Source organism: Lithobates pipiens, unplaced genomic scaffold, assembly GCF_037356315.1.
Source record: "Lithobates pipiens isolate NorthernLeopardFrog02 unplaced genomic scaffold, aLitPip1_a1.2 Scaffold_1, whole genome shotgun sequence".
Taxonomy (NCBI): Eukaryota; Metazoa; Chordata; class Amphibia; order Anura; family Ranidae; genus Lithobates; species Lithobates pipiens.
This window is the reverse complement of record NW_027507685.1, coordinates 252410803-252664743: the sequence shown is the minus strand read 5'-3', so window position 1 is coordinate 252664743 and position 253941 is coordinate 252410803. Positions and strand designations below refer to the sequence as shown.

The 253941-nt window shown below is 47.0% G+C and overlaps 3 protein-coding genes and 1 long non-coding RNA gene across 37 annotated transcripts in view; 3 read left to right on the top strand and 1 right to left on the bottom strand.

The window, feature by feature from the left end:
• Positions 1-14892: 14892 nt before the first annotated feature.
• Positions 14893-138248, bottom strand: LOC143986708 (uncharacterized). 16 transcript variants are annotated; one of them, XM_077485118.1, is made up of 11 exons: positions 138102-138248; positions 131633-131732; positions 114825-114953; positions 108997-109095; positions 89804-89972; positions 83544-83643; positions 62563-62691; positions 56974-57073; positions 39248-39416; positions 24367-24466; positions 14893-15644 (listed from the first exon to the last, which is right to left on the bottom strand). In XM_077485118.1, the coding sequence occupies exon 11, from the start codon at positions 15499-15501 to the stop codon at positions 14968-14970; it is 534 nt and encodes a 177-aa protein (XP_077341244.1). In that variant the 5' UTR covers positions 15502-15644; positions 24367-24466; positions 39248-39416; positions 56974-57073; positions 62563-62691; positions 83544-83643; positions 89804-89972; positions 108997-109095; positions 114825-114953; positions 131633-131732; positions 138102-138248; the 3' UTR covers positions 14893-14967. The 16 variants fall into 16 exon arrangements, 15 of the variants coding, with proteins under 15 accessions (XP_077341244.1, XP_077341264.1, XP_077341253.1 ...); XM_077485138.1 differs by lacking the exon at positions 138102-138248 and adding an exon at positions 134515-134580 and having other exon boundaries at positions 114825-114993; XM_077485127.1 differs by lacking the exon at positions 138102-138248 and adding an exon at positions 134515-134580.
• LOC143986784 (uncharacterized) lies at positions 48237-76542 on the top strand. 2 transcript variants are annotated; one of them, XM_077485190.1, is made up of 3 exons: positions 48237-48421; positions 48799-48927; positions 75989-76542. In XM_077485190.1, exons 1-3 carry the CDS (start codon positions 48299-48301, stop codon positions 76172-76174), a joined length of 438 nt encoding a protein of 145 aa, XP_077341316.1. In that variant the 5' UTR covers positions 48237-48298; the 3' UTR covers positions 76175-76542. The 2 variants fall into 2 exon arrangements, with proteins under 2 accessions (XP_077341316.1, XP_077341324.1); XM_077485198.1 differs by lacking the exons at positions 48237-48421; positions 48799-48927 and adding exons at positions 74790-74974; positions 75352-75480.
• Positions 111538-112908, top strand: LOC143986706 (uncharacterized). The gene is made up of 2 exons (XR_013276565.1): positions 111538-111645; positions 112571-112908. It is a non-coding gene; the product is annotated as an uncharacterized LOC143986706 (long non-coding RNA).
• A 72642-nt stretch (positions 138249-210890) lies between the features above and the next one.
• Positions 210891-253941, top strand: part of POF1B (POF1B actin binding protein) — a 173003-nt gene continuing 129952 nt past the window's right edge. For 10 of the 18 annotated variants that reach the window (XM_077485099.1, XM_077485087.1, XM_077485069.1 and 7 more), the window contains exons 1-2: positions 210891-210985; positions 218152-218387. In XM_077485099.1, coding sequence (XP_077341225.1) covers positions 218190-218387 — 198 coding nt within the window. In that variant the 5' untranslated portion in view covers positions 210891-210985; positions 218152-218189. Of the gene's footprint in view, positions 210986-218151; positions 218388-225999; positions 226024-232681; positions 232977-237668; positions 237804-253941 lie in introns of those variants that run through there. The other 8 variants (XM_077485102.1, XM_077485098.1, XM_077485109.1 and 5 more) reach the window with 5 other exon arrangements.

Sequence of the window (253941 nt, the reverse complement as noted above, 5' to 3'; positions counted from 1 at the left end):
TACGGGTATGCCGTCCCTTCAGAGTGCATTGCACCGTTGACATTATCGGCTGTATGTCTCCTAAACCAGTGATGGCGAACCTTGGCACCCCAGATGTTTTGGAACTACATTTCCCATGATGCTCTGGCACTCTGCAGTGTAGTTGAGCATCATGGGAAATGTAGTTCCAAAACATCTGGGGTGCCAAGGTTCGCCATCACTGTCCTAAACCATGCAAGATTCAGACATAATCACTGATTCCTACCTACCTTATGATAAGTTTACCTGTATAAATAAAAATAAATAAATACATTTTAAAAAAGGGGGTTTACTTCCACTTTACAAAAATAAAATTGTAAAAAACATAAAATAAATAAAACAAAACAATAAAAAAACTACTGACACCGTCCACTACTCTACTCTACTGACACCGTCCACTACTCTACTCTACTGACACCGTCCACTACTCTACTCTACTGACACCGTCCACTACTCTACCCTACTGACACCGTCCACTACTCTACCCTACTGACACCGTCCACTACTCTACCCTACTGACACCGTCCACTACTCTACTCTACTGACACCGTCCACTACTCTACTCTACTGACACCGTCCACTACTCTACTCTACTGACACCGTCCACTACTCTACTCTACTGACACCGTCCACTACTCTACTCTACTGACACCGTCCACTACTCTACTCTACTGACACCGTCCACTACTCTACTCTACTGACACCGTCCACTACTCTACTCTACTGACACCGTCCACTACTCTACTCTACTGACACCGTCCACTACTCTACTCTACTGACACCGTCCACTACTCTACTCTACTGACACCGTCCACTACTCTACTCTACTGACACCGTCCACTACTCTACTCTACTGACACCGTCCACTACTCTACCCTACTGACACCGTCCACTACTCTACTCTACTGACACCGTCCACTACTCTACCCTACTGACACCGTCCACTACTCTACCCTACTGACAAAGTTCACTGCCCAATTGACACTAATGACTGACTCCATCCACTATACTAATGACACCGGTCTACTGACACCGTCCTCTGCTCTACTGACACCGTCCACTCCTCTACTGACACCGTCCTCTGCTCTACTGACACCATCCTCTGCTCTACTGACACCGTCCTCTGCTCTACTGACACCATCCACTGCCCTACTGACACCATCCTCTGCCCTCCTGACACCGTCCACTCCTCTACTGACAACGTCCTCTGCTCTACTGAAACCGTCCTCTGCTCTACTGACAACGTCCTCTGCTCTACTGACAACGTCCTCTGCTCTACTGACAACGTCCTCTGCTCTACTGGCACCGTCCTCTGCTCTACTGGCACCGTCCACTACTCTACTGACACTGTCCACTGCCCTTCTGACACCGTCCACTGCCCTACTGACACCGTCCTCTGCTCTACTGACACCGTCCTCTGCTCTACTGACACCGTCCTCTGCTCTACTGACACCGTCCTCTGCTCTACTGACACCGTCCACTGCCCTTCTAACACCATCCACTGCCCTACTGACACCGTCCTCTGCCCTCCTGACACCATCCACTGCTCTACTGACACCGTCCTCTGCCCTACTGACACCATCCTCTGCCCTACTGACACCATCCTCAGCCCTACTGACACTGTCCACTGTTCTACTGACACCGTCCTCTGCTCTACTGACACCGTCCACTGCTCTACTGACACCGTCCTCTGCCCTACTGACACTGTCCACTACTCTACTGACACCGTCCTCAGCCCTACTGACACCGTCCACTCCTCTACTGACAATGTCCTCTGCTCTACTGACAACGTCCTCTGCTCTACTGACACAGTCCTCTGCTCTACTGACACTGTCCACTGCCCTTCTGACACCATCCACTGCCCTACTGACACCATCCTCTGCCCTACTGACACCATCCTCTGCTCTACTGACACCGTACTCTGCTCTTCTGACACCGTCCACTGCCCTACTGACACCGTCCTCTGCCCTCCTGACACCATCCACTGCTCTACTGACACCATCTTCTGCCCTACTGACACCGTCCTCTGCCCTACTGACACCGTCCTCTGCCCTACTGACACCGTCCACTGCTCTACTGACACCGTCCTCTGCTTTACTGACACCGTCCTCTGTTCTACTGACACCGTCCTCTGTTCTACTGACACCATCCACTCCTCTACTGACAACGTCCTCTGCTCTACTGACATCGTCCACTGCTCTACTGACACCGTCCACTGCTCTACTGACACCGTCCACTCCTCTACTGACACCGTGCTCTGCTCTACTGACACCGTCCACTCCTCTACTGACACCGTCCTCTGCTCTACTGACACCGTCCTCTGCTCTACTGACACCGTCCTCTGCTCTACTGACACCATCCACTGCCCTTCTAACACCATCCACTGCCCTTCTAACACCGTCCTCTGCCCTCCTGACACCATCCACTGCTCTACTGACACCATCCACTGCCATACTGACACCGTCCTCAGCCCTACTGACACCGTCCTCAGCCCTACTGACACCGTCCACTGTTCTACTGACACCGTCCTCTGCTCTACTGACACCGTCCACTGCTCTACTGACACCGTCCACTGCCCTTCTGACACCATCCACTGCCCTACGACACCGTCCTCTGCCCTACTGACACTGTCCTCTGCCCTACTGACACCGTCCTCTGCTCTACTGACACCGTCCTCTGCTCTACTGACACCGTCCTCTGCTCTACTGACACTGTCCACTGCCCTACTGACACTGTCCTCTGCTCTACTGACACTGTCCACTGCTCTACTGACACCGTCCTCTGCTCTACTGACACCATCCACTGCCCTACTGACACCTTCCTCTGTCCTGACACCGTCCACTGCCCTACTGACACCATCCACTGCTCTACTGACACCGTCCTCTGCTCTACTGACACCATCCTCTGCTCTACTGACACCGTCCTCTGCCCTACTGACACCGTCCTCTGCCCTACTGACACCATCCACTGCCCTACTGACACCGTCCTCTGCTCTACTGACACCATCCACTGCCCTACTGACACCTTCCTCTGTCCTTCTGACACCGTCCACTGCCCTACTGACACCGTCCTCTGCCCTACTGACACCGTCCTCTGCTATACTGACACTGTCCTCTGCCCTACTGACACCGTCCTCTGCCCTACTGACACCGTCCACTGCTCTACTGACACCATCCACTCCTCTACTGCCCATGTGTGTTTGAGCTTTTGGGTGCACACCCTAATGCAGTAGGATGTGCACACCTATGCCCCAATGAATGATAAAAGTATAGAATGTCCCCTCACCCCCCTTCTCTGGACTACATGTCCCATGATTCCAAGTGCCATGCCCCGTCTGGTCCTCTTTGGTATCCTTTTGCTCGTTTGTAGTCTATCTGCTGGGAGTGTGCACATAGGGATAGCTTTCTTTTACCACTTCAATACCGGGCACTTACACCCCCTTCCTGCCCAGGCCAATTTTCAGCTTTCAGCGCTCTCACACTTTGAATGAAAACTGCTCGGTCATGCAACATTCATCCCACATGAAATTTTTATTATTTTGTTCACACACTTTTTGTCATATGTTTTTGGAAAATTAAGAAATTATATTAACTGGTGTGGCGGTCATCAGGTACACTGACTAGTGACAGTCCAAAAAAATATATAATATTATAATACATTCATAATTTTTTTGTATTTTTTTTTTTACCCATTTTACTTTTTTTTTTTTTTAACACACTATGTCCAGAACAATATAATGTTACCATAGTAATATTGTACTACTCTTGGGAAGTGATCAGAATTTCTTTTTCTTTTTCTTTTTACACAATATGTTTGCATACTGTATGCAAGCAACGAATTTCATTGCTATAAGCAAGCATTTTACTGAATGAAAGTGCTTAATTCAGGTTCTTTTGTTTTGATTAGCTGTGATTGGCCAGAGCTAATCACATGGTGCAGATGGGCTGTGATCAGCCCTGTTTGTACCATGTGATCACACTGACCAATCATAGCTAGAAACACAATTGCATACAAGGGATGACTTGAAAGGGACTCTAACCATTGTTTACAACTGTCATGTGACCTGCTATGATTGGTTACAGCAGTCGCATGGTACTGGCAGCGGGCCGATACACTGATCTGTCATAAGCTGTGGATGCAGCCGGTGACTAGAAATGGGCCGAACACCCCCCTGTTCAGTTTGCAGCAGAACTCCCGAAGAGGGAATATGTTCTAACCTGAACAGCGAAAACCATTGAAGTCTATGAGAGCCGAAAATGTCCATTTATTTTGAAGGCGTATATGCAAGTAATTTGCCATAAAAGGGGTATGGGGATCTGGGTACTGTCCTGGGGACATAAACACACACACATATATATATATATATATATATATATATATATATATTTTTTTTAAACAATCGTTTTTTCAGGAACAATGATGATTAACGTGCAACAATACAAATTAAAAATGTGTTAAAAATAGTGCCTGGGGGGTCCCCTTAACCACTTCAGCTCCGGACCAATAAACACCTTAAGGACCAGAGGTCTTTTTGCAATTTCGCACTGCGCTGCTTTAACTGGTAATTGCGCGGTCATGCAATATTGCACCCAAACGAAATTTGCGTCCTTTTCTTCCCACAAATAGAGCTTTCTTTTGATGGTATTTGATTGCCTCTGCGATTTTTTTTTTTTGCGATATAAATGGAAAAAGAGCGAAAATTTTGAAAAAAAAAAGATATTTTCTTCTTTTTGTTATAAGAAAATTCGAATAAACTAAATTGTGCCTATAAAGTGGTGCATCTGTAGCATGCATATAACATGCTACAGCAAAAATGACATTTCTAAAGAAAAAGAAAACAATTTAAATTACATTTAAAATGACTCGCAGTTACAATTGCTGGCACCCGGCTATTGAAGAAAGAAAAAAAAAACATTCCATGGGGTCCCCCCAAAATCCAAACCAGACCCTTATCAGTCCCGTCAGGTCAGGAAAGGGGAGGGGATAAGCGAGGTGGCCTGATATGGTTCAGGAAGGGGGACCCCATGTTTTTTTTCTTAATTCTGTCATAAGGTTCCCCTTAACCACTTCAATACACTGCTTTATATATACACACACTACACTGACTGCACTATATACTCTGAACTGTATTATTTATACTATACTACATAGTTAGATAGTATGTGAGGTTGAAAAAAGACACAAGTCCAACCTATGTGTGTGATTATATGTCAGTATTACATTGTATATCCCTGTATGTTGCGGTCGTTCAGGTGCTTATCTAACAGTTTTTTGAAACTATCGATGCCCCCCGCTGAGACCACCGCCTGTGGAAGGGAATTCCACATCCTTGCCGCTCTTACAATAAAGAACCCTCTACATAGTTTAAGATTAAACCTCTTTTCTTCATAATTTAATGAGTGGCCACGAGTCTTGTTAAACTCCTTTCCACAGAAAAGTTTTCTCCCTATTGTGGGGTCACCAGTACGGTATTTGTATATTGAAATCATATCCCCTCTCAAGCGTCTCTTCTCCAGAGAGAATAAGTTCAGAGCTCCCAACCTTTCCTCATTACTAATATCCTCCAGTCCCTTTATTATCTTTGTTGCCCTTCGTTTTAGTCGCTCCATTTCCAGTACCTCCTTCCTGAGGACTGGTGCCCAGAACTGGACAGTATACTCCAGGTGCGGCCGGACCAGAGTCTTGTAGAGCGGGAGAATTATCATTTTATCTCTGGAGTTGATCCCGTTTTAATGCCAAGATTCTGTTTGCTTTGTTAGCAGCAGCTTAGCATTGCTGAGCCTATCATCTACTAGGACCCCCAGGTCCTTCTCCATCCTAGATTCCCCCAGAGGTTCTCCCCCCAGTGTATAGATTGCATACTGACTGCACTACTTTTTTTTACAGACACTTTTTTTTTTAAATTCAGCTCTAAATGGGGAAACCTATTGACAGCTCAGGACTCATCGGTTGTTAAGGATGCGGCGGCTGGCTTCCTGGGCCCGCTCCTTACCAACCAGCTTACACTGCACCCTGCAGAATGACCTGTGCCCCTGCAAATTCAGGTGTTCAGCAAACGGCTGAACAGGCAGATGTTCTGCCGAAACTCATGCTTGGGCCGAACCGGTCACTCATCCCTAATGGTGACAGATTGCGTCGCTGCATGGCCCGATTCGGGAGGACATCGACAAAAGGTTCCCGCCGGCGTCAACCGGTCAGTTAATTAAATAATGAATTGAATTAAAACCTTCATGTACAGGACATTATACCTATAGTGGAGCCAGAGGAAGGCAAAAAAAAAACCCTGGCAGTATGGTCATATTTGCTCTACCTGGGGGAAAAAAAAATCCTTTCTGGTCCACCAAGGCAATTGGATAGTCCCTGGATCAACAATCTCTGATTTTCCCCTTAACATTCTAACCAGGCCTTTAAGTGTTTAGCCTGGGGGTGGCCACAACAAGCCACATATCTTCTTACATTGGTAAGCACATGATTAGATTGGCTTCAAAAAAGGTTGGGGGTCAGGGGGGACAGAGCACTGCACCCCGACCCCACCCACGTGTGACATTAGTGAATCAACATTCGCTATTATCTTCCTGCTTCTCCTTCCGACCAATCAGGACAGGAAGCGGGTCTTAAAACACCAGTTGTCACTGATTGGTGGGGTACCTTGCAAGGAGGGCAGCAAGCAGCAAAAGTTGGAGTCCTCCACTTCACGCAAAAACGACCCTTGAAATTTAAAGATCGGGTCACGTGCACTTTATGTTTTTTTGTTTTTAATTTTTTGTTTGGCTTTACCCTTCAGTGACCACAATGGATAAAGCCAGTGTTTTGTAGGTGAGGGAAGGAATATAACTGCATTGTATGTAACGGCTAGTTTTGTCCACAATGCACTGCAGCTTGGTGCTGTCAGTAATGAAGCATTGGTTGCTGCTGTACACTGTAGAAAATCTTTTTTTTCTGTTTTAAAGGGGTTGTAAAGGTAAATGTTTTTTCACCTTAATGCATTCTATGCATTAAGGTGAAAAAACATCTGACAGTGCCTGCGCCCCTAGCCCCCCCGTTTTACTTACCTGACCCCTCAAAAGTACCACGCTCGTCCCCCAACGTCCTTTCCACCGTTCAGCCTGGCCGCTGATTGGCTGGAGAGGATGGATGGAAAGCAGCGCAGCCATTGGCTCGCGCTGCTGTCAATCACATCCACTGACGCGGATCGCCGGGGGGCGGGGCCGTGTGATACAGCGATTGGCTATAGCCGCCGGCAGTATAACGGGAGCACGCCCACAGATGCTTCTCACCATGCGAGGGAGCTCGCATGAATGTGAGAAGTACCTGCGGGAGGAAGCAGAGACAGCCGCCGAGGGACCCCAGAAGAGCAGGTTCGGGGCCACTCTGTGCAAAACGAGCTGCACAGTGGAGGTAAGTACAACATGTTTGTTATTTGAAAAAAAAATAAAAAATCACTTTACAATCCCTTTAATATTAGATGGAATTCCATAAGGTCCTCCATTATATGGAGCATTGATGCCCCCTTGTGGAAACAGTGAAGAAATAAGCACAAAATTATAGACAGAGCAAAGGCTGTAAAAAGAAATACATTATACAAATAAATGTTACATAAGAAAAAAAAAATAATCTTGTCACTTTGTTTCATCAGCAACCTTGCAAACATCAGAATCAGAGAACATATGCTTGACACATTGCAAGAGTATATATATATATATATATATATATATATGTAGCGCCGGTCCTCCTGATGAGTACCCGCTATGTCTGTAAATTTTGTTTTTGCCCAAAACTATAGTTAAAGTGGTTGTAAACCCTTACAAACCACTCTGACCTACAGGTAAGCCTAGATTAAGGCTTACCTGTAGGTCCAAGAAATATCTCCTAAACCTATATGGTTTAGGAGATATTTGCCCGAAAACAGCGGAGGCGCACTGAGCGCGGCATTCTCAACGACGAAGCTGCCGTGCGTGTCGGCTCCCGTGCGCATGCGCGGGAGTGACGTCATCGCGGCTTCGCCGAATGACAGCAGCGGAGCTGCGAGACCCCACCAAGAAGATGGATGCGGCGGACTACAGGGGACAGCGGTGACTTCACTGGCTCCTGTGTCAGGTAAGTGACACATAATGGATTACTATGCGATGCGATGCATAGTAGTCCATTATGCTTTGCCTTTGCAGGGAATGAAAGAGGAAGTAAACTCATCAGGGTTTACTTCCTCTTTAAGTTTTGGGGTTAATTGTGCTAAATTATGCTTTGGCATCAGTTTGGCTGGGCTGTATTGAGGGTCTGCCTGGTCATAGGTGGGGTTTGCACCTGTGAGAGGCATTAGAACGCAGTCTGGTTGGACGCATTGGGTACCAATCTCTCTCTCGGAGCCAATCAGTGGGCGTTTGTTTCGCTGTGTATTACGGGAAAGGGTACTTAAGGTGCTGAAGTCACGTGGTTCTGGGTTCCGGTCCCAAAGTTGTTGCTGACTCCATGGTCCTGACCAGCCCCCAAAGGCCCTCATGGCCCGGGGTGCGGATCCATCCATTTCCGAGCCTCGGAACTGGCTAGTTCGAGGCGCAGTAACTGGAAGGAGGATTCTAAGGTGCTCCGGTGCCATCTCGGGTTTGCAGAGGCCCAGCAACTCTACACGCAACCAGGGGAGGACTCTTCAGTAAGAGGGCCACACACGAGGCTGGCTGCTCGGTAAGAGCCTGGAAGCTGAGCTGCTATGGATATCGATTGAATCCACAATTCTTACGGTATCGACGGACCGGCTGCAAGATACTGGTACAGTAAGAAAAGTTCCTACCTCTATCCTTCCGTTTGCAACTAAGTTTTTCAACCAAGTCTGAGAGAGAGACTTTGCAAAGCTAGAATCACTTGTTGGCTGCTAGATCCAAGCTCAAGGATTTATCCAACAGTTAAAGAATCCAGTTGCGAGTGGCTATTCCCTGGATTGTGTACAGAAAGACTTTTATTGAAGTCAGCAGTTCCAAGCACCTGAGCTAAACTTTACCCTGATACCCTCTATTCCCAACAAAGACACTGAGTTTGTTCAACCGGTTTATGCAAATACAAATCCTAGAAAGGAACTCAAGTGTCGATCTCTACAGTTACTGGGTCATCAACCCTGGGAACCCCTAGACAAGAATAACGAGTGATGAGCCGGTGGAGGTAATCGGTAAGCCCAGAAAAATTCAGCCGCTCCTTCGGGGATCGTTAAAAAGTTAATTTCAGTATTTAAATTCAAAAAGCAAAACTCATATTATGTAGATTCATTACACACAAAGTGATCTATTTCGAGCATTTCTTTCTTTTAAGTTTTGATGATTTGTGGCTCACAGCTAGTGAAAACTAAAAAATTCAGTATCTCAGAAAATTAGAATATTACATAAGACCAAAAAAAAAAAAAAAGGATTTTTAATACAGAAATGTTGGCTCAGTGAAAAGTCTGTCCATGTACAGTATAGTATGCACTCAATACTTGGTCGGGGCTCCTTTTGCATGAATTACGGCATCAATGCGGCGTGGCATGGAGGTGATCAGCCTGTGGCACTGATGAGGTGTTATAGAAGTCCAGGTTGCTTTGATAGCGGCCTTCAGATCATCTGCCTTGTTGGGTCTGGTGTCTCTCATCTTCCTCTTGACAATACCCCACAGATTCTCTATGGGGGTTTAGGTCGGGCGAGTTTGCTGGCCAATCAAGCACAGTGATACCATGATCATGTGACCAGGTTTCGGTAGTTTTGGCAGTGTGGGCAGGTGCTGATAACTGAAATCTGCATCTTCATAAAGCAGAGGGAAGCATGAAGTGCTCTAGAATTTCCTGGTAGAGGGCTGCGCTGACTTTGGACTTGATAAAACACAGAGGACCAACACCAGCGGATGACACGACTCCCCAAATCATCACTGACTGTGGAAACGTCACACTGGACCTCATGCAACATGGATTCCGTGCCTCTCCGCTCTTCCTCCAGACTCCGGGACCTTCATTTCCAAATGAAATGCAAAATCTAATTTCATCCGAAAAAAGAGGACTTTGGACCACTGAGCAACAGTCCTGTCCTTTTTCTCCTCAGTCTAGGTAAGACGCTTCTGACGTCTCTGGTTCAGGAGTGACTTGACACAAGGAATGTGACAGTTGTAGCCCATGTCCTGGATACGTCTGTGTGTGGTGACTCTTGAATCACTGACACCGGCCATAGTCCACTCCTTGTAAATCTCCCCTAAATACTTGAATGGCCTTTCCTTCACAAACCTCTCAAGGCTGTGGTTATCCCTGTTGCTTGTGCACCTTTTTTCTACCACATTTTCCTTCCACTCAACTTTACATTAATATGCTTGGATACAGCACTCTGTGAACAGCCAACTTCTTTAGCAATTACCTTTTGCGACTTACACTCCTTGTGGAGGGTGTCAATGATTGTATTCAGGACAACTGTCAAGCCAGCAGTCTTTCCCATGATTGTGTAACCTACTGAACCAGACTAAGAGACCATTTAACCTCTTCCCGACTGCCGCATATAGATTTACCCCCACAATATACTCCGCACCCCTCTCATGTCATACTACCCACCATACACTCCACATCCCTCTCATGTCATACTACCCCCCCACCATACACCCCCCCCACCATACACTCCGCACCCCTCTCATGTACATACTACCCCCACCATACACTCCACACCCCTCTCATGTCATAACACCCCTTGCCATACACTCCACACCCCTCTCATGTCATACTACCCCCCACCATACACTCCACACCCCTCTCATGTCATACTACCCCCACCATACACTCCACACCCCTCTCATGTCATACTACCCCACCTCCATACACTCCACACCCCTCTCATGTCATACTACACCCACCATACACTCCGCACCCCTCTCATGTCACACTACCCCACCTCCATACACTCCACACCCCTCTCATGTCATACTACCCCCCCCCCACCATACACTCCACACCCCTCTCATGTAATACTACCCCCCCACCATACACTCCATACCCCTCTGTCATACTACCCCCCACTATACACTCCGCACCCCTCTCATGTCATACTACCCCCCACCATACACTCCGCACCCCTCTCATGTCATAATACCCCTTGCCATACACTCCACACCCCTCTCATGTCATACTACCCCACCTCCATACCCCTCTCATGTCACATTACCCCCACCATACACTCCACATCCCTCTCATGTCATACTACCCCCCACCATACACTTCACACCCCTCTCATGTCATACAACCCCCCACCATACACTCCGCACCCCTCTCATGTCATACTACCTCCCCACCATACACTCCGCACCCCTCTCATATCATACTACCCCCCACCATACACTCTGCACCCCTCTCATGTCATACTACCCCCCCACCATACACTCCACACCCCTCTCATGTCATACAACCCCCCCACCATACACTCCGCACCCCTCTCATATCATACTACCCCCCACCATACACTCCACACCCCTCTCATGTCATACTATCCCCCACCATACACTCCGCACCCTTCTCATGTCATACTACCCACCTCCATACACTTCGCACCCCTTTGATGTCATACTACCCCCCCACCATACACTCCACACCCCTCTCATGTCATACTACCTCCCCACCATACACTCCACACCCCTCTCATGTCATACTACCTCCCCGCCATACACTCCACACCCCTCTCATGTACATACTACCCTCCACCATACACTCTGCACCCCTCTCATGCCATACTACCCACCTCCATACACTCCGCAACCTCTCATGTACATACTATTCACCCCCATACACTCCGCACCCCTCTCATGTACATACATCCCATCACTATACACTAAGCACCCTTCTCATGTTATACTACCCCCACCATACACTCCGCACCCCTCTCATGTACATACTACCCAACTCCATAGACTCCGCACCCCTGTTATGTATATACTACTCCCACATACACTCTGCACCCCTCTCATGTACATACTACCCACCCCCATACAGTCCACACCCCTCTTATGTACATACTACCGCCACATACACTCTGCACCCCTCTAATGTACATACTACCCACTGTCATACCCTCCCCTTTTCTCTCCTATACCATTCTACAGTGCCATAATAGCATCATGGGCAAAGTAATGCACTGGGGCCCCTACTAGGGAGGTGGTGACCTGTGGCATATAGTGACCATGGCTCAATTATGCTACATATTGGGCATGGCTTTTTAGTCTGATTAGAAATTTTATTTTGATTATTAATTAATTTTTTATTATTATTTAACCTTTTTTTGGTGAGAGTTTTTTGGCTTCTTTGGTGAGACCCCTGAAGTCTCACTTTTTAGACCAAGAAAGGGACTGAGGAAACACATTCCCAAACCCCTTTCTCTGCAGCCTCAGCTGCAATGCAGATGAATGAACAGGAGACAGCGGCTCCTCTCCATTCATAAACCGAAGCACAGTAAACACAGTCATGGCATATTTACCAGCCCCTTTTCCTGAAGATCTCCCACAGCAGTCAGTGGGAGAGAAGAGGAGGGAAGCCAGCAGCGCTGTCGGGGGACATATAGTTATTTTTTATTGCTTGAATTATTTTTCTCATTATGGACGTGACTGGGGCGTCATGTCTAAGTTTTGGCTAAGGCCTCACAAAGTCTAGAGCCGCCTCTGTTTGCATAGTTCTGGTGAAGTGATCTCCTGCCCTACAGTACATGTATAGTTCTAATGAAGTGATCCCCTGCCTTACAGTATGTGCATAGTTCTGGTGGAGTGATCTCTTGCCAAACAATATATGCATATTTCTAGTGAAGTGATCTCCTGCCCTATAGTACATGCATAGTTCTGGTGGAGTGATCTCCTGCCCTACAGTACATACATAGTTCTGGGGGAGTGATCTCCTGCCTACAGTACATGCATAGTTCTGGTGGAGTGATCTCCTGCCAAGCAGTACATGCATAGTTCTGGGGGAGTGATCTCATGCTCTACAGTACATGCATAGTTCTGGTGGAGTGATCTCATGCCCTACAGTACATGCATAGTTCTGGTGGAGTGATCTCCTGCCCTATAGTACATGCATAGTTCTGGTGGAGTGATCTCATGCCCTACAGTACATGCATAGTTCTGGTGGAGTGATCTCCTGCCCTATAGTACATGCATAGCTCTGGTGGAGTGATCTCATGCCCTACAGTACATGCATAGTTCTGGTGGAGTGATCTCCTGCCCTACAGTACATGCATAGTTCTGGTGGAGTGATCTCATGCCCTACAGTACATGCATAGTTCTGGTGGAGTGATCTCCTGCCCTACAATACATGCATAGTTCTGGTGAAGTGATCTCCTGCCCTACAGTACATGCATAGTTCTGGGGGAGTGATCTCATGCCCTACAGTATGTGCATATTTCCTGGAGAAGTGATCTCCTGCCCTACAGTACATGTATAGTTCTAATGAAGTGATCCCCTGCCTTACAGTATGTGCATAGTTCTGGTGGAGTGATCTTTTGCCAAACAATATATGTATATTTCTAGTGAAGTGATCCCCTGCCCTATAGTATGTGCATAGTTCTGGTGAAGGGGTCTCTTGCCTTACAATATATGCATAGTTCAGTGAGTGACATAGGAGGGTGGCTCTTAGCCCACGTACACACGGTAGGAGATTTTGCCAACCAAATCCGTCGGATTTAGTCCGACGGATTGTGTCCGAAACTGTTGCATACACATGGTCGGGCCAAGTTGGCGAAAAATCCGATCTTTCAGAACGTGATGACGTAATTTCGTTACGATGGGACTACATTCAGGGTAGTAGCCAATAGCTTTCATGTAGGAATTTGATCTGAGCATGCGTGGCACTTGGTCCGATCAAAATGCCCTACATCAAAGCTATTGGCTACTAGTCCCATCCTAATGAAATTACGTCATCACGTTCTGAAAGATCGGATTTTTCGACAACTTAGTCCGACCGTGTGTATGCAACAGTTTCGGACAAGTTCCGACGGACAAAATCCGACGGATTTGGTTGTCGAAATCTCCGACCGTGTGTATAGGGGCTTAGTGTCAAAGTCAATAATAAAGAACTTGCTTACTTCGACTAAATCCAGAGAATAGCCATTCACAGCTGGATGTTCACTCAAGTTGGACAGTCCCTCTCTCACAAGGCCTAGCAGCCAACAAGGTGCTAAAATCAGGAATAAGTCTATTCCACAGATATTATTGTAGAACATGTAGGAAACTAGTGACATCCGCATCTTAAGTACCCTCACCCAGAAAGCACAGCAAGAGTGACACTCCCACTGGGCTGGCTCCGAGAGAAAGTAACCTTAAAGCACCCAACCAGACTGGTTCCATGCCTGCCAGAAGAGACAGTGCCCCCTGTGGCCAGGCTGAACACCCTATAGTCCAGTCAGACTGATGCTGAGGTCCAAATTTGGAAAAATTATACCCAAACCAAACTGCAGTTCAGGGGTAACATTAAATTTCAAAAACATAGCGCGTGCTTTTCAGGAGCCGGTGCTACATATATAAACAATCTCAGGCTTTCATTTACTTCCGCTGGGCCAGATGTGGTATCATAACATCGCGCCCGGGCCTCTGAGGGTCATAGAGACTGCCGGGGACCATCTGGCCCTTGGTTCTCTATATGGCTAACTTCAGGCACTGGCGGATTCCTTCCTATGTGTTCGGCGAGACGGTAGAAGCACAGGAGGGCAGCGGGAGGGGGGAACATCCCCTCCCACCTGTAAGAACGATCAAGCAGCTGAACAGTGTGAATGGTGTGATTTCCTGCAATAGTTTGTGTCTCTGCCCCTCCCACAATGGGGAGATTTCCTGCAGGAAGATCGCTCCCCTGGATAGATAAGTACAAGAATCAGACTTGGGATAACACTATAGTGTACATGACAAAAACCAAAGATTTGGGAGAAGCTTTATAACATTATTTCTACAATTTGTTTTCTTAGGTGAAGTTTTACCCTCTCCTGTCATTTATCCTTTGAACAGACTCCATTGTACATTGAAGGGATGGGAGGCCAACATCACCTTCCCATAGGCCCCTTCTCCAAGTTTTCTATGGATGGTAAAATCTTGCAACATAACCTCTGTCTCCTCCTCTGTGCTGGATGAGTCCAATGAAATTGTCTCATGGACCATGTTGTCAGGCATTGGAGAATCTAAAGATTTCTCTTCTCTGTCCTCGTCCTCACTGGATGGGATCCCTTCTCTGTCCTCGTCCTCACTGGATGGGATCCCTTCTCTGTCCTCGTCCTCCCTGGATGGGATCCCTTCTCTGTCCTTGTCCTCACTGGATGGGATCCCTTCTCTGTCCTCATTCTCACTGGATGGGATCCATTCTCTGTCCTTATCCTCACTGGATGGGATCCCTTCTCTGTCCTCGTCCTCCCTGGATGGGATCCCTTCTCTGTCCTTGTCCTCACTGGATGGGATCCCTTCTCTGTCCTCATTCTCACTGGATGGGATCCCTTCTCTGTCCTCATCCTTGGTGGATGGGATCACTTCCATTTCCTCATCCTTTATGGTTTCATCCTGCGGCGTTGGCCCAGCCTGTGTGGTGATTGAAGCCACTGGGGTTTCGTCACTCTCACTGAAGGATGAAACCACTGGAGTCGGCTCTGTTTTGTCGGTGGTTGGGTCATTGTTTGCTTCTGCAGAGAATAAAAAAAAAAAATATTATTTATTTTCCTGGTATTTACACATCATTTATTGATGTTATACCGAATGACATATAGAATGGTTGTAAACCTCAGACATGAAATATGTGCAATAATTTAGTTTATAATTGGGCTGTCTGTCAGGTCTGTGCATCTCCTTCACACCTGATACCTGTCACTTCACACCTGTCACCTTCAAATCGGATTGGCTGCCCAATGGTCAACTGAAGAGTCGGTCAACTAACAAATGCTGCTGCTAATTGCAAGTCATTGTCTCAGTATTTCCTATCCTGCTACAGGAAGGATCCCAATGGAGAGATTTCCCTTCATTATCTGTTCTGTATACACAGCAAGACTTGGGAAGAAATATTTCAGTACCCTCCTAGACCGTTGTCACCGAGAGCCGTGTCCCCATCAGAAGATTTCCCCTCTATTCCTGTCCTGCTGGATCTTCCATCACTTTCCCTCCTGGTGTCATTGGTGATCATATAGAGAGGATGAATCTCCCTAAAGCCCCGTACACACGAGAGGACTTATGTCCGACAGACTTCCGAAGGAGTTCTGCCGGAGTTCTGCCGGAGTTCCGACAGAGTTCTGACGGACTTTCCGAATGAGCGGACTTGGCCACACACAATCACACTAAACTCCGACGGATTCGAACGTGATGACGTACGACTGGACTCGAGTAAGGAAGTTCATAGCCAGTAGCCAATAGCTGCCCTAGCGTCGGTTTTAGTCCGTCGGAATAGCATACACACGAGCAAATTTTTCGAAGGGACCGGGTCCGGCAGAGTTCCGGCGGAAAAATTTGAAGCATGTTCCATATTCTAAAGTCCGTCAGACTTTGGCAAATCAAAAGTCCGTTGCAGCCCACACACGATCGAATAGTCTGACGGAATCAGTCCGTCGGACTTTGGATGTTGAAAAGTCCACTCGTGTGTACGCGGCATAATGGAGACCTGACAGGGCTTCTAACACTTCCCTTCTCTATGCAGTGACTAGGTGTATATAGCAGTGACCTCAGTGTATATATGTGGGTAGGGATGAGCTTCGTGTTCGAGTCGAACGTACGTTCAACTCGAACATTGGCTGTTCGGCGAATTCCGAACGTTTGGGCCGTTCGCGTCAAAATTCGAGTGACGCGCGCGCGGACCACAATGCACTGCGGTGGCGCAGTGCATTGCTGCCCCATGATTGGCCAAGCATGCACTGTGACCCCGCATGCTTGGCCAATCGAAGCGCCGGCAGCGAGGAGAGCCATCATAACTCAGGCTGTGTAGTGCACGCCCCACACTATATAAGTCCGCCTTTGAGGCGGCCTCGTGTAGTGTGTTATTTAGCATCTGAAGCAGTGGGTGTTCTGTGTACCTTCAACACAGTACACACCATTTTTTAAAATAAAAATTAAAGCGCCCATGTCCCCATGTGCTCGCATGTGCCACACATGTGAGGTATCGCCGAGAATGTTAGAGCGAGAGCAATAATTCTAGTCCTAGACCTCCTCTGCAACTCAAAACATGTAACCAGTAAAAAAAAAATTAAAGCGTCGCCTATGGGGATTTTTTAAGTAGCGACGTTTGGCGCCATTCCACGGGCATGTGCAATTTTGAAGAGTGACATGTTTGATATCTATTTACTCAGCATAACTTCATCTTTCACTTTATGCAAACATTGGGCTAACAAGTGGTTAATAATAGAGCTTGCAGTCAGTAGTGTTAGGAGATAGTGCGTGCTGTCTGCGTGCTCTGTACCCAGTACATACCGCTATAATATAGGGCAGGCCCCTACTTTCAAACATCCAACTTACAAACATCTCCTACTTGCAAACGCAAGGAGACAGCAGCGAGTGAGATGGAAAAAGATGGACGACAAAACAAATTATACAGGGGTGATAACCCTTCCCTATGTTTTCCAAAAAGCTTAAAGATAGTTTTTTTGACTGGAGCTACACTTTAAAAATGTACCGGTTGAAAATGACAAACAGATTCAACTTAACACAACAAACCTACACAGTCCCTGTCTTGTTTGCACCGCCTGTATACTGCTGTTCTGAGTATATAGGGCCTGGGGGCCACACGCATTTCCTTTTTTTAATATGGGTACGGGGTTCCCCTTAATATGCGTACAAGACCCAAATAGGCTGGTAATGGGCAGGGAGGGCTACCCATGCCATGTTTCTCAATGATTTTCAACCATATTGCAGGAACCAGATATAACATTAAAACCGCAAGCAGTTTTAAATGGTGTTATTTCCGTTTAATGTCATTTTGTGCAGGGACTGTTCTAAACACGGGAAACACGTGGCACTTCACAGGCATACTACAGACACCCCCCAGGCACCATATTTAAAGGAATATTTCACTTTTTTTTTTCACTTTAATCGTCATTAAAATCAGTGCTCCCGCCAAAACGGCAGTTTTTAAAACTTTTTTTTGCAGTGACCCATGTCCCCTGAGGCAGGAGGCAGGTCCCCAAACCCTTTTTAGGACACTATCTTGCATATTAGCCGTTAAAATTAGCACTTTCCAATTCGAACGTTCGAGTCCCATAGACTTCAATGGGGTTCTAACGTTCGTACCGAACGCGGGGGTCGTTCGCAAGTTCTGGTGCGAACCGAACCGGGGGGTGTTCGGCTCATCCCTATATGTGGGTGACATCAATTCTGTTACTCTACAATGCTTGCATTATTTTGTCTATTACAATACTTACCAATGACATCTTTTGTGAATATTGGTTGAGGAATGGACTGAAGTCTGTGTTCAGCTTCCTCCTCCACCTGCCCATTTGCCCTCCCCTCACCCCTTGGAGGGGTGGTATCCTCAGGTTGGCGGTCCTCTGTTGATCCCATCCACCGAGGACGAGGACAGAGAAGAGAAATCTTTAGGTTCTCCAATGCCTGACAACACAGTCCATGAGACAATTTCATTGGACTCATCCAGCACAGAGGAGGAGACAGAGGTTGTGTTGGAAGATTTTACCATCCATAGAAAACTTGGAGAAGGGGCCTATGGGAAGGTGATGTTGGCCTCCCATCCCTTCCATGAAGAGAAGGTGGCCATAAAGATGATTGAACTGGGATTAGGTGACTCCATGGATGACAATACAGAGTGCGCCATACTGGAACACTGCGATAGCCATCCATATATAACTCATCTGTATGCAAAATTCCAAACAGAGGTAAGTCTTTTTTATCCTATTCCTGTACTTCACCCCCTGCCTTCCTATATTCCTCCACAAAGTGAAATCTTACTTGTCTCTAATGTAACCTTTATCTCTTATTTTCACACAGACCTGCTAGAGGCTTCAGCTCCATTTTCCAACAACATGATAAGGCAAGTCCAATGACAGGGTTGTGATGGAGTCGGGGGTGGCTGACCACTGAGAACAGGCAGTGACACCCCCAGGCCCCTCCCACTGAGCCCCGTCCATCCACACCCCTATGTACTATAGGGGGAAGTCTCTTCATCTTTACCTTTTATTGGTCTGTGATGATTCTGAATGCTAATTCATATTTTTCTTTCTCCTTCAGATGCCTCACTGCCGAGATCATTTGTGGCCTGCAATACCTCCATGCTTGTGGGATCGTCCATAGGTAAGTATTAAGTTAGCTGACTAACAATCCCCCCTTGGCTTCTGGTTTTATTGAATCAGGAAGACTTCCCACCAGACTTCCCAGTTGCGCTATCTCCTTCCATCGGCTGTAGAAGTCTCCCTGCTCATGCCATATAAAATCCAGCAAGAGGAGTGAGACCTCCTCATGAATATAGCAGGTGGGCGGAGCTAGGAACTCCTCTTTCTAAATGGCCTTTTGGATTGTGGGCCTTGATGTTGGGGTCCTGTCTCTACATTCTTAGCAATATAAAGGGGAATGAACTGGACACTCTAAACTGATGATTCAGGGATTATCCGATTGCCTTATGGGGTCAGGAAGGAATTTTTCCCCCTTTGGAGATAATATGACCAAGGGGGGTTTTCGCCTTCCTCTAAATCATCATAAGGTTTAGGGTTCTGAAGAGGCTTCATCTCCGAGGAGTCAGAGATGAATAGATCCATAGATAGAAAGATATTCAATAAATAAAAATTTAATTATATATCTTGCTTATCTCTTATATCAGGATGTAGGGAGGATAAAGAATAAAACCATCAATAAGGAGGAGGAGATCTTCTCCTCTGTAGTCAACTTCTTAGCTGCCCGACCATAACCCCCAACATTGGTATTAGTGGGGACAGTAATTGCCCCGGCACGAGTGATTAATTGCTGCAATAATAACCCCCAACATTGGTGTCAGTGGCTGCAATCAGAGGAAGTTTGACTTACCTGTAATTTCCATATTTTAGAGCAATAGTCTCCAAACTTCGTCCCAAGGGCCAGATGTGGCCCTTTGCTTGCCTTTATCCGTCCCGCTGACACCAACTATGGGGCACTATTCCTTCTACTGATACAAGTCACTATTACTGTCACTCACACCAATAATGGGGCTCCATTCCTCCCACTGACACCAATGATGAGGCACTATTCCTCCCACTGACACCAATGATAGGGCACTATTCCTCCCACTGACACCAATGACGGGGCACTATTCCTCCCACTGACACCAATGATGGGGCACTATTCCTCCCACTGACACCAATGATGGGGCATTACTTCTCCCACTGATACCAATGATGGGGCACTATTCCTCCCACTGACACAAATGATGGGGCACTACTTCTCCCACTGATACCAATGATGGGGCACTATTCCTCCCACTGACACAAATGATGGGGCACTACTTCTCCCATCGATACCAATGATGGGGGCACTATTGCTCCCACTGATACCAATGATGGGGCACTATTCCTCCCACTGACACCAATGATGGGGCACTACTTCTCCCACTGACACCAATGATGGGGCACTATTCCTCCCACTGACACCAATGATGGGGCATTGGTTACATCCATTGACACAGGACATTTTCTACTTCCATTGGGAAAAGTCCGGCCCACCTAAAGTCTGAAGAACACCAAACTGGCCCTTTGTTAGGAAAGATTGGAGACCCCTGTCTTAGAGCATTGTTTGCCAAACTTTTGCATGTCCTCTGCATTCCTCTTGTCACCATTTGTCTCAGGAAAGTGCCTAGAGCTGAGAAAAGTGGACATCCCCTTCCTAGGTATGTTGTTGGGGGAAGTGTGAGGGCCCCAAGCCTGACTACTAGGGATGCACCGAAATTTTCGGCCGCCGAAACATATCGGCCGAAAATGCCCTTTTCGGCAATTTGTCAAAAAGAAAAAAAAACAGACGATAATTGAGCCCGGAAATGGGGCGAGGCCTGGGTGGGGGCAGAGCACTGTCTCCGCCCCTGGTGATTCCCATCATGGGGGGTGTATAGCGCAGGAGAGCCGCCTCCCCCGCCTGGTTGAATAGAGCGCCAGGAACATCCCAGCTTTAATTTCAATAGCTGTGTGTCCGTCGCGTGCCGTCACATACAGCCCCTCCCCCTTGTCCGGGGGAACTTTGATAGACAGATCACCTGTCCCAGGATTGGACGGGTGATCTGTCTATCAAAGTGCCCGGACAAGGGGGAGGGGCTGTATGTGACAGCGCACGACGGGGAACACACAGCTATTGAAAGTAAAGTTGTGATGTTCCCAGCACTCTAGGGATGCACCGAATGGGTTTTTTGGTGCCGAAACCGATACCGAAAATGAAAAATACACTAGGCCGAAAACCGAAACCGATACCGAAACAGCACCGATACCGAAAATGACTGTTTTTAAAAAATATTTTTATACAGGAGGTGGCCAGAGACTGGGGACATGGTACAGGAGGTGGTCAGAGACTGGGGACATGGTACAGGAGGTGGTCAGAGACTGGGGACATGGTACAGGAGGTGGTCAGAGACTGGGGACATGGTACAGGAGGTGGTCAGAGACTGGGGACATGGTACAGGAGGTGGTCAGAGACTGGGGACATGGTACAGGAGGTGGTCAGAGACTGGGGACACGGTACGGGAGGTGGTCAGAGACTGGGGACACGGTACAGGAGGTGGTCAGAGACTGGGGACACGGTACAGGAGATGGTCAGAGACAGAGGACGTGGTACAGGAGGCATCCCCCATTGCAGGCCAGTGTCCCCCATTGCAGGCCAGTGTCCCCTATTGCATCCAGTGTGTCCCCTTGTGTCCCCTTTTGCATCCAGTGTGTCCCCTTTTGCATCCAGTGTGTCCCCTTGTGTCCCCTTTTGCATCCAGTGTGTCCCCTTGTGTCCCCTTTTGCATCCAGTGTGTCCCTTTGTGTCCCCTTTTGCATCCAATGTGTCCCTTTGTGTCCCCTTTTGCATCCAGTGTGTCCCCTTGTGTCCCCTTTTGCATCCAGCGTGTCCCCTTTTGCAGTCAGTGTGTCCCCTTTTGCGGTCAGTGTGTCCTCTTTTGCGGTCAGTGTGTCCCCTTTTGCGGCCAGTGTGTCCCCTTTTGCGGCCAGTGTGTCCCCTTTTGCGGCCAGTGTGTCCCCTTTTGCGGCCAGTGTGTCCCCTTTTGCGGCCAGTGTGTCCCCTTTTGCGGCCAGCGTGTCCCCTTTTGCGGCCAGTGTGTCCCCTTTTGCGGCCAGCGTGTCCCCTTTTGCGGCCAGCGTGTCCCCTTTTGCGGCCAGCGTGTCCCCTTTTGCGGCCAGCGTGTCCCCTTGTGTCCAGCGTGTCCCCTTGTGTCCAGCGTGTCCCCTTTTGTTGTAGCCAGCCTGTGTGTCCCCTTTTGTTGCAGCCAGCCTGTGTGTCCCCCTTTGCAGCCAGCCTGTGTGTCCCCCTTTGCAGCCAGCCTGTGTGTCCCCCCTTGTTGCAGCCAGCCTGTGTGTCCCCTTTTGTTGCAGCCAGCCTGTGTGTCCCCTTTTGTTGCAGCCAGCCTGTGTAGGGAAGAGAGCCGCCTCCGCCGCTTGTTGGATCACAGCGCCGGGAACATCACAGCTTTCATTTCAATTGCTGTGTGTTCCCGGCCGCGCGCCGTCACACGCAGCCCCTCCCCCTTGTCCGGGCACTTAGATAGACAGATCATCCGCAGGATTGGACGGATGATCTGTCTATCAAAGTGCCCGGACAAGGGGGAGGGGCTGCGTGTGACGGCGCGCGGCCGGGAACACACAGCAATTGAAATGAAAGCTGTGATGTTCCCGGCGCTGTGATCCAACAAGCGGCGGAGGTGGCTCTCCTGCGCTTCACACCCCCCATGATGGGCGTCACCAGGGCGGGGGCGAGTATAGTTCCACTTTAAGTGGTTCAAGGGTGTGAGGGGGTGGGGCCAGGTCAGGGCTCCGTGTCTGAATGGATACATTTTTTGATGGGTGGGGCTCCAGGGGGGATCCCAGGAGGAGGCCCAAGGTAAATTGGGCATAAGAGAACAGCCTGTTAAACTAAAGGACTTTAAATCTAAACTTACTGTTATTATTTGTTACAATGTATCATGTCAAAGTTTATATTCATAGGACCATGAATCCCAGTCCACAAAAATAAAATATTATAATGATATAACACAGGGGTGCCAAACTCAATTTAATTTTCACGCTGCATGAGTAGTATGGTTGCCCTCAAAGGGTGATACATACAGAGTTCAGGGTTAACCATGCAGCCTCACCCGTGTCCATCACTGCAGCCTCACCCGTGTCCATCACTGCAGCCTCACCCGTGTCCATCACTGCAGCCTCCCCCGTGTCCATCACTGCAGCCTCACCCGTGTCCATCACTGCAGCCTCCCCCGTGTCCATCACTGCAGCCTCACCCGTGTCCATCACTGCAGCCTCACCCGTGTCCATCACTGCAGCCTCACCCGTGCTGAGGGGGCGGACGGATCATCATAGCAGAAGATAGCGTTGAGGAAGAGGAGAGCTGTATTGATCACAGAGCGGGGTTTGCCCGCCGAAACAGCTTACATTAGAATTGCAGTCTGTGGGCCGTCACATACAGCCCCGCCCTCCTGACCCCTCACCTGTGACAGACAGAACAGCAGTCCAATGCCAGGGCACGTTCTGTAAGTCACAGGTGAGGGGTCAGGGGGGCGGGGCTGTGTGTGACTTCAATTCTAATGTAAGCTGTAACATGGGGCAAACCCCGCTCTGTGATCAATGCCGGCTCTCCTCTTCCTCTATGATGATCCGGCCGCCCCCTCTCTTCCTCCACGCTCTCTTCCTCTGGGAGAACGGCTCCCATTCATCCCCGCATGTCGGCGGTGCTCGCACCCCTGCTCCTAGGCAGCCCAGCTCCTCGCCAGCCCTCATTTTCCACTTGCAAAATGCGAATGGAAAATTTGAGGGCTGTGTTTAGTACGGCTTCAGGCTGGGTTCATTACATCGTATGTAATTCACACAGGAATCGCACCGCATTTCTGTGCGAATCACAAGTCATTATGTGCAGTGAGATTGGAGCCCATCATTTCAAACGGCTCAAATCGCACTGCATCAGCATGAAAAAGGTGCTGGCACCCTTTGTTTTCCTGCACTGGAATCGGGTCGCATGGCACATGTATCCATGCGATCCAATTTTAGCAAATGCACCGCTTTCTGCGACCTGCTTTTGGGGCGTCGTTAAGTTTTAATTGACACCCGCAGCAGATGGCATGAACACAGTGTGATTGCTATGCGGAAAATACAATGATTCCTGTGCGTTTCCCAAATCGCATCCATGTAAACCCAGCATTAGGGTGGACTTTTCCCCCCATCCAGCGCCACATACTGATATGATCCTTTTACTTACAATTACTGGTATTTCGAGTGTTGTCACCCCGGGATCATGGATGTATCCTGAGAACTTCCTGTCACATGTTCCAGAAGTAAAAATGGCCGCAGTGATACAACTGAAGAGGAAAAGAAAAACAAACAATTACTAATCACTTCTACAGAGACCTTTTGTTGTCTTACACTATATTACCAAAAGTATTGGAACGCCTGCCTTTACACACACATGAAAAAAATAAAAAATAAAAGGGATACTGAAAAAAAAAAAAAAAAATGTTCTAAGCATCACCTATGGAGATTTCTAAGCAGCATCATTTTTCTTCATTCCACAAAACATGTGCAATTTTAAAGTGCGACATGTTAGGTATCTATTTACTCGGCATAAAGTCCTCTTTTATATTTTACCAAAAAACTGGGTTATATATTGTGGGGTTTATCGTTCATTAAATATTGATGCAACATAACAAAAAAATTGCAACACCCACCATTTTATTCTCTAGGGCCTCTGCTTTAAAAAATACACATAATGTTTCTAAGTAATTTCCTAGCAAAACAATGATGATTTGTGTCAGACACTTGTGGCCCCGGAGAACCCAACTGATGCTCAGTGATGTCCAAGCCACATATAAGATCCGAGCCCTGAAGGAGGAGATCTTTTAGCCAGGGATGAAGTCCTGGGGAAAAAAGTGTGGGAACTCCCACCCAAGATCCACTCCCCCACCAAAAAAAAATAAAAAATGATACGCTCATATGCATATATATATTTCACATAAAATACAGTGACTGCAAATGTGACATGCTACAGGAGATGACCAGACTGCGAATGCAACTACAGGAGATGACCAGACTGCGAATGCGACATAGTACAGGAGATGACCAGACTGCGACTACAGGAGATGACCAGACTGCGAATGCGACTACAGGAGATGACCAGACTGCGACTACAGGAGATGACCAGACTGCGAATGCGACTACAGGAGATGACCAGAGACTGCGGATGCGACATAGTACAGGAGATGACCAGACTGCGAATGCAACTACAGGAGATGACCAGACTGCGAATGCAACTACAGGAGATGACCAGACTGCGAATGCAACTACAGGAGATGACCAGACTGCGAATGCGACATAGTACAGGAGATGACCAGACTGCGACTACAGGAGATGACCAGACTGCGAATGCGACTACAGGAGATGACCAGACTGCGAATGCGACTACAGGAGATGACCAGACTGCGACTACAGGAGATGACCAGACTGCGAATGCGACTACAGGAGATGACCAGAGACTGCGGATGCGACATAGTACAGGAGATGACCAGACTGCGAATGCGACTACAGGAGAGGACTAGACTGCAAATGCGACATAGTACAAGAGATGACCAGACTGCGACTACAGGAGATGACCAGACTGCGAATGCGACTACAGGAGATGACCAGACTGCGAATGCGACTACAGGAGATGACTAGACTGCAAATGCGACATAGTACAGGAGATGACCAGACTGCGACTACAGGAGATGACCAGACTGCGAATGCGACTACAGGAGATGACCAGACTGCGAATGCGACATAGTACAGGAGATGACCAGACTGCGAATGCGACATAGTACAGGAGATGACCAGACTGCGACTACAGGAGATGACCAGACTGCGAATGCGACTACAGGAGATGACCAGACTGCGAATGCAACTACAGGAGATGACCAGACTGCGAATGCGACTACAGGAGATGACCAGACTGCGAATGCGACATAGTACAGGAGATGACCAGACTGCGACTACAGGAGATGACCAGACTGCGAATGCGACTACAGGAGATGACCAGACTGCGACTACAGGAGATGACCAGACTGCGACTACAGGAGATGACCAGACTGCGAATGCGACTACAGGAGATGACCAGAGACTGCGGATGCGACATAGTACAGGAGATGACCAGACTGCGAATGCGACTACAGGAGAGGACTAGACTGCAAATGCGACATAGTACAAGAGATGACCAGACTGCGACTACAGGAGATGACCAGACTGCGAATGCGACTACAGGAGATGACCAGACTGCGAATGCGACTACAGGAGATGACTAGACTGCAAATGCGACATAGTACAGGAGATGACCAGACTGCGACTACAGGAGATGACCAGACTGCGAATGCGACTACAGGAGATGACCAGACTGCGAATGCGACATAGTACAGGAGATGACCAGACTGCGACTACAGGAGATGACCAGACTGCGAATGCGACTACAGGAGATGACCAGAGACTGCGGATGCGACATAGTACAGGAGATGACCAGACTGCGAATGCGACTACAGGAGAGGACTAGACTGCAAATGCGACATAGTACAAGAGATGACCAGACTGCGACTACAGGAGATGACCAGACTGCGAATGCGACTACAGGAGATGACCAGACTGCGAATGCGACTACAGGAGATGACTAGACTGCAAATGCGACATAGTACAGGAGATGACCAGACTGCGACTACAGGAGATGACCAGACTGCGAATGCGACTACAGGAGATGACCAGACTGCGAATGCGACATAGTACAGGAGATGACCAGACTGCGACTACAGGAGATGACCAGACTGCGAATGCGACTACAGGAGATGACCAGACTGCGAATGCAACTACAGGAGATGACCAGACTGCGAATGCGACTACAGGAGATGACCAGACTGCGAATGCGACATAGTACAGGAGATGACCAGACTGCGACTACAGGAGATGACCAGACTGCGAATGCGACTACAGGAGATGACCAGACTGCGACTACAGGAGATGACCAGACTGCGAATGCGACTACAGGAGATGACCAGAGACTGCGGATGCGACATAGTACAGGAGATGACCAGACTGCGAATGCGACTACAGGAGAGGACTAGACTGCAAATGCGACATAGTACAAGAGATGACCAGACTGCGACTACAGGAGATGACCAGACTGCGAATGCGACTACAGGAGATGACCAGACTGCGAATGCGACTACAGGAGATGACTAGACTGCAAATGCGACATAGTACAGGAGATGACCAGACTGCGACTACAGGAGATGACCAGACTGCGAATGCGACTACAGGAGATGACCAGACTGCGAATGCGACATAGTACAGGAGATGACCAGACTGCGACTACAGGAGATGACCAGACTGCGAATGCGACTACAGGAGATGACCAGACTGCGAATGCGACTACAGGAGATGACCAGACTGCGAATGCGACTACAGGAGATGACCAGACTGCGAATGCGACTACAGGAGATGACCAGACTGCGAATGCGACTACAGGAGATGACTAGACTGCGAATGCGACATAGTACAGGAGATGACCAGACTGCGACTACAGGAGATGACCAGACTGCGAATGCGACTACAGGAGATGACCAGACTGCGAATGCGACTACAGGAGATGACCAGACTGCGAATGCGACTACAGGAGATGACCAGACTGCGAATGCGACTACAGGAGATGACCAGAGACTGCGGATGCGACATAGTACTGGAGATGACCAGACTGCGAATGCGACTACAGGAGATGACCAGACTGCGAATGCGACTACAGGAGAGGACTAGACTGCAAATGCGACATAGTACAGGAGATGACCAGACTGCGAATGCGACATAGTACAAGAGATGACCAGACTGCGACTACAGGAGATGACCAGACTGCGAATGCGACTACAGGAGATGACAAGACTGGGAATGCGACTACAGGAGATGACTAGACTGCAAATGCGACATAGTACAGGAGATGACCAGACTGCGACTACAGGAGATGACCAGACTGCGAATGCGACTACAGGAGATGACCAGAGACTGCGAATGCGACTACAGGAGATGACCAGAGACTGCAAATGCGACATAGTACAGGAGATGACCAGACTGCGACTACAGGAGATGACCAGACTGTGAATGTGACTACAGGAGATGACCAGACTGCAAATGCAACATAGTACAAGAGATGACCAGACTGCGAATGTGACTACAGGAGATGACCAGACTGCGAATGCGACTACAGGAGATGACCAGACTGCGAATGCGACTACAGGAGATGACCAGAGACTGCGAATGCGACATAGTACAGGAGATGACCAGACTGCAAATGCGACATAGTACAGGAGATGACCAGACTGCGAATGTGACTACAGGAGATGACCAGACTGCGAATGTGACTACAGGAGTTGACCAGACTGCGAATGTGACTACAGGAGATGACCAGACTGCGAATGTGACTACAGGAGATGACCAGACTGCGAATGCGACTACAGGAGATGACCAGACTGCGAATGCGACTACAGGAGATGACCAGACTGCGAATGCGACTACAGGAGATGACCAGACTGCGAATGCGACATAGTACAGGAGATGACCAGACTGTGAATGCGACATAGTACAGGAGATGACCAGACTGCGAATGCGACTACAGGAGATGACCAGAGACTGCGAATGCCACATAGTACAGGAGATGACCAGAGACTGCGAATGCGACATAGTACAGGAGAAACCCAGACTGCGAATGCGACATAGTACAGGAGATGACCAGACTGCGAATGCGACTACAGGAGATGACTAGACTGCAAATGCGACATAGTACAAGAGATGACCAGACTGCGACTACAGGAGATGACCAGACTGCGAATGCGACTACAGGAGATGACCAGACTGTGAATGCGACTATAGGAGTTGACCAGACTGCGAATGCGACTACAGGAGATGACCAGACTGCGAATGCGACTACAGGAGATGACCAGACTGCAAATGTGACATAGTACAGGAGATGACCAGACTGCGAATGCGACTACAGGAGATGACCAGACTGCGAATGCGACTACAGGAGATGACCAGAGACTGCGAATGCGACATAGTACAGGAGATGACCAGACTGCGAATGCGACTACAGGAGATGACCAGACTGCGAATGCGACATAGTACAGGAGATGACCAGACTGCGAATGCGACATAGTACAGGAGATGACCAGACTGCGAATGCGACTACAGGAGATGACCAGACTGCGAATGCGACTACAGGAGATGACCAGAGACTGCGAATGCCACATAGTGAGATGACCAGAGACTGCGAATGCCACATAGTACAGATGACCAGACTGCGAATGCGACTACAGGAGATGACCAGACTGCGAATGCGACTACAGGAGATGACCAGAGACTGCGAATGCCACATAGTACAGATGACCAGACTGCGAATGCGACTACAGGAGATGACCAGACTGCGAATGCGACTACAGGAGATGACCAGACTGCGAATGCGACTACAGGAGATGACCAGAGACTGCGAATGCGACATAGTACAGAAGATGACCATACTGCGAATGCGACTACAGGAGATGACCAGACTGCGAATGCGACATAGTACAGGAGATGACCAGACTGCGAATGCGACATAGTACAGGAGATGACCAGACTGCGAATGCGACTACAGGAGATGACCAGACTGCGAATGCGACTACAGGAGATGACCAGAGACTGCGAATGCGACATAGTACAGGAGATGACCAGACTGCGAATGCGACATAGTACAAGAGATGACTAGACTGCGAATGCGACATAGTACAGGAGATGACCAGACTGCGACTACAGGAGATGACCAGACTGCGAATGCGACTACAGGAGATGACCAGACTGCGAATGCGACTACAGGAGATGACCAGAGACTGCGAATGCGACATAGTACAGGAGATGACCAGACTGCGAATGCGACATAGTACAAGAGATGACTAGACTGCGAATGCGACATAGTACAGGAGATGACCAGACTGCGACTACAGGAGATGACCAGACTGCGAATGCGACTACAGGAGATGACCAGACTGCGAATGCGACTACAGGAGATGACCAGACTGCGAATGCGACTACAGGAGATGACCAGAGACTGCGGATGCGACATAGTACTGGAGATGACCAGACTGCGAATGCGACTACAGGAGATGACCAGACTGCGAATGCGACTACAGGAGAGGACTAGACTGCAAATGCGACATAGTACAGGAGATGACCAGACTGCGAATGCGACATAGTACAAGAGATGACCAGACTGCGACTACAGGAGATGACCAGACTGCGAATGCGACTACAGGAGATGACAAGACTGGGAATGCGACTACAGGAGATGACTAGACTGCAAATGCGACATAGTACAGGAGATGACCAGACTGCGACTACAGGAGATGACCAGACTGCGAATGCGACTACAGGAGATGACCAGAGACTGCGAATGCGACTACAGGAGATGACCAGAGACTGCAAATGCGACATAGTACAGGAGATGACCAGACTGCGACTACAGGAGATGACCAGACTGTGAATGTGACTACAGGAGATGACCAGACTGCAAATGCAACATAGTACAAGAGATGACCAGACTGCGAATGTGACTACAGGAGATGACCAGACTGCGAATGCGACTACAGGAGATGACCAGACTGCGAATGCGACTACAGGAGATGACCAGAGACTGCGAATGCGACATAGTACAGGAGATGACCAGACTGCGAATGTGACTACAGGAGATGACCAGACTGCGAATGTGACTACAGGAGTTGACCAGACTGCGAATGTGACTACAGGAGATGACCAGACTGCGAATGTGACTACAGGAGATGACCAGACTGCGAATGCGACTACAGGAGATGACCAGACTGCGAATGCGACTACAGGAGATGACCAGACTGCGAATGCGACTACAGGAGATGACCAGACTGCGAATGCGACATAGTACAGGAGATGACCAGACTGTGAATGCGACATAGTACAGGAGATGACCAGACTGCGAATGCGACTACAGGAGATGACCAGAGACTGCGAATGCCACATAGTACAGGAGATGACCAGAGACTGCGAATGCGACATAGTACAGGAGAAACCCAGACTGCGAATGCGACATAGTACAGGAGATGACCAGACTGCGAATGCGACTACAGGAGATGACTAGACTGCAAATGCGACATAGTACAGGAGATGACCAGACTGCGAATGCGACATAGTACAAGAGACCAGACTGCGACTACAGGAGATGACCAGACTGCGAATGCGACTACAGGAGATGACCAGACTGTGAATGCGACTATAGGAGTTGACCAGACTGCGAATGCGACTACAGGAGATGACCAGACTGCGAATGCGACTACAGGAGATGACCAGACTGCGAATGCGACTACAGGAGATGACCAGACTGCAAATGTGACATAGTACAGGAGATGACAAGACTGCGAATGCGACTACAGGAGATGACCAGACTGCGAATGCGACTACAGGAGATGACCAGAGACTGCGAATGCGACATAGTACAGGAGATGACCAGACTGCGAATGCGACTACAGGAGATGACCAGACTGCGAATGCGACATAGTACAGGAGATGACCAGACTGCGAATGCGACATAGTACAGGAGATGACCAGACTGCGAATGCGACTACAGGAGATGACCAGACTGCGAATGCGACTACAGGAGATGACCAGACTGCGAATGCGACTACAGGAGATGACCAGACTGCGAATGCGACTACAGGAGATGACCAGACTGCGAATGCGACATAGTACAGAAGATGACCATACTGCGAATGCGACTACAGGAGATGACCAGACTGCGAATGCGACATAGTACAGGAGATGACCAGACTGCGAATGCGACATAGTACAGGAGATGACCAGACTGCGAATGCGACTACAGGAGATGACCAGACTGCGAATGCGACTACAGGAGATGACCAGAGACTGCGAATGCGACATAGTACAGGAGATGACCAGACTGCGAATGCGACTTAGTACAAGAGATGACCAGACTGCGAATGCGACATAGTACAAGAGATGACCAGACTGCGACTACAGGAGATGACCAGACTGCGAATGCGACATAGTACAAGAGATGACCAGACTGCGACTACAGGAGATGACCAGACTGCGAATGCGACATAGTACAAGAGATGACCAGACTGCGACTACAGGAGATGACCAGACTGCGAATGCGACTACAGGAGATGACCAGACTGTGAATGCAACATACTACAGAAGATGACCAAGTAGCCAGTTTTAAAATTTTAAACCTGTCCTCAGCCCCTTTTATAGCACCCTTCTTCACATTCCTTTCCTCACCCCCTTTATGGTACCCCCTTTACATTCCTGTCCTCACCCCCTTTGTAGAACCCCCCTTCACATTCCTGCCCTGCCTCCCTTTTATATCACCCCTCCTCATTCCTTTCAGTTTCTGATACTTTCCCCCTCCCTCCTTCATAACAGTGCCCTCTTCCCTCTTCCCTGTCTTACCTTACACAGGACACAGCAGATGACATCGGAGGCACAGAGCTGACATCGGAAGTGCAGCAAAGGGATGGACAGAGGGCGGGACCTGCCCCAGGTAACTGATTGGTTGATAGATTGCAGAGCTGTTCTATTAACCAATCAGTTAACTGGGCCAGCCCCTGCCCTCCGTGCATCACTGTGCTGCTCTTCCGATGTCAGCTCTGTGAAGACACCACAGCTAGCAGGCTGTGCTAGAGCCTCGGGCGGCTCTGGTCCTGCAAAGGGAACGGCGTTCCTGCTGTGAAAAAAGTGCAGGGACGCCGTTCCCACAGGACTCGAGCCCTGCTTTCAGCCCCCAAAACGCATTGGTTGCCCATCTTGTCTTGTTATGGGTGAACAATAACGTGAAAAGATTTGGGGCTCTTGGACTTTTGGTCCGGCGCCTCGATTAGACTTCTTCTACGTGGACCTTAAAGAGGAAGTAAACCCTGATGGGTTTACTTCCTCTTTCATTCCCTGCAAAGGCAAAGCATAATGGACTACTATGCATCGCATCACATCGCATCGCATAGTAGCCCATTATGTGTCACTTACCTGACACAGGAGCCAGCGAAGTCACCGCTGTCCCCTGTAGTCCGGCACATCCATCTTCTCGTGGGGTCTCGCAGCTCCGCCGCTGTCATTCGGCGAAGCCGCGACAACGTCACTCCCGCGCATGCGCACGGGAGATGACACGCGCGGCAGCTCCATTGTTGGAAATGCTGCGCTCAGTGCGCCTGCACGCCGCTGTCTATGGCGCATGCGCCGTAGACAGAGGTGCCTGTCTTCGGGCAAATATCTCCTAAACCATGTAGGTTTAGGAGATATTTCTTGGACCTACAGGTAAGCCTTAATCTAGGCTTACCTGTAGGTCAAAGTGGTTTGTAAGGGTTTACAACCACTTTAAACTCTGGGTGACCTATTTATGGGGTGCTCAGTTCTTGCTGAGAGCGGTCCTCACCGGAGCCATGGTGTTCTGGATGGATCCGGATCACCTCCAACCATCATCAGCTACTGATTGGTGGAATCTAGTGAATGGTAATCATAGGACAGGACTGAGGGGGCACTCACACCAAGACGACGGATGGCGATGTGTTATGTTGGCAACGCAGCACTATAGAGGGAAAATCAGACATGCGCAATTTCCGGTGAGGAAGTGCACAGCGGGTGCGATCCCTCATTGGGCTGCCACTGACAGCGACTGGCACTGCGAGACATAAATGTGTTCCTGCGATGTGTGAGCGACTCCCATAGAAGGTGCACCATGGGAAAGAACAACCAACCCACCATGATCCCACCATTCAGGTCCTCAACTGATTGAGACCCTCAAAATACCAAAACCTGATAGAGACCCCCATAATAATAGAACCCGATAGAGACCCCCATAATAATAGAACCTGATAGAGACCCTCATAATAACAGAACCTGACGGAGACCCCCATAATAATGGACTCTGGGGGGATCTCTGCCCGTTCTATAGTATTGTTCTTGTTCTGTATGGATGGAGATGTCTTCTCCTCAGAAGGTGTCCCCAAGACAGGAAGTGAGGTGAAATCTCCTCAGAGGAGTACAGAATATAAACACAGGAATGTCCGGTGATAAGGACCACCATGACAAGTCCATACAGATCTCCCCCCCCCCCCCAGAAAAAAGCCTGAGAGCCCACCAAGCGCCCCTCACTGAGCACAGAGCACAACACCCAGCATCCCAGAAACGAGCAGAGCACCGTCCTGTACTGCGTGTCCATGGTGACCAAAATAATCCATACCGGAAGTGACGTTTGGTCGCGGCCATCTTGGTACACCCCACACTTGTATGCATTAAGCCTATATTCAGAAGGCGGCAAGCGGACATCTTTATACACCCACCGAAGTCTTACACTTCACAAATATTTTTTCATATAATCTGATTTTATATAGTGATATACAAGATTTAGAAATCCATGAAATTGTTTTGAAGTAATTTTTTTAAGAAGTGACAAACCCACTGATCTGACAAAACACCGCTGCTTTTAAAAACCTCAAAACAATGACAGGGATTTCTAAATCCTGTATATCAGGGGTCATCAACCCTGTCCTCAGGGCCCACTAACAGGCAAGGTTTGCAAGATAACTGAAATACATCCCAGGTGATATCATTTGCTGCTCAGTGATTGCAGTATTCTAGTCTGTATCTTCCCCCAAGGTAATACATACAACCTGGTCTGTTAGTGGGCCCAGAGGACAGGGTTGATGACCACTGCTGTATATCACTATATATGATCAGATTATTTGTAACAATAATAGTGAAATGTAAGACTGCGGTGGGTGTATAAAGATGTCCGCTCGCCGCCTTCTGACTGTAGGATGACTGCATACAAATGTTGGGTGTAGTAACTAGTAAGATGGGAGTGACTTCCGGGTAAGGGGGAGAGAGATGCTACCCTGCGCAGCGGTGATGTACCGAGAGGGGGAGGAGCTCAGAGGAAAGACCAGTGTTCTGCCATATAGTGTCCGGCCATCATATAGTGTCCGCCCCGTACTGCGCATGTGCAGTACGGAGCAAACGAAGCTTCGGAAAATCTCTGAAGCTGAACGGCGCCTGCACCGTGAGTGGAGATGGTAGCCCCACCATCCAAGCGGACATAGGGCTTTGAATATTAGAGGGCTCCTCGCGGGCGAGCTCGCCACGCTTCGGGCTCGGCCTCGCTGCCCTCGGCTCTTTTATATTCCTACTCTATGTCCACTTGGATGGTGGGGATAGAACCTGGTCTCACGGCGCAGGCGCCGTTCATCCTCTGCAATTTTCGGAATCTGTGGCTGTGTACTGCGCATGTACACAGCGGACACTATCGGATGGGGGACCTTATATGATAGCACACCTTAAAGAGACCGGACAGCGGACACCGGGGGAAGATGGAGGACACCGGGCGTGACGTGTGAGGGGAACTCCCTACACCCCTCCCCCATCACCGGGACCTTTATACACCCCAACATCTGCACCAGGGGACCCCTCCCCCATCACCTCCAAATACACCCCACCTTCTCACTTCCTGCCCTGGTGACACCCCCACCCTCTCACTTCCTGTCCCGGTGACACCCCACCCTCTCACGTCCTGTCCCGGTGACACCCCCACCCTCTCACTTCCTGCCCCGGTGACACCCCCATCCTCTCACTTCCTGTCCCGGTGACAAATCCCACCCTCTCACTTCCTGCCCCGGTGACACTCCCACCCTCTCACTTCCTGTCCTGGTGACAAATCCCACCCTCTCACTTCCTGTCCCGGTGACACCCCCACCCTCTCACTTCCTGTCCCGGTGACCCCCCTGCCCTCTCACTTCCTGTCCCGGTGACCCCCCGCCCTCTCACCTTTTATCGTTAATAAGCCATCCTTGATCTCCAGTCTGTGCCTTTGCCTAGTCTGAGATTTCCTCAGTCTGCTGCAGGCAGGAGGAATTTAAACTTCTTATCATGGTGACAAAACAGATGTCATAGGGACAGGAAAATCTCCCCGGGGGGTCACAGACAGGACCCAATCAGAATTTAACTCTTCATACCCCTCCCCCCCCCCCCCCAAACTGAAATAAATACAATAGATCTGGATATAAAATCGATGGCACTTGTAATATGTGGAAGTGATTTCCTTCTCCTGGACATTCCCGGCACTCCCGGTAACTCTTTCCTCTGCGTCTCTCAGCTGGGCTCGTGGCCGGTGGTGGAAATTCCTGACCTGATCAGCGAAGGATTAATCAAACATAAGGACAATTGATGAGATTTCTGCCAATGAAGACCCAGAAGCAAACGGTCAGCCAATCGCTTTCCTGGTACAAGATGCGGGTGCCACTAACCAGCCAATCACCTCCCTGATAGGAGGCCTGGGGACCACCAACCAGCCAATCACGTCGTTGCTACAAGACCCAGGAGGCCAGCAGTCAGCTCCGACTTCAGAATCTGTTATTTATTTATCATATTTGTACCTAAAACTGCTCCACCAATCATCTTCTATTCTGTATAATAAACCTTCTGTTCTGCTCACCTGGTCTGTCTGCTGTGCTGTCATTACATCGGGGGAGTTTTGGGCAGATTTTGGTTCATATATCTCGCTCGTGCAGGAGCAGAGCAGAGCCATTTCTAGATGCTTGGCTGTGGGTGAGAAGTTTGGGGTTTGGAGGCGACACCAGAAATCTCATCAGATTACATAGACTGGCGAAAGCCAACTTTAGCCAAATCTTTATGGACAGAGCAGGGAAAGGGTTGAAGTGACAGGAAGTGAGAGGAAATGTTTCCGATGGGGACACAGACAGGAGCAAAAACACATATTTAGTGTTTTGTTCAATCGGTGTGTTCCCTGGAGTTCCCTGATAGGTGGTGGGAGGAGACTGTTGTCCATAGAAACCAACCAGATTTACAGCTTCATTAGAGAAGTGCAGCCCACGGTCTGACCCCTGACCCCTGTGCATAGATGAGATCCTATGTGACCCCTGACCCCTGTGCATAGATGAGATCCTATGTGACCCCTGACCCCTGTGCATAGATGAGATCCTATGTGACCCCTTTGCATAGATGAGAGATACTATGTGACCCCTGACCCTCCTATATATTGATGAATAATCTTGTGTGAACCCTGGCATGACCCCTCTGAATATAGATCAGTGACCTCTGACCCCTCTGTATATAGATCAGTGACCTCTGACCCCTCTGTATATAGATCAGGGATCTCTGACTGCTCTATATAGATCAGAGATCAAGAAATCAATGTTACTCCTCCTGTACCAGTGACCCCTTTGTCTATAGGTCAGTCAACCCCTTGTATATAGGTCAGTCGCCCCTCTGTATATAGGTCAGTCGCCCCTCTGTATATAGGTCAGTCGCCCCTCTGTATATAGGTCAGTCGCCCCTCTGTATATAGGTCAGTCGCCCCTTTGTATATAGGTCAGTCACCCCTTTGTATATAGGTCAGTCGCCCCTTTGTATATAGGTCAGTCGCCCCTTTGTATATAGGTCAGTCGCCCCTCTGTATATAGGTCAGTCATCCCTCTGTATATAGGTCAGTCATCCCTCTGTATATAGGTCAGTCATCCCTCTGTATATAGGTCAGTCAGTCGCCCCTCTGTATATAGCTCAGTCGCCCCTCTGTATATAGGTCAGTCGCCCCTCTGTATATAGGTCAGTCGCCCCTCTGTATATAGGTCAGTCGCCCCTCTGTATATAGGTCAGTGACCCCTTTGTATATAGGTCAGCGACCCCTCTGTATATAGGTCAGTGACCCCTCTGTATATAGGTCAGTGACCCCTCTGTATATAGGTCAGTGACCCCTCTGTATATAGGTCAGTGACCCCTCTGTATATAGGTCAGTGACCCCTTTGTATATAGGTCAGCGACCCCTCTGTATATAGGTCATAGAAAATACAAGTTATGACCCGGCACACCCATAGTGACATGTCTCCATCCCTGTTTTATACATAGAAGCAAAAATAGCAAAGGTTCTGGGACATTAATTGAGGCTTGTCACCTAAATCAATAATAATAATCATACATAGAGTACATGTAGTTGTATATTTATGAAGACAGTCATGATTAGACATTCCATGATCATACATGATTGCAGTTTCAGATGATAATAAAATGAGATAAAAACAGATGAGAGCCGACAAATAGGAAATTCATAATAAATGGAATAAATTCACATTAAATTGATAATAGTAGGCAGATTATAATGAATAAAATATCTTGGCATTCTAGGGCTTAACGCATTTCGTGGATCAAGTCCACTTCATCAGAAGCCTGATGCTAGGTAAAATCTAAAAATGTAAATATGAAAAATTAATAATAACTCCTTGTCAGGGGGGAAAAAAAATGGAATACTTACAAGTCGGCTCAAGAAAAACCAGCATGTAAATGTGGAATGGGGATGTGCAACGAATGTCTGACCCGGGGCTGAAGCAGGAGAACCCGTCCAGGCCAAGGGAAGCATTCAAAGAACAGGCCAGGTTTCCAAGGTGCAGCCCACATAGTGTAGGGGAAAATGAAGGCACATCTGTCCTACATGGATTTATACAAAATATGTATATACAGTATCTCACAAAAGTCAGTACACCCCTCACATTTTTGTAAATATTTTATTCTATCTTCTCATGTGACAACACTGAAGAAATGACGCTTTGCTACAATGTAAAGTATGTATACTCCCCCTGTGTTGCTTCCTATGGAGGACCCAGTTTTCTCCCACAGTCCATAACATAAACAGACTGGCAGGTTAACTGACTTTTAACCAAATTGCCCCTACAGTGCCTGGATTACACCAACAGTGACATAAGAGGTCCTTGGTGTGCCGGCACAAGCGGAAGCTGCACTTCATAGAATCTGGCTTTATTGAACTAGTAAATTGGTAAAGCTAAAATTAATATTAGTAGAAATATGGTGTTGTGTCGCCATCTAGTGGAGGAAGAATAAAACATGTAATAAACCATGGGTATATATGTGAGGGGAGGGGAGATTGCTGTATATGTGAGGTGAGATTGGTAAATATGTGGGGGAGGGATTGGTGAGTTGAAAGGAACCCTCCCCTGAGGTCCTGTTTCTGATTGGTAGAGATGCAGTAAGCGGGGGCGGAGTACCTGCTTCCTGTACGGGTGCTTGTACTTGCTGAGAGTGACTTGCAGGCTCTGTTGTCTCCAGATCAGGATCTCTTTAGCATGTTGGGCCCCGGAGTCCACAGTCAGGGTGTGTCTGCTGTACGATGGAGTCTGCTCAAAGGATAAATGACAGGAGAGGGTAAAACTTCACCTAAGAAAACAAATTGTAGAAATAATGTTATAAAGCTTCTCCCAAAACTTTGGTTTTTGTCATGTACATTATAGTGTTATCCCAAGTCTGATTCTTGTACTTATCTATCCAGGGGAGCGATCTTCCTGCAGGAATTCCCAGCTCCGGACAAATGCTGCAGGAAATCTCCCCATTGTGGGAGGGGCAGAGACACAAACTACTGCAGAAAATCTCCCCATTGTGGGAGGGGCAGAGACACAAACTACTACAGGAAATCTCCCCATTGTGGGAGGGGCAGGGACACAAACTACTGCAGGAAATCTCCCCATTGTGGGAGGGGCAGAGACACAAACTACTGCAGGAAATCTCCCCATTGTGGGAGGGGCAGAGACACAAACTACTACAGGAAATCTCCCCATTGTGGGAGGGGCAGAGACACAAACTACTGCAGGAAATCTCCCCATTGTGGGAGGGGCAGAGACACAAACTACTGCAGGAAAGCCCCCCATTGTGGGAGGGGCAGAGACACAAACTACTACAGGAAATCTCCTCATTGTGGGAGGGGCAGAGACACAAACTACTGCAGGAAATCACACCATTCACATTCACACTGTTCAGCTGCTTGATCGTTCTTACAGGTGCTTCTAGCGGCTCGCCGAACACATAGGAAGGAACCCGCCGGTGCCTGAAGTTAGCCATAGAGAGAACCAAATGCCAGATGGTCCCCGGCAGTCTCTATGACCCTCAGAGGCCCGGGCACGACGTTATGATGTCACATCTGGGCCGACGGAAGTAAATGAAAGCCTGAGATTTTTTATATATATATATATAGCGCCGGCTCCTGAAGAGCACGAGCTATGTTTTTAAAATGTAATGTTACACCTGAACTGCAGTTTGGTTTGGGTAAAATTATTCCAAATTTGGACCTCAGCATCAGTCTGACTGGACTATAGGGTGTTCAGCCTGACCATAGGGGGCACCGTCTCTTCTGGCAGGCATGGAACCACAGTCTGGTTGGGTGCTTTAAGGTTACTTTCTCTCGGAGCCCACCCAGTGGGAGTGTCACTCTTGCTGTGCTTTCTGGGCGAGGGTACTTAAGATGTGGATGTCACGTGGTTTGGGGTTTCCGGTCCAGAAGTACGTTCTGACTCCATGGTCCTGATCCTCCTGACCAGCCCCCTGGGAAGGCTATGGCCTGGGGTGCAGATCCACCCGACTTTACACCTCAGGGCTGGCTATCCCAAGGCAAGGAAACTAAAGAAAGGATTCCGGGGTGGTCCGGTGCCGTCTCCGGTAGTTGTGGAGGCCCGGCAACTTCGTAGCTATCCAGGGGAGGACTCTTCAGAAGAAGGCCACGTACGGGTTGGCTTCTTAGCAAGAGCCTGGTGAGCCTGAGGGACCTAAGTGAAACCAACCTCGTGGGTATCAACAAACCGGCTGAAAGATCCAGGTATCACACGAGTGTTCTACAAGTCCTAGTTTCCTACATGTTCTACAATAACGTCTGTGGCAGAGACTTATTCCTGATTTAAGCACCTTGTTGGCTGCTAGGTCTTGTGAGAGAGGGACTGTCCAACTTGAGTGACCATCCAGCTGTGAATGGCTATTCTCTGGATTTAGTTGAAGTAAGCAAGTTCTTTATTATTGACTTTGACACTAAGAGTACCTGAACTTTCTTCCTAACCCTCTGATCCTATACTAAGAGACTGTTCGTTAACAACGTTTTTGCAAATAAAAATCCCTTTAAGTGGATCTGTCATCGGTCTCTAAAGTTTCTGGGCCATCTACCACGGGAACCCCCTAGACACAAATCGAGGTGAAGAAGGTAACGGTAAGCCCAATCAAACCAGCAGCTCCTTTGGGGGTTAGTGCTACATATATTTTTTTGATCTCAGGCTTTCCAGCCCAGAGGAGAGATGTGAGGTCTTACAGACTCCACATCTCTCCATAAAGAGGACCTGTCATGTCTTATTCCCATTACAAGGGATGTTTACATTCCTTGTAATAAAAATAAAAGTGATAAAAAAATTAAATTAACAATAAAATAAAATGAAAGCGCCCCCGGCCCGCTTGCTCGCATGCAGAAGCGAATGCATACCTGGGTCGCGTCCGCATATGTAAACGAGGTTTAAACCACATATGTGAGGTATCCTGGCAAACTTTATAACAAGAACAATAATTCTAGCACAAGACCTCCTCTGTACCTCTAAAAACGTAAACTGTAACAAAAAATTTAAAGAGTCGCTTATGGAGATTTTTAACTACCAAAGTTCTGCGTGATTCCACGAGTGTGTGCAATTTTAAAGCGTGACATGTTAGGTATTTATTTACTGGGCATAACATCATCTTTCACATTATACTAAAAAATTGGGCTAACTTTAATGAAAAAAAAAAAACATTAAAGTGTATTTGTTTCCCCAAAAATTGCGTTTGAAAGACCACTGCGCAAATACTGTGTGACATAAAATATTGCAACGATCGCCATTTTATTCTCTAGGGTCTATGCTAAAATATATATATATATATATATATATATATATATATATATATATATATATATATATATATATATATATATATATATATATATAAAATGTTTGGGGGTTTGAAGAATTTTTCTAGCAAAAAATATAGATTATATCTTGTAAGCAACAAATCTCCCCAAAAAAAAAAAAAAAAGCTTAGGCATGAAAATGTTAAAGCGGGAGTCCGCGTTTTTTTTTTTTTTAAAAGCCAGCAGCTACAAATACTGCAGCTGCTGACTTTTAAAATAGTGACACTTACCTGTCCAGCGCGCCCGCGATGTCGGCACCCGAAGCTGATCTGTAGATCGTCTCTTGGGTGCTGCCGCCGCCATCTTGGGTATAGGAATCAGGAAACGGAGCCTTTCGGCTTCATTTCCCGGTTCCCTACTGCGCATGCGCGAGCCGCGCTGCGCAATAAGGACGGTCCCCGCTGCCTCTGGGATCTGTGTGTTTTCCCAGCAGGCAGCGGGGCACTTGCAGAAAGGGGCGGGCACTTGTGGAAAGGGGCGTAATATACGCCCCTTTCTGCAGAGAGCTATCCCGGAAGTGGGTGCAGATACCTGTACTGTACAGGTATCTGCACCCCCCTCCCCCCTGAAAGGTGCCAATTGTGGCGCCGGAGGGGGGGAGGGTTCCGATGAGCGGACGGTCCACTTTAGGGTGGACCTCCACTTTAAATAATAAAAAAAAAAAGCGTCAGTTATTTTTTTGAAAACAGCCAGCAGATTTGAAAGGTCACTGAGCTGAAAACAGAACAGCTCATGCTGATGTAACAACTTTGTGAATTGAGTCTACAGACATGAATAAAATGATTTTATTATAGACTGGAGGTATTAAACATGAAAGAAATCCGATTTAAATAAATCACAAAATGTCTGCATTTATTTTTATTAGGGGGGGGGGGAAGTTGTTTACCAGTTGGGATGGACCTCATTTGCACATCGTCATGGCAACACACCAACTGATACCAGACAAGGCACACAGCAGTTGGCAGAGTCATGTGACCTCATTTGCATATGGTTGTCACGGTGACAGAATCTCATATAAACCAGCTCCCCGGCTGTTGGAGCTCAGACAGAGTCTTGTGTCGGAAGGAGAAGGAGGCGATTCTGTATTCTCTGCATTGTTGCTCATTATTATAGAATGATGCGGCTTTTTGGGAGAAATAAAATGTATCAGTTGCAGGATTCCCTGAAAACCATCACAGAGGAATCTGTTTTATTACGGAAAGTGGGACCTTTAATTGAGGGTCACCCACCTACCACCCAGCCTATTATACCTACCCCCCAGAAGGGTGGGTGTTGGGCAATTAGACAGCTATTGAAGAAGAGGAAGGGAAGATACAATGTGATGAATCCTCTGATCACCAACAAAGAGGACAATATTGTACTTCTCAGTGTAAACCCCATAACAGAGGACCGCCAACCTGAGGATACCACCCCTCCAAGGGGTGAGGGGAGGGCAAATGGGCGGGGGGAGGAGGAAGCTGAACACGGACTTCAGCCCATTCCTCAACCAAAATTCACAAAAGATGATGTCATTGGTAAGTATTGTAATAGTCAAAATAAAAAATAAAAAAAATAATGCAAACACTGTAGAGTAACAGAATTGATGTCACCCACATATATACTATATACACTGAGGTCACTGCTATATACACCTAGAAGAGTCACTGCATAGAGAAGGGAAGTGTTAGAAGCCCTGTCAGGTCCCCATTAGGGAGATCCATCCTCTTTATATGACCACCAATGACACCAGGAGGGAAAGTGATGGAAGATCCAGCAGGACAGGAATAGAGGGGAAATCTTCTGATGGGGACACGGCTCTCGGTGACAACGGTCTAGGAGGGGACTGAAATATTTCTTCCCAAGTCTTGCTGTGTATACAGAACAGATAATGAAGGGAAATCTCTCCATTGGGATCCTTCCTGTAGCAGGATAGGAAATGCTGAGACAATGACTTGCAATTAGCAGCAGCATTTGTTAGTTGACCGACTCTTCAGTTGACCATTGGGCAGCCAATCAGATTTGAAGGTGACAGGTGTGAAGTGACAGGTATCCGGTGTGAAGGAGATGCACAGACCTGATAGACAGCCCAATTATAAACTAAATTATTGCACATGGCCGGCTGACAGAGCGGCTGCCCCCATCACCGCCATTCCCATCATTGTCACTGAGAGTACTAATGTTGACTGGGCTTGTTCTGGGCTCTGTATGGGGGCTGCACTCAGTACTTTGGATAGAAACAAGTACACAGTATAGAAGGATGTACTTTGTTCATATTTCATGTCTGAGGTTTACAACCATTCTATACGTCATTCGGTATAACATCAATAAATGATGTGTAAATACCAGGAATAGGAATAATCGTTTTTTTTTTATTCTCCGCAGAATCAAACAATGACCCAACCACCGACAAAACAGAGCCGACTCCAGTGGTTTCATCCTTCAGTGAGAGTGACGAAACCCCAGTGGCTTCAATCACCACACAGGCTGGGCCAACGCCACAGGATGAAACCACAAAGGACGAGGACAGAGAAGGGATCCCATCCAGTGAGGATGAGGACAGAGAAGCGATCTCATCCAGTGAGGACGAGGACAGAGAAGGGATCTCATCCAGTGAGGACGAGGAAAAAGAAGGGATCCCATCCAGTGAGGACGAGGAAAAAGAAGGGATCTCATCCAGTGAGGACGAGGAAAATGAACTGATCTCATCCAGTGAGGACGAGGAAAAAGAAGGGATCTCATCCAGTGAGGACGAGGAAAATGAAGTGATCTCATCCAGTGAGGACGAGGAAAAAGAAGGGATCTCATCCAGTGAGGACGAGGAAAAAGATGGGATCTCATCCAGTGAGGACGAGGAAAATGAAGTGATCTCATCCAGTGAGGACGAGGAAAAAGAAGGGATCTCATCCAGTGGGGACGAGAAAAAAGAAGGGATCCCATCCAGTGAGGACGAGGAAAAAGAAGGGATCCCATCCAGTGAGGACGAGGAAAAAGAAGGGATCTCATCCAGTGAGGACGAGGAAAAAGAAGGGATCTCATCCAGTGAGGACGAGGAAAAAGAAGGTATCTCATCCAGTGAGGACGAGGACAGAGAAGAGATCCCACCCAGTGAGGACGAGGACAGAGAAGAGAAATCTTTAGGTACTCCAATGCCCGACAACACGGTCCATGAGACAATTTCATTGGACTCATCCAGCACAGAGGAGGAGACAGAGGTTGTGTTGGAAGATTTTACCATCCACAGAAAACTTGGAGAAGGGGCCTATGGGAAGGTGATGTTGGCCTCCCATCCCTTCCATGAAGAGAAGGTGGCCATAAAGATGATTGAACTGGGATTAGGTGACTCCATGGATGACAATACAGAGTGCACCATACTGGAACACTGCGATAGCCATCCATATATCACTCATCTGTATGCAAAATTCCAAACAGAGGTAAGTCTTTTTTATCTCCCTCATCCTATTCCTGTACTTCACCCCCTGCCTTCCTATATTCCTCCACAAAGTGAAATCTTACTTGTCTCTAATGTAACCTTTATCTCTTATTTTCACACAGACTCATCTGTTCTTTGTTATGGAATTCATGAGTGGAGGGACTCTAAAGGAACTGCTGGAGGCTTCAGCTCCACTTTCCAACAACATGATAAGGTAAGTCCAATGACAGGGTTGTGATGGAGTCGGGGGTGGCTGACCACTGAGAACAGGCAGTGACACCCCCAGGCCCCTCCCACTGAGCCCCGTCCATCCACACCCCTATGTACTATGGGGGAAGTCTCTTCATCTTTACCTTTTATTGGTCTGTGATGATTCTGAATGCTAATTCATATTTTTCTTTCTCCTTCAGATGCCTCACTGCCGAGATCATTTGTGGCCTGCAATACCTCCATGCTTGTGGGATCGTCCATAGGTAAGTATTAAGTTAGCTGACTAACAATCCCCCCTTGGCTTCTGGTTTTATTGAATCAGGAAGACTTCCCACCAGACTTCCCAGTTGCGCTGTCTCCTTCCATCGGCTGTAGAAGTCTCCCTGCTCATGCCATAATAAAATCCAGCAAGAGGAGTGAGACCTCCTCATGAATATAGCAGGTGGGCGGAGCTGGGAACTCCGGGACAGAGATCTTCCTGTAGGCAGATATAAGAGAAGCCAATGTCCACCCATCAATCTTCATTCTTCTTTGTATCTTTTCTTTCTTTATTATAATGTGGGATATGCAGAGCTAACGGTTCACTTCTTTTCTTCACAGAGATCTCAAACCCGCAAACATTCTGCTGGACAGCGACGGACACATCAAGATCGGTGATTTTGGTCTCGCAATGATCGGAGTCACTGAGAATGTTAGGATTGAAGGATATGCGGGTACACCCGGTTACATTGCCCCAGAGGTAAGGTTCCCGATATTAGACTGAATTGTAATATTTACTACGGAATGCAGAGAAGAGATTAACCACTTCCCGACCAGCGCACGACGATGTACGTCGACAGAATGGCACGGGCAGGCATATTGGCGTACAGGTACGTCCAATATTCGATGCCGCCCTGCCATCGGGAGCGCGCCGCCGGCAGCGCGCTCCCGCGCTGGTTGGGACCCCCGTGAGTCCGGTCGCGGGACCCACGGACTCGATCGCCGCGGGCATCCCCGCGATCGTCTCACGGAGCGTCCGAATGGAGGAAATACTGTAAAAACAACATTTCTCCATTCTGCCTAGCAACTAGTGACGCTGATCTCTGCTCCATGTGATTGGAGCAGAGATCAATGTACACTAAATGAAAGGCCAACCCCCCCACAGTTAGTAACACACCCCTAGGAACACTTAACCCCTACACTGCCACCCACTGGTTAACCCCTTCACTGCTAGTGTCATTTACACAGGAATCAGTGCATTTATATAGCAGTGATTACTGTATAAATGACAATGGTCCCAAAAATGTGTCAAAAATGTCCGATGGGTCCCCCACAATGTCGCAGTCAAAATAAAAATCGCAGATCGCCGCCATTACTAGTAAAAAAAAAAAAATAATAAAAAATTATTATTAAAAATGCTATAAAACTATCCCTATTTTGTAAACGCTATAACTTTTGCGCAAACCAATCAATAATCGCTTATTGCGATTTTTTTTACCAAAAATATGTAGAAGAATACGTATCGGCCTAAACTGAGGGAAAAAAATGTTTTTTCATATATTTTTGGGGGATATTTATTATAACAAAAAGTAAAAAATAATGCGTTTTTTTCAAATATTGTCGCTCTATTTTTGTTTATAGCGCAAAAAATAAAAATCGCAGAGGTGATCAAATACCACCAAAAGAAAGCTCTATTTGTGGGAAAAAAAGGACGTCAATTTTGTTTGGGAGCCACGTCGCACGACCGCGCAATTGTCAGTTAAAGCGACGCAGTGCCGAATCGCAAAAAGTGGTCTGGTCTTTGACCAGCAAAATGGTTCGGTCTGCAAGTAGTTAAGGGGCTCCCCTTTCATCAAGGCCACATTCCCATGATGGGCATTTTGAATTTTGACCTCCAAATACCCAGGTGTGAATGACAAATCGCACAATGTACATTTCAGATGCCATTTATTTGAATCCCACCTAAAAATGCGGTGCGGTTCTGCCGCGATTGTCACGTGATCAACTGCGCTGCAATTGTGGTAAACGCATTGCGTGAAGCACGCTGCCTAAAACAAGTTCCTGAACTTTTTTTTTTTTTTGTCGACAACCTTCACGCAATCTGCAGCTCCAAATGCCAATGTATGAATGCAGACTAAATGGATAGGGTTAGACCCTCTCTCAGGTTTTTATTGGTGTCCTCATTAGGGAAGTCACACTCTTTATGTGTACTGGTGACCATTCTTAGTGAGAAAGAAAATACAGCAGGATGCAAAATGTTACAGCTGTCCCCAGAACAGGAATAGAGGAAAGTCTTCCAATGGTGACACCTGTTTGGGGACAAGATCCTAAGAGTAGAGTTTCTCTCACTTTGGGAGAATTCCTTTGACTTCCTCTTGAATCCCGGGGACAGGAAGTAAAGGGAAATTCCCCCAATGGCACACAGACAGCAAAAATAAACTGGCAGGGGTCTCAACCCTTTCCGTACTCTATCCAAAACGTAGAAGACAAAAGTTTTGACTATATATAAATGCTAAGCCCCACCTCCAACATTCACAAGCTCCGCCTTAGTTTCATGTATTTTCAGCACAATTTTAGGACTCCTGGGAGGCTTCATACATCACATATGTCAGCATGGAGTCCCGTCTATCCTTTGCCTGGCCTAGGAATGTTCTCATCCTTTTTTCTCTCCTTATGTTTCTACAGGTCATAAAAAGGGAACCATACCACAACACAGCGGACTATTACTCCTTGGGAGTGATAGTGAATGAGATGTACACTAGTGTGTATCAGATCAGACAGATCAAGAAACTCCAGAGCACCGCGTCAGGCCGTCCCAAGAACCGAGTTCATCCAACTGACAGGGATGTTCACCTCGAGGATCTCATAAGTATGGTGAGTATACACAGCTTTACCTTTTCTTTACAGACAAGACCCTTTCCAGGTTATACAGACCTTGTTAGGAGGTCAGAACACACCACTGTACATTCTTCCCACCACACATTCATGTGGCTCATAGCAATACTTTTATCACACTGACTGCTTAGTGGAAGGATCTGCCTTTACTTCTATTCACCCTGAGCATGTACTATACCAGGTACCATGCTACAACCCCATCCAATCATAACACAGTGGTGGGTTCACAAGCAAAATCAAGGAAGCTGAAATACGTCACTGTCAGAATCAAAGATTTACAATAGGGAGTTCTATTGGTCACATATGGTTGTTGTTCTCACTGTGTTTCTTATCATATTTCTTTCTTTTTTTTACAGCTCTTATGTGAAGACCAGGAAACACGGGCATACAAGGTCCGGGACATCAGACGGCACCCATTTTTCAAGACTATTGACTGGGATGAGATGGAGAAAGGAAACTCACCCACAGCATTTACACCACAGCCGGTAAGTATATGAATAATGGAGGGGTCCGTGTATATTGGGGGAGGGGAGATTATTCAGCAGCATCTAAGACGTGTTTTTTTTGTACAGAATTCTCACATTTGTGATTTTGTGATCACCGCACAATCACATGGTCTGGGGACTTGTCTGAAGAAATTCTGTTGATTATTGGTGATAATTATTATGTATGTGTCAGGTACACAGCTTATTCCCACCAGAAACACACTTCCTGTCCTGGGCGACAGCACAGAGTCACTGTATCTATCTATATATCTATATATCTATCTATATATATATATATATATATATATATATATATATATATATATATATATATATATATACACGTCAAGGATGTGTTAATGCAGTGCAGTGCTTCTTCTGATCACTAGAGGGAGCTAGGGTTGAAGGATTCCTCTTGGGGCATTTGCTGCACCTCGGGGGGGTTGGGCTCACTAAGCTTTGTCACCATTTACTGTATCAATCTGGAACACTAACGAATGTCATTTTCTCCTTCCAGAGCCTCAAACAAATGGAAGATTTGAACATGAATATGGAGGAATTTCTGGTCAATGAAGGAGTGATTCCGAAAAAACACAAAGACGTTCCCCGCATCAACAAAGAACTCGTTGAAAAATGGGGGCTCCAGGATTGGTTTCCCTGCAACAGAGACTCGGAAAGCTCCACCGAAGACACCGAGGATTGAAGAAATCAAACAGATCCACACACCCAGACAATACAGGGAGGAGTCTAAATGGCATGGCTTGAACTATACTCCCGTCCCCTCACACCCCCCGCCGCCCTCAAAATCTTCACCTCTCTGTCTTCTAGGTTCCAGATCTTCAGTGGCAGTAGTGGTGGGGGTGGTGGTGCTGTGGGGGGTATCAGTGGCGGGGTGGTGTTGCTGTGGGTGGTATCAGTGCAGTAGTGTGGGTGGTATCAGTGCAGTAGTGTGGGTGGTGTGGGGGATCAGTGCAGTAGTGTGGGTGGTGTGGGGGATCAGTGCAGTAGTGGGGGTGGTGTGGGGGATCAGTGCAGTAGTGTGGGTGGTGTGGGGGATCAGTGCAGTAGTGGGGGGTGGTGTGGGGGATCAGTGCAGTAGTGGGGGTGGTGTGGGGGATCAGTGCAGTAGTGGGGGTGGTGTGCGGAATCAGTGCAGTAGTGGGGGTGGTGTGGGGGATCAGTGCAGTAGTGGGGGTGGTGTGGGGGATCAGTGCAGTAGTGGGGGTGGTGTGGGGGTATCAGTGCAGTAGTGGGGGTGGTGTGGGGGTATCAGTGCAGTAGTGGGGGTGGTGTGGGGGTGTGGGGATCAGTGGCAGTGTTGATATTGAGGGATGGGTGCCACTCACTTGCAGATCACTCTGTCCCCCTTCCTTGCTGGGTCTTGCTTGGATGAGCAGTAGCACTGAGCAGAGGGGATGGGCGGGGCCTGTGAGTGCAGGCAGGGCCAAAGAAGATGGGCGGAGCGGGCGGGGACTGTGCCCGTGAGTTCAGGCAGAGAGTATGGGTGGAGAGGATGGGCGAAGTGGGCGGGGACTGTGCCCCTAAGTGTGGGATGAGAGGATGGGTGGAGAGGATGGGCGGAGCCTTGCAGTGTGTCCGTCAATGCGCTCGGTAAGGATGGGCGGATCGGCAGGAGAGGATGGGCGGAGCCTTGCAGTGTGCCCGTCAATGCGCTCGGTAAGGATGGGCGGATCGGCAGGAGAGGATGGGAGGAGCCTTGCAGTATGCCCGTCAATGCGCTCGGTAAGGATGGGCGGATCGGCAGGAGAGGATGGGCGGAGCGTACTCCCCGTGAATGACTGTACACCGTGAGTGTACTGTACTTTCTCCCAGGCAGCGGCGGGCCCCCCTACAGTGGCGGAACCAGAGGGCCCAGTCGCCAATGCGACTGGTGCGACCCTGGTAATTCCGCCACTGGGGGGCACCAAGCCTGACTACATAGCTAGGAAGGAGACAGGAACTCTCCGGAGACAAGTGGTGGTGAGAGGAATGTCTCTGGAAAGTTCTGAGGCTGCGCTCAGTCTGACCTCATGACTAGTCAATAAAGATGGCTGAAGATCTGGAACCTAGAAGACAGAGAAGTGAAGATTTCAAGGGTGGCCGGGGTGTGAGCCGAGGCACGCCATTTAGACTCCTCCCCCATAGCCCGCTCCTCCTCCACATTTCCTGCCCATTGTATGTGCGGCAGTGACTTTGGGAGTGATTGGGATTGGTTGCTCCCTGGAGGGGTGGAGTTTGAGATCAGACCTCTTTCTAAATGGCCTTTTGGATTGTGGGCCTTGATGTTGGGGTCCTGTCTCTACATTCTTAGCAATATAAAGGGGAATGAACTGGACACTCTAAACTGATGATTCAGGGATTATCCGATCGCCTTATGGGGTCAGGAAGGAATTTTTTCCCCCTTTGGAGAGAATATGACCAAGGGGGGTTTTCGCCTTCCTCTGAATCATCATAAGGTTTAGGGTTCTGAAGAGGCTTCATCTCCGAGGAGTCAGAGATGAATAGATCGACAGATAGAAAGATATTCGATAAATAAAAATGTAATTATATATCTTGCTTGTCTCTTATATCAGGATGTAGGGAGGATAAAGAATAAAACCATCAATAAGGAGGAGGAGATCTTCTCCTCTGTAGTCAAGCTTCTTAGCTGCCCGACCATAACCCCCAACATTGGTATTAGTGGGGACAGTAATTGCCCCGACACGAGTGATCAATTGCAGCAATAATAACCCCCAACATTGGTGTCAGTGGCTGCAATCAGAGGAAGTTTGACTTACCTGTAATTTCCATATTTTAGAGCAATAGTCTCCAAACTTCGGCCCAAGGGCCAGATGTGGCCCTTTGCTTGCCTTTATCCGGCCCTTGGGGCTCCATTCCTCCCGCTGACACCAACTATGGGGCACTATTCCTTCTACTGATACAAGTCACTATTACTCTCACTGACACCAAAAATGGGGCTCCATTCCTCCCACTGACACCAATGATGAGGCACTATTCCTCCCACTGACACCAATGAGGGGACACTAATCCTCCCACTGACACCAATGAGGGGACACTAATCCTCCCACTGACACCAATGAGGGGACACTAATCCTCCCACTGACACCAATGATGAGGTACCATTCCTCCCACTGACACCAATGACGGGGCACTATTCCTCCCACTGACACCAATGATGGGGCACTATTCCTCCCACTGACACCAATGATGGGGCACTATTCCTCCCACTGATAACAATGATGGGGCACTATTCCTCCCACTGACACCAATGATGGGGCACTATTCCTCCCACTGACACCAATGATGAGGTACCATTCCTCCCACTGACACCAATGATGAGGTACCATTCCTCCCACTGACACCAATGACGGGGCACTATTCCTCCCACTGACACCAATGATGGGGCACTATTCCTCCCACTGATAACAATGATGGGGCACTATTCCTCCCACTGATAACAATGATGGGGCACCATTCCTCCCACTGACACCAATGATGAGGTACCATTCCTCCCACTGACACCAATGATGGGGCACCATTCCTCCCACTGACACCAATGATGGGGCACTATTCCTCCCACTGACACCAATGATGGGGCACTATTCCTCCCACTGACACCAATGATGAGGTACAATTCCTCCCACTGACACCAATGACGGGGCACTATTCCTCCCACTGACACCAATGATGGGTCACTATTCCTCCCACTGATAACAATGATGGGGCACTATTCCTCCCACTGATAACAATGATGGGGCACTATTCCTCCCACTGACACCAATGATGGGGCATTACTTCTCCCACTGATACCAATGATGGGGCACTATTCCTCCCACTGACACCAATGATGGGGCACTACTTCTCCCATCGATAACAATGATGGGGGCACTATTGCTCCCACTGATACCAATGATGGGGCACTATTCCTCCCACTGACACTAATGATGGGGCACTACTTCTCCCACTGATACCAATGATGGGGCACTATTCCTCCCACTGACACCAATGATGAGGCACTATTCCTCACACTGACACCAATGATGAGGCACTATTCCTCACACTGACACCAATGATGAGGCACTATTCCTCACACTGACACCAATGATGAGGCACTATTCCTCACACTGACACCAATGATGAGGCACTATTCCTCCCACTGACACCAATGATGAGGTACCATTCCTCCCACTGACACCAATGACGGGGCACTATTCCTCCCACTGACACCAATGATGGGGCACTATTCCTCCCACTGATAACAATGATGGGGCACCATTCCTCCCACTGACACCAATGATGGGGCACTATTCCTCCCACTGACACCAATGATGGGGCACTATTCCTCCCACTGACACTAATGATGAGGTACCATTCCTCCCACTGACACCAATGACGGGGCACTATTCCTCCCACTGACACCAATGATGGGGCACTATTCCTCCCACTGATAACAATGATGGGGCACTATTCCTCCCACTGATAACAATGATGGGGCACCATTCCTCCCACTGACACCAATGACGGGGCACTATTCCTCCCACTGACACCAATGATGGGGCACTATTCCTCCCACTGATAACAATGATGGGGCACTATTCCTCCCACTGATAACAATGATGGGGCACTATTCCTCCCACTGACACCAATGATGGGGCACTATTCCTCCCACTGACACCAATGATGGGGCACTATTCCTCCCACTGATAACAATGATGGGGCACTATTCCTCCCACTGATAACAATGATGGGGGCACTACTTCTCCCACTGATACCAATGATGGGGCACTATTCCTCCCACTGACACCAATGATGAGGCACTATTCCTCACACTGACACCAATGATGAGGCACTATTCCTCCCACTGACACCAATGATGGGGCATTGGTTACATCCATTGACACAGGACATTTTCTACTTCCATTGGGAAAAGCTTGTTAGGAAAGATTGGAGACCCCTGTCTTAGAGCATTGTTTGCCAAACTTTTGCATGTCCTCTGCATTCCTCTTGTCACCATTTGTCTCAGGAAAGTGCCTAGAGCTGAGAAAAGTGGACATCCCCTTCCTAGGTATGTTGTTGGGGGAAGTGTGAGGGCCCCAAGCCTGACTACTAGGGATGCACCGAAATTTTCGGCCGCCGAAACATATCGGCCGAAAATGCCCTTTTTGGCAATTTGTCAAAAGGAAAAAATGGCCGATAATTGAGCCAGGAAATGGGGCGAGGCCTGGTGATTCCCATAATGGGGGGTGTATAGCGCAGGAGAGCCGCCTCCGCTGCCTGGTTGAATACAGCGCCGGGAATATCCCAGCTTTAATTTCAATAGCTGTGTGTTCCCCGTCGTGCGCCGTCACATACAGCCCCTCCCCCTTGTCCAGGGGAACTTTGATAGACAGATCACCTGTCCCAGGATTGGACGGGTGATCTGTCTATCAAAGTGCCCGGACAAGGGGGAGGGGCTCTATGTGACGGCACGCGACGGACACACAGCTATTGAAATTAAAGGTGGGATGTTCCCGGCGCTCTATTCAACCAGGCGGGGGAAGTGGCTCTCCTCTCTTCCCTGCACTTAGGACAACCCTGGCTGCACTGGGGACAACACTGGCTGCAGTTATCTCTTATCATGCCCGCAGTCTCTGACCATCTCCTGTACCATGTCCCCAGTCTCTGACCATCTCCTGTATAAAACTATTTTTTAAAAACAGTAATTTTTGGTATCGGTTAGTTTCGGTATCGGTTTCGGTTTTCGGCCTAGTGTATTTTTCATTTTCGGTATCGGTTTCGGCACCAAAAAACCCATTCGGTGCACCCCTACTGACTACATAACTAGGAAGGAGACAGTAAATCTCTGTAGACAAGCAACGGCAAGAGGAATGCAGAAGGAGAGGGTGCATGTCTCCTGCATTCCTCTTATCATTGTTTGTCTCAGGAAAGTACTGAGGCTGCGCTCAGTCTGGCATCACGACTAATCAATCAAGATTGCTGAAGATCTGGAACCTAGAAGACAGTGAAGTGAAGATTTCAAGGGAGGCCGGGGGGTGAGGGGAGACGAGTATAGTTCCACTTTAAGTGGTTTAAGGCATGCCATTTGGACTCCTCCCCCATAGCCCGCTCCTCCTCCACATTTCCTGCCCATTGTATGTGCGGCAGTGACTTTGGGAGTGATTGGGATTGGTTGCTCCCTGGAGGGGTGGAGTTTGGGGTCAGACCTCTTTCTAAATGGCCTTTTCGAGGGTGGCGGTGGTGTGAGGGGAGGCAAGTATAGTTCCACTTTAAGTGGTTCAAGGGTGTGAGGGGGCGGGGCCAGGCCTGGGCTCCGTGTCTGATTGGATACAATTTTTGATGGGTGGGGCTCCAGGGGGGATCCCAGGAGGAGGCCCAAGGTAAATTGGGCATAAGAGAACAGCCTGTTAAACTAAAGGACTTTAAATCTAAACTTACTGTTATTATTTGTTACAATGTTATTTGGTAGATCTGTATCATATATAGCCCAAAAAATTACAACCAACTCTATGGATTCAACGCCCCCCCCCACCCACCCCCATCCCCAATGTCAAAGATTATATTCATAGGACCATGAATCCCAGTCCACAAAAATAAAATATTAATGATATAACACAGGGGAGCCAAATGTGTATAAGTAGAACAAAACTCTGGATAGCCGCACTCCGGGTTGAGTAAAAATTAGGTGCCTTTATTTCTTCAAATGCAAGTGCAAAACTCCATTGAACAACACATCACAGCAAAAGGGGAACAAAAAAGATTTTTGAACAAGGTTTCCGACGCGTTTCACGCTACAAACAGCGCTTACTCATAGGGGTGCCAAACTCAATTTCATTTTCACGCTGCATCAGTAGTATGGTTGCCCTCAAAGGGTGATACATACAGAGTTCAAGGTTAACCATGCAGCCTCACCCGTGTCCATCATTGCAGCCTCACCCGTGTCCATCATTGCAGCCTCACCCGTGTCCATCATTGCAGCCTCACCCGTGTCCATCACTGCAGCCTCACCCGTGTCCATCACTGCAGCCTCACCCGTGTCCATCATTGCAGCCTCACCCGTGTCCATCATTGCAGCCTCACCCGTGTCCATCACTGCAGCCTCACCCGTGTCCATCATTGCAGCCTCACCCGTGCATAGCAATAGAGAGCGTTGAGGAAGAGGAGAGCCGCCTTGATCACAGAGCGGGGTTTGCCCGCCGAAACAGCTTACATTAAAATTGCAGTCTGTGGGCCGTCACACACAGCCCCGCCCTCCTGAACCCTCACCTCTGACAGACAGAACGCCGGTCCAATGCCAGGGCACGTTCTGTAAGTCACAGGTGAGGGGTCAGGGGGGCAGGGCTGTGTGTGACAGCGTGGACTGCAATTCTAATGTAAGCTGTAACATGGGGCAAACCCCGCATTGTGATCAATGCCGGCTCTCCTCTTCCTCTATGATGATCCGGCCGCCCCCTCTCTTCCTCCACGCTCTCTTCCTCTGGGAGAACGGCTCCCATTCATCCCCGCATGTCGGCGGTGCTCGCACCCCTGCTCCTAGGCAGCCCAGCTCCTCGCCAGCCCTCATTTTCCACTTGCAAAATGCGAGTGGAAAATTTGAGGGCTGGCTTTAGTACGGCTTCAGGCTGGGTTCATTACATCGTATGTAATTCACACAGGAATCGCACCGCATTTCTGTGCGAATCACAAGTCATTATGTGCAGTGAGATTGGAGCCCATCATTTCAAACGGCTCAAATCGCACTGCATCAGCACGAAAAAGGTGATGGCACTCTTTGTTTTCCTGCACTGGAATCGGATCGCATGGGAGTTTGTTTCCATGCGATCCAATTTTAGCAAATACACCTCTTTCCGCGACCTGCTTTTGGGGCGTCGTTAAGTTATAATTGACACCCGCAGCAGATGGCATGAACACAGTGCGATTGCTATGCGGAAAATACAATGATTCCTGTGCGTTTCCCAAATCACATCCATGTAAACCCAGCATTAGGGTGGACTTTTCCCCCCATCCAGCGCCACATACTGATATGATACATTGTTTCCTTTTACTTACAATTACTGGTATTTCGAGTGTTGTCACCCCGGGATCATGGATGTATCCTGAGAACTTCCTGTCACATGTTCCAGAAGTAAAAATGGCCGCTGTGATACGACTGAAGAGGAAAAGAAAAACAAACAATTACTAATCACTTCTACAGAGGCCTTTTGTTGTCTTACACTATATTACCAAAAGTATTGGAACGCCTGCCTTTACACACACATGAAAAAAATTAAATAAAGGGATACTGTAAAAAAAAAGTAAGTAGCCCCCATCCCCCCGTGCTCACATGCAGAAGCGAACGCATACGTAAGCGGTGTTCACACCACACATGTGAGAGCAATAATTCTATCGCTAGACCTCCTCTGTAACTCCAAACTGGTAACCAGTAAAATGTTCTAAGCATCACCTATGGAGATTTCTAAGCAGCATTGTTTTTCTTCATTTCACAAAACATGTGCAATTTTAAAGTGCGACATGTTAGGTATCTATTTACTCGGCATAAAGTCCTCTTTTATATTTTACCAAAAAACTGGGTTATATATTGTGGGGCTTATCGTTCATTAAATATCGATGCAACATAACAAAAAAATTATAACACCCACCATTTTATTCTCTAGGGCCTCTGCTTTAAAAAATACACATGATGTTTCTAAGTAATTTTCTAGCAAAACAATGATGATTTGTGTCAGACACTTGTGGCCCCGGAGAACCCAGCTGATGCTCAGTGATGTCCAAGCCACATATAAGATCCGAGCCCTGAAGGAGGAGAACTTTTAGCCCCTGAAACGCATTGGCTGGCCATCTTGTCTTGTTATGGGTGAACAATAACGTGAAAAGATTTGGGGCTCTTGGACTTTTGGTCCGGCGCCTCGATTAGACTTCTTCTACGTGGATCTTAAACTCTGGGTGACCTATTTATGGGGTGCTCAGTTCTTGCTGAGAGCGGTCCTCACCGGAGCCATGGTGTTCTGGATGGATCCGGATCACCTCCATCAATCATCAGCTACTGATTGGTGGAATCTGGTGAATGGTAATCATAGGACAGGACTGAGGGGGCACTCACACCAAGACGACGAATGGTGATGTGTTATGTTGGCAACGCAGCACTATAGAGGGAAAATCAGACATGAGCAATTTCCGGTGAGGAAGTGCACAGCGGGTGCGATCCCTCATTGGGCTGCCACTGACAGCGACTGGCACCGCGAGACATAAATGTGTTCCTGCGATGTGTGAGCGACTCCCATAGAAGGTGCACCATGGGAAAGATCAACCAACCCACCATGATCCCACCATTCAGGTCCACAACTGATTGAGACACTCAAAATACCAAAACCTGATTGAGACCCTCATAATAATAGAACCCGATATAGACCCCCATAATAATAGAGCCCAATAGAGACCCCCATAATAATAGAGCCCGATATAGACCCCCATAATAATAGAGCCCGATATAGAATCCCATAATAATAGAACCTGATATAGACCCCCATAATAATAAAACCTGATAGAGACCCCCATAATAATAGAACCCGATATAGACCCCCATAATAATAGAACCTGATAGAGACCCCCATAATAATAGAACCCGATATAGACCCCCATAATAATAAAACTGATAGAGACCCCCATAATAATAGAGCCCGATATAGACCCCCATAATAATAGAACCTGATAGAGACCCTCAAAATAGAACCTGATAGAGACCCTCATAATAATAGAACCCGATAGAGACGCCCATAATAATAGAACCCGATATAGACCCCCATAATAATAGAGCCCGATAGAGACCCCCATAATAATAGAACCCGATAGAGACCCCCATAATAATAGAACCCGATAGAGACCCCCATAATAATAGAGCCCGATATAGACCCCCATAATAATAGAGCCCGATAGAGACCCCCATAATAATAGAGCCAGATATAGACTCCCATAATAATAGAACCCGATAGAGACCCCCATAATAATAAAACCTGACAGAGACACCCATAATAATAGACTCTGGGGGAGACCTCAGCCCGTTCTATAGTATTGTTCTTGTTCTGTATGGATGGAGATGTCTTCTCCTCAGAAGGTGTCCCCAGGACAGGAAGTGAGGTGAAATCTCCTCAGAGGAGTACAGAATATAAACACAGGAATGTCCGGGGATGAGGACCACCATGACAAGTCCATACAGATCTACCCCCTCCCCCCAGAAAAAAAGCCTGAGAGCCCACCAAGCGCCCCTCACCGAGTACAGAGCACAACACCCAGCAGCCCCGAAACGAGCCGTGCACCGTCCTGTACTGCGTGTCCATGGTGACCGAAATAATCCGTACCGGAAGTGACGTTTGGTCGCGGCCATCTTGGTACACCCCACACTCGTATGCATTAAGCCTATATTCAGAAGGCAGCAAGCGGACATCTTTATACACCCACCGAAGTCTTACACTTCACAAATATTTTTGCATATAATCAGATTTTATATAGTGATATACAAGATTTAGAAATCCATGAAATTGTTTTGAAGTAATTTTTTTAAGCAGTGACAAACCCGCTGATCAGACAAAACACTGCTGCTTTTAAAAACCTCAAAACAATGACAGGGATTTCTAAATCCTGTATATCACTATATATGATCAGATTATTTGTAACAATAATAGTGAAATGTAAGACTGCGGTGGGTGTATAAAGATGTCCGCTCGCCGCCTTCTGACTGTAGGATGACTGCATACAAATGTTGGGTGTAGTAACTAGTAAGATGGGCGTGACTTCCGGGTAAGGGGGAGAGAGATGCTACCCTGCGCAGGGGGAGGAGCTCCAAAGAAAGACCGGTGTTCTGTCATATAGTGTCCGGCCATCATATAGTGTCCGCCCCGTACTGCGCATGCGCAGTACGGAGCAGACGAAGCTTTGGAAAATCTCCGAAGCTGAACGGCGCCTGCGCCGTGAGTGGAGGTGGTAGCCCCACCATCCAAGCGGACATAGAGCTTTTAATATAAGAGGGCTCCTCGCGGGCGAGCTCGCCACGCTTCGGGCTCAGCGCTCGGCTCTATTATATTCCTAAGAAAAAGTACTGCGCTAAAGAATCACACAAAAAACAAATCTAGATCCCTAGAAGCTGCGATTAATACGATGTGATACACACCTATAAATCATATAAATCAGGAATTTTAACCGCGCTCTCACTAATAGTAAATCTAAATAAAAAAAATTAAATTAACACCTAAAACCCCCAAAAAAAATTATAAGAAAAAAAAAAAGAAAGACATATAAACAAAAAATATATATACACATCATAAATAATCAAAAATTGTAGTGCCAAAATACAAATAAGTGAATAAATTAAATTATACTCTATGATTTCAAATTCATACAATAATAAAGTGCACAAAATTTGTGTGAAGGAAAATAAGGTGCTCAAAAATTGCGTATAAGCAACGGTTCCTCATAAAGATGTGATCATGAGCATACAGTAATAAAGTGCACAGAATTTGTGTAAACAATCACAGATATTATAAATAGAGTGCTCAAAAATTACATATAAGCAACAGTTCCTCATAAAGATATAATTATGGGCCTGACAGTCCAATAAACGAAAATGTTTCTTACAAAGAAATCCTGTGCAGGTGCAAAAAAAAGAGGGTTTCCTTCACCAACACCGTGCTGATAAATAGTAAAAATGCGCGCTTACCAAATCTCAAAATCAGAAAGGCATTTGTATGCAGTCATCTGGCAGCACAGTGGTTCAACCGCGTGAAAACGAGTTGATGCTCCGGTGTGATGACCCCTAAGATTTCTGATAACAAATGCCTTTCTGATTTTGAGATTTGGTAAGCGCGCATTCTTACTATATAGGTCAGTCACCCCTTTGTATATAGGTCAGTCACCCCTCTGTATATAGGTCAGTCACCCCTCTGTATATAGGTCAGTCACCCCTCTGTATATAGGTCAGTCACCCCTTTGTATATAGGTCAGTCACCCCTCTGTATATAGGTCAGTCACCCCTCTGTATATAGGTCAGTCACCCCTCTGTATATAGGTCAGTCACCCCTCTGTATATAGGTCAGTCACCCCTCTGTATATAGGTCAGTCACCCCTCTGTATATAGGTCAGTCACCCCTCTGTATATAGGTCAGTCACCCCTTTGTATATAGGTCAGTCACCCCTCTGTATATAGGTCAGTCACCCCTCTGTATATAGGTCAGTGACCCCTTTGTATATAGGTCAGTGACCCCTTTGTATATAGGTCAGTGACCCCTCTGTATATAGGTCAGTGACCCCTCTGTATATAGGTCAGTCACCCCTCTGTATATAGGTCAGTGACCCCTTTGTATATAGGTCAGCGACCCCTCTGTATATAGGTCAGTGACCCCTTTGTATATAGGTCAGCGACCCCTCTGTATATAGGTCAGCGACCCCTCTGTATATAGGTCATAGAAAATACAAGTTGTGACCCGGCACACCCATAGTGACATGTCTCCATCCCTGTTTTATACATAGAAACAAAAATAGCAAAGGTTCTGGGACATTAATTGAGGCTTGTCACCTAAATCAATAATAATAATCATACATAGAGTACATGTAGTTGTATATTCATGAAGACAGTCATGATTAGACATTCCATGATCATACATGATTGCAGTTTCAGATGATAATAAAATGAGATAAAAACAGATAAGAGCCGACAAATAGGAAATTCATAATAAATGGAATAAATTCACATTAAATTGATAATAGTAGGCAGATTATAATGAATAAAATATCTTGGCATTCTAGGGCTTAACGCGTTTCGTGGATCAAGTCCACTTCATCAGAAGCTTGATGCTAGGTAAAATCTAAAGATGTAAATATGAAAAATTAATAATAACTCCTTGTCAGGGGGGAAAAAAAATGGAATACTTACAAGTCGGCTCAAGAAAAACCAGCATGTAAATGTGGAATGAGGATGTGCAACGAATGTCTGACCCGGGGCTGAAGCAGGAGAACCCGTCCAGGCCAAGGGAAGCATTTAAAGAGCAGGCCAGGTTTCCAAGGTGCAGTCCACATAGTGTAGGGGAAAATGAAGGCACATCTATCCTACATGGATCTATAAAAAATATGTATATACAGTATCTCACAAAAGTAAGTACACCCCTCACATTTTTGTAAATATTTTATTCTATCTTCTCATGTGACAACACTGAAGAAATGACACTTGTCTACAATGTAAAGTATGTATTCTCCCCCTGTGCTTGCTTCCTATGGAGGACCCAGTTTTCTCCCACAGTCCATAACAAACACACTGGCAGGTTAACTGACTTCTAACCAAATTGCCCCTACAGTGCCTGGATTACACCAACAGTGACATGAGAGGTCTAAGGTCCTTGGTGTGCTGGCACAGGCGGAAGCTGCACTTCATAGAATCTGGCTTTATTGAACTGGTAAATTGGTAAAGCTGGATCTAGTGGAGGAAGAATAAAACATGTAATAAACCATGGGTATATATGTGAGGGGAGGGGAGATTGCTGTATATGTGAGGTGAGATTGGTAAATATGTGGGGGGATTGGCGAGTTGAAAGGAACCCTCCCTTGAAGTCCTGTTTCTGATTGGTAGAGATGCAGTAAGCGGGGGCAGAGTACCTGCTTCCTGTACGGGTGCTTGTACTTGCTGAGAGTGGCTTGCAGGCTCTGTTGTCTCCAGATCAGGATCTCTTTAGCATGTTGGGCCCCGGAGTCCACAGTCAGGGGGTGTCTGCTGTACGATGGAGTCTGCTCAAAGGATAAATGACAGGAGAGGGTAAAACTTCACCTAAGAAAACAAATTGTAGAAATAATGTTATAAAGCTTCTCCCAAAACTTTGGTTTTTGTCATGTACACTATAGTGTTATCCCAAGTCTGATTCTTGTACTTATCTATCCAGGGGAGCGATCTTCCTGCAGGAATTCCCAGCTCCGGACAAATGCTGCAGGAAATCTCCCCATTGTGGGAGGGGCAGAGACACAAACTACTGCAGAAAATCCCCCCATTGTGGGAGGGGCAGAGACACAAACTACTGCAGGAAATCTCCCCATTGTGGGAGGGGCAGAGACACAAACTACTGTAGGAAATCTCCCCATTGTGGGAGGGGCAGAGACAGAAACTACTGCAGGAAATCTCCCCATTGTGGGAGGGGCAGAGACACAAACTACTGCAGGAAATCTCCCCATTGTGGGAGGGGCAGAGACACAAACTACTGCAGGAAATCTCCCCATTGTGGGAGTGGCAAAGACACAAACTACTGCAGGAAATCTCCCCATTGTGGGAGGGGCAGAGACACAAACTACTGCAGGAAATCTCCCCATTGTGGGAGGGGCAGAGACACAAACTACTGCAGGAAATCTCCCCATTGTGGGAGGGGCAGAGACACAAACTACTGCAGGAAATCTCCCCATTGTGGGAGTGGCAAAGACACAAACTACTGCAGGAAATCTCCCCATTGTGGGAGGGGCAGAGACACAAACTACTGCAGGAAATCTCCCCATTGTGGGAGGGGCAGAGACACAAACTACTGCAGGAAATCTCCCCATTGTGGGAGGGGCAGAGACACAAACTACTGCAGGAAATCTCCCCATTGTGGGAGTGGCAAAGACACAAACTACTGCAGGAAATCTCCCCATTGTGGGAGGGGCAGAGACACAAACTACTGCAGGAAATCTCCCCATTGTGGGAGGGGCAGAGACACAAACTACTGCAGGAAATCTCCCCATTGTGGGAGGGGCAGAGACACAAACTACTGCAGGAAATCTCCCCATTGTGGGAGGGGCAGAGACACAAACTACTACAGGAAATCTCCCCATTGTGGGAGGGGCAGAGACACAAACTACTGCAGAAAATCTCCCTACTGTGGGAGGGGCAGAGACACAAACTACTGCAGGAAATCTCCCCATTGTGGGAGGGGCAGAGACACAAACTACTGCAGGAAATCTCCCCATTGTGGGAGGGGCAGAGACACAAACTACTGCAGGAAATCTCCCCATTGTGGGAGGGGCAGAGACACAAATTACTGCAGGAAATCACACCATTCACATTCACACTGTTCAGCTGCTTGATCGTTCTTACAGGTGGGAGGGGATGTACCCCCCTCCCTCTGCCCTCCTGTGCTTCTAGCGGCTCGCCGAACACATAGGAAGGAACCCGCCGGTGCCTGAAGTTAGCCATAGAGAGAACCAAGGGCCAGGTGGTCCCCGGCAGTCTCTATGACCCTCAGAGGCCCGGGCACGACGTTATGATGTCACATCTGGGCCGACGGAAGTAAATGAAAGCCTGAGATTTTTTATATATATATATAGCGCCGGCTCCTGAAGAGCATGAGCTATGTTTTTAAAATGTAATGTTACACCTGAACTGCAGTTTGGTTTGGGTAAAATTATACTATAGGGACTATAGGGTGTTCAGCCTGACCATAGGGGGCACCGTCTCTTCTGGCAGGCATGGAACCACAGTCTAGTTGGGTGCTTTAAGGTTACTTTCTCTCGGAGCCCGCCCAGTGGGAGGGTCACTCTTGCTGTGCTTTCTGGGCGAGGGTACTTAAGATGTGGATGTCACGTGGTTCGGGGTTTCCGGTCCAGAAGTACGTTCTGACTCCATGGTCCTGGTCCTCCTGACCAGCCCCCAGGAAGGCTATGGCCTGGGGTGCGGATCCACCCCACTTTACACCTCAGGTCTGGCTATCCCGAGGCAAGGAAACTAAAGAAAGGATTCCGAGGTGGTCCGGTGCCGTCTCTGGTAGTTGGAGAGGCCCAGCAACTTCGTAGCTATCCAGGGGAGGACTCTTCAGAAGAAGGCCACGTACGGGTTGGCTTCTTAGCAAGAGCCTGGTGAGGCTGAGGGACCTAAGTGAAACCAACCTCGTGGGTATCAACAAACCGGCTGAAAGATCCAGGTATCACACGAGTGTTCTACAAGTCCTAGTTTCCTACATGTTCTACAATAACGTCTGTGGCAGAGACTTATTCCTGATTTAAGCACCTTGTTGGCTGCTCGGCCTTGTGAGAGAGGGACTATCCAACTTGAGTGAACATCCAGCTGTGAATGGCTATTCTCTGGATTTAGTTGAAGTAAGCAAGTTCTTTATTATTGACTTTGACACTAAGAGTACCTGAACTTTCTTCCTAATCCTCCGATCCTATACTAAGAGACTGTTCGTTAACAAAGTTTTTGCAAAGAAAAATCCCTTTAAGCGGATCTGTCGTCAGTCTCTAAAGTTTCTGGGCCATCTACCACGGGAACCCCCTAGACACAAATCGAGGTGAAGAAGGTAACGGTAAGCCCAATCAAACCAGCAGCTCCTTCGGGGGTTAGTGCTACATATATTTTTTTGATCTCAGGCTTTCCAGCCTAGAGGAGAGATGTGAGGTCTTATAGACTCCACATCTCTCCATAAAGAGGACCTGTCATGCCCTATTCCCATTACAAGGGATGTTTACATTCCTTGTAATAAAAATAAAAGTGATAAAAAAATTAAATTAACAATAAAATAAAATGAAAGCGCCCCCGGCCCGCTTGCTCGCATGCAGAAGCGAATGCATACCTGGGTCGCGTCCGCATACGTAAACGAGGTTTAAACCCCACATGTGAGGTATCCTGGCAAACTTTATAACAAGAACAATAATTCTAGCCCAAGACCTCCTCTGTTCCTCTAAAAATGTAAACTGTAACAAAAAATTTAAAGAGTCGCTTATGGAGATTTTTAACTACCAAAGTTCTGCGTGATTCCACGAGTGTGTGCAATTTTAAAGCGTGACATGTTAGGTATTTATTTACTGGGCATAACATCATCTTTCACATTATACTAAAAAATTGGGCTAACTTTAATGAAAAAAAAAAAAACATTAACCACTTTCAGACCGGACCAATTTGCTGGTCAAAGACCAGACCACTTTTTGCGATTCGGCACTGCGTCGCTTTAACTAACAATTGTGCGGTCGTGCGACGTGGCTCCCAAACAAAATTGATGTCCTTTTTTTCCCACAAATAGAGCTTTCTTTTGGTGGTATTTTATCACCCCTGCGGTTTTTATTTTTTGCGCTATAAACAAAAATAGAGCGACAATTTTGAAAAAAACACATTATTTTTTACTTTTTGTTATAATAAATATCCCCCAAAAATATATAAAAAAACATTTTTTTCCCTCAATTTAGGCCGATACGTATTCTTCTACATATTTTTGGTAAAAAAAAGTCGCAATAAGCGATTATTGATTGGTTTGCGCAAAAGTTATAGCGTTTACAAAATAGGGATACTTTTATGGCATTTTTATTAATAATTTTTTATTATTTTTTTTTTTTACTAGTAATGGCGGCGATCTGCGATTTTTATTGTGACTGCGACATTGTCGGGGACCCATCGGACATTTTTGACACATTTTTGGGACCATTGTCATTTATACAGTAATCACTGCAATATAAATGCAGTGATTCCTGTGTAAATGACACTGGCAGTGAAAGGGTTAACCAGTGGGTGGCAGTGTAGGGGTTAAGTGTTCCTAGGGGTGTGTTACTAACTGTGCGGGGGTTGGGCTTTCATTTAGTGTACACTGATCTCTGCTCCAATCACATGGAGCAGAGATCAGCGTCACTAGTTGCTAGGCAGAATGGAAAAATTTTGTTTACACGACATTTCCTCCATTCGGCCGCTCCGTGAGACGATCGCGGGGATGCCCGCTGCGATCGAGTCCGCGGGTCCCGCGACCGGACTCACGGGGGTCCCGACCAGCGCGGGAGCGCGCCGCCGGCGGCGCGCTCCCGATGGCAGGGCGGCATCGAATATTGGACGTACCTGTACGCCAATATGCCTGCCCGTGCCATTCTGTCGACGTACATCGTCGTGCGCTGGTCGGGAAGTGGTTAAAGTGTATTTGTTTCCCCAAAAATTGCGTTTGAAAGACCACTGCGCAAATACTGTGTGACATAAAATATTGCAACGATCGCCATTTTATTCTCTAGGGTCTATGCTAAAAAATATATATATAATGTTTGGGGGTTTGAAGAATTTTTCTAGCAAAAAATATAGATTATATCTTGTAAGCAACAAATCTCCCAAAAAAAAAAAAGCTTAGGCATGAAAATGTTAAAGCGGGAGTCCGCCGGGACTCCGCGTTTTTTTTTTTTTTTTAAAGCCAGCAGCTACAAATACTGCAGCTGCTGACTTTTAAAATAGTGACACTTACCTGTCCAGCGCGCCCGCGATGTCGGCACCCGAAGCCGATCTGTGGATCGTCTCTCGGGTGCTGCCGCCGCCATCTTGGGTATAGGAATCAGGAAACGGAGCCTTTCGGCTTCATTTCCCGGTTCCCTACTGCGCATGCGCGAATCGCGCTGCGCAATAAGGACGGTCCCCGCTGCCTCTGGGATCTGTGTGTTTTCCCAGCAGGCAGCGGGGCACTTGCGGAAAGGGGCGGGCACTTGTGGAAAGGGGCGTAATATACGCCCCTTTCCGCAGAGAGCTGTCCCGGAAGTGGGTGCAGATACCTGTACTGTACAGGTATCTGCACCCCCCTCCCCCCTGAAAGGTGCCAATTGTGGCGCCGGAGGGGGGGAGGGTTCCGATGAGCGGACGGTCCACTTTAGGGTGGACCTCCGCTTTAAATTTAAAAAAAAAAAAAAAAAGCGTCAGTTATTTTTTTGAAAACAGCCAGCAGATTTGAAAGGTCACTGAGCTGAAAACAGAACAGCTCATGCTGATGTAACAACTTTGTGAATTGAGTCTACAGACATGAATAAAATGATTTTATTATAGACTGGAGGTATTAAACATGAAAGAAATCCGATTTAAATAAATCACAAAATGTCTGCATTTATTTTTATTAGGGGGGGAAAAAAAGTTGTTTACCAGTTGGGATGGACCTCATTTGCACATCGTCATGGCAACACACCAACTGATACCAGACAAGGCACACAGCAGTTGGCAGAGTCATGTGACCTCATTTGCATATGGTTGTCACGGTGACAGAACCTCATATAAACCAGCTCCCCGGCAGTTGGAGCTCAGACAGAGTCTTGTGTCGGAAGGAGAAGGAGGCGATTCTGTATTCTCTGCATTGTTGCTCATTATTATAGAATGATGCGGCTTTTTGGGAGAAATAAAATGTATCAGTTGCAGGATTCCCTGAAAACCATCACAGAGGAATCTGTTTTATTACGGAAAGTGGGACCTTTAATTGAGGGTCACCCACCTACCACCCAGCCTATAATACCTACCCCCCAGAAGGGTGGGTGTTGGGCAATTAGACAGCTATTGAAGAAGAGGAAGGGAAGATACAATGTGATGAATCCTCTGATCACCAACAAAGAGGACAATATTGTACTTCTCAGTGTAAACCCCATAACAGAGGACCGCCAACCTGAGGATACCACCCCTCCAAGGGGTGAGGGGAGGGCAAATGGGCGGGGGGAGGAGGAAGCTGGACACGGACTTCAGCCCATTCCTCAACCAAAATTCACAAAAGATGATGTCATTGGTAAGTATTGTAATAGTCAAAATAAAAAATAAAAAAAATAATGCAAACACTGTAGAGTAACAGAATTGATGTCACCCACATATATACTACAGTGGTGTGAAAAAGTGTTTGCCCCCTTCCTCATTTCCTGTTCCTTTGCATGTTTGTCACACTTAAGTGTTTCGGAACATCAAACCAATTTAAACAATAGTCAAGGACAACACAAGTAAACACAAAATGCAATTTGTAAATGAAGGTGTTTATTATTAAAGGTGAAAAAAAATCCAAACCATCATGGCCCTGTGTGAAAAAGTGATTGCCCCCTAAACCTAATAACTGGTTGGGCCACCCTTAGCAGCAACAACTGCAACCAAGCGTTTGCGATAACGTGCAATGAGGCTTTTACAGCGTCCTGAAGGAATTTTGGCCCACTCATCTTTGCAGAATTGTCCTAATTCTGTTACATTAGAGGGTTTTCGAGCATGAACGGCCTTTTTAAGGTCATACCACAACATCTCAATAGGATTCAGGTCAGGACTTTGGCTAGGCCACTCCAAAGTCTTCATTTTGTTTTTCTTCAGCCATTCGGTGGTGGACTTGCTGGTGTGTTTAGGATCATTGTCCTGCTGCAGAACCCAAGTTCGTTTCAGCTTGAGTACACGAACAGATGGTCGGACATTCTCCTTCAGGATCTCTTGGTAGACAGCAGAATTCATAGTTCTTTTTATCACGGCAAGTCTTCCAGGTCCTGAAGCAGCAAAACAGCCCCAGACCATAACACTACCACCACCATATTTTACTGTTGGTATAATGTTCTTTTTCTGAAATGCAGTGTTCCTTCTACGCCAGATATACTTGGACACACACCTTCCAAAGAGTTCCACTTTTGTCTCATCGGTCCACAGAATGTTGTCCCAAAAGTCTTGGGGATCATCAAGATGTGTTGTGGAGAAATTGAGACGAGCTTTGATGTTCTTTTTGCTCAGCAGTGGTTTTCTCCTTGGAACTCTGCCATGTAGGCCATTTTTGCCCAGTCTTTTCCTGATGGTGGAGGCATGAACGCTGACCTTAACTGAGGCAAGTGAGGCCTGCAGTTCCTTGGACGTTGTTGTGGGGTCTTTTGTGACCTCTTGGATGAGTCGTCGCTGCGCTCTTGGGGTAATTTTGGGCGGCCGGCCACTCCTGGGAAGGTTCACCACTGTTCCATGTCTTCGCCATTTGTGGATAATGGCTCTCACTGTGGTTCGCTGGATTCCCAAAGCTTTGGAAATGGCTTTATAACCCTTTCCAGACTGATAGATCTCAATTACTTTCTTTCTCAATTGTTTCTGAATTTCTTTGGGTCTCGGCATGATGTGTAGCTTTTAAGGATCTTCTGGTGGACCTTACTGTGTCAAGCAGCTCCTATTTAAGTGATGCCTTGATTGTGAACAGGTGTGGCAACAATCAGGCCTGGGTGTGGCTAGAGAAATTGAACTCAGGTGTGGACAACCACAGTTATTGTATGTTTTAACAAGGGGGGCAATCACTTTTTCACACAGGGCCATGATGGTTTGGATTTTTTTTCACCTTTAATAATAAACACCTTCATTTACAAATTGCATTTTGTGTTTACTTGTGTTGTCCTTGACTATTGTTTAAATTGGTTTGATGTTCCGAAACACTTAAGTGTGACAAACATGCAAAGGAACAGGAAATGAGGAAGGGGGCAAACACTTTTTCACACCACTGTATATACACTGAGGTCACTGCTATATACACCTAGAAGAGTCACTGCATAGAGAAGGGAAGTGTTAGAAGCCCTGTCAGGTCCCCATTAGGGAGATCCATCCTCTTTATATGACCACCAATGACACCAGGAGGGAAAGTGATGGAAGATCCAGCAGGACAGGAATAGAGGGGAAATCTTCTGATGGGGACACGGCTCTCGGTGACAACGGTCTAGGAGGGGACTGAAATATTTCTTCCCAAGTCTTGCTGTGTACACAGAACAGATAATGAAGGGAAATCTCTCCATTGGGATCCTTCCTGTAGCAGGATAGGAAATGCTGAGACAATGACTTGCAATTAGCAGCAGCATTTGTTAGTTGACCGACTCTTCAGTTGACCATTGGGCAGCCAATCAGATTTGAAGGTGACAGGTGTGAAGTGACAGGTATCCGGTGTGAAGGAGATGCACAGACCTGATAGACAGCCCAATTATAAACTAAATTATTGCACATGCCCGGCTGACAGAGCGGCTGCCCCCATCACCGCCATTCCCATCATTGTCACTGAGAGTACTAATGTTGACTGGGCTTGTTCTGGGCTCTGTATGGGGGCTGCACTCAGTACTTTGGATAGAAACAAGTACACAGTATAGAAGGATGTACTTTGTTCATATTTCATGTCTGAGGTTTACAACCATTCTATACGTCATTCGGTATAACATCAATAAATGATGTGTAAATACCAGGAATAGGAATAATCGTTTTTTTTTTATTCTCCGCAGAATCAAACAATGACCCAACCACCGACAAAACAGAGCCGACTCCAGTGGTTTCATCCTTCAGTGAGAGTGACGAAACCCCAGTGGCTTCAATCACCACACAGGCTGGGCCAACGCCACAGGATGAAACCACAAAGGACGAGGACAGAGAAGGGATCCCATCCAGTGAGGATGAGGAAAAAGAAGGGATCTCATCCAGTGAGGACGAGGAAAATGAAGTGATCTCATCCAGTGAGGACGAGGAAAATGAAATGATCTCATCCAGTGAGGACGAGGAAAATGAAGTGATCTCATCCAGTGAGGACGAGGAAAAAGAAGGGATCTCATCCAGTGAGGACGAGGAAAAAGAAGGGATCTCATCCAGTGAGGACGAGGAAAAAGATGGGATCTCATCCAGTGAGGACGAGGAAAATGAAGTGATCTCATCCAGTGAGGACGAGGAAAAAGAAGGGATCTCATCCAGTGGGGACGAGGAAAAAGAAGGGATCCCATCCAGTGAGGACGAGGAAAAAGAAGGGATCCCATCCAGTGAGGATGAGGAAAAAGAAGGGATCTCATCCAGTGAGGACGAGGAAAAAGAAGGTATCTCATCCAGTGAGGACGAGGAAAAAGAAGGGATCCCATCCAGTGAGGACGAGGAAAAAGAAGGGATCTCATCCAGTGAGGACGAGGACAGAGAAGAGATCCCACCCAGTGAGGACGAGGACAGAGAAGAGAAATCTTTAGGTTCTCCAATGCTGGACAACACGGTCCATGAGACAATTTCATTGGACTCATCCAGCACAGAGGAGGAGACAGAGGTTGTGTTGGAAGATTTTACCATCCACAGAAAACTTGGAGAAGGGGCCTATGGGAAGGTGATGTTGGCCTCCCATCCCTTCCATGAAGAGAAGGTGGCCATAAAGATGATTGAACTGGGATTAGGTGACTCCATGGATGACAATACAGAGTGCACCATACTGGAACACTGCGATAGCCATCCCTATATAACTCATCTGTATGCAAAATTCCAAACAGAGGTAAGTCTTTTTTATCTCCCTCATCCTATTCCTGTACTTCACCCCCTGCCTTCCTATATTCCTCCACAAAGTGAAATCTTACTTGTCTCTAATGTAACCTTTATCTCTTATTTTCACACAGACTCATCTGTTCTTTGTTATGGAATTCATGAGTGGCGGGACTCTAAAGGAACTGCTGGAGGCTTCAGCTCCACTTTCCAACAACATGATAAGGTAAGTGCAGTGACAGGGTTGTGATGGAGTCGGGGGTGGCTGACCACTGAGAACAGGAAGTGACACCCCCAGGCCCCTCCCACTGAGCCCCGTCCATCCACACCACTATGTACTATAGGGGGAAGTCTCTTCATCTTTACCTTTTATAGGTCTGTGATGATTCTGAATGCTAATTCATATTTTTCTTTCTCCTTCAGATGCCTCACTGCCGAGTTAATTTGTGGCCTGCAATACCTCCATGCTTGTGGGATCGTCCATAGGTAAGTATTAAATTAGCTGACTAACAATCCCCCCTTGGCTTCTGGTTTTATTGAATCAGGAAGACTTCCCACCAGACTTCCCAGTTGCGCTGTCTCCTTCCATCGGCTGTAGAAGTCTCCCTGCTCATGCCATATAAAATCCAGCAAGAGGAGTGAGACCTCCTCATGAATATAGCAGGTGGGCGGAGCTGGGAACTCCGGGACAGAGATCTTCCTGTAGGCAGATATAAGAGAAGCCAATGTCCACCCATCAATCTTCATTCTTCTTTGTATCTTTTCTTTCTTTATTATAATGTGGGATATGCAGAGCTAACGGTTCACTTCTTTTCTTCACAGAGATCTCAAACCCGCAAACATTCTGCTGGACAGCGACGGTCACATCAAGATCGGCGATTTTGGTCTCGCAATGATCGGAGTCACTGAGAATGTTAGGATCGAAGGATATGCGGGTACACCCGGCTACATTGCCCCAGAGGTAAGATTCCCGATATTAGACTGAATTGTAATATTTACTACGGAATGCAGAGAAGAGATTAACCACTTCCCGACCAGCGCACGACGATGTACGTCGACAGAATGGCACGGGCAGGCATATTGGCGTACAGGTACGTCCAATATTCGATGCCGTCCTGCCATCGGGAGCGCGCCGCCTGCAGCGCGCTCCCGCGCTGGTCGGGACCCCCGTGAGTCCGGTCGCGGGACCCGCGGACTCGATCACCGCAGGCATCCCCGCGATCGTCTCACAGAGCGCCCGAAAGGAGGAAATACTGTATAAACAACATTTCTCCATTCTGCCTAGCAACTAGTGACGCTGATCTCTGCTCCATGTGATTGGAGCAGAGATCAGTGTACACTAAATGAAAGCCCAACCCCCCCACAGTTAGTAACACACCCCTAGGAACACTTAACCCCTACACTGCCACCCACTGGTTAACCCCTTCACTGCCAGTGTCATTTACACAGGAATCACTGCATTTATATAGCAGTGATTACTGTATAAATGACAATGGTCCCAAAAATGTGTCAAAAATGTCCGATGGGTCCCCCAAAATGTTGCAGTCAAAATAAAAATCGCAGATCGCCGCCATTACTAGTAAAAAAAATAAAATAATAAAAAATTATTAATAAAAATGCTATAAAACGATCCCCTATTTTGTAAACGCTATAACTTTTGCGCAAACCAATCAATAATCACTTATTGCGATTTTTTTTACCAAAAATATGTAGAAGAATACGTATCGGCCTAAACTGAGGGAAAAAAATGTTTTTTTATATATTTTTGGGGGATATTTATTATAACAAAAAGTAAAAAATAATGCGTTTTTTTCAAAATTGTCGCTGTATTTTTGTTTATAGCGCAAAAAATTTAAATCGCAGAGGTGATCAAATACCACCAAAAGAAAGCTCTATTTGTGGGAAAAAAAAAGGACGTCAATTTTGTTTGGGAGCCACGTCGCACGACCGCGCAATTGTCAGTTAAAGCGATGCAGTGCCGAATCGCAAAAAGTGGTCTGGTCTTTGACCAGCAAAATGGTCCGGTCTGCAAGTAGTTAAGGGGCTCCCCTTTCATCAAGGCCACATTCCCATGATGGGCATTTTGAATTTTGACCTCCAAATACCCAGGTGTGAATGACAAATCGCACAATGTACATTTCAGATGCCATTTATATGAATCCCACCTAAAAATGCGGTGCGGTTCTGCCGCAACTGTCACGTGATCAACTGCGCTGCAATTGTGGTAAACGCATCGCGTGAAGCACGCTGCATAAAAGAAGTTCCTGAACTTTTTTTTTTTTTTTGTCGACAACCTTCACGCAATCTGCAGCTCCAAATGCCAATGTATGAATGCAGACTAAATGGATAGGGTTAGACCCTCTCTCAGGTTTTTATTGGTGTCCTCATTAGGGAAGAAGTCACACTCTTTATGTGTACTGGTGACCATTCTTAGTGAGAAAGAAAATACAGCAGGATGCAAAATGTTACAGCTGTCCCCAGAACAGGAATAGAGGAAAGTCTTCCAATGGTGACACCTGTTTGGGGACAAGATCCTAAGAGTAGAGTTTCTCTCACTTTGGGAGAATTCCTTTGACTTCCTCTTGAATCCCGGGGACAGGAAGTAAAGGGAAATTCCCCCAATGGCACACAGACAGCAAAAATAAACTGGCAGGGGTCTCAACCCTTTCCGTACTCTATCCAAAACGTAGAAGACAAAAGTTTTGACTATATATAAATGCTAAGCCCCACCTCCAACATTCACAAGCTCCGCCTTAGTTTCATGTATTTTCAGTACAATTTTAGGACTCCTGGGAGGCTTCATACATCACATATGTCAGCATGGAGTCCCGTCTATCCTTTGCCTGGCCTAGGAATGTTCTCATCCTTTTTTCTCTCCTTATGTTTCTACAGGTCATAAAAAGGGAACCATACCACAACACAGCGGACTATTACTCCTTGGGAGTGATAGTGAATGAGATGTACACTAGTGTGTATCAGCTCAAACAGATCAAGAAACTCCAGAGCACCGCATCAGGCCGTCCCAAGAACCGAGTTCATCCAACTGACAGGGATGTTCACCTCGAGGATCTCATAAGTATGGTGAGTATACACAGCTTTACCTTCTCTTTACAGACAAGACCCTTTCCAGGTTATACAGACCTTGTTAGGAGGTCAGAACACACCACTGTACATTCTTCCCACCACACATTCATGTGGCTCATAGCAATACTTTTATCACACTGACTGCTTAGTGGAAGGATCTGCCTTTACTTCTATTCACCCTGAGCATGTACTATACCAGGTACCATGCTACAACCCCATCCAATCATAACACAGTGGTGGGTTCACAAGCAAAATCAAGGAAGCTAAAATACGTCACTGTCAGAATCAAAGATTTACAATAGGGAGTTCTATTGGTCACATATGGTTGTTGTTCTCACTGTGTTTCTTATCATATTTCTTTCTTTTTTTTACAGCTCTTATGTGAAGACCAGGAAACACGGGCATACAAGGTCCGGGACATCAGACGGCACCCATTTTTTAAGACCATTGACTGGGACGAGGTGGAGAAAGGAAACTCACCTGCAGCATTTACACCACAGCCGGTAAGTATATGAATAATGGAGGGGTCCATGTATATTGGGGGAGGGGAGATTATTCAGCAGCATCTAAGACGTGTTTTTTTGTACAGAATTCTCACATTTGTGATTTTGTGATCACCGCACAATCACATGGTCTGGGGACTTGTCTGAAGGAATTCTGTTGATTATTGGTGATAATTATTATGTATGTGTCAGGTACACAGCTTAATCCCACCAGAAACACACTTCCTGTCCTGGGCGACAGCACAGAGTCACTGTATATATATATACACATATATATATCTATATATATCTATATATCTATATATCTATATATCTATATATCTATATATACACACGTCAAGGATGTGTTAATGCAGTGCAGTGCTTCTTCTGATCACTAGAGGGAGCTAGGGTTGAAGGATTCTTCTTGGGGTATTTGCTGCACCTCGGGGGGGTTGGGCTCACTAAGCTTTGTCACCATTTACTGTATCAATCTGGAACACTAACGAATGTAATTTTCTCCTTCCAGATTCTCCAACAAATGGAAGATTTGAACATGAATATGGAGGAATTTCTGGTCAATGAAGGAGTGATTCTGAAAAAACACAAAGACGTTTCCCGAATCAATGAAGAACTCATTGAAAAATGGGGGCTCCAGGATTGGTTTCCCTGCAACAGAGACTCGGAAAGCTCCACCGAAGACACCGAGGATTGAAGAAATCAAACAGATCCACACACCCAGACAATACGGGGAGGAGTCTAAATGGCATGGCTTGAACTATACTCCCGTCCCCTCACACCCCCCGCCGCCCTCAAAATCTTCACCTCTCCGTCTTCTAGGTTCCAGATCTTCAGCCATCTTGATAGACTAACCATGTGTTTAGACTGAGCGCACCCTCTACGCCTGCAGCCGCCTGACAACATAGCTAGACAGGCACAAGAGGAATGCAGAAGGAATGGGGGGGCATTCCCTCTGCATTGCTCATGTCACCATTTATCTCAGGAAAGTGCGTAGAGCTGGGAAAAGTGGACATCTCCTTCCTAAGCATGTTGTTTGGGGGAATTGTGGGGGCACCAGTGGCGTAACTAGAACCTTCAGGGCCCCGGTGCAAAAAATGATGGAGGGCCCCCCTGACCTCCGGGCCAGGGCCCTTCCCACTGATCTCAGGGGCAGCAGGACCTGGATAGAAGGGGGAACAATGCAGTAGTGTGGGTGGTGTGGGGGATCAGTGCAGTAGTGGGGGTGGTGTGGGGGATCAGTGCAGTAGTGGGGGTGGTGTGGGGGATCAGTGCAGTAGTGGGGGTGGTGTGGGGGATCAGTGCAGTAGTGGGGGTGGTGTGGGGGTATCAGTGCAGTAGTGGGGGTGGTGTGGGGGTATCAGTGCAGTAGTGGGGGTGGTGTGGGGGTATCAGTGCAGTAGTGGGGGTGGTGTGGGGGTATCAGTGCAGTAGTGGGGGTGGTGTGGGGGTGTGGGGATCAGTGGCAGTGTTGATATTGAGGGATGGGTGCCACTCACTTGCAGATCACTCTGTCCCCCTTCCTTGCTGGGTCTTGCTTGGATGAGCAGTAGCACTGAGCAGAGGGGATGGGCGGGGCCTGTGAGTGCAGGCAGGGCCAAAGAAGATGGGCGGAGCGGGCGGGGACTGTGCCCGTGAGTTCAGGCAGAGAGTATGGGTGGAGAGGATGGGCGAAGTGGGCGGGGACTGTGCCCCTAAGTGTGGGATGAGAGGATGGGTGGAGAGGATGGGCGGAGCCTTGCAGTGTGTCCGTCAATGCGCTCGGTAAGGATGGGCGGATCGGCAGGAGAGGATGGGCGGAGCCTTGCAGTGTGCCCGTCAATGCGCTCGGTAAGGATGGGCGGATCGGCAGGAGAGGATGGGAGGAGCCTTGCAGTATGCCCGTCAATGCGCTCGGTAAGGATGGGCGGATCAGCAGGAGAGGATGGGCGGAGCGTACTCCCCGTGAATGACTGTACACCGTGAGTGTACTGTACTTTCTCCCAGGCAGCGGCGGGCCCCCCTACAGTGGCGGAACCAGAGGGCCCAGTCGCCAATGCGACTGGTGCGACCCTGGTAATTCCGCCACTGGGGGGCACCAAGCCTGACTACATAGCTAGGAAGGAGACAGGAACTCTCCGGAGACAAGTGGTGGTGAGAGGAATGTCTCTGGAAAGTTCTGAGGCTGCACTCAGTCTGACCTCATGACTAGTCAATAAAGATGGCTGAAGATCTGGAACCTAGAAGACGGTGAAGTGAAGATTTCAAGGGTGGCCGGGGTGTGAGCCGAGGCACGCCATTTAGACTCCTCCCCCATAGCCCGCTCCTCCTCCACATTTCCTGCCCATTGTATGTGCGGCAGTGACTTTGGGAGTGATTGGGATTGGTTGCTCCCTGGAGGGGTGGAGTTTGAGATCAGACCTCTTTCTAAATGGCCTTTTGGATTGTGGGCCTTGATGTTGGGGTCCTGTCTCTACATTCTTAGCAATATAAAGGGGAATGAACTGGACACTCTAAACTGATGATTCAGGGATTATCCGATCGCCTTATGGGGTCAGGAAGGAATTTTTTCCCCCTTTGGAGATAATATGACCAAGGGGGGTTTTCGCCTTCCTCTGAATCATCATAAGGTTTAGGGTTCTGAAGAGGCTTCATCTCCGAGGAGTCAGAGATGAATAGATCGACAGATAGAAAGATATTCGATAAATAAAAATTTAATTATATATCTTGCTTGTCTCTTATATCAGGATGTAGGGAGGATAAAGAATAAAACCATCAATTAGGAGGAGGAGATCTTCTCCTCTGTAGTCAAGCTTCTTAGCTGCCCGACCATAACCCCCAACATTGGTATTAGTGGGGACAGTAATTGCCCCGACACGAGTGATCAATTGCAGCAATAATAACCCCCAACATTGGTGTCAGTGGCTGCAATCAGAGGAAGTTTGACTTGCCTGTAATTTCCATATTTTAGAGCAATAGTCTCCAAACTTCGGCCCAAGGGCCAGATGTGGCCCTTTGCTTGCCTTTATCCGGCCCTTGGGGCTCCATTCCTCCCGCTGACACCAACTATGGGGCACTATTCCTTCTACTGATACAAGTCACTATTACTCTCACTGACACCAAAAATGGGGCTCCATTCCTCCCACTGACACCAATGATGAGGCACTATTCCTCCCACTGACACCAATGAGGGGACACTAATCCTCCCACTGACACCAATGAGGGGACACTAATCCTCCCACTGACACCAATGAGGGGACACTAATCCTCCCACTGACACCAATGATGAGGTACCATTCCTCCCACTGACACCAATGAGGGGACACTAATCCTCCCACTGACACCAATGAGGGGACACTATTCCTCCCACTGACACCAATGAGGGGACACTATTCCTCCCACTGATAACAATGATGGGGCACCATTCCTCCCACTGACACCAATGATGAGGTACCATTCCTCCCACTGATACCAATGATGGGGCACTATTCCTCCCACTGACACCAATGATGGGGCACTATTCCTCCCACTGACACCAATGATGAGGCACTATTCCTCCCACTGACACCAATGAGGGGACACTAATCCTCCCACTGACACCAATGAGGGGACACTAATCCTCCCACTGACACCAATGAGGGGACACTAATCCTCCCACTGACACCAATGATGAGGTACCATTCCTCCCACTGACACCAATGATGGGGCACTATTCCTCCCACTGACACCAATGATGAGGTACCATTCCTCCCACTGACACCAATGACGGGGCACCATTCCTCCCACTGACACCAATGATGGGGCACTATTCCTCCCACTGATAACAATGATGGGGCACCATTCCTCCCACTGACACCAATGATGGGGCACTATTCCTCCCACTGACACCAATGATGGGGCACTATTCCTCCCACTGACACTAATGATGAGGTACCATTCCTCCCACTGACACCAATGACGGGGCACTATTCCTCCCACTGACACCAATGATGGGGCACTATTCCTCCCACTGATAACAATGATGGGGCACTATTCCTCCCACTGATAACAATGATGGGGCACCATTCCTCCCACTGACACCAATGACGGGGCACTATTCCTCCCACTGACACCAATGATGGGGCACTATTCCTCCCACTGATAACAATGATGGGGCACTATTCCTCCCACTGATAACAATGATGGGGCACTATTCCTCCCACTGACACCAATGATGGGGCACTATTCCTCCCACTGACACCAATGGTGGGGCACTATTCCTCCCACTGATAACAATGATGGGGCACTATTCCTCCCACTGATAACAATGATGGGGGCACTATTGCTCCCACTGATACCAATGATGGGGCACTATTCCTCCCACTGACACTAATGATGGGGCACTACTTCTCCCACTGATACCAATGATGGGGCACTATTCCTCCCACTGACACCAATGATGAGGCACTATTCCTCACACTGACACCAATGATGAGGCACTATTCCTCCCACTGACACCAATGATGGGGCACTATTCCTCCCACTGACACCAATGATGGGGCATTGGTTACATCCATTGACACAGGACATTTTCTACTTCCATTGGGAAAAGTCCGGCCCACCTAAAGTCTGAAGAACACCAAACTTGTTAGGAAAGATTGGAGACCCCTGTCTTAGAGCATTGTTTGCCAAACTTTTGCATGTCCTCTGCATTCCTCTTGTCACCATTTGTCTCAGGAAAGTGCCTAGAGCTGAGAAAAGTGGACATCCCCTTCCTAGGTATGTTGTTGGGGGAAGTGTGAGGGCCCCGAGCCTGACTACTAGGGATGCACCGAAATTTTCGGCCGCCGAAACATATCGGCCGAAAATGCCCTTTTTGGCAATTTGTCAAAAGGAAAAAATGGCCGATAATTGAGCCAGGAAATGGGGCGAGGCCTGGTGATTCCCATCATGGGGGGTGTATAGCGCAGGAGAGCCGCCTCCGCTGCCTGGTTGAATACAGCGCCGGGAATATCCCAGCTTTAATTTCAATAGCTGTGTGTTCCCCGTCGTGCGCCGTCACATACAGCCCCTCCCCCTTGTCCAGGGGAACTTTGATAGACAGATCACCTGTCCCAGGATTGGACGGGTGATCTGTCTATCAAAGTGCCCGGACAAGGGGGAGGGGCTCTATGTGACGGCACGCGACGGACACACAGCTATTGAAATTAAAGGTGGGATGTTCCCGGCGCTCTATTCAACCAGGCGGCGGAGGCGGCTCTCCTCTCTTTCCTGCACTTAGGACAACCCTGGCTGCACTGGGGACAACACTGGCTGCAGTTATCTCTTTTATCATGCCCGCAGTCTCTGACCATCTCCTGTACCATGTCCCCAGTCTCTGACCATCTCCTGTACCATGTCCCCAGTCTCTGACCATCTCCTGTATCAAACTATTTTTTAAAAATAGTAATTTTTGGTATCGGTTAGTTTCGGTATCGGTTTTCGGCCTAGTGTATTTTTCATTTTCGGTATCGGTTTCGGCACCAAAAAACCCATTCGGTGCACCCCTACTGACTACATAACTAGGAAGGAGACAGTAAATCTCTGTAGACAAGCAACGGCAAGAGGAATGCAGAAGGAGAGGGGGCATGTCTCCTGCATTCCTCTTATCATTGTTTGTCTCAGGAAAGTACTGAGGCTGCGCTCAGTCTGGCATCACGAATAGTCAATCAAGATTGCTGAAGATCTGGAACCTAGAAGACAGTGAAGTGAAGATTCCAAGGGAGGCCGGGGGGTGAGGGGAGGCGAGTATAGTTCCACTTTAAGTGGTTTAAGGCATGCCATTTGGACTCCTCCCCCATAGCCCGCTCCTCCTCCACATTTCCTGCCCATTGTATGTGCGGCAGTGACTTTGGGAGTGATTGGGATTGGTTGCTCCCTGGAGGGGTGGAGTTTGGGGTCAGACCTCTTTCTAAATGGCCTTTTCGAGGGTGGCGGTGGTGTGAGGGGAGGCGAGTATAGTTCCACTTTAAGTGGTTCAAGGGTGTGAGGGGGGCGGGGCCAGGCCTGGGCTCCGTGTCTGATTGGATACAATTTTTGATGGGTGGGGCTCCAGGGGGGATCCCAGGAGGAGGCCCAAGGTAAATTGGGCATAAGAGAACAGCCTGTTAAACTAAAGGACTTTAAATCTAAACTTACTGTTATTATTTGTTACAATGTTATTTGGTAGATCTGTATCATATATAGCCCAAAAAATTACAACCAACTCTATGGATTCAACACCCCACCCCCCCCCCCCCCCCCATCCCCAAAGTAATGTCAAAGATTATATTCATAGGACCATGAATCCCAGTCCACAAAAATAAAATATTAATGATATAACACAGGGGTGCCAAATGTGTAGAAGTAGAACAAAACTCTGGATAGCCGCACTCCGGGTTGAGTAAACATTAGGTGCCTTTATTTCTTCAAATGCAAGTGCAAAACTCCATTGAACAACACATCACAGCAAAAGGGGAACAAAAAAGATTTTTGAACAAGGTTTCCGACGCGTTTCACGCTACAAACAGCGCTTACTCATAGGGGTGCCAAACTCAATTTCATTTTCACGCTGCATCAGTAGTATGGTTGCCCTCAAAGGGTGATACATACAGAGTTCAAGGTTAACCATGCAGCCTCACCCGTGTCCATTATTGCAGCCTCACCTGTATCCATCATTGCAGCCTCACCCGTGTCCATCACTGCAGCCTCACCCGTGTCCATCACTGCAGCCTCACCCGTGTCCATCACTGCAGCCTCACCCGTGTCCATCACTGCAGCCTCACCCGTGTCCATCACTGCAGCCTCACCCGTGTCCATCACTGCAGCCTCACCCGTGTCCATCACTGCAGCCTCACCCGTGTCCATCACTGCAGCCTCACCCGTGTCCATCACTGCAGCCTCACCCGTGTCCATCACTGCAGCCTCACCCGTGTCCATCACTGCAGCCTCACCCGTGTCCATCACTGCAGCCTCACCCGTGTCCATCACTGCAGCCTCACCCGTGTCCATCACTGCAGCCTCACCCGTGTCCATCACTGCAGCCTCACCCGTGTCCATCATTGCAGCCTCACCCGTGTCCATCATTGCAGCTTCACCCGTGTCCATCATTGCAGCTTCACCCGTGTCCATCATTGCAGCCTCACCCGTGTCCATCATTGCAGCCTCACCCGTGCATAGCAATAGAGAGCGTTGAGGAAGAGGAGAGCCGCCTTGATCACAGAGCGGGGTTTGACCACCGAAACAGCTTACATTAAAATTGCAGTCTGTGGGCCGTCACACACAGCCCCGCCCTCCTGAACCCTCACCTCTGACTGACAGAACGCCGGTCCAATGCCAGGGCACGTTCTGTAAGTCACAGGTGAGGGGTCAGGAGGGCAGGGCTGTGTGTGACAGCGTGGACTGCAATTCTAATGTAAGCTGTAACATGAGGCAAACCCCGCATTGTGATCAATGCCGGCTCTCCTCTTCCTCTATGATGATCCGGCCGCCCCCTCTCTTCCTCCACACTCTCTTCCTCTGGGAGAACGGCTCCCATTCATCCCCGCATGTCGGTGGTGCTCGCACCCCTGCTCCTAGGCAGCCCAGCTCCTCGCCAGCCCTCATTTTCCACTCACAAAATGCGAGTGGAAAATTTGAGGGCTGGGTTTAGTACGGCTTCAGGTTGGGTTCATTACATCGTATGTAATTCACACAGGAATCGCATCGCATTTCTGTGCGAATCACAAGTCATTATGTGCAGTGAGATTGGAGCCCATCATTTCAAATGGCTCAAATCGCACTGCATCAGAACGAAAAAGGTGTTGGCACTCTTTGTTTTCCTGCACTGGAATCGGATCGCATGGGAGTTTGTATCCACGCGATCCAATTTTAGCAAATACACCTCTTTCTGCGACCTGCTTTTGGGGCATCGTTAAGTTATAATTGACACCCGCAGCAGATGGCATGAACACAGTGCGATTGTTATGCGGAAAATGCAATGATTCCTGTGCGTTTCCCAAATCACATCCATGTAAACCCAGCATTAGGGTGGACTTTTCCCCCCATCCAGCGCCACATACTGATATGATACATTGTTTCCTTTTACTTACAATTACTGGTATTTCGAATGTTGTCACCCCGGGATCATGGATGTATCCTGAGAACTTCCTGTCACATGTTCCAGAAGTAAAAATGGCCGCTGTGATACAACTGAAGAGGAAAAGAAAAACAAACAATTACTAATCACTTCTACAGAGGCCTTTTGTTGTCTTACACTATATTACCAAAAGTATTGGAACGCCTGCCTTTACACACACATGAAAAAAATTAAATAAAGGGATACTGTAAAAAAAAAAGTAAGGTGCCCCCATCCCCCCGTGCTCACATGCAGAAGCGAACGCATACGTAAGCGGTGTTCACACCACACATGTGAGAGCAATAATTCTATCGCTAGACCTCCTCTGTAACTCCAAACTGGTAACCAGTAAAAATGTTCTAAGCATCACCTATGGAGATTTCTAAGCAGCATCATTTTTCTTCATTCCACAAAACATGTGCAATTTTAAAGTGCGACATGTTAGTTATCTATTTACTCGGCATAAAGTCCTCTTTTATATTTTACCAAAAAACTGGGTTATATATTGTGGGGCTTATCGTCCATTAAATATCGATGCAACATAACAAAAAAATTATAACACCCACCATTTTATTCTCTAGGGCCTCTGCTTTAAAAAATACACATAATGTTTCTAAGTAATTTTCTAGCAAAACAATGATGATTTGTGTCAGACACTTGTGGCCCCGGAGAACCCAGCTGATGCTCAGTGATGTCCAAGCCACATATAAGATCCGAGCCCTGAAGGAGGAGAACTTTTAGCCCCTGAAACGCATTGGCTGGCCATCTTGTCTTGTTATGGGTGAACAATAACGTGAAAAGATTTGGGGCTCTTGGACTTTTGGTCCGGCGCCTCGATTAGACTTCTTCTACGTGGATCTTAAACTCTGGGTGACCTATTTATGGGGTGCTCAGTTCTTGCTGAGAGCGGTCCTCACCGGAGCCATGGTGTTCTGGATGGATCCGGATCACCTCCATCAATCATCAGCTACTGATTGGTGGAATCTGGTGAATGGTAATCATAGGACAGGACTGAGGGGGCACTCACACCAAGACGATGGATGGTGATGTGTTATGTTGGCAACGCAGCACCATAGACAGAAAATCAGACATGCGCAATTTCCGGTGAGGAAGTGCACAGCGGGTGCGATCCCTCATTGGGCTGCCACTGACAGCGACTGGCACTGCGAGACATAAATGTGTTCCTGCGATGTGTGAGCGACTCCCATAGAAGGTGCACCATGGGAAAGATCAACCAACCCACCATGATCCCACCATTCAGGTCCACAACTGATTGAGACCCTCAAAATACCAAAACCTGATAGAGACCCCCATAATAATAGAACCTGATAGAGACCCCCATAATAATAGAACCTGATATAGACCCCCATAATAATAGAACCTGATAGAGACCCCCATAATAATAGAACCTGATAGAGACCCCCATAATAATAGAGCCCAATAGAGACCCCCATAATAATAGAGCCCGATATAGACCCCCATAATAATAGAGCCCGATATAGACCCCCATAATAATAGAACCTGATAGAGACCCCCATAATAATAGAACCCGATATAGACCCCCATAATAATAGAACCTGATAGAGACCCCCATAATAATAGAACCCGATAGAGACCCCCATAATAATAGAACCCGATAGAGACCCCCATAATAATAAAACTGATAGAGACCCCCATAATAATAGAACCCGATAGAGACCCCCATAATAATAGAGCCCGATATAGACCCCCATAATAATAGAGCCCGACATAGACCCCCATAATAATAGAGCCCGATATAGACCCCCATAATAATAGAACCTGATAGAGACCCTCAAAATAATAGAACCTGATAGAGACCCTCATAATAATAGAACCCGATAGAGACCCCCATAATAATAGAACCCGATAGAGACCCCCATAATAATAGAACCCGATAGAGACGCCCATAATAATAAATCTGATAGAGACCCCCATAATAATAGAGCCCGATAGAGACCCCCATAATAATAGAACCCGATATAGACCCCCATAATAATAAATCTGATAGAGACCCCCATAATAATAGAGCCCGATAGAGACCCCCATAATAATAGAACCCGATAGAGACCCCCATAATAATAGAACCCGATATAGACCCCCATAATAATAAATCTGATAGAGACCCCCATAATAATAGAGCCCGATAGAGACCCCCATAATAATAGAACCCGATAGAGACCCCCATAATAATAGAGCCCGATATAGACCCCCATAATAATAGAACCCGATAGAGACCCCCATAATAATAGAGCCCGATATAGACCCCCATAATAATAGAACCCGATATAGACCCCCATAATAATAGAGCCCGATATAGACCCCATAATAATAGAACCCGATATAGACCCCCATAATAATAGAGCCTGATAGAGACCCCCATAATAATAAAACCTGACAGAGACACCCATAATAATAGACTCTGGGGGAGACCTCAGCCCGTTCTATAGTATTGTTCTTGTTCTGTATGGATGGAGATGTCTTCTCCTCAGAAGGTGTCCCCAGGACAGGAACTGAGGTGAAATCTCCTCAGAGGAGTACAGAATATAAACACAGGAATGTCCGGGGATGAGGACCACCATGACAAGTCCATACAGATCTACCCCCTCCCCCCAGAAAAAAAGGCTGAGAGCCCACCAAGCGCCCCTCACTGAGCACAGAGCACAACACCCAGCATCCCCGAAACGAGCCGTGCACCGTCCTGTACTGCGTGTCCATGGTGACCGAAATAATCCGTACCGGAAGTGACGTTTGGTCGCGGCCATCTTGGTACACCCCACACTCGTATGCATTAAGCCTATATTCAGAAGGCAGCAAGCGGACATCTTTATACACCCACCGAAGTCTTACACTTCACAAATATTTTTGCATATAATCTGATTTTATATAGTGATATACAAGATTTAGAAATCCATGAAATTGTTTTGAAGTAATTTTTTTAAGCAGTGACAAACCCACTGATCAGACAAAACACTGCTGCTTTTAAAAACCTCAAAACAATGACAGGGATTTCTAAATCCTGTATATCATTATATATGATCAGATTATTTGTAACAATAATAGTGAAATGTAAGACTGCGGTGGGTGTATAAAGATGTCCGCTCGCCGCCTTCTGACTGTAGGATGACTGCATACAAATGTTGGGTGTAGTAACTAGTAAGATGGGCGTGACTTCCGGGTAAGGGGGAGAGAGATGCTACCCTGCGCAGGGGGAGGAGCTCCAAAGAAAGACCGGTGTTCTGTCATATAGTGTCCGGCCATCATATAGTGTCCGCCCCGTACTGCGCATGCGCAGTACGGAGCAGACGAAGCTTTGGAAAATCTCCGAAGCTGAACGGCGCCTGCGCCGTGAGTGGAGGTGGTAGCCCCACCATCCAAGCGGACATAGAGCTTTTAATATAAGAGGGCTCCTCGCGGGCGAGCTCGCCACGCTTCGGGCTCAGCGCTCGGCTCTATTATATTCCTAAGAAAAAGTACTGCGCTAAAGAATCACACAAAAAACAAATCTAGATCCCTAGAAGCTGCGATTAATACGATGTGATACACACCTATAAATCATATAAATCAGGAATTTTAACCGCGCTCTCACTAATAGTAAATCTAAATAAAAAAAATTAAATTAACACCTAAAACCCCCAAAAAAAATTATAAGAAAAAAAAAAAGAAAGACATATAAACAAAAAATATATATACACATCATAAATAATCAAAAATTGTAGTGCCAAAATACAAATAAGTGAATAAATTAAATTATACTCTATGATTTCAAATTCATACAATAATAAAGTGCACAAAATTTGTGTGAAGGAAAATAAGGTGCTCAAAAATTGCGTATAAGCAACGGTTCCTCATAAAGATGTGATCATGAGCATACAGTAATAAAGTGCACAGAATTTGTGTAAACAATCACAGATATTATAAATAGAGTGCTCAAAAATTACATATAAGCAACAGTTTCTCATAAAGATATAATTATGGGCCTGACAGTCCAATAAACGAAAATGTTTCTTACAAAGAAATCCTGTGCAGGTGCAAAAAAAAGAGGGTTTCCTTCACCAACACCGTGCTGATAAATAGTAAAAATGCGCGCTTACCAAATCTCAAAATCAGAAAGGCATTTGTATGCAGTCATCTGGCAGCACAGTGGTTCAACCGCGTGAAAACGAGTTGATGCTCCGGTGTGATGACCCCTAAGATTTCTGATAACAAATGCCTTTCTGATTTTGAGATTTGGTAAGCACGCATTTTTACTATTTATCAGCACGGTGTTGGTGAAGGAAACCCTCTTTTTTCTTACTATATAGGTCAGTCACCCCTTTGTATATAGGTCAGTCACCCCTCTGTATATAGGTCAGTCACCCCTCTGTATATAGGTCAGTGACCCCTTTGTATATAGGTCAGTCACCCCTTTGTATATAGGTCAGTCACCCCTCTGTATATAGGTCAGTGACCCCTTTGTATATAGGTCAGTCATCCCTTTGTATATAGGTCAGTCACCCCTCTGTATATAGGTCAGTCACCCCTCTGTATATAGGTCAGTCACCCCTCTGTATATAGGTCAGCGACCCCTCTGTATATAGGTCAGTCACCCCTTTGTATATAGGTCAGTCACCCCTCTGTATATAGGTCAGTCACCCCTCTGTATATAGGTCAGTCACCCCTCTGTATATAGGTCAGTCACCCCTCTGTATATAGGTCAGCAACCCCTCTGTATATAGGTCAGTGACCCCTTTGTATATAGGTCAGCGACCCCTCTGTATATAGGTCAGTGACCCCTCTCTATATAGGTCAGTGACCCCTCTCTATATAGGTCAGCGACCCCTTTGTATATAGGTCAGCGACCCCTCTGTATATAGGTCAGTGACCCCTCTGTATATAGGTCAGCGACCCCTCTGTATATTGGCCAGCGACCCCTCTGTATATTGGCCAGCGACCCCTCTGTATATAGGTCAGCGACCCCTCTGTATATAGGTCAGTGACCCCTCTGTATATAGGTCATAGAAAATACAAGTTGTGACCCGGCACACCCATAGTGACATGTCTCCATCCCTGTTTTATACATAGAAGCAAAAATAGCAAAGGTTCTGGGACATTAATTGAGGCTTGTCACCTAAATCAATAATAATAATCATACATAGAGTACATGTAGTTATATATTTATGAAGACAGTCATGATTAGACATTCCATGATCATACATGATTGCAGTTTCAGATGATAATAAAATGAGATAAAAACAGATAAGAGCCGACAAATAGGAAATTCATAATAAATGGAATAAATTCACATTAAATTGATAATAGTAGGCAGATTATAATGAATAAAATATCTTGGCATTCTAGGGCTTAACGCGTTTCGTGGATCAAGTCCACTTCATCAGAAGCCTGATGCTAGGTAAAATCTAAAGATGTAAATATGAAAAATTAATAATAACTCCTTGTCAGGGGGAAAAAAAATGGAATACTTACAAGTCGGCTCAAGAAAAACCAGCATGTAAATGTGGAATGGGGATGTGCAACGAATGTCTGACCCGGGGCTGAAGCAGGAGAACCCGTCCAGGCCAAGGGAAGCATTTAAAGAGCAGGCCAGGTTTCCAAGGTGCAGTCCACATAGTGTAGGGGAAAATGAAGGCACATCTATCCTACATGGATCTATAAAAAATATGTATATACAGTATCTCACAAAAGTAAGTACACCCCTCACATTTTTGTAAATATTTTATTCTATCTTCTCATGTGACAACACTGAAGAAATTACACTTTGCTACAATGTAAAGTATGTATTCTCCCCCTGTGTTGCTTCCTATGGAGGACCCAGTTTTCTCCCACAGTCCATAACAAACACACTGGCAGGTTAACTGACTTCTAACCAAATTGCCCCTACAGTGCCTGGATTACACCAACAGTGACATGAGAGGTCTAAGGTCCTTGGTGTGCTGGCACAGGCGGAAGCTGCACTTCATAGAATCTGGCTTTATTGAACTGGTAAATTGGTAAAGCTAAAATGAATATAAGTATAAATATGGTGTTGTGTCGCCATCTAGTGGAGGAAGAATAAAACATGTAATAAACCATGGGTATATATGTGAGGGGAGGGGAGATTGCTGTATATGTGAGGTGAGATTGGTAAATATGTGGGGGGATTGGTGAGTTGAAAGGAACCCTCCCCTGAGGTCCTGTTTCTGATTGGTAGAGATGCAGTAAGCGGGGGCGGAGTACCTGCTTCCTGTACGGGTGCTTGTACTTGCTGAGAGTGGCTTGCAGGCTCTGTTGTCTCCAGATCAGGATCTCTTTAGCTTGTTGGGCCCCGGAGTCCGCAGTCAGGGTGTGTCTGCTGTACGATGGAGTCTGCTCAAAGGATAAATGACAGGAGAGGGTAAAACTTCACCTAAGAAAACAAATTGTAGAAATAATGTTATAAAGCTTCTCCCAAAACTTTGGTTTTTGTCATGTACATTATAGTGTTATCCCAAGCCTGATTCTTGTACTTATCTATCCAGGGGAGCGATCTTCCTGCAGGAATTCCCAGCTCCGGACAAATGCTGCAGGAAATCTCCCCATTGTGGGAGGGGCAGAGACACAAACTACTGCAGAAAATCTCCCCATTGTGGGAGGGGCAGAGACACAAACTACTGCAGGAAATCTCATCATTGTGGGAGGGGCAGAGACACAAACTACTGCAGGAAATCCCCCCATTGTGGGAGGGGCAGAGACACAAACTACTGCAGGAAATCCCCCCATTGTGGGAGGGGCAGAGACACAAACTACTACAGGAAATCTCCCCATTGTGGGAGGGGCAGAGACACAAACTACTGCAGGAAATCTCATTGTGGGAGGGGCAGAGACACAAACTACTGCAGGAAATCTCACCATTGTGGGAGGGGCAGAGACACAAACTACTGCAGGAAATCTCCCCATTGTGGGAGGGGCAGAGACACGAACTACTGCAGGAAATCTCCCTAATGTGGGAGGGGCAGAGACACAAACTACTGCAGGAAATCTCCCCATTGTGGGAGGGGCAGAGACACAAACTACTGCTGGAAATCTCCCCATTGTGGGAGGGGCAGAGACACAAACTACTGCAGGAAATCTCCCCATTGTGGGAGGGGCAGAGACACAAACTACTGCAGGAAATCTCCCCATTGTGGGAGGGGCAGAGACACAAATTACTGCAGGAAATCACACCATTCACATTCACACTGTTCAGCTGCTTGATCATTCTTACAGGTGGGAGGGGATGTACCCCCCTCCCTCTGCCCTCCTGTGCTTCTAGCGGCTCGCCGAACACATAGGAAGGAACCCGCCGGTGCCTGAAGTTAGCCATAGAGAGAACCAAGGGCCAGGTGGTCCCCGGCAGTCTCTATGACCCTCAGAGGCCCGGTCACGACGTTATGATGTCACATCTGGGCCGACGGAAGTAAATGAAAGCCTGAGATTTTTTATATATATATATATATATATATATAGCGCCGGCTCCTGAAGAGCACGAGCTATGTTTTTAAAATGTAATGTTACATCTGAACTGCAGTTTGGTTTGGGTAAAATTATTCCAAATTTGGACCTCAGCATCAGTCTGACTGGACTATAGGGTGTTCAGCCTGGCCATAGGGGGCACCGTCACTTCTGGCAGGCATGGAACCACAGTCTGGTTGGGTGCTTTAAGGTTACTTTCTCTCGGAGCCCGCCCAGTGGGAGGGTCACTCTTGCTGTGCTTTCTGGGCGAGGGTACTTAAAGCGGGATTCCACCCTAAAGTGGAACCTCCGCTGATCGGATCCCTCCCCCCCTCCGGTGTCACAATTGACACCTTTCAGGGGGGAGGGGGGTGGAGATACCTGTCAAAGACAGGTATTTTCACCCACTTCCGGGCATAGACTCCCGTGGGAGTCTACGCCATTTCCTGCCCTGCCGCGCTGTCTGCTGGGACACACACGGGTCCCAGTGACAGCGCGGAGATTTCCTATTGCGCGGCTCGCGCATGCGCAGTAGGGGACCGGGAAGTGAAGCCGATTCGCTTCACTTCCTGATTCCCTCACCTAGAATGGTGACGGCAGCAGCCGAGACCCGAGCGATCGATCGGCCTCGGCATCGCTGGACCCCGGGACAGGTGAGTGTCCATTTATTAAAAGTCAGCAGCTGTAGTATTTATAGCTGCTGGCTTTTAATATTTTTTTTTTGGTGGAATCCCTCTTTAAGATGTGGATGTCACGTGGTTCGGGGTTCCAGTCCAGAAGTACGTTCTGACTCCATGGTCCTGATCCTCCTGACCAGCCCCCAGGAAGGCTATGGCCTGGGGTTGCGGATCCACCCGACTTTACACCTCAGGGCTGGCTAGCCCGAGGCAAGGAAACTAAAGAAAGGATTCCGAGGTGGTCCGGTGCCGTCTCCGGTAGTTTCGAGAGGCCCGGCAACTTTGTAGCTATCCAGGGAAGGACTCTTCAGAAGAAGGCCACGTACGGGTTGGCTTCTTAGCAAGAGCCTGGTGAGGCTGAGTGACCTAAGTGAATCCAACCTCGTGGGTATCAACAAACCGGCTGAAAGATCCAGGTATCACAGAAGTGTTCTACAAGTCCTAGTTTCCTACATGTTCTACAATAACGTCTGTGGCAGAGACTTATTCCTGATTTAAGCACCTTGTTGGCTGCTAGGCCTTGTGAGAGAGGGACTGTCCAACCTGAGTGAACATCCAGCTGTGAATGGCTATTCTCTGGATTTAGTTGAAGTAAGCAAGTTCTTTATTATTGACTTTGACACTAAGAGTACCTGAACTTTCTTCCTAACCCTCCGATCCTATACTAAGAGACTGTTCGTTAACAAAGTTTTTGCAAATAAAAATCCCTTTAAGCGGATCTGTCGTCAGTCTCTAAAGTTTCTGGGCCATCTACCACGGTAACCCCCTAGACACAAATCGAGGTGAAGAAGGTAACGGTAAGCCCAATCAAACCAGCAGCTCCTTCGGGGGTTAGTGCTACATATATATTTTTGATCTCAGGCTTTCCAGCCTAGAGGAGAGATGTGAGGTCTTATAGACTCCACATCTCTCCATAAAGAGGACCTGTCATGCCCTATTCCCATTACAAGGGATGTTTACATTCCTTGTAATAAAAATAAAAGTGATAAAAAAATTAAATTAACAATAAAATAAAATGAAAGCGCCCCCGGCCCGCTTGCTCGCATGCAGAAGCGAATGCATACCTGGGTCGCGTCTGCATACGTAAACGACGTTTAAACCACACATGTGAGGTATCCTGGCAAACTTTATAACAAGAACAATAATTCTAGCCCAAGACCTCCTCTGTTCCTCTAAAAATGTAAACTGTAACAAAAAATTTAAAGAATCGCTTATGGAGATTTTTAACTACCAAAGTTCTGCGTGATTCCACGAGTGTGTGCAATTTTAAAGCGTGACATGTTAGGTATTTATTTACTGGGCATAACATCATCTTTCACATTATACTAAAAAATTGGGCTAACTTTAATGAAAAAAAAAAAAAAAACATTAACCACTTTCAGACCGGACCAATTTGCCGTCCTTTTTTTCCCACAAAAAGAGCTTTCTTTTGGTGGTATTTGATCACCCCTGCGGTTTTTTTTTTTTGCGCTATAAACAAAAATAGAGCGACAATTTTGAAAAAAACGCATTATTTTTTACTTTTTGTTATAATAAATATCCCCCAAAAATATATAAAAAAACATTTTTTTCCTTCAATTTAGGCCGATACGTATTCTTCTACATATTTTTGGTAAAAAAAATCGCAATAAGCGATTATTGATTGGTTTGCGCAAAAGTTATAGCGTTTACAAAATAGGGATAGTTTTATAGCATTTTTATTAATAATTTTTTATTATTTTTTTTTTTACTAGTAATGGCAGCGATCTGCGATTTTTTATTGTGACTGCGACATTGTCGGGGACCCATCGGACATTTTTGACACATTTTTGGGACCATTGTCATTTATACAGTAATCACTGCTATATAAATGCAGTGATTCCTGTGTAAATGACACTGGCAGTGAAAGGGTTAACCAGTGGGTGGCAGTGTAGGGGTTAAGTGTTCCTAGGGGTGTGTTACTAACTGTGGGGGGGGGTTGGGCTTTCATTTAGTGTACACTGATCTCTGCTCCAATCACATGGAGCAGAGATCAGCGTCACTAGTTGCTAGGCAGAATGGAAAAATGTTGTTTACACGACATTTCCTCCATTCGGCCGCTCCGTGAGACGATCGCGGGGATGCCCGCGGCGATCGAGTCCGCGGGTCCCGCGACCGGACTCACGGGGGTCCTGACCAGCGCGGGAGCGCGCCGCCGGCGGCGCGCTCCCGATGGCAGGGCGGCATCGAATATTGGATGTACCTGTACGCCAATATGCCTGCCCGTGCCATTCTGTCGACGTACATCGTCGTGCGCTGGTCGGGAAGTGGTTAAAGTGTATTTGTTTCCCCAAAAATTGCGTTTGAAAGACCACTGCGCAAATACTGTGTGACATAAAATATTGCAACGATCGCCATTTTATTCTCTAGGGTCTATGCTAAAAAATATATATATATATAATGTTTGGGGGTTTGAAGAATTTTTCTAGCAAAAAATATAGATTATATCTTGTAAGCAACAAATCTCCCAAAAAAAAAAAAAAAGCTTAGGCATGAAAATGTTAAGGCGGGAGTCCGCCGGGACTCCGCGTTTTTTAAAAAAAAAAAAGCCAGCAGCTACAAATACTGCAGCTGCTGACTTTTAAAATAGTGACACTTACCTGTCCAGCGCGCCCGCGATGTCGGCACCCGAAGCCGATCTGTAGATCGTCTCTCGGGTGCTGCCGCCGCCATCTTGGGTATAGGAATCAGGAAACGGAGCCTTTCGGCTTCATTTCCCGGTTCCCTACTGCGCATGCGCGAGCCGCGCTGCGCAATAAGGACGGTCCCCGCTGCCTCTGGGATCTGTGTGTTTTCCCAGCAGGCAGCGGGGCACTTGCGGAAAGGGGCGGGCACTTGTGGAAAGGGGCGTAATATACGCCCCTTTCTGCAGAGAGCTATCCCGGAAGTGGGTGCAGAATACCTGTACTGTACAGGTATCTGCACCCCCCTCCCCCCTGAAAGGTGCCAATTGTGGCGCCGGAGGGGGGAGGGTTCCGATGAGCGGACGGTCCACTTTAGGGTGGACCTCCGCTTTAAATTAAAAAAAAAAAAAAAAAAAAAAAAAAAAAGCGTCAGTTATTTTTTTGAAAACAGCCAGCAGATTTGAAAGGTCACTGAGCTGAAAACAGAACAGCTCAACTTTGTGAATTGAGTCTACAGACATGAATAAAATGATTTTATTATAGACTGGAGGTATTAAACATGAAAGAAATCCGATTTAAATAAATCACAAAATGTCTGCATTTATTTTTATTAGGGGGGAAAAAAAAGTTGCTTACCAGTTGGGATGGACCTCATTTGCACATCGTCATGGCAACACACCAACTGATACCAGACAAGGCACACAGCAGTTGGCAGAGTCATGTGACCTCATTTGCATATGGTTGTCACGGTGACAGAACCTCATAAACCAGCTCCCCGGCAGTTGGAGCTCAGACAGAGTCTTGTGTCGGAAGGAGAAGGAGGCGATTCTGTATTCTCTGCATTGTTGCTCATTATTATAGAATGATGCGGCTTTTTGGGAGAAATAAAATGTATCAGTTGCAGGATTCCCTGAAAACCATCACAGAGGAATCTGTTTTATTACGGAAAGTGGGACCTTTAATTGAGGGTCACCCACCTACCACCCAGCCTATTATACCTACCCCCCAGAAGGGTGGGTGTTGGGCAATTAGACAGCTATTGAAGAAGAGGAAGGGAAGATACAATGTGATGAATCCTCTGATCACCAACAAAGAGGACAATATTGTACTTCTCAGCGTAAACCCCATAACAGAGGACCGCCAACCTGAGGATACCACCCCTCCAAGGGGTGAGGGGAGGGCAAATGGGCGGGGGGAGGAGGAAGCTGGACACAGACTTCAGCCCATTCCTCAACCAAAATTCACAAAAGATGATGTCATTGGTAAGTATTGTAATAGTCAAAATAAATAATAAAAAAAATAATGCAAACACTGTAGAGTAACAGAATTGATGTCACCCACATATATACTATATACACTGAGGTCACTGCTATATACACCTAGAAGAGTCACTGCATAGAGAAGGGAAGTGTTAGAAGCCCTGTCAGGTCCCCATTAGGGAGATCCATCCTCTTTATATGACCACCAATGACACCAGGAGGGAAAGTGATGGAAGATCCAGCAGGACAGGAATAGAGGGGAAATCTTCTGATGGGGACACGGCTCTCGGTGACAACGGTCTAGGAGGGGACTGAAATATTTCTTCCCAAGTCTTGCTGTGTATACAGAACAGATAATGAAGGGAAATCTCTCCATTGGGATCCTTCCTGTAGCAGGATAGGAAATACTGAGACAATGACTTGCAATTAGCAGCAGCATTTGTTAGTTGACCGACTCTTCAGTTGACCATTGGGCAGCCAATCAGATTTGAAGGTGACAGGTGTGAAGTGACAGGTATCCGGTGTGAAGGAGATGCACAGACCTGACAGACAGCCCAATTATAAACTAAATTATTGCACATGCCCGGCTGACAGAGCGGCTGCCCCCATCACCGCCATTCCCATCATTGTCACTGAGAGTACTAATGTTGACTGGGCTTGTTCTGGGCTCTGTATGGGGGCTGCACTCAGTACTTTGGATAGAAACAAGTACACAGTATAGAAGGATGTACTTTGTTCATATTTCATGTCTGAGGTTTACAACCATTCTATACGTCATTCGGTATAACATCAATAAATGATGTGTAAATACCAGGAATAGGAATAATCGTTTTTTTTTTATTCTCCGCAGAATCAAACAATGACCCAACCACCGACAAAACAGAGCCGACTCCAGTGGTTTCATCCTTCAGTGAGAGTGACGAAACCCCAGTGGCTTCAATCTCCACACAGGCTGGGCCAACGCCACAGGATGAAACCACAAAGGACGAGGACAGAGAATGGATCCCATCCAGGGAGGACGAGGACAGAGAAGCGATCCCATCCAGTGAGGACGAGGACAGAGAAGGGATCCCATCCAGTGAGGATGAGGACAGAGAAGCGATCCCATCCAGTGAGGACGAGGAAAATGAAGTGATCTCATCCAGTGAGGACGAGGAAAATGAAGTGATCTCATCCAGTGAGGACGAGGAAAAAGAAGGGATCTCATCCAGTGGGGACGAGGAAAAAGAAGGGATCCCATCCAGTGAGGACGAGGACAGAGAAGGGATCCCATCCAGTGAGGATGAGGACAGAGAAGCGATCTCATCCAGTGAGGACGAGGAAAATGAAGTGATCTCATCCAGTGAGGACGAGGAAAATGAAGTGATCTCATCCAGTGAGGACGAGGAAAAAGAAGGGATCTCATCCAGTGAGGACGAGGAAAAAGAAGGGATCCCATCCAGTGAGGACGAGGAAAAAGAAGGGATCTCATCCAGTGAGGACGAGGAAAAAGAAGGGATCTCATCCAGTGAGGACGAGGAAAAAGAAGGTATCTCATCCAGTGAGGACGAGGAAAAAGAAGGTATCTCATCCAGTGAGGACGAGGACAGAGAAGAGATCCCACCCAGTGAGGACGAGGACAGAGAAGAGAAATCTTTAGGTTCTCCAATGCTGGACAACACGGTCCATGAGACAATTTCATTGGACTCATCCAGCACAGAGGAGGAGACAGAGGTTGTGTTGGAAGATTTTACCATCCACAGAAAACTTGGAGAAGGGGCCTATGGGAAGGTGATGTTGGCCTCCCATCCCTTCCATGAAGAGAAGGTGGCCATAAAGATGATTGAACTGGGATTAGGTGACTCCATGGATGACAATACAGAGTGCACCATACTGGAACACTGCGATAGCCATCCCTATATCACTCATCTGTATGCAAAATTCCAAACAGAGGTAAGTCTTTTTTATCTCCCAGGTTTTTTATCCTATTCCTGTACTTCACCCCCTGCCTTCCTATATTCCTCCACAAAGTGAAATCTTACTTGTCTCTAATGTAACCTTTATCTCTTATTTTCACACAGACTCATCTGTTCTTTGTTATGGAATTCATGAGTGGCGGGACTCTAAAGGAACTGCTGGAGGCTTCAGCTCCATTTTCCAACAACATGATAAGGTAAGTGCAGTGACAGGGTTGTGATGGAGTCGGGGGTGGCTGACCACTGAGAACAGGAAGTGACACCCCCAGGCCCCTCCCACTGAGCCCCGTCCATCCACACCCCTATGTACTATAGGGGGAAGTCTCTTCATCTTTACCTTTTATAGGTCTGTGATGATTCTGAATGCTAATTCATATTTTTCTTTCTCCTTCAGATGCCTCACTGCCGAGATCATTTGTGGCCTGCAATACCTCCATGCTTGTGGGATCGTCCATAGGTAAGTATTAAATTAGCTGACTAACAATCCCCCCTTGGCTTCTGGTTTTATTGAATCAGGAAGACTTCCCACCAGACTTCCCAGTTGCGCTGTCTCCTTCCATCGGCTGTAGAAGTCTCCCTGCTCATGCCATAATAAAATCCAGCAAGAGGAGTGAGACCTCCTCATGAATATAGCAGGTGGGCGGAGCTGGGAACTCCGGGACAGAGATCTTCCTGTAGGCAGATATAAGAGAAGCCAATGTCCACCCATCAATCTTCATTCTTCTTTGTATCTTTTCTTTCTTTATTATAATGTGGGATATGCAGAGCTAACGGTTCACTTCTTTTCTTCACAGAGATCTCAAACCCGCAAACATTCTGCTGGACAGCGACGGTCACATCAAGATCGGTGATTTTGGTCTCGCAATGATCGGAGTCACTGAGAATGTTAGGATCGAAGGATACGCGGGTACACCCGGTTACATTGCCCCAGAGGTAAGATTCCCGATATTAGACTGAATTGTAAAATTTACTACGGAATGCAGAGAAGAGATTAACCACTTCCCGACCAGCGCATGACGATGTACGTCGACAGAATGGCACGGGCAGGCATATTGGCGTACAGGCACGTCCAATATTCGATGCCGCCCTGCCATCGGGAGCGCGCCGCCGGCAGCGCGCTCCCGCGCTGGTCGGGACCCCCGTGAGTCCGGTCGCGGGACCCACGGACTCGATCGCCGCGGGCATCCCCGCGATCGTCTCACGGAGCGGCCGAATGGAGGAAATGCTGTATAAACAACATTTCTCCATTCTGCCTAGCAACTAGTGACGCTGATCTCTGCTCCATGTGATTGGAGCAGAGATCAGTGTACACTAAATGAAAGCCCAACCCCCCCACAGTTAGTAACACACCCCTAGGAACACTTAACCCCTACACTGCCACCCACTGGTTAACCCCTTCACTGCCGGTGTCATTTACACAGGAATCAGTGCATTTATATAGCAGTGATTACTGTATAAATGACAATGGTCCCAAAAATGTGTCAAAAATGTCCGATGGGTCCCCCACAATGTCGCAGTCAAAATAAAAATCGCAGATCGCCGCCATTACTAGTAAAAAAAAAAAATAATAAAAAATTATTATTAAAAATGCTATAAAACTATCCCTATTTTGTAAACGCTATAACTTTTGCGCAAACCAATAATCGCTTATTGCGATTTTTTTTACCAAAAATATGCAGAAGAATACGTATCGGCCTAAACTGAGGGAAAAAAATGTTTTTTCATATATTTTTGGGGGATATTTATTATAACAAAAAGTAAAAAATAATGTGTTTTTTTCAAAATTGTCGCTCTATTTTTGTTTATAGCGCAAAAAATAAAAATCGCAGAGGTGATCAAATACCACCAAAAGAAAGCTCTATTTGTGGGAAAAAAAGGACGTCAATTTTGTTTGGGAGCCACGTCGCACGACCGCGCAATTGTCAGTTAAAGCGACGCAGTGCCGAATCGCAAAAAGTGGTCTGGTCTTTGACCAGCAAAATGGTCCGGTCTGCAAGTAGTTAAGGGGCTCCCCTTTCATCAAGGCCACATTCCCATGATGGGCATTTTGAATTTTGACCTCCAAATACCCAGGTGTGAATGACAAATCGCACAATGTACATTTCAGATGCCATTTATTTGAATCCCACCTAAAAATGCGGTGCGGTTCTGCCGCAACTGTCACGTGATCAACTGCGCTGCAATTGTGGTAAACGCATTGCGTGAAGCACGCTGCCTAAAACAAGTTCCTGAACTTTTTTTTTTTTTTGTCGACAACCTTCACGCAATCTGCAGCTCCAAATGCCAATGTATGAATGCAGACTAAATGGATAGGGTTAGACCCTCTCTCAGGTTTTTATTGGTGTCCTCATTAGGGAAGTCACACTCTTTATGTGTACTGGTGACCATTCTTAGTGAGAAAGAAAATACAGCAGGATGCAAAATGTTACAGCTGTCCCCAGAACAGGAATAGAGGAAAGTCTTCCAATGGTGACACCTGTTTGGGGACAAGATCCTAAGAGTAGAGTTTCTCTCACTTTGGGAGAATTCCTTTGACTTCCTCTTGAATCCCGGGGACAGGAAGTAAAGGGAAATTCCCCCAATGGCACACAGACAGCAAAAATAAACTGGCAGGGGTCTCAACCCTTTCCGTACTCTATCCAAAACGTAGAAGACAAAAGTTTTGACTATATATAAATGCTAAGCCCCACCTCCAACATTCACAAGCTCCGCCTTAGTTTCATGTATTTTCAGCACAATTTTAGGACTCCTGGGAGGCTTCATACATCACATATGTCAGCATGGAGTCCCGTCTATCCTTTGCCTGGCCTAGGAATGTTCTCATCCTTTTTTCTCTCCTTATGTTTCTACAGGTCATAAAAAGGGAACCATACCACAACACAGCGGACTATTACTCCTTGGGAGTGATAGTGAATGAGATGTACACTAGTGTGTATCAGATCAGACAGATCAAGAAACTCCAGAGCACCGCGTCAGGCCGTCCCAAGAACCGAGTTCATCCAACTGACAGGGATGTTCACCTCGAGGATCTCATAAGTATGGTGAGTATACACGGCTTTACCTTCTCTTTACAGACAAGACCCTTTCCAGGTTATACAGACCTTGTTAGGAGGTCAGAACACACCACTGTACATTCTTCCCACCACACATTCATGTGGCTCATAGCAATACTTTTATCACACTGACTACTTAGTGGAAGGATCTGCCTTTACTTCTATTCACCCTGAGCATGTACTATACCAGGTACCATGCTACAACCCCATCCAATCATAACACAGTGGTGGGTTCACAAGCAAAATCAAGGAAGCTGAAATACGTCACTGTCAGAATCAAAGATTTACAATAGGGAGTTCTATTGGTCACATATGGTTGTTGTTCTCACTGTGTTTCTTATCATATTTCTTTCTTTTTTTTACAGCTCTTATGTGAAGACCAGGAAACACGGGCATACAAGGTCCGGGACATCAGGCGGCACCCATTTTTTAAGACCATTGACTGGGACGAGGTGGAGAAAGGAAACTCACCTGCAGCATTTACACCACAGCCGGTAAGTATATGAATAATGGAGGGGGTCCGTGTATATTGGGGGAGGGGAGATTATTCAGCAGCATCTAAGACGTGTTTTTTTTGTACAGAATTCTCACATTTGTGATTTTGTGATCACCGCACAATCACATGGTCTGGGGACTTGTCTGAAGGAATTCTGTTAATTATTGGTGATAATTATTATGTATGTGTCAGGTACACAGCTTAATCCCACCAGAAACACACTTCCTGTCCTGGGCGACAGCACAGAGTCACTGTATCTATATATACACACGTCAAGGATGTGTTAATGCAGTGCAGTGCTTCTTCTGATCACTAGAGGGAGCTAGGGTTGAAGGATTCCTCTTGGGGCATTTGCTGCACCTCGGGGGGGGTTGGGCTCACTAAGCTTTGTCACCATTTACTGTATCAATCTGGAACACTAACGAATGTAATTTTCTCCTTCCAGAGTCTCAAACAAATGGAAGATTTGAACCTGAATATGGAGGAATTTCTGGTCAATGAAGGAGTGATTCTGAAAAAACACAAAGACGTTTCCCGAATCAATGAAGAACTCATTGAAAAATGGGGGCTCCAGGATTGGTTTCCCTGCAACAGAGACTCGGAAAGCTCCACCGAAGACACCGAGGATTGAAGAAATCAAACAGATCCACACACCCAGACAATACAGGGAGGAGTCTAAATGGCATGGCTTGAACTATACTCCCGTCCCCTCACACCCCCCGCCGCCCTCAAAATCTTCACCTCTCCGTCTTCTAGGTTCCAGATCTTCAGCCATCTTGATAGACTAACCATGTGTTTAGACTGAGCGCACCCTCTACGCCTGCAGCCGCCTGACAACATAGCTAGACAGGCACAAGAGGAATGCAGAAGGAATGGGGGGGCATTCCCTCTGCATTGCTCATGTCACCATTTATCTCAGGAAAGTGCGTAGAGCTGGGAAAAGTGGACATCTCCTTCCTAAGCATGTTGTTTGGGGGAATTGTGGGGGCACCAGTGGCGTAACTAGAACCTTCAGGGCCCCGGTGCAAAAAATGATGGAGGGCCCCCCTGACCTCCGGGCCAGGGCCCTTCCCACTGATCTCAGGGGCAGCAGGACCTGGATAGAAGGGGGAACAATGCAGTAGTGGGGGTGGTGTGGGGGATCAGTGCAGTAGTGGGGGTGGTGTGGGGGATCAGTGCAGTAGTGGGGGTGGTGTGGGGGTATCAGTGCAGTAGTGGGGGTGGTGTGGGGGTATCAGTGCAGTAGTGGGGGTGGTGTGGGGGATCAGTGCAGTAGTGGGGGTGGTGTGGGGGTATCAGTGCAGTAGTGGGGGTGGTGTGGGGGTATCAGTGCAGTAGTGGGGGTGGTGTGGGGGTATCAGTGCAGTAGTGGGGGTGGTGTGGGGGTGTGGGGATCAGTGGCAGTGTTGATATTGAGGGATGGGTGCCACTCACTTGCAGATCACTCTGTCCCCCTTCCTTGCTGGGTCTTGCTTGGATGAGCAGTAGCACTGAGCAGAGGGGATGGGCGGGGCCTGTGAGTGCAGGCAGGGCCAAAGAAGATGGGCGGAGCAGGCGGGGACTGTGCCCGTGAGTTCAGGCAGAGAGTATGGGTGGAGAGGATGGGCGAAGTGGGCGGGGACTGTGCCCCTAAGTGTGGGATGAGAGGATGGGTGGAGAGGATGGGCGGAGCCTTGCAGTGTGTCCGTCAATGCGCTCGGTAAGGATGGGCGGATCGGCAGGAGAGGATGGGCGGAGCCTTGCAGTGTGCCCGTCAATGCGCTCGGTAAGGATGGGCGGATCGGCAGGAGAGGATGGGCGGAGCCTTGCAGTGTGCCCGTCAATGCGCTCGGTAAGGATGGGCGGATCGGCAGGAGAGGATGGGAGGAGCCTTGCAGTATGCCCGTCAATGCGCTCGGTAAGGATGGGCGGATCAGCAGGAGAGGATGGGCGGAGCGTACTCCCCGTGAATGACTGTACACCGTGAGTGTACTGTACTTTCTCCCAGGCAGCGGCGGGCCCCCCTACAGTGGCGGAACCAGAGGGCCCAGTCGCCAATGCGACTGGTGCGACCCTGGTAATTCCGCCACTGGGGGGCACCAAGCCTGACTACATAGCTAGGAAGGAGACAGGAACTCTCCGGAGACAAGTGGTGGTGAGAGGAATGTCTCTGGAAAGTTCTGAGGCTGCGCTCAGTCTGACCTCATGACTAGTCAATAAAGATGGCTGAAGATCTGGAACCTAGAAGACGGTGAAGTGAAGATTTCAAGGGTGGCCGGGGTGTGAGCCGAGGCACGCCATTTAGACTCCTCCCCCATAGCCCGCTCCTCCTCCACATTTCCTGCCCATTGTATGTACGGCAGTGACTTTGGGAGTGATTGGGATTGGTTGCTCCCTGGAGGGGTGGAGTTTGAGATCAGACCTCTTTCTAAATGGCCTTTTGGATTGTGGGCCTTGATGTTGGGGTCCTGTCTCTACATTCTTAGCAATATAAAGGGGAATGAACTGGACACTCTAAACTGATGATTCAGGGATTATCCGATCGCCTTATGGGGTCAGGAAGGAATTTTTTCCCCCTTTGGAGAGAATATGACCAAGGGGGGTTTTCGCCTTCCTCTGAATCATCATAAGGTTTAGGGTTCTGAAGAGGCTTCATCTCCGAGGAGTCAGAGATGAATAGATCGACAGATAGAAAGATATTCGATAAATAAAAATTGAATTATATATCTTGCTTGTCTCTTATATCAGGATGTAGGGAGGATAAAGAATAAAACCATCAATTAGGAGGAGGAGATCTTCTCCTCTGTAGTCAAGCTTCTTAGCTGCCTGACCATAACCCCCAACATTGGTATTAGTGGGGACAGTAATTGCCCCGACACGAGTGATCAATTGCAGCAATAATAACCCCCAACATTGGTGTCAGTGGCTGCAATCAGAGGAAGTTTGACTTACCTGTAATTTCCATATTTTAGAGCAATAGTCTCCAAACTTCGGCCCAAGAGCCAGATGTGGCCCTTTGCTTGCCTTTATCCGGCCCTTGGGGCTCCATTCCTCCCGCTGACACCAACTATGGGGCACTATTCCTTCTACTGATACAAGTCACTATTACTCTCACTGACACCAAAAATGGGGCTCCATTCCTCCCACTGACACCAATGATGAGGCACTATTCCTCCCACTGACACCAATGAGGGGACACTAATCCTCCCACTGACACCAATGAGGGGACACTAATCCTCCCACTGACACCAATGAGGGGACACTAATCCTCCCACTGACACCAATGAGGGGACACTAATCCTCCCACTGACACCAATGATGAGGTACCATTCCTCCCACTGATACCAATGATGGGGCACTATTCCTCCCACTGACACCAATGATGGGGCACTATTCCTCCCACTGACACCAATGATGAGGTACCATTCCTCCCACTGACACCAATGATGGGGCACTATTCCTCCCACTGACACCAATGATGAGGCACTATTCCTCCCACTGACACCAATGAGGGGACACTAATCCTCCCACTGACACCAATGAGGGGACACTAATCCTCCCACTGACACCAATGAGGGGACACTAATCCTCCCACTGACACCAATGATGAGGTACCATTCCTCCCACTGACACCAATGATGGGGCACTATTCCTCCCACTGACACCAATGATGAGGTACCATTCCTCCCACTGACACCAATGATGGGGCACTATTCCTCCCACTGACACCAATGATGGGGCACTATTCCTCCCACTGATAACAATGATGGGGCACTATTCCTCCCACTGATAACAATGATGGGGCACCATTCCTCCCACTGACACCAATGATGGGGCACTATTCCTCCCACTGACACCAATGATGGGGCACTATTCCTCCCACTGACACCAATGATGAGGTACCATTCCTCCCACTGACACCAATGACGGGGCACTATTCCTCCCACTGACACCAATGATGGGACACTATTCCTCCCACTGATAACAATGATGGGGCACTATTCCTCCCACTGATAACAATGATGGGGCACTATTCCTCCCACTGACACCAATGATGGGGCACTATTCCTCCCACTGACACCAATGATGGGGCACTATTCCTCCCACTGATAACAATGATGGGGCACTATTCCTCCCACTGATAACAATGATGGGGGCACTATTGCTCCCACTGATACCAATGATGGGGCACTATTCCTCCCACTGACACTAATGATGGGGCACTACTTCTCCCACTGATACCAATGATGGGGCACTATTCCTCCCACTGACACCAATGATGAGGCACTATTCCTCACACTGACACCAATGATGAGGCACTATTCCTCCCACTGACACCAATGATGGGGCATTGGTTACATCCATTGACACAGGACATTTTCTACTTCCATTGGGAAAAGTCCGGCCCACCTAAAGTCTGAAGAACACCAAACTTGTTGGGAAAGATTGGAGACCCCTGTCTTAGAGCATTGTTTGCCAAACTTTTGCATGTCCTCTGCATTCCTCTTGTCACCATTTGTCTCAGGAAAGTGCCTAGAGCTGAGAAAAGTGGACATCCCCTTCCTAGGTATGTTGTTGGGGGAAGTGTGAGGGCCCCAAGCCTGACTACTAGGGATGCACCGAAATTTTCGGCCGCCGAAACATATCGGCCGAAAATGCCCTTTTTGGCAATTTGTCAAAAGGAAAAAATGGCCGATAATTGAGCCAGGAAATGGGGCGAGGCCTGGTGATTCCCATCATGGGGGGTGTATAGCGCAGGAGAGCCGCCTCCGCTGCCTGGTTGAATAGAGCGCCGGGAACATCCCAGCTTTAATTTCAATAGCTGTGTGTTCCCCGTCGTGCGCCGTCACATACAGCCCCTCCCCCTTGTCCAGGGGAACTTTGATAGACAGATCACCTGTCCCAGGATTGGACGGGTGATCTGTCTATCAAAGTGCCCGGACAAGGGGGAGGGGCTGTATGTGACGGCGCACGACGGGGAACACACAGCTATTGAAATTAAAGCTGGGATATTCCCGGCGCTGTATTCAACCAGGCAGCGGAGGCGGCTCTCCTCTCTTTCCTGCACTTAGGACAACCCTGGCTGCACTGGGGACAACACTGGCTGCAGTTATCTCTTTTATCATGCCCGCAGTCTCTGACCATCTCCTGTACCATGTCCCCAGTCTCTGACCATCTCCTGTACCATGTCCCCAGTCTCTGACCATCTCCTGTATCAAACTATTTTTTTTAAATAGTAATTTTTGGTATCGGTTAGTTTCGGTATCGGTTTCGGTTTACGGCCTAGTGTATTTTTCATTTTCGGTATCGGTTTCGGCACCAAAAAACCCATTCGGTGCATCCCTACTGACTACATAACTAGGAAGGAGACAGTAAATCTCTGTAGACAAGCAACGGCAAGAGGAATGCAGAAGGAGAGGGTGCATGTCTCCTGCATTCCTCTTATCATTGTTTGTCTTAGGAAAGTACTGAGGCTGCGCTCAGTCTGGCATCACGACTAGTCAATCAAGATTGCTGAAGATCTGGAACCTAGAAGACAGTGAAGTGAAGATTCCAAGGGAGGCCGGGGGGTGAGGGGAGGCGAGTATAGTTCCACTTTAAGTGGTTTAAGGCATGCCATTTGGACTCCTCCCCCATAGCCCGCTCCTCCTCCACATTTTCTGCCCATTGTATGTGCAGCAGTGACTTTGGGAGTGATTGGGATTGGTTGCTCCCTGGAGGGGTGGAGTTTGGGGTCAGACCTCTTTCTAAATGGCCTTTTCGAGGGTGGCGGTGGTGTGAGGGGAGGCGAGTATAGTTCCACTTTAAGTGGTTCAAGGGTGTGAGGGGGCGGGGCCAGGCCTGGGCTCCGTGTCTGATTGGATACAATTTTTGATGGGTGGGGCTCCAGGGGGGATCCCAGGAGGAGGCCCAAGGTAAATTGGGCATAAGAGAACAGCCTGTTAAACTAAAGGACTTTAAATCTAAAATTACTGTTATTATTTGTTACAATGTTATTTGGTAGATCTGTATCATATATAGCCCAAAAAATTACAACCAACTCTATGGATTCAACACCCCCCCCCCCCCCCCATCCCCAAAGTAATGTCAAAGATTATATTCATAGGACCATGAATCCCAGTCCACAAAAATAAAATATTAATGATATAACACAGGGGTGCCAAATGTGTAGAAGTAGAACAAAACTCTGGATAGCCGCACTCCGGGTTGAGTAAACATTAGGTGCCTTTATTTCTTCAAATGCAAGTGCAAAACTCCATTGAACAACACATCACAGCAAAAAGGGGAACAAAAAAGATTTTTCAACAAGGTTTCCGACGCGTTTCACGCTACAAACAGCGCTTACTCATAGGGGTGCCAAACTCAATTTCATTTTCACGCTGCATCAGTAGTATGGTTGCCCTCAAAGGGTGATACATACAGAGTTCAAGGTTAACCATGCAGCCTCACCCGTGTCCATCATTGAAGCCTCACCCGTGTCCATCATTGCAGCCTCATCCTTGTCCATCATTGCAGCCTCACCCGTGTCCATCACTGCAGCCTCACCCGTGTCCATCACTGCAGCCTCACCCGTGTCCATCACTGCAGCCTCACCCGTGTCCATCACTGCAGCCTCACCCGTGTCCATCACTGCAGCCTCACCCGTGTCCATCACTGCAGCCTCACCCGTGTCCATCACTGCAGCCTCACCCGTGTCCATCACTGCAGCCTCACCCGTGTCCATCACTGCAGCCTCACCCGTGTCCATCACTGCAGCCTCACCCGTGTCCATCACTGCAGCCTCACCCGTGTCCATCACTGCAGCCTCACCCGTGTCCATCATTGCAGCCTCACCCGTGTCCATCAGTGCAGCCTCACCCGTGTCCATCAGTGCAGCCTCACCCGTGTCCATCATTGCAGCCTCACCCGTGTCCATCATTGCAGCTTCACCCGTGTCCATCATTGCAGCCTCACCCGTGTCCATCATTGCAGCCTCACCCGTGCATAGCAATAGAGAGCGTTGAGGAAGAGGAGAGCCGCCTTGATCACAGAGCGGGGTTTGCCCGCCGAAACAGCTTACATTAAAATTGCAGTCTGTGGGCCGTCACACACAGCCCCGCCCTCCTGAACCCTCACCTCTGACAGACAGAACGCCGGTCCAATGCCAGGGCACGTTCTGTAAGTCACAGGTGAGGGGTCAGGAGGGCAGGGCTTTGTGTGACAGCGTGGACTTCAATTCTAATGTAAGCTGCAACATGGGGCAAACCCCGCATTGTGATCAGTGCCGGCTCTCCTCTTCCTCTATGATGATCCGGCCGCCCCCTCTCTTCCTCCACGCTCTCTTCCTCTGGGAGAACGGCTCCCATTCATCACCGCATGTCGGCGGTGCTCGCACCCCTGCTCCTAGGCAGCCCAGCTCCTCGCCAGCCCTCATTTTCCACTTGCAAAATGCGAGTGGAAAATTTGAGGGCTGGGTTTAATAGGGCTTCAGGCTGGGTTCATTACATCGTATGTAATTCACACAGGAATCGCACCGCATTTCTGTGCGAATCACAAGTCATTATGTGCAGTGAGATTGGAGCCCATCATTTCAAACGGTTCAAATCGCACTGCATCAGCATGAAAAAGGTGTTGGCAATCTTTGTTTTCCTGCACTGGAATCGGATCGCATGGGAGTTTGTATCCATGCGATCCGATTTTAGCAAATGCACCGCTTTCTGCGACCTGCTTTTGGGGCGTCATTAAGTTATAATTGACACCCGCAGCAGATGGCATGAACACAGCGCGATTGCTATGCGGAAAATGCAATGATTCCTGTGCGTTTCCCAAATCACATCCATGTAAACCCAGCATTAGGGTGGACTTTTCCCCCCATCCAGCGCCACATACTGATATGATACATTGTTTCCTTTTACTTACAATTACTGGTATTTCGAGTGTTGTCACCCGGGATCATGGATGTATCCTGAGAACTTCCTGTCACATGTTCCAGAAGTAAAAATGGCCGCTGTGATACGACTGAAGAGGAAAAGAAAAACAAACAATTACTAATCACTTCTACAGAGGCCTTTTGTTGTCTTACACTATATTACCAAAAGTATTGGGACGCCTGCCTTTACACACACACATGAAAAAAATTAAATAAAGGGATACTGTAAAAAAAAAAGTAAGTAGCCCCCATCCCCCCGTGCTCACATGCAGAAGCGAACGCATACGTAAGCGGTGTTCACACCACACATGTGAGAGCAATAATTCTATCGCTAGACCTCCTCTGTAACTCCAAACTGGTAACCAGTAAAATGTTCTAAGCATCACCTATGGAGATTTCTAAGCAGCATCATTTTTCTTCATTCCACAAAACATGTGCAATTTTAAAGTGCGACATGTTAGGTATCTATTTACTCAGCATAAAGTCCTCTTTTATATTTTACCAAAAAACTGGGTTATATATTGTGGGGCTTATCGTTCATTAAATATCGATGCAACATAACAGAAAAATTATAACACCCACCATTTTATTCGCTAGGGCCTCTGCTTTAAAAAATACACATAATGTTTCTAAGTAATTTTCTAGCAAAACAATGATGATTTGTGTCAGACACTTGTGGCCCCGGAGAACCCAGCTGATGCTCAGTGATGTCCAAGCCACATATAAGATCCGAGCCCTGAAGGAGGAGATCTTTTAGCCCCTTTTAGCCCATCTTGTCTTGTTATGGGTGAACAATAACGTGAAAAGATTTGGGGCTCTTGGACTTTTGGTCCGGCGCCTCGATTAGACTTCTTCTACGTGGATCTTAAACTCTGGGTGACCTATTTATGGGGTGCTCAGTTCTTGCTGAGAGCGGTCCTCAGCGGAGCCATGGTGTTCTGGATGGATCCGGATCACCTCCATCAATCATCAGCTACTGATTGGTGGAATCTGGTGAATGGTAATAATAGGACAGGACTGAGGGGGCACTCACACCAAGACGATGGATGGTGATCTGTTATGTTGGCAACGCAGCACTATAGAGGGAAAATCAGACATGCGCAATTTCCGGTGAGGAAGTGCACAGCGGGTGCGATCCCTCATTGGGCTGCCACTGACAGCGACTGGCACTGCGAGACATAAATGTGTTCCTGCGATGTGTGAGCGACTCCCATAGAAGGTGCACCATGGGAAAGATCAACCAACCCACCATGATCCCACCATTCAGGTCCACAACTGATTGAGACCCTCAAAATACCAAAACCTGATAGAGACCCCCATAATAATAGAACCTGATATAGACCCCCATAATAATAGAACCTGATATAGACCCCCATAATAATAGAACCTGATATAGACCCCCATAATAATAGAACCTGATATAGACCCCCATAATAATAGAACCTGATATAGACCCCCATAATAATAAAACTGATAGAGACCCCCATAATAATAGAGCCCGATAGAGACCCCCATAATAATAGAGACCCCCATAATAATAAAACTGATAGAGACCCCCATAATAATAGAGCCCGATATAGACCCCCATAATAATAGAGACCCCCATAATAATAAAACTGATAGAGACCCCCATAATAATAGAACCCGATAGAGACCCCCATAATAATAGAGCCCGATATAGACCCCATAACGATAGAGACCCCCATAATAATAGAACCCGATATAGACCCCATAATAATAAAACTGATAGAGACCCCATAATAGACTCTGGGGGGATCTCGGCCCGTTCTGTAGTATTGTTCTTATTCTCTATGGATGGAGATGTCTTCTCCTCAGAAGGTGTCCCCAGGACAGGAAGTGAGGTGAAATCTCCTCAGAGGAGTACAGGATATAAACACAGGAATGTCCGGGGATGAGGACCACCATGACAAGTCCATACAGATCATCCCCCTCCCCCCAGAATAAAGCCTGAGAGCCCACCAAGCGCCCCTCACCGAGTACAGAGCAGAGGGCGGACTACAACTCCCAGAATCCCCGGAACGAGCCGTGCACCTGTACTGCGTCTCCATGGTGACCGAAATAATCCATACCAGAAGTAAAGATTTGTTGTGGCCATCTTGGTACGTATGCAGTAAGCCTATATCCAGAAGGCGGCAAGCGGACATCTTTATACACCCACCGAAGTCTTACACTTCACAAATATTTTTGCATATAATCGGATTTTATATAGTGATATACAAGATTTAGAAATCCATGAAATTGTTTTGAAGTAATTTTTTTAAGCAGTGACAAACCCGCTGATCAGACAAAACACCGCTACTTTTAAAAACCTCAAAACAATGACATGGATTTCTAAATCCTGTATATCACTATATATGATCAGATTATTTGTAACAATAATAGTGAAATGTAAGACTTCGGTGGGTGTATAAAGATGTCCGCTCGCCACCTTCTGACTGTAGGATGACTGCATACAAATGTTGGGTGTAGTAACTAGTAAGATGGGCGTGACTTCCGGGTAAGGGGGAGAGAGATGCTACCCTGCGCAGCGGTGATGTACCGACAGGGGGAGGAGCTCCGAGGAAAGACCGGAGAGAGAGCGGACACCGGGGGAAGATGGAGTACACCGGGCGTGACATGTGAGGGGAACTCCCTACACCCCTCCCCCATCACGGGGACCTTTATACACCCCAACATCTGCACCAAGGGACCCCTCCCCCATCACTGACACCAGTTAATACCCCTCCCCCATCACCTCCTGTCCCGGTGACACCCCCACCCTCTCACTTCCTGCCCCAGTGACACCCCCACCCTCTCACTTCCTGTCCTAGTGACACCCTCTCACTTCCTATCCCGGTGACATATCCCACCCTCTCACTTCCTGTCCCGGTGACACATCCCACCCTCTCACTTCCTGTCCCGGTGACACCCCACCCTCTCACTTCCTGTCCCGGTGACACCCCACCCTCTCACTTCCTGTCCCGGTGACACTCTCACCCTCTCACTTCCTGTCCCTGTGACAAATCCCACCCTCTCACTTCCTGTCTCAGTGACACCCCACCCTCTCACTTCCTGCCCCGGTGACACCCCCACCCTCTCACTTCCTGCCCCGGTGACACCCCCACCCTCTCACTTCCTGTCCCGGGGACATCCCCACCCTCTCACTTCCTGTCCCGGTGACCCCCCTGCCCTCTCACTTCATGTCCAGGTAACACCCCCACCCTCTCACCTTTTATCGTTAATAAGCCATCCTTGATCTCCAGTTTGTGCCTTTGCCTAGTCGGAGATTTCCTCAGTCTGCTGCAGGCAGGAGGAATTTAAACTTCTTATCATGGTGACAAAACAGATGTCATAGGGACAGGAAGTGAGGGAAAATCTCCAGGGGGGGTCACAGACAGGACCCAATCAGAATTTAACTCTTCTTACCCCTCCCCTCCCCCCCAAACTGAAATAAATACAATAGATCTGGATATAAAATCGATGGCACTTGTAATATGTGGAAGTGATTTCCTTCTCCTGGACATTCCCGGCACTCCCGGTAACTCTTTCCTCTCCGTCTCTCAGCTGGGCTCGTGGCCGGTGGTGGAAATTCCTGACCTGATCAGCGAAGGATTAATCAAACATAAGGACAATTGATGAGATTTCTGCCAATGAAGACCCAGAAGCAAACGGTCAGCCGATCGCTTTCCTGGTACAAGTTGCGGGTGCCACTAACCAGCCAATCACCTCCCTGATAGGAGGCCTGGGGACCACCAACCAGCCAATCACGTCGTTGCTACAAGACCCAGGAGGCCAGCAGCCAGCTCCGACTTCAGAATCTGTTATTTATTTATCATATTTGTAGCTAAAACTGCTCCACCAATCATCTGCTATTCTGTGTAATAAACCTTCTGTTCTGCTCACCTGGTCTGTCTGCTGTGCTGTCATTACATCGGGGGAGTTTTGGGCAGATTTTGGTTCATATATCTCGCTCGTGCAGGAGCAGAGCAGAGCCATTTCTAGATGCTTGGCTGTGGGTGAGAAGTTTGGGGTTTGGAGGTGACACCAGAAATCTCATCAGATTACATAGACTGGCAAAAGACAACTTTAGCCTAATCTTTATGGACAGAGCAGGGAAAGGGTTGAATTGACAGGAAGTGAAAGGAAATGTTTCCAATGGGGACACAGCCAGGAGCAAAAACACATTTTTAGTGTTTTTTCAATCGGTGTGTTCCCTGGAGTTCCCTGATAGGTGGTGGGAGGAGACTGTTTTCCACAGAAACCAACCAGATTTACAGCTTCATTAGAGAAGTGCAGCCCACGGTCTGACCACCCCTTTGCATAGATGAGATCCTATGTGACCCCTGACCCTCCTATATATTGATGAATAATCCTGTGTGAACCCTGGCATGACCCCCCTGTATATAGATCAGTGACCTCTGTCTCCTCTGTATATAGGTCAGTAACCTCTGACCCGTCTGTATATGGATCAGGGACCTCTGACTGCTCTATATAGATCAGAGAACAAGAAATCAATGTTACTCCTCCTGTACCAGTGACCCCTCTGTATATAGGTCAGTCACCCCTCTGTATATAGGTCAGTCACCCCTCTGTATATAGGTCAGTCACCCCTCTGTATATAGGTCAGTGACTCCTTTGTATACAAGTCAGTGACCCCTCTGTATAGAGGTCAGTGACCCCTCTGTATAGAGGTCAGTGACCCCTCTGTATAGAGGTCAGTGACCCCTCTGTATAGAGGTCAGTGACCCCTCTGTATATAGGTCAGTCACCCCTCTGTATATAGGTCAGTCACCCCTCTGTATATAGGTCAGTCACCCCTCTGTATATAGGTCAGTCACCCCTCTGTATAGAGGTCAGTGACCTCTCTGTATATAGGTCAGTCACCCCTCTGTATATAGGTCAGTGACCCCTCTGTATATAGGTCAGTGACCCCTCTGTATATAGGTCAGTGACCCCTCTGTATATAGGTCAGTGACTCCTCTGTATATAGGTCAGTGACCCCTTTGTATATAGGTCAGCGACCCCTCTGTATATAGGTCAGTGACCCCTCTGTATATAGGTCAGTGACCCCTCTGTATATAGGTCAGTGACCCCTCTGTATAGAGGTCAGTCACCCCTCTGTATATAGGTCATAGAAAATACAAGTTGTGACCCGGCACACCCATAGTGACATGTCGCCATCCCTGTTTTATACATAGAAGCAAAAATAGCAAAGGTTCTGGGACATTAATTGAGGCTTGTCACCTAAATCAATAATAATAATCATACATAGAGTACATGTAGTTATATATTTATGAAGACAGTCATGATTAGACATTCCATGATCATACATGATTGCAGTTTCCGATGATAATAAAATGAGATAAAAACAGATAAGAGCCGACAAATAGGAAATTCATAATAAATGAAATAAATTCACATTAAATTGATAATAGTAGGCAGATTATAATGAATAAAATATCTTTGCATTCTAGGGCTTAACGCGTTTCGTGGATACAGTCCACTTCATCAGAAGCTTGATGCTAGGTAAAATCTAGAGGTGTAAGGTCCTTGGTGTGCCGGCACAGGCAGAAGCTGCACTTCATAGAATCTGGCTTTATTGAACTGGTAAATCGATAAAGCTAAAATGAATATAAGTATAAATATGGTGTTGTGTCGCCATCTAGTGGAGGAAAAATAAAACATGTAATAAACCATGGGTATATATGTGAGGGAGGTGAGATTGGTAAATATGTGGGGGGATTGGTGAGTTGAAAGGAACCCTCCCCTGAGGTCCTGTTTCTGATTGGTAGAGATACAGTAAGCGGGGGCGGAGTACCTGCTTCCTGTACGGGTGCTTGTACTTGCTGAGAGTGACTTGCAGGCTCTGTTGTCTCCAGATCAGGATCTCTTTAGCTTGTTGGGCCCCGGAGTCCGCAGTCAGGGTGTGTCTGCTGAACGATGGAGTCTGTTCAAAGGATAAATGACAGGAGAGGGTAAAACTTCACCTAAGAAAACAAATTGTAGAAATAATGTTATAAAGCTTCTCCGAAAACTTTGGTTTTTGTCATGTACACTATAGTGTTATCCCAAGTCTGATTCTTGTACTTATCTATCCAGGGGAGCGATCTTCCTGCAGGAATTCCCAGCTCCGGACAAATGCTGCAGGAAATCTCCCCATTGTGGGAGGGGCAGAGACACAAACTACTGCAGAAAATCTCCCCATTGTGGGAGGGGCAGAGACACAAACTACTACAGGAAATCTCCCCATTGTGGGAGGGGCAGAGACACAAACTACTGCAGGAAATCCCCCCATTGTGGGAGGGGAAGAGACACAAACTACTACAGGAAATCTCCCCATTGTGGGAGGGGCAGAGACACAAACTACTGCAGGAAATCACACCATTCACATTCACACTGTTCAGCTGCTTGATCGTTCTTATAGGTGGGAAGGGATGTACCCCCCTCCCTCTGCCCTCCTGTGCTTCTAGCGGCTCGCCGAACACATAGGAAGGAACCCGCCGGTGCCTGAAGTTAGCCATAGAGAGAACCAAGGGCCAGATGGTCCCCGGCAGTCTCTATGACCCTCAGAGGCCCGGGCACGACGTTATGATGTCACATCTGGGCCGACGGAAGTAAATGAAAGCCTGAGATTGTTTATATATATATATATATAGCGCAGGCTCCTGAAGAGCACGAGCTATGTTTTTAAAATGTAATGTTACACCTGAACTGCAGTTTGGTTTGAGTAAAATTATTCCAAATTTGGACCTCAGCATCAGTCTGACTGGACTATAGGGTGTTCAGCCTGACCATAGGGGGCACCGTCTCTTCTGGCAGGCATGGAACCACAGTCTGGTTGGGTGCTTTAAGGTTACTTTCTCTCGGAGCCCACCCAGTGGGAGGGTCACTCTTGCTGTGCTTTCTGGGCAAGGGTACTTAAGATGTGGATGTCACGTGGTTCGGGGTTCCAGTCCAGAAGTACATTCTGACTCCATGGTCCTGATCCTCCTGACCAGCCCCCAGGAAGGCTATGGCCTGGGGTGCGGATCCACCCGACTTTACACCTCAGGGCTGGCTATCCCGAGGCAAGGAAACTAAAGAAAGGATTCCGAGGTGGTCCGGTGCCGTCTCCGGTAGTTGTGGAGGCCCGGCAACTTCGTAGCTATCCAGGGGAGGACTCTTCAGAAGAAGGCCACGTACGTGTTGGCTTCTTAGCAAGAGCCTGGTGAGCCTGAGGGACCTAAGTGAAACCAACCTCGTGGGTATCAACAAACCGGCTGAAAGATCCAGGTATCACACAAGTGTTCTACAAGTCCTAGTTTCCTACATGTTCTACAATAATGTCTGTGGCAAAGACTTATTCCTGATTTAAGCACCTTGTTGGCTGCTAGGCCTTGTGAGAGAGGGACTGTCCAACCTGAGTGACCATCCAGCTGTGAATGGCTATTCTCTGGATTTAGTTGAAGTAAGCAAGTTCTTTATTATTGACTTTGACACTAAGAGTACCTGAACTTTCTTCCTAACCCTCCGATCCTATACTAAGAGACTGTTCGTTAACTACGTTTTTGCAAATAAAAATCCCTTTAAGCGGATCTGTCAGTCTCTAAAGTTTCTGGGCCATCTACCACGGGAACCCCCTAGACACAAATCGAGGTGAAGAAGGTAACGGTAAGCCGAATCAAACCAGCAGCTCCTTCGGGGGTTAGTGCTACATATATTTTTTTGATCTCAGGCTTTCCAGCCTAGAGGAGAGATGTGAGGTCTTATAGACTCCACATCTCTCCATAAAGAGGACCTGTCATGCCCTATTCCCATTACAAGGGATGTTTACATTCCTTGTAATAAAAATAAAAGTGATAAAAAAATTAAATTAACAATAAAATAAAATGAAAGCGCCCCCGGCCCGCTTGCTCGCATGCAGAAGCGAATGCATACCTGGGTCGCGTCCGCATATGTAAACGAGGTTTAAACCACACATGTGAGGTATCCTGGCAAACTTTATAACAAGAACAATAATTCTAGCCCAAGACCTCCTCTGTACCTCTAAAAACGTAAACTGTAACAAAAAATTTAAAGAGTCGCTTATGGAGATTTTTAACTACCAAAGTTCTGCGTGATTCCACGAGTGTGTGCAATTTTAAAGCGTGACATGTTAGGTATTTATTTACTGGGCATAACATCATCTTTCACATTATACTAAAAAATTGGGCTAACTTTAATGAAAAAAAAAAAACATTAAAGTGTATTTGTTTCCCCAAAAATTGCGTTTGAAAGACCACTGCGCAAATACTGTGTGACATAAAATATTGCAACGATCGCCATTTTATTCTCTAGGGTCTATGCTAAAAAATATATATATATAATGTTTGGGGGTATGAAGAATTTTTCTAGCAAAAAATATAGATTATATCTTGTAAGCAACAAATCTCCCATGCATGAAAATGTTAAAGCGGGAGTCCGCCGGGAATCCGCGTTTTTTTTTTTTAAAAGCCAGCAGCTACAAATATTGCAGCTGCTGACTTTTAAAATAGTGACACTTACCTGTCCAGCGCGCCCGCGATGTCGGCACCCGAAGCCGATCTGTAGATCGTCTCTCGGGTGCTGCCGCCGCCATCTTGGGTATAGGAATCAGGAAACGGAGCCTTTCGGCTTCATTTCCCGGTTCCCTACTGCGCATGCGCGAGCCGCGCTGCGCAATAAGGACGGTCCCCGCTGCCTCTGGGATCTGTGTGTTTTCCCAGCAGGCAGCGGGGCACTTGCGGAAAGGGGCGGGCACTTGTGGAAAGGGGCGTAATATACGCCCCTTTCTGCAGAGAGCTATCCCGGAAGTGGGTGCAGAATACCTGTACTGTACAGGTATCTGCACCCCCCTCCCCCCTGAAAGGTGCCAATTGTGGCGCCGGAGGGGGGGAGGGTTCCGATGAGCGGACGGTCCACTTTAGGGTGGACCTCCGCTTTAAATTAAAAAAAAAAAAAAAAAGCGTCAGTTATTTTTTTGAAAACAGCCAGCAGATTTGAAAGGTCACTGAGCTGAAAACAGAACAGCTCATGCTGATGTAACAACTTTGTGAATTGAGTCTACAGACATGAATAAAATGATTTTATTATAGACTGGAGGTATTAAACATGAAAGAAATCCGATTTAAATAAATCACAAAATGTCTGCATTTATTTTTATTAGGGGGGAAAAAAAAGTTGTTTACCAGTTGGGATGGACCTCATTTGCACATCGTCATGGCAACACACCAACTGATACCAGACAAGGCACACAGCAGTTGGCATTGTCATGTGACCTCATTTGCATATGGTTGTCACGGTGACAGAACCTCATATAAACCAGCTCCCGGCAGTTGGAGCTCAGACAGAGTCTTGTGTCGGAAGGAGAAGGAGGCGATTCTGTATTCTCTGCATTGTTGCTCATTATTATAGAATGATGCGGCTTTTTGGGAGAAATAAAATGTATCAGTTGCAGGATTCCCTGAAAACCATCACAGAGGAATCTGTTTTATTACGGAAAGTGGGACCTTTAATTGAGGGTCACCCACCTACCACCCAGCCTATTATACCTACCCCCCAGAAGGGTGGGTGTTGGGCAATTAGACAGCTATTGAAGAAGAGGAAGGGAAGATACAATGTGATGAATCCTCTGATCACCAACAAAGAGGACAATATTGTACTTCTCAGTGTAAACCCCATAACAGAGGACCGCCAACCTGAGGATACCACCCCTCCAAGGGGTGAGGGGAGGGCAAATGGGCGGGGGGAGGAGGAAGCTGAACACAGACTTCAGCCCATTCCTCAACCAAAATTCACAAAAGATGATGTCATTGGTAAGTATTGTAATAGTCAAAATAAAAAATAAAAAAAATAATGCAAACACTGTAGAGTAACAGAATTGATGTCACCCACATATATACTATATACACTGAGGTCACTGCTATATACACCTAGAAGAGTCACTGCGTAGAGAAGGGAAGTGTTAGAAGCCCTGTCAGGTCCCCATTAGGGAGATCCATCCTCTTTATATGACCACCAATGACACCAGGAGGGAAAGTGATGGAAGATCCAGCAGGACAGGAATAGAGGGGAAATCTTCTGATGGGGACACGGCTCTCGGTGACAACGGTCTAGGAGGGGACTGAAATATTTCTTCCCAAGTCTTGCTGTGTATACAGAACAGATAATGAAGGGAAATCTCTCCATTGGGATCCTTCCTGTAGCAGGATAGGAAATACTGAGACAATGACTTGCAATTAGCAGCAGCATTTGTTAGTTGACCGACTCTTCAGTTGACCATTGGGCAGCCAATCAGATTTGAAGGTGACAGGTGTGAAGTGACAGGTATCCGGTGTGAAGGAGATGCACAGACCTGATAGACAGCCCAATTATAAACTAAATTATTGCACATGGCAGGCTGACAGAGCGGCTGCCCCCATCACCGCCATTCCCATCATTGTCACTGAGAGTACTAATGTTGACTGGGCTTGTTCTGGGCTCTGTATGGGGGCTGCACTCAGTACTTTGGATAGAAACAAGTACACAGTATAGAAGGATGTACTTTGTTCATATTTCATGTCTGAGGTTTACAACCATTCTATACGTCATTCGGTATAACATCAATAAATGATGTGTAAATACCAGGAATAGGAATAATCGTTTTTTTTTTATTCTCCGCAGAATCAAACAATGACCCAACCACCGACAAAACAGAGCCGACTCCAGTGGTTTCATCCTTCAGTGAGAGTGACGAAACCCCAGTGGCTTCAATCACCACACAGGCTGGGCCAACGCCACAGGATGAAACCACAAAGGACGAGGACAGAGAAGCGATCCCATCCAGTGAGGATGAGGACAGAGAAGCGATCCCATCCAGTGAGGATGAGGAAAAAGAAGTGATCTCATCCAGTGAGGACGAGGAAAATGAAGTGATCTCATCCAGTGAGGACGAGGAAAATGAAGTGATCTCATCTAGTGTGGACGAGGAAAATGATGTCATCTCATCCAGTGAGGACGAGGAAAAAGAAGGGATCTCATCCAGTGAGGACGAGGAAAATGAAGTGATCTCATCCAGTGAGGACGAGGAAAAAGAAGGGATCTCATCCAGTGGGGACGAGGAAAAAGAAGGGATCCCATCCAGTGAGGACGAGGAAAAAGAAGGGATCCCATCCAGTGAGGACGAGGAAAAAGAAGGGATCTCATCCAGTGAGGACGAGGAAAAAGAAGGGATCTCATCCAGTGAGGACGAGGACAGAGAAGAGATCCCACCCAGTGAGGACGAGGACAGAGAAGAGAAATCTTTAGGTTCTCCAATGCTGGACAACACGGTCCATGAGACAATTTCATTGGACTCATCCAGCACAGAGGAGGAGACAGAGGTTGTGTTGGAAGATTTTACCATCCACAGAAAACTTGGAGAAGGGGCCTATGGGAAGGTGATGTTGGCCTCTCATCCCTTCCATGAAGAGAAGGTGGCCATAAAGATGATTGAACTGGGATTAGGTGACTCCATGGATGACAATACAGAGTGCACCATACTGGAACACTGCGATAGCCATCCCTATATAACTCATCTGTATGCAAAATTCCAAACAGAGGTAAGTCTTTTTTATCTCCCTCATCCTATTTCTGTACTTCACCCCCTGCCTTCCTATATTCCTCCACAAAGTGAAATCTTACTTGTCTCTAATGTAACCTTTATCTCTTATTTTCACACAGACTCATCTGTTCTTTGTTATGGAATTCATGAGTGGCGGGACTCTAAAGGAACTGCTGGAGGCTTCAGCTCCACTTTCCAACAACATGATAAGGTAAGTGCAGTGACAGGGTTGTGATGGAGTCGGGGGTGGCTGACCACTGAGAACAGGCAGCGACACCCCCAGGCCCCTCCCACTGAGCCCCGTCCATCCACACCCCTATGTACTATAGGGGGAAGTCTCTTCATCTTTACCTTTTATAGGTCTGTGATGATTCTGAATGCTAATTCATATTTTTCTTTCTCCTTCAGATGCCTCACTGCCGAGATCATTTGTGGCCTGCAATACCTCCATGCTTGTGGGATCGTCCATAGGTAAGTATTAAGTTAGCTGACTAACAATCCCCCTTGGCTTCTGGTTTTATTGAATCAGGAAGACTTCCCACCAGACTTCCCAGTTGCGCTGTCTCCTTCCATCGGCTGTAGAAGTCTCCCTGCTCATGCCATATAAAATCCAGCAAGAGGAGTGAGACCTCCTCATGAATATAGCAGGTGGGCGGAGCTGGGAACTCCGGGACAGAGATCTTCCTGTAGGCAGATATAAGAGAAGCCAATGTCCACCCATCAATCTTCATTCTTCTTTGTATCTTTTCTTTCTTTATTATAATGTGGGATATGCAGAGCTAACGGTTCACTTCTTTTCTTCACAGAGATCTCAAACCCGCAAACATTCTGCTGGACAGCGACGGTCACATCAAGATCGGTGATTTTGGTCTCGCAATGATCGGAGTCACTGAGAATGTTAGGATTGAAGGATATGCGGGTACACCCGGTTACATTGCCCCAGAGGTAAGATTCCCGATATTAGACTGAATTGTAATATTTACTATGGAATGCAGAGAAGAGATTAACCACTTCCCGACCAGCGCATGACGATGTACGTCGACAGAATGGCACGGGCAGGCATATTGGCGTACAGGTACGTCCAATATTCGATGCCGTCCTGCCATCGGGAGCGCGCCGCCTGCAGCGCGCTCCCGCGCTGGTCGGGACCCCCGTGAGTCCGGTCGCGGGACCCGCGGACTCGATCACCGCAGGCATCCCCGCGATCGTCTCACAGAGCGCCCGAAAGGAGGAAATACTGTATAAACAACATTTCTCCATTCTGCCTAGCAACTAGTGACGCTGATCTCTGCTCCATGTGATTGGAGCAGAGATCAGTGTACACTAAATGAAAGCCCAACCCCCCCACAGTTAGTAACACACCCCTAGGAACACTTAACCCCTACACTGCCACCCACTGGTTAACCCCTTCACTGCCAGTGTCATTTACACAGGAATCACTGCATTTATATAGCAGTGATTACTGTATAAATGACAATGGTCCCAAAAATGTGTCAAAAATGTCCGATGGGTCCCCCAAAATGTTGCAGTCAAAATAAAAATCGCAGATCGCCGCCATTACTAGTAAAAAAAATAAAATAATAAAAAATTATTAATAAAAATGCTATAAAACGATCCCCTATTTTGTAAACGCTATAACTTTTGCGCAAACCAATCAATAATCGCTTATTGCGATTTTTTTTACCAAAAATATGTAGAAGAATACGTATCGGCCTAAACTGAGGGAAAAAAATGTTTTTTTATATATTTTTGGGGGATATTTATTATAACAAAAAGTAAAAAATAATGCGTTTTTTTCAAAATTGTCGCTCTATTTTTGTTTATAGCGCAAAAAATTTAAATCACAGAGGTGATCAAATACCACCAAAAGAAAGCTCTATTTGTGGGAAAAAAAAAGGACGTCAATTTTGTTTGGGAGCCACGTCGCACGACCGCGCAATTGTCAGTTAAAGCGATGCAGTGCCGAATCGCAAAAAGTGGTCTGGTCTTTGACCAGCAAAATGGTCCGGTCTGCAAGTAGTTAAGGGGCTCCCCTTTCATCAAGGCCACATTCCCATGATGGGCATTTTGAATTTTGACCTCCAAATACCCAGGTGTGAATGACAAATCGCACAATGTACATTTCAGATGCCATTTATATGAATCCCACCTAAAAATGCGGTGCGGTTCTGCCGCAACTGTCACGTGATCAACTGCGCTGCAATTGTGGTAAACGCATTGCGTGAAGCACGCTGCATAAAAGAAGTTCCTGAACTTTTTTTTTTTTTTTTGTCGACAACCTTCACGCAATCTGCAGCTCCAAATGCCAATGTATGAATGCAGACTAAATGGATAGGGTTAGACCCTCTCTCAGGTTTTTATTGGTGTCCTCATTAGGGAAGTCACACTCTTTATGTGTACTGGTGACCATTCTTAGTGAGAAAGAAAATACAGCAGGATGCAAAATGTTACAGCTGTCCCCAGAACAGGAATAGAGGAAAGTCTTCCAATGGTGACACCTGTTTGGGGACAAGATCCTAAGAGTAGAGTTTCTCTCACTTTGGGAGAATTCCTTTGACTTCCTCTTGAATCCCGGGGCCAGGAAGTAAAAGGAAATTCCCCCAATGGCACACAGACAGCAAAAATAAACTGGCAGGGGTCTCAACCCTTTCCGTACTCTATCCAAAACGTAGAAGACAAAAGTTTTGACTATATATAAATGCTAAGCCCCACCTCCAACATTCACAAGCTCCGCCTTAGTTTGATGTATTTTCAGCACAATTTTAGGACTCCTGGGAGGCTTCATACATCACATATGTCAGCATGGAGTCCCGTCTATCCTTTGCCTGGCCTAGGAATGTTCTCATCCTTTTTTCTCTCCTTATGTTTCTACAGGTCATAAAAAGGGAACCATACCACAACACAGCGGACTATTACTCCTTGGGAGTGATAGTGAATGAGATGTACACTAGTGTGTATCAGCTCAGACAGATCAAGAAACTCCAGAGCACCGCGTCAGGCCGTCCCAAGAACCAAGTTCATCCAACTGACAGGGATGTTCACCTCGAGGATCTCATAAGTATGGTGAGTATACACAGCTTTACCTTCTCTTTACAGACAAGACCCTTTCCAGGTTATACAGACCTTGTTAGGAGGTCAGAACACACCACTGTACATTCTTCCCACCACACATTCATGTGGCTCATAGCAATACTTTTATCACACTGACTGCTTAGTGGAAGGATCTGCCTTTACTTCTATTCACCCTGAGCATGTACTATACCAGGTACCATGCTACAACCCCATCCAATCATAACACAGTGGCGGGTTCACAAGCAAAATCAAGGAAGCTGAAATACGTCACTGTCAGAATCAAAGATTTACAATAGGGAGTTCTATTGGTCACATATGGTTGTTGTTCTCACTGTGTTTCTTATCATATTTCTTTCTTTTTTTTACAGCTCTTATGTGAAGACCAGGAAACACGGGCATACAAGGTCCGGGACATCAGACGGCACCCATTTTTTAAGACCATTGACTGGGACGAGGTGGAGAAAGGAAACTCACCTGCAGCATTTACACCACAGCCGGTAAGTATATGAATAATGGAGGGGTCCGTGTATATTGGGGGAGGGGAGATTATTCAGCAGCATCTAAGACGTGTTTTTTTTGTACAGAATTCTCACATTTGTGATTTTGTGATCGCCGCACAATCACATGGTCTGGGGACTTGTCTGAAGGAATTCTGTTGATTATTGGTGATAATTATTATGTATGTGTCAGGTACACAGCTTATTCCCACCAGAAACACAATTCCTGTCCTGGGCGACAGCACAGAGTCACTGTATCTATCTATCTATCTCTATATATATATATATATATATACACGTCAAGGATGTGTTAATGCAGTGCAGTGCTTCTTCTGATCACTAGAGGGAGCTAGGGTTGAAGGATTCCTCTTGGGGCATTTGCTGCACCTCGGGGGGGTTGGGCTCACTAAGCTTTGTCACCATTTACTGTATCAATCTGGAACACTAACGAATGTAATTTTCTCCTTCCAGAGTCTCAAACAAATGGAAGATTTGAACATGAATATGGAGGAATTTCTGGTCAATGAAGGAGTGATTCTGAAAAAACACAAAGACGTTCCCCGAATCAATGAAGAACTCATTGAAAAATGGGGGCTCCAGGATTGGTTTCCCTGCAACAGAGACTCGGAAAGCTCCACCGAAGACACCGAGGATTGAAGAAATCAAACAGATCCACACACCCAGACAATACAGGGAGGAGTCTAAATGGCATGGCTTGAACTATACTCCCGTCCCCTCACACCCCCCGCCGCCCTCAAAATCTTCACCTCTCCGTCTTCTAGGTTCCAGATCTTCAGCCATCTTGATAGACTAACCATGTGTTTAGACTGAGCGCACCCTCTACGCCTGCAGCCGCCTGACAACATAGCTAGACAGGCACAAGAGGAATGCAGAAGGAATGGGGGGGCATTCCCTCTGCATTGCTCATGTCACCATTTATCTCAGGAAAGTGCGTAGAGCTGGGAAAAGTGGACATCTCCTTCCTAAGCATGTTGTTTGGGGGAATTGTGGGGGCACCAGTGGCGTAACTAGAACCTTCAGGGCCCCGGTGCAAAAAATGATGGAGGGCCCCCCTGACCTCCGGGCCAGGGCCCTTCCCACTGATCTCAGGGGCAGCAGGACCTGGATAGAAGGGGGAACAATGCAGTAGTGGGGGTGGTGTGGGGGATCAGTGCAGTAGTGGGGGGTGGTGTGGGGGATCAGTGCAGTAGTGGGGGTGGTGTGGGGGATCAGTGCAGTAGTGGGGGTGGTGTGCGGAATCAGTGCAGTAGTGGGGGTGGTGTGGGGGATCAGTGCAGTAGTGGGGGTGGTGTGGGGGTATCAGTGCAGTAGTGGGGGTGGTGTGGGGGTATCAGTGCAGTAGTGGGGGTGGTGTGGGGGTATCAGTGCAGTAGTGGGGGTGGTGTGGGGGTGTGGGGATCAGTGGCAGTGTTGATATTGAGGGATGGGTGCCACTCACTTGCAGATCACTCTGTCCCCCTTCCTTGCTGGGTCTTGCTTGGATGAGCAGTAGCACTGAGCAGAGGGGATGGGCGGGGCCTGTGAGTGCAGGCAGGGCCAAAGAAGATGGGCGGAGCGGGCGGGGACTGTGCCCGTGAGTTCAGGCAGAGAGTATGGGTGGAGAGGATGGGCGAAGTGGGCGGGGACTGTGCCCCTAAGTGTGGGATGAGAGGATGGGTGGAGAGGATGGGCGGAGCCTTGCAGTGTGTCCGTCAATGCGCTCGGTAAGGATGGGCGGATCGGCAGGAGAGGATGGGCGGAGCCTTGCAGTGTGCCCGTCAATGCGCTCGGTAAGGATGGGCGGATCGGCAGGAGAGGATGGGAGGAGCCTTGCAGTATGCCCGTCAATGCGCTCGGTAAGGATGGGCGGATCGGCAGCAGAGGATGGGCGGAGCGTACTCCCCGTGAATGACTGTACACCGTGAGTGTACTGTACTTTCTCCCAGGCAGCGGCGGGCCCCCCTACAGTGGCGGAACCAGAGGGCCCAGTCGCCAATGCGACTGGTGCGACCCTGGTAATTCCGCCACTGGGGGGCACCAAGCCTGACTACATAGCTAGGAAGGAGACAGGAACTCTCCGGAGACAAGTGGTGGTGAGAGGAATGTCTCTGGAAAGTTCTGAGGCTGCGCTCAGTCTGACCTCATGACTAGTCAATAAAGATGGCTGAAGATCTGGAACCTAGAAGACGGTGAAGTGAAGATTTCAAGGGTGGCCGGGGTGTGAGCCGAGGCACGCCATTTAGACTCCTCCCCCATAGCCCGCTCCTCCTCCACATTTCCTGCCCATTGTATGTGCGGCAGTGACTTTGGGAGTGATTGGGATTGGTTGCTCCCTGGAGGGGTGGAGTTTGAGATCAGACCTCTTTCTAAATGGCCTTTTGGATTGTGGGCCTTGATGTTGGGGTCCTGTCTCTACATTCTTAGCAATATAAAGGGGAATGAACTGGACACTCTAAACTGATGATTCAGGGATTATCCGATCGCCTTATGGGGTCAGGAAGGAATTTTTTCCCCCTTTGGAGAGAATATGACCAAGGGGGGTTTTCGCCTTCCTCTGAATCATCATAAGGTTTAGGGTTCTGAAGAGGCTTCATCTCCGAGGAGTCAGAGATGAATAGATCGACAGATAGAAAGATATTCGATAAATAAAAATGTAATTATATATCTTGCTTGTCTCTTATATCAGGATGTAGGGAGGATAAAGAATAAAACCATCAATAAGGAGGAGGAGATCTTCTCCTCTGTAGTCAAGCTTCTTAGCTGCCCGACCATAACCCCCAACATTGGTATTAGTGGGGACAGTAATTGCCCCGACACGAGTGATCAATTGCAGCAATAATAACCCCCAACATTGGTGTCAGTGGCTGCAATCAGAGGAAGTTTGACTTACCTGTAATTTCCATATTTTAGAGCAATAGTCTCCAAACTTCGGCCCAAGGGCCAGATGTGGCCCTTTGCTTGCCTTTATCCGGCCCTTGGGGCACTATTCCTCCCGCTGACACCAACTATGGGGCGCTATTCCTTCTACTGATACAAGTCACTATTACTCTCACTGACACCAAAAATGGGGCTCCATTCCTCCCACTGACACCAATGATGAGGCACTATTCCTCCCACTGACACCAATGAGGGGACACTAATCCTCCCACTGACACCAATGATGAGGTACCATTCCTCCCACTGACACCAATGATGGGGCACTATTCCTCCCACTGACACCAATGAGGGGACACTAATCCTCCCACTGACACCAATGAGGGGACACTAATCCTCCCACTGACACCAATGATGAGGTACCATTCCTCCCACTGACACCAATGATGGGGCACTATTCCTCCCACTGACACCAATGATGGGGCACTATTCCTCCCACTGACACCAATGATGGGGCACTATTCCTCCCACTGACACCAATGATGAGGTACCATTCCTCCCACTGACACCAATGACGGGGCACTATTCCTCCCACTGACACCAATGATGGGGCACTATTCCTCCCACTGATAACAATGATGGGGCACTATTCCTCCCACTGATAACAATGATGGGGCACCATTCCTCCCACTGACACCAATGATGGGGCACCATTCCTCCCACTGACACCAATGATGGGGCACTATTCCTCCCACTGACACCAATGATGGGGCACTATTCCTCCCACTGACACCAATGATGGGGCACTATTCCTCCCACTGACACCAATGATGAGGTACCATTCCTCCCACTGACACCAATGACGGGGCACTATTCCTCCCACTGACACCAATGATGGGGCACTATTCCTCCCACTGATAACAATGATGGGGCACTATTCCTCCCACTGATAACAATGATGGGGCACTATTCCTCCCACTGACACCAATGATGGGGCATTACTTCTCCCACTGATACCAATGATGGGGCACTATTCCTCCCACTGACACCAATGATGGGGCACTACTTCTCCCATCGATAACAATGATGGGGGCACTATTGCTCCCACTGATACCAATGATGGGGCACTATTCCTCCCACTGACACTAATGATGGGGCACTACTTCTCCCACTGATACCAATGATGGGGCACTATTCCTCCCACTGACACCAATGATGAGGCACTATTCCTCACACTGACACCAATGATGAGGCACTATTCCTCCCACTGACACCAATGATGGGGCATTGGTTACATCCATTGACACAGGACATTTTCTACTTCCATTGGGAAAAGTCCGGCCCACCTAAAGTCTGAAGAACACCAAACTTGTTAGGAAAGATTGGAGACCCCTGTCTTAGAGCATTGTTTGCCAAACTTTTGCATGTCCTCTGCATTCCTCTTGTCACCATTTGTCTCAGGAAAGTGCCTAGAGCTGAGAAAAGTGGACATCCCCTTCCTAGGTATGTTGTTGGGGGAAGTGTGAGGGCCCCAAGCCTGACTACTAGGGATGCACCGAAATTTTCGGCCGCCGAAACATATCGGCCGAAAATGCCCTTTTTGGCAATTTGTCAAAAGGAAAAAATGGCCGATAATTGAGCCAGGAAATGGGGCGAGGCCTGGTGATTCCCATCATGGGGGGTGTATAGCGCAGGAGAGCCACCTCCGCTGCCTGGTTGAATACAGCGCCGGGAATATCCCAGCTTTAATTTCAATAGCTGTGTGTTCCCCGTCGTGCGCCGTCACATACAGCCCCTCCCCCTTGTCCAGGGGAACTTTGATAGACAGATCACCTGTCCCAGGATTGGACGGGTGATCTGTCTATCAAAGTGCCCGGACAAGGGGGAGGGGCTCTATGTGACGGCACGCGACGGACACACAGCTATTGAAATTAAAGGTGGGATGTTCCCGGCGCTCTATTCAACCAGGCGGCGGAAGTGGCTCTCCTCTCTTCCCTGCACTTAGGACAACCCTGGCTGCACTGGGGACAACACTGGCTGCAGTTATTTCTTTTATCATGCCCGCAGTCTCTGACCATCTCCTGTACCATGTCCCCAGTCTCTGACCATCTCCTGTATAAAACTATTTTTTAAAAACAGTAATTTTTGGTATCGGTTAGTTTCAGTATCGGTTTCGGTTTTCGGCCTAGTGTATTTTTCATTTTCGGTATCAGTTTCGGCACCAAAAAACCCATTCGGTGCATCCCTACTGACTACATAACTAGGAAGGAGACAGTAAATCTCTGTAGACAAGCAACGGCAAGAGGAATGCAGAAGGAGAGGGGGCATGTCTCCTGCATTCCTCTTATCATTGTTTGTCTCAGGAAAGTACTGAGGCTGCGCTCAGTCTGGCATCACGACTAGTCAATCAAGATTGCTGAAGATCTGGAACCTAGAAGACAGTGAAGTGAAGATTTCAAGGGAGGCCGGGGGGTGAGGGGAGGCGAGTATAGTTCCACTTTAAGTGGTTTAAGGCATGCCATTTGGACTCCTCCCCCATAGCCCGCTCCTCCTCCACATTTCCTGCCCATTGTATGTGCGGCAGTGACTTTGGGAGTGATTGGGATTGGTTGCTCCCTGGAGGGGTGGAGTTTGGGGTCAGACCTCTTTCTAAATGGCCTTTTCGAGGGTGGCGGTGGTGTGAGGGGAGGCGAGTATAGTTCCACTTTAAGTGGTTCAAGGGTGTGAGGGGGCGGGGCCAGGCCTGGGCTCCGTGTCTGATTGGATACAATTTTTGATGGGTGGGGCTCCAGGGGGGATCCCAGGAGGAGGCCCAAGGTAAATTGGGCATAAGAGAACAGCCTGTTAAACTAAAGGACTTTAAATCTAAAATTACTGTTATTATTTGTTACAATGTTATTTGGTAGATCTGTATCATATATAGCCCAAAAAATTACAACCAACTCTATGGATTCAACACCCCACCCCCCCCCCCATCCCCAAAGTAATGTCAAAGATTATATTCATAGGACCATGAATCCCAGTCCACAAAAATAAAATATTAATGATATAACACAGGGGTGCCAAATGTGTAGAAGTAGAACAAAACTCTGGATAGCCGCACTCCGGGTTGAGTAAAAATTAGGTGCCTTTATTTCTTCAAATGCAAGTGCAAAACTCCATTGAACAACACATCACAGCAAAAGGGGAACAAAAAAGATTTTTGAACAAGGTTTCCGACGCGTTTCACGCTACAAACAGCGCTTACTCATAGGGGTGCCAAACTCAATTTCATTTTCACGCTGCATCAGTAGTATGGTTGCCCTCAAAGGGTGATACATACAGAGTTCAGGGTTAACCATGCAGCCTCACCCGTGTCCATCATTGCAGCCTCACCCGTGTCCATCATCGCAGCCTCACCCGTGTCCATCATCGCAGCCTCACCCGTGTCCATCATCGCAGCCTCACCCGTGTCCATCATCGCAGCCTCACCCGTGTCCATCATTGCAGCCTCACCCGTGTCCATCATTGCAGCCTCACCCGTGTCCATCAGTGCAGCCTCACCCGTGTCCATCATTGCAGCCTCACCCGTGTCCATCATTGCAGCCTCACCCGTGTCCATCATTGCAGCCTCACCCGTGTCCATCATTGCAGCTTCACCCGTGTCCATCATTGCAGCCTCACCCGTGTCCATCATTGCAGCCTCACCCGTGCATAGCAATAGAGAGCGTTGAGGAAGAGGAGAGCCGCCTTGATCACAGAGCGGGGTTTGCCCGCCGAAACAGCTTACATTAAAATTGCAGTCTGTGGGCCGTCACACACAGCCCCGCCCTCCTGAACCCTCACCTCTGACAGACAGAACGCCGGTCCAATGCCAGGGCACGTTCTGTAAGTCACAGGTGAGGGGTCAGGGGGGCAGGGCTGTGTGTGACAGCGTGGACTGCAATTCTAATGTAAGCTGTAACATGGGGCAAACCCCGCATTGTGATCAATGCCGGCTCTCCTCTTCCTCTATGATGATCCGGCCGCCCCCTCTCTTCCTCCACGCTCTCTTCCTCTGGGAGAACGGCTCCCATTCATCCCCGCATGTCGGCGGTGCTCGCACCCCTGCTCCTAGGCAGCCCAGCTCCTCGCCAGCCCTCATTTTCCACTCACAAAATGCGAGTGGAAAATTTGAGGGCTTGGTTTAGTACGGCTTCAGGCTGGGTTCATTACATCGTATGTAATTCACACAGGAATCGCACCGCATTTCTGTGCGAATCACAAGTCATTATGTGCAGTGAGATTGGAGCCCATCATTTCAAACGGCTCAAATCGCACAGCATCAGCACGAAAAAGGTGCTGGCACTCTTTGTTTTCCTGCACTGGAATCGAATCGCATGGGAGTTTGTATCCATGCGATCCGATTTTAGCAAATGCACCTCTTTCTGCGACCTGCTTTTGGGGCGTCAAGATTTAATTGACACCCGCAGCAGATGGCATGAACACAGTGCGATTGCTATGCGGAAAATGCAATGATTCCTGTGCGTTTCCCAAATCGCATCCATGTAAACCCAGCATTAGGGTGGACTTTTCCCCCCATCCAGCGCCACATACTGATATGATACATTCTTTCCTTTTACTTACAATTACTGGTATTTCGAGTGTTGTCACCCCGGGATCATGGATGTATCCTGAGAACTTCCTGTCACATGTTCCAGAAGTAAAAATGGCCGCTGTGATACAACTGAAGAGGAAAAGAAAAACAAACAATTACTAATCACTTCTACAGAGGCCTTTTGTTGTCTTACACTATATTACCAAAAGTATTGGGACGCCTGCCTGTACACACACATGAAAAAAAATAAAAATAAAGGGATACTGTTAAAAAAAAAAAAAAAATAAAAAAAGTAAGGTGCCCCCATCCCCCCGTGCTCACATGCAGAAGTGAACGCATACGTAAGCGGTGTTCACACCACACATGTGAGAGCAATAATTCTATCACTAGACCTCCTCTGTAACTCCAAACTGGTAACCAGTAAAAATGTTCTAAGCATCACCTATGGAGATTTCTAAGCAGCATCATTTTTCTTCATTCCACAAAACATGTGCAATTTTAAAGTGCGACATGTTAGGTATCTATTTACTCGGCATAAAGTCCTCTTTTATATTTTACTAAAAAACTGGGTTATATATTGTGGGGCTTATCGTTCATTAAATATCGATGCAACATAACAAAAAAATTGCAACACCCACCATTTTATTCTCTAGGGCCTCTGCTTTAAAAAATACACATAATGTTTCTAAGTAATTTTCTAGCAAAACAATGATGATTTGTGTCAGACACTTGTGGCCCCGGAGAAGCCAGCTGATGCTCAGTGATGTCCAAGCCACATATAAGATCCAAGCCCTGAAGGAGGAGATCTTTTAGCCCCTGAAACGCATTTGTTGCCCATCTTGTCTTGTTATGGGTGAACAATAACGTGAAAAGATTTGGGGCTCTTGGACTTTTGGTCCGGCGCCTCGATTAGACTTCTTCTACGTGGATCTTAAACTCTGGGTGACCTATTTATGGGGTCCTCAGTTCTTGCTGAGAGCGGTCCTCACCGGAGCCATGGTGTTCTGGATGGATCCGGATCACCTCCATCAATCATCAGCTACTGATTGGTGGAATCTGGTGAATGGTAATCATAGGACAGGACTGAGGGGGCACTCACACCAAGACGATGGATGGTGATGTGTTATGTTGGCAACGCAGCACTATAGAGGGAAAATCAGACATGCGCAATTTCCGGTGAGGAAATGCACAGCGGGTGCGATCCCTCATTGGGCTGCCACTGACAGCGACTGGCACTGCGAGACATAAATGTGTTCCTGCGATGTGTGAGCGACTCCCATAGAAGGTGCACCATGGGAAAGATCAACCGACCCACCATGATCCCACCATTCAGGTCCACAACTGATTGAGACCCTCAAAATACCAAAACCTGATAGAGACCCCCATAATAATAGAACCTGATATAGACCCCCATAATAATAAAACCTGATATAGACCCCCATAATAATAAAACCTGATATAGACCCCCATAATAATAGAACCTGATAGAGACCCCCATAATAATAAAACCTGATATAGACCCCCATAATAATAGAACCTGATAGAGACCCCCATAATAATAAAACCTGATATAGACCCCCATAATAATAGAGCCTGATATAGACCCCCATAATAATAGAACCTGATATAGACCCCCATAATAATAAAACTGATAGAGACCCCCATAATAATAGAGCCTGATATAGACCCCCATAATAATAGAGCCCAATAGAGACCCCCATAATAATAGAACCTGATAGAGACCCTCAAAATAATAGAACCTGATAGAGACCCTCATAATAATAGAACCCGATAGAGACCCCCATAATAATAGAACCCGATAGAGACGCCCATAATAATAGAACCCGATATAGACCCCCATAATAATAGAACCTGATAGAGACCCCCATAATAATAGAGCCCGATATAGACTCCCATAATAATAGAACCTGATATAGACCCCCATAATAATAAAACCTGATAGAGACCCCCATAATAATAGAACCCGATATAGACCCCCATAATAATAGAACCTGACAGAGACCCCCATAATAATAGAGCCCGATATAGACTCCCATAATAATAGAACCTGATATAGACCCCCATAATAATAGAACCCGATATAGACCCCCATAATAATAGAACCTGATAGAGACCCCCATAATAATAGAACCTGATAGAGACCCCCATAATAATAGAACCCGATATAGACCCCCATAATAATAAAACTGATAGAGACCCCCATAATAATAGAACCCGATAGAGACCCCTATAATAATAGAGCCCGATATAGACCCCCATAATAATAGAACCTGATAGAGACCCTCAAAATAATAGAACCTGATAGAGACCCCCATAATAATAGAACCCGATAGAGACGCCCATAATAATAGAACCCGATATAGACCCCCATAATAATAAATCTGATAGAGACCCCCATAATAATAGAGCCCGATAGAGACCCCCATAATAATAGAACCCGATAGAGACCCCCATAATAATAGAACCCGATAGAGACCCCCATAATAATAGAGCCCGATAGAGACCCCCATAATAATAGAGCCCGATAGAGACCCCCATAATAATAGAACCTGATATAGACCCCCATAATAATAGAGTCCGATAGAGACCCTCATAATAATAGAACCCGATATAGACCCCCATAATAATAAAACCTGACAGAGACACCCATAATAATAGACTCTGGGGGAGACCTCAGCCCGTTCTATAGTATTGTTCTTGTTCTCTATGGATGGAGATGTCTTCTCCTCAGAAGGTGTCCCCAGGACAGGAAGTGAGGTGAAATCTCCTCAGAGGAGTACAGAATATAAACACAGGAATGTCCGGGGATGAGGACCACCATGACAAGTCCATACAGATCTACCCCCTCCCCCCAGAAAAAAAGCCTGAGAGCCCACCAAGCGCCCCTCACTGAGCACAGAGCACAACACCCAGCATCCCCGAAACGAGCCGTGCACCGTCCTGTAGTGTACTGCGTGTCCATGGTGACCGAAATAATCCGTACCGGAAGTGACGTTTGGTCGCGGCCATCTTGGTACACCCCACACTCGTATGCATTAAGCCTACATTCAGAAGGCAGCAAGCGGACATCTTTATACACCCACCGAAGTCTTACACTTCACAAATATTTTTGCATATAATCAGATTTTATATAGTGATATACAAGATTTAGAAATCCATGAAATTGTTTTGAAGTAATTTTTTTAAGCAGTGACAAACCCACTGATCTGACAAAACACTGCTGCTTTTAAAAACCTCAAAACAATGACATGGATTTCTAAATCCTGTATATCACTATATATGATCAGATTATTTGTAACAATAATAGTGAAATGTAAGACTGCGGTGGGTGTATAAAGATGTCCGCTCGCCGCCTTCTGACTGTAGGATGACTGCATACAAATGTTGGGTGTAGTAACTAGTAAGATGGGCGTGACTTCCGGGTAAGGGGGAGAGAGATGCTACCCTGCGCAGGGGGAGGAGCTCCAAAGAAAGACCGGTGTTCTGTCATATAGTGTCCGGCCATCATATAGTGTCAGCCCCGTACTGCGCATGCGCAGTACGGAGCAGACGAAGCTTTGGAAAATCTCCGAAGCTGAACGGCGCCTGCACCGTGAGTGGAGGTGGTAGCCCCACCATCCAAGCGGACATATGGCTTTGAATATAAGAGGGCTCCTCGCGGGCGAGCTCGCCACGCTTCGGGCTCAGCGCTCGGCTCTATTATATTCCTAAGAAAAAGTACTGCGCTAAAGAATCACACAAAAAACAAATCTAGATCCCTAGAAGCTGCGATTAATACGATGTGATACACACCTATAAATCATATAAATCAGGAATTTTAACCGCGCTCTCACTAATAGTAAATCTATATAAAAAAAAATTAAATTAACACCTAAAACCCCAAAAGAAAATTGTAAGAAAAAAAAAAAAAAGAAAGACATAAAAAACAAAAAATATATATACACATCATAAATAATCAAAAATTGTAGTGCCAAAATACAAATAAGTGAATAAATTAAATTATACTCTATGATTTCAAATTCATACAATAATAAAGTGCACAAAATTTGTGTAAACGAAAATAAGGTGCTCAAAAATTGCGTATAAGCAACGGTTCCTCATAAAGATGTGATCATGAGCATACAGAAATAAAGTGCACAGAATTTGTGTAAACAATCACAGATATTATAAATAGAGTGCTCAAAAATTACATATAAGCAACAGTTCCTCATAAAGATATAATCATGGGCCTGACAGTCCAATAAACGAAAATGTTTCTTACAAAGAAATCCTGTGCAGGTGCAAAAAAAAAGAGGGTTTCCTTCACCAACACCGTGCTGATAAATAGTAAAAATGCGCGCTTACCAAATCTCAAAATCAGAAAGGCATTTGTTATCAGAAATCTTAGGGGTCATCACACCGGAGCATCAACTCGTTTTCACGCGGTTGAACCACTGTGCTGCCAGATGACTGCAGCACAGTGATTCAACCGCGTGAAAACGAGTTGATGCTCCGGTGTGGTGACCCCTAAGATTTCTGATAACAAATGCCTTTCTGATTTTGAGATTTGGTAAGCGCGCATTCTTACTATATAGGTCAGTAACCCATTTGTATATAGGTCAGTCACCCCTTTGTATATAGGTCAGTCACCCCTCTGTATATAGGTCAGTGACCCCTCTGTATATAGGTCAGTGACCCCTTTGTATATAGGTCAGAGACCCCTCTGTATATAGGTCAGGGACCCCTCTGTATATGGGTCAGAGACCCCTTTGTATATAGGTCAGAGACCCCTCTGTATATAGGTCAGTGACTCCTCTGTATATAGGTCAGTCACCCCTCTGTATATAGGTCAGTGACCCCTTTGTATATAGGTCAGTGACCCCTCTGTATATAGGTCAGTGACCCCTCTGTATATAGGTCAGTGACCCCTTTGTATATAGGTCAGCGACCCCTCTGTATATAGGTCAGCGACCCCTCTGTATATAGGTCAGTGACCCCTTTGTATATAGGTCAGCGACCCCTCTGTATATAGGTCAGTGACCCCTCTGTATATAGGTCAGTGACCCCTCTCTATATAGGTCAGTGACCCCTCTCTATATAGGTCAGTGACCCCTCTGTATATAGGTCAGCGACCCCTCTGTATATAGGTCAGCGACCCCTCTGTATATAGGTCAGTGACCCCTCTCTATATTGGCCAGTGACCCCTCTGTATATAGGTCAGCGACCCCTCTGTATATAGGTCAGCGACCCCTCTGTATATAGGTCAGCGACCCCTCTGTATATAAGTCAGTGACCCCTCTGTATATAGGTCATAGAAAATACAAGTTGTGACCCGGCACACCCATAGTGACATGTCTCCATCCCTGTTTTATACATAGAAGCAAAAATAGCAAAGGTTCTGGGACATTAATTGAGGCTTGTCACCTAAATCAATAATAATAATCATACATAGAGTACATGTAGTTGTATATTTATGAAGACAGTCATGATTAGACATTCCATGATCATACATGATTGCAGTTTCAGATGATAATAAAATGAGATAAAAACAGATAAGAGCCGACAAATAGGAAATTCATAATAAATGGAATAAATTCACATTAAATTGATAATAGTAGGCAGATTCTAATGAATAAAATATCTTGGCATTCTAGGGCTTAACGCGTTTCGTGGATCAAGTCCACTTCATCAGAAGCCTGATGCTAGGTAAAATCTAAAGATGTAAATATGAAAAATTAATAATAACTCCTTGTCAGGGGGAAAAAAATGGAATACTTACAAGTCGGCTCAAGAAAAACCAGCATGTAAATGTGGAATGAGGATGTGCAACGAATGTCTGACCCGAGGCTGAAGCAGGAGAACCCGTCCAGGCCAAGGGAAGCATTCAAAGAGCAGGCCAGGTTTCCAAGGTGCAGTCCACATAGTGTAGGGGAAAATGAAGGCACATCTATCCTACATGGATCTATAAAAAATATGTATATACAGTATCTCACAAAAGTAAGTACACCCCTCACATTTTTGTAAATATTTTATTCTATCTTCTCATGTGACAACACTGAAGAAATGACACTTTGCTACAATGTAAAGTATGTATTCTCCCCCTGTGCTTGCTTCCTATGGAGGACCCAGTTTTCTCCCACAGTCCATAACAAACACACTGGCAGGTTAACTGACTTCTAACCAAATTGCCCCTACAGTGCCTGGATTACACCAACAGTGACATGAGAGGTGTAAGGTCCTTGGTGTGCTGGCACAGGCGGAAGCTGCACTTCATAGAATCTGGCTTTATTGAACTGGTAAATTGGTAAAGCTGGATCTAGTGGAGGAAGAATAAAACATGTAATAAACCATGGGTATATATGTGAGGGGAGGGGAGATTGCTGTATATGTGAGGTGAGATTGGTAAATATGTGGGGGAGGGATTGGCGAGTTGAAAGGAACCCTCCCCTGAGGTCCTGTTTCTGATTGGTAGAGATGCAGTAAGCGGGGGCGGAGTACCTGCTTCCTGTACGGGTGCTTGTACTTGCTGAGAGTGGCTTGCAGGCTCTGTTGTCTCCAGATCAGGATCTCTTTAGCATGTTGGGCCCCGGAGTCCGCAGTCAGGGGGTGTCTGCTGAACGATGGAGTCTGCTGAAAGGATAAATGACAGGAGAGGGTAAAACTTCACCTAAGAAAACAAATTGTAGAAATAATGTTATAAAGCTTCTCCCAAAACTTTGGGTTTTGTCATGTACACTATAGTGTTATCCCAAGTCTGATTCTTGTACTTATCTATCCAGGGGAGCGATCTTCCTGCAGGAATTCCCAGCTCCGGACAAATGCTGCAGAAAATCTCCCCATTGTGGGAGGGGCAGAGACACAAACTACTACAGGAAAACTCCCTATTGTGGGAGGGGCAGAGACACAAACTACTACAGGAAATCTCCCCATTGTGGGAGGGGCAGAGACACAAACTACTGCAGAAAATCTCCCCATTGTGGGAGGGGCAGAGACACAAACTACTGCAGGAAATCCCCCCATTGTGGGAGGGGCAGAGACACAAACTACTGCAGGAAATCCCCCCATTGTGGGAGGGGCAGAGACACAAACTACTGCAGGAAATCACACCATTCACATTCACACTGTTCAGCTGCTTGATCGTTCTTACAGGTGGGAGGGGCAGAGACACAAACTACTACAGGAAATCTCCCCATTGTGGGAGGGGCAGAGACACAAACTACTGCAGAAAATCTCCCCATTGTGGGAGGGGCAGAGACACAAACTACTGCAGGAAATCCCCCCATTGTGGGAGGGGCAGAGACACAAACTACTGCAGGAAATCTCCCCATTGTGGGAGGGGCAGAGACACAAACTACTGCAGGAATTCTCCCCATTGTGGGAGGGGCAGAGACACAAACTACTGCAGGAAATCACACCATTCACATTCACACTGTTCCGCTGCTTGATCGTTCTTACAGGTGGGAGGGGATGTACCCCCCTCCCGATGCCCTCCTGTGCTTCTACTGTCTCGTCGAACACATAGGAAGGAATCCGCCGGTGTCTGAAGTTAGCCATAGAGAGAACCAAGGGCCAGATGGTCCCCGGCAGTCTCTATGACCCTCAGAGGCCCGGGCACGACGTTATGATGTCACATCTGGGCCGACGGACGTAAATGAAAGCCTGAGATTTTTTATATATATATAGTGCCAGCTCCTGAAGAGCACGAGCTATGTTTTTAAAATGTAATGTTACACCTGAACTGCAGTTTGGTTTGGGTACAATTATTCCAAACTTGGACCTCAGCATCAGTCTGACTGGACTATAGGGTGTTCAGCCTGGCCATAGGGGGCACCGTCTCTTCTGGCAGGCATGGAACCACAGTCTGGTTGGGTGCTTTAAGGTTACTTTCTCTCGGAGCCGGCCCAGTGGGAGGGTCACTCTTGCTGTGCTTTCTGGGCGAGGGTACTTAAGATGTGGATGTCACGTGGTTTGGGGTTCCAGTCCAGAAGTACGTTCGGACTCCATGGTCCTGGTCCTCCTGACCAGCCCCCAGGAAGGCTATGGCCTGGGGTGCGGATCCACCCGACTTTACACCTCAGGGCTGGCTAGCCCGAGGCAAGGAAACTAAAGAAAGGATTCCGAGGTGGTCCGGTGCCGTCTCCGGTAGTTGTGGAGGCCCAGCAACTTCGAAGCTATCCAGGGGAGGACTCTTCAGAAGAAGGCCACGTACGGGTTGCCTTCTTAGCAAGAGCCTGGTGGGGCTGAGTGACCTAAGTGAATCCAACCTCGTGGGTATCAACAAACCGGCTGAAAGATCCAGGTATCACACAAGTGTTCTACAAGTCCTAGTTTCCTACATGTTCTACAATAACGTCTGTGGCAGAGACTTATTCCTGATTTAAGCACCTTGTTGGCTGCTAGGCCTTGTGAGAGAGGGACTATCCAACTTGAGTGAACATCCAGCTGTGAATGGCTATTCTCTGGATTTAGTCGAAGTAAGCAAGTTCTTTATTATTTGACTTTGACACTAAGGCCGCGTACACACGGGCGGATTGTCTGGCCAACTAAGTTCGTCAGACAATCCGACAGACAGTCCGTTCAAAATTTGCATGAACGGACTTGACCACACACGATGAGCAGACAGTCCGCTGAAAGCGTGCGCGATGACGTGTACAGCACGTACGACGGGACTAGAAAAACGACGTCCTATACACTGCAATGCAACCTTCGGCCGTGAAAATCCTTTTTGAGCATGCGCCATACTTAGTCCGTCCAACTTGCCTACACACAAGTGGACTGTCCGCTGAAACCAAGTTTGGACGGACAAAACCAAGTTTGAACGGACAAAATTTCGGAAATTCCGTAAGACTTTGTTCGTCAGGCAGTCCGCTGAAAAAGTCCGCTGAAGCCCACACACGAGCGGATTGTCCGCTGAAACACGGTTCAGCGGACTAAGTTGGACAGACAATCCGCCCATGTGTGCGCGGCCTAAGAGTACCTGAACTTTCTTCCTAACCCTCTGATCCTATACTAAGAGACTGTTCGTTTACTATGTTTTTGCAAATAAAAATCCCTTTAAGCGGATCTGTCGTCAGTCTCTAAAGTTTCTGCGCCATCTACCACGGGAACCCCCTAGACACAAATCGAGGTGAAGAAGGTAACGGTAAGCCCAATCAAACCAGCAGCTCCTTTGGGGGTTAGTGCTACATATATTTTTTTGATCTCAGGCTTTCCAGCCCAAAGGAGAGATGTGAGGTCTTACAGACTCCACATCTCTCCATAAAGAGGACCTGTCATGCCCTATTCCCATTACAAGGGATGTTTACATTCCATGTAATAAAAATAAAAAGTGATCAAATTTTTTTTTACAATAAAATAAAATGAAAGCGCCCCCGGCCCGCTTGCTCCCATGCAGAAGCGAATGCATACCTGGGTCGCGTCCGCATATGTAAACAACGTTCAAACCACACATGTGAGATATCCTGGCAAACATTACAACAAGAACAATAATTCTAGCCCAAGACCTCCTCTGTACCTCTAAACATGTAAACTGTAAAAAAATTGAAAGAGTCGTCTATGAAGATTTTTAACTACCAATCTTTTGCGTGATTGCACGAGTGTGTGTGCAATTTTAAAGTGTGACATGTTAGGTATTTATTTACTTGGCATAACATCATCTTTCACATTATACTAAAAAATTGGGCTAACTTTAATGTTTTCTTTTTTTTTTTTTATTCATGAAACTGTCTTTTTTCCCCAAAAAAATTGTGTTTGAAAGACCACTGCACAAATACTGTGTGACATAAAATATTTATTCTCTAGGGTCTTTGCTAAAAAAAAAAAAAAAAAAAGTATATATATATATATATATATATATATATATATATATATATATATATATATAATGTTTGGGGGCTTGAAGTAATTTTCTAGCAAAAAATACAGATTATAACTTGTAAGCAACAAAATGTCAGAAAAAAAAGCTTAGGCATGAAAGGGTTAAATAAATTAAGGCTTACCTTACCTTAAGGCTTACCTGTAGGTCCAAGAAATATCTCCTAAACCTACACGGTTTAGGAGATATTTGGCGAAAGACAGGCACCGCTGTCTACGGCGCATGCGCCGTAGACAGCGGCGCGCAGGCTCACTGAGCGCGCCGCTGCTAACAGCGATATGCCGCGAGTGGCGGCTCCTATGCGCATGCATGGGAGTGACGTCATCGCGGCTTCGCCAAATGACAACGGCGGAGCAGCGAGACCCACCGAGAAGATGGAGGCTCCGGACTACAGGGAACAGCGGTGACTTCGCTGGCTCCTGTGTCAGGTAAGTGACACATAATAGACTACTTTACTTTTGCAGGGAATCAAAGAGGAAGTAAACTCATCAGGGTTTACTTCCTCTTTAAGACGCTGTCGGCTGACATCACCATTGTGATCAAAAATGCTGACAGAGGTGGCTCTGTAGTTGTTTTAGATTCAGATACATATAAAAATGAAGCTCTACACCAGTTGTCTGACACTTATCAAAAACGTACAGGTGATCCCACCTCTTCTTTTAAGAAAATCTTGTCATCTCTTTTGGACGGAGCAGTCCGTGTTGGCATTTTTTTTCTGTAAAAGAAAAAGAGCTATTTATTCCTGAGTGTCCCATTATGCCTGTATTTCACCATTTACCTAAGGTCCACAAGGGGTTAGATCCCCTGGTGGGGAGACCTATAGTAGCCGGCATAGGTTCACTTAACGAGCGTCTGAGACTGGTTGGATGGACAACTGCAACCCCTTGTGTGTAACCTGCCGGCAAGAAGACCCCCCCCCCCCAAGACGGAAGAAGACCCTCGGAGCTGTGCCATAAATTATTTTTAACCCTTGTGTGTTGTGTTTTATTTACATTTTTTTCGCAGGTGGGGGCCGGTAAGGGGGCCCCCTTATTAAAGGGGGCTCCCGGATTCCGATAAGCCCCCTGCCCGCAGACCCCGACAACCAACGGCCAGGGTTGTCGGGAAGAGACCCTTGTCCTCATCAACATGGGGACAAGGTGCTTTAGGGTGGGGGGGCCACGCGGCCCCCCTTCCCCAAAGCACCCCCCATGTTGAGGGCACGCAGCCTGGTACGGCTCAGGAGAGGGGGGGCTCGCTCGTCCCCACCCCCTTTCCTGACTGGGTAGCGTGCTCGGATAAGGGTCTGATATGGACGGTTTTTTTTCGGCGTAGGGCTTTCCCTTTAAGTCCATACCAGGTGACAGGGCCAGCAACGTATCAATCTCGCCGCCGAAGGCGGCGACATTGACTTCCTTCGCTAGTCCCGGCTAACTGGAGGCGCGCTCAAAATGAACGGACTTTCCGGCGGTTTGTCCGCCAGTCTTTGCAGCACGCCTGAGGGTTTTCGAGAAGAAGGCGACCAATATGAGCAAAATATTTAAAGACAGAGGGTATCCAGTAAAACAGCAAGCAACAGAATTGTACAAAATTAATGGCATGAAAGGAAGCCATCCATTGTTTACAACTGTCATATGATCTGCTGTGATTGGTCACAGCAGATCACATGGTACTGGCAGCAGGCCGGTGCAGTGATCTGTCATTGGCAGTGTCTGGTATACACCACCGCTGAAAGATCGCACCAGCCGAGTGGCAGCAAGCAAGCCGCTTGCTGTGGAGACACTCAGGCGTGCTCGCTCCCAAGTCGGCTCTATGTGTCTGCTCCCTTCTCACTGCCGTGACTGACAGCAATGGCTCCCTCTGCTGTCTCTGAGCCAATGAGGAAGAAGAGAGCCAGGAGAGCCACTGCTCTCGTACACATCGCTGGATCAAGATGGGGTTCAGGTAAGCATTGTCTCCATCAGGGTCCCCTCTTACATCAATCTACCCATCAGAGTGCCTCCTTACATCAACTGTTCCTATCAGAGTGCCTCCTTACATCAACTGTTCCTATCAGAGTGCCTCATGGATCAGTGGATGCACTCCTAAACCCCTGGGGGGCACAGCCCACAACAGCACCCCCCTAGACCCCGTCTGACTCCTGAATATCATGTTTATGCAGTTTCCACCCATTCATGACCGGGGTACTTTAGTAAAGGCAAAAGATTTTTTATCCTAATGCATTCTATGCATTAAGATAAAAAAAACTTCTGTGTGTAGCAGCCTCCCCAGCACCCCCCAATTACCTACCTGAGCTCCTTCTCTCTCCAGCAATGTCCAGGCTTATTGATGGAGGTGGGGGGGTGCATTGATGGAGGTGGGTGGGGGGAAGACCCATTGATGGAGGTGGGGGGAGGCTTATTGATGGAGGTGGGGGGACCCATTGATGGAGGTGGGGGGAGGCTAATTGATGGAGGTGGGTGGGGGATAGACCCATTGATGAAGGTGGGTGGGGGAAGACCCATTGATGGAGGTGGGGGGAGGCTCATTGATGGAGGTGGGGGGGACCCATTAATGGAGGTGGGGGGAGACCCATTGATGGAGGTGGGTGGGGGAAGACCCATTGATGGAGGTGGGTGGGGGAAGACCCATTGATGGAGGTGGGTGGGGGAAGACCCATTGATGGAGGTGAGTGGGGGAAGACCCATTGATGGAGGTGGGGGAGGCTCATTGATGGAAGTGGAGGGGACCCATTAATGGAGGTGGGGGGAGGCTCATTGATGGAGGTGGGTGGGGGAAGACTCATTGATGGAGGTGGGTGGGGGAAGACTCATTGATGGAGGTGGGTGGGGGAAGACTCATTGATGGAGGTGGGTGGGGGAAGACTCATTGATGGAGGTGGGTGGGGGAAGACTCATTGATGGAGGTGAGTGGGGGAAGACCCATTGATGGAGGTGGGGGAGGGGAGGCTCATTGATGGAAGTGGAGGGGACCCATTAATGGAGGTGGGGGGAGGCTCATTGATGGAGGTGGGTGGGGGAAGACTCATTGATGGAGGTGGGTGGGGGAAGACTCATTGATGGAGGTGGGTGGGGGAAGACTCATTGATGGAGGTGGGTGGGGGAAGACTCATTGATGGAGGTGGGTGGGGGAAGACTCATTGATGGAGGTGGGTGGGGGAAGACTCATTGATGGAGGTGGGTGGGGGAAGACTCATTGTTGGAGGTGGGTGGGGGAAGACTCATTGTTGGAGGTGGGTGGGGGAAGACTCATTGTTGGAGGTGGGTGGGGGCAGACACATTGATGGAGGTGAGGAGGGAAGACTGACCTGTATATTCTGTTCCAATAGAAGAGCTGCTGGAGCTCAAATTGGTGAAAAAGAATGCTGGTTCTGATAGAAAGGTGTCAGAACACACAGAGCATCGCAGTTTGTTGTGTATGGGGCTGGATAGCCGCAGACTGGCTGTGGTGTCCACAGCCAAAAGCCTCTACAATGGGCATGTGAGCATCAGAACTGGACCACAGGGCAATGGAAGAAGGTGGCCTGGTCTGATGAATGCAGGAATGGTTTGAGGAACACAACGATTTTGAGGTGTTGACTTGGCTTCCACATTTTCCAGATCTCAATCCATTCGAGCATCTGTGGGATGTGTGGCAAAAACAAGTCCGAGCCACGGAGTCCCCACCTCCCAACTTATAGGACTTGGTGCCAGATACCACAGCATACCTTCAGAGATCTCGTGGGGCCCTGGACTGGTCAGGGCTGTTTTGACAGCAAAAGGGGGACCTACTCAATATTAGGTGGGTGGTTATCAGGATATGGGCTGATCAGTGTATGTGGCAAGGCTCCGTGGAAAATCCAAGCACTTACAACAGTATACCACTATGGGAAAATGGGAAACTCAATGACAGAGAATCCAAATTGCTCAGGATGGTCTTCTAGATATTCCGCCCCCCCCCCCCCATATTCACCATATCACATCAACTAGGTGGCATCATCCGTGGGTGCAGGGGAAAACCGGCTGCACCTGACCAGTTTTGCTGATCCTGGATGGCTGTGTCACAGGAAGGTTAGGTTGGGGTTGTTTATTCCCTGCCCCCCCCCCCCCCACACACACACACATACACGAAATATGCCACCTAGGTAATAAGATATGGTGGATTTAAAGTGTGGAATATCTACAAATAAAACACTATAGTAAAAAGAAAGAAAACGAAACCCTCCTATCACCTACTGCCAAAGAAGTGGCCATCTTAGCTTCTAACCGACCTTCAGATGCCATGGAGATGACAACAGACATTTGTTGGCTTGACAGTTTACTCTAGAGCACAAGCAACTGTGCCAGTTATCAATCACCATATGTCTTAAGCCCAAGTTCACACCGGGCCGATTTGGCATGCAAATTGACATGTCAAATCACATGCCAAATCTATTGCCGGTGTCCTATCATATAGATTCTCCCATCGGATAGTGTCCGCTGTGTACTGCGCATGCGCAGTACACAGCACACACAGATTCCGAAAATACCCGAAGCTGAACGGCGCCTGCGCCGTAAATCCAGGTTCTAGCCCCACCATCCAAGTGGACATAGAGTAGGAATATAAAAGAGCCGAGTGCAGCGAGGTCGAGCCCGAAGCGTGGCGAGCGAAGCGAGCCCGCGAGGGGCCCTCTAATTTTGCCAGCCCTATGTCCGCTTGGATGGTGGGGCTACCACATCCACTCACGGCGCAGTTGGCGTTCATCTTCGGAGATTTTCCGAAGCTTCTTCTGCTCCGTACTGCGCAAGCGCTGCGCATGCGCAGTACGGGGCGGACTGTATATGATGGCAGGACACTATATGCCAGAACACCGGCAATGGCACCGTCCGATTTAGTGCGACTCCACACCAATTCCCAAAAATTGTTCCTGTATTACTTCTGGCGACTTCGGGGCGTGATTTGAACAGACATTTGTGTATGAACCTGCACAGATGTCTGTCAAATCGCCCCCCCCCCCCCGAAGTCGCACTGCATTGCCGGTTTGAAAACGTGTGAGTTCAGCTGAAGTTCTGCCCTCAATGTGAACCTGGGCGAAAGGCTGTATCACACCAGAATGTGGTGCAGGAAAGGGCAGTTCTGTGACATTGCAGGCACCATGATTTCCATGCGATTTGGTGCAGAGCTTCCTTTTTAAAAATGATGCACGTGCTACTTTTTCCACATCCCGATAAGATTTGCACCTCAAAAATCGCACCGCATGGGAGCGTGCGGGAATCGCAACAGAAATGTGGCACGAGTTCCTGTGCGATCCCGGTGTGAACCAGCTCTAACTGTAGCTACTTTGGGAAAGTTAAATGGATGGGTTAAGGTCGGGTTCACACTGACGCGAAACATAACATCGTATGTAATTCGCACAGGAATCGCACTGCATTTCTGTGCGAATCACAAGTGATTATGTGCAGTGAGATTGGAGCCCATCATTTCAAATGGCTCAAATCGCACTGCATCAGCACGAAAAAGGTGCTGGCACCCTTTCCTCCCCCCCCCCCCCCCCCCCGCACTGGAATCGGGTCGCATGGGAGTTTGTACTCATGCGATCCGATTTTAGCAAACAAACTACTTTCTGCGGGGCATCATTGAGCTTTAATTGCCACCTGCAGCAGATGGCATGAACACAGTGCGGACTTTGTACAAACTTTCCCGTGGATTTTTGTACAAAGGGTGTCGGCCGTGAACTTGTATTGCATACACACGGCAGGACTTTTTCAGCCAACTTTCACCAAATCATGTAGTTTTTCTGCTGTTTACCGCCACCTTTGGTCAAATTATGTATTGTTGTCTGATCTTTTGCATTGGTTCTGAGCATGCGTGTTTGTACTTTGTACAAAAGTGCAATGGTTTTCTGTACACACGATCGGACTTTGCTCCATCGGACTTTTGTTGCTGGAAAGTTTGCCCGTTCTCACAGCCAACAAAAGTCTGATGAAAACCGTAAAAGTTTGTCCGATGTTGCCTTAAAACAGCTAATTTGCATGTTTGTTGTCTAAAAGTCAGATCGTATGGGCCTTTAGTCCGTAGGGTTCAATATTGAGTTGGTCCCACCCTTTGCAGCTATAACAGCTTTAACTCCTCTGGGAAGGCCGTCCACAAGGTTTAGGAGTGTGTCTATGGGAATGTTTGACCATTCTTCCAGAAGCGCATTTGTGAGGTCAGGCACTGATGGTGGACGAGAAGGTCTGGCTTGCAGTCTCTGCTCTAATTCAGCCCAAAGGTGTTCTATTGGGGTTGAGGTCAGGCCAGTCAAGTTCTTCCACCCAAAACTCACTCATCCCTGTCTTTATGGACCTTGCTTACCTAATGTGTGAATCTCTGAAGCTCCTACAGAGTTACCATGGGCATCTTGGCTGCTTCTTTGATGAATGCTCTCCTTGCCCGGCCAGTCAGTTTAAGTGGACGGCCATGTCTTGGTAGGTTTGCAGTTGTGCCATACGGGCCTGGTGCAAGGATTTTTGACACGCTATGCCTCATTTTGCCGCTCCTGGCTCCACCGCTGACTCCATCCCCTTTCCCCTGCCCATGTACACCCCATCTTTTTAATGAAGCGCCCATCAAATGAAGCATCACCATCACCCATCAATGCAGCCTCACCAGCGCCCATCAATGCAGCCGACCAGCACCCATCAATGCAGCCTACCAACGCCCATCAATGCAGCCTACTAATGCCCATCAATGCAGCCTGCCAACGCCTATCAATTCAGCCTACCAACGCCCATCAATGCAGCCTACCAACGCCCATCAATTCAGCCCGCCAACGCCCATCAATGCAGCCAACCAATGCTCATCAATGCAGCCTACCAACGCCCATCAATGTAGCCTACCAACGCCCATCAATGCAGCCAACCAATGCTCATCAATGCAGCCTGCCAATGCCTATCAATTCAGCCTACCAACGCCCATCAATGCAGCCTACCAACGCCCATCAATTCAGCCCGCCAAAGCCCATCAATGCAGCCAACCAATGCTCATCAATGCAGCCTACCAACGCCCATCAATGTAGCCTACCAACGCCCATCAATGCAGCCAACCAATGCTCATCAATGCAGCCTGCCAATGCCTATCAATTCAGCCTACCAACGCCCATCAATGCAGCCTACCAACGCCCATCAATTCAGCCCGCCAAAGCCCATCAATGCAGCCAACCAATGCTCATCAATGCAGCCTACCAACGCCCATCAATGTAGCCTACCAACGCCCATCAATGCAGCCAACCAATGCTCATCAATGCAGCCTGCCAATGCCTATCAATTCAGCCTACCAACGCCCATCAATGCAGCCTACCAATGCTCATCAATGCAGCCTACCAGTGCCCATAAATGAATGTTTGCTTGCTTCCATTCATTCGGGAGTCGGGCCACAGACACAGTCCTCCTCCGCTGCTGCACCTCTGACACTATGTGCAAAGGTGGCTGCCTGCTGATGCTTGCTGCAGAGAGAGAAGAGAGTAGGAACACCATTGGCCCGGTGCCCCCAGGCAGAAGTGCGCCCTAGGTGGCTGCCTAGTTTGCCTAGTGGTAGCACCGGCCCTGGTGCCATACTCTTTCCATTTTCCGATGATGGATTGAACACAGCTCTGTGAGATGTTCAAAGCTCGGGATATTTATAACCTAACCCTGCTTTAAATTTCTCCACAACTTTATCCCTGACCTGTCTGATGTGTTCCTTGGCCTTCATGATGCTGTTTGTTCACTAAGGTTCTCAAACAAACCTCTGAGGGCTTCACAGAACAGCTGTATTTATACTGAGATTAAATTACACACAGGTGGACTCTATTTACTAATCCGGTGACTTCTGAAGGCAATTGGTTCCACTAGATTTTAGTTAGGGGTATCAGAGTAAAGGGGGCTGAATACAAATGCCCCTCACACTTTTCACATATTTATTTGTAAAAAAAAATGAAAATCACTTATCATTTTCCTTCCACTTCACAATTATGTGCCACTTTGTGTTGGTCTATCACACACAATCCCAATAAAATACATTTCCAATTTTGGTTGTAACGTGACAAAAATGTAGAAAATTTCAAGGGGTATGAATACTTTTTCAAAGCACTGTGATATAAGGTGACATATTGCGGGGCTCAAATTTCAAGTCCTGAGCTACTAGCTAGAGCCACAAGAGTATCTCGCCACAAGGTGCCCCACCCAACCCCTACGCTGCCCCTCCCCTAATTCTGCCCCTAAACACGCCCTCATACGTTATCTTGGGAAATTACACTGTTAATTTTTTTTATGCATAATTACGTTACAAAAATAAATATTAACAATATTAACATAAAGCATATCAGTACAGCTTCATCAATGCCCATCCATGCAGCCTTATCAGTATCCATCAGTGCAACCTCATCAGTGCAGCTTATTAGTGCAGCCCCATCAATTCAACATATAATTGCTGCCTTATCAGTGCCCATCAATGGAGCCTCATCTGTTTGCGAGCTTTATTCTAATCTTTAGAAGAGGCTACCTTCTGGAACGACAGCCATGCAGACCAATTTGATGCAGTGTGCGGCGTATGGTCTGAGCACTGACAGGCTGACCCCCCACCCCTTCAACTTCTGCAGCAATGCTGGCAGCACTCATACATCTATTTCCCAAAGACAACCTCTGGATATGACGCTGAGCACGTGACCTCAACTTCTTTGGTGGACCATGACGAGGCCTGTTCTGAGTGGAACCTGTCCTGTTATACAGCTGTATGGTCTTGCTGCAGCTCAGTTTTAGGGTCTTGGCAATCTTCTTATAGCCTAGGCCATCTTTATGTAGAACAACAATTCTTTTTTTTCAGATCCTCAGAGAGTTCTTTGCCATGAGGTGCCATGTTGAACTTCCAGTGACCAGTATGAGAGAGTGAGAGCGATAACACCAAATTTAACACACCTGCTCCCCATTCACACCTGAGACCTTGTAACACTAATAAATCACATGACACCGGGGAGAAAAAATGGCTAATTGGGCCCAATTTGGACATTTTCACTTAGGGGTGTACTCACTTTTGTTGCCAGCAGTTTAGACATTAATGTGTTGAGTTATTTTGTACACTGTTATACAAGCTGTACACTCACTACTTTACATTGTAGACAAGTGCCATCTCTTCAGTGTTGTCACATGAAAAGATAGAAGAAAAGATTTACAGAAATGTGAGGGGTGTACTTACTTTTGTGAGATATTGTATGCACACACACACACTTTATATTACAATTTATATTTATTTATTATATTTGAAATTCTATATATATTTATGTTTTTTTTTTACATGCACACACACCTGTATACTGTGTGTGTGTGTGTGTGTGTATATATACATATATATACATATTTATATATATATATATATATATATATATATATATATATATATAGCACCCTTGTCCCTCGAATAGGGCTACAGGTAAATTTAGTTGTGCTGGATGGTAGCCAGCCTTGCTAATTTGTAGTGTTAAGTGATTACATGACTTCTGTTATTTCAATTTTACGTTGTGGCTTCTCCCTTCTGTCAGTAGGTGGTGCTGTTGCCTTTGATATTAGAGTGATGAGTCACAGTGAAATTCAGCTTATGATAAACACACTTTCTCAGCCAATCATATTTGCGGCTAAGCATGCTGGGAGAGGTTATTTAATGTAATGAAGTCAGGTGATCAGGCAGTGTGTTCTCACCCGGGGCTACGGCCTGGGTGGTTGGTGTATGTAGAGTTCCTGGCTGCTAGGCCTCGAAGCCTGGGACCTATCCAGGTGGCTTCCGGCTGCTAGGCCTGACCGAGGCCTATCAGGGTGTTCAAGTTTATGCAGAGTAAAGCCTGACAAAGATCCGGTGAGGATTCTAGAGGGATGGAGTTCTAAGGAAGCACCAGAGAGAGGACCCTTCATGAGCTGGAGGCTGCGAAGTGGCTGGGACGACTTCAGAGGGAAATCATCCCAAGGGAATCAGAGCAGGAAGCCGGAAGCCGTGAGTAGAGATCTGTTACTAGAGGAGACAACCTGCCCTACAGAGTACCATAGTTGCCCACATTGTAAAAAAAATTATAGGGACACTTTTTTGTCTGTGGGTGGAGTCTTATTATAATTAGGGGCGGGGCATTCGGTTTGTAGGTGTTACGTAGTGGGGAAAATAAAAATGTGGCACGCCGCGGTGAAAATGGGCATGTTCAAAGCTTAATATTTTGTGCGGCTTAAAGGGGCGTGACTCAAAGGAGGTGGGGTTAGAGTCTGACAAACGAGGGATGGAGGGAGAAACAAAGGGAGAAAGAGAAAGAAAGAAAGAAAGGGATGGAGGGACAGCAGGCCCAGATCCTACACCACAATAGAAATATGTGTATTTCAGAAAGTTTAACAATCAGCAGATAAACATACTCCAAATACCTGGTGTTAGCACTTCAATAATCCCGGCACCATGGTTGTTATGGTGTCAGGATGATACCTATTTTTGTCTAAGGAGTCTGCCAATCTGCCTGTTGCTGATCCCTACTAAGGGTGTCCTCTGCCCTCACCCCTCTCTCCCATATTTTTCCTGTTTGAGAAATAAACCACCTCAATACCGGGCACTTACACCCCCTTCCTGCCCAGGCCATTTTTCAGCTTTCAGCGCTGTCACACTTTGAATGAGGTCATAGAGGTACTTTAACATGATAGTGATATGGCCGTACTGTACATGTCAAATACTGTATATTATATATATGAACAGGATGTGATGTGTGTGCCGAAAAATTCTTCCTGAGATGTGCTGATTGGTCTTTCTGGGTTTTATACTTTGTTAAGGTTTTGGAAATTCATCAGTTACTTTTGCCTGACTATTGTTAAGCCGCAGTTTAGTAAATGACCACAAGATGGCGCCCACTGTCATCATTCTGAGCATCTGTGGGGATTGGCAGTCAGATAATCACGGACAAGAAACTTTGAGAACTTTATTTTATTTTTTGCTTTTTTATTTTTTATTTTTTTTTGACAGTTTTAGAAAATCAGCTACAGATCGGGATGAAAATTTCCCCTTACTTTTTTAAAAGCGATCACCTGAACTTGCATGCGGCAAAACGCAGCTCTCGTTTTCCTGCATGCAAGTTTCGGAGATCGCTATTAAATAGTTATTGCTGCAAAACTGACATAAAATTTCCCTCATCATCATTGAAACTCCACGAGGTGAGATCTGCCATGGAGCCCCAGACCGAGGGAGATTGACAACTATTTTGTGTTTCTTCCATTTGCGAATAATCGCACCAACTGTTGTCACCCGTCTCACCAAGCTGCTTGGCGATGGTCTTGTAGCCCATTCCAGCCTCGTGTAGCTCTACAATCTTCTCCCCGACATCCTTGGACAGCTCTTTGGTCTCGGCCATGGTGGAGAGATTGGAATTTGATTGATCGCTTCTGTGGACAGGTGTCTTTTATACAGGTAACAAGCTGAGATTAAGAGCACTCCCTTTAACCACTTCAATACAGGGCACTTAAAGTGGTTGTAAACCCTTACAAACCACTTTGACCTACAGGTAAGCCTAGATTAAGGCTTACCTGTAGGTCCAAGAAATATCTCCTAAACCTATATGGTTTAGGAGATATTTGCCCGAAAACAGGCACCGCTGTCTACGGCGCATGCGCCGTAGACAGCTGCGCGCAGGTGCACTGAGCGCAGCATTCTCAACGACGGAGCTGCCGCGCGTGTCGGCTCCCGTGCGCGGGAGTGACGTCATCGCGGCTTCGCCGAATGACAGCGGCGGAGCTGCGAGACCCCACCAAGAAGATAGATGCGGCGGACTACAGGGGACAGCGGCGACTTCACTGGCTCCTGTGTCAGGTAAGTGACACATAATGGACTACTATGCGATGCGATGCGATGCGATGCATAGTAGTCCATTATGCTTTGCCTTTGCAGGGAATGAAAGAGGAAGTAAACTCATCAGGGTTTACTTCTTCTTTAAACACCTTCCTGCCCAGACCAATTTTGAGCTTTCAGCGCTGTCGCACTTTGAATGTCAATTGCGCGGTCATGCTACACTGTACCCAAATGAAATTTTTGTAATTTTTTCCCCACAAATAGAGCTTTCTTTTGGTGGTATTTGATCACCTCTACGGTTTTTATTTTTTGCTAAACAAATAAGAAAAATGCCGAAAATTTTGAAAAAATTTTTTTTTTTGTTTCAGTTTCAAAACTTTGTAAATAAGTAAGTTTTCTCCTTCACTGATGGGTTCCCCCTCCAAGAGCATACCTGGCCCATCAGTCTGGTATGGATTTTGAGGGGACCCCAACGCCGTTTTTTTCGGCGTGGGGGTTCCCCTGAAAATCCATACCAGACTGATGGGCCAGGTATGCTCTTGGAGGGGGAACCCAAGCCGTTAAATTTGGCATGGAGTTCCCCTTCAAGATCCTCGGAGCACAAGTCGCATGCCAAAGCCGGGTCAGTTAAGACGGCGATTCGACTTTGATCCGACGTCAGTGATATTCAATGGGCTGAAGTAGGATCAAAGTAGTGCAGGGAGCATTTTCAAAGTCTTGTGTCGGACCAGCGAGGACGGCTCCCATAGGGAAACATTGATTTTCACACGTCATGCGATATGAGCTCCCAATGTCGGAGCGTTTGTCCGTTTGTACCAGTGTGAACCGGGCCCAAGAGAGTGCTCCTAATCTCAGCTTGTTACCTGTATAGAAGACACCTGGGAGCCAGAAATCTTGCTGATTGGTGGGGGATCAAATACTTATTTCACTCATTAACCACTTAAGGACCGCCTCACGCCGATATAATTCGGCAGAATGGCACAGCTTGGCAAAATCACGTACCTATACATGGCTCTTTAAGTGCCCAGCCGTGGGTCAGGGGTGCGCTCCCGATCCGGTCCTGAGTTCCGTGACCGTGGGCGTGGGATCAGCGGACCCGCCGCTGGTGTCCCGCAATGGGGTCACAGAGCTGAAGAACGAGGAGAGGTCTGTGTAAACAAACCTCTCCCCCGTGCGTCCTAGTGTGGCTGTCACCGATCGTCTCTTCCCTTTTATAGGGAAAGACGATCGGTGACGTCACATGCCAGGCCACACCCCCCTACAATAAAAAAAACACATAACGTCATACATAACCCCTACACTGCCCCCTAGTGGTTAACACTTTCACTGCCAGTGTCATTTACACAGGAATCAGTGCATTTAAATAGCACTGATTGCTGTATAAATGAAAATGGTCCCAAAAATGTGTCAAAAATGTCCGATGTGTCCGCCATAATGTCGCAGTCACAATTAAAATCGCTGATCGCTGCCATTACTAGTAAAAAAAAAATATTAATAAAAATGCTATAAAACTATCCCCTATTTTGTAAACGCTATATATTTTGCGCAAACCAATCAATAATCGCTAATTGCGATTTATTTATTTTTTTTACCAAAAATATGTAGAAGAATACGTATCGGCCTAAACTGAGGAGAAAAAAATGTTTTTTTATATATTTTTTGGGGATATTTATTATAGCAAAAAGTAAAAAATATTGAATTTTTTTCAAAATTGTCGCTCTATTTTTGTTTATAGCGCAAAAAATAAAAACCGCAGGGGTGATCAAATACCACCAAAAGAAAGCTCTATTTGTGGGAAAAAAGGGACGTCAATTTTGTTTGGGAGCCACGTCGCACGACCGCGCAATTGTCAGTTAAAGCGACGCAGTGCCGAATCGCAAAAAGGGGCCTGGTCCTTTGGCTGCAAATTGGTCCGGGGCTTAAGTATTTAAAATGCAAATCAATTTATAACTTTTTTGAAATGCGTTTTTCCTGGATATTTTTGTTGTTGTTTTGTCTCTCGATGTTATAATAAACCGACCATTAAAATTATAGACGGATCGTTTCTTTGTCAGTGGGCAATTGTACAAAATCGGCAGGGGGTCAAATACTTTTTCCCCCCTCGCTGTAGATTTTTATGGTAAGGACAGGTCCTCTTGCAGTGACTGCGGCCGGGTGTACGGCGCTCACACACCATGTGTAATATTTCTGCCGACAGCCTGATAAACCTGAATGTTAGCCACAGACTGCCAGATTCCCACCTCGCCTTCCGGGACCGTCACGTCTGAGGGGCGTGTGCGTGTTTATTCACCAGCCTGGCGGCGTCGCACCCTCACCACCACCTTCATATCAGGACGCTGCAGAGAGGGGGGCAATTCAAGGGGACCTGTCAGTAACTTCACAAGTCTGTATTAATAATCCCCAACATTGGACTTTGCCTAGGCTGAGATTATATCACCATTCTGCTGCAGGCAGGAGGAGGCATTTCCTCAGTCTCCCCTCCCCCAGTGATCATATAACCTCCCCAGCATTACCTGACCCCCCCCCCCCCAAGCAAGAATAGTAGACCCCAGATGGTAACAAAAGCCAATTGACCCCCCTGGCAACAGACAAGCCCCCCAGCAACAATATACCCCTCCCCCACAACAATAGATCCCCCCAGCAACAATATATTTCCCCTTAGCAAAAATAGACCCCCCTGCAATGAAAATGTTTTCCACCATCCCATAAGGGTCTCTGCCATTTTCTGACTTGTCATTTCATTTAACACTCCTGAGACAGTGGATACCTCAAGATCCTGTACAGTCATAACATAACAATGCCGTGCAACCTCCCTCTAATGCACCATTGTGTGTGGGTGGGGCCTCAGTGAGTAGGAGAGGAGCTAGGGTGAATCCCGGACAGTCCGGGTTTTGAATCATGTGTCCGGGTTTCAGGTGGACTGAAACCGGACACATGATTCAAACCGGGCTGTGGCTCCCCAAGATAGTCACACACAAATCTGTTGCCATCTAGGAGCTGCGGGCGGCTGTCTGGGAGCAGCTTCAGTATCACTTGGGTGGGGGGGGCAGGGTGATGATGTCAGCAAAAGGAATTTGGCCACACCCACATTTTGCTGCAGCACGCTATGAGCACCGCATTACTACTCTCCTTGGGGCACCCAAAGTGTTCGGGTTTGGCTTGAAGAAAAGGTGGCAACCCTAGCCGGGAGGCGGCCAGGTACACAAGATAAATGCCAGGAGGGAAAATGACGCCCCCCGTGTCCAGTCAGTTTTCTGGTCTTCTGTAGTTCGGCTCTTATTGCTGTGCAGTCGGCGTTGTTGGTTGTATCGGGTTCAGCCGAGGCGGCTCTGCCCAACCCGATCAGTCTGGCACCATTTCCAGGCATGGCGCGTCTCATCAGTAATTGTCAGGGTGTGTGTGATGCGGCTTTAATGGTTTATTTTCCATCAACTGCAACGTTTTCCCATCCAATCCATCACATCTTCAAGACGAGATATCAGAGAAGCGCCGCTGAGACTTTAACCCTTCGTCATCCCAACAAGGAAAAAATCCATAAAAATTTGCTGAGCTGGTAATGCTGTCATGTGAAAGAAGGTTGTTCTTCCGAGGTTCCCATAAAGTGACTCAACGCATATAGAAATATCACCAAATGGTGAAAGAGTCCAGGTTACAGCCCTCTAGGGCAGTGATTCTCAACCAGGGTTCCTCCAGAGGTTGTAGGGGCTCCTTCAGCATTGGGTCATTTCTGCCTCTCAGATAAGTTCCCACCGACACCATTGATGTTTTTAGCTATCTGTAAGGAGTTAATTCTTCCCAATGACCACAAGTGTGAGGACCATTCTTCCCACCGACCATCACACTAATGTATGACGAGTCGTAGATTTCTAAATTTTTAGCAGGAGTTCCCCGAACTATTTAAAGGGTTCCTCTGTGTTGAAAAGGTTGAGAAAGGCTGCTCTAGGGTCTGCGTCTGTACAGCTGAAGGGCATGGCCTGCCCGATCCATATGCAACATGTTGTCCACACTGGTTCCTTGCCTATGGCTGGTTGCATGCATAGCATGAGTGTGCAAGAGCATGTGGCCCTGAACTGGGCATGCTCATATGTTATACTCTTGCCTACCACCTGCCTCAACTCCTGCCTGGATACTGACTACTTTCTTGTCTGCTGCCTGCCTTGACCTCTATCTGGATATCGACTGCTCTCATGCCTGCCGCCTACCTTGACCTTTGTCAACAGACTGTTCTTTTGCCTGATACCTGCCTCAACCCATGCCTGGATACTGACTACTCTCATGCCGGCCACCTGCCTCAACCTCTTTCTGGAATCTAACTACTCTTGCCTGCCACCTTTCTCGACCTCTGCCTGGTCACCAAATTTACCTGCCTTGACCTCTGCATGAATACAGACGATTATGCTGCCTGCCACCGGCCTAGAACTCTGCCTGATAACCAACAACTCTCTCTTACCTACCTCAACCTCTGCCTGGATACAACCTATTCTCCTGCTTGCCACCTGCCTTGACCTTTGCCTGGACACCAACTACTCTGTTGCCATCCCACTTCTGTGACCAGTGACCACTTGATGGGGCAATTCTGAGTGCCATGACCTGGTGTCAACTTGCAGACAAATTATTCTGTTGCCTGCCCGCTGCCTCGACCTTCGCCTGGACACCGACTACTCTGTTGCCTGCCCGCTGCCTCAACCTCTGCCTGGATACAGGCTATTCTCTTATCTACCGCCTGCCTTGACCTCTGCCTGGATACTGACTACTCTCATGCCTACCTTGACCTCTCTTTTACATACTGTGACCTATGCCTGGACACCAACTACTCTTTTGCCTGCCACCAGCCTCAAACTCCACCTGGATAGTGGCTAATTACTTGTCTGTCCCCTTCCTCAAGCCCAGCCCAGGCCTTGACTTTCTGTTATCGTGCACTGTGTCTTCACAGTGTAGCCATCCCAGTTCTGTGACCAGTGACCACTTGATGGGGCGATTCTGAGAGCCATGACCTGGTGTCAACTTGCAGACAAATTATTCTCTTGCCTGCCCGCTGGCTCGACCTCTGCCTGGACACCAACTACTCTGTTTCCTGCCCGCTGCCTCAACCTCTGCCTGGATACAGGCTATTCTCTTATCTACCGCCTGCCTTGACCTCTGTCTGGGTACTGACTACTCTCATGCCTGCCTTGACCTCTCTTTTACATACCATGACCTATGCCTGGACACCAACTACTATTTTGCCTGCCACCAGCCTCAAACTCCACCTGGACATTGGCTACTTACTTGGCTGTCCCCTGCCTCAAGCTCAGCTCAGGCTTTGACTTTCTGTTGTCTTGCACTGTGTCTCCACAGTGTAGTCACCCCACTTCTAGTGACCACTTGATGGGGCAATTCTGAGGGCCATGACCTGGTGTCAAGTTGCAGCAAAGTAAAGCAGGAGACACTGGCTCTTCCTCTGTCATGCCTTGGGTGAGCCCACATCACCTACCAGGGTTGTCCGCTGTAAAGGTCCAATATTGAATTCATTAGTACCTAAATGGCCATACAAAAAAGCCAACGCATTTCAGGGGCCAACCCTGGTAGCCCTTCATCAGGGCTACCAGATAAATACAGATATAATCATTGTAAATACAAAGGTCAAGGAGAAGGTGCCCATTTTCACACGTACAGTATCTAAATACAGACAACAATTAGAAAAATGTAAAAAAAAAAAAAAAAGAGATAAAAAAAATTGAAAATAAATGATAGCATAAAATATATAGAAGAATAAACATGTATGACATTAACATATTGTGTTGAATGAATGGATACATTTTTATAGGCTATGGGGTTGTCAGAAACCATGAAATCAGGCCGAGACAGAAGTACAGTTAAATCACACTTGTTTAATAATAAAAGTAAAAAGAACAAATGTAGTCAAAACATAGCCAGAGTTCAGTAACCAAAACGGATAGTCAGACAAGCCAGAAGGCAGGGATCAATATAGTGGAACAGCAAGCAGGATCTGGAGCCAGAAGGGATGTCAGCAAAGCAAGTCTTGAACAGGAATGCAGGAGATAGTCTCTGTGATGTTGACCAAGGCAAAGGCAGATATCCTCTGGACTGGACGGCTTAAGTAGGCAGGACTGACGAGCAGGATATCATTAACAGCTGAGTAACTGTGGAGAGATAGGAGCTGGCAATTAGCCGACAGCTGAGCAGCCAGCGCGGAAGGAAGGGGTAGAACCCAAAAAAAAACAGTGCTGCGAGTGCCCATCGGCCTCCGGGTAGAGGGGAGGTAGCTGAGCAAAGATGTCCGCTCTTCTTCCCTTCTTCCTGACCCAGAAGCAACGTGTGAAGTTGTAAACCATCACTTTTCAGCTCCCCTTTTTTCACTTTTCCCCAGCCAGCTTGACAAAGAAAGAATCAAACTGAATCGAACAAATACCTGAGTGGTATTTGTGCTGGAATGTAAACTGAGCTGCAGTGGCGGTGGTGTTTTTTTTTTAAACCCCCCCCCCCTTCCTCTGGTCAGTCAGTCATCCAGACACTTACTCCATCTGGGTTGCGGGCGGGCAGTGCTCCTACGGCCGAAAGGCAACAGCAGTGGCGGCTGGTGTTCAAAATTTTTTGGGGGGGGGGGGGGGGGCGCAAACAAACAAACATCAATTGCAACTACTGTGCCCATCAAATGCAGCCACTGTGCCCATCAAGCGCAGCCACTGTGCCCATCAAGCGCAGCCACTGTGCCCATCAAATGCAGCCACTGTGCCCATAAAGCGCAGCCACTGTGCCCATCAAACGCAGCCAATGTGCCATCAAATGCAGGCACTGTACCCATCAATTGCTGCCAGTGTGCCATCAATTGCTGCCACTGTGCCTCATCAGTTGCTGCCACTGTGCCCCATCAGTTGCTGTCAGTGTGCCCATCAATTGCCCCTACTGTGCCCCATCATTTGCCGCTACTGTGCCCCATCAAATGCTGTCAGTGTGTATCGCCCGGGAGTCGGGACTTAATTGTCTCGCTGCGGGTAACGGTGGCGTCCTCCACGTCCACGCTCCTCGGTGTCTCCGGTCCTCTCTATCAGGCATCCAATCACAGCGCTTGTTGTTTCAGCCAATCAGGTGACAGGTAACCAGACCCGAGCACCTAATTGGCTGAGAGGCAGGTCAGTGTTAGGAAAGCGATTTATTTACTGAGTAAACAGCGAACGCACAGTATTGTGCCCGCTGTTTACCATTTTGCTCTATATCAGGCGCCTCCAAAAAAAAAACGCCGCTGTAATTCAGGTGCCCGATGCCCGACAAGGGGCCGGACATCTGGACATTGAATTCATGCAATACATGAATCTATCTATGGTGAGAAAGAGATGACAGGAGAGAGGGGGGCGGCGCTCCTGCTCCCTTTATGGATGCACCGCCACTGAGCGACAGGCAGCGGCTTCTATGGCATCTCCTCCTCCTCTGCATCACAGCGGCTTCTGCTGTGCATCTCCTCCTTCTTCCTCTTAGGGGGCCAAAAGGATTGCTTCTCCTCTTGGTCATTCGGGTGACTCGTCTCATGACCCGCTTCCTGATTGGCCGGGAGGAGAATCAGGAAGACAATAGCGAATATTAATTCACTATCGCCACACAACTGGGTGGGTTCAGGGCGCATTGCTCTGCGCCCCGAGCCCACCCCTTTTTGAAGCCAATTCGAGTCTCTGGCTCTAATCATGTGCTTCTAAAAAACAAAAAACCCCATTGGAATCCTTGCGTCCGGTGCCCTGCATGTAGATTAGGGGGCCGGGCGCATGAATTAGGGGGGCAGCCGCCACTGATGGGATGACATCCCTGAGCAGTATTTGTGCTGGAAAGTAAACTGAGCTTCATTTGTAAAAACAATCCACCTGCTCAGGTTTTCATAGGCGCCATTCACACCTAGAAGATTTGAATCGCCGCGATTCTGCCTACAGTTCCCGAATCACGACAAAACACAGGACATGATTTGCGATGCCATTACTTGTTAATGCCCCCCCCCCCCAATTGGTGTGCGACTTTGCCATGGTTATCTCCCAATAAATCGCATTGCATTCGCGGCAAAATCACTACACGTGATGCTGTCGCCCAAAAGAAGCTCCTGCTCAAGCTTAGCGCCATTTCTAACCACACAATTTGCGCCAATTCTGTCGCTCGAAAATCGCGGTAGAGTCGAACCACGTTTGGGGTGCTGTTATTCTTATCGTGCGTTGCGGCAATTTTGAAATACCTTTTAAGTGAACGGTGCCGCTCTAAAATGGACCTGCTCAGCGCGTTATCCACCCGCGATTCGAATCGCCTAGGTGATCGCTGATTTTTCTGGTACGATGCTAAACATGGCGGAAAATAGATTTTTCATTTTTTTTGGACAACAGCCCGATGTTCAGAATGTATGTCTGTGAAAATGTAGCCGGTGTTCCCGGGTTCCAGCTCCGCCCCCCATCCTGCGCCGAGCAATCTGATAACAATCTACAATCTCAGTTTGGTTACATTGTTATTAAGTCATAAAAGATTATTTGTTTCAATCTGATTGTATATATTTGTTGAAGTTTACAGGAGGAGGTGATAGGACAGACGCTCCCTTGTCTTTCCACCAGTGCCTTCCAGCGTGAGGGCCCCGTGCCAGACACCCCGATAATTTATGTGTTCACGGTATTAGTACTAGTGATGTTTGGGGCAAGCCGCGGCAGGAATAATGTTCTGTCATTCTCGGGAGCGCTGGCGCTGCAGATTGTACGGATCAATTCTACAAACAACTTCCACTCATTCCATGCCAACAAAATGAGATGTGTGTGCGGTGCAAGTATATTATATGGGGTGCGGCCTACAGGAGCGCAAATGTTTTCACACACAATTATTATATTGTCATTAAAGATTTATATAGCTCTGACATATACTGTAGTGCTGTACAGGTAACACTGAGCCAGTCACATCCGTCTCTGCACCAAAGGAGCTTATACTCTAATGCCCCCTCCCCCACGTCACATCAGTATCTGTACCAGAGGAGCTTACGCTCTAATGTCCCCTCCCCCCACGTCAAATCAGTCTCTGCACCAGAGGAGCTTACACTCTAATGTTCCCTCCCCCCACATCACATCAGTCTCTGTACCAGAGGAGCTTACACTCTAATGTCCCCTCCCCTCACGTCACATCAGTCTCTGCACCAGAGGAGCTTACACTCTATTGTCCCCTCCCCCCACATCACATCAGTCTCTGTACCAGAGGAGCTTACACTCTAATGTCCCCTCCCCTCACGTCACATCAGTCTCTGTACCAGAGGAGCTTACACTCTAATGTCCTCTCCCCCACATCACATCTGTCTCTGTACAGAGGAGCTTACACTCTAATGTCCCCTCCCCCCACGTCACATCTGTCTTTGTACCAGAGGAGCTTACACTCTAATGCCCCCTCCCCCACGTCACATCAGTATCTTTACCAGAGGAGCTTACACTCTAATGTCCCCTCCCCCCACGTCACATCAGTCTCTGCACCAGAGGAGCTTACACTCTATTGTCCCCTCCCCCCACATCACATCAGTCTCTGTACCAGAGGAGCTTACACTCTAATGTCCCCTCCCCTCACGTCACATCAGTCTCTGTACCAGAGGAGCTTACACTCTAATGTCCCCTCCCCCCACGTCACATCAGTCTCTGCACCAGAGGAGCTTACACTCTAATGTCCTCTCCCCCACAACACATCTGTCTCTGTACAGAGGAGCTTACACTCTAATGTCCCCTCCCCCCACGTCACATCTATCTTTGTACCAGAGGAGCTTACACTCTAATGTCCTCTCCCCCACATCACATCTGTCTCTGTACAGAGGAGCTTACACTCTAATGTCCCCTCCCCCCACGTCACATCAGTCTCTGCACCAGAGGAGCTTACACTCTAATGTCCTCTCCCCCACAACACATCTGTCTCTGTACAGAGGAGCTTACACTCTAATGTCCCCTCCCCCCACGTCACATCTATCTTTGTACCAGAGGAGCTTACACTCTAATGTCCCCTCCCCCATGTCACATCAGTCTCTGTACCAGAGGAGCTTACAATCTAATGTGCCCGCCTCCACGTCACATCAGTCTCTGTACCAAAGGAGCTTACACTCTAATGTCCCCTCCCCCACATTACATCAGTCTCTGTACCAGAGGAGCTTACACTCTAATGTCCCCTCCCCCATGTCACATCACACTCTGTACCAAAGGAGCTTACACTCTAATGCCCCCTCCCCCATGTCACATAAGACTCTGTGCCAGAGGAGCTTACACTCTAATGTCCCCTCCCCCACATCACATCAGTCTCTGTACCAGAGGAGCTTACACTCTAATGTTCTCCACAGTCAGACACTTATTATACATTTACAGTATATAGCTCTGACATATACCACAGTGCTGTACAGAGAACACTGAACCAGTCACATCAGTCTCTGTACCAGAAGAGCTTACACTCTAATGTCCCCTCCCCCACGTCACATAATTCTCTGTACCAGAGGAGCTTACAGTCTAATGTCCCCTCCCCCATGTCACATCAGTCTCTGAAAATTGGACACATGATTCGAAACCCGGAATGTCCAGGTGAATCCCGTACAGGTGGCAACCCTAATCTAATGTCCCCTCCCCCACGTCACTTCAGTCTGCACCAGAAGAGCTTACACTCTAATGTCCTCCCCACAGTCACACACCATTATTATTATTATACATTTATATAGCTCTGACATATACCGCAGTGCTGTACAGAGAACACCGAGACAGTCATATCAGTCTCTGTACCAGAACAGCTTACACTCTAATGTCCCCTCCCCCACGATCACACACTATTATTATTATACAAGGAAGGAGCTCACTGAAGATAACTGACATAGAACAATCCTTTATTATATAAATCTTATGTCTTGGGGGAGAAGTCGGGTAAAGGTCCTCGGATTGCATAAGATATAAAAATAACATTACATAGAAATACCTTTGAATTCAGTAAAAGAATGCAAAGGGTTAAAGGAATGTTGTCAGGCAAGAAACTCTTACTGTGAAAATGCTCTTTGCTTGGCTCCCCCGACAACTCTGGCTGTCGTACTTTCAGTCACTGACTATGCAGACACAGAACTCTGTCCTTCCTCTGAGTTTGGAGATCTGCATATGGAACTCAATCTTACTGTTTGGAGCCAGTAACAGCCAGGAAAATAGCACTTTGAGAAGGAATTCAGTTATGGCATCTGGGAAAGACTTTTAAAGCACGCAAACCAACCGACCCCAGCGGGTGATACTCACACGGTCAGGCTCTGTGCTGGTGCCAATGCTGAGCACTGACCAAACAAACCACAGAACCATATGGCCCCCACGGGTGGTACTCGCCCCGTTCATCCTCCCCCCTGCCCGGCCAATACAGTTGTTTCTCCCCTCGACCAATCGGGTCTCAGGAGTCAGGACCTGCTTCCTGATTGGCCGGGAGGAGAGCGGTTCCGCCTGTTTCAAACGGCCATTAATATGGCGGAATACAAACTTAATACCATCGTGTTATCTTGTTGTATCCTACATAACTTTATGAAAAGAAACAACCCAAATGATGTGGTCACAGTTGGGCCTGACGCCGGACTTCAACAAACAATGACGTCCCTGGAATCGGCCCGTCCTGGCTTGCCCCCCCCAAAGCGCCCGTGAAGTGCGACAAAATTATGTGCAGTATTTTTCGGGGGAGGGGGGCCATTGCTTTGCCAGCACATGTTGAATACGTTTTACATTTAATCTTCAAAAATCTGGATTTTGAATTCCTGCTTCTGTTTCTTTTTTCTGTCTCCTAGTGCACTTGTAGTGCCAAGTGGTTTGTAGATCATTATCCAACACCCATTGACACTGTAAACACCAATTTAAACACAAAAAATTGTATTGTTCATTGAAAGAAGAAGCCACACATTGTTGAGTAAAAATCCTTTTACTCCGTACACATTCACATGTGCGTTGGAAAACAGTTTTTTGTTAAAATTATTATATAAAATTTTGAGTTAGCTACATATTTTTTTTTTGTTTTAAAGCGGAGGTCCACCCTAAAGTGGACCTTCTGCTCATTGGAACCCTCCCCCCCTCCGGCGCCACAATTGGCACCTTTCAGGGGGGAGGGGGGTGCAGGTACCTGTATAGTACAGGTATCTGCACCCACTTCCGACGTAGATTCTGCAGAAGGTACGCCCCTTTCCGCAGAATCTACGCCCCTTTCCGAAAGTCCCCCCGCTGCCTGCTGGGAAACACACGGATCCCAGAGACAGCGGGGTCCATCCTTATTGCGCAGCGCGACTCGCGCATGCGCAGTAGGGAACCGGGAAATGAAGCCACAAGGCTCCACTTCCTGATTCCCATACCCAAGATGGCGGCGGCAGCACCCGAGAGACGATCGAGAGATCGGCTTCGGGTGCCGACATCGCGGGCGCGCTGGGCGGGTAAGTGTCACTATTTTAAAAGTCAGCAGCTGCAGTATTTGTAGCTGCTGGCTTTTAAAAAAAAAAAAAAAAAACGGCGGACTCCCGCTTTAAGGTTACATAAACAGCCATGTTTCAAAACAGAACATACACAACTCTGGAACTTACAAAGTTCAACATTGAAAGGCAAGATCACACGTTATATCGTCCAAAACGTGTGGATCTTGCCTTCCACAGCTGGGGTGAAGTCACCCCTGTAAAAGCCTAATTTTGAAGATGCACACAAATTGGGAGTCAAACTGGGGATTTGCATTCTGATCCCATGTCAACATGTCCTATCTCTCATCATGGGGGACAAATGGACGTGTTTTGGGGGTGCAACCTCTTCCTCTCACCTACTTGAGTTTGGAGGAAGGGGTTGCAGGCACAAAACGCGTACATTAATATCCCCTGATGGCAGATAGCACATGTTGACATACTGTGTGCATCTAAGCTAGTGATGGACGAACTTCCGACGGGACGTTTCGCGAACGCGAAACGCGAACGGACACAAACGTTCGCGAAAACGACCGTTCGCCGCGGGCTCCATTGACTTCAATGGGAGGCGAATTTCGCAAACCTTTAGGTCGAATTTGCGGCCACGGGGTAATTATTAGGGGGTAGCACGTAGTCCCACCACCTGGACAATAGCATAATACATGTATGAGGTGAATTTGGGATCGATAACTACAAGCATTTTTTTTTTATTTGGGAAATTGTTCTGACAATTCAGGACTATGGAGCTAATGAAGGCAATGGAGGAGAGGGAAGGTCAGGGACCAGGGTAGGCAAACAAGAGGGTGCAGGAGATACAGAGCACTGACAGCAGCACCGTAATACAGAGCACTGACATCAGCACCGTGACATACAGCGCTGACAGCAGCTCCGTGACATACAGCGCTGACAGCAGCTCCGTGACATACAGCGCTGACAGCAGCTCCGTGACATACAGCGCTGACAGCAGCTCCGTGACATACAGCGCTGACAGCAGCTCCGTGACATACAGCGCTGACAGCAGCACCGTGACATACAGCGCTGACAGCAGCTCCGTGACATACAGCGCTGACAGCAGCTCCGTGACATACAGCGCTGACAGCAGCTCCGTGACATACAGCACTGACAGCAGCTCCGTGACATACAGCGCTGACAGCAGCTCCGTGACATACAGCGCTGACAGCAGCACCGTGACATACAGCGCTGACAGCAGCTCCGTGACATACAGCGCTGACAGCAGCTCCGTGACATACAGCGCTGACAGCAGCTCCGTGACATACAGCGCTGACAGCAGCTCCGTGACATACAGCGCTGACAGCAGCTCCGTGACATACAGCGCTGACAGCAGCTCCGTGACATACAGCGCTGACAGCAGCTCCGTGACATACAGCGCTGACAGCAGCTCCGTGACATACAGCGCTGACAGCAGCTCCGTGACATACAGCGCTGACAGCAGCTCCGTGACATACAGCGCTGACAGCAGCACCGTAAGCAGCCCCAGGAGGAAGTCAGCACAGCACAGGGATGGTGTGATCCCCTCATAATAAGAACCCCCAGGAGGAAGTCAGCACAGCACAGGGATGGTGGGAGCCCCTCATAATAAGAACACCCAGGAGGAAGTCAGCACAGCACAGGGATGGTGGGAACCCCTCATAATAAGCAGCCCCAGTAGAAATATGACACCGCTCAACCTCTTCAAAGAGGAGGGTAGGGGCATATAGTACGGTGTGCTTTTTTGGGTCAGGGAAGTGAGCCAAATGAATTAAGAAGGTCTGTGTGCTTGATTCCAAAAATTGTTTATAGACATATACATGGTCTACTGATCACATGTGTTGAATTCCTCCGAGATCCATGCCTCATTCATTTTTAGAAATGTGAGGTAGTTAACACTGTGGTGAGCTAGGCGAGTACGCTTATCGGTCACAATCCCCCCTGCTGCGCTGAACGTCCTTTCGGACAGGACACTGGATGAGGGGCAAGCCAACAGTTCGATTGCAAATTGGGCAAGCTCTGGCCAGAGGTCAAGCCTGCCCACCCAGTAGTCTAGGGGTTCATCACTCCTCAGAGCGTCCACATCGGCCGTTAACCCAATGTAGTCGGACACCTGACGGTCTAGGCGTTCCCTGATGCTGGATCCGGATGACACCTGTCGATGGGTCGGCTGAAAGAATGACCTCATATCCGAAGTCACCAACACATCTTCAAACCGGCCTCTTCTTGCAGGCGCTGTTGGATTGGTACCCGCAAATCCTTCTCTGGGAGTGGGAATTGCTCCTCTGCCAGCGCACGCAAAAGCAGAATGCAGCATTTCTCGAAGCAAGGCCTGGAAGTGCTGCATTCTGACAGCCCTCTGCGACGGCGGTAACATTTCCGCCATTTTGTGTTTGTACCGGGGGTCTAAGTACGTTGCCACCCAGTACTGGTCCTTGACCCTCATGCTTTTTATACGGGGGTCCCTATTAAAACACTGGAGCATGAAGGCCCCCATTTGCACTAAAGTGGAAGCGGTGTGGTGGCCTGGCTCCTGCTCATCATCCAGGATAATGTCGTCCTCTTCATTCTCCTCTCCCCATCCTCGCACAACAGGGATCCCAGAAAGGTTTAAAGCATGCTCTTCTTGCTCCTGCTCATCCGCCCCGGCACCATCCTCCTCTGACTCCTCATCAGACTCCTGTTGTTGACTTGTCTCAGATAGAGTAGCCCCCCCTGGGAATTCATCCAGCATTGCGACTTCCTCATCTTCCCGCTCCTGCTCCTCCACAGCCTGATCAATGACACGACGCAATGCACGCTCCAGAAAGAAGGCATAAGGTACCATGTCACTGATGGCGCCATGGCTGCGACTGACCAGTTTGGTGATCTCCTCAAATGGCCGCAGAAGTCTGCATGTGTCGCGCATGAGCAGCCACTGGCGCGGTGAAAAAAAACCCAGCTCCCCAGAACCGTTTCTTTCGCAGAGTTCATACAGGTAGACGTTAACTGCACGTTTCTGCTGGAGCAGCCTATCAAGCATATAGAAGGTTGAGTTCCATCGCGTCGGGCAATCGCAAATAAGACGTCTGACCGGCAGATGGTGTCGCCGCTGAATGTCAGCAAGGCGAGCCATGGCCGTGTAAGATCTTCTGAAATGGGCCGAGATTTTCCTTGCCTGCCGCAAGATGTCCTGGACCCCAGGGTATTTGACAAGGAATCGCTGCACGACCAAGTTTAAGACGTGTGCCATGCACGGCACGTGCGTGATTTTGCCCTGTTTCAATGCGCTAAGCAGATTGGCACCGTTGTCACACACCACTTTACCAACTGTCAAATTGAGCGGTGTTAGCCACTCATCTGCCTGTGAACGCAAAGCTGAAAGGAGTGCCGGGCCAGTGTGGCTCTTTGCTTCCAGGCACAACAGACGCAGCACGGCATGGCAACGTCTCACCTGGCATGTGGAATAGGTTCTGGGGAGCTTGGGCGGTGCAGTGGAAGAGACGCTAGCAGCGGAAAAGGAGGAGGCAGCTGAGGAGGAGAGGGAGGAGGATGGAGTAGGAGGAGGAGAAGAAGAGTCAGGCCTGCATGCAATCCGTGGCGGTAAAACCAAATCTACACGGGTGCCACGGGTTACATGCTTGACGGCCGTCAGAAGGTTCACCCAGTGGGCAGTAAAACTGATATACCTTCCCTGCCCGTGTTTGCTAGACCACGTGTCTGTGGTCAGATGTATCTTGGCACCGACACTGTGTGCCAGAGATACATTCACTTGCCGCTGAACATGGCCATATAGCTCTGGGATGCCCTTCTCTGAGAAATACTTCCTTCCTGGGACCTTCCATTGTGGTGTTCCAATGGCCACAAATTTGCGAAAGGCCTCCGAGTCCACCAGTTTATATGGCAGTAGTTGGCGGGCTATGAGTTCTGACAAGCCAGCCGCCAACCGTTGGGCAAGAGGGTTATCCGGCGTCATCATTTTTTTACGCTCAAACATTAGGCCCACGGAAGCCTGCCTTTTTGCAGAAAAATGTGAGCTTGGCGTGATGGAAGGTGGAGTGGAGGACAATTGTGAGGAGAGAGGAGAAGGAGAAGTAGAAGACGAGGCTGGACGGTGAGAGCCTGCAGTGTGGCTTTGTGTGTTCCGTTGCTCCCACTGGGCTCGGTGATGGCTGCTCATGTGCCTTCTTAAGGCGGTCGTCCCTAGGTGAGTATTGGGCTTACCGCGACTAACGCGTTGACTGCAAAGATTGCAGATGGCAACGCTATTGTCAGCAGCGGACACGTTAAAAAAAGCCCACACTGCGGAGCCATGTGCCGGTGTCCTGGGAGCGCCAGATGTGACCGTACATGGTCGATGACTCGCTCCTGATACATTTGCAGTCTGCTTTGTCCCTGCTGTGCAATGTAAGTCATTGCTGCTTCTCCTCCCTATCTGCTGGTCCATATCTCCCTCTGAACTCCCCTCCTCTTCCTCTCTTGTGGGCACCCACGTGACATCACTAGACACGTCATCATCAACGTCACCTTCCCCACCGCTATAAGTAGAGTAGGCAGCAACACCGGGGACCAACCTCCTCCTTGGGCTGATCTGGGTACTGGCGTCAGACTGCTGAGTAGCGCTTGTTGCTACCTCCTCTTCCTGATCCAATACCAAGAGTGGCTGCGCATCAGAAATGTCCTCTTGATATGGATCGGAAAATAATTCCAGTGACTCAAGCGGAAGGTATGTGGTGGTGGTGGTGGTGGTCGTGTTGTTGGTGGTAGTGTCTTTGGGGGTGCACATAGCAGAGAGTGAAGAAGAGGGTGCAGATCGAGAGGATGAGGAGGGTGCAGAAGAGTAAGGCTGAGCGAGCCACTCAACCAAGTCTGGTGCATCCTTTAAAGTAATTGAACGCACCTTCTGCAACTTCCCACTTTGGCTCAAGCCTGTTGCTCCTGCCCTACCCCTACCACCCCTGCGGAAGGGCCTGCCTCTTCCTCTGCATGTCATTTTTTAAATGACCCTGTGACAAAACTCTTAGTCCCTATACCGCTGAAGGACTGCTGCAGTATAGGTGAGCGGTCAGCAGTGGTGCACGTCAACCCTATCTATTGTGGACCGATAGCGGTCCTTACAGAACAGCAGACTGTACCGCACTCAAGCCTATGTACCGTAGCACCCTATACCAAGTTACCAGTCCTTATAAGAACTTTTGTGGACCAAGCAGGTTGTGTATTAGTGTTTAGCAGACTGTACGTCAGTCCCTATACCGCTGAAGGACTGCTGCAGTATAGGGCAGCGGTCAGCAGTGGTGCACGTCAACCCTATCTATTGTGGACCGATAGCGGTCCTTACAGAACAGCAGACTGTACCGCACTCAAGCCTATGTACCGTAGCACCCTATACCAAGTTACCAGTCCTTATAAGAACTTTTGTGGACCAAGCAGGTTGTGTATTAGTGTTTAGCAGACTGTACGTCAGTCCCTATACCGCTGAAGGACTGCTGCAGTATAGGGCAGCGGTCAGCAGTGGTGCACGTCAACCCTATCTATTGTGGACCGATAGCGGTCCTTACAGAACAGCAGACTGTACCGCACTCAAGCCTATGTACCGTAGCACCCTATACCAAGTTACCAGTCCTTATAAGAACTTTTGTGGAACAAGCAGGTTGTGTGTTAGTGATTAGCAGACTGTACGTCAGTCCCTATACCGCTGAAGGACTGCTGCAGTATAGGTGAGCGGTCAGCAGTGGTGCACGTCAACCCTATCTATTGTGGACCGATAGCGGTCCTTACAGAACAGCAGACTGTACCGCACTCAAGCCTATGTACCGTAGCACCCTATACCAAGTTACCAGTCCTTATAAGAACTTTTGTGGACCAAGCAGGTTGTGTATTAGTGTTTAGCAGACTGTACGTCAGTCCCTATACCGCTGAAGGACTGCTGCAGTATAGGGCAGCGGTCAGCAGTGGTGCACGTCAACCCTATCTATTGTGGACCGATAGCGGTCCTTACAGAACAGCAGACTGTACCGCACTCAAGCCTATGTACCGTAGCACCCTATACCAAGTTACCAGTCCTTATAAGAACTTTTGTGGACCAAGCAGGTTGTGTATTAGTGTTTAGCAGACTGTACGTCAGTCCCTATACCGCTGAAGGACTGCTGCAGTATAGGGCAGCGGTCAGCAGTGGTGCACGTCAACCCTATCTATTGTGGACCGATAGCGGTCCTTACAGAACAGCAGACTGTACCGCACTCAAGCCTATGTACCGTAGCACCCTATACCAAGTTACCAGTCCTTATAAGAACTTTTGTGGAACAAGCAGGTTGTGTGTTAGTGATTAGCAGACTGTACGTCAGTCCCTATACCGCTGAAGGACTGCTGCAGTATAGGGCAGCGGTCAGCAGTGGTGCACGTCAACCCTATCTATTGTGGACCGATAGCGGTCCTTACAGAACAGCAGACTGTACCGCACTCAAGCCTATGTACCGTAGCACCCTATACCAAGTTACCAGTCCTTATAAGAACTTTTGTGGAACAAGCAGGTTGTGTGTTAGTGATTAGCAGACTGTACGTCAGTCCCTATACCGCTGAAGGACTGCTGCAGTATAGGTGAGCGGTCAGCAGTGGTGCACGTCAACCCTATCTATTGTGGACCGATAGCGGTCCTTACAGAACAGCAGACTGTACCGCACTCAAGCCTATGTACCGTAGCACCCTATACCAAGTTACCAGTCCTTATAAGAACTTTTGTGGACCAAGCAGGTTGTGTATTAGTGTTTAGCAGACTGTACGTCAGTCCCTATACCGCTGAAGGACTGCTGCAGTATAGGGCAGCGGTCAGCAGTGGTGCACGTCAACCCTATCTATTGTGGACCGATAGCGGTCCTTACAGAACAGCAGACTGTACCGCACTCAAGCCTATGTACCGTAGCACCCTATACCAAGTTACCAGTCCTTATAAGAACTTTTGTGGACCAAGCAGGTTGTGTATTAGTGTTTAGCAGACTGTACGTCAGTCCCTATACCGCTGAAGGACTGCTGCAGTATAGGGCAGCGGTCAGCAGTGGTGCACGTCAACCCTATCTATTGTGGACCGATAGCGGTCCTTACAGAACAGCAGACTGTACCGCACTCAAGCCTATGTACCGTAGCACCCTATACCAAGTTACCAGTCCTTATAAGAACTTTTGTGGACCAAGCAGGTTGTGTATTAGTGTTTAGCAGACTGTACGTCAGTCCCTATACCGCTGAAGGACTGCTGCAGTATAGGGCAGCGGTCAGCAGTGGTGCACGTCAACCCTATCTATTGTGGACCGATAGCGGTCCTTACAGAACAGCAGACTGTACCGCACTCAAGCCTATGTACCGTAGCACCCTATACCAAGTTACCAGTCCTTATAAGAACTTTTGTGGAACAAGCAGGTTGTGTGTTAGTGATTAGCAGACTGTACGTCAGTCCCTATACCGCTGAAGGACTGCTGCAGTATAGGTGAGCGGTCAGCAGTGGTGCACGTCAACCCTATCTATTGTGGACCGATAGCGGTCCTTACAGAACAGCAGACTGTACCGCACTCAAGCCTATGTACCGTAGCACCCTATACCAAGTTACCAGTCCTTATAAGAACTTTTGTGGACCAAGCAGGTTGTGTATTAGTGTTTAGCAGACTGTACGTCAGTCCCTATACCGCTGAAGGACTGCTGCAGTATAGGGCAGCGGTCAGCAGTGGTGCACGTCAACCCTATCTATTGTGGACCGATAGCGGTCCTTACAGAACAGCAGACTGTACCGCACTCAAGCCTATGTACCGTAGCACCCTATACCAAGTTACCAGTCCTTATAAGAACTTTTGTGGACCAAGCAGGTTGTGTATTAGTGTTTAGCAGACTGTACGTCAGTCCCTATACCGCTGAAGGACTGCTGCAGTATAGGGCAGCGGTCAGCAGTGGTGCACGTCAACCCTATCTATTGTGGACCGATAGCGGTCCTTACAGAACAGCAGACTGTACCGCACTCAAGCCTATGTACCGTAGCACCCTATACCAAGTTACCAGTCCTTATAAGAACTTTTGTGGACCAAGCAGGTTGTGTATTAGTGTTTAGCAGACTGTACGTCAGTCCCTATACCGCTGAAGGACTGCTGCAGTATAGGGCAGCGGTCAGCAGTGGTGCACGTCAACCCTATCTATTGTGGACCGATAGCGGTCCTTACAGAACAGCAGACTGTACCGCACTCAAGCCTATGTACCGTAGCACCCTATACCAAGTTACCAGTCCTTATAAGAACTTTTGTGGAACAAGCAGGTTGTGTGTTAGTGATTAGCAGACTGTACGTCAGTCCCTATACCAATGAAGGACTGCTGCAGTATAGGGCAGCGGTCAGCAGTAGTGCACGGCAACCCTATGTATTGTGGACCGATAGCGGTCCTTACAGAACAGCAGACTGTACTGCACTCAGGCCTATGTACCGTAGCACCCTATACCAAGTTACCAGTCCTTATAAAAACTTTTGTGGACCAAGCAGGTTGTGTGTTAGTGTTTAGCAGACTGTGCGTCAGTCCCTATACCGCTGAAGGACTGCTGCAGTATAGGGCAGCGGTCAGCAGTAGTGCACGGCAACCCTATGTATTGTGGACCGATAGCGGTCCTTACAGAACAGCAGACTGTAACGCACTCAGGCCTATGTACCGTAGCACCCTATACCAAGTTACCAGTCCTTATAAGAACTTTTGTGGACCAAGCAGGTTGTGTGTTAGTGATTAGCAGACTGTACGTCAGTCCCTATACCAATGAAGGACTGCTGCAGTATAGGGCAGCGGTCAGCAGTAGTGCACGGCAACCCTATGTATTGTGGACCGATAGCGGTCCTTACAGAACAGCAGACTGTAACGCACTCAGGCCTATGTACCGTAGCACCCTATACCAAGTTACCAGTCCTTATAAAAACTTTTGTGGACCAAGCAGGTTGTGTGTTAGTGTTTAGCAGACTGTGCGTCAGTCCCTATACCGCTGAAGGACTGCTGCAGTATAGGGCAGCGGTCAGCAGTGGTGCACGTCAACCCTATCTATTGTGGACCGATAGCGGTCCTTACAGAACAGCAGACTGTACCGCACTCAAGCCTATGTACCGTAGCACCCTATACCAAGTTACCAGTCCTTATAAGAACTTTTGTGGACCAAGCAGGTTGTGTATTAGTGTTTAGCAGACTGTACGTCAGTCCCTATACCGCTGAAGGACTGCTGCAGTATAGGGCAGCGGTCAGCAGTGGTGCACGTCAACCCTATCTATTGTGGACCGATAGCGGTCCTTACAGAACAGCAGACTGTACCGCACTCAAGCCTATGTACCGTAGCACCCTATACCAAGTTACCAGTCCTTATAAGAACTTTTGTGGAACAAGCAGGTTGTGTGTTAGTGATTAGCAGACTGTACGTCAGTCCCTATACCAATGAAGGACTGCTGCAGTATAGGGCAGCGGTCAGCAGTAGTGCACGGCAACCCTATGTATTGTGGACCGATAGCGGTCCTTACAGAACAGCAGACTGTAACGCACTCAGGCCTATGTACCGTAGCACCCTATACCAAGTTACCAGTCCTTATAAGAACTTTTGTGGACCAAGCAGGTTGTGTGTTAGTGATTAGCAGACTGTACGTCAGTCCCTATACCAATGAAGGACTGCTGCAGTATAGGGCAGCGGTCAGCAGTAGTGCACGGCAACCCTATGTATTGTGGACCGATAGCGGTCCTTACAGAACAGCAGACTGTACTGCACTCAGGCCTATGTACCGTAGCACCCTATACCAAGTTACCAGTCCTTATAAAAACTTTTGTGGACCAAGCAGGTTGTGTGTTAGTGTTTAGCAGACTGTGCGTCAGTCCCTATACCGCTGAAGGACTGCTGCAGTATAGGGCAGCGGTCAGCAGTAGTGCACGGCAACCCTATGTATTGTGGACCGATAGCGGTCCTTACAGAACAGCAGACTGTAACGCACTCAGGCCTATGTACCGTAGCACCCTATACCAAGTTACCAGTCCTTATAAGAACTTTTGTGGACCAAGCAGGTTGTGTGTTAGTGATTAGCAGACTGTACGTCAGTCCCTATACCAATGAAGGACTGCTGCAGTATAGGGCAGCGGTCAGCAGTAGTGCACGGCAACCCTATGTATTGTGGACCGATAGCGGTCCTTACAGAACAGCAGACTGTAACGCACTCAGGCCTATGTACCGTAGCACCCTATACCAAGTTACCAGTCCTTATAAAAACTTTTGTGGACCAAGCAGGTTGTGTGTTAGTGTTTAGCAGACTGTGCGTCAGTCCCTATACCGCTGAAGGACTGCTGCAGTATAGGGCAGCGGTCAGCAGTAGTGCACGGCAACCCTATGTATTGTGGACCGATAGCGGTCCTTACAGAACAGCAGACTGTAACGCACTCAGGCCTATGTACCGTAGCACCCTATACCAAGTTACCAGTCCTTATAAGAACTTTTGTGGACCAAGCAGGTTGTGTGTTAGTGATTAGCAGACTGTACGTCAGTCCCTATACCAATGAAGGACTGCTGCAGTATAGGGCAGCGGTCAGCAGTAGTGCACGGCAACCCTATGTATTGTGGACCGATAGCGGTCCTTACAGAACAGCAGACTGTAACGCACTCAGGCCTATGTACCGTAGCACCCTATACCAAGTTACCAGTCCTTATAAGAACTTTTGTGGAACAAGCAGGTTGTGTGTTAGTGATTAGCAGACTGTACGTCAGTCCCTATACCAATGAAGGACTGCTGCAGTATAGGGCAGCGGTCAGCAGTAGTGCACGGCAACCCTATGTATTGTGGACCGATAGCGGTCCTTACAGAACAGCAGACTGTAACGCACTCAGGCCTATGTACCGTAGCACCCTATACCAAGTTACCAGTCCTTATAAGAACTTTTGTGGACCAAGCAGGTTGTGTGTTAGTGATTAGCAGACTGTACGTCAGTCCCTATACCAATGAAGGACTGCTGCAGTATAGGGCAGCGGTCAGCAGTAGTGCACGGCAACCCTATGTATTGTGGACCGATAGCGGTCCTTACAGAACAGCAGACTGTACTGCACTCAGGCCTATGTACCGTAGCACCCTATACCAAGTTACCAGTCCTTATAAAAACTTTTGTGGACCAAGCAGGTTGTGTGTTAGTGTTTAGCAGACTGTGCGTCAGTCCCTATACCGCTGAAGGACTGCTGCAGTATAGGGCAGCGGTCAGCAGTAGTGCACGGCAACCCTATGTATTGTGGACCGATAGCGGTCCTTACAGAACAGCAGACTGTAACGCACTCAGGCCTATGTACCGTAGCACCCTATACCAAGTTACCAGTCCTTATAAGAACTTTTGTGGACCAAGCAGGTTGTGTGTTAGTGATTAGCAGACTGTACGTCAGTCCCTATACCAATGAAGGACTGCTGCAGTATAGGGCAGCGGTCAGCAGTAGTGCACGGCAACCCTATGTATTGTGGACCGATAGCGGTCCTTACAGAACAGCAGACTGTACCGCACCCAAGCCTATGTACCGTAGCACCCTAGACAGACCAAGTTACCAGTCCTGATAAAGAGCTTTGTGGAACAAGTGAGTTGTGAATGATTAGCAGACTGCAGCAGAAGGGCAGCAGTCAAGTATAATATTCTTTCTATATTTGGAAGAAAGAATATTATACGTGTACAAGCCTATTACCGTACCACTGATACCAGTCCTGAAAAGAACCTTTGTGGAACTAATAGTAACAGCAAGTCTTTAAAATTATCCTCACTGCCTGACACACTGCTTCCTGCCTGTCCCTATACAAATTGGCAAAAAAGAGTAGGCTGGAACGATTAGCTGGAACAGCTCTTTTGTGGACCTGATAGTAACAGCTAATGATGATGATGATGATGATGATGAAGAAAGACTAATCTGGCTGAGCTGTCCCTAAAATAGCAGCATACAGCGCTCTGTCCCTTTATCTAAACTGACAAAAGAAACTCAGGCTGCTGACCTAACACCTATACCAGTCCTGAAAAGAACTTTTGTGTACCAAATAGCTAGCGTTTTCTCTGTCCCTACTCCACACAGGATCCTTTCCCTACAGTGACAGAAGAAAGAATGTAAAATGGCCACCGGATCGGGTGTATTTATAGGTTAGGGGGAATGTCCAAGTGTCCATGAGCTGTCATGTCTCAATTGGTTGTCCTGTAACACATGATAAACGTGTCACGAAAGGTTAAAGTTCTTGTATACATTAAACACGTAAGTCCGCCGGGGCGAACGACGGAAAAAGGCGTTCGAACCCGCGGACGGCGAAAGTCGGAAATTCGCCGCGAAACGACCGCCGGGCGAACCGTTCGGCCATCACTAATCTAAGCCCTTGTACACACGGTCGGAGAGTCCGTCGGAATGTGTCCTATCGGACCGCGTCGTCGGATAATCTGACTGTGTGTGGTATGCATCGGACTGATTCGGTCGGAATATCCATCGGACCCAATTTTCCAACATGTTGGAAATATTTCCCGACCAACTGGGCCGATCGGACATACTCCGATCATGTGTAGAGAATTTTGATCGGACCAAGTGCCACGCATGCTCAGATCAAATTCCTACATCAAAGCTATTGGCTACTAGCCTGAATGTAGTCCCATCGTAAAGAAATTACGTCATCACCTTCTGAAAGATCGGATTTTTCGCCAACTTTGTCCGACCGTGTGTATGCAACAGTTTCGGACAAGATCCGACGGGCAAAATCCGACGGATTTGGTTGTGGAAATCTCCGACAGGGGCTTAGGGTGTGTACAGGGGCTTAGGCTTTTTTAAAATGTAAAAATTTAGGGAAAAAAACACTAAATAGTGCCAATTTTTGGACAGTAATAGATACATAAAATGCAGGTACATAGATATAACATTGATATAAAAAAATCAATATTACAACTTATTAATAACATCGATAACTCATAGTAACATAACAATCAAGTTCCGAAGTTCACCAAAAGAAGATTGGATAAAATAATTAACACGATAAGGCCTGCAGGACCTATTGCCTCCCTGGGTCAGTAAACAAAGGCAATACAGTAATGACTTGACTCAATTAAATAATGGTAGAAACACGGCAGTTGGTAGCTCGACGCGTTTCGTGGTTTTTGAATCACTCATCAGGAGCAAAGCACATGATGAATCTACAGATTTTCTGCTGGGCTTCTTTTTTGGCTCCATATGTAATTGGTAAAACAACCTGATATCCAGGGAGCACCAACCTTAGTTTGATAAGCCATTTAGGTTTTGACCGTATAACAGTCACTTCCAGCGATGACGAAAAGTGAATATCAGGCTACACAAAGGGTATGTAATCAGGGAGAAAAAAAAACAGATGCCATAAACAGGTGTCCAGATTCCAACAAGAAAGAAAGAGGGAGGTATATAGATGTCCAGCAGTGTGTCTGTGTCTCCTGAGGACTCGCTCCACCAACACCAGGCTATGGTTTCATTTAAAGTCCCTAGGGATGGAATTACATGATCTTACCAGGACATGGCTTCGTTAAAGTCCCTCATAACCCTCAATTTTGTCATGTTCTTAAAGCGGAGGTCCACCCTAAAGTGGACCTTCCACTCATCGGAACCCTCCCCCCCTCCGGTGCCACAATCGGCACCTTTCAGGGGGGAGGGGGGTGCAGTTACCTGGATAATCCAGGTAACTGCACCCACTTCCGGGATAGCTCTCTGCGGAAAGGGGCGTAACTTACGCCCCTTTCCGCAAGTGCCCGCCCCTTCCCGCAAGTGCCCCGCTGCCTGCTGGGAAACACACAGCTCCCAGAGGCAGCGGGGAGCGTCCTTATTGCGCAGCGCGATTCGCGCATGCGCAGTAGGGAACCGGGAAATGAAGCCGAAAGGCTCCATTTCCTGATTCCCATACCCAAGATGGCGGCGGCAGGACCCGACAGACGACCTAGCGATCGGCTTCGGGTGCCGACATCGCGGGCGCGCTGGACAGGTAAGTGTCACTATTTTAAAAGTCAGCAGCTGCAGTATTTGTAGCTGCTGGCTTTTAAAAAAAAAAAAAAAACGCGGAGTCCCGGTGGACTCCCGCTTTAAGTTTTACTTCAATATCCATAGTTTTCTGTTTGATAATGTGTAAATCCTGACTGCACCACATGATGTCCTGGATTAGCCTTTGGGCACCGTCACTGGTGAAATGATCTGATTGTTCTTCCACAACCTGTACATCACCTAAAAATCAAAAAAAAACACACCATGTATTATAAATATGCAAGCATACATCTCTTACCTGAAGCTGGAGTGTCCGACACTCACCTGTTGTGGTCCCAATCTCGACCACCTCTCCTTCCTCCACATCCTCTAGTTGTGACCTTTGTTCCCCTTGTTCAGGAGGTGAGGGGTCCCTGGTGACCTCATATTTCCCCATTCTGGTCAGCTTTACGGGGGGACATTGACCGGCGTGTTGGGGGAACTTGCCACGCAATTGAGGCGCATATTGCCCATGCTGTGGAAGACTTAACTTCTTATACTCTGCCGTTTGTCTTTTATGCCCCTCATACCTGGATACAACTTTGGTATTTCAGGGATTGGAGACATATGTAGTGGAGTTATTGTTTTCGTTTATCACAGAGTTTGTTGACTCATGGGCTCTTTTTTGCGGTGTTGTTACAATGAGACCCTTTTTAAAAAAAGCTATGTGGCCATGGTGAAAGATGATTTTGTCCGGAACCAGGGGGTGGAGATAGAGTGGCTTCCCTGAAGAAGAAATGTTATGCATCATTCGAAACGTGTTGGAATAAGCCGCTCTTTGTTGCTTTATAACTCACACATCGTGCTGTACAAAATGTTTTTGTGTAATTATTATTGTAATGTTTTTACGATTTTGTATTAATAAATATCTTTGTATATTAATGGAAAGATTGTTTATTAACATTGCCTTTAAAATCCCATTGTTGAGGTATTCAAATACGTCGGTATATCGAGGGATGATGGCAATAACATGCTGCTCCATATGAGTCTATGTAATTTCTATTAAAGGGGTTGTAAAGGTTTATTTTTTATTTTCTAAATAGGTTCCTTTAAGCTAGTGCATTGTTGGTTCACTTACCTTTTCCTTCGATTTCCTTTTCTAAATGTTTTTTTTCTTTGTTTTCTTTGTCTGAATTTCTCACTTCCTGTTCCTCCTCGGTAAGCTGTTCTGGCTGACTAAACACCGCTCGGATGATGGTGTGAAGTTTACTGAGGGAAAACAGAAAGTGAGAAATTCAGACACAGAAAAAAAACATTTAGAAGGGAAATCGAAGGAAAAGGTAAGTGAACCAACAATGCACTAGCTTAAAGGAACCTATTTAGAAAATAAAAAACAAAGCTTTACAACCCCTTTAATTTATATTTCCTGATTCTTTGCTCCCCTATGAGAATGAAACAAAAGGTATACTTAACAGACAGATATTTGAGGCAACAAATATGAATGATAAACATTGCTTGGAAGTGGGGTACAATTGTCTGTTTTGGCAGAATTACAAGCTGAAGACATGATTTATGCCCTTACTAAAGCTGGAATACCCAAATCTGAGAAAGGCCAAGATCGTGACTAAAGTTGTGAAGTTGTGACCTTTTTTGGGCCCCCAAGTATCCAATGGAGTACCTGTGTTTGACACCCTAAAAAGTTTGTTCTGGTGTCCCACACTAGTGCAACTGAGTCCAGATGTGTAGACAGCTGCTGACTGTCATCTCCATACATTACACTGAATCTAGTTTGCTGTTCCTTCTAGGTTCAAACACATCTAGACAACAATGTCCTAAACCTCTTTTATTAAAGCGGGAGTCCGCCCGGAGTTCCGCCGTTTTTTTTTTTTTAAAAGCCAGCAGCTACAAATACTGCAGCTGCTGACTTTTAAAATAATGACACTTACCCGCCCAGCGCGCCCCCGAGATGTCGGCACCCGAAGCCGATCTCTCGATCGACTCTCGGGTGCTGCCGCCGCCATCTTGGGTATGGGAATCAGGAAGTGGAGCCTTGTGGCTTCATTTCCCGGTTCCCTACTGCGCATGCGTGAGTCACGCTGCGCAATAAGGATGGTCCCCGCTGTCTCTGGGATCCGTGTGTTTCCCAGCAGGCAGCGGGGGTACCTTCGGAAAGGGGCGTAGATTCTGCGGAAAGGGGCGTAGATTCTGCGGAAAGGGGAGTAGCTTCTGCAGAATCTACGCCGGAAGTGGGTGCAGATACCTGTACTGTACAGGTACCTGCACCCCCCTCCCCCCTGAAAGGTGTCAATTGTGGTGCCGGAGGGGGGGAGGGTTCCAATGAGCGGAAGGTCCACTTTAGGGTGGAGCTCCGCTTTAAATTAAAAAATAACATGAACAAATGTATTTAATGAGGTATCTGGGAAAACATCGTATTTATTTAGAAAACGAACAATGTTTACTACGATCGCTTACTGCGCGTATGAACAAGAAAGTAGCCATTTTTAAATGTACAACACCATAAAGTAAAACACATGGCGCAGCATGTAATATTAATAATAATAGGAACACACAGGGCCATCTTTAATATAGATTGGGCCCCGGGCAAAATTTTTCTTGGGGCCCCCCCCCCCCCCATGCAATTTCCCTCTCCACCTGCTCTGAGACATACAATAAATAGCAGCTAGACCTAAAATCAGTTTTCTGTATCAGATCAGGCAGCAATTGTGATTGGTTGCCAGTAGTTACAGCATATCATTACTGCTTACTGACTAGTTGCTAGAGGTTACAGCACACATTACTGCTCACTGATTAGTTGCTAGAGGTTACAGCCCATCACCTCCTCACAGCAGGGGAGCATGATATACATAGGAATGCCACCTTTATTTACATATCAATGCCGCCAGCCGCAGCTATTTACTTAGTATTGTCGCCGCTATTTACATATGAATGACGGTTATTTATATGTAAACACAGGGTCCGCAGGTGAGTCACTTGCACACAACAATAGGGCAGAATTAGTAGCAGCACCTCACACAGATATTAGGACACAGCAAAGGAATAAAACTTCAAGGGACAAGGGAATTTAAACCTGAATAGTTGGCAAGTATGAGGCAGCTGTTTTGGGCCCCACAACAATGACAAGGCCCAGGGCAGCTGCCCTTTTGCCCTGCCTTAAAGACGGCCCTGGGAACACACGACGAGAACTTTCTTGATCTTTCTATACTGATCATGCTCCCTTAATTTGAGGTCCAGCGTTTCCTCAATTCATCCTTGGATCGTCGTACAACAAAATTCCTGTGCAGACTCTTCACAACTTTAGTCACGATCTTGGCCTTTCTCAGATTTGGGTTTGGGTATGGATCATAATTCCCGTCATAGTCGTTCCTCCTCAAGATGCCCACCATCTCCAACATCTCAGCAAAGGACATATCTGTGGCCTTAAATCTCCTCCGGGATCGTGACGTTCCTGGTCCCGGGCTTTTCCCCTCCTCGTTACTGCTATTATGCACCTGGTGTGTCTCCGTCCATGTTCCTCTCCCACTGCGATGAAAGAGACGAGGCGGGGAATATTCTAGAAAAAACGTCAGGGGCGTGGGCGACACAGGTGAAGTTTTCATGCATGCGCAGTGTATATAAAGCTTAAACACGTGGGTGTCGTAACTACGTTCTGTGTGGGGGGAATATTTCTAGAAAGAACGTCAGCGGCGGGGGCGACGCGGGTGGAGTTTCACGCATGCGCAGTGTATATAAAGCTTAAACATGTGTGTGTTGTAATTACGTTCTGTGTGCAGAGGAAGGAGGAACGGAAGCGACGAACGTTAGAACGAAGGTAAGATTTTAACTTTGGTGACATGAGAGGACTATACTGAATCTAGATTGAGGCCTATATTGGCTTTTAAGATTATCCTGAGATGAGTGTTTTGATCTTTTGTTTGGTCTTGTAGAGAAAATGTATCCATTTAAAGACCAAGAATTCCTGGGCGAATTCCTGGATAAATATCGTGATATGCGCCACCCCAAAGCCGCCACCACCCTCCTTATCCATGCGCCTGGCCCCCTTCAGGACATTGGGCGCATGAATTGCTATGGCAGGGGTGGTGGGTTGAAGCATATGATTAGAGCCAGAGCCTCTAATAGGCTTCAAAAAAAAGGGTGGGCTCGGGGCGCAGAGCACTGCGTACCGATCTCACCCAGTTGTGTGGCGAAAGCAAATTAAATTTCACTATTTTCACACTATATCTCCCCACCAATCAGGAAGCAGGTGTGAGACCTGTTTCCCAATTGGCCAAAATGTCAGGCGATCCTATTGGACACCTGACATGGAGCCAGAGAGGAAGCCTGCCAGCCTGGAGCCGCTGCCCAGACCCTGCACCCACTAGCCTGGAGCCTCTGCCCAGACCCTGCACCCACTAGCCTGGAGCCTCTGCCCGGACCCTGCACCCACTAGCCTGGAGCTGCTGCCCGGACTCTGCACCCCCTAGCCTGGAGCAGCTGCAGGGACCCCACCGCACTGGATGCACCGCACTGGATGACACCCCCCCCCCCCATCTACCTGGATCTATCTATTCAGGTAAGTGCCAGACCAATCAGTAGATGTGAGGGGGGGTTGTTAGTCTCCTTGGGTGTGAAGGGCCATCTCAGCCTCCTGAGATACAGAGGTATTCCATGCAGACGTGTGCAGGCAGCCCATTGAAATCAGTGACAGGCGGCTAGCTGCACCGACCTCCACAAACCTTTACAGATCTACATATACCTTCACAGACCTCCATGAACCTCCACAGACCTTAACAGACCTTCACGGATCTTCATGGACCTCCACAGACCTCCACGGACCTTCATGGACCTCCACATACTTTCACAGATAATTAAGGACCTCTAGAGGTCCTCCATGGACCTTCACAGACCTTCATGTGAATCCCAAAGTGCACATCCATGTGGGTCTGATGCACAGTTCAGGGCACAGACAGCCTGAGTTCTGATCCCCGTATCAGAGCTATACAGATGTACACTCTGGGATGCATGTAGAGGTCTGTGAGGCTCTGCAAAGGTCTATGTAGATTCATGGAGGTCCATGGACTTCTGTAAAGGACTGTGGAGGTCCACGAAGGTCAGCGAAAGTCTATGAAGGTCCGTGGAGGTCCATGAAGATCAATGAAAGTCTATAAAGGTCCGTGGAGGTCTTTAAAGCTCCATGGAGGGCCATGGAGGTCTTTGGAGGCCCAAGAAGGTCCATGGAGGTGAGAGCAGCCAGCCGCCGGTCATTGATTTCCATAGACTGCCTGCATGGGGCACCTGTACATCCCGGGTGGTTGAGTCCTCCACGCTGGGGTACGGATGGGTGAGCCGGAGTGAATGAGGCCTGCTGCGGCACACTCCGGCACACCCTGGTAAGGATCTCAAGTTTCTTCTCTACAAAGTGAAAAATCATTAAGTAAAACAATTTTCCTTCATGTGAGTCTGAGAATTTCACAACAAACAAGTCGGAGAGATTTGAAATTCAAATTAAGTTTTTACTCTAAAAGGAATGTGAGAGAAGAATGAAGATCTGAAGAATGTCTGATTACCCCCCCCCCCACCTCCCCTCAGGGCAGAAAGTGCACAACCCACTGGGGGCAAATATGTCACCAGGTGATATATGTGTCTGTCTACAACAGGGGCGATGTACATCAGAGATTGGAAGGAACAGAGTCCTCCAGCTGTGTAGAGTATTTCAGGAGAGGAGAGTTATAGAGGAAGGAGCTGAGTCCTCCAGCAGAACAGAGTATTTCAGGAGAGGAGAGTTATAGAGGAAGGAGCGCAGTCCTCCAGCAGAGCAGAGTATTTCAGGAGAGGAGAGTTAAGGAGCGGAGTCCTCCAGCAGAGCAGAGTATTTCAGGAGCGGAGAGTTATAGAGGAAGGAGCGGAGTCATCCAGCAGTGCAGAGTATTTCAGGAGAGGAGAGTTATAGGGGAAGGAGCAGAGTCCTCCAGCAGTGCAGAATATTTCAGGAGAGGAGAGTTATAGAGGAAGGAGCGCAGTCCTCCAGCAGAGCAGAGTATTTCAGGAGAGGAGAGTTAAGGAGCGGAGTCCTCCAGCAGAGCAGAGTATTTCAGGAGAGGAGAGTTATAGAGGAAGGAGCGCAGTCCTCCAGCAGAGCAGAGTATTTCAGGAGAGGAGAGTTAAGGAGCGGAGTCCTCCAGCAGAGCAGAGTATTTCAGGAGCGGAGAGTTATAGAGGAAGGAGCGGAGTCCTCCAGCAGAGCAGAGTGTTTCAGGAGAGGAGAGTTATAGAGTTAGGAGCAGAGTCCTCCAGCAGAGTATTTCAGGAGAGGAGAGTTATAGAGGAAGGAGCGGAGTCCTCCAGCAGAGTATTTCAGGAGAGGAGAGTTATAGAGGAAGGAGCAGAGTCCTCCAGCAGAGCAGAGTATTTCAGGAGAGGAGAGTTATAGAGGAGGGAGTGGAGTCCTCCAGCAGAGCAGAGTATTTCAGGAGAGGAGAGTTATAGAGGAAGGAGCGGAGTCCTCCAGCAGAGTATTTCGGGAAATTGTTGAATTGAGTCATAAGACAATTATTTTCCTGGGCCGGCTGGCAGAGGACGCTGATTTATTAATTGGAGTTAATTAAGTTCTATGCAATGTGTGAGATTTGGGGCAGCCCTGTGATTGGTCGGAGAATTGCTGACTGCGTTCGGAGGAACGGGTCTGACGGTGTGTTGTGTAAGAAGTCTGATAATTACAGCAGGAGAAGCCGTGATTAGTGTGATTGCTGGGCTCAGCTCTGGGTGGAGTATATTGGGGATTTGTATGCAGAGCGGAGTGTGGGCTCCTGAGGGCCCCGCCAGTCTCGGGGTGTTCTACATGATATTCCTGCAGACTTCTCTGACAGGTTTCACTGCAATAAAAAAAAATCGAAAGATTGATCTGTATGTATAGAAGATGAAGTCATCGTATTTGTAAGTAAAAAGCCAAAAATCTTTTTGCTTCTGTGTTGGAGAATAATGTGTCATGTGACCATTTCTGGTATTTATCACAGAAGTCCCCTGACAATGCCGTCATCTGTTTTACTCTCCAGAAGGACGACGCCATCTTTGTTCGGCATCATCCAGGGTCTCCATCTGAAATCATGGATTTCAATTCTTTCAGTCAGGGATGCTCTGCTAGGGAAGGGGGTCTGCATGCAAATACATCCTGCCATAGTGTACAAGAAGGAACTTACAATCTATTAGGATATAAGGGAGGTTATAGAAGAGCTTACAATCTATTAGGGTATAAGGGAGGAGACAGAAGAGCTTACAATCTATTAGGATATAAGGGGGGAGACAGAAGAGCTTACATTCTATTAGGATATGAGGGAGGATACAGAAGAGCTTACAATCTATTAGGATAGAAGGGAGGAGACCAAAGAGCTTACAATCTATTAGGATATAAGGGAGGAGACAGAAGAGCTTACAATCTATTAGGGTATAAGGGAGGAGACAGAAGAGCTTACAATCTATTAGGATATACGGGAGGATACAGAAGAGCTTACAATCTATTAAGATATAAGAGAGGCTACAGAAGAGCTTACAATCTATTAGGATATAAGGGAGGAGACAGAAGAGCTTACAATCTATTAGGGTATAAGGGAGGAGACAGAAAAGCTTACAATCTATTAGGATATACGGGAAGATACAGAAGAGCTTACACTCTATTAGGGTATAAAGGAGGTTATAGAAGAGCTTACAATCTATTATGATATAAGAGAGGCTACAGAAGAGCTTACAATCTATTAGGATATACGGGAAGATACAGAAGAGCTTACACTCTATTATGGTATAAAGGAGGTTATAGAAGAGCTTACAATCTATTAGGGTATAAGGGAGGAGACAGAAGAGCTTACAATCTATTAGGATATAAGGGGGGAGACAGAAGAGCTTACATTCTATTAGGATATGAGGGAGGATACAGAAGAGCTTACAATCTATTAGGATAGAAGGGAGGAGACCAAAGAGCTTACAATCTATTAGGATATAAGGGAGGAGACAGAAGAGCTTACAATCTATTAGGGTATAAGGGAGGAGACAGAAGAGCTTACAATCTATTTGGTTATAAGGGAGGATACAGAAGAGCTTACAATCTATTAGGGTATAAGGGAGGAGACAGAAGAGCTTACAATCTATTAGGGTATAAGGGAGGAGACAGAAGAGCTTACAATCTATTAGGGTATAAGGGAGGAGACAGAAGAGCTTACAATCTATTAGGGTATAAGGGAGGAGACAGAAGAGCTTACAATCTATTAGGATATACGGGAGGATACAGAAGAGCTTACAATCTATTAAGATATAAGAGAGGCTACAGAAGAGCTTACAATCTATTAGGATATAAGGGAGGAGACAGAAGAGCTTACAATCTATTAGGGTATAAGGGAGGAGACAGAAAAGCTTACAATCTATTAGGATATACGGGAAGATACAGAAGAGCTTACACTCTATTAGGGTATAAAGGAGGTTATAGAAGAGCTTACAATCTATTATGATATAAGAGAGGCTACAGAAGAGCTTACAATCTATTAGGATATACGGGAAGATACAGAAGAGCTTACACTCTATTATGGTATAAAGGAGGTTATAGAAGAGCTTACAATCTATTAGGATATACGGGAGGATACAGAAGAGCTTACAATCTATCAGAATATAAGGGAGAAGACAGAAGAGCTTACAATCTATTAGGATATACGGGAAGATACAGAAGAGCTTACAATCTATTACAATATAATGGAGGATACAGAAGAGCTTACAATCTATTAGGATATGAGGGAGGATACAGAAGAGCTTACGATCTATTAGGATATAAGGGAGGAGACAGAAGAGCTTACCATTTATTTGGATATATAGAGGATACAGAAGACAGAAGAGCTTACAATCTATTAAGATATAAGGAAGGATACAGAAGGCAGAAGACCTTACAATCTTTTAGTGTATAAAGGAGAATATAGAGGGCAGAAGAGCTTACAATCTATTAGGATATAAGGGAGGATACAGAAGGTAGAAGAGCTTACAATCTATTAGTGTATAATCTATTCAATTCAGGTACATGAAAAACACAATAGCAGTGAGGCTCCTCCCTAGTCCGAGGGCTCAGTCAGAAGTTTGAAGAGAAGGATGGATTCCGGCAGGGTGCTCCTCCTGCTCCGGCATTATTTGCTGAATTTTCTGTACTTGTAGCACTTGAATTTTTTCTGATTTACTCGTCACACCTGTTGATCTCCTGCAGCCTTTTTTCACCCACTTCCTGTCTGTATACACTTGTTCCAGCGTCAGCTGCACATCCTTGCTCTGGAACGCCTTTCTGATGGTGGCAGCGGTGGAAAATACCGGCGCAATCTGTATCGGCTAAGCCGCTTGTAGTCTCCACCAGGGGGCTAATGTGACAGGTTGTCAGGAGCACAACTGGGAGACAGAGAATGGACGTTGTCACCCTATAACAGGAAGTGGTTGAACAAAGGACCTCCATGGCGGGATCATCAGGGATTATTTTAATGTTTTTGAAAGTATAGGAATGACTTTTGAAATGACATTGAACATGTTAAAGTTTGTATGGATCTTAGTGATTGGGATTGCATCCAGTTTAAATGTATGTTATGCTGCGCCATCCTCTTCCAGCCAGCAGGGGGAGAGCTAAAGCCAAGCAAGCCATAGACTTCTATGAAAATCTCTGAGAATCCTGGGAGTTGTAGTTTGAGACAGCGGGCCAAATAATGGGAGGAAGAGACTCCTTACACTACAAATCCAAATATGCACTGTGCAGTAGAAGAAATGGAGAAATGATTTGTTTTAAACTGCTTGAGAAAGTTCTTTCTCTTGGCATCAGGGGCATTAGAGAGAGCGCGCAGCTCGGTCTGGATATTCACCTGCCAGATGGAGACCACGCCAGCGGTGTAAGGACACCCAGGGTGTTGCGGGTGACCAACCCTGATTGGGGGGGGGGGGATTTGGCTCGGATGACCTGACCGGGGGGGGGGGAGGCTGGCTGTGCACTCTTTGCCCCCCCCTGCTCCCCAAGAAAATATACCACCGGCCGCCACTGACCCAATCCATACCGCTCTCTGTACCTCACTTATTCCAAACCTAGATTGCACCTATACCAGCCCTATACTGCATTTACCAAAACTTTTTTAGCATCTGAACTGCATCAACATTGCACTTGTGCTGAGACTATAATGTACCTATATTGCATGCAGGTTAACTGGGACTGTTAGGTGTGAAGATGCTCTAAACGGGGCCCCAACAATAGCCGTCAGAAGAACCTCTCAAAGGAACGCTCCTTCCCTAATAATAATTATTCTGCAAGCCCCCTTTGTTCCCCTGCCCCCTCCGCTACCATCCTCCTTTTCTGGACAGTGCATACCCACTCGATCTAGGACTAGCATCATCGCCATAAATACGCGCTGGTAGTATACTGTAGTTCCAGATTAAACTTTACTTCTGCTCACTGCTGCTCTTACATAGTTACATATTAGGTGAGGTTGAAAAAAGACACAAGTTCATCAAGTCCAACCTATGTGTGTGATTATATGTCAGTATTACATTGTATATCCCTGTATGTTGCGGTCGTTCAGGTGCTTATCTAATAGTTTTTTGAAACTATTGATGCCCCCCGCTGAGACCACCACCTGTGGAAGGGAATTCCACATCCTTGCTGCTCTTACAGTAAAGAACCCTCTACGTAGTTTAAGATTAAACCTCTTTTCTTCTCATTTTAATGAGTGGCCGCGTGTCTTGTTAAACTTCCTTCCGCGAAAAGGTTTTCTCCCTATTGTGGGATCACCAGTACGGGATTTATACATTGAAATCATAAGCGTCTCTTCTCCAGAGAGAATAAGTTCAGAGCTCGCAACCTTTACTCATAACTAATATCCTCCAGACCCTTTATTAGCTTTGTTGTCCTTCTTTGTACTCACTCCATTTCCAGTACATCCTTCCTGAGGACTGGTGCCCAGAATTGGACAGTATACTCCAGGTGCGGCCGGACCAGAGTCTTGTAGAGCGGTAGAATGACCGCTTTAACTCTGGAGTTGATCCCCTTTTTAATGCCAATATTCAGTTTGCTTTGTTAGCAGCAGCTTGGCATTGCTGAGCCCATCATCTACTACAGTGGTCATCAACCCTGTCCACAGGTCCCAGGCCAGGTTTGCAAAATAACTGAAATACATCACAGGTGATATCATTTGCTGCTCAGTGATTGGAGTATTCTAGTCTGCATCTCCCCCAAGGTAATACATAAAACCTGGCCTGTTAGTGGGCCCTGAGGACAGGAGTTGATGACCACTGATCTACTAGGACCCCCAGGTCCTTTTCCATCCTAGATCCCCCCAGAGGTTCTCCCCCCCAGTCTATAGATTGCATTCAGATTTTTGCCACCCAAATGCATTATTTTACATTTTTCTACATTGAACCTCGTTTGCCATGTAGTTGCCCCTCCCCCCATTAATTTGTTCAGATCTTGCAAGGTTTCCACATCCTGCGGAGAAGTTATTGCCCTGCTTAGCTTAGTATCATCCGCAAATACAGAGATTGGACAGTTTACCCCATCCCCATCCTCCAGGTCGTTTATGAACACATTAAATAGGATTGGCCCTGGGACAGAACCCTGGGGGACCCCACTACCCACCCCCGACCATTCCGAGTACTCCCCATTTATCACCACCCTCTGAACTCGCCCTTATTGCCAGGTTTCAATCCATGTACTCACCCTATGGTCCATGCCAACGGACCTTATTTTGTCAAATGCTTTTGCAAAAATCCAGATACACCACATCTACGGGCCTTCCTTTATCTAGATGACAACTTACCTCCTCATAGAAGGTTACAGATTACTCTTGATGTGGCCTTGCTATTGTTTATGCTGATCTGAATTCCAAATGTCCTCTTATGATTAGTTCTAAAGGCCCATACACACGATCTGACTTTTTGACAACAAACATGCAAATTAGCTGTTTTGGAGCAACATCCGACCGCGTGTACGCTCCATCGGACAAACTTTTTCGGTTTTCATCAGACTTTTGTTGGCTGTGCGAACGGACAAACTTTCTGGCAACAAAAGTCCCATGGAGCAAAGTCTGATCGTGTGTACAGAAAACCATCGGACTTTTGTACAAAGTACAAACACGCATGCTCAGAACCAATGCAAAAGATCAGACAACAATACAGAAGTTGACCAAAGGTGGCGGTAAAGAGCAGAAAAAAACACGTGATTTGGTGAAAGTTGGCTGAAAAAGTCCTGCCGTTTGTATGCAATACAAGTTCTCGGCCGACGCCCTTTGTACAAAAATCCACGGGAAAGTTTGTACAAAGTCCAATCGTGTGTATGAGGCTTTACTGGTAATCTCTTTGTATTATATTGTGTTATCACCATTGGTAACCTGTTTTATGCTTGCCTCGTTACCAACCATATTGAGTGACAATATATTCGTTTTGCCTTTACTACCTGGTTTGATATAGGGCTACTACTGGATACTAAAGGCCCATACACACAATCAGACTTTTTGACAACAAACATGCAAATCAGCTGTTTTGGAGCAACATCCGACCGTGTGTACGCTCCATCGGACAAACTTTTTTGGTTTTCATCAGACCTTTGTTGGCTGTGCGAACGGACAAACTTTCTGGCAACAAAAGTCCCATGGAGCAAAGTCTGATCGTGTGTACAGAAAACCATAGGACTTTTGTACAAAGTACAAACAGTCATGCTCAGAACCAATGCAAAAGATCAGACAGCAATACAGAAGTTGACCAAAGGTGGCGGTAAAGAGCAGAAAAACCACATGATTTGGTGAAAGTTGGCTGAAAAAGTCCTGCTGTGTGTATGCAATACAAGTTCAGGGCCGACGCCCTTTGTACAAAAATCCAAGGGAAAGTTTGTACAAAGCCCTATCATGTGTATGAGTCTTTAGTATTACTTTCAGTGATTTCCTGTGATATTGTATGTTTGTACACTCAGCCTGGTGTGTCAGAGGGGCTGAGGTTCTAGAGAGGGTCGAGGCAAAGAACGGAGGACTAGGGTTGCATGGATAGCAGTACCGGTACATTTGCACAGGTATCGATACTTGTGCAAATGCACCGATATCTGAAACCGATACCTTCTGGCTCGGTTCTTTCAGCTGTCAGTGGGATTTCCCCGCTAAGAGCTGAAACTTAAAGAAAAGAATGGCAGCAATTATTGATTGTTAAGGAGGATTGTTAACCAACGAAACTTCATCTGTCCGTGGGATTCCCCTCCTCCCCTCCCGCCACATGTCACCCTCCTGTCTTGGAGGACAGAGAGAGCAGTGCCATCTAAGTGCAGTATGACCACAATTTTTTTTTTTTTTTTTTTCAAATATAATTTTATTGAGTTTTCATAACAGATATACATAGACAGTTCCCAACAGTCGGGCCCACACGTGGGATTTTCATATGGTTTGGTACAGCAGAACACAGAAATAGACATATACCTTTCCCAGAGGATCGAGCGGTACCAGGTCAGCCGACCAGGAGATATTGGCTCATAAGCACTACACATATACCGCCTAAAAAACCATAGTATGTAGCCCAGCATAGTATACCACTATGACCACAATTTTATGTATAAAAGGTAAAAAAATAAAAATACACTCACAAGGTTAAAAACAATTCCAGCATAACTGATCAATGTGGTGTTCATCCGCTCTACTCTCGGGTGGTAGGTGCTAAAGTGTCGGTGGCCAAAGTTCCGGGGGGCGCCGGTGACTTCCAGTGTTTCCCGGTAAACTTGGGTGCACTGATGACCTCACTTCCAGGCACATTCATCATTTATGCTGGAATTGTGTTTTATCTTGTGAGTGTATTTCTTACCTTTTATACATTAACTTGTTAAAGTGGTTGTATAGTCTTTTTTTTTTTTTTACTTTTACCTACAGGTATGCCTATAATATGCTGCTTTCTAAACAAATCTAACAGATCTCTACAGAGAGACTACTGCTTCCACATACAGAGAGCAAGGGTTCTTCTCTGCAGCATGGTTATGGCTGATTTCTAAAGAAAACAAAGATAACCTCTGCAGGGAGACTATTGCTTCCACATACAGAGAGCACGGGTCTATCTCTGCAACATGCTGACATGGGGCAGGCTTTTCTACTCTAGGCTGCGACTGCTTTCTGTAGAAAACAGACCCCTGCAGAGAGACCATTGCTTCCACACACAAGGGTGCAAGGACCCTTCTCTGTAGCCTCAACCTGATTGGGAAAGCCTGCTCATGGTAAACATACTAGTGAGAAGAGCTTCTCTGCAGCATGCTTACAGGGGACAGGCTTTTCCATTCGGGCAATGGCTGCTTTTTAAAGAAAACAGACCTCTGCAGAGAGACTACTGCTTCCACACACAGGGGGCAAGAGTCCTTTTTAGCAGCATGTGGCAAGAGAGAGGAATTTCTACTCAGGCTATGGCTGCTTTCTAAAGAAAATTTACTTTGTACATCTTTTGATGCCCTTGGAATGGATTTGGCTGATTTAAACTGAAGGTTCAGTTGGGTTTTGAGGCCACCATATACACTTCCAGCTTATGTTCTGCTGGAGTTCATTGGCCTCCTCTGGATCTAGGAGGGTTCCGGGAAAGTCTGTTCTTTCTGAGGCTGAAGTTGGTGGACATCCAGACGGTCGTTATTGAGCTCTGTTTACTGCATACCTGCTTCTTCTCAGTAATTTAAGCCGATATTCCCCCCCGGAGGGGACACGGGAACTCGTTCTGCTCCATTTTTGCTGGGTGGGAGCTGTCAACTTTCCCGTCATATTTTATTGTAATTTAAGAAGCTGATAAGCTCCGTCTTCTCACTCAGCGCTCAATGGAAGCCGCTCATAAAGGAGAGACAATGCGCACTGAGCGCCTCGCTAATTCTCCGCCACGCCTCGCACAATTACCTGAGAAAATAAAAATTACTCATTGCCTTTAATACTCACATCACCTTCTAACGCGCTCCGGGGAGGGTTGCCCAATATCACCACCAAGGTGTTTAATTAGGAACTTTAATAACCCGCCAAACAAAATTGTAAAACCGGAATTAATGGAGTTATTTCGCTGACTACACTGCAGAGAGCAATGAAAATATACTCCACCGGGAACTAAGAACCTAATTAGGGCGCCTATTTATTAATGTTTTCACCCAAAATTCACACCACTTTCACCCAAGACTCATACCTCTGTGACCAAAGAGTCACACCACTTTGACCCAGGAATCACACCTCTTTGACCAAAGATTCACACCTCTTTGACCCAAGATACACACAACTTTGACCCAAGATTCACATAACTTCTACCCAAGACTCATTTCTCTTGTCCAAAGATTCACACTACTTAAGCTCAAAAATCATACCTCTGTGACCCAAGATACACACTACTTTGACCCAAGATTCACACCTCTTTTTTCCCAAGATTCACAAAACTATGAATCACACCTCTTTGACTCAGAATTCACACCTTTTTACCCAAGGTTCACACATTGTGCACCAAAGATTCACACCTTTTTTGACCCACGATTTACATAACTTGCACCCAGGCCCGTTTTTAAGGCAGGGCAAAAGGGGCAGCTGCCCTGGGCCCTGTCATTGTTGTGGGGCCCAAAGCAGCTGCCTCATACTTGCCAACTATCCCGGTTTAAATTCCCTTGTTCCTTGAAGTTTTAGTCCTGTGCTGTGTCCCGATATCTCAGTGTGAAGTGCTGCTACTAATGCTGCCCAGCTCTGCCCTATTGTTGTGTAAAGATGACTCAACTGCAGACCCTGTGTTTACATGTACATTACCGGCACTCATATGTAAATAGTGGCGGCATTCATATGTAAATAGGGGCGGCCGGCAGCATTGATATGTATATAATGCCCCCCTGAGGTCATATCCACAGTAATCTCTAGCAACCAATCAACAAGCAGAAATCATGTGCTGTAACCTCTAGCAACTAATCAGCGAGCCGTAATGTGTGCTATAACCTCTAGCAACCAGTCAGTGAGCGGTAATGATACACTGTAACCTCTGGCAACCAATTGCAATAGCTGCCTGATCTGATTCAGTACACTGATTTTGAGTCTAGCTGCTATTTATTGTATGTCTCAGAGCAGACGGAGAGCAAAACTGCATGGGGGGGCCACAAGAAAAGTTTTGCCCGGGTCCAATCAATATTAAAGATGGTCCTGCTTACACCCAACACTCACTCTTCTTGACCCAAGATTCACGCCATTTTGACTCACGATTAGCACAACTTTACCCTAAGATTCACACTACTTTGCTTCAAAATTCACACATCTCTTTTTCACAAGAATCATGCCTCTTTTTCCCAAGATTCACACAACTTTGACTCAAGAATCACAACTCTTTTCCCCAAGATTCACCAACTTTGGCCCAAGAATCACACAACTCACACCTCTTTAACCTAAGATTCACACCACTTTGACCGATAATTGACATCTCTTCAAGGGTCACACAACTTCAACCCTAGATTCACGCCACATTGACCCAATATTTACAACTTTGACTGAAGATTCACAATGCTTTGACTCAAGATTCACACCTCCTTGACCAAAGATTCACACCACTTTGACTCAAGAATCATACCTCTGTGACCTAAGATACACACAACTTTTGATTCAAGTTCAACACAACTTTGACCCAAGATTCACACCACTTTGACCCAAGAATCACAACTCTTTGACTCAAAATTTACACCTATTTTACCCAAGGTTCACACAACGTTGACTTAAGATTCACACCTTCTTGACCCAAGTTTCACACAACTTTGAGCCAAGATTCACATAACTTGCACCCAAGACTCACTTCTCTTGTCTAAAGATTCACACCACTTTGGCTCAAAAATCATACCTCTGTGAGCCAAGATATACACCACTTTGACCGAAGATTCACACCTCTTTGACTCAAAATTCATACTTTTTTTACCAAAGGGTGACACATTGTGGACCAAAGATTCAAAGTTTTTTGGCCCAAGATTCACACCACTTTGACCCAAGATTCACATAACTGATACACAAGACTCACTCTTCTTGACCCAAGATTCACACCACTTTGACCCACGATTAGCACAACTTTAACCTAAGATTCTCACTGCTTTTCCCCAAGATTCACACAACTTTGATGAAAAATAGATTTTGGGTTCCCCTACACTTTATTCTGTGAATATATGGGTGGTATAGTATGGTCACTGTAGGTAAGGGTGTAGGATGGTCACTGTGGGTAGGAATTAGGAATGGTCACTGAGGGTAAGGGTATAAGATGGTCACTGTGGTTAGGGGTTAGGATGGTCACTATGGTTAGGGGTATATGATGGTCACTATGGGTAGGGGTGTAGGATGGCCACTGTGGGTAGGGGTGTAGGACGGTCATTATGGGTAGGAGTTAGGATGGTCACTGTGGGTAGAGGTTAGGATGGTCACTGTGGTTAGGGTTATAAGATGGTCACTGTGGGTAGGGGTGTAGGATGGTCACAGGTATAGGATGGTCACTATGGGTAGGGGTATAGGATGTTCACTGTGGGTTGGGGAGTAGGATGGTCACAATGGTTAGGTGTGTAGGATGGTCACTGTGGGTAGGGGTTAGTATGGTCACTATGGTTAGGGGTATATGATGGTCATTATGGGTAGGGGTTAGGATGGTCACTGTGGGTAAGGGTATAAGATGGTCACTGTGGGTAGGGGTTAGGATGGTCACTGTGGGTAAGGGTATATGGTGGTCACTGTGGGTAAGGGTATAAGATGGTCACTGTGGGTAGGGGCTAGGATGGTCACTATGGTTAGGGGTATAGGACAGTCACTGTGGGTAGGGATATAGGATAGTCACTGTGGGTAGGGATATAGGATAGTCACTGTGGGTAGAGGTTAGGATGGAAACTGTTGGTAGGGGTGTAGGACGGTCACTGTGGTAAGAGTGTAGGATGGTCATCATGGGTAGGGATATAGGATGGTCACTGTGGGTAGGGGTGTAGGACGGTCACGGTGGGTAGGGGTGTAGGACGGTCACTGTTGTTAGGGGTGTAGGACGGTCACTGTTGGTAGGGGTGTAGGACGGTCACTGTTGGTAGGGGTGTAGGACGGTCACTGTTGGTAGGGGTGTAGGACGGTCACTGTGGGTAGGGGTGTAGGACGGTCACGGTGGGTAGGGGTGTAGGACGGTCACGGTGGGTAGGGGTGTAGGACGGTCACGGTGGGTAGGGGTGTAGGACGGTCACTCTTGGTAGGGGTGTAGGACGGTCACGGTGGGTAGGGGTGTAGGACGGTCACTGTTGGTAGGGGTGTAGGACGGTCACGGTGGGTAGGGGTGTAGGACGGTCACTGTTGGTAGGGGTGTAGGACAGTCACTGTTGGTAGGGGTGTAGGATGGTCACTGTGGGTAGGGGTGTAGGACGGTCACTGTTGGTAGGGGTGTAGGACGGTCACGGTGGGTAGGGGTGTAGGACGGTCACTGTTGGTAGGGGTGTAGGATGGTCACTGTTGGTAGGGGTGTAGGACGGTCACGGTGGGTAGGGGTGTAGGACGGTCACGGTGGGTAGGGGTGTAGGACGGTCACTGTTGGTAGGGGTGTAGGACGGTCACTGTGGGTAGGGGTGTAGGACGGTCACTGTTGGTAGGGGTGTAGGACGGTCACGGTGGGTAGGGGTGTAGGACGGTCACTGTTGGTAGGGGTGTAGGATGGTCACTGTTGGTAGGGGTGTAGGACGGTCACGGTGGGTAGGGGTGTAGGACGGTCACTGTTGGTAGGGGTGTAGGACGGTCACTGTTGGTAGGGGTGTAGGACGGTCACTGTTGGTAGGGGTGTAGGATGGTAACGGTGGGTAGGGGTGTAGGACGGTCACTGTTGGTAGGGGTGTAGGACGGTCACTGTTGGTAGGGGTGTAGGACGGTCACTGTTGGTAGGGGTGTAGGACGGTCACTGTGGGTAGGGGTGTAGGACGGTCACGGTGGGTAGGGGTGTAGGACGGTCACTGTTGGTAGGGGTGTAGGATGGTCACTGTGGGTAGGGGTGTAGGACGGTCACGGTGGGTAGGGGTGTAGGACGGTCACTGTGGGTAGGGGTGTAGGACGGTCACTGTTGGTAGGGGTGTAGGACGGTCACTGTTGGTAGGGGTGTAGGACGGTCACTGTGGGTAGGGGTGTAGGACGGTCACGGTGGGTAGGGGTGTAGGACGGTCACTGTTGGTAGGGGTGTAGGATGGTCACTGTGGGTAGGGGTGTAGGACGGTCACGGTGGGTAGGGGTGTAGGACGGTCACTGTGGGTAGGGGTGTAGGATGGTCACTGTTGGTAGGGGTGTAGGATGGTCACTGTGGGTAGGGGTGTAGGACGGTCACGGTGGGTAGGGGTGTAGGACGGTCACTGTTGGTAGGGGTGTAGGATGGTCACTGTTGGTAGGGGTGTAGGATGGTCACTGTTGGTAGGGGTGTAGGACGGTCACTGTGGGTAGGGGTGTAGGATGGTGACTGTTGGTAGGGGTGTAGGACGGTCACTGTGGGTAGGGGTGTAGGACGGTCACTGTGGGTAGGGGTGTAGGACGGTCACTGTGGGTAGGGGTGTAGGATGGTCACTGTGGGTAGGGGTGTAGGATGGTCACTGTGGGTAGGGGTGTAGGATGGTCACTGTTGGTAGGGGTGTAGGATGGTCACTGTGGGTAGGGGTGTAGGACGGTCACTGTTGGTAGGGGTGTAGGATGGTACTGTGGGTAGGGGTGTAGGATGGTCACTGTGGGTAGGGGTGTAGGATGGTCACTGTTGGTAGGGGTGTAGGATGGTCACTGTGGGTAGGGGTGTAGGACGGTCACTGTGGGTAGGGGTGTAGGATGGTACTGTGGGTAGGGGTGTAGGATGGTCACTGTGGGTAGGGGTGTAGGATGGTCACTGTGGGTAGGGGTGTAGGACGGTCACTGTTGGTAGGGGTGTAGGATGGTCACTGTGGGTAGGGGTGTAGGACGGTCACTGTGGGTAGGGGTGTAGGATGGTACTGTGGGTAGGGGTGTAGGATGGTCACTGTGGGTAGGGGTGTAGGATGGTCACTGTGGGTAGGGGTGTAGGATGGTCACTGTGGGTAGGGGTGTAGGACGGTCACTGTGGGTAGGGGTGTAGGACGGTCACGGTGGGTAGGGGTGTAGGACGGTCACTGTTGGTAGGGGTGTAGGATGGTACTGTGGGTGATACAAGACATCTTATGTATGAACCAGAGAAGGACACGAGTGTCTCAGGTTCCTCCTTCACCTTCACCCAAGCCCTCCAGGACACACTTGACCAACATTTTGTCCTCTCACCCAGAACAATGCGGAGAGGACCGGAGCCTCCAAGGTTACTAATCCCAGTGTCAGGTGACACCGTCCACCCCGTGCTGTAAATCCTGGCCGTGCGCTCCGCCACCTCTTACCCTTTCTCCGCAGGGTTGTCATCTCTGGATTTTGTAGAATGTCACTCTGCAAGTGTAAGTGAAGAATTCAGATTGGCCCCTGGGGCCACAGCTTGTCCATTGTCATTATTTCTTCTGCTCTTCACAAAACACAAAATGGGGTTTTATCTTCCAAATTCAATACTTGAGCCCAACATGAAGGCACAAGATGGACGTTTGCTGGCCAACGTGCCCTCTTTATGGTGAGGGATTAAAGTGGGTCCAACATTTGATATACCATTCATGATAAACACAGCATGCTGGATAATGTGTCAATGGAACACTTCCAGGTATTTATTACCTCTCACAGAGAACACAGGAAGGACAATGCCTTCATCTGCTTTTCTCTCCAGGAGGATGCGCTATCTTCACAATGCTGACAAATGTTTGACACACATCAGCCCCCTACTGAAGGCTCTCCCCTTGTGACTTTAAGCAAAGTTACAATGTACAGTCTGATCACTGGGGGGGGGGGGGGACTGAGGAAATGTTTTCTCCTCCTTCTACAAAGTTACAATAAACAAAGTGTCAGTTAGTGTCAGAATGTCCACCACAATATTGCAGTCCCCCTATAAGTCGCTAAATGCAGCCATTATGGTGTAAGGGGGTGCTGATGTGGACATTCTGATGTGAAGGGGTGCTGATGGGGACACTCTGATTTAAGGGATTCTTATGGGGACACTCTGATGTAAGGGGGTGCTGATGGGGACACTCTAATGTGAAGGGGTGCTGATGGGGACACTCTGATGTGAAGGGGTGCTGATGGGGACACTCTGATGTGAAGGGGTGCTGATGGGGACACTCTGATGTGAAGGGGTGCTGATGGGGACACTCTGATGTAAGGGGGTGCTGATGGGGACACTCTGATGTAAGGGGAGTGCTGATGGAGACACTGTGATGTAAGGGGAGTGCTGATGGGGACACTCTGATGTAAGGGGGGTGCTGATGAGGACATTCAAAATTTAAGTGGGCCAGTCTGGATGAAGTTCAGGGCCAAATTTTTGTCCCAGTCCAGCCCTGATTGGGACTTTATAATTACCACTGTTGTTCAATGTTGTGATTGATAATCATTGTTGTACACATTATTTTATTTGTAAAATGAGTACTATATTTTAGGAGTTTACACTTCATGCTATTTCACTAAGATAATTGTTTAATTAGCAGTGTCTTAAGCCCTAACTACTAGCAGGGTATGGAATGGGCATATGGAAGAGGCGCTGAAGATGGTGTAGTCCAAGCCACTGGTGGGCAAAGCCACACACTGGTCGTTCAGCCTAGCTTTTAGCTATTTTGGCTTGCCTTCGGCCTGGTAACGATCGTGGTGGGAGGGGTGAGTTCGTTCCTTGTTTTTCTCTTATGGCAGCAGTCTTTGCGATAGTTTCTCTGTCTGTGTTGTTTTTGATCTTCTTGTTTCCCTGTGTACCCCCACACGCTGCCGGGTGCCGCGTGTCTGGCTGGCATGGCAGCTGGTTCCTCTGCGTTCCAGCCGCCGTTCACTTCCTGGTTCGTCCTTGCGGCCGTTCTGCGCATGCACGAGTCCTTCACGAGAACGAAGCTTGGTTCACACACGCGCGTGGTGGTAATCGCACATGCACACTAGTGACGTGATTGACGCGGTGCTGGCATCATGGGGGCGCTGTTTTTAAATGAGGAAAATAGTCTGCAAGCTTGGGAATGCTTGCAGACTTATAGCAGTACTTCCCTTGGCCCTTATTCTGTGGTTTAAGGTAAGGGACTTCTATGGGACAGGTGTTATGGCCTGTTTTTGCTGCTCTATTTTCTTCTAACCAGGCTGCTTACTTTTCAGCCCTGATGGAGCCTTCCAGGACTATGGACCTGTCACCGCCTGCTAGTGGCCAGCCCTCTCGCAGCAGGTATATGGGGGGTATGCCTGCTAGTGGAGGGGGAGGGTAGGTGGAGCATCAGTTTTCTGTTGTCTCCCTTTACACAGATGTATTTTTCTTTTGTGTTTTTGTCAGCCCTTCTAGGTCTATCCATCAACGCAGTTCACGCAGAGGAAGTGATTCGTCAAAGTCTCATCGCCGGCATTCCTCTTCCAGATCTAGACACCACGGTTCTCCCTCAAGATCTAGACACCGTACCCAGGAACCATCTCACCCTTCCATGGCTCACTCCAGTCATGCAGCCAGAGGAGTCTGCTGGGGGTGTAGGGCACATGTTCCTGTAGGCAAATCCCTCTGTGATACCTGCTATGCAAAAGCAACAGGCGAAAGATGCGGTTCGGACCAGCAACTAAAGTCTATGTTCGAAAAGGATGGTTCAAGAGAGTCTGACAGAGATGGAAGCCAGCCAACCCCATGTATCTCCTACAGAGCCTTCACGCTCACCAGGGAGAGATACTCAGGCTCAGGATGCTTGGGAGTAGTCTTTACCTAGCCATCCATCTGCTGTCCCCTCGGATAGTGACTCTGAGGGAGAAGACCCCAGCACTGGATTTGACTTCTCCCTGCTTCCTCCTTTGGTTAAAGCCATAAAGGAGACTTTAAATTGGGAAGAGCCAGTAACGGCCCCTGCAAAGCAGAGAAAATACTTCAAACAATTGAAGAAGGAACAGATCAATTTCCCATTTCTCTCTGAACTAGGTGAAGTTATCATAGACGAGTGGGGAAAAGTGGAGGAGAAGAAGAACTCCCTTCTCTCTAAAATACAGAGGCTTTATCCCTTTATAGAAGAGGATGTTAAGCAATTGGAATCAGCCCCTCTAGTGGATGCTGCCGTGATGAGGTTGGTCAGACACGTGATCCATCCTCGTTCAGGGACGCCTTGGACAGACGGATAGATTCTGGTTTGAAGCAGGTGTATCTCATGGTAGGCATGGCCTGTAAGCCAGCCTTGGCTCTGGCCGCCATGTCAAGAGCTATGGAGAGTTGGTCAGACAATGGGGATGAGACACTCAGAAATGTCTTGGAGGATGTGGCCAAGAGTTCACCCATCTAGGAACTGAGGTTGGCATCAGCTTTTCTGGGGGAGGCCTTGATTATCATCCGCCTGGTAGCTTGGGTTATGTTGTCTGCAGTCACCGCCAAGCGTGCCCCCTGGCTTTGTCCTTGGCTGGCCGACCCAGCATCAAAACATGTATGGTGCCGTATCCCCTTTGATGGTTCCTCTCTTTTTGGCAACAAATTGGATAATGCTATAACCCAGGCTACTGGAGGTAGGACTTCAGAAGTCACATAATTAGGGAAATTATGTCCACCTGTGTGCAATCTAAGGCAGCGTACACACGGGCGGACTGTCTGACGGACCTGTCCGCTCGTGTGTGGGCTTCAGCTGGCTTTTTCAGCGGACAGTCTGGCGGACTAAGTCTTTCGGAATTTCCGTAATATTGTCCGTCCAAACTTGGTTTCAGCGGACAGTCCGCTCGTGAGTAGGCAAGTTGGACGGACTAAGTATGGCGCATGCTCAGAAAGGATTTACACGGCCGAAGGTTGCATTGCAGTGTATTGGACGTCGTATTTCTAGTCCCGTCGTACGTGCTGTACACGTCATCGCGCAAGCTTTCAGCGGACTGTCTGTTCATCGTGTGTGGTCAAGTCCGTTCATTCAAAAGTAGGATGGACTGTCTGTCGGATTGTCTGACGGACTTAGTTGGCCAGACAGTCCTCCCGTGTGTACGCGGCCTTAGTGTTACACAATCTGTCATTACATATACACACCTTGTTGAAAGGCCCCAGAGGCTGCAACACCTAAGCAAGAGGCACCACTAACCAAACACTGCCATGAAGACCAAGCAACTCTCCAAACAAGTAAGGGACAATGTTGTTGAGAAGTACAAGTCAGGGTTAGGTTATAAAAAAATATCCAAATCTTTGATGATCCCTAGGAGCACCATCAAATCTATCATAACCAAATGAAAATAACATGGCACAACAGCAAACCTGCCAAGAGACGGCTGCACACCAAAACTCACGGACCGGGCAAGGAGAGCATTAATCAGAGAGGTGGCCCAGAGACCTAAGGAAACCCTGGAGGAGCTGCAGAGTTCCACAGCAGAGAGTGGATTATCTGTACATAGGACAACACTAAGCCGTACACTCCATAGAGTTGGGCTTTATGGCAGAGTGGCCAGAAGGAAGACATTACTTTCGGCAAAAAACAAAATGGCACATTTTGAGTTTGTGAAAAGGCACGTGGGAGACTCCCAAAATGTATGGAGGAAGGTGATCTGGTGTGATGTATGGAGGAAGGTGATCTGGTGTGATGTATGGAGGAAGGTGATCTGGTGTGATGTATGGAGGAAGGTGATCTGGTCTGATGTATGGAGGAAGGTGATCTGGTCTGATGTATGGAGGAAGGTGATCTGGTCTGATGAAACTAAAATCGAACTTTTTGGCCATCAAAGAAAACTCTATGTCTGGTGCAAACCCAACACATCACATCACCCAAAGAACACCATCCCCACCGTGAAACATGGTGGTGGCAGCATCATGCTGTGGGGATGTTTTTCAGCAGTCAGGACTGTGAAACTTGTCAGAGTTGAGGGAAAGATGGATGGTGCTAAATACGGGGATATTCTTGAGAAAAACCTGTACCACTCTGTGTGGGATTTGAGGCTAGGACGGAGGTTCACCTTCCAGCAGGACAATGACCCCAAACACACTGCTAAAGCAACACTTGAGTGGTTTTCGGAGGAAACCTGTAAATGTGTTGGAATCGCCTAGTCAAAGCCCAGACCTCAATCCAATAGAAAATCTGTGGTCAGACTTAAAGATTGCTGTTCCCAAGAGCAAACCATCCAACTTGAAGGAGCTGGAGCAGTCTTGCAAGGAGGAATGGGCAAAAATCCCAGTGATAAGATGTGGCAAGACTCATAGAGACTTATCCAAAGTTACTTGGAGCTGTGATAGCCGCAAAAGGTGGCTCTACAAAGTATTGACTTTAGGGGGGTGAATAGTTATGCACTTTGACTTTTTCTCCTATTTGTTGTTTGCTTCAATAAAAATCTTCAAAGTTGTTGGTATGTTCTGTAAATTAAATGATGCAAATCCTCAAACAATCAATGTTAATTCCAGGTTGTGAGGCAACAAAACACAAAAAATGGCAAGGGGGGGTCAATACTTTTGCAAGGCACTGTGTGTATATATATATATATATATATATATATATATATATATATATATATATATATATATATATATATATATATATATATATATCCAAATAACATGCCCAAGCTCATCTCTTCATCACACACAGCCACAAAGGCAAGAGAATTTTTGTTGGGCAGTGTATTAGTGCTCGGACAAACACACTTATGCCGATTAGACACGGTCGGATTTTCGAACTTCCGACACAGAAAATTTGAGATCTGGATCCCCCCTCCCCCAATAACGTCAGGGGGGGCCACCTCCAGGAACAGATGTTGTGAGCTGCAAACCTGTCATGACAATAAAATGAGGGGGAATATCTCTTCATTGTTTTCTGGGTGTTAATGTCGCCTTCCTCTGGTGATTTACGGCCGCTGGGGTTTATGACACCTTCCAGCCAGGGAGAAATGACGCCTTGTAGTTGTAAAACTCCAGAGCAGCAGCCGGAGGGTTAAAACGGTTCTAAATGATGTATGTTGTGTACAGTCATGATGGATACGATGGTAAAAAAACACGAAGCGGATTTTGATTTTTACAACGGGGTGTATGCTGGAGAGAAGAAGAGGATGGGTTAGGACAAACAGGCGGTGGTATTTTAGCGGCTTGCCTTTGGGGCACCAATTTATGTACACTTAGCATGTGTCACTTTCTTCAACAGTGCTTCACTTAACAAAAACCTGATATTAAGAGGGTAAGCGCCTCTGGTACAAAGATTGATTGGCTCAGTGTTCTCTGTACAGCACTGCGTTATATGTCAGAGCTATATAAATTTATGTAGCACTGACCCCCGAAGGATTCTCACAGCTACCAGATAGACCTCCTCTCAGTAGGCCTAGCAGCCGATAGAGTGTTCAAATAAAGCAAAGCCTCTGCCACAGACTTGTTGTAGAACACTTGTAGTAACTGAAGGATGTAGACAAATTTAGAGAGCCCTCATACGGTACCAGTATCTTGCAGCCGCTCCGGCGATACCGTACGAGTGTAGATTCACTTGGTGTCTTTCAACTAAGCCTCCAGGCTCTTTCTGAGAAGCCAGCCTTATGCGTGGCCTTCTCCCGAAGAGTCCTCCCCTGGTTGCTTCCTCAGTTGCTGGGCCTCTCCACAGATGAGACGGCAATGGACCACCTTTGAATCCTCCTTACAGTTACTTTGCCTCGGGCTATCCAGCCCCAAGATTCGAAATTGGATGGATCCGCACCCCAGGCCATAAGAGCCATGGGGGCTGGTCAGGAGGACCAGGACCAAACGGACAGAAAGATCTTCTGGACCGGAACCCAGAAGCACGTGATGTCAGTACCTTAAATACCTTCTCCCAGAATGCACAGCAAGATGACACTCCCACTGGGCTGGTTCCGAGAAAGAGTGGCACTCAATGCGCCAAGCTAAACTGCGTTCTCACACTTGCCAGTGATGACAGCTCCACCCGTGGCCAAGCAGAACACAGTGCAATCCAGCTGGACTGGTACTGAAACCATAATTTGGTATAATTAAGCCCAAAACCAAACTGCAGGTTTTTAGGAATTTTAAATAGGAAAAACACATGCTCTTCAGGAGCCGGCGCTACATACTCCCCCTTCCCATTTAGACGATGTCCTCATTGTCTGGGAAAGAAAGGAAAAAAAAACTTCTAATCCTAGAAAAATTGAGTACCTGAACTTTAGGGTTGGAATGGGGAAAGGGAAGGAAAAAACAACAAAGAACTTTGAGCAATATAAAATTCTAACAGTAAACACAAGCAGGTTACAAGTCATACAACCCAATTCCTAACTATCTATACCACCCACTCTCCGGCGGCTTGATAGATGTACTCTTGTAAAAGAAACACACAAAACAACAAAACACACACTGTTCCTAGAAGGCAGCGTCTCTTCAGGAGCCAGCGCTACATGTATAATGATACTAGTGTGTGACTGTGGGGGGGACATTAGAGTGTAAGCTCCTCTGGTACAGAGACTGATGTGACTGGCTCAGTGTTTTCTGTACAGCACTGTGGTATATGTCAGAGCTATATAAGTGTATAATAATAATAGTGTGTGACTGTGGGAAGACATTAGAGTGTAAGCTCCCCTGGTACAGAGACTGATGTGACTGGCTCAGTGCTCTCTGTACAGCACTCCGGTATATGTCAGAGCTATAGGTGCAGTTAGCATTTCTCTTGCAAGCTCAGTCACTGTACAGTGAAGGTGACAGGTGCTCTTGTTGGGGATTGTTCTATATCTCTGTAATTATAGATTTGTGTTGGCCGGTGAGCTGTGACTTGATGACCTTTATGGTAATCTGACTTATTGAGAAGGGACCCTCAGTCTCCGCTCAGCACCTTATTGTCAGATATGTGAAATGTTATCATCGCTAATATCTGCCCGCTGACGTGTCACTAACCAGAAAATTGAGATAATAATTGCCTTTCCTTCTATAGAAGCCAGAGAATGCTTTTGTCTCCACCATGGAAATACCTCTGTGTCTCCCATAATAATTATAGAGAGTCATTGCCCCCCCCCCCCCCCCAACAACACACAGAGTCCGGCATGGCTACTGGGGGCAAAATAAACTGATTGCAGATAAAAACGTAACTTTCATTTAAATTAACTGACATAATATATACAGTACAAAAGCAGGTAAGAACCTACACACAGAGTCTGCTAAAACCACTGCACAGTATGATATATTACAGCAAAACATCCAATAATAATAGAACATAATATATACAGTAATATAAAATAGCTCAGTAACATAGTATAATATATTATATAATAGCAAAACATCAAATTATAATAATATAACATAATATGCATATGATATAATATAGTATAGCCTAATAGCGCAGTATGATATATTAGCATGATCTATTATTGGATTAATATAGCATATAACATTTAACAATATTATAGCAAAATATCTAACTTAATATAGCATTATATCATGTAGTAATGTATGATAGAATATACATAGGTCAATAGAACATAACATTGTATGATATTGCATAATATTATATATTATAATATCATTTTATAATGTAGTATTATATAATATTTTATATAATACTACTACTATAATACTACTATAATATATAATATTTTACTACAATATAACGTAGTATGATGTCTTGTGTTTCAGGACAATATAACATAACACAATATAATGTAATATAATATACCATAATATAGTGTAGTATTATATAGTACAGTACTAGGACAATATAATATAGTATGATATTGTTCAAAACAATATAACATACTATATATATATATATATATATATATATATATATATATATATATATATTTATATATATATATTTATATATATATATATTATGCTATATTATATTATATTCTGATAGATTACATTATCTTATCCTATAAAATATTTTACTATACTACATTATATAATATATGTATAACACAATATAATGAAGTATTATATAATATTGTCTTAGGACATATATGATATAATATCATATGTACTATATAACAGTAATTGTATAATATGTATATTTTATTATATAATATAATATAGTGCAATATAACATCATATAGCACAGCATAACATAACAGTATTATTAAAAAAAAAATTATTGCTGGATATTGTATGTAATTTAATATAATATAACATGAGATTAATATTTGATAGTATGTTTTAGGACAATATAATATATAATATAACATATTAACATATGATGTATTATATTTTTGAGCAATGTAATATAATATATAATAATAACATGATATTAAATATAATATGTAGCAGAATATACCGTAAAATTACATAATATAATGAAGTATATTATATAATATTGTGTTAGGACATATATGATATAATATCATGTGTACAATATAATATGTATATTTTATCATATAATATATTATAATATAATGCAATAAAATATTATATGGAATATTAATATAGCAGTATTATATAAAATGTTATAGCAGAATACTGTATGTAGTATAAAATAATATAACATAAGATTAATATGTTTTAATATGTTTTAGGACAATATAATATATAATATAACATAATATAATGAAGTTTTATGTTTTTGAGCAATGTAATATAATATAATATAACATAAGATTAAATACTATAATATAACATAACATTAAATAATATAATATAACATAACATTAAATAATATAATATAACATAACATTAAATAATATAATATAGCAGCTAAAGAGCCTTAGATACAAATTGACCACCCTCCTGCGTCCCTGTAATCGGGGTGGCTTAGCTTTTCCAGATCTCTATAAGTACTTTCTAGCTACCCGGCTGATCACGGCCACGTGGTGGTTGAGTCCAGAGTCCAGACCGATCCAACCCTTCCACCCGGTTGGAAGTTTTCATGGTAAAATCCATGGAAGGTCTTAAATTCCTTTTATTTAGAGGACCTCGGGCTCCCTATCATTTGACTCCCCCAATGCTTACCACCATCCGAGGAAAAAAAAAATGTTTTTTTTTATATATTTTTGGGGGATATTTATTATAGCAAAATGTAAAAAATAATGACTTTTTCTTCGAAATTGTCACTCTTTTTTTGTTTATAGCGCAAAAAATAAAAACCGCAGAGGTGATCAAATACCACCAAAAGAAAGATTTGTGGGAAAAAAAAGGAAGTAAATTTTGTGTGGGAGCCACGTCGCACGGCCGCGCAATTGTCAAGCGACACAGTGCCGAATCACAAAAAGTGCTCTGGTCTTTGGCCAGCAAAAATGGGGCTTAAGTGGTTAAGGGCCGAGATTTGTTGTTTACAAGTTAAAAACATTTTTTTTTGCTGGAAAATTACTTAGAACCCCCAAACATTATACATTTTTTTTTCAACACCCTAGAAAATAAAATGGCGGTCGTTGCAATACTTTCTGTCACATCGTATTTGCGCAGCGGTCTTACAAGCGCACTTTATTTGGAAAAAAATACACTTTTTTGAATTATAAAATAAGACAACAGTAAGGTTAGGCCAATATTTTTTTATATTGTGAAAGATAATGTTATATATATATATATATATATATATATATATATAATGGGACAATATACAGTATAGCGTAGTATATTAAAATATTTTATAGGATAATATAAAATAATCTACCAGAATATACTATAATATATCATTATATAATGAAGTATCATATAATACTGTATTAGGACATATATGATATAACATCATATTTACAATATAATAGTAACTGTATAATATGTATATATTTTTTATATAATAATAATATAGTGCAATATAACATAATATAGCATAACATAATATGGCAGTATTATATAAAATATTATAGCAGAATATTGGATTTAATATCATATAATATAACATGAGATTACAATGTATGATATATATATATATATATATATATTTATATATATATTTAATTATTTATTTTTTAGGACAACGCTGCGCAAATTGTTGCCGCTATATAAATCCTGTATAATAATAACAATATAATAGGACAGTACTGTATAACATATTATAACATTATAACATAGTGTGTTATATATAACGCAGTATATTACGTTAGATGGTATAATGTAGTATTATACGTTTTAAGACAATACAATATAGTATGAAATAAATTATTATAGCAGAAAATAGAACTTCCCATGATCTAAGATCGTATTACATAACATGTTTTAGAACAATATAAGATAATACAATATAACCTATTATGATCCTGTACACGCTCTCCCCTCCCTGTCTGCCACCTGAGGCCAGGTAAACACACCTGACTGTGATGTAAGCTAGGCATTCCACCTGGACCTATCAGAGCCCTCCTGTGCTGTGTGTGACTGCCCAGTCAGCCTATGACAGCCCCCCTCAGGCTGTGTGTGTCCCGCCCCCTCTTCTCTGCAGGCTGAGCATTGGAAGTACTATCACAGACCGAGCTGTACCAGCTAGAGGGCTCCTCTGTCTCCAGGTAACTTCTCTTTGCAGGATTCTGGGCTTACCTCTGCACAGGTAGAGATGACATGCGTTGCACAGGGTGAAGGAAGAGGAGGGAGACTCTTGGGGAGGGTGGGGGATTCCCATGGGAGCCAGCAGAAACAATCCTCCCCTGTCTGCTCTCCCTGAGTCCAGTCCTGACAGATTTGCTTTGTTAGTGAGCTGCCTGGAGACATTCCTGGCCACTGAGCCTGCAATGGGAGACCTGCACACGCCTGGCCGCTGCGGGTCTGTCCTGGGAAAGTTTTCTCCCTCCAGGACGGCTCCGTCAGATCCCGATTTCATGCAACTGCCAGCATTATTCTGCCTTGTTTTTATATAATTTGAAGATGCTTCTGCTTTTTGTAGAAGCATCATCCAGCTTTCTATACAATTGGGTATATAATTGTGCAGGATAGCCATGTGCCCAGCAGGCTCTTATACAGGGGCCAGCAGTAAGTTGTCTCTGGAAAAAAAAAATACTTAAAATTTTGAATTCATTTTTCTGCAGGTGCCAAATTTTGGGGCTGCAGATTTTCATTATCCAAAAACTTCAGAAGGGATGGGAGTGGTGGGGTGAGGCCGTTTGCAAAGAGACGCGATCACTTGACACTTTCTCTGTCACTGTAGGGGACATTACCTAACAGTCCAATGGGAAGCCCCAGAGGCTAGGTGGAGAAGACAAAGCATTTTTGGATGGATCTTATTATACTTCATTGCCTGTGGTTGGGTGTATGGGGTGGTGCTGGCATAGACTGAACCCAACGCTGGGAGTTCAGGTGGCCTTCCATAAGGGAGCTGCTTTTGGTCTTGGTTTGCCCATCTCCTGGGGAGACCATTCTAGTGGTGGCATCGGTATGTGTTTGGTGAGGAGAACCTTGAACAATGGGGTTGTTTTGCTAAAACTGGAGAGTTTGCCAAAAAAAAAAAACCTGGAAGCTGATTGGTTTCTATGCAAAGCTGCACCAGATTTTGCACCCTCCAGTTTTAGTACCTCAACCCCCAATGATTCATACAACTTGATGGTTAAGATCCAGTCTTTGGATAAAACTGCTAGAAATCTAGCCAATGCACTTCGAGGGTTACCAAATCTCCCTTCTTCAGCAATAACGTATAAAAATAGATGATTTTTAATACAAATCCTTCTAAAAGTATATAAAATGACGGCTACGTAAGAATGGCATTAAAGGATGTTGAGAAGAAACATTGATCGAACATTTAATAAAGTTAATCATAAGTAGGTAAAACCAACCTATGAAGCATAGGTATGTGTGTCCAGAATTATTGGTTATAATATATAGCATGGGTCCCCAGACTTTCTAATTAAAGGTCCTGTTTACTTTCCTTCAGACTTAAGGGGGGTCATTCTGTTGCCATTGGGAGTAGAAAAAGTCCTGACATCAGTGGGAATAAACAATATCTCATCTTTGGTGCCAGTGGGAGGAATAGTGCCCCATTGTTGGAATCATTGGGAGGAATTGTGCCCCATTATTGGGGTAATTGGGCCCCATTGTTGGTGTCATTGGGAGGAATTGTGCCATATTATTGGTGTCATTGGGGCCCATTGTTGGTGTCATTGGGGCCCATTGTTGGTGTCATTGGGGCCCATTGTTGGTGTCATTGGAAGGAATTGGGCCCCATTGTTGGTGTCATTGGAAGGAATTGGGCCCCACTGTTGGTGTCATTGGAAGGAATTGGGTCCCACTGTTGGTGTCATTGGAAGGAATTGGGTCCCACCGTTGGTGTCATTGGAAGGAATTGGGCCCCACCATTGGTGTCATTGGAAGGAATTGGGCCCCACCGTTGGTGTCATTGGAAGGAATTGGGTCCCACCGTTGGTGTCATTGGAAGGAATTGGGTCCCACCGTTGGTGTCATTGGAAGGAATTGGGTCCCACCGTTGGTGTCATTGGAAGGAATTGGGTCCCATTGTTGGTGTCATTGGAAGGAATTGGGTCCCATTGTTGGTGTCATTGGAAGGAATTGGGTCCCACTGTTGGTGTCATTGGAAGGAATTGGGTCCCACTGTTGGTGTCATTGGAAGGAATTGGGCCCCACCGTTGGTGTCATTGGAAGGAATTGGGCCCCACCGTTGGTGTCATTGGAAGGAATTGGGTCCCATTGTTGGTGTCATTGGAAGGAATTGGGTCCCATTGTTGGTGTCATTGGAAGGAATTGGGTCCCATTGTTGGTGTCATTGGAAGGAATTGGGTCCCATTGTTGGTGTCATTGGAAGGAATTGGGTCCCATTGTTGGTGTCATTGGAAGGAATTGGGTCCCATTGTTGGGGTCATTGGAAGGAATTGGGCCCCATCGTTGGTGTCTTTGGAAGGAATTGTGCCCCATTGTTGGAGTAATTGGGAGAAATTGTGCCCCACTATTGGTCTCATTGGGCCCCATTGGGCCTTCACAAGTTTGTTGCACAATTGCAGCAATTCCGCACTGCATGACTCCAGATCAACTTTTCTTTGCAAACATTCTGCAAGTCTGCTGCAAGTTCTGGTTCGGTTATGTTGTGTAATAGGCATCCCACCACAGGGGGCACTGTGGCTGAATTTCCATGCTGTAGACTTGCAGAGCTCTTGCTGTAGACTCACCACTGCAACTTTGCTCTTGCTAGAGACTTGCCACCGAAATTTGTTACAAATTGCAAAAGTGTCAACTAGAACTTGTGCTTCAAGTGCTCTGCAGGTGAAAATTTGCAGCAAGTTAAAAAGACTTACAATTCAACACTGCCACACTTTTATGACAAGTTATCCCAGCTATCTGGGGGGGGGGGGGGGGGGTCAGGTAGTTTTGTTTGTCCACCCAGGCAAAGAATTGTAGTAGTCCCCCCCCATGCTTTGAAAATTCTCAGGTTGGTGAATGTTTTGTATTTCAGGAACTTCAGAGGCCAAAACACTTCTAATAGCTCAGAAGGAAATCTTCTGAAACCCGCAACTGAAATCCAGTTTTATTTGTTTCCTGGAACTATTATCAGCTTATCATTGTATCACTGTGTAGGCTGTAGCATTGTATATTTATGCCAGCTGTAGTGTATCGTTGGTTTCCTATGTAGGCCCTAGTGTATCGTTGTATAGTTATGTCAGCTGTAGCATTACATTGTATCAATATGTCAGTCGTATTGTTTTTATGTATACTGTAGATACGATGGCCACAGCGTATTTTTGTATCAATATGTTGACTGTAGTGTATCATTGTATTTATATGTCAGCTGTAGAGTAGCATTGCCAGCCGTACTTCATTGTAAAGATACATTGGCCTTAGTGTATCATTGCATCAATAGTGTATAAATATGTGAGCTCCAGCGTATAATTGTATCGATATGTTGGCCGTAGTGTGTCATTGTAACAATATTTCGCAGGTAGCATATCATTGTATCGCTATGTCCGCCTTAGCAAATCATTATTGCGATTTGCTGGCCATATCGTTTCATTGTATTGATATGTCGGCCATAGCGTAATGCCTCGTACACACGTTCCGATTATCGGACCACAAAAGTCGCTTTCGGACAGATCGTGCGATAATCTGATCGTTAGTACGCAGCTTTTGACAGCCGATCGCGACAGTCCGTCCAACCAAATCCGAAGGGACAAACAGGAAAACTTTGGTCGGATGACAGCCCGTCGTACGACAATCGTATAGCCAGTACAGTATGTGTCCGATAAATGTCATTCAACAAACACCACGCATGATCGGAAGCACGAAAATAAACCAGAAGGACACACAGGTCACACGTATTTGACATCATTTAAAATACGTAGCTACGCACGACGGAAGATTGTTCCAGAATCGTACGACAAAAATCTTACACACATTTTGCACTGTTGTATTCGATCTTAGTTGTATGCAACAAAATGTGAACGATCGGTCGTACGATAATCGGAACGTGTGTACGAGGCATAACATTATTGTGATTTGTTGGCCGTAGCGTTTCACTGTATTGATACGTTGGCCGTAGTGATATGTTGGCTGTAGAGTATCATTATAGTGATTTGTTGGCCATAGTGTATCATTTTAGCGATATGTCGGCCATAGCGTTTCATTGTATTGATATGTCGGTCGTAGCGTTACATTATAGTGATTTGTTGGCCGTAGCATTTCATTGTAGAGGTATGTCGGCTGTAGCATTTCATTGTAGAGGTATGTCGGCCGTAGCATTTCATTGTAGAGGTATGTCGGCTGTAGCATTTCATTGTAGAGGTATGTCGGTTATAGCGTTTCATTGTAGCAAAATGTTGGCTGTAGTTATCACTATAGTTGGCCATATCGTATCATTTTAGCGATATGTCGGCCATAGAGTTTCATTGTATTGATATGTCGGCCGTAGCGTAACATTATATCGATTTGTCGGCTGTAGAGTTTCATTGTAGCAAAATGTTGGCCGTAGTGATATGTCGACTGTAGAGTATCATTCAGGGGCAGACTGACCATTGGGCCACTCGGGCACTGCCCGAGGGCCCCGAGCCACTAGGGGGCCCCATCAGGGTTGCCAGCCTCAGTAAAACCAGGGACAGTATGTAAAAATCTGTGTTTTTTCTTTTTTACATCTGTCTCTGAAATGTCCCTTACCGACATCCTTTTGGTCTAAAAATCCCGAGATTATAGATGCCCCACCTCTCCAGTACCTTCTCAGCCAATAGAAACATGTCTGTGTATACTGTGTGTACATGTCTGTGTATACTGTGTGTGTGTATACTGTGTGGCCCCATAATCTCGGATTGCCTGGGGGCCCCATAATCTCCTATTGCCCGGGGGCCCCATGAGTTGTCAGTCCACCCCTGGTATCATTATAGTGATTTGTTGGCCATATCGTATCATTTTAGCGATATGTCGGCCATAGAGTTTCATTGTATTGATATGTCAGCCATAGTGTAATATTGTAGCGATTTGTTGGCCGTAGCGATTCACTGTATTGATATGTCGGCCGTAGCGTTTCATTGTAGCAAAATGTTGGCCGTAGTGATATGTTGGCTGTAGAGTATCATTATAGTGATTTGTTGGCCATAGTGTATCATTTTAGCGATATGTCGGCCGTAGCGTTTTATTGTATTGATATGTCGGCCGTAGCGTAACTTTATAGCGATTTGTTGGCCGTAGCGTATAATTGTATAGTTATGTCGGCCATGGTGAATTGTATTGATGGCCGTAGCGTATAATTGTGGTGATATGGCGACTATTGCTATGTTGGCCGTAGCGTATCATTGTATAGTTATGTCGGCCATGGCGAATTGTATTGATGGCCGTAGCGTATACATAGCGTATATGGCGACCATTGGTATGTTGGCCGTAGCGTATCATTGTCTCAATATGCTGGTCTTTTGTTATATCAATATGTCGGCCATATATAAACTTTTTCCGCTCTGGGCACGGCCATAAATCGGCTCCTCTGTAGACATGGGGGTGGGGCAGACCTCCATTGGCCTCGGTGGCTGTCAGGAACATCTCCGGACTCCTGTCTCTATACAAGATTTGATACAGATATTAATTCGATATATCATTGGAGATGACAGCGCGCAGGGAGACGCTCCGCCTTCACACATCTTTGCTGAGCTGAAATTGTTACAACCGGTTTATTTTGCCCTGGGTGACAGGAGATGATGAGACTTGCACACGGTTTTCAGAGCTGAAGTTTAATATAAAAAAAGAAACAGCTTTTCCCGCCCATCAGGCCACGGCCCGTGTAACTCCATCCGCCACCAACCCCCCCCCATGTGTGCTGTGTCAGGGTCGCCCCCTGCTGGCCAATGGCTTGGCTCTGGATCATTCTTCACTGATGGTAGACTTATCATCAATTGAAGGTGGATTCCTGTGCAGTGTCACATTGTAGCAGATCAGTAATTTAAACTCTAGACCTGCAAAACTTGGGGTTCCTGGGTTCAAATATTACCGGGGTTCTGTCTTCATAAACCCCATTGGCACATGTGACTATGGGATGTCTCTTGTCATCTGTCAGGTTAATGCTGTTTTCTTTAGGCACAGTCCATACTCCCATGCAGTGGCGGCCGCTCATTAGGGGTGCACGGGCGCCTCCCCACTAATCTCCATGCAGGGTGCCAGACACATGTATTTCTTTTTTTTTAGCTGCACATGATTAGAGCCCGAGGCTCTAATTGGCTTTAAAAAAGGATGGGCTCGGGGCACAGAGTGTGACAACAGCAAATTAATATTTGCTAATGTTTTCCAGCTTCTCCTCCCTGGCCAATCAGGAAGCAGGTCCTGAGACCCCATTGGCTGGGAGGAGAATTGGCGGCCGGGACACGGAGGAGAAGGAGAGGGGAAGCCGCAGCTATGAACTGCATGTAGTAAGTGCAGGGCTGACGGGGGGGGCCTGGCGGACCAGAGGGTGGGCGAGCGAGCTGGTGACGGGGGGGGGGGGGTATGGTGTGCAGGCACAAGCGACTGGGGGGGGGGGTTTAGTGTGGGTGGTGGGCTGAAGTGACTTGGGGGGGGGGGGATGCCTGTGGTCAGGTCTGTTTGCTTCACCCCCGACCGATGGGACACCAGTTGCCACTGCTCCCCTGCCACACTATAGAGCCAGAGCGTAGCACCACTATTCAGATCTTGCAGCTCAATGGTGTTACCTCTTTGCCTTTTAGGCTTTTCATTGGATTACAAATGGGGATCATCACACAGATGAGATCCTTCTTGAGTGCTCTAAGTACATTGTTTGGACACGGTCCCCAAGACCTGAAATATGATAGCATATAGTCTGACTTACCATGCTGGCATTACAATGCATCATCAGAGCAATTATAGGGCATTTTTTATTGTATCATTTATTATTGCAGAGCAACCTGCTGTGTAAAATCCTCCGGTAACGCAATGTTCTGAGTCGCAGTCTGTCAGCACTATCATTATGCACACCCCAGATCATTCAGAAATGTACTATTTACAGCCTTGCTCCACCCCGGAGTACATAGGAGGAAGCATTGGCAAAGAAATGTAGATCTAAGAGAGACTTACAGTACACCATATGGAGGAGGAGGCAGCAGTTTTGCCCAGAGGCCTTCTGAAAGCCCTGCTTAATCTGGAAAAGAGAAAATATTAAACACAGATAAACAGAGGGAGTCTCAGATGGCAGCGTAGTCTTAGGGCGGCCTGGATAGGGTTGTCAATGGCTGGAGTTGCTCTTTTTAAAGAATTATCTTCACCTTTTCAGGCTTCGGAAGGCGGTTTTTGGTCGCCGTCACTGACGAGATGTCCACCTCCGGCTACTGGATGTCCGAGAATGGCAGCCCCACCGACAGGGACAACGTCTTCATGGAGCGCGTGAGGACCTACAGTCCTATCACCAAGACGGTGCAAGTCCTGGACAGTCCCACGCCGATGTCTCCGGCCTCACCGGCCTCTGGATATCAGTCGATGGTTTGGGCCCCGGAGCCACAGATTATTGGGGTAAGAACAGCCATGGCACAGCCCTGGCTTCTGTATACTTTGTATAGTGGGCACCCTGAGATGAGTGTGGGCAGCAGAACACAGCAGTAAGGACAATCCCACCGCATTAAGGTCCCCCGCGTGACCCCAATCCAGCAATAATTGGCAGCGTGGGGCTTTAAAGCTGAACTCCGGACAGACAGCTAAATAAATAGATTAAATACTGTGCATATATATGTAGTGGTTTTAGTGGCCAACCAGCACAGTCCGGTCAGGGCAGTAAGGGAATAGGAACTTTCTCTGCTGCATGTATACCAGAGCCGGGTCTCCTCTCCTGTGTGTGGCCACTAGCACTTCTGGGTGTCACCCGGAGTACCAGTGCCATGGTTATTCATGAGGCAGCTTACCTTAAATGGCAGAGCAATGCAGGGCTGGGCGTTTTAGCAACAGGTCATTACACTTGGGCCAAGTATCTCACATGCATCCCCATGTCTCTAGTGTCCTGCATGCCTGCCTCCAGCCTCAGTGTGCTCTGTGCCTCCATCTGTGTTACCCACTGTGAGCCCTGCTTCACCAAATGCATCCCTGTGTGCCCTCTGAGTCACCAAGTGCCACTAATGCCTCCAGTGCCCCCCCCCCCCCCCCGTGTGCCTCTGTGACACCTGTGTCTCCAATTGCACCCATGTGCACCCCAAGACTCCAAGTGCACCTCAGTGCCCCCTTTGTCACCAAGTGCCTCCATTGCATTCCTGTGCGCCCCTAGGTCTCCTGTTGCATCCCTGTGTGCCTTTGTGGACCCCAAAACTTCAAGTGCCCCTCAGTGCCCCCTTTGTCACCAAGTGCCTCCAGTGCACCCCTGTATGCCCTTGTGTCTCCAATTGCATCCCTGTGCACCTCAAGACTCCAAGTGCACCCTGGATCTCCAAGTGCACCCCTGTGTGCCCCTTTCCACTCCAAGTGCACCCTGTGTCACCAAGTGCCTCCAGTGCACTCCTGTGTGTCCCTGTGTCTCCATTTGCATCCCTGTGTGCCCCTGTGTCTCCAAGTGCACCCTAAGACTGCAAGTGTACCTCAGTGCACCCTGAATCACCAAGTGCCTCCAGTGCCCCCCCCCCCCCAAGCTTCCTGTAGTCACCTGGACTATTCTTCTCCCAGTGGTACGTACCGTGACTGCAGTGTTTCCAGTTGCAAGGTGTCTTCAATTGAACCCCTGTGTGCCTCTGTGACACCTGTGTCTCCAGACCTCCTCCAGTACGCTCCTGCAATCACCAGGACGGTTCTTCTTTCCGTGAATATGTACCTCTGTCCATGATCATTACACTCTGGCATGCTACACGCCATCTTTTACGGCTTCTCTACCTTATTGTGGGCAGAGCGGGTGTACAGACCCGGGAACTCAGCACAGGATTGGTGGGAACCCCTCATAATGGGCACAGCAGGTGTACAGACCTGGGAACTCAGTATAGGAATGGTGTTAACCCCTCATAATGGGCACAGCGGGTGTACAGACCTGGGAACTCAGCATAGGGATGGTGAGAACCCCTCATAATGGGCACAGCAGGTGTACAGACCCGGGAACTCAGCATAGGGATGGTGAGAACCCCTCATAATGGGCACAGCGGGTGTACAGACCCGTGAACTCAGCACAGGGATGGTGGGAACCCCTCATAATGGGCACAGCGGTTGTACAGACCCGGGAACTCAGCACAGGGATGGTGGGAACCCCTCTTAATGGGCACAGCCGGTGTACAGACCTGGGAACTCAGCACAGGGATGGTGGGAACCCCTCATAATGGGCACAGCGAGTGTACAGACCCAAGAACTCAGCACAGGAATGGTGGGAACCCCTCATAATGGGCACAGCGGGTGTACAGACCCGGGAACTCAGCATAGGGATGGTGAGAACCCCTCATAATGGGCACAGCGGGTGTACAGACCTGGGAACTCAGCACAGGGATGGTGGGAACCCCTCATAATGGGCACAGCGGGTGTACAGACCCGGGAACTCAGCATAGGGATGGTGAGAACCCCTCATAATGGGCACAGCGGGTGTACAGACCCGTGAACTCAGCACAGGGATGGTGGGAACCCTTCATAATGGGCACAGCGGTTGTACAGACCCGGGAACTCAGCACAGGGATGGTGGGAACCCCTCATAATGGGCACAGCGGGTGTACAGACCTGGGAACTCAGCACAGGGATGGTGGGAACCCCTCATAATGGGCATAGCAGGTGTACAGATCTGGGAACTAAGCACAGGGATGGTGGGAACCCCTCATGATGGGCACAGCAGGTGTACAGACCCAAGCAGCAGGGACTTTAAAAAACATTTTATATTAAATAGTTGCTTTTATTTGATCCCCTGCAGAAGACTATAGAGATGCATGAGGGAATAGGTCTTCCTGTCCCCCATTGGTTGAGTTCTGCTCAGTTGGAGGCGATCTCGCTGTGTGTGGCTTGCGCAGTCCTCGGCGTCTGGCATACCTCGGCCTCGCCCATCCTTTTGATCCCTTCACAGATTCAAACCATAGAAGCTGCCACACCTTCCCCTGTACAGACCGCGCACGGCTCCCCGGTGTGCGCAGCCAGTTAACCCTTCACCGGAAGATAACTGGTAGTCAACATTTTTCAACCCTTTCCCTTCACCCAACCTTTTTGTATAGAAAATAAGAGACGACCGCCAATCCTGCCCCACCCCCCAAATATGTTTTCCGTGTTAGGACATATGAAAGAATTACATCAGCCAATGAGGATTGTCGGTCCCACTTTCGTAGTTTCAAGGTGACAAGCTAGCCATTGCACACAATGCACCTTTATTTATATATCACAATGGAAATTAGATATGTCTGTGTGCAAGTTGAAATAGCTTTAGACATATACTGTATTTAACCCATCAGGTGTGACCACGTCGTCTCTCTGCACACCTTCAAACAACAACTTCTAGCAAACTTTGCATGAAAACAGGAATTCCAAATATTTGTAAAAAAAAAAAAAAAAAGCTAATTTATATATTGCTCCCTATAATTAGGGTTGCTTTCAGGAAGCTGCAACATTTGCAATGTTGGCGTGCGCTGAACGCAATGCACAAATGTGCTAAAAGCCGTCCAGCTTGTATAATGATATATATTCATAGCAGTAGTTATGTATATAAATATGTATACATGGCTCTTTAACTACTTGAGCGCCGGAATTTTTTTTTTTTACCCCCTTCATAACCTGGCCATTTTTTGCTATTCAGGATTAACAACAAAGGGTTAAACGTGTGCCTAACTATGTGTGATGTTTGTGATATGTTCTGCTTTTACTAAGCGACCTTGCTGTTTTTTTTTCCGCCCTGCTTTGCAGGGAATAAAAAACACAAAACAGCAAGATCGCATGTCAGTGTACAGAGCTCTGTGTTATTTACAACACAGAGCTCCCTTCTGTGAATAATGGAGTCGATCAACGGGTCCCGGCGTTCAGTCATAGGGGGTGGGGGGGACCTGCTGATTGGCTTGAGCTATACAAATCACAGCACAGCCATCCCGAAGCACTGATCACTTATAACGGACCTTAGATTGTAAGCTCATTGAGGGTAGGGACTGATGTGAATGTACAATGTATATGTAAAGTGCTGCGTAAATTAATGGCGCTATATAAGTAACTGAAATAAAAAATAATAAACCATGGTGCCGGGATGATTGAAGTGCTAACACCAGGTGTTTGGAATATCTTTATCTGCTGATTGTTAAACGTTCTAGAATACACATTTCTATTGTTGTGTAGGATCTGGGCCTGCTGTCCCTCCATCCCTCTCTACCTCTCCCTCCATCCCTCGTTCATCTCAGACACTAACCACACCACCTTAGAGCCACGCCCACTGTTTTGCTGAAATCACGCCCATTTTCACCAAGTGGGAGGGGTAATGGTGGTGATTAGAGACTTATAATGGGAATGTGATAGTGCGACAGACAATCTGACACTAACTGACGCTGGCGCGAACTAACTGCCAACATCCCCAGTGACATTAATACAGTGATCGGACTATACACTGTCACTGTAGTAATGACAATGGCTGGGAAGGGGTTAACATCTAAGGCAATATAAGGGTTTAAATGTGTGCCTAGCTATATGTAATGTGTGTAGAGTGTGCTGCTTTTACCAACGGATCACTTTATCCCTGCTTTGCAGGGATGAGAAACGGAGAGATCGTTCCCTCTGTACAGAGCTCTGTGTTGATTTTAAACACATAGCTCTGGGCTGTCATTGGACACAACCGATTAGAAGATCCCGGCCGCAAATCATTGGGAGGGACTTGCTGGCAGGCTCTGGCTGCGTACAATCATTAAAGTGGGGTGCCCCCTAAAAAAAAAAAATGTAAAAGTCAGCAGCTACAAATACTGCAGTTGCTGACTTTTAATAATCGGACCGTTACCTGTCCCAGGGTCCAGCGATGCGGGGGAACGAAGCCCCCCCCCCCCTCGTTCCTCGCTCCGATCGCGGCGCCGGCATTCTTACTGTGGGCACCCGGCTGTGGCTTCACAGCCGGGCACCCACTGCGCATGCGCGAGCGGAGCCACGTGCCGTGATATGCCACCCAGTCATCTGGGACACATGACAGGTCCCAGATGACTGTGCGGCGCCGAGGGGAAGTGATGTCACCAGCCCGGGCAATGAAGGAGGCAGACTACGAGGGACCCCCTAGCAACAGGCATTTAGAGGTGAGTACAATTTTTTTTTTTTTTTTTTTTTTACAATTATTTTTATTTATTTTTTTATGAATTCTAAGCAATTTTTTAATTTTATTTTTTGGTGGCAACACCACTTTAAGCAGTAATGTATGTCACTTTGATTGTGCAGGCCGCCCGTCAGCAGCACACTGCAGAAGGGCGGTCCACAAGTTATTAAATTGCCATTAAATGACCGCTGTCGAGCAAACCCCAAGCAGAAAAAATAAAAAAACAGCAAGGAGTCTTTAAAAAAATTCCATACCAGACCCTTATCTAAGCATGCAGCCTGACAAGCCAGAAAAAGGAGGGGGAGATGAACATTCTCACCCCTCCCCATCCTGAACCATGGCAGGTCACATGCCCTCAACATGGGCAGGAAGGACCCTCCAGGCAAAGCACTTTTGCCTCATGTTGATGAAGTCAAGGGCCTCTTCCCCACAACCTTGGCCTGGTGTTTGTGGGGGTCTGCTGATGGGGGGAGGGGGATTATTGGAGTCTGAAGCTCTTTTACTAAAGAGGGGGGCCTGCGGATAAAACCGTGTGAATGATTAAGGCTTTACTTTCATTCACAAAGAAAGTAAGAAGTAAATAAACACACACACAGTTTTTAACGAGTCCTTTAATGAAAGAAAACAGAAAATATATCCCACAATGTACATCTATCTTCAATCACGTCATCCGGCAATGCAGGTCCACACAGGTGTTCCCATATTCTGTGTTTTGGGGAAACGCACCAGCAATGACTGTGTCTGTGCGGCTGCTGCGTCCCAACGGACATGAATGGGACCACCTGGTTTATGATGTTCTCATTGTTATAACACACAACATGCTATACCCGCCCACTTCTGTTGGTGGCCAAATGCTCTCCTGTGAACTTAGAGAAGACCTACCTAATTGCCAACATTTTCTGTTGTTCTGGTCCCCCCCCCCCCCCCCCCACTTATGTACCATTTCTTATTGTCTATACATGAGCATGCAAGGGTTGTTTGCAGCTCTACACAGTGCTCTTGTTGTTTTACTCTTCTCAAAATAACAATGGAAAACAATTGAAATAGAATGGGACTACCTGCATGCAGACGCAACAACTAGAACAACTGTGCATCCTCTGTGGACAAATACGGCCCTTCATGCAGTTGTATAGACAGATAGGCCTGTGTGTAAATGAGGCCCTAAGCTTTACCAACTGGCCAACTGTGCTATAGCCGAAAGATGGCTACAATGCGGTCATCCAGTTCCTGGAGGTCGCTTATCGATGTCCTCCCAGAACCCCCCCCCCCCCCCCCCCGCACACCCTTGGGTATGCATCAGGCATGCTCTGTAAAGGAGTTAAAGGGCCAATCACAGCGACCTTTTACTATGTGATCAGCTGTGTCCAATCCCAGCTCATCGCATGTAAACAGATGCCGCCATTATTGCCATTTCTTTTCCACAGTGCAGCCTCATTATTTCCCATCAGTGCCGCCCCATCAGTTCCCATCAGTGCCCATCAGTGCTTATCAGTGCCATAAGTACTGGCTCATTAGTGCTTATCAAAGTCGCCTCATCAGTTCCCATCAGTGTCACCTCATCAGTGCTCCCTCATCAGTTCCCATCAGTGTCACCTCATCAGTGCAGCTCATCAGTGCTGCCTCATCAGTGCCGCGTCATCAGTGCCACCTCATCAGTGCCCTCAGTGATTATCAGTGATGCCTCATCAGTTCCCACCAGTGCCGCCTCATCAGTGCAGCTTATCAGTGCCGCCTCATCAGGTCCCAGCTGTACCGCCTCATCAGTGCCCATCAGTGCCGCCTCATCAGTTCCCATCAGTGCTTATCAGTGCCATCAGTGCTGCCTCATGAGTGCTTATCAAAGCCACCTCATCAGTTCCCATCAGTGTCGCCTCATCAGTGCAGCGCATCAGTGCTGACTCATCAGTTCCCATCAGTGCCGACTCATCAGTGCCGCCCCAGCAGTGCAGCTTATCAGTGCCGCCTCATCAGTTACCATCTGTGCCGCCTCATCAGTGCCCATCAGTGCTTATCAGTGCCACCTCATCAGTTCCCATCAGTGCTTATCAGTGCCATCAGTGCTGCCTCATTAGTGCTTATCAAAGCTGCCTCATCAGTTCCCATCAGTGCTGACTCATCAGTTCCCATCAGTGCCACCTCATCAGTGCCCTCAGTTCCCATCAGTGCCGCCTCATCAGTGCAGCTTATCAGTGCCGCCTCATCAGTTCCCATCTGTACTGCCTCATTAGTGCCCATCAGTGCTTATCAGTGCCACCTCATCAGTTCCCATCAGTGCTGCCTCATCAGTGCCAGTGTCTAAAAAAAATGTTAATGTCAATTGCATAGCTGCGCAATTGTCATTCATAGTGTAACAACGCTGAAAGCTGGCAATTGGCCTGGGTAGGAAGGGGGTAAATGTGCCCGGTAGGTAAGTGGACAAGTGACTGAGCACAGCAATAGGATAGAATGGGATTGTTGGTGTTGAGCATTGAGGTGTAGGAAAATCCGTGAAAACAGAAGTCCAAAAACGTTGAGGTGTGAATGGGCCCCTAACAGACGAAAGGCATTGAGCCAACATTGCAGAAAAGAAAATCCTCCATGGGCAGATTGTGAACGCCGGAGACAGCTGGGAGCAGCTGGCGGTGTACACAGAGGCCCGGCCTGTGGTTGTGGGTTATTCTTCCATGTGTGAATGAGAATTGCTGCGGGATTTCCTCCTCCCTTTGTGATGGTGTACAATGTACGGGTTGTTGATGGAGATGTTGCTATAGAAGCCTCCGCAGAGCATGATGCAGAGAATTCCATCCTATTGTTATGTAACCATCCGCATCAGAATACATCATTTATGGAGTAACCCGGGATCAGAGGAGTCAGACGAGGAATACGCCGTTGTGTGAAGAGGACTTGGCTCTGATCTCTTATTTGTTATTACAAGTAAGAAGTTTTCATGCCATGGCCCAGGTGATTTCTCATCTGTCAATGATGTTAAATTTTTTTCAAACTGTCTACAAAGCATTTAATTTCCACATCACTGTTTGGAGAGCCAATCACATTGCAGCATGTGTGGCTTTTTATGAGGCTGGATTTACACCTTCACAAGTGTGTTTTCCATTAAAAGTAATGGAAGGGAATCAAAACGTATCTAATTGCATGTGTTGAGATGTGCATCAATGTGTCATGACACGTGGACGGGGCCCCTCCATCTCCTACTGGTTACAGCAATATGGCCCCTCCCTCTACATCTACTTACAGCAATGTGGCTCCTCCCTCTCCTGCTAATTACAGCAATGTGGCTCCTCCCTCCTCTGCTAATTACAGCAATGTGGCTCCTCCCTCTCCTGCTACCTACAGCAATGTGGCCCCGCTCTCTACAGCTATATACAGCAATGTGGCTCCTCCCTCTCCAATTACAGCAATGTGGATCCTCCCTCTCCAATTACAGCAATGTGGCTTCTCCCTCTCCAATTACAGCAATGTGGCCTCTCCCTCTCCAATTACAGCAATGTGGCTTCTCCCTCTCTATCTGATTTCAGCAATGTTGCCCCTCCCCTCCATCAAATTATACAGTGTGACTCTTCCCTCTAAAATTCCAACAATGTGGCCCCTCCCTCTCCATCTAATTACAGCTATGTGGCCCCTCCATCTAATTAGAGCAATGTGGCCCCTTGCTTCCATCTAATTACACAATGTGGCTCCTCCCTCTTAGTTACAACAAAGTGGTCCCTCCCTCTCCTGCTAATTACAGCAATGTGGCCCCTCCCTCTCCTGCTAATTACAGCAATGTGGCCCCTCCCCTCTCCTGATAATTACAGCAATGTGGCCCTCCCTCTCCTGATAATTACAGCAATGCGGCCCCTCTTCCTCTGCTAATGACAGCAATATTGTCCCTCCCTCTCCTCCTAATTACAGCAATGTGGCCCCTCCCTCTCGATAATTACAGCAATGTGGCCCCTCCCTCTCTTTATAATTACAGCAATGTGGCCCTTCCCTCTCCTGATAAATACAGTATTGTGGCCCCTCCCTCTCCTGATAATTACAGCAATGTGGCCCCTCCCTCTCCTGATAATTACAGCAATGTGGCCCCTCCCTCTCCTGATAATTGCAGCAATGTGGCCCCTCCCTCTCCTGATAACAGCAATGCGGCCCCTTTTCCTCTGCTAATGACAGCAATATTGCCCCTCCCTCTCCTGCTAATTACAGCATTGTGGCCCCTCCCTCCTCTGCTAATTACAGCACTGTAGCCCTTCCCCCTCCTGCTAATTACAGCAATGTGGCCCCATCCCTCTCCTGATAATTACAGCAATGCGGCCCCTCTTCCTCTGCTAATGACAGCAATATTGTCCCTCCCTCTCCTCCTAATTACAGCAATGTGGCCCCTCCCTCTCGATAATTACAGCAATGTGGCCCCTCCCTCTCTTGATAATTACAGCAATGTGGCCCTTCCCTCTCCTGATAAATACAGTATTGTGGCCCCTCCCTCTCCTGATAATTACAGCAATGTGGCCCCTCCCTCTCCTGATAATTACAGCAATGTGGCCCCTCCCTCTCCTGATAATTGCAGCAATGTGGCCCCTCCCTCTCCTGATAACAGCAATGCGGCCCCTCTTCCTCTGCTAATGACAGCAATATTGCCCCTCCCTCTCCTGCTAATTACAGCATTGTGGCCCCTCCCTCCTCTGCTAATTACAGCACTGTAGCCCTTCCCCCTCCTGCTAATTACAGCAATGTGGCCCCATCCCTCTCCTGATAATTACAGCAATGCGGCCCCTCTTCCTCTGCTAATGACAGCAATATTGTCCCTCCCTCTCCTCCTAATTACAGCAATGTGGCCCCTCCCTCTCGATAATTACAGCAATGTGGCCCCTCCCTCTCTTGATAATTACAGCAATGTGGCCCTTCCCTCTCCTTATAAATACAGTATTGTGGCCCCTCCCTCTCCTGATAATTACAGCAATGTGGCCCCTGCCTCTCCTGATAATTACAGCAATGTGGCCCCTCCCTCTCCTGATAATTGCAGCAATGTGGCCCCTCCCTCTCCTGATAACAGCAATGCGGCCCCTCTTCCTCTGCTAATGACAGCAATATTGCCCCTCCCTCTCCTGCTAATTACAGCATTGTGGCCCCTCCCTCCTCTGCTAATTACAGCACTGTAGCCCTTCCCCCTCCTGCTAATTACAGCAATGTGGCCCCTCCCTCTCATGATAATTACAGCAATGCGGCCCCTCTTCCTCTGCTAATGACAGCAATATTGCCCCTCCCTCCTCTGCTAATTACTGCACTGTAGCCCTTCCCCCTCCTGATGATTACAACATTGGTGCTCCTCCGTCACCTGCTAGTTGCAGCGATCTGGCCCCTCCCTCTTCATCTATTGACAGCTATGGGGTTCCTCCCTCCTCTTTTAATTGCAGAAAGGTGGCCCCTCCCTCCCTCTGCTAATAGAGAGAGGATCTATTCTGTGGGGTAATATTGGGCTGTATGTTTCATTCACTCTGTAATTATGTGAGTGGGAGATAGTGGCGGGTACGGCTTTCTATGATTCATCGCTCCATCAGACAAATTGCATTTCTGTCATTCAGGTTTCTTTAGGAAATTATGTGATGATTGTGAAGTCGGAGTTATCCTTCATTTAATACCCTTGTATTATGTGATGATATTTTTATCTGGTTCATTCCCTACATATGTAATTACATCTAATCACCGTGTTCTGTGCGATCTCGCCGACTTCCTAACCACTGTAATATTTACTATAAACAAATTCCAGGGCGCTATTTTGCATACTCGCGGTATTTGTGCACCATGTCTGTAATTACAGAGGATGAACTGGAGAACTTTGTTCTAGTTTGAATTTGGAATTTCATTGTATGGGGTTCCCAGAAGGATGAAGCTCTGATGTATATGGTCTTCCCAGGAGGATGAAGCTCTGATGTATATGGTCTTCCCAGGAGGATGAAGCTCTGATGTATATGGTCTTCCCAGGAGGATGAAGCTCTGATGTATATGGTCTTCCCAGGAGGATGAAGCTCTGATGTATATGGTCTTCCCAGGAGGATGAAGCTCTGATGTATATGGTCTTCCCAGGAGGATGAAGCTCTGATGTATATGGTCTTCCCACGAGGATGAAACTTATGTGGGCTTCCTAGGAGGATGAAGGAGAATGAAGCTGTAATGCTTGTAAAGGTCCCAGGAGAATGAAGTGCTGATGCTTCTGGGGTGCCTAGGGGGTTGAAGCTCTGATGCCTGTTATCTTTGAAGGAGGATGAAGCTCTAATGCCTGTTATCTTTCAAGGAGGATGAAGCTCTGATGCTCCCAGGAAGATGAAGCAATGATGCTTGTGGGCTTCCCAGGAGGATGAAGCTCTGATGCTTGTGGGCTTCCCAGGTGGATGAAGCTCTGATGCTTGCAGGCTTCCCAGGAGGATGAAGCTCTGATGCTTGCGGGCTTCCCAGGAGGATGAAGCTCTGATGCTTGTGGGCTTCCCAGGAGGATGAAGCTCTGATGCTTGCGAGCTTCCCAGGAGGATGAAGCTCTGATGCTTGCGGGCTACCCAGGAGGATGAAGCTCTGATGCTTGCGGGCTTCCCAGGAGGATGAAGCTCTGATGCTTGTGGGCTTCCCAGGAGGATGAAGCTCTGATGCTTGTGGGCTTCTCACGAAGATGAAGCTCTGATGCTTTTGGTTTCCCAGGAGGATGAAGCACTTATGCTTTTGGGTTTCCAAGGAGGATCTAGGAGGATAGTGCTCCGATGCTTGTGTGCTTCCCAGAATAATAAAGCTGTGATGCTTGTAGGGTCCCAGGAAGATGAAGCACTCATGCTTTTGGACTTCCAAGGAGGATCTAGGAGGATGAAGCTCTGATACTTGTAGGGGTCCCAGGAAGATGAAGTATTGATGCTTGCAGGCTTCCCAGGAGGATGAATCTCTGATGCTTGTGGGCTTCCCAGGAGGATGAAGCTCTGATGCTTGTGGGCTTCCCAGGAGGATGAAGCTCTGATGCTTGTGGGCTTCCCAGAAGGATGAAGCTCTGATGCTTGTGGGCTTCCCAGAAGGATGAAGCTCTGATGCTTGTGGGCTTCCAGGAGGATGAAGCTCTGATGCTTGTGGGCTTCCCAGGAGGATGAAGCTCTGATGCTTGTGGGCTTCCCAGGAGGATGAAGCTCTGATGCTTGTGGGCTTCCCAGGAGGATGAAGCTCTGATGCTTGTGGGCTTCCCAGGAGGATGAAGCTCTGATTCTTGTGGGCTTCCCAGGAGGATGAAGTACTGATGCTTGTGGGCTTCTCTGGAAGATGAAGCTCTGATGCTTTTGGGTTTCCCAGGAGGATGAAGCTCTGATGCTTTTGGTTTCCAAGAAAGATGAAGCTCTGATGCTTTTGGTTTCCCAGGAGGATGAAGCACTTATGCTTTTGGGTTTCCAAGGAGGATCTAGGAGGATAGTGCTCTGATGCTTGTGTGCTTCCCAGAATAATAAAGTTGTGATGCTTGTAGGGTCCCAGGAAGAGGAAGCACTGATGCTTTTGGACTTCCAAGGAGGATCTAGGAGGATGAAGCTCTGATACTTGTAGGGGTCCCAGGAAGATGAAGTATTGATGCTTGTAGGCTTCCCAGGAGGATGAATCTCTGATGCTTGTGGGCTTCCCAGAAGGATGAAGCTCTGATGCTTGTGGGCTTCCCAGAAGGATGAAGCTCTGATGCTTGTGGGCTTTCCAGAAGGATGAAGCTCTGATGCTTGTGGGCTTCCCAGAAGGATGAAGCTCTGATGCTTGTGGGCTTCCCAGAAGGATGAAGCTCTGATGCTTGTGGGCTTCCCAGAAGGATGAAGCTCTGATGCTTGTGGGCTTCCCAGGAAGATGAAGCTCTGATGCTTGTGGGCTTCCCAGAAGGATGAAGCTCTGATGCTTGTGGGCTTCCCAGAAGGATGAAGCTCTGATGCTTGTGGGCTTCCCAGGAGGATGAAGCTCTGATGCTTGTGGGCTTCCCAGAAGGGTGAAGCTCTGATGCTTGTGGGCTTTCCAGGAGGATGAAGCTCTGATTCTTGTGGGCTTCCCAGGAGGATGAAGCTCTGATTCTTGTGGGCTTCCCAGGAGGATGAAGCTCTGATTCTTGTGGGCTTCCCAGGAGGATGAAGCTCTGATTCTTGTGGGCTTCCCAGGAGGATGAAGCTCTGATTCTTGTGGGCTTCCCAGGAGCATGAAGCTCTGATTCTTGTGGGCTTCCCAGGAGCATGAAGCTCGGATGCTTTTGGTTTCCAAGAAAGATGAAGCTCTGATGCTTTTGGTTTCCCAGGAGGATGAAGCACTTATGCTTTTGGGTTTCCAAGGAGGATCTAGGAGGATAGTGCTCTGATGCTTGTGTGCTTCCCAGAATAATAAAGTTGTGATGCTTGTAGGGTCCCAGGAAGATGAAGCTCTGATGCTTGTGGGCTTCCCAGGAGGATGAAGCTCTGATGCTTGTGGGCTTCCCAGGAGGATGAAGCTCTGATTCTTGTGGGCTTCCCAGGAGGATGAAATTCTGATTCTTGTGGACTTCCCAGGAGGATGAAGCTCTGATTCTTGTGGACTTCCCAGGAGGATGAAGTACTGATGCTTGTGGACTTCCCAGGAGGATGAAGTACTGATGCTTGTGGGCTTCCCAGGAGGATGAAGTACTGATGCTTGTGGGCTTCTCTGGAAGATAAAGCACTGATGCTTTTGGGTTTCCCAGGAGGATGAAGCTCGGATGCTTTTGGTTTGCCAGGAGGATGAAGCACTTAGGATTTGGGGTTTCCAAGGAGGATCTAGGAGGATAGTGCTCCGATGCTTGTGTGCTTCCCAGGATAATAAAGTTGTGATGCTTTTGGGCTTTCAAGGAGGATCTAGGAGAATGAAGCTCTGACACTTGTAAGGGTCCCAGGAAGATGAAGCATTGATGGTTGCGGGCTTCCCAGAAGGATGAAGCTCTGATGTCTGTGGGCTTCCCAGGAGGTTGAAGCATTGATGCATGTGGGCTTCCCAGGAGGATGAAGCATTGATGCATGTGGGCTTCCCAGGAGGATGAAGCATTGATGCATGTGGGCTTCCCAGGAGGATGAAGCATTGATGCTTTTGGGGTTCCTGCAGGGGATGAAGCTCTGGGGAAGAGAGTCTTAGAAAAATGGAGCATCAATGCTTTAAGGGGGTGCTATAAAAGAATGCAGGGGGATCCACAAGATGGGGACACTGTCCACCAACATGCTGGTGGGGGTTTCCAGAAGTGTTTGGGGGGGGGGGGGGTCACAGAAGGATTAGTCACCAGCGCAAAAATGCAAAATTAATGCGGAATCCATAATGGTGACAGGTAGGTGGGCAGCAATCTTATCACCAAAGTTCCCCAAGAAGCTAACAGATGATTCTGTGTTCCCTCATCCACCCAAAACTGAAATTCCTACTTTGCTAATTTAACCAGCGAGTCCATATTGCAGCTCCCAGTGGCCTGTCACCATACTTGTCTCTGCCGTGACAGTGTCTTCATCCCACGCCGTTTACTGCACTGCTTCAAGGCCGTGCCTCTTAAAGGGGATGGCTTAAGTGATCCTGGCAGCTAAGCTGAGGATTAAGGGTGTTCCTGTTTGTTTACCATAAGCATTTTTCTTCCTTTTTTTTTATGGATGCCGTACACCTTTAAGAATTTACATCGGTGGCGGTGACATGGGTGTGCCGTGTGTAGCATACCTGTGTCATGATAAACTCCAGTTTGAATCTCTGTTTGCTCAGCAGAAGTCGGGTGATCACTCACTGGAGTCCACCACCTTCAGTCCTCCTGTGATTATCACTCACTGGAGTCCACCACCTTCAGTCCTCCTGCCATTTATCTGGAGTCTGTATCGGCTAACCGGGAGCACCACCGCTAAACCAAGCGAAACCACCCCTTCTGAGCAATGGATCGGCTGGGGATGCAATGGGTGAGCGCGCCATGCTGACTGTTGTTGGATAATGTCTGTATGAGTTCTGTTCTGCTACCCAGTACAAAGAGACGACAAGTGTTTGCACAGGCCGTAGAGTAACAATTTCATGCTTCATGAGAGTCTAAACAAACCATCAATGTTTTTTACATTCTAATTTTTATACTCATCCGGGCAGTTTTATGTTGCTGTGTTTTGTGTTTTTTTTTTTATTTTATTTTATTTTTTAATTATCATTTATTTATTTATTTATTCCCACATTGACTGGTTTAGGTGTATTAGGCAAATACTTCAATTACACGTCTTTTTTAGTGGATTGTAAATGTATGTTTTGCAAATGTCACGTTTGTCGTTTTTTTAATTTTTTTTTTATTACTTGGCTGTAGTATGTTGTTGGAGAAAGGTGGGGAGTCTGACAAGGGATTGGACTTTAAAGTTTGCTTTAGCTGGTGTCTCTTTCCCATCAAGTTATAAGGAAAAGTGATGATCTCTTGTTCACAGCAACAATCAAAAGTTCTAAGTACTATTAGACATATAACAGGATTCATTTACTGACAGCAGAGCCGATTATATTTAAACCAATATTGGTTTATTTTTAAGCAAGCAATAAAGTGATTTGTGTTTTTGTAGTTTTAGAGATTTTTACTGTTGATTTATTATTTATATTATGAATATTATTAGTAGTAGTTGTAATAGCAGTAGTAATATTAATAAATAATAAACGTATTATTATTATTTAAAATTGTTGCTGTTATTTACTATCGTTATTATTATTTCTATTAGTAGAAGAAGTAGTAGTAGTTATAATAATATGAATACTATTATGAATGATATTAATATAAATAATTATGAAATATATATAATATTTTTTTTTTTTGCCACATCATTTGTTAAAATTTTGGCTGTTGTTTTTTTATTGCCGTTATCATTTGTTTTATTAGTAAAAGTAGTAGTAATAATAATACGAATAATATTTTATTATACTTAATCAGCAGTATTATAAGAACAACATATTATTATTATCATAATATGAAAAATAACTAATATAATATGAACAATAATAATCATAAAATGAATAATGATCATAATTAAGGTGAATATTTGTTTTTATGTTTGTTATTATGAATAAAGAATATGAAAAATAAATAAAAATATAATATGAATAATACTCTTAATTATGATGATAATTATGATATTATTTATTATTATTATTATTAGTAGTATACATATTCATAATAATCATCATGTTTGTAATATAATGTAACCTGTTCTTCAGTGGGGCAATCCAGACCTAGCATGTGTTGATAAATACACAAGCAGAAGTCCCCTTTTGTGAATTGCATGTCAAAGCAATCACTGGTTGGGGAGTTGGGACTGGTAGAGGTTTGGGGCATTTAGGTGGTTTGGGTGGGCAGAAAGTTGGGGCTGGTAGGTGGTTGGGGTTGGTAGAGGGTTAGAGTTGTGCTGGTAGGGGGTTGGGGCTGGTAGGTGGTTGGGGCTGGTAGAGGGTTGGGGCTGGAAGAGGGTTGGGGTTAGGGTTGGGGCTGGTAGAGGGTTGGGGTTAGGGTTGGGGCTGGTAGAGGGTTGGGGTTAGGGTTGGGGCTGGTAGAGGGTTGGGGCTGGTAGAGGGTTGGGGCTGGTAGAGGGTTGGGGCTGGTAGAGGGTTGGGGCTGGTAGAAGGTTGGGGATGGTAGAAGGTTGGGGCTGGTAGAGGGTTAGGGTTGGGGCTGGTAGAAGGTTGGGGCTGGTAGAGGTTTGGGGCTGGGGTTGGGGTGGTAGATGGTTGGGGCTGGTAGAGGGTTAGGGTTGGGCTGGTAGAGGGTTAGGGTTGGGGCTGGTAGAGGGTTGGGGCTGGAAGAGGGTTAGGGTTGGGGCTGGTAGAGGGTTGGGGCTGGAAGAGGGTTAGGGTTGGGGCTGGTAGAGGGTTGGGGCTGGAAGAGGGTTAGGGTTGGGGCTGGTAGAGGGTTGGGGCTGGAAGAGGGTTAGGGTTGGGCTGGTAGAGGGTTGGGGCTGGTAGAAGGTTAGGGTTTGTAGAAGGTTGGTGGTATCTCAGCTGGAAATTTACTGACAGGTGAGAATGCAAAGAGAACATCACAGACCGGTCTGAAGTAATGAGATTTATGGGACTGCCTGAAGACATAGAGACACGATGAGTCATGTGCGTTGTCTTGCGTCATCAGGGAGGGTGGGGGGAAGGCAGAATGTAGAATTGTTGTAGGTGTTTCTAAACCTATTTCCTTGCACATGAAGTATTTATGATCCGCCTGTATTGTGTCTGCAGTGAGAAGTCAGCACAGGTGAGGAGGTGGTTTGTATATTGATTTTGCCTCACAAAGGTTTCACTTTTATGAAAAAGGTGAAAGTTTAATTTCTTGAGGGTTGTAGAGGAATGGGCTTCCAATGTGAGGAGCTGGAAATGTTCTGGTCTTGGTTGCTACAGGTTATGGCGTCTTCCCTACAATTGCACTTATTGAAAAAAAAAAGAAAGATTATACATAATAGCATCTCAGTTAACGAAACTCTGGAATATTTGTAGGGCTCACAATAAAGTTTACTTTTTTTTATATTGTATTTAAATCTGACTTATGGCCTTCCCATCAGTCTTGCACTTTTTTACACAAATTGGGGGTGATCTGAAGGGTTAGGGTGCAGAAAGTGGGGTGATCTGAGGTGTGAAGGTGCAGGAATTGGGGTGATGTGAAGTATGGAGGTGCAGGAATTGGGTTGATCTGAGGGATGAAGGTGCAGGAATTGGAGTGATCTGAGGGGTGAAGGTGCAGGAATTGGGGTGATCTGAGGTGTGAAGGTGCAGGAATTGGGGTGATGTGAAGTATGGAGGTGCAGGAATTGGGGTGATCTGAGGGGTGAAGGTGCAGGAATTGAGAGGATCTGAGGTGTGAAGGTGCAGGAATTGGGGTGATCTGAGGGATGAAGGTGCAGGAATTGGAGTGATCTGAGGTGTGAAGGTGCAGGAATTGGGGTGATCTGAGGTGTGAAGGTGCAGGAATTGGGGTGATGTGAAGTATGGAGGTGCAGGAATTGGGGTGATCTGAGGGGTGAAGGTGAAGGAATTGAGAGGATCTGAGGTGTGAAGGTGCAGGAATTGGGGTGATCTGAGGTATGAAGGTGCAGGAATTGGGGTGATCTGAGGTGTGAAGGTGCAGGAATTGGGGTGATCTGAGGTATGAAGGTGCAGGAATTGGGGTGATCTGAGGTATGAAGGTGCAGGAATTGGGGTGCTCTGAGGGGTGAAGGTGCAGGAATTGGGGTGATCTGAGGGGTGAATGTGCAGGAATTGAGAGGATCTGAGGTGTGAAGGTGCAGGAATTGAGAGGATCTGAGGGGTGAAGGTGCAGGAATTGGGGTGATCTGAGGGGTGAAGGTGCAGAAATTGGGGGTGATCTGAGGGATGAAGGTGCAGGAATTGGGGGTGATCTGAGATGTGAAGGTGCAGGAATTGGGGGTGATCTGAGGGGTGAAGGTGCAGGAATTGGGGGTGATCTGAGGTGTGAAGGTGAAGGAATTGGGATGATCTGAGGTATGAAGGTGCAGGAATTGGGGTGATCTGAGGTATGAAGGTGCAGGAATTGGGGGTGATCTGAGGGGTGAAGGTGCAGGAATTGGGGTGATCTGAGGTGTGAAGGTGAAGGAATTGGGATGATCTGAGGTGTGAAGGTGCAGGAATTGAGAGGATCTGAGGGGTGAAGGTGCAGGAATTGGGGGTGATCTGAGGGGTGAAGGTGCAGGAATTGGGGTGATCTGAGGGGTGAAGGTGCAGAAATTGGGGGTGATCTGAGGGATGAAGGTGCAGGAATTGGGGGTGATCTGAGGGATGAAGGTGCAGGAATTGGGGGTGATCTGAGGGATGAAGGTGCAGGAATTGGGGGTGATCTGAGATGTGAAGGTGCAGGAATTGGGGGTGATCTGAGGGGTGAAGGTGCAGAAATTGGGGGTGATCTGAGGGATGAAGGTGCAGGAACTGGGGGTGATCTGAGGTGTGAAGGTGCAGGAATTGGGGGTGATCTGAGGTATGAAGGTACAGGAATTGGGGTGATCTGAGGTGTGAAGGTGCAGAAATTGGGGTGATCTGAGGTGTGAAGGTGGAGAAATTGGGGTGATCTGAGGTGTGAAGGTGGAGAAATTGGGGTGACGTGAGCGTTGAAGGTGGAGGAATTTGCGTTAAATGGAGTGTAATGGTGGATGAAATGGGGTGATGGTAAGTCTATGGAGTCTTCTGCTTGTAGATTGACCCTTGATGTAGAAGACGTTGTCCCCTGACACGTGTTTGCTGTGGGCTGGTGATATTATTCTCATATTTCTCCACCTCTGTAGGTTTTCCCCTAAAATCACAGCCGCCTCGGGCTTCTCCACCTGCTTTTAAAACCTGGTATTTGCATTAAAATGTCTGAAATGTGAACTGTCTGTGGGTCTCCTCTGATAGATGAGGAATGATGCGATCTTCTATGTTTAGGTGAACAGCGAATTTCTGTAGCATTCGGAGGAAGGACGGTTTTCTCGGGAAAGTGACCACATACTTCTGTAGATTCTCTGATTTGGTGTCACACAATGGAGGTGTCTGTCTGGTGGCACTCCATGCGTTGTATTAGATTGTCAGCAACGGGTCGGAGTCCACAGGAATCCCCGCCCCCTCAGTCTGTAGAATATTAACCAATCACTGATTTAGCTTTCTGGTAACATTGTGCTTCACCGGCTCCCGGCCTGGAAATTAATCAGAAATCTCTTTTTATGGATATTGTTATACGAGGTGGGAGGAGCCTGCGTTCTGCCGGGCGATGGGAGGTGACCAGAGAATATGAATTCAGGAGGGTAAGATCACTGATGACAATGAGGAGGCTTCCATGTGCCGAGTGGCCTAATCTGCTTATATTTTGCCTTCCCTAGTTACCCCTCCCCCATCACCATAAGGACATTTTTATATAAAACCTTTCCGTTTTCATTATATACCTTTATTTTAGAACAAATTACTGTAATAGTGAAGTTGAAGGAAAATTATAAATGGTTTTCAAACTTTTCAACAAATATGAAAAATGTGTAGGGGGGTACATTTGTATGGCGCCCCCCGGAGTCAATACTTTGTAGAACCTCCTTTCGATGCAATTACAGCTGCAAGTCTTTTTGGGGGTGTCTCTACCAGCTTTGCACATCTAGAGAGGGACATTTCTGCCCATTCTTCTTTGCAAAATATCTCAAGCTCTGTCAGATTGGATGGAGAGCGTCTGTGATCAGCAATTTTCAAGTCTTGCCACAGATTCTCAATTGGATTTAGGTCTGGACTGTGACTGGGCCATTCTAACACATGAATATGCTTTGATCTAAACCATTCCATTGTAGCTCTGGCTGTATGTTTCAGGTCGTTGTCCTGCTGGAAGGTGAACCTCCGCCCCGGTCTCAAGTCTTTTGCAGACTCTAAAGCCCCGTACACACTATCAGATTTTCTGCTGATTTTTGTCTTCAGATTTACAAAAAAAATGTAGTGCAAGGGCCTGCCTAATTGCATACTAAATTGAAACTCCTAAGGTTTGACCTCATATTATATGGTTTTGGTAAATCTGAAGGAAAAAAATCAGCCGAAAATCTGATAGTGTGTATGGGGCTTAACGGGTTTTTCCTCTGATGCCGCGTACACACAACCGGACTTTTCGGCGGACCAGGTCCGACGATCTTCCCGACGGACTTTCGGCGGACTTTCCGAATGAACGGACTTGGCCACACACAATCACCTCAAAGTCTGATGGATTTGAACGTGATGACGTACGACCGGACTAGAATACAGAAGTTCATAGCCTGTAGCCAATAGCTGCCCTAGCGTCGTTTTTTTGTCCGTCAGACTAGCACACACACAAACAGATTTCTCCATAGGAACTGGGTCTGGCGGAAAAATTTGAAACGTTCTATTTCTAAAGTCCGTCAGATTTTTGGACAGCAAAGGTCCGATGGAGCCCACACACACGATCGAATTGTCGGACGGATTCGTTCCGTCGGACCTTTGCTGTCGAAAAGTCCGGTCGTGTGTACGCGGCATTAGATTGTCCTGTATTTGGCTCCATCCATCTTCCCATCAACTCTGACCAGCTTCCCTGCTGAAGAAAATGCATTTATTGAATAATTTGAGGATTAGAACAGCACACAACCGCCTGATTCATTTGCTCATCGTTACATGGTCTTCAGATTTACGAGATCCCGTGTGAGATGCGGACCGGTTCGGGTTAAACATTCGTGGTGATGTGTCGGTTAATGTCATACAATAATATCGGGGAGATCACAGAGGGCGCTTAGGTTTGGTTCCCACCTACAGGTGCAACCGAGCGTGCATGCGTTTTCCAGCTTGTTCCCGCCCGTCACTTGTAGGGCAGTCCATTGATTTCAACACGCTGCCCCACACACGAGAAACACGTACAAGAAGTCCCGCCCTCTTTCTACATGAATTTGGGCCAAACCGTATTTTGCTACATTCCTTTGGTGAAAATAACCCAAATCAGTGTATATTATTTAGTCTGTAGGAAAGTTATAGAGTCCACAAACTATGGTATATATATATATCCCAAAATGTATCAATCCTGCAGATGCCTTCCATTAACAATTAATGTCACCAATGTGCGTCTGTTAACTGCTTTCCGCCCGCGCTATAGCCGAAAGATGGCTCGGGCTTCCAGTGTCGGCAGGGCGTCCATAGATGTGCTTGCGTGCCCCCTGCGGTGCGCACTGTGATCTTCAAGTCCTTCCGACTCTGCTGATCGCAGATTGGGGTAAAGGGCCAATCACAGCGGCTCTTTACCACGTGATCTGCTGTCAGCTTATGACAGCTGATCACTGAAGTAAACAGAAGCCGGATATCGGCTTTTTTTCTCCTCGTGCTGACAGCGTGAGGAGTATAGATGAGAGCCGGTAACTGGCTTCTGTTACAGGGACATTGGTCCCAACATTTACCACCTTTGCTTCTAATCAGTGCCCACCAGTGCTACCTATTAGTGCCACCTATCAGTGCAGCCTCATCAGTGCCTCCTCATCAGTGCCCACCAGTGCCACCTATCAGGGCCCACTAGTGCTGCTAATCAGTGCCCACCAATACCACCTGTCAGTGCAGCCTCATCAGTGCCTCCTCATCAGTGCCCACCAGTTCTACTCCGTGCCCACCAGTGCTGCTAATCAGTGCCCACCAGTGCCACCTATCAGTGCAGCCTCATCAGTTCCTCCTCAGTGCCCACCCACCAGTGCTGCTAATCAGTGCCCACCAGTGCCTCCTCATCAGTGCCCACCAGTGCCATCTATTTGTGCCCACCAGTGCTGCTAATCAGTGCCACCTATCAGTGCAGCCTCATCAGTTCCCACCAGTGCCACCTATCAGTGCCCACAAGTGCTGCTAATAAGTGTCCACCAATGCCACCTATCAGTGCAGCCTCATCAGTGCCACCTATCAGTGCCCACCAGTGCTGCTAATCAGTGCCACCTATCAGTGCAGCCTTATCAGTGCCTCCTCATCAGTGCCCACTAGTGCTGCTAATCAGTGCCCACCAATGCCACCTATCAGTGCAGCCTCATCAGTTCCCCCTCATCAGTGCCCACCAGTTCCACCTATCAGTGCCCACCAGTGCTGCTAATCAGTGCCCACCTATCAGTGCAGCCTCATCAGTTCCTCCACATCAGTGCCCACCAGTTCCACCTATCAGTGCCCACCAGTGCTGCTAATCAGTGCCCACCAGTGCCATCTATTAGTGCCCACCAGTGCTGCTAATCAATGCCACCTATCAGTGCAGCCTCATCAGTGCCCACCAGTGCCATCTATCAGTGCCGCCTCATCAGTGCAGCCTCATCAGCACAGATCAGTGAAGGAGAAAAATTACCTGTTTGCAAACTTTTATAATAAACTGTAAAAAATGGGTTGTTTTTTTGTTTTGTTTTTTGTGTTCTTTTAAAAAAAAAAAAAAATCGGTCTTCTTTTTTTTTGTTTCTTTAGCAAAAAATTAAAAACCCCAGCAGTGATTAAATACCACGAAAAGAAAGCTCTATTTGTGTAAAAAAAAAAAAAAAAAAAAATGCTAAAAATGTCATATGCATACAGTGTGGCATGGCCGTGCAACTGTCATGCAAAGTGCAACAGCGCTGGAAGCTAAAAAAAATTGGCCTGGGCAGAAAGGGGGTATAAGTGCCCGGTAAACAAGTGGTTAAATGTCAGCGCGTTTCTATGAGGCTGCATTCACATCTCAGCGTAGGGGGAACTTGCCTCACATTTTTAATTTTTTATTTTATTTTGCACGTTTTTCATGTGTTCGCACGCGTTGCGCATAAGGCAGCCCATTCACACCTGGACCTTTGCCATCACGAGCAGAATTCTGCCCGCGTTCCCAAAACGCTCTTCAAAAAAGGACAAATCGCACCACGCCTGTAAAAGGTACCATTCATTTTTAAAGGCACCTAATGCGATTCTGCCGAGATTGTCGCACTGCAATCCACATTGTGCAAAGCTTGCCACCCAAAAACAAGCTCCCGCTCCTTTTTTTTTTTAAGTGACAACCTTTTGTGCGATGTGTTCTGCGCAATTTATCGCACCAGAACTCCTTAGGTGGCATTGAAAATGAATGGCGCCTTAACAAGCGTGGTGCGATTTGTTGTCAGTTTTGCAGAGCGTTTTGGGAATGGCGCAATTCTGATTGCAAATGCCCAGGTGTGAAGGGGGCCTGAATGGGTGCAACAAACGCACCAAAGAGGCTCTCGTATTTTTTTACCACTTATTTTTTTGGTGCACAACAAAACATACGGTAAATGCTTCCCGCTACCTGCGCTTGGCGTGTCATTAACATTAAATAGTAACGCAAGCGCAATGCGTCTTTACAAAACGGGCAGTAAACCGCGCATTTTCTGGGCGGTTTGCTGCACAATCGGAAACGCGGAATTGTGCGATTTTGTGCACATTCCAGACACCTATCCTTACCATGCAGCTGCCACACCTGGTGGTGAAGGTTTGATACATTGTAACAATTCATTATTATTTCTTTTTCTTTGTTATCTTGTTGTTCTGTAATGATACATTTGCAGAGGGCCCCTGACACCTGGGGACAGAAGGGCCCCATAAAGAGAATGGATGGGGGTCCACCAGTCTGGGCAATTTATGACCTGCCCAACTGGAATGTTTTGGGTGGGGGAGGGGGGGATCCCACCATTGAACTCCATTATAAGCCAAAGTCTGGAATGTGGGCGGCTCTGGGCGCCGGTGACCCCGACGGGCTCATAAAATCTCTTGTATGGAAGATGTGTTGTCTGTTGGATGATTGGACTGCGCTGTATACTGTAACGGGAGGAAGATCTGAGGATACAATATGATCTAGTTAACCACTTCAGCCCCCGGAAGAATTTACCCCCTTCCTGACCAGACCACTTTTTGCAATTCGGCACTTCGTCGTTTTAACTGACAATTGCGCGGTCGTGCGACGTGGCTCCCGAACAAAATTGACATCCTTTTTTTCCCCCACAAATAGAGCCTTCTTTTGGCGGTATTTGATCACCTCTGCGGTTTTTATTTTTTGCGCTATAAACAAAAAAAGCGACAATTTTGAAAAAAAATGCAATATTTTTTACATTTCGCTATAATAAATATCCCCCAAAAACATTTTTTTCCTCAGTTTAGGCCGATACGTATTCTTCTACATATTTTTGGTTAAAAAAAAAATCACAATAAGCGATTATTGATTGGTTTGCGCAAAAGTTATAGCGTTTACAAAATAGGGGATAGTTTTATGACATTTTTATTAATAATTTATTTTTTTTTAAATGGCGGCGATTAGCGATTTATTTTTTTATTGTGACTGCGACATTATGGCGGACACATTGGACATTTTTGACAAGTTTTTGTGACCATTGTCATTTATACAGCAATCAGTGCTATACAAATGCAGTGATTCCTGTGTAAATGACACTGGCAGTGAAGGGGTTAACCACTAGGTGGCAGTGTAGGGGTTAAGTGTGTCCTAGGGGTGTGTTTCTAACTGTGGGGGGCGTGGCTGTGTGTGACACCTCACTGATCTCTGCTCCCGATCACAGGGAGCAGAGATCAGTGACACTGTCCCTTGATTACATTAGCATCTCCCCGTTCTTCTTCGCTGTGAGACGATTGCGGGTATCCCCGCGGCGATTGAGTCCGCGCGACCGAGCTTGCCGCACGAGTGCCCGCTGTCCGCCTCTTTAAAGGGCAACGTACAGGTACGTGATTCTGCCCACGTATGTCGGCGTGAGGCGGACGGCAAGCAGTGAAAGAGCACTTAGACCTGCAGGAGTTCACTTGTCCAGCAAACTACATTAAAAACATCTAAAACCGACCAATCAGAATTCATGCAAACCAGGTAGAGCTGCATGATTTTGGCTAAAATGAGAATCATGAGTTTTTTTTTTTTTTGCTTAGAATAAAGATCGCGATTTTCTCACAATTCTTGCGGTGTAACATCTTTCACATTATACAAAAAATTTAGTTTCGTTTTTTATTTTTTTTAATTCATAACGTGTATTTTATTTTTTTTAAATTGCGTTTGAAAGACCACTGCGCAAATATGGTGTGACATAAAATATTGCAACAACCACCATTTTATTCTATAGGGTCTCTGCTAAAAAAAAAAAAAACATTTTTATTTATATATCTAGCAGAAAATGATTTTTACTTGTAAACAACAAATGACAGAAAAGGTTTGGTATTATTAAAGCGGGAGTCCGCCGTTTTTTTTTTTTAAAAAAAGCCAGCAGCTACAAATACTGCAGCTGCTGACTTTTAAAATAATGACACTTACCCGCCCAGCGCGCCCGCGATGTCGGCACCCGAAGCCGATCTTTCGATCGTCTCTCGGGTGCTGCCGCCGCCATCTTGGGTATGGGAATCAGGAAGTGGAGCCTTTCGGGCTTCATTTCCCGGTTCCCTACTGCGCATGCGCGAGTCGCGCTGCGCAATAAGGATGGTCCCCTCTGTCTCTGGGATCCGTGTGTTTCCCAGCAGGCAGCGGGGGACCTTCGGAAAGGGGCGTAGATTCTGCAGAAAGGGGCATTCCTTTCTGAAGAATCTACGCCGGAAGTGGGTGCAGATGCCTGTACTGTACAGGTATCTGCACCCCCCTCCCCCCTGAAAGGTGCCAATTGTGGCGCCGGAGGGGGGGAGGATTCCAATGAGAGGAAGGTCCACTTTAGGGTGGACCTCCACTTTAAACTTCCTTCATTTACATGTTGGAGTTCTTTCCTTTGATGAAAGAACAAAAAGATACTTTGTTTCTACTTATTTCTGTGTTGTGATTAAACTTGGCAGGCTGCCTGGATTTTTTTTGTTTTTCCCCAGCTGTGAGAACTCTCTGCACTTGTTAAAAGAATCGTGACATGCTGTTTAGAAGATCGGGAAGGGAAAAAGATTGCGATTTCGATTCTTAACCATTAATCGTGCAGCTCTAAAACCTTATTGTATTTAAAGCGGAGCTCCACCCAAAAATGGAACTTCCACTTTAAGTATTGGTGACCCCCCTGACATGCCACATTTAGCATGTCATTTTTTTGGGGTGGGAGGGAGCGGGTACCCAGTTTTTACAGGCTCCCACTTCCTCCCGGGGCTCTGCAGCAACAGAAGAAAAATCACCTCCCCCATCCCTGCAATCTTCTGGGACACATCACAGGTCCCAGAAGATTGCCTGGCCATTCACAGCGCATAGCACGGCACCCGCATGTGCGGTTCGCGCCCGGCTGTGAATGCCGAGGAGGTGGAGGGGAGCGGGGCTTTGTGCGCCCGCATCGCTGGCGTGTGAGACAGGTGAGTGTCTGATTTATTAAAAGTCAGCAGCTACACTTTTTGTAGCTGCTGACTTTTAAATGGGTGGAACTCCTCTTTAACCCCTCCTTGTCCAGGGTCTGGCTGTCTGGGGGCAGGAAGGATTGTCAGGTCATATGACCACCGATTGGCTGTCCCAGTGGTCACATGATTGGGAGCCAGTCCAACTGGCTTCCCACCATAAGTGCATAGTGGTTTCAGCACAGGAAGCTCTGCCGCCATTGGACACAAATGTGCAGCATGCGGGTATTATTATAATAATAATACAGGATTTATATAGCGCCAACAGTTTGCGCAGCACTTTACAATGTAGAGAGGGGACAATACAGTTCAATACAGAAGGAATAGGAGGGCCCACCCAATTTTCCACCGCACATACATGGGGAAGTAAGAGTTAAAGCTGAACTCCAGGTATGATCTTTGTTGCATAGTTTCATGGGTCCAGCATGTAAGTATACACACTATATTGTCAAAAGTATTGGGACACCTGCTTTTACACGCACATGAATTTTAATGGCATCCCAGTCTTAGTCCGTAGGGTTCAATATTGAGTTGGCCCGCCCTTTGCAGCTATAACAGCTTCAACTCTTCTGGGAAGGCCGTCCACAAGGTTTAGGAGTGTGTCTCTGGGGATGTTTAATCATTCTTCCCGAAGCACATTTTTGAGGTCAGGCACTGATGTTGGACGAGAAGGCCTGGTTTGCAGTCTCCACTCTAATTCACCCAAAAGATGTTCTATCAGGTTGAGGTCAGGACTCCGGCAGGCCAGTCAAGTTCCTCCACCTCAAACATGCTCTTCCATGTCTTTATGGACCTTGCTTTGTGCACTGGTGATCAATCATGTTGGAACAGGAAGGGGCCGTCCCCAAACTGTTCCCACAAAGTTGGGAGCATGAAACTGTCCAAAATGTCTTGCTATGCTGACGCTTTAAGAGTTCCCTTCACTGGAACTAAGGGGCCAAGCCCAACCCCTGAAAAACAACCCCCCACACCATAATCCCCCCTCCACCAAATGATTTGGACCAGTGCACAAAGCAAGGTCCATATAGACATGGATGAGCGAGTTTTGGGTGGAGGAATTTGACTGTCCTGTTGAAGAAACTCTGATTATTACACCTGATCCTATTGATTTTATAAAAGGCTTGATTGGTCCCTAGTGACCCTGGGGCTCTGGTGAGTGCATTTATATTGTCACACGTGGTGGAGCACCTGTTTGTTTTGGGCACTATCCAAGTTCTCAGGATGTCTTTTTACACTGTATGGTGGATGGGCTATGAAGACAGATAGAACATCACAGTGGACTTTATATTTGAATTGAATATTTGTTGAGACACAGCACACTAAGTATATACACTTTCAAAAAAGTGTTTTTTTTCTATATAATTTTCTGCATTGGTTGTGGTGCATGCGTTTATGATTGTAGTATTATGTGATTTGTATTTTCATCTATTAATTGGTTATTTTGCGTGTTATTTATTCATTTTTATTTTTTTTTATTTTAATGGTCTCATGTCATTACACCGTTTGGATGACGGGTTAATTTATTGAATTCATGGTGTGGTTTCCACTTATATAAAATAATAAGAACACTGCCTGACTCTACTATTGTTTGACACAAGTTATAGTATCTACAAACTATGGGATATACTGGAATTTTTCTTTCCCCCTTTTTTTTTAAATATTAGTAATGGGGATGATCAGTGACTTCTAGTGGGACTGCAAACTGTCACTTTTGACACTTTGTGGGAACCAGTGACACTAATACAGTGATCAGTGCTAAAAAAAGGTGCACTGTCACTGTACTAATGACACATGCAGGGAAGGGGGTTAAACATCTAGGATAATCAAAGGGTTAAACGTGTGCCTATCCAGTGTTTGTGTGATCTGTGTGTGTACATACACACATGCCCGCTGTCAGGACATAGCTCAGCCCAGTTTACATAGGCAGAGCTCTGTTCTGTGTCTCTCCTCAATGGTCAGCCGGTGCCGGTGGACATCCATTGCCCGGTGTTCTGTTGTCGATTTGTGCCCTCTGTTGAAAAGTGCCCACACATGCGCAGAACAGAAGGGCAATCCAGCCGATTTCCCGATCAGCTGGTGTGACGTCACCATAGCGCATGCGCACATCGTAGGAAGCTTTTTTTTTTTTTTTTTTTTTTGATCGGGAGATACCACGGGCACAATTGAAAACTGTGCAAAGAGCGGAGTGATGCCGTAGTTGTCAGATTGAGCCTCGCTTTTTGCAGGGAGGAGATCTTTGAAGCACCAACGCATCAAAAAAATGTATGTTGAAGCAGCAGGTGCTTTAGTGTGTGTGTGTTAGGCCCCTTTCACACAGCAAGCCAGTGACCTCCCCTCTGCCATCCGATCCGCTAAAATCAGACATGTGGCGTTATGTTCGCCATCCGTTTTGGTGGATAGGATCGGCTGAGATGCTGTCCATTTTCGTCCGATCTTTCCATAGGAATCAGCGGCGCTCTGACAGGCCCCTCCCCCCTCAATGAGCAGAGACAGAACCTGTCGTCCACCGGCTCAGCAGAGATCAATGGGGAGCGATCTCCTGCTGAGCGGGCAGACTCTGCTGAGCGGATCCGCCTCGTGTGAATGAGGCCTTAACCCTGGTTTGCACTGGAGCGTTTTGACATGCAATTTGACATGTCAAATCGGCGGCAATTGCCGTCATTGGCACCGCCCTGATCGGTGCAACGCCGCATCTGCGGTGCTGCACCGATTTCAAAAAGTAGTTTCTGTACTACTCTTTGCGATTTCAGGCTGCGATTTACATTGACCTCTGTGCAGAAACCTACACAGATGTCTCTGAAATCCCGGCTGAAATAGGGACCGGCATGCGGTAGTGAAATCGCTTCATTCCTGCAGCTCAGTGTGAACCTGGGCTTAAAGTCCGAAGCAAGTGTAAGCGAGCCTTTACAGTAAACAGTTTTGTTCCTTTTGCGATAAAGGTTTTACATACATAAATAAAAGCTGATCATTGTGAGCACCCCATGTGGGTTTCTCTTATCAATGTAAACTGAGAAATTCTACTGGAGAGTGCATCGCATACTAGAACATTATGTGAAACTACCTTAGAACAAAGCCCTCCAGTGGTGCGCTTCCTTCTGGGGTTTGCAGATTCCGGCTGTGTGAGTGGCTGGAGCCGTGATGACATCATGCCCGGGGCGGACTGACCATTGGGCCACTCGGGCACTGCCCGAGGGCCCCGTGCCACTAGGGGGCCCCATCAGGGTTGCCAGCCTCAGTAAAACCACTGAAAGTATGTAAAAATCTTTGTTTTTTTTTTACATCTGTCTCTCCAGTACCTTCTCAGTCAATAGAAACATGTCTGTTTATACTGTGTGTGTGTGTGTGTGTGTGTGTGTGTGTGTGTGTGTGCGTGCGTGCGTGCGTGCGTGCGTGCGTGCGTGCGTGCGTGCGTGCGTGCGTGCGTGCATACCGTGTGGCCCCATAATGTCTGATTGCCTGGGGGCCCCATAATCTCCTATTGCCCAGGGGCCCCATGAGTTGTCAGTCCGCCCCTGGTCATGCCGTTTACGGCGGAGGACTCAGAGCACGTGCGCCAGTGACATACGTACAATAAATATCTCCTTAACAGTGCATGTTTAGGAGATATTTACAGTACCTATAGGTAAGCCTTACTGTAGACTTACCTATAGGTACAAATTATGCATGGGAGTTTACTCCCACTTTAAGTAATGACAAAGAATTGGACCTGAATATGGAATAATGGAGATCCATATTTAGAATTGAATATAGGCCTGATCTTCTATGTATGATCCCTCATGGTGATCACAGAGGAACGTGTGGATATTTTTTGGCCATGACCCTTTGGTAACACGTCAAAGGTTATCCTGTACCCAGCTGGCTGTTTATATATGGAGTGACATCCCATCTGTACAGTCTGCTGTCTAGTGTCTGTAAATACTAATTACCAATTATGTGTCTCCTACATGGTACAAGCTTGTAGTTGGCACTCTTAGAATACAGAAGAACTACCTATACACATGTAAATAAACTTCCTCATCTTGTTCCACTGAAGATAAGTTGTCTTGGCTGAATTCCATGGCAGTAAAACCTGAGAGGTGAGAGCATCCGGGAACCTTTTCTATGGCAGTTTCGTTGTTCTCAGTGTCTGGATTCTTTGCATAGCGCAGGGCTGTGAGCAACTCGCCAAGTGTGACTATCGTAGGCCGCATGGACACTGGACAACAGAAATGCCACTTTTAAGGGAGCTTGATAGATAACTATCTATCTCAATCAATCTAATTTTATTGGAATCTAAACCCCCCTCTGTTACCCTATGTGCCCATGAACACATGGGCATTGAGTTCCCACTCACACTTGGCAATGTAGCATCGCCATGATTCTAAATGCCTACAAAATTAGTGGAAAAGTGCACAACGTGATTTTTTTTTTTTCTTTTTTTGCCTCTAAACACCACTTTTTCTTAACCTATGTGTTCATGCACACTTAGCGAACTGGAATCGCCACAATTCCGCCCACAGTTCCAAATTGCGGCAAAATTTGTGGAAAATCGCACAACATGCATTTGGATGCCATGTATTCCTAATGACACCACAGAGGCAGTGTGATTTTTGCCACGATTATCGCGCAACAATATCTCATGGAAAAACGAAAGCACCAGCTTTATTTGATCATCTGGGGCTACTTCTGATGATTGACCACTGGCATTATATGCAATTGCAGTCCTTTAATTACTGATGCCTACGTGTTTGAAATATTTCTAGGTTTTAAACTTTTTAGGCCTTTTTGCAATAAAAATGCAAGATTTGAAGTCCTACGTGAGGGAGGTTTGGAGTGTGCTGGGACCCCGTGAGGGAGGTGTGGAGTGTCCTGGCACCATGTGCGGGAGGTGTGGAGTGTCCTGGCACCATGTGTGGGAGGTGTGGTGTGTCCTGGCACCATGTGCGGGAGGTGTGGAGTGTCCTGGCACCATGTGCGGGAGGTGTGGAGTGTCCTGGCACCATGTGCGGGAGGTGTGGAGTGTCCTGGCACCATGTGCGGGAGGTGTGGAGTGTCCTTGCATTATGTGCGGGAGGTGTTGTCACCTGCAATTATGGGGCATTTAGCTGTCATCAGACCTGTTTATAGGCACCATGAGTCAGAGGCGATTGTATGGACGGGGAGAGGTGTATTCTGGGTGTAGGTTAGGAGGAAGGTGTTTTGTAAGAGTCGCCCTGAAGTTTTATATGTCTTCATCTGAATGCACAGCATAAGTGAAGTGATACAATAACAGGGCGTCAGAGGGTTCACACGGCCTTCTCATGTATGTCATGTTATACTTCTATTCTCATGGAGGGCGAGGTGGGGGGGGGGGGTCTTCTCATTCATCAACTGCTAATGTCAGATAATTGGCCCGCATGGTGCTGTCATTTAGGATTTTTCTGCGTGTGAACCTTTAGCAGTTGGGCAACTACAGAGCCAGGCATGGGGAAAAAATATGTATCCTGTCTATAAACCAGAGGCTCTGGATGGCCAGTTGGATAAATGGCTCTATATTTAGGATATATCTGCTCTACAAACCAGAAGCTGTGGATGGACCGTTGGATAAATGCTTCTATATTTAGGCTGTATTCGGTCTATAAACCAGAGGATCTGGGTTGACATTTGGATAAATGGCTCTATATTTAGGATGCATTTGGTCTATAAACCAGAGGCTCTGGATAGACAGTTGGATAAATGGCTCTATATTTAGGATGTATCCCGCCTATAAACCAGAGGCTCTGGATGGACAGTTGGATAAATGGCTCTATATTTAGGATATATCTGCTCTATAAACCAGAAGCTGTGGATGGATGGACAGTCGGATAAATGGCTCTATATTTAGGATGTATTTGGTCTATAAACCAGAGGCTCTGGATGGACAGTTGGATAAATGGTTCTATATTTAGGATGTATCCGGTCTATAAACCAGAGGCTCTGGATGGACAGTTGGATAAATGGTTCTATATTTAGGATGTATCCGGTCTATAAACCAGAGGCTCTGGATGGACAGTTGGATAAATGGTTCTATATTTAGGATGTATCCGGTCTATAAACCAGAGGCTCTGGATGGACAGTTGGATAAAATTTAAAAAATTTAAATTTTGAAAAAATTTATTTTTTTGTTTCTATTATAATATTTTGTAAAAAAAAGTAAGTTTTCTCCTTCACTGATGAGAGGCACTGATGGGCACTGGTATGCAGCAATGAGGGGCACTCATAGGCGGCACTGGGCACTCATAGGCAACACTGATAGGTGGCACTAGACACTGAAAGGCTGCACTAATGGGTACTTATGGGTGGCACTGATAGGTGACACTGCTGGGCATCACTGATGAGAAGGCAGGCATTAGTAGTGGGCACTGATTGGCATATTTTGGGCACTGTGTGATATCCCTGGTGGCCATGGGGGGGGGAATACCTGAACATCCATGTGTGGTTGTCCTGGCGGCATCCCTGGTGGTCCAGTGTGGGCATCCGCTGATCGGCTCTCCTCTACTCGTGTCTGTCAGATGCAAGTGAGGAAAAGCCGATAAAAGTCTCTTTCTGTTAACACTGTGATCAGCCGTGATTGGACACAGCTGATCACATGGTAAAGAACCTCCCTCTGTAGCGGTGTGTCAGACTGAATACATGAATTGACAGCGCTAGCAGAATATTAAACATCAATTTAATAATGTTAAGGTCAAATAAAATTGTCAAGTATCGACCTTGACAATATTATCAAAATCTATACATATATATAATGAATAAAATGCTAAGTGCTCCAAATTAGTTTTAAGTGTAAAAGATCTGGTGTATATAAACTGGACCCTCAGAGAGACCTCCATACGGGTATACACGTGGATGGACCGAGGTAGATCAATCATAATGGGAAACAGAAAAAAAAGCCAATAGTGAAGTATCGCTGGTACTAGATAAACTGCGCAATCAAACAACGCCACTCACGAGACCAGTCTGTAAAACGGGCATGGGTAAGTTCTGGGTTTGCTGCTGGATGGCGTGCGTTTTAACGGATAGCGGAAGTTTCGTCACTGGTTCGTGAAATCAGAAATACGGTGACGCGTTTCGCCCCCTCCACCAGGGTGTGTCAGACTGACACGCCGCACCACCGATCGCCGCGCTGCACGTCTCCACGGGCGCGCACCGGGAGTTATCCTGCTGGATGACATATGACGCCCAGTCAAGATAACTGAACCACCGCCCGTCATTTTGCTATAGGCCGGGCGGGACGTGGTTAAGCAACTCCTACTTCCAGTCATTTAACATGGCGACCGCCAAAGCCACTGGCAGTCCAGCAGCACATCAGCCGATGCGCTCGGTAACGTCACTGAACATTAGACATTTTTTATACATGTTCCAGTGCTTGTTCCTCTGGATAGTCAAACAAAGTCTCCAGTGCTCAACAGTAGTGCGATGGCAATGGAAGAAGCCTGGAATCCCTATGGCTCCCAGTGCATGCACGGGCCTTGCTGCCCTCCAAGGGTCAGGGGATACCCAATGGAAACCCCGTAAAGAATGATGAGTGGGTGCACCAACCTTGCACATTACCCAAGTAATATTTATTCAAATAAAAAAGAAGGAAACATACTCGCAAACAAGTGGATAATAAAAGCATATGAGAGTCCACAATGGACAAAAAGCAACCAGGTCACAAGGACTGTGTCCAACACACCGGAGGACTTTCCAGATGGTTGACGCGTTTCAAGGGGGGAATCCCCTCTTCCTCAGAGCCAATACTGATACATGAGTCATTAATAATCAACCATGATTCTGTGGAAATGTGGAACCTCCGATGGAGCATTCTTCCTACTGACCACCAATGTAAGAAGCATTCTTCCCACTGACCATCAATGTAAGGGACATTCTTCTCACTGATCACCAATGTAAGGAACATTCTTCCCACTGATCACCAATGTAAGGAACATTCTTCCCACTAATCACCAATGTAAGGAACATTCTTCCCACTGATCACCAATGTAAGGAACATTCTTCTCACTGACCACCAATGTAAGGAACATTCTTCTCACTGACCACCAATGTAAGGAACATTCTTCCCACTGATCACCAATGTAAGGAACATTCTTCCCACTGATCACCAATGTAAGGAACATTCTTCCCAATTTTTCTTTATTAAAAGTCTTGCAATCATTAAGCATAAAATCACAATATATAAATATACATAAATATATACATATTTACATAAATTAAAATGAATATAGCAAAACTGCTCTCAAACCAAAAAAAAAAAAAAAAAAAAAAAATACTTTACAGCAATAACATAAATCCTATTACGACTCACACCATTACACCAGACATCAAACTTGTGAGGTTAAGAAACAAACCTGTACCCATTATGCATGCAGCCCTTCTTCAAAAAGAAGATACTAACCAAAAAAAGCTAAGGGAGTGAAAGAACCAGAAAAAGAAAAGAGCTCCTCACCCAGAGATGGGCAGTTCACCAAAGGCAGGTCTGATATTCCTCCACGCCCTTATCCAGACTGCCCGAGGCTCCCTGCCCTTCTCAAGACCCCGAATTTTCCCAACCTCACCCAGAATATCGTGCACCACCACCTCAACAGAGAGGACTTTCTTCCGCAGGGTAATCTGGCACCGTGCATTCCATGTGAAGTAACGGACAACTATACTAACTAAAAACAGTGTATCCAAATCAAAATCCCAGTGAGTCGGGAATGCCCCATACACCCACTCCGCATAACTCATGCGATAGAAAAAGGGGATGCCTAGAGCCCTCCCCACCCTTTTATACACCTCTATGTTAAAGGGACACTGGAGCAAAAAGTGGTCCATAGACTCCACTTTACCAACACACTCCGCTCTAGGACAATCCCGATCATCCACAGGGCGATGCTTCAAGTTCCCTCTCACATAGAGCCTTCCATGGAAGGCGAGCCAGGCTTGATCCCTAAACTTCAAGGGGATTCTTTCTAAATTGATTAAACGCAACCCCTCCCTCATTACAGAGCCTGGGCAATCCCTTAAGGCCAGTGACACACTGAAAGCAGAGCCCAAAATCCTCTTCTCCAGAAGCTTCCTGGGGAGGGACCTGATATCCTCCACTGTCACCTGCCACTGCCGAAGTATTTTCAGACACGGGGCAACATAAGCCGGGAGCTT

Bases quoted from the DNA above. Each gene is read 5' to 3' on its own strand.
- LOC143986708 (XM_077485118.1), bottom strand. From the start codon at position 15,501: ATGGAAGTGATCCCATCCACCAAGGATGAGGACAGAGAAGGGATCCCA.
- LOC143986784 (XM_077485190.1), top strand. From the start codon at position 48,299: ATGTACACTAGTGTGTATCAGATCAGACAGATCAAGAAACTCCAGAGC. The intron at 48,422-48,798 runs GTGAGTATACAC...TTTTTTTTACAG, and splicing joins TCGAGGATCTCATAAGTATG to CTCTTATGTGAAGACCAGGA. The intron at 48,928-75,988 runs GTAAGTATATGA...TTCTCCTTCCAG, and splicing joins CAGCATTTACACCACAGCCG to ATTCTCCAACAAATGGAAGA.